This window comes from Taudactylus pleione, unplaced genomic scaffold (assembly GCF_031769625.1).
Source record: "Taudactylus pleione unplaced genomic scaffold, aTauple2 ptg000086l, whole genome shotgun sequence".
Taxonomy (NCBI): domain Eukaryota; kingdom Metazoa; phylum Chordata; class Amphibia; order Anura; family Myobatrachidae; genus Taudactylus; species Taudactylus pleione.
Window position 1 is genome coordinate 2,007,439 of NW_028284488.1, and position 243,793 is coordinate 2,251,231.

At 44.5% G+C, this 243,793-nt stretch overlaps 1 protein-coding gene across 1 annotated transcript; it reads left to right on the forward strand.

The window, feature by feature from the left end:
- The first annotated feature begins 115,674 nt into the window (after positions 1 to 115,674).
- Positions 115,675 to 242,774, forward strand: KCP (kielin cysteine rich BMP regulator). Its single transcript, XM_088468658.1, has 53 exons — positions 115,675 to 116,528; positions 133,921 to 134,477; positions 138,762 to 138,834; positions 145,992 to 146,209; positions 147,577 to 147,760; positions 149,579 to 149,655; positions 150,719 to 150,815; positions 152,540 to 152,607; positions 161,158 to 161,254; positions 161,356 to 161,438; positions 162,166 to 162,259; positions 162,569 to 162,648; positions 165,361 to 165,534; positions 168,350 to 168,443; positions 168,598 to 168,680; positions 179,911 to 180,004; positions 181,514 to 181,593; positions 185,420 to 185,505; positions 186,081 to 186,171; positions 186,525 to 186,624; positions 186,806 to 186,891; positions 187,855 to 187,948; positions 188,122 to 188,274; positions 188,628 to 188,734; positions 190,932 to 191,025; positions 191,172 to 191,345; positions 195,691 to 195,773; positions 197,080 to 197,173; positions 197,410 to 197,592; positions 197,723 to 197,893; positions 198,345 to 198,521; positions 199,466 to 199,551; positions 199,857 to 199,947; positions 200,723 to 200,805; positions 201,428 to 201,601; positions 203,274 to 203,453; positions 204,122 to 204,392; positions 208,262 to 208,344; positions 210,095 to 210,188; positions 213,353 to 213,526; positions 217,932 to 218,014; positions 225,362 to 225,482; positions 225,563 to 225,645; positions 226,872 to 226,971; positions 229,119 to 229,207; positions 232,041 to 232,143; positions 232,225 to 232,367; positions 232,673 to 232,845; positions 233,119 to 233,230; positions 236,389 to 236,490; positions 236,920 to 237,084; positions 237,555 to 237,852; positions 240,402 to 242,774. Exons 1-53 carry the CDS (start codon positions 116,417 to 116,419, stop codon positions 240,617 to 240,619), a joined length of 6,984 nt encoding a protein of 2,327 aa, XP_088324784.1. The 5' UTR covers positions 115,675 to 116,416; the 3' UTR covers positions 240,620 to 242,774.
- Positions 242,775 to 243,793: the final 1,019 nt, after the last annotated feature.

Genomic DNA, 243,793 nt, shown 5'->3' on the forward strand with positions numbered 1-243,793 from the left:
TGATATATACAAGTATAGCTCACACATAATCACTTAGGGGCCTATTCATCAACACTAAAATGAAGTTTTTAAGGACATCTTCCTTAAATACCATTATTTTAGTATTCATGTAGAGACTTAACACAGGATATATCACTGATATCTCCTGGTTATGTCCCCCTGTGTTAATTTCCACACTCCCCATACATTACTATGGGGATGTGGAAATTATGGTATTCATCAAATTCCGAAAATAATGTATTTTCAGAATTTGATGGAGTTACTATACGCCACTGTGAGGTGGTGAATAGCAGGGGAGACATACCTGCTTCCAGCTGGGCAGGTCCCCCAACGTCTTCCTTCGGCGCTTTGGTTCCTCCTCTGGCTCCGGTGTCTGCTCGGACACTGTGTTCTCTCAGCAGAACACAATAAAGTTTAGAAAAAAAAACGCTTTTTTTCTAAACTGTACTGTGGTCTGCTGGGAGAACACGTGTCAGAGCAGACACTGGAGTCGGAGGCGCTGCAGCTGGCAGGTAAGTGCGGGACAGGGGGGAGGCATGCGGAGGGGGGAGTGGGGTTGGGGACACACACACAAAATTACCACAGCTGTAGGTAGTGCTGCTCATGCACTGGTTCTACGAATGTAACAGCGCATGCGCAGCACAGATTCCAGCTGTGGTAAGGTAGTATTGATAGGGAAATCTACCTATTTCCCGAAAAGATGTCATCGCAAAAATTACAGCTTTTCAGAATAGGTACTTATGAAGAGGAGGTATGATGAATTCCTCCGGTAATTAGGTAGAACTCCATGCGAGTTCTAAACCTAATTACCTCCAGAGAATTTTAAGTTATGATGAATAGGCCCCTTTGTCACCTAGGCAATATTATACCAGACTGTGGGGAGCAGGGTACCCTTGTTCTGTACATGGCTGATTATCTGCTGTACCTGTGCTACCTGAGCTGCACTGAGGGCCTGATTCAGAGCCGGACGCTATTTGCGCTCGCTCGTTCAGAAAAAGGGGCTGGCTATTTAAATTGAGCGCTCGCTCTTTGCAGTCTGTTGACGCCTCTATGTCTGAGCGAGCGTCCGAAACATGCGCTCGCTATTTTGTAAAGACGCCCCTTGGCCGTTCGCATCATACGTCATCTCCGCTATTTATTAGATTAATCGAGTACATCGAAAGGTGTATGAACTGCTCACTATTCTTGTGGTAGCATTTTCCTACCGCAATCATGCGAGCAGTTCAGGCTAAAAGACAACCAAGTGACGTGGTCAATGACGCTGCTTTGTTAATTATGCACACCCTTAAAATGCCCGTTTTGACCGTTTGGCACGCCTGCGTTCGGATCTCCACTCCCCGTTTTTCAAGCACCTTCCCCTGTTATCACCAACAAACGCCTCATCCTGTCACTCAAATTAGCAGGCATTCACTATTTTGCGAGCACACGATTTCCGACCGCACTGACTGGTTGGCGCATGCGCATTACAACCCATACACATGCGCAGATGTGCGAACATCGCTCGGAGCGAACGAGCGGCCGCTTACGAGCGGCTCTGAATCAGGCCCTGAGTCCCTCCCAAGTCAGGTAAGTGGAGAAATGTATATGCACACTGGTATTAGGCACAATTCTAGGTAAGTCCTACAAGTTATATACTGTAGTGCAACTTTGGTTCATTTTTGGGGCGTGGGTCCCCCTGGATTGCTTTGATTTGGTTGATCTGTTTCAGGGAACCGCATTATTATAACACATTTTCCTTTATAACACATCTTAACCCTTCACTGTGTGTTTAATATATATGTACTTCACTTTTTTATTTTCATTCTTTATATTCAGCTGCAGGCTGCTCGTAACTATCTCTTTACACTGCACTTTTCTGACTATGGTGGTGCCCTGGGGCAGCTTGGCTGGGCCAGTATTGGGGGTCCTGCGCTCTGGATTTGAACCCTAGTATGTTAGGGACCTACCCTAAAGAGGTTACCTGGATATGGTGGATAGGCCCATAACCTTGGCCAAGATTATGCTAAAAACCTCTATTGATTGCAAAATTTGATTGCATTTATATATTATTAATGATTTGGAGTTGTGCACCTGAGATTTGTCTGTTTCTAAGTGGAGAATTTAGGCAGGGGAGAGGTAACTGTGGGAATGATCGGTGTGGCCTCCCTGCCAGGTGCTGCAGGATGGGGGCTGGGTGTAGAGATACATATGGCATGCAGCAGCACTGATCTTCCTTCTCCCACTGTACCACTGCCGCTGTGAGGGATCCTGGAGTGTCAGGGGCAGCCTGGCAGTGATGGACTGCTGCAGTCTGCCTCTGACCTTCCTCCCTCTGTACCACCACCGCAGTCAAGGATCTCGGGGTGACAAGGGCAGCCTGGCAGTGATAGATTACTGCAACCTGCCCCTGATCCTCCTTTTGCTCCACCGCTGTCAGCGATCCGGGGTTCCTGCTCCTGTGATGGTGGTGAGTATTATGAAAAAAGTAGGCTGACACTGCTGGCCAGTGTCCACCTACTTATCGTTCAGTTGGGGATAAAGTTGGAACTAGAGCAATTAGTTGGGAAGAATCAAACATGTTTGATTTTCCCAACTAGTTGGACCAACCGTTTTTTGGCGTTTTACAGCGTGTGGTAGCAGACCAATGATTATTGTTTGCTCTCACACACTAGACCACAGGTTCTCAAACTCGGTCCTCAGGACCCTAAACAGTGCATGTTTTTCAGGTATCTTCGCAGAATCACAAGTTAAATAATTATTCCACCTGTGGATCTTGTAAAATGTGTCAGAGAGTAATGAATACACCTGTGCACCTGCTGGGTGACCTGGAAAATGTGAACTGTGTGGGGTCCTGAGGACCAAGTTTGAGAGCCACTGCACTAGACAAATATAATTCCAACCAGCCAACTAGTTGGCTGGTTGGAACGATATTGTTCTAGTGTATGGCTTGCTTAACGCTTAACTGTAATACACTAGGGAGCATGTATCAGACAAGATACTCTTTATTGTTATTGCCTTGCACACTGCTCTCCCCATTCAAAATCTAAATGACCAAGGTAAGGAAGATATAAGGATTGTCAGGGCAATGGTTTATAGGTTCTCAATGAATCCAGGCAGCTTGAATAGAGGTGATCAGGGCAGTTGTGACATTAAGCTCATTGGGCATGATTCAGATTTGGGAATATCGTAAAACAGAGCAAGTAACAGTGGGCTCCATGGATCACTATGGATTGCTATTCTGCTTATAAGCACACAACACAGTTGCTAATATCAGCGGTGACATGTAAATGTTTGCATTCGCATTGCGATCGCAGCATGACATAAGGACGCCCACATCCCCTTGCTCACATCCGTATACTTGACCAACATAGAGAAACAATCGGTAACATCAAGTAACATCAGACAGTTAATGAAGCCCTGAGCTTACTCAGGAATTGCTTACTTCAGCGCCCGCTATGAGGCCTCAGGCGGCATCTGGTATCGCAGTGGCTAATTTATGCACACCCCTGCAACGGCATTGAAATGCACTCGCATGCCTGCGTTTGCCCGACCACCCACCAATACCACCCACAAACAGCACTTCCTGTCAATCACTCTGCCGTGGGTCTGCATATCCTCGGCGATCGCTTCCCAAATGCAGTGGCTAGTTCGCCCACTCGCACTGCGATGCATGCGCAGTACGGAACAATCGACTGTTCATTGCTGAATCAAGCCCTGTGTACCTGGACAAACCATGTTGCAATGCAAGGGGTGCAAATACAATAAATTTTTATTGTTGCATATGGCGTAAATGCTGGCTGCTTTGCATGTAGAACACAAATTATTTATTTATTACCAGTTATTTATATAGCGCACACATATTCAGCAGTGCTTTACAGAGAATAGTTGGCCATTCACATCAGTCCCTGCCCCAGTGGAGCTTACAATCTATATTCCCTATCACATGCTCACACACATACACATGAGGGTTCATTTTGTTGGGAGCCAATTAACCTACCAGTATATTCTTGGAGTGTGGGAGAAAACCAGAGTACCCGGAGGAAACCCACGCAAGCACAGGGAAAATATACAAACTCCACACAGTTAGGGCCGTGGTGGGAATTGAACCAACAATGTCAGTGCTGTGAGGCAGTAATGCTAACCATTACCCCGTCTGTGCTACCCCATGATTGACAGCTTTATTTTTACACTGCAATTTAGATTTCTGTTTGGACACACCCCTCTCAAAACTAAATCTCTCTGGAGTCTGGACATTATAAATCTGCCACACCTACAGTGTAACCTGGTTTTACCAAGATACACAGTTACTTGCTGTTTCTTAAGGGGCCCATACACCAGCCGACAGATTGCACAATCATCGGAACGGAAGCGGCGATCCGCCGGTCGTTAATGCCGACCGTTGGCCAACGATGGTCACCGATTCATCAGAGGATCTGTGAAATTCTACATGTTAAAAGTTACCGGTTTGCAAATCACAATCATATTTTGATCATTATTGGCAAATCAGTGATTTCTAAAATGTTGGATTTCACCAATCTTCTAACCCCGGCATCTTGGGATCGCAGAATTGCAACAATCAGTCGCTGGTGTATGGGGGCCTTCACTCTATTCCCAAATATGATCAATAAACAAAATCAATAAACACATAAGTGTAGTTAGGTGAATTTTTAACCAATTTGACTGCAATTCTAAACTAGCAGGCAAGGGTGTAGTACCTAAAATTTAGTAAACTGGACAGGCTGAGACTAATAATTTTCCGATTCTCATAACACAGATAATATGCCTGATAGGAGATTGAGGGGTTTATTTACTAAGCAGTGTTAGGAGACAGAGGGCCTGATTCAGACCCGCTCGCGAGCGCTGAGCGCTTGCAAGCGGGTCGATGTTGGCCAAGTGCCCATGCGTACGAGGGACCCGGCTCCGTTGTGCGCATGCGCGAGACCCGCATATGGGTCTCGCTACAAAGGGGGCGTGCTGACTCCTACCATCTGGGGCCGGCCCCACTGACATCACAAGTGATGTCAGTGGGAGTGCTATCTGCTACGATAGAGCCAAAAGCACTCCAGGGCTTGTGGCAACTAAACCCTACCACAAGGGTCTCGTCGTAAGCCCGATGGTCGTGATGATCTTGACCATCGCGACCATCTTTTTGGCCGCTCGCTATAGCTGTGGGTGGCCACCCACAGCTATGCGAGCGGCCAGGAGGCCACTCTAAAAATTCAGAGGGACGGCCCTGATTCAGAGCGAGCGCTCTGTCAGAGTGTCCGGCTCTGAATCAGGACCAGAGTGAAAAGTGATAAGAAAGTGATAAGGTGCCCGCCAATCAGCTCCCAACTGTCATCTCACAGGCTGTGTTTAAAAAATGACAGTTGCGAGCTGATTGGCTGGCACCTTATCACTTTCTTATCACTTTTCACTCTGTCTCCTAACACTGCTTAGTAACTAGATCACCTGGTACACCTGTCAAACCGTAACGCAGGTGTCCTAAGGCAGCTCAGGGAGGACAGAAACCTCCCGTGGTGCAGAAGGGCACAATAAAACCAGCCTCATTTGTTAAGGTGCATACACACACAACGATTTTTTGAGTGATTATCGTTAAACGATATCGTTTAATGATAATCGTTTGAAAAAATCGTTCACTTTCTGAGTCAAACGATGAACGATTATTGTTCATGCGCGTTCACGTTTGTAGTTTGTAGTTCAGTCAGACTTGTCAACTCAACGATTTTCATTAAGTTAATATGCAAAAATCGTTTGTAGTTCATAGAAATCGTTCATTACATTTAAATGAACATAGTAAATGAACAACTTTAGTAAATGATTTTAGTTCATTTTTTCAAGGTAGAAAATCGTGTACTAAAATCGTTCATTAACTAAATCGTTGTGTGTGTATGCAGCTTAAGACATAAGAATTTTAGGAGCTTGGACAGTTTGACTAAAGATGAAGGTGTAAACTGCGACAAGTGAGCAGTTTATCCTTGAACACGTACAGGTGACTGGGATGAGAAAGTAGGAGAGTCCCTAAAATGGTGATATAAATGTGGGACCAGCCTATTGGGAAAGAATTGTATCAACCTGATTTGCTACCCCAGTAATCCCCAATACCGATGGTTTGCTTATAACTCCAATGGTACCTGATAGGCGCATGCACATGATCTGTACTGTGCACATGCCCATTAGTGTCTGTGACGTTGGTCGCAGTGCCCACTAAGTTGCAGCATGATTGATATGATGCAGCCATTTGGGGGGCAGGGAAGGGGTGGCGACGGTAAACGTCCCAGAAAATGTGGGTGTGATGGCTCTATTTTTAGGATGTGCCGAGGCCAGTGTCTGCGCCTTCTGACACAGCTTTACTGGACCCGGCTGTGTGAATTTAACAGCCACCCTGAGTAGCCTGGGGGTAATGCTGGGTACACACTAAACAGATATATCTGCAGATGATGGATGCTCATACACACTGAACAACCATCATCTGTGTTCTGTGTGTTGGAGGGGAGCGGGTGTCGCTGACCGTGGGGGGTGTCGCACCCCCCTCCTCGTGGCTGCCACTGCAAGTGTATGGGCGGTCGGCTGACCGCCTGTACACACAGGACGATGCCCCAATGTAGCTGCAGATATATTGGGCATCGGCTGTGCAGCACAGTCGACACAATATGTCTGTGAACGATGTCATTCACTGACTTATCGCTGGTACACACTGGCCTACGGGCACCCGATTCATTGGCCGATCAAGTGATCGGCCAATATATCTGCCAGTGTGTACCCAGCATTAGTCCCATGGCAGATGTTCACGTAAGTGATCTGCGGACGTAGCAGTGGATCACAGAAGCCAGGAGGCATCTACTCGCACAAGATACATCCTGTGGCATTAGCATATTATCACACAGCCGCTGTGTAAAATGACTGTGTGATAGGGTACAACTCTGCATCAGGCCCACAGTTCTCTTTTCAAGAGTCATGAACAGTTGTCACATTGTACATTGAAAAATGTGTTTCCTGCACATCTGTGGCGTAAGGAGATAAATCTGGGATTTCTTCAATGAATACAGTTTTCAAAGCCATTAAATGTGTAGGTGATCATAGTGATTTGTTTAGATTGCAGCTCTTTGTAGGTTTGTTAATGTAAAACCAGATCAAGTCAATAACAAAGGAACACAAAGTCCCAAATGATTGTTAACTGCACTTCTTGTTGAAGGATGAATAAGGAATCAATGTCCCAATAACACTTATGTGTCTCTGCAGGAGCTCATGCAGAGTGGGTACTACACCAGTTGCAATCATACTTGCTTACTTTTTTCATCCCCTCTACGTGCAGACAGGCAGAACAGCTGTAGCTGAGAACGGTGAGGGAGGTTATGACAAGTATTATGACTGTCTCTATACAGGTGATTGGGCCAACAACTTTAGCTAATAAAAAAACAATTCAACAGTGTAATTTATCTAGCACTATGGGCTCTATTTACTACAATCCGCATTTGTAATGCAGATTGTAGTGTGATATTACCGACTGAATTCACATTGCGAATTCAGGCAATATCACAGGGATTTACTACAAATCCCTTGCAGGGACAGAGCTTGTGATAAAGCTCTGTCCCCGCGAATCCCCTCCGGAGCCTTATCACGGTTTTTTAGCAAAAAATACCGTGATTAAGTGCCCGCACATGCGCCGACCGACCGCCGCTCGACACCCCCCCCCCCCCCGCAACCCTCCCTCCCTTACTTACACTTACCTGCATGCTCCGGGCCTCCGGTGATGGTCTCCATTCCTCCGGTCAGGTGATCTCCCATACTGCACTGGAACCCGATCACCTGATGACCGGGCAGCAGGGCACTATGGGAGACCAGCTGACCAGAGGGGAATCATCACCGGAGGCCCGATCACCGGTCCCTGGAGTCAGCTAAGTAATTTTTTTTTTTTACAATTTTTTTTTTTTTTTTTACAGTGATCAGCTTGTGGTCTATTTAGACCACACAGCTGATTACTGGTACCGACTCCCGGCTCTGCTCTCCCCATTAGAGCAGGCCAGGAGTCCGGTAACCGGGGGAGACCCTGGATAACGCCACCTCCAGGTGGCGTTATTATCACAGGGCTTTCCCCGATATTTTTTTCAAATTTATTTTTAGTAACTATGGCCCTCATTCAGAGCCGCACGTTAACAACAGTACGCTCGTTGCGTTCCGATGTTGACTAACCGCGCATGCGTCGGTGTTACACTGCGCATGTGCGTACGGCAGATTGCGAGCTTTTTTTCTCTCGTTCCTAAAATAGCGTACAGGAAGTGACATGTCAAATGTGATTGACAGAACAGGGCGTTTTTGGGTGTTGACGGGGGTGGAGATGAAAAAACGCAGGCGTGGCGAGGCGTTTTTGGGGCGTACATACATTAGCAGATGCGAGCGTCAAATGTGTTCGGACCGTCTCATACGTCACTGGAACATCCGCTTTCCCTTCAAAATGCTCGCACAGCTTAGGGTCAGGATTACTCGACCACATTGGCGATGGCCTTCTCCTCCGTCCCGGGACTCAACGATGGTGCTGCGATTAATCGCGGCTGGTCAGTAAAGTAATTAGTGTTGGATTGAAAACCGGCTTGGTATGTGTTTGGAAAGCAGTTTATTGGGATAGCACAAAAGCGTACGCAGGTGGAAATCAGAGCTTCTAATGTCATGATTACACAATCAATTAGCGTACATTTTTGGTGTTTTATTTTGGCCACAATGTCATCATGTTTTAATTAGCTCCCCTTTTTTTTGGTTTACTGTGGAATTTGCATCGCTATGTGATTTTTTAAACGTTCCTTAAAGAGGCCTTTTTTTTTTTTTTAAGAGGGTCAGTTTTTGCCTTTAGGGCCAGGATTAAATGTAACCCATTTGTACAATAATGTCACAATACAATGTCAGTTTTTTGTTTTAAATTTATTGTTTAAACACAAACAAATTGGCCTAATATTTTGTTGCCTTTTTTTTGTGGCAAAGATATTTGTAAAAAAAAAAAAAAAAGCCATAACTGGTAACATAAACGTAAATACCAAAATTAAAAACATTTCACAAGAAAGGAGAGGGAAGTTTTGACCAGAAAGGAATATGAGCCAAGCACAGAAGGAGTGTGGGAAAAGTCGCCATTGCTGTCACCGTTTTCTCGCCCGTTTGGCTAGGTGAGGGTGGGCGCCAGACCGGGTCCGGGATGCCATCGGGCTGGCCTGTCCAGAGGCAGATGTTGTGACCTCTGGACTAGGCACAGGGCTAGGCACATTTGGAGGATTGGCTGATGTTGTGCCAGAGGTGGAGGATCCGGATGTTCCGGCAGGAAGGGAGGTCGGCTCTACCATGTGCTGGCGAACGAGCTGCTCCAGGGCATCAGCGATGCGGATGTTGGCCCTGGTATTTTCCGCCAGGGCCTGAGCAATGGTCACGTTGGCCGCGGCATTTTGCTCCAGGGCCTCAGCCACCCGTATCAGACTGGCGTCCATCCTCTGCAGAATCTCCGTATGGAAATCCGATTTAAAATTGAGTTCTGTGAGGAGGCCCACTGCCTGCGAGGGGGCACGCCCTGGACTGGCTTCTGCAGGGTCCTCAGCCGGATGTACTGGTTCCTCCCCTGCAGAGCCAGCAGAAATTCTGCGGCCAAGGCTCCCCTCTGGAGCAGACTCATCCGCCTCTGTCTCTGTTAGGAAAATTGCGAAAAGACTCACATTAGAATCTACATATTGGCACAATAGCATTTCAGAGTTGGTGACATCACAAGACTTACCTTGGCCAACATGAGGAGCCGCAAAGTCTGGCATGTCCGTATCCATGTTGGACACGCCAAACACCTCCACAGCCTGCACACACCCCTGTGCCAGCTCTTCTAAGTCTGTCAACTCCAATGACACAGGGGTGGGACCCCCACCTGTCCCCCTTGCATGCCTAGCCCTGTCGGCAAGTTTTTGCTTGAGACGATATTTGAAGTCTGCCCATCTGTGGAATGAAATTGGAACCATTATCCTTTTTTTTACAATGGGGTTTGTTTATAGGATGGGAAAGTGTTTACTTACCGCCGTTTGACATCCCGGGCTAGACGGACATAATCACCCACCCTATTGACAGCAACGGCGACCTCCTCCCACATTCTCCACTTCTGGCTTTGGCTCATATTCCTGGCTGCCTGGGGCAGGATGTCAACGCACTTCTGGATCAAAACCTCCATCTCCTTGCTTGTGAAATGTGGCTGCCTTTTTTTTTTGGCAGCTTTGGCGGGTTGACTGGGGCCAGCAGTCTCTTCCATGTCATCCTCCTCACCTATTTGGGTAAATATGCAGATTTAGCCACTTCACAACTTGCACAATATTATGTTTTAAAAGAATCATTGAGACAAAATGCATGAAGGCCTTACCGCCGGAATTTTGGCCATTGTTTCCCTGGTCTGAAGCCATGTCTCTGCTTCCAGAATGAAATCAACCAGAAATTAAATGTGATTTCGTGACGTATTTATACATGCGTCCTTAGTTTGCGGCCGCATCATTGATTGTGCGTCCCTATGATTCATCCTTAATTTGTGCGGGAAAATAAACACTATTTATGGCTTGGTGTGTGTGGAGTCGAGGTTGCGTTGTTGGATTGTTGGCGGTTAAGTTGGTTGGATTTGGTTGTTTACGGTTGGAGGATTTGGCGTTGTTTGTATTTTTTTTGGTTTGCTACAGTTGTTTTGGTTTTCCGTTCGCATTTTTTTGGTTTATTTTTTGCCATCGTTTCCTGATTTGGTAAGTTTTGTGCAGTCTAATTTGTGGCCAATTGGTGTCTACTTCTGGTTTTTTGTTGGATATTTTTTTTTTAACACTAATTTCATCTATTTTAGTTTGTTTTGGCTTTCGGACCCAAAGACCTTTTTGAGGGAAATCTTATATATTCGATTTTGGTAAGTCCATTATTTTTCTTGCATTTGCGAAATAATTAACGCATTTTTGACTGTTGGTGTAGTGACTTGCATTTGCGAACTAATTAACGCATTTTTGACTGTTGGTGTAGTGACTTGCATTTGCGAACTAATTAACGCATTTTTGACTGTTGGTGTAGTGACTTGCATTTGCGAACTAATTAACGCATTTATGACTGTTGGTGTAGTGACTTGCATTTGCGAACTAATTAACGCATTTTTGACTGTTGGTGTAGTGACTTGCATTTGCGAAATAATTAACGCATTTTTGACTGTTGGTGTAGTGACTTGCATTTGCGAAATAATTAACGCATTTTTGACTGTTGGTGTAGTGACTTGCATTTGCGAAATAATTAACGCATTTTTCGAGTCTTATTCATCATGTAAACCAGTTTTGCTTTTCCCTTTTCCATTTTTGGGGTCCATTTGACCCCTATTTGACGTACGGTGTGCAATGTCGTTTTCATCGATGGCCAAATGTGTGTTTCGCCTATTTTATGTGTTGGCTTGCACCAATTTGACAAACATAAAATCACCCTCTAAATTTTTGATGTCTCATTTTTGGCTTTTTTACAGTTTATACGTATCATGACAATACCCCGGCATGTAAGCAGCTATGGATGGTATCATAAAGCTAAGTTGTTTTATGTTACTTTTGGGGTGGCTCAAAAGCCTTACATTGTAAACTTTGAATTTCAGGTAGATCTGGGGCGAATTGTTCTGGCCCTGCTCCCGGAAGACGACCAACCTCAAACTCGTCCCAGGCGTAGGCATCGTAGGCATGCAAGGCCCCAGATATTTCGAACACGTGTCACCCTTTTTGGAATGCCCGATGATGAGGTTTTAAGACGCTACCGTCTACCTCCCAAAATCATCATAGACACTCTCTCATTAATAGAAAGTGATCTTGAGCGGCAAATTGACAGTCCAACAGCAATACCACCACTGATGCAATTTATGGCGGTGTTACATTTCTGTGCCTCAGGATCGTTTCAAACAATGGTGGGAATAGTGGCGGGCATCTCCCAATCCTCCTTTTCCCGGATCCTGAGGGCAGTGATGGAGGCACTTTTCAAGCACCTCCATCATTTTATTAAAATGCCTTTGGATATGGGTGCCCTTAGTGTGGCCAAGGCCAATTTTTACCAAATAGCTGGCTTCCCACACATCATAGGGGTTGTGGATGGTACTCACATACCACTTCAGCCTCCAGCACGGCTGGAGGCAATATTTAGAAACCGTAAACACTATCACTCCCTGAATGTAATGGTGGTATGTGATGCCTCCCTCCAGATCCTGTCCCTGAATGCTAAATTACCAGGAAGTGCTCATGACTCCTTCGTCATCCGGCAATCAGGGATATGGCAGAAATTAACCAACCTACAAGCTGGTGATGCGTGGCTTCTGGGTAAGTGGAGACCTTTAGTACATAACAATGTTAAGCTTGATACACAGTGTTCCTGATGTTGTCTATTTTTTTTCACAGGAGACAGTGGATACCCTTGCATGTCCTGGCTGCTCACTCCTTATTTGGCTCCCACACCAGGGCCACAAAGTGCGTATAATTCCGCACTTACAGCCACCAGGCAAGTGGTGGAGCGCTGTATCGGCCTTTTAGAAGGCCGATTCAGATGCCTCCACCGCTCTGGTGGCGAGCTCATGTATGTGCCGGATATGGTGTCTAAAATTGTGGTCCTGTGTGGGATATTTCACAACATTGCCATAAGGAGTGGTGTCCCAATGCAGCCAGAGGATGCCTTACCTGAGGATGGCCCCCCCGAGGTTGGTCGGAGGTCAGTATGTGGGGGGGCCATACGCGATGATGTGGTGGCCAGATTTTTTAGGTAAGTTGTAACAAAACTACAGTGTTTATACCTAATGTGTTTGTGTTTGTTTGCGAACATCTAATTTTGTGTTTTTTTTTTCACCATCTTCTGTTTGTTCACATAATCTTTGGCACTCCAACGCTCACTACTTCCTGCTACCCTTACCAAACCTGGATCTGGTCCTTTTGGGCATATATTCTGGAACCCATATCGCAACGCCATGTTTGTGGAATCATGTTGGCATGGTCCTTCGTCAACCAGTTCTTGATTTTTTGATTTTATTTAATTATTTCTTGGTATGTGTTGTATTTGAATTTATCACTGTGTTCTTTTTTTGGGAGTGACCACTTTGTTTTCTCTGTTATGTTGTGAATAAATGTTTGGAGAGTGAAATGGTCTTCCTTTTTTGGGACGTTAACAGCAAGTGTAACCAGGTTAACACAAGTTACATTTGACTAAGGGGTAATCCAGTACTGACGCCAGTTGAGCTAAACTGAAATATGTTTTCAGCTTCCCAACCCACACCAAAAGGAAGCCTGGCCCAACCTTGGGATTTGTAAGATTGGCCTAAGCAGCTTGCGCACCAACTAGGAACCTGTAAAATGTAGAAATATGTAATTGACACTACACCCAAAAAGGGAAATGACATTGTTACTGTTATGTGTTTCTTGTGTCTGTTTGACATACAAAGACAAAACACAATCTAACTTTTAAAAAAGGGAAATCCTTGCAGGAACAGTCTACTTATGTCATGATAAACTATCTTGGTTTTGGATTTAAAAAATGAGCCAGAACGTATATTTGTCTGAAAAAATTTATTTTGAAAAGTGAACAAAAATAAAAAAACTACTGGCGAAGGAGGCCAGACAGCCGGTCGAGGGCCACCAGAATGCCAATTACATGTTGGCGCATCTGGCCAACACAATCCGCCACCTCTTACCGACGCCTCTGTTCCTCTGTGGGTGAGAAAAGTGTGTGGGTTAATACAACAATAGGGAATCCACATTAAAAAAACAAAAACACAACGAAATCACTCCTAAACCTAAAAAAAAAAAAAAAAAGGGGGTGCTGGCAAAAATACAAGGCCTATGTACAAATTCCCACAGGTGTGATATGTGTATGTTGAAATCACCAGGAAGAGGTAAAGGCAAACTGCAAAATCACCAAAAGTCAAGCCACAAAAACACGAAGAAAGGCACGACACATGATTACATACAAACAGTTTGTGCTTTAAAAAAAAACAAAATAAAAACATACCGGGAGCCAAAACGGGAGCTCCGGAAATGCCTCCATGATCCTCCTCGGAGGATCCGTCATTCCCCAAAGAATGGGGAGGAGTTATGATGGACTCCGGGGAGGGGGTAATTGGAAGAGGGGTGGGTGGAGGAGAGGGGGAAGTGGGACGGAGGGGAAGGAGGCCCGACATTTCCGGGAGAGGGTCTGGGAAGGATGGGGAGGAGTGGGGAATAGGGGAAAGATTTGGGGTGGAGTGTTGGCTGGGGGTTGGGGATAGTGGCCGGGAACGCCGTCTGGACGGACGGTGACGGCGGAGTCTTGGCTGTCCCCCTAAAATATGTCAAAGAAATTGCGGTTAGTTTATGGACAAATCCGGGGACCAAAACTAAAAAAAAAAAACAACCCAAAAAATAAGCCAAATAGGAGTAGAATGAATAAATCAGAAATAGAGGGAAAACATGCACACGCAGATATGAGTACAAATAATAAATAGGACAGACAGGAAAACATGCACACGCAGATATGAGTACAAATAATAAATAGGACAGACAGGAAAACATGCACACGCAGATATGAGTACAAATAATAAATAGGACAGACAGGAAAACATGCACACGCAGATATGAGTACAAATAATAAATAGGACAGACAGGAAAACATGCACACGCAGATATGAGTACAAATAATAAATAGGACAGACAGGAAAACATGCACACGCAGATATGAGTACAAATAATAAATAGGACAGACAGGAAAACATGCACACGCAGATATGAGTACAAATAATAAATAGGACAGACAGGAAAACATGCACACGCAGATATGAGTACAAATAATAAATAGGACAGACAGGAAAACATGCACACGCAGTTTGCCCCACAAACACAAACATTAAAACCACAATACATAACACTTACTTTCCAGGATCTGCATGCGAAAGCATGCCAGCAAGCGGGGCGTTCGCCGTTGCAGGTCGGACCACCTGCGCTCCAGCTGCCCGATGTTGCGGCGTGAGCCGAAGGACCGCAGGCGGGACCGTGCCTCCGCATACGCGGAGCGCTTCTGCCGGTTGGTGATGGGTTGAGGTTGGCTGGTGATCCGGCGATCCATGACCTCCGTAAGCACCAGCAGCTCGCGCCTGGTGAATGCGGAGGCTCTCATGATGGCAATGGTGTTTTTCTTAAAAATCATTTTTGATAAAGTGTGTAAAAATTTTCTGATTGGCTAATGTATTTTGGAAATTAACAGGAGCAATTTTATTGGTTAGTGTATGAGTCATGTGTTCGACAGGGCCAGAAATCTCTGGAGAGTTATGATAGGCTTGATGCAGTGACATGCGTAAGCAAATTTAAATAAAGAAATGAACCCAGGGAAATATGCGGGGATCCACAGCAATAGAACAATTGTTTAATTGTGGTTCACATGTTTTTTGAACAATAAAAGCGAATGTTTCATCCGTACGTATTCTGCGGGTAAACACAAACACGGACAAGAGTAAAGTTTCTTGCATTGTGTTGAAAAAAAACAAACAATTAAGCTAATTGATACATTGATTGGCATGATACGATTGATGGAGGTAGGCAGAATAAAGGAGCAGGTAATCGACATCTGACAAGGCCACTTCCTGTTTATACTTGTGCGTGCGTTCCTTTCAAGCCATTTCGGGGATGTACGCTCACTATTTCGTACGCTCGTTAGTTAGAGGAGGGGTCGTCAGAGTTTAGGGAGGAATTTTAGATGCGAACGAAAATACGAGCGAGCCATTGAATTTAAATATTTTTGTACGTACGCCTAACGTACGTGCGCCCGCTTGCGAGTGGGTCTGAATGAGGGCCTATGGTCGGATCAAATTTCCCATTACAATTATGGGAAATGCGATCTGCTTTACTAAAAATAAGTGATACTTAGGGGTTGGAGTAGAATTTTACAAATTATACTCCAATTGCCCTGTAATAACTATAGGTGATACTAAAATAATGTGAAAAGGGTGTGAAAACACCCTTTTTCACTTTATTTTAGTAAAAATAATGTTAATAAATAGAGCCCTATGTCTTGCTATATAATCACCTGTAAGGTGTGGCTAGTGATAGTGAATAGGGAGGGGCTTCTTTGCAACTCCAAATTTTGTGGTATATAGAGCATGAAGTCGACACAAAAACAGGGTTTGACTGTTATGTTGTATCACATTTATAACCCCACCTCTTGATGACCTCATGTGGTTTATTCGCCACAGCCCCCTGCATCTCATAACAACCTACGCCATGTCACCACAGTCCCCTGCATTTCATCACAACCCCCTGCTTCTCACTCCTGCCCCCTGCATCTCATCAGTGTCACCACAACCCCACTAATGCTGCCCTGCAGCTGGCTGGGGCCCAGCCACTGGAATCAGGGCCAGATTAACAATGGGGCGGATGGAGCTACAGCTCCAGGCCTCCACATAAATATAGGCACATTGTCATGACAACATGATGTTGACTGGCCATCTGCTCTCCACACGGTCAGCCATAAATTATAAGTAGTAAAATTGTATTTCTATTTACCTCACAAAATTAAGCATTTTTTTCTTTTACATAGTTAGGGAAACATTGGGTATAGGGGTGTACACGCCCACATGGCACTGGCCACACCCATACAGCACTGGTCACACCTCTTCTGCTTCTCATAATAGGCCCTTGGTCATTTTCAGATCCAGGCCCATGTGGCCCTCAATCCGGCACTGACTGGAATGTGCTGGGAAGGGCAGGAGGATCATGAATGAGAGATTTATAATCCAACCATTGTAAGCATTATCAGCAGCATGTCCTCGGGGCTGGGGCACCAGTGCATATTTCGTCAGCCTCCATGCGCACCTCTCCCCGGCTGTTGAACATAGCGATGAGTAATGTCCACTTTGCACAATGTACCCTGTATTTCCTGGGCCTCCACTTGAGCTTCCTCACCGTGGTGCCCCTGTCTGAGAACAACACTGATTTCCAAGGCAGATGCTTCCTGTTCACCGAGGGCATGTGGCTGAGTGAGAACATCACACTGGAGAGGGAGCACTTCATGGTGGAGGAGTGGTAGCCGGAGTCCACCTTCAGGTTCAGAGTAGGGATGGACATCGGAATCCATGGTTACTAACCATCAATGTTTTTGTCCCGGTGGTAGTGTTTTTACCATTTGATGGTGGCGGTCTGATGGTTGCCACCATTGAATGGATATAATTTGATGGTGTTCTGATGTTTGTTTGTTATTTTAATTCCTGATAGCTATGCCACTCCTGACTACTGTGTCTGCATCAGGGCATCTTCATGGGTTCGTTGGACTCCCTCCTCTCTCTAGGCTGCTGCTAAGCAACAGGGCACATGGCTATCTCTGATTGGCTCTCACTGTCTCTTGCTGTTTCAGCAGCCTGGCCAGCTTCTATACAGAAACTTGGTGCAATATTTGTTTTTTGTGACTTTGCTTCACTAAAAATGTCACTGCTTGGCTCTTTTTTGTCAAAGATAAATGGGTCATACACCTAAACCTTCCTCGACCAATGTTGTATAGAAGAGTTAAAACCCCATCAAAATCTGTCCAGTGGTTCAAAAGATTAGCCCGAACGAACAGGCAGACCCCTAAACTGGGGACTTTATCACTATATTTATAAACAGTCCCCAGTTTAAGGGACTTTATTTTATAGGTGGTTTTTTTGCCACCTTATGTGGCTTATTCATCACTAAGGTGAAACATATATGCTTAAGGTGAACCATATCTGCTTGGTACAGTGCCAGGGGTGGGTATTGTGTGGCAGTGGGTGGCACCAGGCAACAATAGGCAGCCTCTGGGAGACTTACCCACTTTTCCAGGCATTTAGGAGAGACAACCAAGTTTCGTGAGCCTCCTGGGCATTCCACAAGGAAGACTTTTACTGCCAATTACATCCAAAAATATAGGGGCACCTGTTATAGTGGATTCCAGCGGGGGACAGATTAATATTGTGTGAAGGTATCGGATGATGATGGCAAGAACATCTTGCCTCTGTAGAGCCAGTTTGTCCACGGAGAGATCATTACCAGCAATGTCAACTGCCCATTGGTAGCTTGTTTTGTGGGGTACCAAACAAACCAATTGCTTCAGCCACAATTGGCAATCCCTGTCGCTGAAGAGATTAGTTTGTTAAACTGAGCATGTCCTGTTTAATATATACAACATAAGGGTGGGTGAAAGGGCCCAAGGACATTTCCATCTTGCACCAGGGGCGGATTGGCCCTTACCTTTAGAGATTGGTCTGTGGGGCCGCTTTTCAATTGTGGCCCCGCTCCCCGAATTGCGTCACCCGGCTGTAACTTTTTTCTTCTGCAGCATTACAGGCAGCCCGGCTGTCAGCTCCCTGCGGCCTGCCTCTATCGCAAGAAGAGGCTTTGCCGATGGGAGCTATGTCAGATGCCGGGTGCCAGCACGTGACCTGGTGGGAAGAGCGTTTTGACACTGGTCCGCGGCCGGCGGCGGTGACGGCATGTGGGGTAAGTAACTTGCCGGACAAGAAGCCAGCCAGGGCCCGGGCAGGGAGCCTTCACTGCAGGGAGGCGACAGGCTGGAGAGGCGCTCTCCCTGCAGCTGCTGCTGCCGGCTGCCGCTACTCCTGTCACACTATATGACAGTCAGCGGCAGTCTACAGCAGAGAAGAAGAGCGGCTCTTCACCCCTTGCTGTTCCCCCTCCTGGCTGGGTCCTCTCTCCTCTCCTTCCCGCTGCTGCACTTCGCTCCACCTGTTCCACAATGGAACAGGCTTTGAGCCTTGACGTTAGGCATTGGGCCGAGCCAGGGGCCACAGACATTGGCGGGGGTTGCTATGTGTGCCCAGTAAAATGGGAGGGTGTTGTTAAGTGTGCCCAGTAAGAGTGAGGGTAGTGCCGAGGTAGGGGGTACCAAGTGAGCCCAAGAAGGGGGTAGTTCTGTCCTGGCACTGTCCTGTGCCTGTGTCCTGGTTTTGTCTCCTCTGTCCTGGTCCTGTCACCTCTGTTCTGCCCTGTCACTTCTGTCCCGGTCCTGTCACCTCCGTCCTGGTCCTCTCACCTCTATCCTGGTCCTGTCACTTCTGTCCTGGTCCTGTCACCTCTGCACTGTCCCTGTCACCCATCTCTGCTGTCCCCTCTATTCTGTCTTGGCCTTGTCACACCTGTCCCATCTTTGCTTGCCCTGCAGGGGCGGATTGGGATTGAAAACCAGCCCGGGAAGTTTATAGAAGCAGCCCTAATGGGGGTGGGGTCTGTCATGAGGGGCGGGATTCTCCCTCCTCATAGAGCCTGATTCTGAAGGTCCCCACATGGAGTGATATAGTGGCCGATCCAATGGTTTTGAACGATATCGTCGCTATACTGTTCCGTGTGTTGGCATGCTATCGTCCGTGGTGCGCTCCCATGGGGTAGTCCGTCGCTCCTCTAGATCTTTATGCATGTTGAATTGATCTGGGGGATCGCCTAACGATCCCATGCAGCGCTATGCAGGTGGGAGAGGGGGGTGCTGGCATATCGGGCGGTCGGGCTGCCTGATATGTCTGCCATCAGATCAGCCATCGCATTGCAAGGTGCATATTTCACAGTGTTTGGGGCCCTTGAGTCGGAGGCAGTCGCGGCCTTCCTTGCTTCTTTTGATGCAGTAGCGTCTGCGACTTTATGCTAATGCAGCTACAGTGCCCTTCACTGGTGTACATTTGTGCATTCAAATGTGTAAGGACTGAGACGCTCACTGTCAGTGGGTCTCATTCAGACCCGCTCGCAAGCGCAGGCCGCTCGCAAGCGGGTCGATGGTACCCAAATGCGCATGCACACGACGGAGGCTGCTCCGTCGTGTGCATGCGCGAGACCCGGCGAGCGACGGGGAAGCCGTTGCTCGGGGTCTCGCACCAAAGGGGGCTTGCTGTCGATGGTGAGTGAAAGCACGCCCCCTTTGGTAGGCGTGCTGGGGCGTGGCTGCCCAGACGGAGGCGTTCCCATGGGAACGCCTACCGTCTGGGTCCGGCCCCACTGACATCACTAGTGATGTCAGTGGGAGTGATTTTGGCTTTTTTTTTGCAAAATCACTCCAGCGCTTGCGGCAGCGAGACCCTACCGCAGGGTCTCGTCGCAAGCCCGATGGTCGCGATGGTCTTGACCATCGCAACCATCATCATGGACGCTTGCATAAGCTGTGGGTGGTAACCCACAGCTATGCGAGCGTCCAGGAGGACGCACCAAAAAAAAAAAAAACACGCCCTGATTCAGAGCGGGCGCTCGTTCAGAGCGTCCGGTTCTGAATCAGGCCCAGTGTCTACAGAAGCTGTAGAAGCTAGGTGCAGATCATCTGTCAGTGTATGGCCTTTAATATGAGCAATTCAGTGTCTCTGTGCAACCGCTTTCAGCAACATGCTCATATCACTCCACTTTCTAAAACACTACACTACATGGTGCGTGCATCTGAATCAGTACTGCACCTGTGTACAAACACCATTAGGGCACATGCACGTGCAACTCAGTGGCATGCGCATACAAAAAAAACAAATACATTGGTCTCGATTCAGCGGGACGCTGAATAGCCCCAGGAGGGAGCTCCCGAAGCTATTCAATTCAGCGCGCTGTTTGGGCTGACTAAAGGATTTCTTCTCGCACCGTCATAAGGGGGTGAGGAGAAATACGACAAAAGTGCCGGCCGCGAGGCTGTTTTCTGGCTTAGCGTGGCGCTAACAGCCTTGCGGCTGTCACTTTAGTCTAGAAATCCAGTTTTTCCAACTAAACACTAGGGGTGTGCACCGGCCACTTTTCGTGTTTTGTGTTTTGGTTTTGGATCTGGATCTTTCTTCGTGTTTTGGATCTGGATTGGTTTTGCCAAAACCACCCTTCCGTGTTTTGGGTTCTGGGTTTTGTGTTTTGGATCTGTATTTTTTTGAAAAAAAGCATAAAAACAGCTAAACTCACAGAATTTGTAGGTTTTTCTGCTCCTATGCTATTATTAACCTCAATAACCTTAATTTCCACTCATTTCCAGTCTATTCTGAACACCTCACACCTCACAATAGTGTTTTTATGTCCAAAAGGTTGCACCGAGGTAGCTGGATGACTATGCTAAGCGACACGAGTGGGCGGCACAAACACGTGACCCATCTAGGCGTGATACTGCAGTGGCAGACAGGATGGCAGTTTGAAAAACTAGGCCCCAAACTGTACATAATGCAAAGAAAAAAAAGAGGTGCAAGATGGAATTGTCCTTGGGCCCTCCCACCCACCCTTATGTTGTATAAACAGGACATGCACACTTTAACAAACCAATCATTTCAGCGCCAGGGTCTGCCACACAACTGTGGCTGAAATGATTGGTTCGTTTGGGCCCCCACAAAACAAGCTGGCAATTAATCTGTCCCTGCACAAACTGGCTCTACGAAGGCAAGATGTCATCCTCATCCTCCTCATCCACCGATTCCTCACCCTCTTCAGTGTGTACATCCTCATCCTCACAGAGTATTAACTCGTCCCCACTGGAATCCACCACCACAGGTCCCTCTGTACGTTCTGGAGGCTGGTCTCCCTGGAAGAGCTGATAATTCATTTTGATGAACATCATCTTCTCCATATTCTGTGGAAGCAACCTCCTACGCCTTTCGCTGACAAGGTTCCCGGCTGCACTAAACACTCTTTCGGAGTACACACTGGAGGGGGGGCAACTCAGGTAAAATAGAGCCAGTTTGTACAGGGGCCTCCAAATTGCCTCTTTTTCCTGCCAGTACAGGTATGGACTGTCTGACATGCCTACTTGGATGCTGTCACCGATGTAATCCTCCACCATTCTGTCAATGGTGACAGTATCATATGCAGTGACAGTAGACATGTCAGAAATTGTTGCCAGGTCCTTCAGTCCGGACCAGATGTCCAAACTTGGTCCTGCCTGCCCTGCATCACCGCCAGCGGGTTGCTTAGGATACCTAAGTTTTTTCCTGGCAGCCCCAGTTGCGGGAGAAAATGAAGAAGGAGCTGTTGACGTGTCACGTTCCGCTTCAGCTGACAGTGTTTTCACCAGCAGGTCTTTGCACCTCTGCAGGCTTGTGTCGGCCGGAAAGAGAGACACCACATAGGCTTTAAACCTAGGATCGAGCACGGTGTCCAAAATGTAGTGGTCTGATTTCAACAGATTGACCACCCTGGAATCCTGGCAAAGCGAATGAAGGGCTTCATCCACAAGTCCCACATGCCGAGCGGAGTCGCTCCGTCTTAGCTCCTCCTTCACTTTCTCCAGCTGCTTCTGCAAAAGCCTGATGAGGGAAATGACCTGACTCAAGCTGGCAGTGTCTGAACTGACTTCACGTGTGGCAAGTTCGAAGGGCTGGAGAACCTTGCACAACACGGAAATAATTCTCCACTGCGCTTGAGTCAGGTGCATACCCCCTCCTTTGCCTATGTCATAGGTGGATGTATAGGCTTGTATGGCCTTTTGCTGCTCCTCCATCCTCTGAAGCATATAGAGGGTTGAGTTCCACCGCGTCACAACCTCTTGCTTCAGGTGATGGCGGGACAGGTTCAAGAGTGTTTGCTGGCGCTCCAGTCTTCGGCACGCAGTCGCTGAATGGCGAAAGTGGCCAGAAATTTTTCGGGCCACCCAAAGCGTCTCTTGCACGCCCCTGTCGCTTTTCAGAAAATTCTGCACCACCAAGTTTATTGTGTGAGCAAAACATGGGACGTGCTGGAATTTGCCCAGATGTAATGCCTGCACAATATTGGTGGCGTTGTCAGATATCACAAATCCCCAGGAGAGTCTAAGTGGGGTAAGCCACTGGGCGATGATTTCCCTCAGTTTCTCTAAGAGGTTGTCGGCGGTGTGCCTCTTACTGAAACCGGTGATACACAGCGTAGCCTGCCTTGGAACGAGCTGGCGTTTCTGAGATGCTGCTACTGGTGACGCTTCTGCTGTTGCTGCGTAAGGTGATACATCTACCCAGTGGGCTGTCACAGTCATATAGTCCTTAGTCTGCCCTGTTCCACTTTTCCACATGTCCGTGGTTAAGTGGACATTGGGTACAACGGCATTTTTCAGGACACGGAGGACACTTTTTCTGACGTTTCTGTACAGTCTCGGTATCGCCTGCCTAGTGAAGTGGAATCTAGACGGGATTTGGAACCGGGGACACACTACCTCCATCAATTGTCTAAATCCCACGGCACTAATGGCGGATACCGGATGCACGTCTAACACCAACATAGCAGTCAAGGCCTCAGTTATACGTTTTGCTTCAGGATGACTGCTGTCGTACTTCATCCTCCTCGCTAAGGACTGTTGGAGGGTCAATTGTTTAGTAAAAGTAGTGGTGTTCCTACTTCCTCTCTGGGATGATGAACGACTCCCAGCAGCAGCAACAGCAGCAGTGGCAGCAGGAGGCGTAGCAATGCAGGATCCTCCGGAGGAATCCCGGATAGGAGAGTCAGTCATGCCAGTGACATGGCCTGCAGGACTACTTCCGATCCTGACTAAGGAGGAAATTGACGAGGAGGGAGTTGACGGTGTGGTTTGCAGGCGCTTGGATACAACAGGACAACGGGATTTAGGTGTCCCTGGACTGCTTACGGTCTTAGCCAAAGTTTCTGAACTTGACAGTAACTTATTATGAACACGCTGCAGGTGCCGTATAAGGGAGGATGTTCCTAGGTGGTTAACGTCCCTACCCCTACTTATTCCACCTTTACATATGGTACATATGGCAAGACAGTTGTTGTCCGGATTTGGATAGAAATATTGCCAGACCAAAGAGGTGGAATGTTCGGTCTTCTGCCCAAGCATGACCGTGATGGGCTTTTTCATCCCACGGACAACAACTGTCTCCCCCGGAGCCTGATTTAAACAAACCACATCACCATCAGAATCCTCCTCGCCAACTTCCTCCTCAGCGCCAGCTACACCAGTATCCTCATCCTGTTGTACTTCAACAGTGACATCTTCAATTTGCATATCAGCAAGTGGACTGTGGGTGCTCCTTTCAGCACTTGCAGGGGGTGTGCAAATGGTGGAAAGAGCCACCTCTTCCCGTCCAGTGCTGGGAAGGCCAGGCATCGCAACCACCACCACACTTGGACTCTCCTTGGGGATTTGTGATATCTTCTTAGAAAGCACAGTTCTTAGCTGTGCTTTTGCCAGCTTAACTCTTTTGATTTTTTTAGTGGGAGGAGGGCTTCCATCGTCATGTGAAGCTGAACCACTAGTCATGAACATACTAGGGATCGACCTTAGCCGTTCCTTGCCACTCCGTGTCGTAAATGGCATATTGGCAAGTTTACGTTTCTCTTCAGATGATTTAAATGTTTTTTTCAAGGTCATTTTCCTGAACTTTGTCATTTGGGATTGTATGTGCCCTCTACTATGACATTGGGCATCGGCCTTGGCAGACGACGTTGATGGCATGTTATCGTCTATGTCATGACTAGTGGCAGCAGCTTCAGCACTAGGAGGAAGTGGTTCTTGATCTTTCTCTATTTTATTTTTATCGGAGAAAGTTTGGTCCTCCATTTATGTTATATCGATTTGATATATACGTGCGGCTAAACACAGAAAATATATTTTTTTTTTGGTTTGGACTGGAGTGTACTTTGGGGGTTACAGCACCCTTTAACGGTCAAGCCAGCCGGCCCTTTACTTATGACACAGGCGCACGCTTGGCACTACTTTGTTGATGCACGTGCGGCTACTGCGCACACAATTCACAAACACAGAAAAAATATTTTTTTTTGGTTTGGACTGGAGTGTACTTTGGGGGTTACAGCACCCTTTAACGGTCAAGCCAGCCGGCCCTTTACTTATGACACAGGCGCACGCTTGGCACTACTTTGTTGATGCACGTGCGGCTACTGCGCACACAATTCACAAACACAGAAAAAATATTTTGTTATTTGGTTTGGAGTGTACTTTGGGGGTTACAGCACCCTTTAACGGTCAAGCCAGCTGGCCCTTTACTTATGACACAGGCGCACGCTTGGCACTACTTTGTTGATGCACATGCGGCTACTGCGCACACAATTCACAAACACAGAAAAAATATTTTGTTATTTGGTTTGGAGTGTACTTTGGGGGTTACAGCACCCTTTAACGGTCAAGCCAGCCGGCCCTTTACTTATGACACAGGCGCACGCTTGGCACTACTTTGTTGATGCACGTGCGGCTACTGCGCACACAATTCACAAACACAGAAAATATTTGTTTTTTTGGTTTGGACTGGAGTGTACTTTGGGGGTTACAGCACCCTTTAACGGTCAAGCCAGCCGGCCCTTTACTTATGACACAGGCGCACGCTTGGCACTACTTTGTTGATGCACGTGCGGCTACTGCGCACACAATTCACAAACACTACAGCACCCCTTTAGGACTGGGACACTGCACAGGACTTTGGAGTGGACACAGCCCCTATGGAGAACTGACTGCACAACACAGTCCAGCCAGCCCCTATGGACTTTGAAGTAGTGGACACAGCCCCTATTAACAACAGCAGCACAGCACAACACAGCCAGCCCCTATGGACTTTGAAGTAGTGGACAACAGCAGCACAGCGCAGCACAGCACAGCACAACACTACTCTGCACTACACTACACTACACTACACAGCCCAGCCAGCCCTAACTCCCACCCTCCCTCTTCACTGTCCACAGCCGAGTGAGAAAATGGTGCCGACGCGGGTACCTTATATAGGATCCAAAACCCGCGAGACCCGGAAGGCGGGATGATGACGTTTTGCCTCGATTTCAGATCCGAGTCAGGCGGGAAAAGTCGAGCCGGACTCGGATCTGACTCGGATCGGGGGGGCTCGGGGGGGTTCGGATTTCAGAAATCCGAACCCGCTCACCCCTACTAAACACCCAAATAAAGTCGCGAGAAACTGCATTCTCCGATAACTGGCAACTGTTGGACCAAACAGCGCGGTGAATTTATTAGCTATGGGAGTTGTCTGCCGGGGCTATTTAGCAACGCACTGAATTGGATTGAGGGGGCACTCAGCCGGTCGATTTTTCCTATCTGCACATGCATATGCATCGCATTGCGCGTGCACGAGCCAGTCATAGCGATTCTGCTCTTTAGTTTGAGTGACAGAATGTGCCGTTTGTGGGTGGTGACAGGGGCTGGTCTTGGAAAACGGGGGAGTGGATGTGCGAACGCAGGTGTGTCTGTGCGTTCTAACAACGTTTCATGGGCATGCATAATGAACATGGAAGCGTCATTGTACACATCACCTGGTTGTATTTCACACTGCACTGATCGCAGTGCTTGCGGAGGGGTAGGGTCGACCTCAAGGGCTGCGAGCAGCTCCGATGGCTCTCGAAGTTACTGATAAAGCATACACTTCCTGGAGATGACGTGTGCTGCGAAGGGAAAAGGCCGTCTTTAGACATAGCTGACGTCCTCTTGCCTGGCTGTGCGATCGCTTCCTATGCATATATTTGCAGCTTAGCGGCTGCGTGCAAACGAATCTAGCGAGTGGGTCTGAATCGGGCCCTGAGCCCACGGGCCCCTACAGGAAAACAAACACACACATTGGTCTCAATAGCAAAACAAACACAATTGCCCACACAGGAAAAAATAAAACACGTTGGCCCTCGACAAGAAACAAAATTGTCCCCCACGGGAAAAAAAAAACACACACAGCCCCCACAGGGGAAATGCACACACATTGGCCTACACATGAAAAAATAAAACACATTGATTCAATTATCCCTCCCACAGGGAAAAAAGAAATAACACAAACATTGATTCCCCCACGCCCTCAGCACCTCATCACCACCCTTGTCACCTCATCACAATTTTCTGCTCCTCAGCCCCTCACCCCCATTTTTAGCCCCTTGCCAACTCAGCCTCACCATTCCTCAGCCATGTGTCTTCTGCTCCAAACCACCTCTTCCCCTCCCCCTCTCCCTTGACACTAGGCATGCAGGTAGGCAGATTTATCAAAGTTTGCAATACTTACTGACTGTCACACTACTGTGACAGTCAGAACTGGCGGGCCGGCGCTGGCTCTTGCTTCTCCGTGACTTCTGTGTGCACTGCCACTGACTGTGCAGGGCTGCAGGGTGCTGCTGTGCATGCAGTCGTGCAGTGAAGGCTGCAAAGGTAGAGGGTGATGGAGGCGGGCCGAGGACGGGCTGAAGGCGGACCCGTCAGTGGTGACTGACGGCTCCGCAAAGGCTTATGGGAGGAGCTGCTGCGGGTGGGCATGCGCAGCAGCTCCCCCGGCGGCCATTTTTCTTTAACTACACAGTCACACAGTAACGCTGCGCGATCAAAGCTGAGCTCCGATCGCGGCAGCGGCAAGCGGAGCAGAGCAGGAGTCAATGAAGGGCTGCTACACAGAGACCGGCCAAGCGGGAACCGGCCCGGTGTCCCAGTGGCCCAATCCGCCGCTGTTGCCCTGTCACCTCTATCCTGACCCTGTCACCCCTCTCTCCTGTCCCCTCTGTTCTGTCTAGGCCCTGTAATCTGTGTCTCCTCTTTCCTTGCTCTGTCACCTCTGTCCTAGCCCCTCTGTCCTGATCCTGTCCCTATCACCTCTATCCTGTCCCTGTCACCTCTTTCCTGTCCCTGTCACCCCTCTCTCCTGTCCCCTATGTTCTGTCTTGGCCCTGTCTCCTGTGTCCCCTCTTTCCTTGCCCTGTCACCTCTATCCTAGCCCCTCTGTCCTGGCCCTGGCCCTGTCACCTCTATCCTCTACCCTTTCTCTGTACCTCTGTCCTGGGGCTGAACTGGCTGGCTGCCTGGGTGACTTACATTGGCACCTCTAGGAAGTGGCTGATAGGAGAGATCTGTCTCATGGGGGAATGCCTGGTGTGGGGAATTATTCTGATCTGAGGGGGACATATTCTGTAATAAGGGAATATGATCTGTGTGTGGGGGGGATGCCTAGGGTGGGGGGGAATTAATGATAATCTATGGGGGGGTGTTATTCTGTAAAAAGGGAATATGATCTGTGTGTGGGGGAGGGGGGCTATATGTGCTAGGAGAAGCAGGATAATGGCACTAGGGAGATGCAGGATGATGGAATTGGGGACACCCAGGCGATGGTGCTGGAGGCACACAGAGAGGACGGTAGGACCACTGGTACTGTTAGAAGAAAAGACTGAGGGACAGCAATCTTCAGTAAGACAACAATTCTAATGAAACCATATTACTGATGCAAATGGAACCAAATTAGCAAATATATTTTATTAATATAAAATTGTTTGATATTGGAAACTCACATTTGTCCTGCCCCAAAACGTCTTGTACTATCTGGTTGAACCTCTGTTGCATGATGATGAAATTTTCTTTATTACCACACAAACAGGCAGCTTCCAGACAATGTGATCTCCTGCATGAATAGTAAATACTGACTCAAGACACTGCCTGTCCATGGAGGATACGTTTCTTCAAGGTTCCCTTGTTGCAGAGAAATCATGTAGGTAAGAAAATGCTCATTCACATGCTTGCTGTGCTTATTCACTGGAGAGAGGGACTGGGGAGATGGCTATCAGCTCCTGGAACTGTGGGCATGCCCCTAGAATGACAAAAATGGGGGGAGTGGCTTGCGGGCATGGCATTTCACATTAGGCAACACCCCTGCCACAATGCCACACCCACTTTTAGGTCGCACGCCTATGGCACGTGCACATAGGGCCACTTTCAGACTTTTTTCCAGGGCCACTTTAAATTCCCAATCCGCCCCTGTCTTGCACCTCTTTTTTATAGTTTATGAAACTGCCATCCTGTTTGCCACTGCAGTGAAACTCTTGTTTCCTAGATGTGCCATGTTGGAAGTCACACTGCCACAGCCAATGAAATCTTCTACATGCGTTGATGAATCCCTAAAATGTCCAGAAATTGTTATGGCCACAGATAGCATCCCCTGTATGCCCCTTTCATATTTTTAACACAATTATGAACCAACAAGTTGATTGGGTGGGCAAAACATGGTAGATTTTCAAATGTACCCAGTTTTTTTAATTGCTCCCCTCCAACCCAACCGTTTCCCTCAGGACCCTGGTGAATTGATAGGCTGTTGTAAATAATGGTTCAGCTCAATAAACGCCTGCCTCCTTTGTATGTATGTGACTCTAAGCAGAATAACTGGATAATGTAGATGGCGGGTGTCATGCAAGAGACCAGAAATATGAGCAGCAGCACAGAGCATCTTCTTGCTAGGATGTGTGCAATAAAGTGCATATATGTTGAATACAAAACTTAGTTGTGTATATTGGTCACATAAATACATATTTACATGGTACATTCTGTGCGTAAAGCAGTCTGAGGGAACCTGAGGCATGCCACGCTCCCTGAGCACATCCCTGAGCACAACGTAAATGTCTGTTTACAGTCTGTACTATTAGCAGCACCTCAACAAGCAAGGACACCACATTTCTATTAGATGTATAAAAAACCTACTTCAGAGATGTCTTTCAGGAACTGAGGAACTTGATCCTACATTGATCCTCCCTCACAAATTTCTCTAGCTAAAAGTATAAAATAAAGGGTTAATTTAAAAAGAAAATGGCGTGTGGTCACCCCCTAATTCCATATCCTACCTGGACCTTTATGCCTGGTCTGGTCATGGAAAATTGGGTGAAAAAACAGCAAGGGGTACCCCCTATTTCCATTAACCAGCACCAGCTGAATCAGATGGGGTGGAAATACCGTAGCAGAGGGACACACTGCGTGGGGTTCCTCTGCCAAAGCATTAATCAGCCCCAAACTGATCAGCCCAGGGCTGTAAATCCTCAGAAAGTGGGGAAATCAAAAATAAAATGGCGTCCTCCTCACGAGGAACTACCAGCCCTGGGCTGAAAGCCCAATGCTCTGCCCTGCACCTCTGGCCGTGGCGGGTGCAGGGGTAAAGGTATAAAATTAAAATTAATATTGTCTGTTACAGTACATGTCACAGCAAGCCTGCCCAAGTATCCTAACACTTGGAGAACAACAAGTGCTAGCATGCCCAGACAGTAAGCTCCTGCTAGCACCTATAGTTCCACTCTAAAGGAAACATTAAAAAAAAGACAAGACACCCAAACCAAACATGTTAACCCTTTATTAAACACTCATGCACACTCATACTACATACTTATCTACTCCATGGAGCTGGTCAATCCCCTTCTCCAGGTACACATCCAGCATGCTTTGGGTGTCCGTGGGATCGGGATTGCCATTTGTTTTTTTGTCAAGCCCCCTGTATGTCTACCTGGAGAAGGGGACCGACCAGCACCATGGAGTAGATAAATATGTAGTGCAAGTGTGCGTCAGTGGTTAATAAAGGGTTAACATATTCGGTGTGTGTCCTATCTTTTTTAAATATTTCCCAGTGGAACTATAGGTGCCAGCAGGCCCATACTGTCTAGGCATGCTGGCACTTGTTCTCCAAGTGCTGAGTTGCTGGGGCAGGCTTTCAGGGACCTGTAGTTCCTCTGTAATGGACAATATTAATACTAATTTTACACCGTTACCCATGCACCCACCACCACCACCAGGGGTACAGGTAAGAGTGTAGATCTTCGGAAGGGAGACCCTTTTTTATTTTTGGGGTCCTCGCTCACTGAGGATTTCCAGCCCTGGGCTGACCAGTTTGGGACTGGTTAATGCTTTGGCAAGGGGACCCTATGCTGTGTGTCCCCATATTATGGCATTACCACCCTGGCTGGCTCCGCCCGGTGCTGGTTAATGGAAAATAGGGGGTACCCCACAGCTGTATTTTTCCCCCGATTTACCATGATCAGACCAGGCTGAAAGGTCCAGGGCTGGTATGGATTAAGGGGGACACGCGTGCCATTTTTACAATTTTTGTTTTTTTTATGAACCCTTTATTTAAAACTTTTAACACCAAAGCCTGCGCAGATCTGTGCAGTGCTTTGGGAAAACACACTGCTCACCGGCAGCACTAAAAAAGGAATATGGTGCGCTTTCTGATTGAATGATGTCTGATACCGACACCTGCAGCTGACACCAAAGGGATTCCTGCAGAATACCCTCCCAAGAGAAATTTATAGAAAAAAGGTGTCTGCGCTGATGTCAGTATAAAAACACAGTACTTGTTAATAGTAATAATATTTATTATACATAGAAAATGAACTGCAGTTCAATAGATAGAACAAATAGATCTAATCATACAATAGTGTAAGCCTATAATGATTTCCTAAATCCTTAAGAAAAAAGATATTAATCTTGTAGTAGAAATATCTTAATATAAACAATAGGACTGAGGTTCCAATTTGACAAGATCTATAAAATATAAAACAAATATAGACACATAATAATGATCAACAACAATTACTATAAACGACCAGATGAAAGATATTCCAATGTGACGAAGTCTATTGATTAAACACAAATGCAGTCATGTATTGTGTGATCACAAACAGTGGCCCAGATGGTGAGCAATCGCGCAGCAGATATTTCATATGCTGGAACGCTGGTATTAAAACCAGCCGCTATTGAACAAGGTCACAGTGCGGTCACCAGTCCTGATGCTCATATAAGGGAAACCAGGCTTCACAAGGCTTACCCCACTATGCGTAATCCAGGCAAACTGAGGCAGAGGTAAGGGTAGTCACGCCGCTCCAGCGGCTCCCGCCTGATGACTGGAGTAGCAGTGAGAATATCCAGATATATGTGACTCAGCGCTGCGTGTGAACTCCAGGTAAATGTAGTCGCGCCTCTCCGGCGGCTCCCGACTGATGATTGTAGTAGCAGTGAAAATATCCAGATACAGGTGAGTCAGCGCTGCGTGTGAGCTCCAGGTATATGGCTAGCAACAATCGTGGACTTCCACGTGTGGGGCAAAACAATGAGTGTGTGACATGCAATCACATACACTCCCCTATTGCAGGGGTTTTTTCAAAAGGCAAGTACTTGTCTTTTGAAAAAACCCCTGCAATAGGGGAGAAAAGCGTCAAGGATCAAGGATTCTATGAACTGCATTTCATGTACCCATTGCGGTTTTCATCTACAAACCGGTTACCAACAGGACCACACGGCTCTTTCCATCAGTGTATGTGATTGCATGTCACACACTCATTGTTTTGCCCCACACGTGGAAGTCCACGATTGTTGCTAGCCGTATACCTGGAGCTCACACGCAGCGCTGACTCACCTGTATCTGGATATTTTCACTGCTACTCCAGTCATCAGTCGGGAGCCGCCGGAGAGGCGCAACTACATTTACCTGGAGTTCACACGCCACGCTGAGTCACATATATCTGGATATTCTCACTGCTACTCCAGTCATCAGGCGGGAGCCGCTGGAGCGGCGTGACTACCCTTACCTCTGCCTCAGTTTGTCTGGATTACGCATAGTGGGGTAAGCCTTGTGAAGCCTGGTTTCCCTTATACGAGCATCAGGACTGGTGACCGTATTGTGACCTTGTTCAATAGCGGCTGGTTTTAATACCAGCGTTCCAGCATATGACATATCTGCTGCGCGATTGCTCACCATCTGGGCCACTGTTTGTGATCACACAATACATGACTGCATTTGTGTTTAATCAATAGACTTCGGCACATTGGAATATCTTTCAACTGGTCGTTTATAGTCATTGTTGTTGATCATTATTATGTGTCTATATTTGTTTTATATTTTATAGATCTTGTCAAATTGGAACCTCAGTCCTATTGTTTATATTAAGATATTTCTACTACAAGATTAATATCTTTTTTCTTAAGGATTTAGGAAATCATTATAGGCTTACACTATTGTATGATTATATCTATTTGTTCTATCTATTGAACTGCAGTTCATTTTCTATGTATAATAAATATTATTACTATTAACAAGTACTGTGTTTTTATACTGACATCAGTGCAGACACCTTTTTTCTATAAATTGCTCACAGGCAAGTCTATTTATTTTGTGCACTGTGCTGCAATATTGTTGTGATTCCGATCGATTTGACTAACACGATTCTTAGTAAGTCCGTGATTTGTATTTGAGTCCATATTAATGATACAATGTTTTTCATCCAAATGTGTATTGTTCCGAATTGGTGTGTTAATCCGTGTTTTACCTGTAAATTGCCTCTGAATTGGCCTTTAGTAAATCCCAAATCACAGAAAAACACCAAATCGATCAAAACGAATCTTAGTAAATTTACCTCTAGGGCCGGGATGCACTAAACGGAAAATGCGGTAAAACCCGTTTACCGCATTTTCCGTATACATCAATCAGCTGACTGCCGGGCTCCGATGCGGAGGGTAACACCAGCTTTTGCTGGTGTTACCCTATAGAAGCCTATGGGCTTCTACCGCATCGCGCTGCATGGAGGGATCCGATCGATTCCCTCCCAGCATGCCCAGCGGCCGTCGCGTCACTCTGCGCATGCGCAGATGGACTCCCGGGTCATCTACCCAGAAGTCCATGGCACAGGGCAGATCGCAAAGGACAGCTCTTATCGGAAGAGCTGTCCTTTGTGCTGCTGATCACATATGTTAGTGCATATGCGATCAGCAGGAAGGCGGTGACTGGCGGTAAGTATGCCGAGATGTTAGTGCATCTCGCCCTAGGACTGAGAAGCAGCCCTGGCACACAAACCACATCAGCCCACACTTTAGTCAGTGTTTGAAATTACTTAAGTGGAAAGTGCCTTGCTAAAAATCCTTCTGTTCCAGAGGACCTCATATTAGTGACTATTATGACCCACTGTTTGTAACTGGTATGCTGAACATACCTCCTTACAGAAGGCATCCGTGAAATATATGTTTTCTTCATTTTCTTATTACCAGCTCAGCTGTCTGAAGGAAGATTTCTCCAGCTGACTGCCCACATTACCCATGACCAAAGACTGTTAAAGGTCACCCCACACATTGACTGTGGGTTACAGAAATCTAATTTCATTCCAGGCACTTAAATACCAGCATCCTTCATTCACTATTTGCTTTAGTTTTCTGTGCACATGTATTTCTCTTAAAGTATTTCCAACACATCCAGAGGCCTGAGGGTTAAAACTGTGTAAAGCTTTGCAGAGAACTTTTTAAGTACATTTTGGATAAAGATAATTTATTGTGCTGGAAATGGATGTCAATTATTGATCAAATAAATAATACGCTGATACAGCCTATTAGAATCAGGCTTATTTGTCAGTCAATGGGGCCTTCATCAGAGAATAACATTTCCCAAGCTGTCTTTTCATAATTTCACCCATCACATAATATTGCACGGCAATGTAAATTAGGATATTACCCGTTCAGGTAGGATTTGACTAAGTGGAGATTGTAAAAATATTTGTGATTATCTTTTATCCCAAACCATAGTGGTAGTATTTACTTTCTACACTACAAGTATGCTACTGAATTTGGCTCCTCCGCCATTAAATTTGCACAGGGGCGGATTGGGCCACCGGGAACTCTGGGCCGGCCCCCTTCTCCCCTCTGTGGCTTTACCTGGGGGGCGGCTGCCGCATTTAGAGCTCAGCTCCGATCGGACAGCATTTGCTATTGGTCTTGTCGCTGCCACAGCAATAAAGTATTTTTGTATATTGCAGCACATGTGACATCATGATGTCATGAGCGATGCACCACCGAGCAGCACTGAGGATCTAGGGCGAGAAGTGGAGCAGCAGAAAGATGCACTGTAAGGTAAGTAACCGTCTTGGCCCCGGAGGGATGTAGTGGGCTGGATCTGAAGAGAAAGAATGGGGCTGGGGTGACACTGTGGGACTGGACAGACACAAAGAGCTTGGAGCCAGGAAGACACTGTGAGGCTGAGGAGACACATGGAGGCTGCAGCTGGGGAGACACTGTGGGGCTGGAGATACACAAGGGAGCTGGGGAAACACTAGAAGGCTTGAGCTGTGGAGACACTGTTTGGACGGAGAGACACGATGAGGCTGCAGCTGGGGGAGACCTTGGGGGCTGGGGAGATGCTGTGGGGCTGGAGAAACAAGGAGGCTACAGCTGAGGAGACACTCTGGTGCTGGGGAAATACAAGGGAGCTGGAGAGACACAAGGACACTGCAGCTGGGGAGACATTGTGGGGCTGGAGAGACATAAGGGAGCTGGTGCTGTGGGGCTGGAGAGACAAGGAGCATGGAGTTTGGAAGACACTGTGGGGCTGGAGCTGTGGAGACACTGTGGGACTAGAGAAACACAAGGGGGGCTGCAGCTGAAGAAACACTGTTGGGCTGGGGAGACACAAGGAGGTTAGAGCTGTGGAGATACTATGTGTTATGAGCAGCCCGTGGCTCGTCTCTTCCGCAAGTCCCAGTCGTTGCTAGGCAACTAGGATGTCATGTCACTTCAGGCTGGCGGCTCCCCGCCAGTCGCTAGGCAACAAGGACACCTGGCGATCACGGGCAGTGGCGGATCCAGGGGGGGGGGGCGATTGCTCCCCGTAGCACTGTGTGGCTGCAATTAATCAGTGTCCTGGTGTGTGTAATCTCTATGCTTTGCCGGGATTACAGATCGTAGTTTGATTAAACTGTCTACCACAGTCTGAATCTATCGAGTGCTGAGCAGCTCATTAGCTCCGCACTCTGCTGTTAAGACACTCACCCTGCTGTGGCAGCCAGCAGCTCCTGTAAAAATCACTGGCTGCAGGAAGAGCTGCTGTAAGATCAGACAGTGAGTGAGTGAGTGAGTACAGTGCAGTGATAAATCACTGCAGACCGTTTAATGATAATTTGGAGCATGAAAACACAGAGGGCTGACTGGTATATAGTATACACAGTATGGTCACTTGAAAATAAATGCATGCATAGGGGAGACAGTGTGAGCAGGATGATTCACAGTGTTTGCAGCTCATAATTATAAGTCCCAAACTGTGGCTAACATGGCATGCTGGAATTTGTAGTTGCACTACAGCCTCGTGGCAAGCCACACATCACAGAAGCTTTTATACAGCTGCCAGTAGCAGTTATTTCTAAGCTCAGATTAATTACTGAGTAATAGATGCAAAAAAACGTTTAATAGGTGTTAAATTAGGTATGCAGTCGGGAAGCTGGCGGACCTAATCCCGACATCCGGCTTCTCGACTGCTTAATCCCGGCGAGGGTTAAATGACAGGCGTCTAAATCTAGACGCCTGTCATTTTACCGACGCCGGGAGACCGGTGCCCGGCATCCCTTAGATCGGGATGCCGGGCGCCATGCACGGGGGGGTGGTTAGGTTTAGGGTTCCCGGGGGAGATTTAGGGTTAGGCACCCCCCGGGAGGTCAGGGTTGGGCTAGGGAGAGGGAGGGTTAGGGTTAGGCACCCCCGGGGGGGACTTAGGGTTAGGCACCGCCCAAGGGGACTTATGTTTAGGCTAGGGGGAGGGGGGTAGGTTTAGGCACTTAGAGGGGGCATTAGGGTTAGGCACTGGAGGGGAAGGTTAGGGTTAGGCACCCCTAAGGGAGGTTAGGTTAGACGATACTTACCTTAGGATGATCGGGAATTTCCTCCTCTGCCAGGATGCTGCTGTCGGGATTCCAACCGTTCGGCAGGGGTCCAGCGGTAAATCATACCGATTCCGTTAAATTAATTATTACATTTATTTTAAACATGCTGTGATTCCTGCAACATTGGAGAAATTTCATGTTTTTAAGCTTTGGTGGTAAACTTATTGTTTATTGACATAGATAGGCGCTGGTGCGGTCTTCTGTCCTGTACAAACAACATCATATATGCAACAGTCAAGCTGAAAAAAACATAGTTATTAATATACTATCTGCAGGCCAGTGACAAGATGATGTTTTATCATCTAGGATTTATGAACTATCCTGAATTGAGCATGCTGACGTACATAGAGCACCAGTGATCTGGGGGGGGTTATGGGAGGGGCCAGGACTGAAAGTGGGAGGGGCAATATGTAGATAAGGGAGGAGTTAGGATTAATTCTTAAAACGCACCCCCCCCTTCCCCCCTAATGAAAATTCTAGATCTGCCCCTGACCACGGGGGGTTGTGGGCTGTCAGTGGTTGGATCATGGGAGACATACAGCGCACCAGCTGCATGAGATTCATCCTCATTAGGGGGCTTTTCTGGGTTGGCCTTTGGATTGGTTCCTCTCTCCTATATATTGCAGTCAGTCCTGCCAGACCCTGCTGGTAATAGCTTATTCCTGCTGCATGAGCCTCTGGTCCATGTTCTTGGTGCCTGTGTTCCTCTCCCTGCCAGTGGTCCTTTTGGTTCCAGTACCCTGCATTGCTGGTCCTGCTACAACTGCAGCCCGCATCCTGAGTAGCTGGCCTTGCTACAACCCAGTTCGTGTCCTGCATAGCTGGTTCTGCTATACTCCAGCTAGAACCCTGAGTAGCTGGCCCTGCTACAACCCTGTTCGTATCCTGCATTGATGGTTCTGCTATACCCCAGCTAGAATCCTGAGTAGCTGGCCCTGCTACAACCCTGTTCGTATCCTGCATTGCTGGTTCTGTTATACTCCAGCTAGTATCCTGTGTTGCTGGCCCTGCTACTACTCCAGCCCACTTGCTGTGTAGCTGGTTCTGCTACCACTCCAGCTAGTATCCCACACACTAACACCATTCCTACCTTATTTCCTGTTTCTGTGCTAGTACTGAGTTACCGAGCCAGGGGGCCGCAACCTGCCCTTCGAACACCGCAAATTCCAAACTTCCTTGCGGGGGTCCCTTGTGAAAACTGCCGGCGGGTTAGACTCCGCGCCCCTGGTCTGGGTCTCTGCCAACACTCAGTGCTAGTTTCGCTCCCCAATTTGTATCCTGTACAGCTAGTATTGCTGCCGTCACTCTCCTACACATTGTGGACACCCGACAAATTGACCTGGCCAAAGTGAAAGGGGTATATTTACTAAAGGTCGATTTAAAATCGATGTTGTTTTTCTGGGGCTAAATTACACATTTACTAACAGACAACTTTTGATTTTGTTTTTTAAGTATTAGTAAATGTGTGATTTAGCCCCAGAAACAAAACATGGATGTTGAACAATTTTGATCGATTCTGAACTATTTTAAATCAATTAAAATTGACCTTTAGTAAATATTACCTTAAGGGCCTCTTGAATATTCATCCGGGTGTATCATAACACTGTGGGCTTGAGAGACAAGGTGGCTAGAGATGGGGAGACACTGTGAGGCTGGAGAAACACAGGGGAGCTGGAGAGACACAAGGAGGATGGCGCTGTGTAGACACTGTGGGACTGTAGAGACACAATGGGGCTGGAGCTGAGGAGACACTGTGGGGCTGGAGAGACACAAGGGAGCTGTGAAGAAACTGGGGCTTGAAAGACACAAGGTGGCTGCAGTTAGGGAACACTGTGGGGCTAGATAGACACAAGTAGGCTGGAGCTGGAGAGCCCCAGTGAGATGAGGCTGGAGGGACACAAGAGGGCTGAGGGTGCAGAGACATGGGGAAAAAGGCTGGAGAAACGGGGATGAGTCTGAAGAGAACTGTGAGAAAGTGGCTGAAGATTATCCACAACTGGCAGGATTAGAAGCTAAAGACCCAGGAACAATAATCTTCATTAAGGGCCTGATTCAGCAGTGATCGCAATGTATGCAGATCGAGCGATTGTTGGTCATTGTGCATGTGTATGCACCGCACTGCTCGTGAGCTGCCATTGCACTGCGATTTCGCACACACATAGGAATTCATCGCAGAGTGAGTGACAGGCTGTCAGCGTTTGGGGGTGGTGACGGGGGAGTGGTCGGAGCAACGCAGGCATGCTTGTCCGTTTCATAGGCGTGCATAAATTAGCCACTGCGATGGCATACTCAGCTTGTGTACTCACTGTGTGCGACGAGACTTGCAGTTTCTGCGTATTGTCAGACCTGCTGTAAATGTGCGTTATGTGCCATGTGCTGCGATGGTACTAATGTTTACGCAGAAGTGCGAGGCTGGACGAATGTGAGAAATCAGCAGTCTTTATGCTGGCTGAGCTGTGACAGGTTTTAGCATATTTTCGCAGCTGAGTTACATGCGATTACGCAGATGCGATTGCAATTGCAATCCGTACTGAATCAGGCCCTAAGACACCAATTCTAAAGAAACCATAATACTGATACAAATAGTATGCACAATTAGCAAATAAAGCTTAATAATATAAAATTGTTTAATCAAGTTCACATTTTGCCCTGCACAAAAACTTCTGTTACTATGGGGCCTATTCATCAAGATATAATTATCACCAGGGCCGACGAGTGCCACACCGGGCCCAGGTGACAGGGGGCATGGCCAAATCTCAGGAGGCGTGGACCGCGCCCCCTTAGTAAAAATATTACTTTTTTCAGCGCCACCAAGCGGTGCTGCACGCTGGGAAGGGGGCTCTGTGTGCCCCTCAGCCCAACGCACATCCAATGGGGGGCACGGTCAGCGTGATCGCTCCCCCCATAGGCATAGGAGACTGCTCCTACGTGTGCTGGGCTGCTGTGACTTAAGAGGGAGCGGTGCCGGACCCGGGCCCCCGCCGTGCCCCTGCAGCAAGCCCGGGCAATTTGTACCCGCTCCCCCCCCTCTCAGCGCCCCTGATTATTGTGTTTTGAAATAAAAGTATCACTTCCAAAAAACTGCGGGTGTCCAATCTACCCCCCCGCTGCTGGATCCCCTCCTCCTGGCTCACCTGTCTTCTTTTGGTGAGTCCAGACCACATAACTGCAGTGCCCCAGAGCTCTCAGTTTAATAGATCCCTCTACTGTGGCTTCCTTGTACATTTTCACAGGCTGACGTGTAAACAGCAACCTGTGAAGATTATCGGGGGCTGACAGCCATCTCAGGGTGGCGTTCAGTAACACCATCAAGTTCAAAAAGCTTTTTTGGAACTTGATGAATGGCCCTGACACCTACTTTTTACAAAAGTATGTGAAAATTTAAATTTTCACCTGCTTTTGTAAAAAATAAGTGATAATGATTAGGCCCATATGTATTAGCTATTTTAACCTCTGTTGTATGATTATGACATTGGTTATATTCCTACACAAACAGGCTTCTCCCGGACCATGTGATCACCTACGTGAATAGTGAATACTGACTAAAATTACCATTTGCCCAGAGAGGATTAATTTCTTCAGAGGTTCCCTGTCACAGAGAAACCACCATAAAGGTAAGGAGGACTCCCACTTAGGATAAATTATACAAATATTAGAAAAGCTAAAAATTGGTATATCAAGGGCAAACAAGCCTGCTAGTAGAAAGTGTGTCCAGAGGGTAATGGCACATTCTAGTAACAGGCTTGTTTGCCTCGTATATACCAGTTTTGTAGCTGCATAAAGTCACAGATGCAAATGCAGCAAAAAACACAAGAAGGGGCATTTGCATAAAGTTGCAGACGGGTTGAGAACCAAAAGAAGCAGCCGCATTGGTGTCCACCTCTGAAACAGACCCAAGGCCCGTGTGCAGCAGACCCCCTCATCTGAGCAGTGGTCCCCACCCAAACAGGCATCTTACTCTGACCTGGCAAGCGGGTCCCTCCTTCTCTGCAGCGCCATCTTCCCAGTGACCTCTCGGGAAGATGGCGCATGCGCACTAGAGAGCAGGCTCTGGCACAGTACCAGAGCTGTTGCACTGCACAGCGCCATGTAAATGGGAGAGATCGCTTGCCGGAGTGAGCTCCAACCCCTGCTAACTAGGGCTAACTCGAGGGCCGTTCTAGTGGTGCGGTCAAATGGGGGCCTCCCTGCCACAGGTTGACATATTACAAACTGCATATGATGAAAGCGTATCATTGACTTGTCCGGCATTGCTGATTGGTTTGCCGGCTCCTGTTCTGCATCACTGCTCCTTTGGCTCCATGGGGCTGACAGTGTACAGCAGCAGACTGTGAAGGGGTCAAGTCATGACTATGATGTCAGTTCGACCCCAATGCTGCAGAAGTCCTGTGACAACTGGGATACTGCTGGTCGCTGTGTGCAAGCAAGGAAGGATTGGAGCCTGAGAGGTGGATGAGAGCAGAAGGGGAATCTCCAGTCATAGATGCCCTCCCTTCACCTCCTCACATCTCAGAATGTCCCAGCATTCTCCAGGATGCTTCCCAGAGCTTGGATTAGAGTGGTATGCTAAAACAGCAATGGTTTACAACCATGCTCAGTGCCTCCTCCTAGCAGCACCACACAGGCAAGCAGGGAAATCTCCAGGCCTACAGTATGAGGACTTCTGTGTGGAGTAGTACAAAGGTACGGGGCACTCCAGTTAGCAGCTCTATGTGGGTGATGCAATTCATTGCAATGTTGAATAGACCCGGGAGGGAGCTACCGAAGCAATTCAATGCGATGATTGGCGGGCTAAGGATTTCTTCTCGTACCCTCCTGGGATGTGAGAAGAAATCCGACAAACTTGCCGGCCGTGCGGCTGTTTTCCGGCTTAGCACAGCGCTAACAGTCGGCACTTTAATCGGAAAATGCTGGTTCTCGCAACTAAACACCCAAGTAGAGTCGTTAGAACCGGCATTCTCCGACTTCACAGTGCACTGAATTGAATAGCTCTGGGAGTTCCCTCCCGGGGCTATTCAACATCGCATTGAATTGAATCGCATTCAATGTGATAGGGAGAAGGGCATCAACATGAAATAGCAGCAGTCAGACAGCCAGTAAGTGTCAGTTAGTAGTAACTATAGTAAGTCAGCAGCATGTCTTATATGGACACATACTGTACACAGACATGCAGTACTAGGACAATATAACATGCCATGGATTTACCTATATAATCTATGTTAACTGTTGGCTGTGTGTGGCATAATGTAACTGGTGTAGCGTAATATGAACTGGGAACACTACTGTGTGGCATAATGGATACTGGGGCACTGTGATTATTAAATTGTACGTGATTGGTTCTAATATATTTGTATTTGTAAGACAACTTAAGGTATTTACTGAAGGTCTGATATTTTATCAATTTCTTGTTTTTGCATGCATCTAATTGAGCTTACATTCTAAAGGGGAGGGGCAGACATACTGGTGTGAAACAGATGGGGTAGACAGGGAGGAAGGAGCATGTAGCAGTAAGTTAGGATGAGAGCTGGAAGGCTTTGATGAAGTAGTGGGTCTTGAGTGCCCGTTTTAAGGATTGTAGAGATTTGGATAGTCTAATGGGGAGAGGGAGAGAGTTCCAAAGATGTTGATGAGCACGGGCAAAGAAAGGAGGTAAGACTGGGTCGGTAGTTGGAGAGAGTGTTAGGATCAAGGGTAGGTTTTTTAAGAATGGGGGAGACAAAGGCACGTTTGAATGCAGAAGGGACAGTACCAGATGAGAGAGAGAGATTGAGGAGGTGGGCAAGATGGGAACAGGCACAAGTAGAGAGGCAGCAGAGGAGACGTAAATGGATAGGGTCAAGGGGGGAGGTGAAGGGGGAGGAAGGAACACTCTGTATAAATTTAAGCTGGGTATATACCACAACAATGCGACAATCCAGCGCCGGGTTTATGTATCGAGCCCACGTGTGCACTGCACAATCCATTGTGAGATGGCACAATATATCACTACATGGCTAATGTAACCAAACTGCGTTGTACATTGCATCATCCCAACTGATGTGCCGGTGCAAGGTTTCTCTGCACCCTAGGCAAAACTTCTGCCTACTTCCCCTCCCCCCCACCCCACCACACACACACACACACATTTTAGCCCCTCAGGTGAAAGTGTGGAGGTGGCGTATTACATGTTCTAAAGCCACCACTGTCAACTAGAGAAACACCCCATGCAAAAAAATATGTACAAAAACTTTATGTGCGACATTTGCAGGTACACCCAGGCAGTCTGTAGTGTAGTCAGGTAACACAGGCAGGATGGATGGATAGATACAGATTAGAATTGCATGGCAATCCATGCAACTCCGGTAGGCGTTCCTGGGCGGTGACTGGGGGAGTGACTGTCATCGGTGGGCGTGTTGGTGTCAGGGACTGCATCGAAAGATGCAGTTTCACTGACATCAGTGGCCATATAGCATCGGACATTCTGAGCAACCTTAGAGTCGCTTTAATGTCTAATAGTGCTGCATATAATCATTCGAAAGTGCGACTTGTAAGGCACCACGGCAGTCCCCCAGTGAAGAGACAGGCCATCAGGCTGGAACATCCGTGTGCTCCCTCTGTGGCTCAGGGGTCAGCACAGGATGGGAGTAGCCAGCAGCCAGAGATTATAGACATTTCCACTACCATAGGCTGACTGTGGAGAGTGGAAACAAAGTGGCAGAGTGGGACGGACGGTGACGTCTCCAGAGCCCCTGCGGCTCTCGGGTCGATGATTAGGAGAAAAAAAAGAGTGCTATAGTGTGTATGTGATTAACCTATAGTTACCGGTGCTGACAATCAGTGTTCTACATAATAGCGGCAACAAATGAAAATAAATGAAATGAAATGTAATCAATGAAAAAATAATATAAAAAAAAACAGACATTGAAAAATAATAATAAGGAAAATTGACTACTGACTCCTGTAGTACGGACTGCATGAAATAAACTAACCCTATCTTACCCTACCGCCTTGGTTACCCTCCGTTTCCGGCTGCTGTATTCGGTGTTTGGCAGTGCAGGTGCGCTGGGTCCGGTGCTCCGTCCTGCACCGTATTTCAAGCAGCTTGAGGGAAACTTTCACTCGCCAAGTCTCAGTGGGACTTGTTCCACTGGCCGCCCGACTCTCTCACAGCAAATGCCGCGACATCCTGTGCACGCAGGCAGATTCTTATTGGCTGCTGCACCTAGGTCCAGCATCGGGCTGGAGAGGCGCCGAAGCTGCCTACTCCATTTGCTGGGTGCCCACTGACATTTTATACCACCGGGCACCCAGCAGCTCTTTCCCTGCAGCGGCAGCTCACTCCTGAGCTCCGTCTTCCGGTACCCGCAGTGGGTGAAGAGAGGGACGTCACTACTACTGGAGCACTGTATAAGAGACACTGTATAAAGGGCACTATTACTGGGGGGCACTGTATAAGGGGCACTAGTACTGGGGATCTGTATAAGGCACTGTATAAGGGGCACTACAACTGGGGGCACTGTATAAGATGCACTGCATAAGGGGCACTACTACTGGGGGCACTGTATAAGGGGCATGACTACTGGGGTACTGTATAAGGGGCACTACTACTGGGGGCACTGTATAAGGGGCACTAGTACGGGGGGCACTGTATAATGGGTACTGCATAAGGGGCACTACTACGGGGGGCATTAAGGTGCATGTGGAATGGAAAGTAATGTTCCTAGAGTGACGAGAAATGGTTGCATCATGTTGACATGTTTTTCAGTGGCCACGCCCATTTTTTTGGTGTGCACGCAGTTGGGGGATCGCCATTTTTCATCTTGCCCTGCGTGCCAAAGACCCTAGTTACATCATTGCCCCATGCTTCAGAAAATGTACATTTTACGTATATAGGGGATGGGACTATGTACCCTACTACACCATAATGACAACTGTAACTATGTGGTCACCCATATTTGAAAGCACCTTTAAATTATGTGGCCCATTAGTTGCTATTGTCTGCTAATCACCTGTGCCATATCCCAGGATAACTCCCAATGATGACACAAATAAAAGGATGAAGAGCAGAGAAGATTAGAAAGCCGAAAAATTGATTTACTAAGAGTTACAGGATGGCATGTACAAGCCAATGTTATGGGGAGCAACCTCTTTAAGGGGCCTATTAATCATCACTTCATTTTTACAAAAGCAGGTCAAAATGAACATTTTCACCTGCAATTGTAAAACCTAAATGTTCGGGTCATTCCTCAAGAAGGTAAAGCCAGAAGGAAGGAGCATTCTTCAAGGCGATGAGGTCTCATGAGACTTAGCAGTAGCGGGGGAAGGGGGAGGGGGGCCCAGGACATTATAAATTAATATATATATAGTATATAGCAAACATGTATATATTATATATAAAACACATATTTACACATTAACACATGGCCCGCTGTCCCCATACACTAGCATGGGGACACAATTAATCAAGCTATGAAAATATAATTTTTTAGGAGCTTGATTGCGGGAGCACTCGCCATCTTCAGATGCCGTTTGTTACCGCTACCCACTCCTTCCCTTAATAAACACAAACACACACACACACACATATACAGTATATATGTGTGGATATACATTATGTGTATGTATGTGTTAGTGTGTATGTGTTAGTGTGTGTATACTGTATATGTGTTATGAATACACACACTAAAACATATATACACATATCCTGCATGTGCCTCTGCCCTTGTACAATAAAAATGTTTTTTTCCCTTTGGAGTAGGTGTGCGTGACTTCATGACACGCCGCTGGAAGGAGGAGGTCAGAGGAACTGCGACGCATGAGGAGCATCGCCAGCCAGGCCTGGAGTAGAAGAAGGCAGAAGGAAGGAGCATTCCTGAAGGCGATAAGGTCTCATGAGACTTAGCGGTACCAGGGGAAGGGGGAGGGGGGCCCAGGACATTATAAATTAATATATATACAGTATATAGCAAACATGTATATATTATATATAAAACACATACACTGTATTTACACATTAACACATACATACACCTATATACACACTAACACATATACAGTATACACACACTAACACATATATATACTGACATACACACACATATACACACTAACACATACAGATACATACATACACATGCTAAAACACATACATACTTATTACTTACATTTCTGATGCAACAGCAGGTTACTAATGGGGGCGAGCACCTCACCACATTGGCTCTGCCCCCATGGCGAACGGAGACTGAAGAAAGGAATCTGTCCATGGCGGGGTAGTGCGGGCTGTGCAGCACTGGTAGGAGCGGGCGTGGGCTCCCTCCCATTTTGCCAGTGTCCAGGCCCGAGACTCTAGTCCCGGCAGTCCCCCCCTGATGACGGCCCTGCGTACAACTCTGAATCAGGCCCAACGGTATTATATTACATTTATTTTAATTCATTCATTTGCTCTATCTATGGTCTGTACCTTTGGAATAGCCTAAAATCCTTATATATTTCTCCTTCAGCACCAGTGATGGATTAGAACTTAGGACCTTATTCAGAGGAGGAAGCAGTGGTGATATGTCTGCAGTTGACCAATGTTTTGTGTACTGCGCATGCGTATGAGTCACACCACGCATGTGCGCCCAATTATCTGCGCACAGAGATGCATCACAGAATAAGAAACGGTCTGTGACTTTTAGTGTCCCTTCCTGTGATGTAACGAGGTGGCGAAGCTGACACAAGGGCGTGTTGCGTTCATGTATCTGAAAGCGGCTGGATTCAAAGAAGCACAGTCCCGCACATAGGAGGTCATAGTCAGACGGACTAACGGTTTTTCAAAAGTAGGCAAGAATGAGTAATAATGTCTGTCTGCTCAGTGTTATTGTAGTTACTATCGATGAGATGAGGATGTGAGAGCGCGGACTACTATATTTTCCCTTTATTCTCACTTTTAGGCTGATGCTGAATTGTGCACAACTCCATTTTGCTGACAGATCTTGCAATACTTACCACTTCGCATTATCCGTGGTTGGCCGAGCATATGTAACTATGAGCAACTAGGAGCAATGTGGAGTTGTATGCAGCTCAGTCGCATCTCTATTTGCAGCTGCATTGGGGTAACTTGCCGGCAATAGAAATACGGTTATAAGTTAAGTGTTCTGAGAGTGTGTCATGGGCATGTAGGTGGACTTGCCGGCTTTGCCTAGTTGAATGTATGCAGAGATCTGTGTGTGTGCTGATAGTGGTGACAGCTGGACAGCGGCATGGTGGTCACATATATGCAACTCTGCATATACAGTAGGCAAATGTTTGCACCCACCACACCTGCGGGCAATTTGTGTGAAAATCTGCATAAGCTCCTTTGCATGTATAAGTTGATATCTCCACCATACAGGACAGGATGTATCAATACATATTTTGCGATCAAACCTCCTAAAATATCTATGGGTTTCCATTTGCACTTCCGCCTGAGATCCCAGCACCCCCCGTGGCACATGCAGCACTCGACGCATGCTCAGGACTCCCAGGTCCTAAACCCGGAAATCCTTCTGTCACAAAGGTCAGCTCTTTGTCATTTTCTTCAAGCATACAGCGTTAGTAAACACTGTTACGCTTGCGATCAGTGGCAGGATAAGCGATGCATCATGCATCCCACCCACAAACATATATGGTAAGCAACTGGGCAGTATTCATAAAAAACAGCACATGTGGACCCTGTTAAATAGAGAGCTGTGAATGGCCATTCTGAAGAGCAAACTTATTTGGACCCATATAGCAATTACTTATTTTTTCACAAATGAAGTCATCTAGAATAGAGCTGTCCAACAGTCAGCCCACTGGCTGGAATATCCCACAGAAACCTTTGCATGGCTCCCTGCCTTCATATCTTCATTGTAATGTGGGTGTAACAGATCAAATCCTAATATGATACATTTGGACAGCACTGGTAAACATTCAGTGTAATCTCTGGTTGCAGTGTTCAGATTCAGAATCACTTTTGGGTGAGGCACATATCCAAATAACATCTGTTGATTTTTTGTTTTTGTAAGGGCAATAGTTCTAATACATTTTCTAGTTTAAACATTGTACATGGGTATTCCTGCTGACAATAAGTGTATCTCCAATTGGTGGATAGTTATTGTTAGAGATGTGCGCCGACCCCCGTGTTTTGGTTTTGGTTTTGGATCTGGATTTCCCCTGGTTTTTTAGTCTGAATCTGGTTTTGGATTTTTTTCCTCCGTATTTTGTTTTCGTGTTTTGGTTTGGAATCTGGATTTTTTTCATAAAATATCATAAAAACGTCTAAAACCACATAATGTGGGCCTGTTTTTGTTCCTACAGTATTATTAACCTTAATAACAATGATTTTCAGGCATTTTTAACCACCTCACAGCTCACAATATTGATTTCACTATTTTTAACCAAAGGCTGCAGCGAGCTGGCTGGCTAAAGTAAGCAACAGAGCATTGGCACAAATGCACGGCAGTTCAGACATCTATGAAACATTGCCATACAGCAGTGGCAGACAGGATGGCAGTTTAATAAACTATAATAATGTCAGTCGGCAATGCCCCAAATTGTGCCAAATGTAAAGGAAAGAGGTGCAAGATGGAATTGTCCCTCCAACCCACTCTTATGTGGGATGTTAAAAAGGACATGCACAGTTTAACAAACCAAGCACTTTAGCGACTAGGACTGACACTTTTGTGGCTGAACTCCTTGGTTTGTTTGGGCCCCACAAAACATTTTTTGGAAGGACTACCTTCAATTATTAAGGAGGAGGTTGATTATGAGGGTGTTGGTGGTGGAGATTGCATGTTATGGTCCAAACTGCTGGTAGCTGATACTGGACTGCTTGCTATTAATTTACAAATTATAATTTTGTTAAACAAATTGCATGAACTTGCTGCAAATGACGTAACAGGGAGGAGGTGCCTAGATGGTTAACGTCCCTTCCGCTGCTAACTTTGGCTTTACAAATGGAACAGATGTGTCACGGCTTGGCGTGCACCTGGACCCGGAGTGGAGTCGGATGGCGAGTGAGGGTTCGTTTGCTGTACTTGAAAGCAGCCAGCCTTAGGGGGGTATGACTCATGAAGGAATGGTTTACACGAAGGGGTGAGACAGGCTGGGAGACACTGGCGGCACTCGGAGAACTGGGGTTGGCTGGGTAAACAACGGGTAGCCGGTGTCAGGAGACAGGTAGTAACAGGAGCAGAACCGCACCAAGGCTGAGAAGTGAATCTGCAGGAACACACTGGAGCAATGGCACTTTAAAGGAGCAAGGGAGCACAGAGAACTAGCTCACAGCATACGCTGTGATAGACGTTGCACTGGCAACTAAGGAGCCTCTTGCCAGCCCTTTAGTACCCTCAGGTAGTGCAGGATTGGCAGCTAGCCTCCATAGCCCAGGCTGTTACCTGATTGGCCCAAATCAACATGTGACCCAAATCCAAGATGGCCACGCCCAGTGGTCAGTGTGCAGAAGCACTGTCAGACTCAACCTCTCTCACCTTCCTCCACATGGAAGCCCTTAGCCTGCGGAGGCTCACAGTACCCAGCGCTGCTCTCCAGGTCCCTGCACCCCCGCCAGAGACGCCATGCCAGAGCGCCCGGAGCGGTAAGGACCGCGATCTCGGCAGCCTGTCAGCCCTGATCATGACAAGAAGCCTTCGCAACTGTTGTTAGAATTTAGATTAACATAATTCCACACCCAAAACGTTGCTTTTCTAGCTTTCTTTTTATCATTAGCAAGAACTGCTGCTACTGGTGGCTGATTTACACAAACCACATCCTCATCATCAACATCCACATTAGCGTCAGATAGGACACAAATTTCCCCCTCATCCTCCTTTTGCACTTCCTCCACACTATCATCCTCATTTTTTATTATTTCACCATCTAATACTAGCACAGCTGTCATGGCATCAGTGATCCCCTGTGAAACTGGGTGACAGCTGTTATACTTACTTCCTCTATCAAAGGACTGTTTAATAGTCAATTGTTTTTATAAATTACTTCCGCTCACGAATGAGAATGTAGGTGATGATGCAGGTGTTGGTGTTGGAGATCGAAGGCGCTTGGATCCCACAGAGAGGGAGCAGGTAGGTGACAATGGACTTGTTACGTTTTGAGTTTTGGAACTTGGCGACCTACACTTTGATATTTGATGAATGCACTCCAAGTGACGTAACAAGGAGGAGGTTCCTAGGTGGTTTAGGTCCCTCCCTCTACTCACTCTTGCATGGCAACGGGCACATATGGCTTGGCAACTGTTGTCCGGATCGGGATGGAAATAATTCCACAAGTGAGAAGTAGATTCTTTGGTCTTTTGTCCCGGCATGACAACAATGGGCTGTGGCTTTTTCAAACCATGGGCAACAGCTGTTACTTACACAAAGGACATCCTCAGCATCAACATCCTCATCACCAACATCTTCATCATCAACATCCTCATCATCCTTAGCACCTTCAACTACCAAAATATCCTCCTCCTCCATGTGCAATTCCATAGAAGCATCTTTAATGACTATGTGTGCAAGAGGTTGACTGCCTTTCCCCACATTTACAGATTGTACACAAATGTTGGAACTTGGAGGATCCTCCAGTAGACTAGTATTTAGGTCGGGCTCACACATGGCAACCACGGGCACACTTGCACTCTCCTCGGGGATTTGTGATTTCGATTTCTCAGGGCACACAGTTGGTTTTCCTGGAGCTGTCTTAACAACTTTCACATTTTTAATTGGACCACCACCACTATTACTACAAGCAGAAGGGCTATCAGCAGTCTTCCTAAAGAAACGCCAAGGCCTTATCCTTTCCTTGCCACTTCGTGTAGTGAATGGCATATTGCCAATTTTTTGTTAATCTAAAGGTAAATATCCTTTCAATTTTTTTTTTAACTTCAGTAAAACTTGCTTTACCATACCTATGGTGTGACTTAAGCCCTGGGGCATGGGCCTTCATAGAGGATGAGGAAGTTGACGGCCTTGCACTGCTGACGGCAGCTACAACATGTGGTTCTTGGCCTTGCTCTCCTGTCATGTGACAGCCCTTAATATTTTCTGCACTCTTGAAGCAGTGTCACAATCACCAATAGTGTAGCCAAGGTGTGGTTACAAAATTCACACATGTGCAGTCGTGTGCACACACAAAAATATTAGAAAAAAAGACAAATAATGATTTTTATTTATTGTCAGCTCCAGAAGAACTTGGGCCAAGAGTACCGATTGATCATGACTGGAGTCGGGCAACACAAGGTTGTTGCAATGTGCGTTGCTGGCTGGCTCTTGTGCGCTACTGCGGTTAAGCCTAACACCCACGAGCACACACAGAAGAAAAAAATATAAGACACTTTTATTGTTTTTTTTTTGGAGCACGACTGTAGTCTGGTAACACAAGGTTGTTGCAACGTGCGTTGTTGGGTGGCTCTTGTGTGCTACTGCGGTTGAGCCTAACACGCAAGCACACACAGAAGAAAAAAATATAAGACACTTTTATTGTTTTTTTTTTGGAGCACGACTGTAGTTGGGCAGCACAAGGTTGTTGCAACGTGCGTTGCTGGCTGGCTCTTGTGCGCTACTGCGGTTGAGCCTAACACCCACGAGCACACACAGAAGAAAAAAATATAAGACACTTTTATTGGGGGTTTTTTTTAGCGCGACTGTAGTCGGGCAGCACAAGGTTGCAACGTGCGTTGCTGGCTGGCTCTTGTGCGCTACTGCGGTTAAGCCTAACACCCACGAGCACACACAGAAGAAAAAAATATAAGACACTTTGGGCCTGATTCAGACCCACTCGCGAGCGGCTGTCCGCTCGCAAGTGGGTCGATGTTCTGGACTGAGCATGCGCACGACGGAGCTCCCTCCGTCGTGCGCATGCGCCAGACGCGACGAGCGAAGGAAAGTCCTTCGCTCGTTGTGTCTGATCAAAGGGGGCGTGCTGTCGATGTTGATTGACAGCATGCCCCCTTTGGTAGGCGTGCCGGGAGCGTGCCTCCCTGACGGGGGCGTTCCCACGGGAACGCCTCCCGTCAGAAGCCGGCCCACTGACATCACTAGTGATGTCAGAGGGAGTGATTTTGGCTCTGATAGAGCCAAAATCACTCCGGAGCTTGCGGTTGAAAACCTCAACCGCAGGCTCCGGCTCGCAGTTTCGATGGTCGCGATGGTCAAGACCATCGCGGCCATCAAACTGCACTCTCGTATAGCCTGTGGGTGGTGACCCACAGCTATACAAGCGTCCAGGAGGATGCTCCATTTTCATGGAGGCCGGCCCTCATTCAGAGCGTGCGCTCTGCTCAGAGCGTACGGCTCTGAATGAGGGCCTTTGATTGTTTTTCTTTTGGAGCATGACTGTAGTCGGGCAGCACAAGGTTGCAACGTGCGTTGCTGGCTGGCTCTTGTGCGCTACTGCGGTTAAACCTAACACTCACGAGCACACACAGAAGAGAAAAATATAAGACACTTTGATTGTTTTTCTTTTAGAGCATGACTGTAGTCGGGCAGCACAAGGTTGCAACGTGCGTTGCTGGCTGGCTCTTGTGCGCTACTGCGGTTAAACCTAACACTCACGAGCACACACAGAAGAGAAAAATAAAAGACACTTTTATTTGTTTTTTTTGGAGCATGACTGTAGTCGGGCAGCACAAGGTTGTTGCAACGTTCGTTGCTGGCTGGTTCTTGTGCGCTACTGCGGTTAAGCCTAACACCCACGAGCACACACCGAAGAAAAAAATATAAGACACTTTGAGCCTGATTTAGACCCACTCGCGAGCGGCTGTCCGCTCGCAAGTGGGTCGATGTTCTGGACTGAGCATGCGCACGACGGAGGGAGCTCCATCGTGCGCATGCGCCAGACGCGACGAGCGAAGGAAAGTCCTTCGCTCGTTGTGTCTGATCAAAGGGGGCGTGCTGTCGATGTTGATTGACAGCACGCCCCCTTTGGTAGGCGTGCCGGGGGCGTGCCTTCCTGACGGGGGCGTTCCCACGGGAACGCCTCCCGTCAGAAGCCGGCCCACTGACATCACTAGTGATGTCAGTGGGAGTGATTTTGGCTCTGATAGAGCCAAAATCACTCCGGAGCTTGCGGTTGAAAACCTCAACCACAGGCTCCGGCTCGCAGTTTCGATGGTCGCGATGGTCAAGACCATCGCGGCCATCAAATTGCACGCTCGTATAGCCTGTGGGTGGTGACCCACAGCTATACGAGCGTCCAGGAGGACGCTCCATTTTCATGGAGGCCGGCCCTCATTCAGAGCGTGCACTCTGCTTAGAGCGTACGGCTCTGAATGAGGGCCTTTGATTGTTTTTCTTTTGGAGCATGACTGTAGTCGGGCAGCACAAGGTTGCAACGTGCGTTGCTGGCTGGCTCTTGTGCGCTACTGTGGTTAAACCTAACACTCACGAGCACACACAGAAGAGAAAAATAAAAGACACTTTTATTTGTTTTTTTTGGAGCATGACTGTAGTTGGGCAGCACAAGGTTGCAACGTGCGTTGCTGGCTGGCTCTTGTGCGCTACTGCGGTTAAGCCTAACACCCACGAGCACACACCGAAGAAAAAATATAAAATACTTTGATTGGTTTTTTTTTGGAGTATGACTGTAGTCGGGCAGCACAAGGTTGCAACGTGCGTTGCTGGCTGGCTCTTGTGCGCTACCGTGGTTAAGCCTAACATGCACGCACACACAGAAAAATATAAAAGACATTTTGATTTATTTATTTTTTTTACTTTTTTTTTTTTTTGGAGTCCAGAACTTGGGCCCAGAGATGGACACAGCACAAGCCCAGGACACAGCAGACAGCCCAGATGGATCAGCAGACAGCACAGCAGTGACAGCACTGTGACCAGAGTCCAGAATGGATCAGCAGACAGCACAGTGATAGCACCGTGACCAGAGACCAGAATGGATCAGCACCAGCCCAGGACACAGCAGATAGCACCAGCACCTCTCCCAGCCCTACACTACCCACCCTCCCTGTTCAGTCTCCATAGCCGAAGTGAAATGGTGTCCGTAGCGTGGTCAGTTATATACTACACTGATCATAGAGACAAAAGCTTGTGAACTGCGAGATTTCAGACTCTATCGCTTTGCCTCGGTTTCGAGATACGAGTAAGGCAGGAAACTCTGAGCCTGCTTTGATCCGACTCGGTTATGCTAAATTCGGGTGGGTTCGGAACTCTGGAATACGAACCCGCTCATCTCTATAAATAAAGGATAATAATAATAACAATGATAATAATACCCAATGTATTCAATCAGTTGCTGACTATTGTGTTTACAGTTAGGGCCAGCCTGAGACGATTTTTTGAGGTAAGCAAAAAAAAAATTAATGCGCCCCCAGAGGTACTAAGCGTGCGACAGAAAATGGGGCGTGTTCCCATGGGAAAAGCCATGTCTGGAGGTCACACACTCAGAGAGTGCAGGCAGTGCCACACTCTCCAGAGCCTCTCTGCTGTATCTACTGTGTGTGTGTGTGTATATACAGTATATATACACATACACACACATATACATATATATATATATATATATATACAGAGGGGCTCTGGGAGTGTGGTGCTGGCGCTGCCTGCACTCTAAGAGTGACCACCAAGCAGGCCAGGAACCAGCACCCAGGAGGGACTCCCACCTGCGTATTTTACTTACATTACTATTGGAACTAGCGATGGCTGTGGCGATGCCCACAGTCCTTAGGTCTGGGACTCCTCTTCAACACTGGCCACAGGCATCCAGGCTGGCCAGCACCAGCCTTCTTTGCACACTTTGAGTGCGACGTGACGTCATGATGTCACGTCGCCTTGCCCAACCTGCCCATAGATACCGAGGGAGCTGGAGCCGCGACACGGCTGTAGCCCTCCTCTAGTAATAGAATGGCAGGCAGCTGTGTCACGGTGACACAGTCTGCCATCCACCAGCCTGACCTGCATGTCACTGGCTGCCGCCGGGTCAGGATGCCCTCCTCGGTGGCGCCCTACTCGGCTGCGTAACTGGCGTATGGGTAGAACCGGCCCTCTATACAGTGGTAGTATGGGATTGGTTAGCTCGGCTTGATGCAGACCTTTTTAAACAATGTGGCGGCTGCTTCTTAGCGGGTCGGAGCTGAACATTTAAAGCAGCACTTACATTCAATGTAAAGCCCAGCATGCTTTACACTGAATGTGAGTGCCACTTTAAATTTTCTGCTTAAAGCCATCACTTTGTATACAGTATATAGGCCGGTGTCTCTTTAGAAGCTGTAACAAGACTACCAATTTGTCCCTTCTCTCTTGGTCTGAAAGGTATATTGAATTTAGTGCCTATTCTTTCTTTGACCTCTATTCCCATTGATGTATTGTTGGCCTGTTCATAGTTGGGAATAGAGTAAGAAAAAGCAAGTAAATGTGCACCTTGGTGAAACCATGTTGGACTGCAAGTGGGGTAGTTTTAAAATGTGCAGAAATATTTAGATTTGGGAGGGGGGTGTCCAAACTGACAAGAGCAGTATAAAAATAAAGCTTTCCAGCATTTGGGGGCTACATGCAAAAACAGCCAGGATTTTACCCTACATGCAAAAATAATGTATGTATATGCACCCCTTGCATTGCAACATGGTTTGTCCAGGTACACAGCTATTTGCTATTTCTTACTCTATTCCCAAACCTAATCAGGCCCTATGTGACAAATTTCACTTGCCGTGGACAGGCGCCTTTAAAAACCTACACATCAGGCACTGGCTACTGACTATGAACAAAGTACCCCATGTCCTCTGTGTTCCACCTTCTCATCTGTGGTCCAAGCTTATTATGAGAGCATCCAGAATCACCATCTCCTTTCGATACAGATATCTCTCACTCTTCACCGCAGTTGAAGTGGGAGTCAGATCTCCAAAAGACACTATTAATGCACAGAGAGAGGGTATCTATCAGACTGCTAATCCTATGTTGAAATGCCTGTACGTCTCAGAGATGCAGTTGAAATTGTTTCATAGGTTGTATCTTACACCTAATAAGCTGCATATGATCTGGCCCCACAGCTCCAAAGTTTGATGGCATAAGTGTGGCACTATTGGTACATTATACCACATCTTTGTGTATAAGAAGTATTTAAATTGATATCTTCAGTTCTCAGTGGAACTGTGCACCCAGTGCCAGGGTTGGTGCCCCTCCTAATTTTTACCCCTTCTGTCCCCATTGTGGGTCATATTTTGGTGGTAACCAGAGTGGCCATGACTCAACATTGGAAGTCCAATTCTTTCCCCTTGATTGCTAGGATTGTATCTAAGGTTCACTATCATTTTTAAATCAAGGTTAACCCTTGATGATGTTGTGTTCCTGGCACAAGTTCTTCTCTGACAAGGAGGGTGTGACATTTTCAAGTCCAACCACCTTATTGGGAATGTTTTGTACACCTGGATGTATACCCCCTCCAACGATATCCTCTGTATCCAACATCACTTACCTAATATTCTTTTATTTGAATACAATTCAATATTAATGATGGATTAAAAATATAGATAATAAAAATATAATTTAATATTCAGAAAAAGAGGAATTGTACTGATCCATAGGTCAGTATTTAAATATAAGGAATATCCACTTGCAAATCCTTAAAGATCTACTGTGCAATCCTCAGCTCATTTGACTCTTTGCAACCCATGTGTAAACCTCAGTTCCTGTTACTTTTTGTAAACAGTGTGCAACCCCATTTTTCTCCAGCCTGTATGGCTCCCAAACACATTATATTCCTTCATGTCCTCAGTTCAATAAATACTGTTACATTTTCAGCAAGCTGTGAATAGTAACATAATGCTTTACACATTGGAGTTGGAGAGTGGGGGAGGTGGGGGCATTCCAAAAGTTGACAGCAGACACAATCGGTGATCTGGTACATCATCATCTGTCATTTCTGTCTGTCTGCCCACTTAGTGATTACACTCTAATGGCTCATGCTGTTTGCTCCCTACTCACCCCTGTGGGATCCATTGTTATGAGCCATAGAGATTATCTCTATCTTATCCTGTATTCATACTACCCTTTCTATGTCTTTGGTTTTATCATTGTGCTTATGGACCGGGCTAGCCCCAGAAAAAACACACACATTGTCCCTGACAGGGAAAAAAAAGACACACATTGTCCCCAACAGGAAAAAAATATAAACATTGATTCAATGATTTAGTGCTTCATTGCCAACATGATTCACTGCCACAACCAAAATAATAAAACAAATATTAATTTTTATTGTTCCCTCCTCCTCCCTTTCCCCCCCTGTCCTCAGCACCGTACAGAAGACAGAAGGGCCAATGGCACAGGAAAAACTGAAGTGTCTTTGAGTAAAAGCCACCTACTTTCCAACATGTATTCTGGCCGGTCTGCTTTGCCTCTGTTGCTTCTCCAGAGCATTGTATAGAGCAGAGTCTATCCACTTAAGAAGCTTGTATCTACTATAATATACATATACTATGTAATTGTCTGATATTTTAAAGTTTTTACTATACTAATAAAAAAGACTGCCACAAGAATTACATTTAATAAAAAAATTATTGATTTATAAAAAATGTATCACTTATACTGGCATGAAGCTTACATATCCATAAAGGTAGGAAAAAGTGGTGGGGCAGAAGCTCAGTGGGGGGAAGAAGCAGTGGGCAGTGTGGGGAAGAAGCAACGAACAGTTGGGGGAAGGAGCAGAGTTCAGTGAGGGGACAGATTAAAGATCATCTGGGGCTGTCTTAACAGCATCTTAGGCCCTGGTCAAAGCAACGTACTGGGGCCCCTACAATTGGAAAATTACTGCCTCCACTGCCCAATACTTACCCCTCCTTCGGTTCCATGCCATCTCTCTACATACTACCAAACAGTGACTGGCTGTCAGCATTCTGATTGATGGATAGCTATAGCCAGGCCCGCTAAGAGCCGCGGCGGGCCCGGGTAATAGGGGGCGTGGCCTATTCACGGGAGGCGTGGCCACGCCCCCTTCCCGGGAAAAAAAGATATGCAGCGCTGCGAAGCGTCGCTGCGCACTGGGGAGGGGGGCGCTCTGTGCCCCCTCAGCCCTGCTCAAAGCCAGGGGGGGTGCGATCAGTGTGATCGCTCCCCCCCACAGGCATAGGAGACTGCTGTGGCTGCTGCTCAGCAGCCACGAGCAGTCTCCACTGCAGCTCAGCACACGCTGTGTGCTGGGCTGCTGTGAGGGAGGGGGAGCGGCGCCGGACCCGGGCCCCCGCCGGGCCCCTCAGGAAGCCCGGGCCTGGGTAATCTGTACCCGCTCCCCCCCCTCTCGGCGCCCCTGGCTATAGCTACGACATGCTGACAGCCATTCACTGTCTGGCTGCAGCCTGGGAGGCAGGTAAAGAATACTGCCTGGCCAGTCTGTGTGTAATTCACAATCAGTGCTGCCGGGGAGCATATTTCCCTGTCTACCTCTCAGCTGGCTGTCTTATGCATGGTATGCAGCCATTTGCTCCATGCATAGTGCTGCTGGCTGAGAGGCAGGCAGAGAAAGATGCTCCCCAGCCACACTGACTGTGGATTACACAAAACCAGAGCAGCCGTTCGGGCAGCATTCCCTACATGCCTTCCAAGAAGCTCTGAAGGCACCATCCCAGGGGGCAGATGCCCCACATCAGCCCACCTTTGCTCGAAGGCCTCTAGAATAATGGGGCCCAGAACAGCTGCCTAGTGTGCCTGTAACAGCCCACTTAAATCTCAGTCCCAGATGTGGTGGGTGTTTCCTTACCAGGCTGTATTATTTCTTGGTTCTCATTACTTCAGTGAGGCAAAGAGGTAAGTTCTGGTAAGAATATTTTTAAAACCACAGTATGAATTTATTCAATGATAGCAGTTCACACAACTGAACAAAAACACAATTTCCACATTACATGACACTATACAATTTACATTGTGCAGTCAGTAAATTACACTTGGATACACGGATAGATTTTATTTATCTGGGTCCCAGATCGGTAGGTTCTGCTGCAGTACTCTGTATGACTGTTAAGAAATGGGTTAATAACACATATACCAACAATAATGCAATGCAAAATATCCACCAATAATGGAGAATAAGGGCACACTATCACCAATGTGAACAAGAAGGTCAGTAATAACACATTAAGTTATATTTTTAGTTTTAAATAAACCAGCGAACATGTATCGCTCCTAACTTTCACATTAAACCTGAGCATTATCACTACATGCAAGTAATGGTTTATTGTTAAATAGTGTTTGCAAACCAGTTCCCAGGATGACGTTTGAAGATGCTTTTCCTAAACTGTTGGTTACTGCGCAGTGAATGGAGCTGTCCATCTCCGAGAAGCAAATGTTATTTCTACTGCTGGCAATAGTTTGTTAATGGGCTCAATTGAACAGCTATTAGCATTAATAAACATCTGACTCCTGCAATAACACTGAAGACTTTCCTTTCTGGTCTCTGTACTTAGTTCTACCTGTCTGTTTAATTCCCTCCCTGCGATTGTAACTGAGAAAGATTATACTGTATATAGATTTCCTGTTGTTCTCTAACCTGGATATTTACTTTTTTATAATTCCTCTGTTGTAATCCTGGTTACTTTCCTCCAGCTAATAGAAGCTTAAGCTCATTTATGTAACTTCTTATGAGGCTGTGTGTATCATTGCTGAGGGTAAATAGCCGGCCCCTATCTGACCCTGGGAGCTGTGCCTAAATGGTGAGTATGTTAGAGGAGGCTCTTTACTACTCACTGCACCACCCTGGTCTTCCTCCAGCTCAACCCCCGACTAAATGAGCCACGCCCCCTTACACTGCTATACCTGGCTGGTCACAGAAGGGAGAAGGCCGAGCTCTGATGCAGCTCCACCCCTAGATCCGCCTCCCACTCTCTGCCTCTCAGTCAGCATTATTCCCTAAGGGGATACAGCTAGACAGAACTTCACTCCGGTACTGTCCTGTCAATCAGGAGCTCTGGTCCACCCAGACTATCCACAGTCATGCCGCCAATAATTCTCCTCTGACTCTGAGGTAGGAGACACTGAAGGCAGGTCTCAGACACACCTCCTCCAATGATCTGTTGCCAGACCTTATACAACCTTCCCCCAGTCCACATATTGTGATGTTATTGCATTAGATATGCCTAATGTTTGTATAGCGTTCCCGCTAGGCTGTTTTAGCGGGGCGTGGTGCCCTGCCCTCCTTCTGGAGGGCAAAAAGTACCCTGACCTCTAGAAGGAGGGCAAAAAGTGCCCTGCCCTCACAGCCTGCGGGTGTCGTCTTCACCCGCGGGTCGCAGTGTCCCACGGGTGGAGAAATTTGCGGTGACCCGGTCACCGCCGGAGATAAGACGCCGGGCGCATGAGCCCGGCATCTATTCTCACTGTCTGCAGCGCTTGGGGGCTGCCCGGCATGTCCGTAAGTGCCGGGCACGCCCCCAAGTATGACGAAAAGGGGATGCGTCTTGTAGACACCCCCTTTTCATGGCCATGCCCCCTTTTCGGGCGCACAAAGTTGCCCTCTCTAGCTCCAGCGCCGTGCCTGCCGCCGGAGCTAGAGTGAACACTAGTTTGTAGACACTCCCTAACTTGTATGTGAAAGCCTGGATCTTCAGTGACGGTCCCTAGGACCATGGGGAATCCTGGGAAGTGGGTGTAGTCTTGTGTACAGTATGTCTATAGTTTGAAAATGGCTGAATAAAGAAGCATAGCAGTTGTAACCCATGCATCAGTGTCCATATGAATGCATATACAAGCATGCAAACAAAACACATATCAGCAGGGATTCCTTTCTTTTTCAGTGTAATGGGAGAGCCTCTGGCTCAAGCTCCTCCCAGAGCACCACATAGTCCTGGCTGTCGGAAGAGTACACTAGTTATTTATTAGAGGGGGGAAAACGTAGTACTGAGCAATATAATGGCACAGAGATGTGGTGCCATACGTTCACATAAACATGTCCACAATGTATGAATTTATACTTAAATAAATAAAATACTATTTTTTAACTATTTAACATTGTGTCCCTGATTCAGAGCTGCTCGCAAGTGGCCAGATGTTTAGGCACTGCGCATGCACCACATCCGGCGTGCGCAATTCTATTAGAGCAGGAAGTCCACTCGGCCTTGCTGCAGCCTAGACCCTACCATAGGTCGATGGTCGCGATTATTGTGATGGTCTCCTGGCCGCTCGCACAAGCTGTGGGTGGTCTCCCACAGCTTTGCGAGCGACCAGAGAAAAAAAAAAAAAACGCTCACACTCCCTTCGTGAGGGCAGCGCCAGTGAGCAGCTCTGAATCAGGGAAAGTGTAAATATATGAATTAGCATATGATTTACCATAGATTGTTCCTATATAAATAGATGACATTTCATATATATAGCAGGGGGATTATTCAGTCTTGAAATAACATTTTCCAGTCACCCATTTCAGCTATACGGGGTGCCACATGCCCATATGTTAAGATAATACTGGGGGAGAGCAAAGATCATTGGGGGGTGGGAGCATAGGTCAGTGGGGAAAGCAGAGTTCAATGAGGAGGTAGGAGCAGAGGTTACAGGGACCACAGCAAGTGAATGGGGACATAAAGCTACAGCCCCATTGTAACAGAGAGAGGCTGCATGCAGCCAACTATATATTGTAGATGTGATATTCCCACAGGAACCCCAGTCATCTCTTCTCTATTATGTCAGGGATTGGGAAAGTGTCCTCAGCAATCCATTATAACTAGGGACAAAAAAAGCTCTAATGTGCACTGTACAGTGCCCACAGCCGGCGCCCGGAGCATGAGATCTGTATTCTCTGCCCATGTTACATCACACGCAGAGAGCGCAATAACTTACTAAACTGTTTCAATGTTCCTGAAAATACTTGTTTGTAACGCTACAGATCAATGGGGCAGTAGGGACTTATCACATTGTTCTATAGAGAGAACAGTTTTGATCTGCTTATTTTACTCACATAATATTAATTGTTAGCCATAATTTCTGATTGGCCTATAATCCCAGTAGCCAATTCGGGGTGTAAAATGTGGCTTATTGCTTAACAACTTGACTGGCTAAACATTTTTTTTTCATAGTTGAGAACATATTTTTATTTATTTTTTTTTTAAACAAAGATGTAAATATTTTATTTAAAAAATATGACTTGTGAGGTGTGAGGTGTTTTTGTGTCTTTATCCACAGGTAGACCACTTATTGCCTGTTTAATGCTTTAATTTTTAGACCTATAGTAATTTAGCAGTGATATACTGTACATTCTCTTTAACATAGTAAACACTTGCATAAATTATGCAAATTTTGTTGAACATGTATGAGATCATAAATGGCAGTCATTGTGATGTCATGCATTCCATGTTATGCTGTTTGTGCTGTGCAGTTCATGCTGTGCATTTTATGTTGTACATGTGATGTGTATACAGCCATGTACAACTTATGCTCTAAATTCTCTTTTCGCAAAAGAGGTACATTTCTTAAACTTTGTTTGTACCCCTCTTATACTGCTTGCTTGTGCTGGCACCTGGGTTTCACCAGTGCTGACAATCCCAAATATCTACTTTTTATTTTTTTTTATATTTGAGTGGTAAAATCTATTTTTGCACTTTAGGATTTAACCAAGAAAATAATGAAGAGGAAGAAGGGGAAGAAAAGTCTTCAAGTGTAATGTCCAAGAGCAAGGTAAGCCTTTTCCTACTACTTCTGCTGGGTGACCTTACTAGTCACTTAGTGTAGCTTAGGCAGTTATCTGGTACAAGGACAATCTATTTACGGAACATTATGAAATAAAAACAGCAACATCCATTATCTATTAAACAAGATTCAAAGGTATATTGTGACACCAGGTAGATTGTCAGATAATGTATTGTAGAACCAGTTAGATTGTCAGAGAGTGTACAGTAGAACCAGGGCCGTAAATAGACTTTTTGGTGCCCTGTGCCAGAGAGAGCATCGGCGCCACCCCACATTTTTTATGTAGTGCACCTGAACAATGGCCATGGCCTCATGGGGAAGGGCCAGGAAAGAGATAGGGGAGGCCAGGAGATTCTGGGGATAAAAAAGGAGGAAGCTACAAGTGAGAATGATAATAAACAGCGCCCCCTGCCCTGCGGTGCCCTGTGCCATGGTACTGGTCACATTACCCTAGTTACGGCCCTATGTAGAACCAGGTAGATTGTCAGATAGTGTATTGTAGTACCAGGTAGAATGTCAGATAGTGTATTGTAGAACCAGGTAGAGTGTCAGATAGTGTATTGTAGTACCAGGTAGAGTGTCAGATAGTGTATTGTAGAACCAGGTAGAGTGTCAGATAGTGTATTGTAGTACCAGGTAGATTGTCAGATAGTGTATTGTAGAACCAGGTAGAGTGTCAGATAGTATATTGTAGTACCAGGTAGATTGTCAGATAGTGTATTGTAGAACCAGGTAGAGTGTCAGATAGTGTATTGTAGAACCAGGTAGATTGTCAGATAGTGTATTGTAGAACCAGGTAGAGTGTCAGATAGTGTATTGTAGAACCAGGTAGAGTGTCAGATAGTATATTGTAGTACCAGGTAGATTGTCAGATAGTGTATTGTAGAACCAGGTAGAGTGTCAGATAGTATATTGTAGAACCAGGTAGATTGTCAGTTAGTGTATTGTAGAACCAGGTAGAGTGTCAGATAGTGTATTGTAGAACCAGGTAGATTGTCAGATAGTGTATTGTAGAACCAGGTAGAATGTCAGATAGTATATTGTAGAACCAGGTAGATTGTCAGATAGTGTATTATAGAACCAGGTAGATTGTCAAATATTTTATTTTGTTACAAATTATAATGAACCTTTTATCTCTTTTCTCCAATGTTTGTTTTCTTGTGCCCCCTGTCTATATTATTATTTGTAGTTGGAGTGTGATTTATGCCCCAGCTCTACACAGGACATTGCTGCTGCCACCACCAGCAAACTGCCAACAAAGGCTTCTCTTAAGGTAAATTCTTAGTTACCTCACAATGCAGTGGTCTGTTACCTGCCTGATCTGTCAGTGCAATCTGTGTATCCTGCTGGTAGTATAATATCATTATAATGGGGGAGATTTATAGATAAAGTACCAGCCAACCAGCTCCTGTCATTTCTCTAGCACAGCCCCTGTACAATGGCAGAAGAGGATCAGTTGGTACTTTCTCTCTCTCCACTTTATCTCTCTCTGGGGTCTATTTACTGAGCCTTGGATGAGATAAAGTGAACGGAGATAAAGTGCCAGCCAATCAGCTTCTAACTGCCATTTCACAGGCTGTGTTTGAAACATGACAGTTAGGAGCTGGTTGGCTGATACTTTGGAGCGGATTCAATAAGCCGTGAAAATCCGAGATCAGCAAAAAGTTTTCGCCGATGCGTGGTTTTCGCCTGTTTTCAAAGTATCGTCGTATTCAATTTAAGGACGTTTTCACCCAGACGAAAACTCCATAGGCAAAAACAGGTGAAAAAGCATCTCCAGCAAAAGGCAGGAGAAAAGAAGGGCAAATCCATATTTTGGGGTACAAATGTGGGGGCTTTGTACAGAACCCTTTGGACACCCCCTAATGACTACTTAGGCAAAAAAAAATATCTTACTTCACCCCAAAAAACACATGACATTTCTGGGGCAAAAATGTTAAAAGTGTTGGAAAATGGGTAAAAAGTAATGGGCCTGGTATTTTTGGGGCGCTATAAAGGTAGACACAGGCGTTTTTAGGATTACAGGAGGCTGCAGCAGGTGTATTTTTTAGATTTTTTTAGATCTCCTCTTTAGAGACACCGAAATATACCAGTACCCATTTACATGTACCCCAAATTTAACTACAGTACTTATTTTTCTCAAAAAACATTGCAAATATGCATATAACAGCTCTTTGACTCAATATAAGATCACTAAATACTTTTATTAGGGCTATTTATACTCTTCTATATTGATTCACAGGGTCAGTTGGGCTTTTTATGGGATACAGACAGAGTTCCACAAAATATGATGTACTTTTTGCTAGTTTCGCTATTAACTACATTTGCCTATCCGCGCTATCAACTGTTTTGGAATTGAATAGGCGAAAAGTGGGGACGCGCAAGGAAAAAACATTGCATTCAAAAAGGCGAATTAGGTGAAAACATTGCAATTTTCGCTGACCCTGACTTTTCGCAGCTAATTGAATACCTTTTAGTATTTGTTTGTATTTTATATTGATTTTTTTTATAACTTTATTTAACAATGTTATAGCTTGCCCACGTGTGTATGTATTTCTGTGTGTATTTGACAGCATATTTACTAACATGTGGAACTCACGGTATGCTTCCACAATACATTTATGTGGTCACATGGTAGACTTGCTGTATGGCGTCAGTGTCCTAGATACATAACCTAAACCTACTAATATAATGTTTCTAGGAAAGTTTTCATGGTTATGCATTATTTGTGGTGGCTACTATTTAGTTCCTGTTCTCTGTTACTTTATCATACACAAGATATGACGTATCTATTTACTGATCCTAGATCAATATCTTATAATCCTTTAATAATTGATTTATAGGAGCACTTTCTTAATATCTGAGACAGAGTTAGAGACTTATTTTTAATCTCCTTTAAAATAACTTATAAATTGAAATTTTAATTATGAAAGTGAATTTCTTGCTCTGACTTCCCACTGTAGCCTTTTGTAATGATAATGTATAGGCTAAAGTCAGACGTAGGGGTAAATTTACTAAGCAATGGCTTTCTTATCATGTTTAAACAAGAAATGTAAGTTATTACTATTAAAAGAAACACAGCGCGTGTGATGACACAGGACCTGTTCTGCACAAGTACAGAATGGGTCCTGCGCATGCACATAATCCCGATAATCAGGAATCCGCATTCAGCATAGCACATACGTGTAATACAGAATCAGGCCCATTAGTTCTGTAGCATATTTTATGAGATTTCCTATAATATTATATAATATTACCTTCAGTAGTTGATCATTCTTACTGGTTTCCCAAACATTGACATTGATAAGGGCGATTACCCAAGGTCACATTACCCAAATGTTTTTTTGTTTTTACATGAAAACCCTTGTTCTTTGCACCTGTTTAATGTGCTTCTTTGTGCTATAATTTCAGGTCCAAAATACAACTGGCAAAGAAAAGAAAGTGGTGAATACAAAATTCAACAACATCCAGACTGACCCATCATTCATTGTGAAGTCTGATTGGCTGAAGGTGACGCAAAACATAACTAATAACTAGAATGATGATCCTGTAACCACTTACCTGGAATGGTCACATAGGGTGTAACCACAGGCAGGTGGTCTTTAACTGACACTGTGCCGTCCCATACAACTGCAGGCTCTCCTCCTCCATGGGCATTTCTGTCAGACTCAGAGTGGAGGAAATCATTTCCCCTTCCTGGAAAGGCTGTAACATCAACGTTCTGCGATAGCCAATGATACGTGTCCTTTGTGCGCCTTAGAATGCCTTGAGGTCGCCATTTGGAAACTATAAAAATGCTTGGAGGGGCTGCAAATAGGGAGATCCAGGACCATTGCGGAGGGCGGGGGCTTGAAATGTCACATAGAGATCTATGGTCACTGGTGGTGTGTATGTGCGTGGGGGGGGGGACAGGTAATGCTACAGGTGGTGTTCAAAGTTTACAGAAGTGATGGGAATAGCAAATGGGTGGTGGGATAATGCTGTAGGGGGCACCAACAGCAGGGGGAAAGCTGCTGGGGGTTCTACAAGGGTGATTGGAAAATGCTACAGGGATGGGGAGGATAATGTTACTGATGTCTTAGGATAATTATTCAGGGGTCTGCTAGACACCTCTCAGGATGGTGCTAGTTTTTTTTATACAAAAATTGTTTTATTACTTATTTTCTTAACCTAATTTGTTAATAAATTTGTTAGTGACAAGGAAACAATGGTTTATATTGAATTTATCAAAAGCACAATGTTATCTTGTATAAAATATATGCTGTGTCCAAAATAATGTGAGCTTCAATTGCTTAATGTGACTGTACAGCTGTTGTGTCTTGATGACCAGACAGTGTTTGGGGAAATCTGGGTAGCACTGAGTGATCCATCTCAGACTGGGGTACATGTATAGATAGAGCATGGGTTGATCTAAATGGCACTTTTCTAGCAAGCAGCATTGTGACACCCTCCCGGTATCATCTACTCACTATCCCAGAGAGAATAGCTGTTTGGTGCCATCAGTTTGAAGTGCACATATACCCAAAATTATATGAGGAATCCGCATTAAACAAACCTTCTGTTCTACTGACATAAGTTGCACAGACCATCCATCTGCATCTGTGTGTGTGCAGGTTTGGTGCAGATGGATGTAGGTTTAGTGTAGGTTGGGGAATGTTGTACGTATAGTACTGGTAGGTTCATTTGCTTCTGATAATAAATGAAGCCCTGTGCATGTTTCTATGTGGTAGGGAATATAGATTGTAAGCTCGGCTGGGGCAGGGACTGATGTGAATGACTGAAATAGTCTCTGAAAAATAACTGCAAAATATGTGTGTTAATTAATAAATACTATGACTGCAGTATAGTTACTTTTATCTAGAATTATACTATCCTGCAGAAACATTGGCTGCTTTGAGCTTAGTCTAGATGAAGTTTTATTTTTCCACACAGAGTAAAGACAATCCAATTACACCTAATTTGGGCTTGGTGACTTGGATTTGGATTTTCTTATCTTCACATTAGTTAAAGATTGTATGTTTTCATCTAGATTCGAGGAACATTCAGAGGCTGGATGAAGCTTTGGTGCATCCTAAGACCAGGAGTGCTGATTCTATACAAGTCCCCCAATTTACAGCAGTGGGTTGGCACCATCCACCTGACACCGTGTGATATTAGTGAGTGGCCATCACAGAAGAATGGATTCAGCTTCAAACTCCGTCATCCTAATAAGAGATCTATATGGGGTGTTACGGTAAGCAGAGCTTTGTACACTATTACATTTGTAAGACATTACAACTACTGATAGAAATATGGTAAGGATCATGTATTTTAGTGCATGCTGGCTTAACAAATATACATTTTACAAGATCTGTCTGAAAATCATAAATTCACAGTAATATGAATGATGTATGTGTGGTTGGCTTAATATATTGACTATCACCTACAAATAATTATATCTGATTTTTAGGGGCCTAATGGTGAAACAATTCCATCCTTCACACTACCTCTCCCAGTCCACTACCTGATCATTCAAACAGAATGGAATGGTAAGCTGTTATGTTCCTATGGGGAAGGGGGATAGGTTTACTATAAGGAAAGTGTCTTCCCCTTGGATTGCTCTGTGACGGTTTTGTTACATTTTATTGCTGCCAATTACAATCTGAGCCAAAAGGTCCCACCTAAAATTTATGGATTAAACATGCAGCTCTCCATATCCACACAATGGAGCCATGTGACATGGGCCTGATACAGACTTGTACCCTATCACACAGCCACTGTGCTAATGCTGCAGGAGGTGACTTGTGTAATAGGTGCATCCTGCCAGCTTCTGTGATCTGCTGCTGCCTCCACGCTCCCTTGTGTGAACATCGGCCATCTATGTGACCCTCAGGTTACTCAGGATGGCCGTGTACTACATGTTGCCAGGGCCAGTGAGGCTGTATCAGAAGATGCAGGCACTGACCTCAGCACGCCCAGAAAACATGGCTGACGCCACCATTTTCTGGGTCATTGGCTGTCACTACCCCTTCCCTGCCCCCAAACGATGTCAGCATATCAATCGTGCTATGGCTTAGGGGGCACTGTGAGGGATCTCACAGTATAAGATCTGCACATGCATCACAACCATCGGAGTTGTATGGAAACCATCGGGTGTGCGCACAACCCTGAATCAGGCTCACACTACACATAGGATGGTGCCCAATTCTAGAAGCTTCTCTTCTTTTTTTTTTAAAGGCTTGAAAACGTTTAATGTAATAATAACCAGCTTACAGGAGCATTAAGGTCACATTACTCTATTAGATGGGCAGTAGCTGCACAGAGCAATACACTGAGCACACACTGGGTGTGATTCTGAGTCGGACATAATGTTGATGTTGGATGTAGCGGAGTGATTTATTTTCTTCTGCGCATGTGTCCAGAGTCCGTGTGCAAAGGCTCACGACTGAGATGCACGGCCTAGGAAATGTCTTGAAAATGTATTGGGCATTTCTGTGTGGTGACTGGGAGGTGGCTGTGTGGACACAGAGATGGTCCAGAAGTAAAGTCACAGAAGTAATACCGGCAAAGATGCAGACATGGGGGCTGAAGTGTCCTACACAGAATCAGGCCCTTTGTGGCTGCCTTGTATAGGGCAGAAGTAATAAACTGAGGAGTAGCAACCAGATGTTCCTAAGTTTCATGGAAAGAGAGGACATGGACTCATACAAAATGTGAATATCAAGTGACTACATATCTGAAACTGCACAAAACATACTTTACCAGGGCTGATTGAAAAGTAATGAGGCTGATTTTTTTATTCAGAATCAGATGTCTCCACAGGATGTGAACATTCAGCAGTAGACTGTTTGGTGACATCACTGTTAGTGTTGCAGCTGTGGCATTTTTCACTTCATCATCTGTTGAGAACTTCTTTCTTCATCACAATCAATGTCAGGAAATTGGGTATTCTCTCCGACATTCGAATGGTGTTCTTGCACAATTTAACTCATCGTTACATCTACTCTTCTGTGAGATTTCTGGGTACCCACCTGGCACACACGCAATGCATTCTCAGTTCCTTTGTCACAATATGCTGAACCTGTTTGACTGTGATGTCAAGGGAAGCTGAAATTTAGCATAAGGTCTCCCAGAATGCACTTCGTCAGTCTCTGATATATTACAGTCTTTGAAGTGTTTCCACTACCGAAATGCTGCAGCACAGCTACTTGTTTCTCCACCGTATTCTTGCCGTAACAGTTCATGAGTTTCATTTCCGCTTTTTCCAAGTTTAACGCAAATGAAATGTACAAAGATCTTCCACTCGCTGTGACCAAACAAAGACTACGGCAGTCCAACCGCAGGTTCAGACACACTGATGTATGAGCTTCACAATAACCAGCCTAGCGCTGCCACGTCTATCTATGGGACAGAAAAACAGAGGCAGTCTCATTACTTTTCAATCAGCCCTCGTATAATAAGTGTGACTTAATAAATAGAAGGATTACAGGGCCCTTACTGATAAATCACATGGAGAGTGGGATGCATGACATATAGCATTTTGAATGCAATGCATCCTGACACTCATCACAAGCATTATGGCGTTTACTAATGCAGTATGCTTTGAAAAAAATCACAAAGGACAGCTCTCAAGGTAAAAGCTGTCCTTTGTGATAGAAGGACTTCCGGGTTTAGGACCCAGGAGTCCTTCTGCACATGCTTCAAGTGACGCATGTGCCACCGGGGGTTCTGGGAGGGATCTGTTTGGATCCTTCTCAGGGGAAAGTGTGAATAGAAGCCCATAGGACTCTATATGGTAACACCTTCTAAAGATGGAGTTGCCCACCTCATCCCAGTGGCTTGGTGCATATGCAGTAAGCGGCCAAACCTCCAAAAACATCATTTTTCAAACACAGCCTTTGATATGGCAGTTAGGAGCTGATTGGCTGGTACTTTATCTCCGTTCCCTTTATCTCCATCCAAGGCTTAGTAAATAGACCCCAAACTACCACCCAATCTGCTCCTAACTGTCATTTTTCAAACACAGCCTGTAAAGGGACAGTTAGAAGCTGATTGGTACTTCGGGCCTGATTCACTACGGATCGCTATTGCGATCGTAGCTGCGATTATACACGCAGATCTGCTGCAAAAATATGCTAATGTCTGCAACCGCAAAGCCAGCATAGAGACGCCCACTACCGCTTTTGCACGTCTGTAAGGCCTCGCAGACCTGCATATACATCGGTACCGTTGAGTAACATCGGCCCCTCATGCACAATTACAACAGGTCTGACCCTACTCAGAAATTTTAACTGTTGTCACACGCAGTGAGTACTCAAGCTGCGTATGCCGTCACTGCGGCTAATTTATGCACGCCCAGGAAACGGCGTTCAAATGGACAGGCATATCTGCGTTTCTCTGACCACTTACCCGTCACCACCCCCAAACGCTGACGTCCCATCCATCAATCTGCAATGGCTTTATATCTGCGTAAGTGATCGCAATGCTAACTCACACACGCGCACTGTGATGCATGTGCAGTACGCACCATCGACTGATCTGCGTACGCTGTTGCACAGCTGAGATCCGTAGTGAATCAGGCCCTTTATCTCTATCCAATTTATCTCTCTCCAAGGTTTAGTACATAGACCCCATAGTGAAATTCTATTGACAAATATAGAAATATTTATTCCTGTAACATGAATATAATGTCGGTGTATATTGGAGGTGTACTATGACTAGGTTGTTATAGTAATATAAAAATTGAGGTAAGCACAGCAATCACCAGCCTTTATGTGTACTCAGGGGGTGAGTGTACGTTTGTGGTTCCTGGGCACTTCCAGGACTTGATCACTTGTATGCATTCTTATAATGACCACATTCTCTTTATACTAGGAACCTGCTGGTTCGATGCAGTGGAGTTTGCTATCAAATGCCCCAATATTTTAAAAAGATCTATGATGCAACAACATAACCAACATGTAGAACTGGGAGAGGTGAGCTAATATTCCATAGCATCCTATTGATCCATGCTACACGGACATATTCTGTGCTCAATAAGTGATCCATGAATGAGGCATGACTTTATTCTCTAATATACATTGCTTCAAGTGACATTTTATTACTAAGTGGTAGTGACAGACACTTATGTCTAACATTTGTCTGTATGCTCCAATCTGCAGTAAATCAAAATTAAAGGATCTTCAACACATATACTTGTACCATACTTGCCTACCCTCCTGGAACGGCCGGGAGGCCCCCCAAAATTGGGTGGTGCTCCCAGTCACCTGGAGAGGTGGACAAATATCTCATAGGCTGGGGCCACCCAGCCGAGGCCACCCCCTTCCCGAATGTAGTGGGCGGCACAGGCGGCCGATGATTCAATTTGCGTTGAATCACGTCATCGTGCTTCCACCCATCACTTCACAATGCTTGTAAATGCTGCATTCCATAGCATGGGGCGATGCTACGATGATGTGTCATCACGCCCACAGACCCACCCACCACCTCCATGCCCAGCCCCCCCAGCAGTGCCAACCTGACTGATATTTTTTTAGTTTTTCACATAGAGCAAGATCCAGTCTGTCTGCTCTGTCTGAGCAGTAGGATCACTACCGGTGTCATTGTAGACCGTCAGAGGCAGAGCTACAGCCTTTGTATTGGATGCAGCAGTTAAAGGGCCTGGCAGCCTAAAGTTTAATGCATTGTGACTCTCCAGTTAAAATGAATAATTCTTTGAATACAGAGCTCATGTTCGTGTTGTAGTATTTATACATGTTATATTCTTTGTGATATGAAAAGTATCATCTTTTTAGTGTTGCAGTAGAAAACTTGCACTTTTAAATGAGGATGAATAGTGTTGGGTCAGTGTTGGGGTGTTGGGGAAAATGCATGGCAGCATTGTGCCGCCACCTAAGATGATAATTTTCTAAAGGATCCCTCCACCTAGGTGGGGCCCCTTAGATTCCTAGTGCCGCCATTTTTCCTAGGACGACCATGTTCCTCTCACAGCCTTGAATGAAAACCCACAAAACTGTCTTTTCTCCAGCATTTTAGCTGTAGAAAACAATATATTGGTCGTTTTTGTCTGTAGTAAAGAGAAAAGTGCAGTAAATTCACAGATTTATCCTCCTCATCTTTTCTTCAATACCTGTTGCGATCTCTAGATGGCGCTATGAGCACTCACACTGGTACAGAGAAAAGATAATTCTCCGCTGTCTCCCACAATGCAGCGCTCTCATGGGTCACTCCCTGATTTGCGCATGTACTGGGCTACAGGTATATGTTGCAGGCTTTTACATTTGTTTAAGAAAGCAAAAAGAGCCCACAGCCTGTGAGGTTTCTCCGAGCCAGGACAGGTCTTTTTGCTAGTCTTGTCCTTGCAGGTATTCTATCTGCAGCAGGCTCCATAGGGTATCCACAGGGATACCTTGGGTTATAGTCATGGCTTGGCCATCGGACAAAACACAGTTAACTTTGTGCTCCCAGGATGCATTGGGCCCCTCCTCCTATAACCCTACCCCCCAGGCCAAGGCACCTCAGTTTCAGTTGGTGCTTGGCCATAGTCGGGTCACTGCATGGGGGCTGCTGGCAAAACAGCCCCGAAGTTAAGAAGACTGCAAGTGCAGCTAGTGGGGACAGTCCAGCGGAAGCCCCCACTGCCGCACCTACACCCCAGCTGGCGCTGAGCACCAGTACTGATCCGGAGAACTCGGCGGCCTTTTCTGGGGGTCCCAGCTTGCGGGGCCCCAGGAGCTCTGGACTGTGGTCGGGTGCACAGGGGGCAGCAAGGTAAGTGCAGGGGGCATCTGCACAGTCCAGTGTCCTCAGGGCTGGGGGCTCCCTGAGGGCGGCAGTTAGTGGAGCCAGGTACTGATCCTGCGCTACCACTAGACCACCAGGGATATGGGGCTGGAGCATTAAGGAAGTGCTCCAGCATCCCAGGGGTTAATGGCCTGCCAGGGAGGGGGCTTTTCCTGTTTCAGACTATGGGAAGGCCCCTCCCTCACTGCACCAGCCGCCTTTCTACTGAGGCTTGGCGTGCTGGTGCTTGGGATCCTCCCCCACGGCTCCACCTCCAGAATGCTTGGTGGCCATCTTGGATGCGCAGCAATGCTGAGTAGGAGTGTGGAGCCTGGGTCTACCCCCCTACCTACCTCTCCTACAGCTAAAGGTTTGGTCAGGTAGCACTATTCCCACTTCAGACTTAGCATCTGAGTGGTTGATGACTGTAAGTGCAGGCATTTATTTCTGCATAGTATGTGACTTTATGCTAGCGCTGTCTGTATATTTTCTTCTGTCAGCCATTTTTACTGTCCCTGTTTTCTGCTCTGTTCTACCCTAATCGGTGCACAGTACTGTCAAGGTGGATAATAAACCTCACAGTGGATAGTGTTTTACTTACTGTAAGGGGTCACATACTAACATGTCTGGTAGTGAGGATTCCGCACTCAGTGCTACCGCCTGGTTTCACTGTTCCAAGTGTAACATGTGTGGGGGAAGGGGAGTTTCTGCAGGATGGGATATGCAGTAACTTGTTTGTCCCTGCCTGTCGCCCCTGTAGTGGCCAGCACATCACAGGAGCCTCCTTGGGTAGCGCTCATACTAGCTGTTAATGCCTTGGTAGGGCGATTGTCCACTCCTCCTGCGTTCCTTCAATTGGGGTTCACGCATCAGGCAGTAGTCCCATCCCCTATACTTGGGGAATCAGGGCAGTTGATGGTGGTACAGGGTTTTCCTCCTCAGAGGGCATCCCAAAAGGAACCTGCCTGGGTGAGCACTCTGTCCACCACAGTACAGAACTTAACAGACATTTTGCAGGTGCCCGCTCCGCGGCCTGCTAAGAGACCACTAGTAGCGCCACTGTTACCACATTATGATCATGATGACGTCAGATGAAGGGGAGCTCCCGGAATCTGACTCAGAGCGACCCACTAAAGAGGTTGAGTATAAGTCCAGGATTTATGTTTCCGGGCTATTTAAAGCTGTTCGCAGGGTTATGCTCATTGAGGATGACGGTCTCCCTGCAACTGCACCGTCTTACGCATACTTTCAGAACTATAAAGGTAAGGCGTCAGTTTTTCCTCTATATGGTCAGCTGGTGGACCATATGGAAGAAGCGTGGAAATTTCCAGGGAAAAAGGTTTCAACCCCATAAGAGACTGACGTATTCTTATCCCTTTGCAGAGGATTACTTCACTAAATGGGTCGGCCCTCCTGAGGTGGATTCCCAATGTGACACGCCTGGGTAAGAGTGCAACCTTACCCATGCCGTCTATGTCCTCACTTAAGGACGTTATGGATCGCAAGGTAGAGATTTGCTTAAAATCCATTTACTCTTTGGCCGGGGGATCCACCAGATGCTCATGGTGGTCTGTTAGGTGGCTTGGGCCAGGGAAAAATGGGCTGACGCTCTGGAGTCGTCATTCTCCTCTGATGCTTCTGAGCAGCAGACGGTGCTGGTAGGTAATATCCGTGATTCTGCTACTTATATTAATGAAGCAGCATTGGATGTTAGCCTGCTTACTTCCAGGATTTCCGCAGCAGCAGTTTCGGCTCACCGATCATTGTGGTTACGTTCTTGGAATGCAGACGCGGAATCCAAGAAGGGCCTGGAAGGCTTGCCGTTTAATGGTCAGGTCCTCTTCGGCCCAAACCTGGATAAAATTGTAAGAACGTTCGCAGCTGCAAAGTCTTCATGTCTGCCATCGTCTCCGGCTCTGTCTGGGACTGCTACTTCATCCTTTCGGGCCTATCGTCCTCAAGGTAAGCAAAAGGTGCAGTCCTTTCCCAGACCATCAGGAGCCACCAAGAAGACACCCAAGCCCAAGAAGCGACCTTGGAGTGCTAGACACCATGTCACCAAGCCTGAGGACAAACCCTCAGCATGATGAGACGGACCTCCCCTTGAGGGACCCCAAGGTGGGAGGCCGACTTCTTCAGTTCACCCAGCACTGGTGGATGACTACCACAGACACCTGGGTCAGAGAAGTGGTTTCTCATGGGTACGCCCTCTCCTTCAGCAGAAGGCCTCCCCATCAGTTTTTTCCTACAGGCCTTCATTCCACAAAGGCTCTGGAAATCCAGAAAGTGGTAAGTTCTATGCTCCAAGAAGTGGTCATAGTTCCTGTCCCCCCATCCCTAAGGGGGACGGGTTATTACTCCAATCTCTTTTTGGTACCAAAACCAAATGGTTCTTTCCATCCTATTCTCAACCTCAAGTCTCTCAACAAGTTTCTGAGTGTCCCTCGGTTCAGGATGGAGACTCTACTTTCCATTATATTAGCTATGGAACCTGGGAATTTCATGGTGTCCCTGGATATTCAGGAAGCCTACCTGCATATCCCCATTGCTATGGCTCATCAGAAGTTTGTCAGTTTTGCTGTATTGGATCACCATTACCAGTTTCAAGTGCTGCCGTTTGGTCTTTCAACGGCTCCGCGGGTGTTCACCAAGGTAATGGCGGCCATGGCGGCTCACCTGCGGTTACAGGGGGTTCACCTGCTACCTTTCTTGGATGACCTGCTTCTCCTAGCAGGGTATCCGGAGGTACTTCGCAAACATCTGCACCTGACAATATCGGTGTTGCAGACTTATGGCTGGCTGAACAATTGGAAAAAGTCCTCATTGATGCCGTCCCAGAGGATGATCCATCTGGGTGCTCTGTTGGACTCTCAGCAGCAGAGAATCTTCTGAACAGAGGAGAAGATCTCAGCCCTACAGACCAGGGTACGTTCCTGTCTCCAGGGTTGTCAGGTGTCCATTCACTTGGTAATGAGATTACTGGGTTCTATGGTGTCGACGTTTGACATGGTGGAATATGCCCAGTTTCGTTCAAGACCCTCTTTAGATGGGATGGATCACATGGTCGGATAAAGACACAGACAAGGGTGCTTTCTCCATAGGTGTGCTTGTCTCTGACTTGGTGGTTACAGACATCTCACCTAAACAAGGGGCGCCCATTTTGGATCCCGGATTGGGTCTTTCTCACGACGGATGCCTGTCTAGGAGTTGGCTGTGGTCCTTCGGGCTCTCCAAGGACCTCCATTTGAACCACTGGGCTCAGTGGATCTCAAATGGCTCACAGCTAAGACTGTGTTTCTTCTTGCTATTGCTTCCACCAGGAGGGTGTCAGATTTGGGGGCTCTTTCCTGCCGACCCTCCTTTCTGGGCAGTGCTTCGGTCTTGCCCTGGGTTCCTGCCTAAGGTGGTCTCTACTTTCCACATTAATGAGGAAATTGTAGTACCGGCCTTTAACTCACCAGACCTTTCAGCAGGTGAGGCCTCATTGGATGTGGTACGAGCCCTACGGATTTCCGTGGGCCGTACCGGTTCCCTTAGGAAGTCGGGCGCTTTGTTCATCCTCTGTGGTTTCCATAAGAAGGGTTGGCCACCCAACAAGCAAACGTTGGGCAGGTGGATTCGCATGGCAATTTCTGAGGCTTACATTCATGAGGGCATTCCTGTTCCACCCTCTGTTACTGCTCGTTCTATGAGGTCTGTGGGTCCTTCATATGCAGCTTGCTGTGGTGCCTCGGCTGTACAGCTTTGTAAGGCGGCCACGTGGTCCTCTGTCCATACCTTTGTAATGTATTATGTATTTGATACCTTTGCCTCTCAGGATGCTTCCTTCGGGCGGCCGGTTCTCCTTTCTGCACAGGAGCGCCCCCACCCTTGAGGATACTGCTTTGGGAACTCCCAAGGTATCCCTGTGTATACCCTATGGAGCCTACTGCAGAAAATAAGAGATATGGTAAGAACTTACCTTTGTTATCTCTATTTCTGCGAGGTCCATAGGTTTCCACAGGGTGCCCACCCTGTCGCCCTGTGCTTCAGATGGGTCTGGTTCTGGTCACTGATTTTCCATCTACCTGTTGTGAGAATGTGATTCTTGTGTGTTCCAGACTTCCTTCTCTCTATTTTCTCCTCCTATGGTCTTGGCTTATTACTGAACTGAGGTGCCTTGGCCTGGGGGCGGGGTTATAGGAGGGGGGCCCAGTGCATCCAGGGAGCACAAAGTTAACTGTGTGGTGCCCGATGGCCAAGCCATGACTATAACCCAAGGTATCCCTGTGGAACCCTATGTACCTCGCAGAAATAGAGATAACAAAGGTAAGTTGTTACCATGTCTCTTATTTTTATCAATTCTGTACATCTCTGTCAAACAAAGCCAAATATATGTTACTGATTTGTGCTTCTTACTAAATAGACTCCAAAATACTTTCAAGGTCATGAAGCCTATTGCGTTTGTGTTTACATTTATTTACTGTAAGTGCTTTAAGTTTACTGCAATTTGACATAAAGCATATTATGACTGACAGATGCGTGGCCAGCAGAACATGGGATGGAGTGAGTGCACTGACCCCGGGCTGCAGGAACCTTCTGGGAGTGGAGGTAAGATTTCATACACAAAGAAACCAGGGGCGTATCTAGAATGGGTGCAGGCTGTGCACGGCACACGGGCCCCTTGGTCCAGAGAGGCCCAACCGCACACCCTTCACCCATACCTCCAAGTACTTACCTCTCCGATGTCCCACATTGGCTGGAGAGGCGCTACATAGAACTCCTGGATTATGGTCCCCTCCTCTCTAAATATGTCCCTGAAAGAAACATAAGTACATAAATCCACTTGCTTAATGTTATTCTCCTGACTGAAACACTTTTAAATAGAGGAATGATTCTGTCACAGAATTGCACATGCCAGTAACTGTAGACAACACACTCCCTGGCCACATGGGCATAAAAATGGAGTGTGTGGCAGATATCATGGGACGCTCCACGCTTATGCTGATTCAAACAGTTCAGAGAGTCATCGTGTTGTTTTGGAAACACACTGCCGGGAGTAGGGTTGGACTGGCCCACAGGGATAGAGGGGAAATCCCTGGTGGGCCCAACTACCTGGTGGCCCACCCCTCCTTTAGGTGTTATGTTCCAGTCTATGCACTGAATTCTACATTGTTACTCTATTAGAGGGTCAGTTTTTGATTTAAAAATAGAGAAGACAATATAATGCCACACTGCAGAACACCATGCGCTCTGTGACCCATTTTCCTCCTTTCTGCATCTGATACATATTCCCAATACCTCCTGCTCAGTCACACATTACAGCTCGCTCTCCCTTTCACATTTAGTACATAGGTTCATGTCTCACTGCCTCTTTGTACAACAATTTATCATATGGCTGCAAGGGATTCGGTTAATTTACCGCTGCACGGAATACCGGCCAACGGAATCCCATCAGCGGAAGGCCGACTTGGAATTAAAGATAGGTGTTGAAATGCAGATGCCTATCTTTAGCCTCATACCGACATCTTGACTGGGGTTACTTAATGTTAGGCACCCCCCAGGCGGGTTAGCCTAGGAGACGGGGGGGGGTTAGGGTTAGGCACCACACTGGGAGTTTTAGGGTTAGGCACCACCAAGGGAGGGTTAGTATACTGACCAGCCGCTGTTGGGATGTTCTCCCTTCGGGCTTCCGGCATCGGTATGAGAACCGGGGGCTTTTCAGTCATCGTTATTTCATACCGATTCTGGCTGCAGAATATGATGGTGCATTTTATAAACGGATTACCAGACATCCACTGTGAGAGATTAGTAATGGCTGACATTGTAGCAGTGATGTGATCTGTGTATATTACACAGTCACTGTTACAAACCGGAATAAGTGTTCCATGTATGAACATTGACAATAAGCACTTATAGTTGTGTACTCAGGATTGCATACATACAGCAGAACATCATCATCATCTTGGTCTTTCTGGCCTGCACATAACGCACAATGTGTCCCAGTATAATAAGTGCATTCTTGCTGGTGTTTTAGAACAACTACCCACCCGCAGCACCAGACGTGTTCAGGAGGTGACAGCACAACTACCCACCCGCAGCACCAGACGAGGACAGAAGGTGACACCACAACTACCCACCCGCAGCACCAAACGAGGACAGAAGGTGACAGCACAATTACCCACCCGCAGCACCAGACGTGTTCAGAAGGTGAAAGATCTGGGAACCAACAAGGAAATCATGAGGTGAATTTTTGCTAATGTTACATGTAATACAGTGTACATTATGTTCATAGCCATTTCTACCTCATGGCCATTACATACATTTTGCATTTATTTACCTTAGGTTGTCCTTTTCTTTATTTAGATTAGAAATTATTAACTTTATGTCTGGGGTCTCCTAAATTACACACAGTGGGGCAGATGCAGCGCTGATTGCAAGTCGGCCATGATTGCTCCTGCATTGCGTGAACAGAACTAAATGCCTATACTCACCAATTGCAGCATTGCCCTCATCTCTGTGGCTGGACCACCCATTGCATAGCTGTCCTCATAATCTGTGCACACTTGCTCAGCCCCAGCCTTGGTGCAATTCTGCGCAGCCTGCAATGCCGTCAGTACATCCTCTTTGAACTTACCCCACATAACATCACCACAGTTATGATTACTCAGTTGCCACTGGAGATGTGGGAGATGTGTACGGCTCGGCATCACCTGTAGTTACGTACTGTACACATAGGACCCCAATTAATAACAATCCTCGCCAATGCCTGGAAGGCTTTAGCTGATACCCCATTGCCGGCAATAGGGCCCATATCGCTATCGCAATCTATAGATGGCAGAAGGGGTACGGTAACACCTTACCGCTGTTTGTTAAATACTGAAAGGAAGACATAACCTCTGTAGTCTCGTTAAATGGGGCCCTTAGTTCCAGAACATGTGCGCTGAGAAAACAAGATACACTCTGCAAATGGACTTGTGTTCAACTCTGCATCACCCCCAGTGAGTGCAACAATGGGCTTTTTAAAGGAATTCTAACATATCTTATATACAAAAATATTTATATTTTGGTAGGGTAATTATTCTATTCTTGACATTTATTATATATTATTGGTGTATTTGGTGTCTATTTCATATAGTCTGTTTATGTGTTCTGTACATTGCTATGAAATACACAGACCTATTTAACAATTCTCCTTTCTTTTCTAGAAACACCATTTCCCTCCGTCAGGCTTTAATGGAATATGCCAATTTCATCCGGCAAAGGGCCTTGTACTTCGTCATCCTTATGATTTTAATTTATACCAGCACAGCCATCCTGTGCAAATGGCAAATGGAGTCTGACTTGGACATGTACGATGTGGAGGGGCCTGGCCTGGACAGCCATGGATTAGGGCTTCTTGTTGCTATCCAGCCTATATATCCAGCCTATACATCCTGTCACCTTCAGAGGACTGCCTTTACCTCTTACCAGCATCCGATCTCCTGCTGCCCTGACTGTGATTTTGTCAGGCTCCTACGGCTGTATGACTCTGTCCGACGCTCTGTTTCATTCTGGAGCCTCTGCCAGCTGTGGACACCAGATGCAACGTTGATGGTCTTCTGCCGCCTTTCCTACTAACTGTGGAGGTCTCCCCCGGCAATTGGCTTCTCTGGGCGCTGTGCTGACTTCAGGGTTCCACTGTTGGCGGCAGTTTCCCTCCAGTTCCCTGTAACGCTGCCTCACTGTCCGGGCCTCCAGAGCGATGTGGCCATCTTATCTGCTGGTTTCTGTGTAAGAGATCCTCGCTGCTATTCCTGGGATCTACAGTTGACCAACGGCTGTTTCCCTCCAGTTCCCTGTGACGCTGCCTTGCTGTCCTTACCTCCTGTGTGCTGTGGCCATCTTGTTTGCTGGTCTCTGTGTAAGGGATCCTGGCTGCTATTCCTGGGATCTGCAGTTGACCTGCAGCTGTTTCCCTATACTTCCCTGTGATTCTGCCTCGCTGCCCGGACCCCCTGTGTCTCTGAGTAAGGGATACTGGCTGCTGGTCCGTGGGCTGCTGCTGTGTGTGCCAGCTTCTTCAGTGCAGGTCCTGCTGATTTCTCCTGGAACTGCTGAGAGTCACCAGTGGCTCCTTGATATTAATAAACATCTATTGACCTGCATTGTTAGATACCTTTGTGGGGGACTCTTTATTAATTTGAAAATGTGAATATATGAACCATAACTTTTAATGATATTAGTTTAAAATACTGTAGGTAGCAGCATTGGTCAATGTTATCACTTTCTAACAGAGAAAATATTCATATTGAACTATAATTTGTTCAACATTACATCAAAAAATGATAGGAATAATGATGCAAATAAATGTATAAATAAATAATTATTATTCATATCAATGTTTAAGTTTCTGCCATAAGTGTTCCTAAATACCAGGCAGATTGTGTCTTGGGTGAAAATATAAATAGCAGATAATTTGCCCTATGATGTGATATCGTGGAATAAATAATAATAGGATAAGATTATATTCAATAATTGTACAACATCCATAGGAGACTAAACCTATTTGTTTCATCTATCCATTTTGTAAACATTTACATTGCATGTTATGCTATCTCTTAACCTATAGGTGGTGCTATGTGCTGTTGTCGCCAAGGATGGAATCTCGGCAGAATGCTAGCCCCAAGTAGCAGCAGATTACTGCATGTTTTATCATTTGCCTGATGAATCTCGCAGAATTGAGAGTTATCTAATCTTAAAGACAAGATTTAGATAATTGATACTGGACTGGCTGTAAAAGAAATGAGCTTAATTGCTAAGTCCTATCTCTAAATTGCAGTATGTTATATTATGCAATGGTACAACGCAATCATATTGTATAATATACATGTGACACTGTAGCAAGGATACTACACACACACACAATACATAATTTGCCACAGATAGCCACTCACAGTACAGTTATCAACAAACATTAATCACAACATAATGAACATATGTGTGGCTATACTAATGACTGTACATGCTCTTTATTACTCCTACTATACAATCCTGACAGTGCTGACCTGCAATTGGTGGAAAAAAAAAACGACGTATCCAGACTAGATTAGTTCTGTGGGCATATTATGTTTTACTAACTGCAAAGTGATTTGTTTACAACAGCTTACTATCGGGATCTAACAAAAGCGCTGTAATGAGAATGTCTTGCTAAATATAGACCGTGTTGGAATGGTGTATAATAAAGCAGGTTCCAGCACGTTCACACTTAAATCCAAGGTTTATCTATATGTTGAAATTCACATTTTAACAGCAATAATAACTTACTGTACAGTGTGGATAGTCAATTAGATACATCAGTGTAGATGTTAGTTTATATTAAATTCAAACAAAGCGAAACACAAAATAAGGGCTAGAGAACATTTCTTTATTGATGTTTGCTGTGAGAACGGGGGTACAGTTGAAATTATAATGAACAAATGATATGAGCAACGAAAACTTTTACCATGCTGACCCCACAAGCCTTAATTTGCCCTTTCCATGTTTCCTTCATTTTCCAATATCAGACCGCCTTACAACAGGCATTGCCCAGGAATCCAGCAGCTCTGACATTTGCCAGAAGGGTCAGTAGATTTATTTTAGACAAATTTTCAGGCATCCTTGGACCTCCAATAATTTTTCAGACCATTTTTTATCCAGAAAGTCAGACACAAGACCTAATATAGAGGTGGATGCAGACATGGCCACGATTGCGTATTTTGCCGCAGTTGAGCGTGTGTCTATGTGCTCATACAATGGCCCATTCTGAACTTACTGAGATGCCACCTTGTAGCGGCGCGTATTAGTGCGTCTTTAGACACACCATCTCTGCACCATCGGTTGCACCAGCCCTATGGTAGGTAATATTTCCATCTCATTGTCCAACGTTTGGGGGGGCATGCTGGTTCCTGTAGTGCCATTAGGAGGAACTAAGGATGACTCCAAGGTGAGCTGGCTCTTAATTCAGATATATTTGTGTATGTGCCATTAGCATGTGGCCTTATATTGAGCAATTAGATGACCCAGAGTGGATACTGTTATTAATTTTAGGGATGAGTTTGGGACGCGGTGCCCCCTGGGTTGGTGTGGCTGGGCTGCTTTGGGGTGGCACACTATTACACTTTATTTAGCACTTTAACACTTTCAAAACATATTTTTACTAGTACTACTCTTTTTAGCATTTTACACCTTTCACCTGTGTATCACCTTTTAACACATAGCTTTTGCTTTATTCTTATTAACACTAACACCCTATCCTCTCACTGGTGTGCTGCCCTGGGGTGGCTGACCTTTGCTGGCTTTTTGGGGTTCCACGCCCCAGACTTTGACTAAGTATTAGGGACCTCCAGTATACAGAGACGCCATGAAGTGGTCTGGAGGCTTAAGGTGCCCATACATCTGCGATGGATCGCCGCGATGCAGGGATGCGATTGGAAATTTCCGATCGCCATAGGAAATTTCAAATCGGCCACCATCGATGTTCTGCATTCCCCTGCCGGATCGCAGACATTTGACATGTTAAATGTCCGCGATTTGACAATTGCGATAATTTTTTGATCGTGATCATCAAATCGCCCAAAATCCAACATGTTGGATTTCTGCGATCCTGCGATGTCGGGTTGCAGCATCGCGGGATCGTGGCAATCCGTCGCAGATGTATGGGGCCCAATACCCATATTATTGCAAATATATGCAACTGAGATCTCTGAATTATCTACCACCATGTAGTTTTTCAAATCTTATTGCTGATATTATTCCGAGTGCTGGGGGATACCTTTAGCTGGTTCTTGTATAGAATAACCCCTCCCTTTCATGCACCTGAGTGATATTACTGAAGTGACTGAGCAGCTACCAACATGTACTGCATTTCTCCATCTGAACATGACGTCCTGTGCCAGCACTACTGCGTCTTTAGAGTAGCTGTAGTGACATACCTGTGACACACCTGCATCTGCCTAACCACCCCGTTACCTCCCACTAAAATGCTGATGATTACGCAGTTGAGTGATTATCAGTGGTCTGTGTATGCGCCTGAGTTGCACTGCACATGAGGCAAGTTTCATTACCAATGTCGCTCGCTGTGAGAATTTTGTTTGCAAAGTGATTGATAGACATGGATCATTTGTGGGTGGCAAGTGGCAATGAGGAGGTCTCAACTATTTTAGGGGCATGTCTCTGTCTGAGGCTGCCATCCCATACGCAGTCAAAATGGCTCCGGCGTCTTAGTTCCTGCGGCCATTCTGTGTGACCATATGGTTACTCAGAAGTCTGTTAATTGACTGATCTGTGACTGATACTGCGTCTTTGTACTCTGCACTTGGATTTGCAAAGCCACCGGTGGGTGTCTCAGTACAATTTCTGCTGGTTGCAACATTTGCATATTTTCGCACAGCTGCTGTGTAGAGATTGGCAGCTGTGGTGGCATTAGTGCACTTCTCGGAATCAGGCCCCTAATTCGTCCCATCGGATGCATGCGCTGTGAAATTCGGACGCATGTGCAGTACTTCCAACATCGGCCAGCTACATGAATATTCCATTACTTACGGCACCACTAAATCAGGCCCACTGTGACATTATAATCTGCACTTGGCCCCAGTTTGTATTAGTAGTGAAAATAGATAGCAATGTGAACGGATGGTACACCAGGACTGTCTTAACAGGGGTCTATTTGCTAAGCCTTGGGGGGAGATAAAGTTGACGGAGATAAAGTACCAACCAGCTCCACACTGTCATGTTTCAAACACAGCCTGTGACATGACAGCTAGGAGCTGATTGGCTGGTACTTTATCTTTGTTCACTTTATCGCCATCCAAGGCTTAGTAAATAGACCCTAGTGTCCATTCCAGTCCTGAATTTCAACATTGAAGGCTCATCAGCCAAAAGCAGTTTTAAGTTATTTTACAATCCTTTTCATGTGATCCCCCTAATTACTGGAACACAACAACCCTCAATACGCACAAGCAACCCTTATAGAAACCTTCAATACCATTTTAAAATAGACACTCGATTGGACAAGCAGTCTCATAACTGCATTGTATACATTTATTTTATGCTTCTGTAATGTATTAATTTTTACTAAACTATGGGAGTGATTTAAAGGTGGATGCAGGGAAGCTATCGGGCACAAGTCGCTGATGGTTTCCCTCTATGCATGTATCTGAGCTGCACTGCACATGCGTTAGGGATAGGGGAGAAGGTACTTACACTGGAAACGCTGGAACTCCACAAAACTCCCCATCAGCTGACACTGCAGGACCAAAAGTCACTAGAAGGCATCACTGAAGCTGGAATGCAGATAGGCCAGCACTGCACCACCAGGACACACTTTTAGCTGACATTTTAATCATGTCGACATGTCATCAGTGTCAACATGATGAATGTTGACATAATATATGTCACCATGTTAAAACAGTCTACATGCTGCACCATTTCCATATGCACATGTTTATGAGTGTCGTCAATACATACCGGACCCATAATTTTCCATATACATCACTCTGCACTTTGTAAGTTCAGCTATATAGATCATACATGCATGCAGTAATTATGTCATAGAGAGTAGTGCCACAATCAGACTGTCTTAGCATTGTGAACAGTCACAACCGATAGACAGCAAAAAAATCTTTATACTGTGGGCCTGATACAGGTTGTATTGCAACTGCAACAGCATTAAACGCAGACAGACGATTGTTGCTTATGCATCGCAGTGTGCGTGCGCGAATGCCTCACTGCGATCGCTCTGGGCCTCACTACGCGATCGCGAATGCCTCACTACGCTCGCTCTGAATCAGGGCCCTCCTCCCTGAAAATGGAGCGGCCTCATGGATGCTCGCATAGCTGTGGGTTACCACGCACAGCTATAGCGAGCATCCATGATGATGGTCGCGAAGGTCAAGACCATCGCGACCATTGGGCTTGCGACGAGACCCTGCGGTAGGGTCTCGGTGACCGCAAGCCCTGGAGTGATAGCCAAAATCACTCCCACTGACATCACTTGTGATGTCAGTGGGGCCGGACTCAGATGGTGGGCGTTCCAATGGGAACGCCTCCGTCTGGCAGCCACGCCCCCAGAACGCCCACCAAAGGGGGCGTGCTGTCACTCACCATCGACAGCACGCCCCCTTTGGCGCGAGACCCATAACGACGGCTTGGCCGTCGTTATTCGGGTCTTGCGCATGCGCACGACGGAGCTCCCTCAATTCGGCACCATCGACCCGCTTGCGAGCGTCCTGCGCTAGCGAGCGGGTCTGAATCAGCCCCTCAGTGCATGCAGAAAGGTTAGCAATTTCTGAGTAAGGTCTGACCTGCTGTAATTGTGGAGAGGCTCTGATGTACTTCGATGTTACCGATGTTTTAGCTGGATTGCAAGGTATTACGGATGTGTGAGAGGGGAAGTGGGCTTTGCGATTGCAGCAGAATTGAATGTGCGATTGCAGCCACGATCGCATCAGCAATCCAACCTGAATCAGGCCCTGTTGTACTCTTTCACAAGCATATTTGGCTTGTTTTCCATGGATTTGACATGAGGGTTGTGGCAGGAAGCAACACCTGCATCCTCCTTCCAAATAAAAGTACTTCTTGTTTTCAGCTGTTCTTCTCCTGCATGAGTCTAGTTTTTTCCTCCCCACAGCACATTAACTACAGACTCTATTAACAACAAAACAAATACATTTTTATTTTAATGTGATATTTTTACACAATCTAAATAATCCCACACACTAAAGGGTATATTCAATTGGCCGCGTTAATTAGAAAATCACCGCAGCACAGGGTTTTTGCATACAACATTTCATTAAAACATTAATTGAAAAGATAAAATAGTTGCTTTTATAAAAAAAAAATATTATTTTTTTTGTTTACCTAAAATCACTTTGTCTATATTTTTTTTTTCATTGAATTTTTTGTAATATATATGTATATTTTAGTGGGAGAGGGCAGTGATCTGCTCCTGTGCATGGCAATCAGTTATGTGGGCAAAAGAGGTTGTGATACATAGGCAAACGCAGGGGGGGTTTCCGTCTGCCTCCCCAGCACACACCATGACCACAATAGAAATAGTAATATAATACAATGTTACTAGCGCTGCATGTTCTTCTCAGTATCACAAATGAAATGATTAGCACCACCTGTGTATCTTTTAATGTGTCAGCCAGTAATAAATTTACCTGTGCACTAACTAGGAGATGTGGAAAACATGCACTGTTAGGGGTGCACTGCTATAGACCATCAATACGGTTAATTATTAATACTGTATAATAATAGACTACCAGGAGATAAGGAGACCAATATGTACATATATGTCACGGCAGTGCCAGGTTCTTCTGCTGCTACCCCAGACTCTTGGACTTGCTCCAATGCTCTGGAATGATGCCCACATCTGAAAAAAAACATTCTGCGCAGACAGGATGGACCTCCTGCCGCATCTAATGGCTTACTGTGATCACTGGTCCTGTATATGCTGGAATTATGCAACACAATATACTTTGTATGATGCAAAATAAAGCTGGATAAGTGCTAATTATGCCCTCTTCATGGACTGGCCACACTCGTTTTAAAATCAAGCATTTGGAAACCCCCCTCTAGAAATCCTGCGTTTGCCACTGTGATAGGCATGGGGTTGTCAAGTGGACAGTGCAGTGTTTGGAACGGAGGGGCCAGGGGGATAGTACAAATAGCAGAGATATAGGGCCGTATTCAAGTAGAAGTGAAAAGTCCCGTACTTTTCACATGCCGGACTTATCGCAGACATCACTGGTTTTTCATTCGAAAAAGTATTGCGCGTCCCCGCTTATCCCCATATTCAATTCCAAAGGATGCGAAACTTAAACAGGCGAAAAGTGCTGGCAGATATGGGGAAATCAGCCGGACACCCCCTAAAAGATGCACTGACATGGGGGATCACTATGGATACCCCCGTATAGCCCTGCTGGAGGTATTTAGGGTGCTTAAATGCTGTCAATTGGTGCTATTTTGCGTCTTTGCACAAGTGGTGAAGAATAGCATTTTGCAGGTTTTTTTGGAAAAAGCAGTCCCAGCAAATGTGGGGTACATGAAAATGGGTGCTAGCATGGTTAAAAATCGCTATAGTGAGGTCTTAAAAAGTATTAAAAACGCACCTTCAGCATGCACCTGCAAAAAAAAACCTCCTCCATACTTGCAGAACCCCCCCAAAGTCTAAAAGTCTATTTCGCTAGTTTGTAAATTTGTACCCCAACTTTTTTGCCCCCTTTTTTAAAGTCATTTTTGGGGATGTTTTTTTTACGCAGTTTACCTTTGTAGTGCTTCCCACATTATGCCATACTGTACTGCCTCCACATTATGCCACTTGTAATGCCCACACATAAAGCTACACTGTATTGCCAACACATTATGCCACCTGTAGTGCCCACACATTATGCAACACTGTAATGTCAACAAATTATGCTACCTTTAGTGCCCACACATTATGCTACACTGTAATGCCAACACATTATGCCACCTGTAGCGCACACACATATAAGCTACCTGTAGTGCACACACATTGTGCTACACTGTAGTCCCCCCACATTATGCCATACTGTAATGCCCACACATTATGCCACTTGTAATGCCCACACATAAAGCTACACTGTAGTGCCCACACATTGTGCCACCTGTAGTGCCCACACATTATGCTTCACTGTAGTGCCCACACATTAAGCTACACTAATGCCAACACATTATGCTAAACTGTAATGCCCACACATGCCACCTGTAGTGCCCACACATTAGGCAACACTGTAATGCCCACACATTAGGCAACACTGTAATGCCCACACATTATGTTATACACTGTAGTGCCCACACATTATGCCATACTATAGTGCCACACATTATGCCACCTGTAGCACCCATACATTATGCCACTTGTAATTGCAAGATTATGCTACATTGTAGTGCCAACACATTATGCCACCTGTAGTGCCCACACAGAGTACTCACCACAAACCACAGCCATCACAGCAGCAGCAGTCATAGCTTCACAAAGAGTCACACCCATGAGGCTGCGCTGCTGCTGCAATCTCCATAGGTCAGTGGAGCATGTGATGGGTTCATCCAATCAGAGCTTAGCACATGCTCCTCTGACCCCTCTGCAGAGACTACTGGGATTTATTACTCAGTAGTGACTGGGATTTATTACCCAGTAGTGCACTGCAGTGCTATGTCTGACTCATTGCATTCAGTGCTTCCGTCCCCTGCATGTAGCTGTCGGCCGGGTCAGTCACTGATTGCCTGGCAAGCAGATGCACTTCACCTGCAATGAACGAATTGCGCCATAGGCCACGCCCTCCCACGATAGAGGGCATGGCAACAAATCTTCGGGGACCACCGGGGATTTCACCGAATCCGGTGGTTCCAGTGGAATGAGAGCTCCAGGCGCTGAAGGTGTCCGGAGGCGCCGCGCCTACTGGCTGGCCGAAGACTCTAAAGGGGCCTATCCATTAGCAGATAACTTTGAACGATGAACGATTTATCATTCAGTCGTTCAATTTATCTGCTAATAGATAGGCTCTGAACGATAAAAATGCGCACTCCTGCGGCCGACAAATTGGGTCTTTTGTGTCTCCAACATGTTGGTCAATTATCGTTTATCGCTGACAGATATTAGAAATATCTGTCGCGGTAAATGATGAATGATGAACGATTTTTACTGAAAATGAATAGAAACATAAAAAAAATCCACTCCCAGGATGATGTCATGCAATATCGTTTGTCATTCGTCGTTTGCAAAAATCTGTCATGTACATGACAGATATCTGTCACAGCAGCCCCAGGAATTTTCAAGATAAATCTTTTGTCTTTTGTCTTTCAGAAAGATCTGCTAATGAATAGGCCCCTTAACCGGAAGCTGACAGCATAGCGCTGGAGCTGTGCACTTGACAGGCAGCAGCACCAACAGCTAAGCCCGGTCGGCTGACAGTGCCATTAGGTGGCAGGGCCGGATTAAGGAGGGGCACATGGTGTGAGAACTCGCAGGCCCCCCTCTCTCAGGGGCCCCCCTAGCTGGAGCTGAGGTCTGTGAACAATTTTGCTAATCTCCAGCCTCCGGTGACCTGCGCTGCTGCCGGCGGTGGAGGCTGGAGACTAGCAGAATCGGTCCCTGGCCAGTGCAGTCGCTGGCACCTGACCTGTCACTCTTCCCTTGCTTCCTCCGGCGGTTGGGCGGGCGGGGATGAAACGAATCTGCGCTCCATCTACACTACTGACACTTGGGAATGAGATGTCATGACGTCTCATGCCCCGAGAAGACAACGAGGAGCGAGACTCTGGTACTGGCAGTCGGTAGTGTCTACATTCCCTTCCCTGGTGGACAGCTACAGTACAGTAGGAGGCTGGGACTCTGGCAGGACTGAGCTGAACGCAGCCCACCCCAGTCAGCAAAGGTAAGTGAGAAAAGGGGCATCATTAAATATATTTTATAATGGCTGGGGATTCGGGGGAATTCATTAAATATATAATGGCTTGGGGGTGAGGGGGATCATTAATTATATAATGGCTGGGGGTGAGGGGGCATCATTAAATATTAAATGGTTGGGGGTGAGGGGGAATCATTAATTCTATAATGGCTGGGGGTGAGGGGATGGGTCATTTACTATAAGGGATTGGAGTGAGAAGATAATTAAATATATAAGGGGTGAGGGGGATCCTTAAATATATAAGGGTGGGAGTGATGAGTTGTTGGGAAGTTAGAAAGAGACCAAATCATACACTATATATTAGGGGATGAAGTGGGGAAGGACATTTACTACAAAATAGAATGGTTTATGTGTGGGTATAAAAAAAATAATATATATATATATATATATATATTTTATATATATATATATATATATATATATACACACAATACAGTATATATTGGTTAACAGCCTCATGGAGTTGTGGGGGGAGGAGGCGTACACACAGTGGGCACAGACGGGAGGTGGTGCAGACAAGAGGGAGAGGGCCTCCCTGTCTTAGGGATTTAAGTGCCCTGGGCCCCCCAAAGGCTTAATCCAGCCCTGTTAGGTGGGCAGGATTTTTAGGAACCGGGGCTATGTGTACAGGGGGGTTGATCGCCCTTATCGCCCCCCCCCCAACCCCCCATGGATCCGCCGGTGGACAGCTGCCTAAGCAGACAGCCTGCCAGGAGCCAGCTTCAGGGGCACTTCCATCTTTTTGTGTTGTATGTGTAACATCATGACGTCACACGCACAGACAGAGGAGCCGGGACGTGCCCCCCAAAGAAATGAAAAGAGCGAGGTGCATTCTGGCAGTGTGGCACCTGTTTGTTGCACAGTGCTGCCCTTTATATTTACAAATATAATTTTTAGGGCCCTGCGTGAGGGAGGTGATGGAGGGGAAGTCAGTGGCTGAGGAGTTTTATAGAGCATGGTGCTGGCCTGCTATAATCAGTAGGGGGGAGGGGGAGCACTTATATATTTAATGCAGTCAGTGACTTTGGAATTTTATAGGGGATGTTTCTGGCCTGCTACAATCAGTGTGGGGGGGGGTGGGAAGTTGGCAACACTGATATATAAAGAGGTCTGATATATAAGGAGGCTGGAGTGAGAGGAGGCTTAAAGCTGGAGTGTCGGGGCTGGAGTGACAGGGTTGAAGGCTAGAATGATGGGTTGAAGGCTGGAATGACAGGGCCGTAGGCTGGAGTGATAGAGGGCTGTAGGCTGGAATGACGGGGCTGTAGGCTGGAGTGATAGAGGGCTGTAGGCTGGAATGATGGAGCTGTAGGCTGGAGTGATAGAGGGCTGTAGGCTGGAATGACGGGGCTGTAAGCTGGAGTGATAGAGGGCTGTAGGCTGGAATGACGGGGCTGTAGGCTGAAATGACGGGGCTGTAGGCTGGAGTGATAGAGGGCTGTAGGCTGGAATGATGGGGCTGTAGGCTGGAGTGATAGAGGGCTGTAGGCTGGAATGACAGGGCTGTAGGCTGGAGTGGCAGGGGCCTGACTGCTAGAGTGGCAGGGGGCTGACGGCTGGAGTGACGGGGCTGTAGGCTGTAGTGATAGAGGGCTGTAGGCTGGAGTGACGGGGCTGTAGGCTGGAGTGACGGGGCTGTAGGCTGTAGTGATAGAGGGCTGTAGGCTGGAGTGACGGGACTGTAGGCTGGAGTGACGGGGCTGTAGGCTGGAGTGACGGGCTGTAGGCTGTAGTGATAGAGGGCTGTAGGCTGGAGTGACGGGGCTGTAGGCTGGAGTGACGGGGCTGTAGGCTGGAGTGGCAGGGGGCTGACGGCTGGAGTGACTGGGAAAGAAGCAGGAGGCTGTAGGGGACACAGGACATGAATAAAGGGTCTGGTTCAACCTTTGTTGTATGATGATGACATTGGTTATATTCCTACACAAACAGGCATCTTCCGGACCATGTGATCTCCTACATGCATGAATATATTAAAGTATATTCATCTTTTTATGGTTTTTTGTATTTTTATCATTTATTATTTATTATTTTTGATTTCATATTAATTTCCATGTACCGACTATATATTGATTCATGTATGTCTTTTAACCTAGTCATTATCTAGGATATGCATTTTATTGTATAAGGTTGTTACCCACCCTTATTACATTTTATACATTTATTATAATCTGCCTATAATCCAGTGATATCATTATATACACACTGTTACCTCAGCTCTCAATCTTATGACTTGCGCTATTATCCTCCTTTTCTTGTTTCCTAATTTTTACCTAGTGACCATTGTGTATCTATAATAGCAGCAGCCACATTTCCAGTTTATTAATCTATCCTATATCGTCTGCCATATATTTGGGTGACTAAACAGCGCTGTCACTATATTTATTTTCTTTGCAAGCATGGGTTTAAATTCACTAAAGTGAAGTTTTATGTGACGTAAAAAACGCACATCAGCAAGCACCTGCAGTCAAAAAAACACCTACCTCATACTTGCAGACCCCCCAAAAGTATATTTTCCTATTTTTTATGTGTGTACCCCCACTTTGTACTGTTTTGCCCTCATTTTCAAAGTAATTTTTTGGGGTGTTCCTCTTTTTTTTTTTAAAGGGTTTTTTGATGCAGTTATCCTTTGGGGGGCTGTCCCAAGGGTGCAGAGTGGTTTCCGCACCTTTGCACCAAAAACTGCAATTCTGCACTTTTTTCCGCTATTCATAGGCAAAACTTTTTTGCCTATTACATTGTATTGACTTTCCGCGTTCGTGAAAAGTCTTTGCAATTGAATACGGCAAAAAGTTTCCGCCTGGCGCAATTACGTCATCTGCGATACTTTTTCGCAGATTACGGCTTTTTTCCACTAATTGAATACGGCCCTATATTGGTTGAGTCTTATTGTGCTTGCAGCACTTTTTCACCTTTGTCCTATATGATAAGATTGTGGGACTGATTCAGAGAAAGAGCAAGTAACTCTGCATCTTGGTCCAAATCATGCTGCACTGCAGGTGGGGCAGATATAAAATGTGCAGAGAGAGTTAGATTTGGGAGGGGTGGGTGTATCCAAACTGATATCTAAATTGCAGTGTAAAAATTAAGCTGTCCAGCATTTGTCAGCTACATGCAAAAGCAGCCAGTATTTACCCTGCATGCAAAAATAATGTATGCATTTGCACCCCTTGCATTATAACATGGTTTGCCCAGGTAAACAGTTATTTTCCATTTCTATTCTAATAGCCAGGATTTTGAACACAGGTCCAACCCTGGTCGGACCTGGCTTCACACCCTGTTTCCACCGCACTTTGACCCGGGTTATTCCCGGGTTGGCCGTGTTCACAGCGCAGTGGAACTCTTCTGCCAGCGTTTGGAGATTACATCATCTCCAAACACTGGAAATCCAGATCTCCCCATACTGTAAACAGGACCTGTTTACACTGCCCCTTAACCTGGGTCCTACCCGGGTCCAACCCTGCTTGCTTCCCGGGTTGGATTGCCGCGTCACAAGACCAGGGGTAATTTTTGGGGAGCCCTTTCCACTGAAGCCCGCCCAGGGTTGCCTCTGCAATAACGGGTTTTTCTCTCTGGAAATGCAAACCGAGGTAGACCTGGACCAGACACATATGTACCTGTCAGGAGGAGTATCTCTTGCAGATGTTCAACCCCTTGTTCAACCCCTTGTGCATAATATGCATTGTGATTGCATCTGGACCCCTACCACTTTATATAAATCATTATTGTGACTGCTATATTACATGAAGTTGTGCCATCTACTCACATTACTTAATTACATTCAGACAGCGGCAGGTAAGAATGAGGCCCATACATCAGCAATCACAAGAAAAACTATTCACAGTTTCTGCAAATTTTCCCCAATTTAACAATTCTCCACTCCACCAATATGCGTTCATACATTGCCAATAGTTTTCAGTGATTTGCAGATCATTCTCATACAAAGATCAGATCATCTCAAAGCACCAGCTCATCACGCGACGTCGATGGCGTCATCGACCCGGCATTAGTGCCGGGTCGGGCCGCCTGTCTGACAGGGTCTCAGTCGGGTTGCCCCCAGGATGGGCGCGTGAACATAATCCAGGTTGCTACCCGGCAATCTAGTGGAAAAGGAGTATTAGAAATACACCTGTGCACCAACTAGGATATATGGAAAACATGCACTGTTATAATAGGAGCAGATTCAAAGATGGGCGCTATTCACACAGTTGCTGCGTCTTTGTACGTAGGAGAGGCCTTATATAAAAATATGCCTTATGCCGGCTTCTCAGATCTGCTCCTGCGTCAGAAGACACAGCCATCAGTTCAACTATGTGACCATCGGACATCTGAGTAACCCTCAAGTCACTCACGATGTCCGGGAAAATCTCCCTGCCGAAACCAGTGGAGCTGCATCCAAGGATGCAGCCAATGGCTTCGGCACACCCGGAAAATGGTCTGACGCCCCCATTTTCTGTAACGCTGCCCATTGCAGTCCCTAAACACCAGCAGCATGTCAAACATACTGTGGCTTTTGGGGCACTGTGCATTAACATCAAATGAATGTACGTCTCTGAATCAGCTCCATAGTTGCTGTTCTTTATTATGGCACACACTCAGAATGCTACACTAAATAAACATCAATCGCTTCAATAAGTTACTCTTATTACACAACGAACACAGTGTCATTGATTTCTTAGTTACACAGGCACCAACAGATTATCATCACACAGCAACACTAGACTTGTAAAGACATGACTAGGTCATGACATGTGAGTGTGAGGCTGTGTCACTCTTCTCTGTACACACAGCTGTGTTTGTGTGGATTGTCTAGCATACAGCCCAAAGTGTACATTACAGTGTGACTCGCCTACCTCACATAAATCCCTTCTCTGCCACACAGCATCTGATATTCCACAGGAGACAGAGCAGGGCCAGATGTTACACCCCATACACATTACTTATGAAAGGATGACTGTGAACTAGTCTACAGTTCTACAGTATCAATAATTGAAATATACAATGAATGGTGCTTTTACCCTACAAATGACAATAATAATAAAGTGGAACAATAAGGTGTAAATGTAACTAATTGCATGCATTATGACACTTTTGTTAAAACTTGTCCTCGTATACTTATTCTTTTTGTACCATATAGCGCAAGATGCACACCGCTCCGCTGCAAATAGCGATTCCTGTACTTTCATACTTTTTCCTGAATTTTCCGTCTTATGCTCATCTTATGCCAGCGTGAGTAATCAGTATGCCCATGCATTAAACTTTTGTTGTATTTGTGATGCGACTAAGACGCATATTTAGCAAAAAAGTCTCTGGAGTCTGGTTTGAGTATTTGTGCTTCAGTTAGAAGCGAAAAGTCAGTTTCCACGATACTTTTTCGCCGATGACATAATATTCGCCGAATCCATTTTGCCCCGTATTCAATTTGGCCGACTTTTTGCCGGTGCAAAAGGTCAATGCAACAGACCTGGCAAAAAGTATCCCCATTGAATAGGAGGCGAGAAAAAGTGCAGAATTGGGGTTTTGGGATGCAGACCTCCAAAAACCACCCTGCACCCCTTGGACAGTCCCCTAAAGGTAATCTGTGTCAATTAAATTTTAAAATAGTGCCTTAGGAAACCCCAAAAAAGTACTTTCATTTTGGGGGCGAAAAAAAAACAAAGTTGGGGGACAAACTTCTAAACTAGCGAAATAGACTCAGGGGTGTCCCCAAGTATACCCCAGGTGCTTATTTGATTGCAGGTAGTTACAGCAAGTGGATTTTTCTAGTTTTTTAAAACTTCATATTAGCAACTTTAAAATATGCTAGTACCCATTTTTCATGTACCCCAAATTTGATGAGACACCTTATTTTTCCCCAAAAAAGTTCCTAAATGTTATTCTTCACCACTTTACCAAAGATGCTATATAGCACCTATTGAGACTGTTTAAAGACCCCCACATACCTTTAGCAGGGCTATTTGGGGGTACCCATAGAGATCTCCCATGTCAGTGCATCTTTTGGGGGTGTCAGGTTGATTTCCACAAAACTGACAGAACGTTTTGCCGATTTCAGTTTCGCCGGGTCCCGTTTTCGCCGACTTGGAATTGAATACAGGGCTAAGCGGGGATGAGTGCGATACTTTTTTGCACCAAAAACCAGCGAGGATGGCGAAAAGGCCGGCAGCGAACTTTTCGCTTCTAATTGAATATGGCCCTAAGACGTAAGGTCCGGTCTATTTGGAGCAATTTGAGTATAGGTGTCTGTGGACACATTGGTATTCACTCTGAATCCACCAATATTGCATATCCTTCTTGCAGTACATCCTATATGGGGCCCATACATCTAGCCTGTAGTGTACTGCCAACGCCGGGGTCGGTAAATCTGAGAAAACCAACATGCTGGACAATCTTGATTCCTTGATTCTGACCCAAAAATAGTCGGAATTGGCGAGTTGGGAATTTTTAACATTTGAATTTTCCTGATTCACCGAAGGATTGCCGATCATCGATATGAATCGGCCCGTAGATGTATGGCCGCATTAGTGTTGTTAAATATAATGATAACATAAATGGATTAAAACAAATGTGAAAAAGTAAATAAATAGATTACGAGCTTGTATTTACAGCCCTGTTGCTTTAAAACGAACTATACATATTTGCTATAGGTGTACACAGCTAATAATATATCAGTAAATTAAAGGACTTGGGAGAACTTTGTAAAATATATACACTAAGAAGATTATTGAAAAAGTATAATATCTCTTCATTTTGCTTATTTTGCTCTATATAATGGTCTTAAAAAATATATTTGTTTCAATATACTAATAAAAGGAGTCCAGGTGGGAAATTTACTAAGCAATTTTTTTGCATTTTTAAAAACATCATACATTGTCAAAATATTTGGTGAAAACCAACATCCCGATTTTTTGTGTGGTTTAACTCAAATTGCATACTGTTAGGGTGAGGTTTTTTTTTATCCATATGGTTTATGTTATGAACAAAAGAAGATTTCAGAAAAGTATTTATTAGGTGTAATAAAAAAATATTCAGCATTTAATAACACATAATACTACAACTGAAATCAAAGGGTCTGATTCAGAGGTGACGCTATTCAAAAAATGTATTCAAACAGCTAAAATTATGTTACTTTTACCTGTTTTTGTTCCTATAGAATTATTACCATCAAAAACTTTTGTTTCCAGTAAATTTTAACCACCTCACAGCACCTGAAATTACAAAGGAGGGACTTGAATGCAATCCAAAATACATGAGAACAGGTCTTTAGATCCGTGATCTGAACTTGGCGAGAAGACTGTAGAGTAGAGTGCTGTAAGGCAGCAAAGCTAACCATTGTGTCACCATGCTGCCCCATGTGTATTAAAGTAGCTTACAGATCCCCAGTCATCCCTTCAAAACAGATATGAAGTGATTGTCTTATACAGTACTTACATTAGATTGATTCAATTAATCCTTTAGATGACACTGAAATTAGAGATGCTTTACTCGGCTATGTTCGGATCTCAAACACGGCATCTTATTGACTATTCAGCTCTCATGTGTTTTGGATAGCCAATAAGATAAATCCAAACTTGCGGTAATTTGGCAAAAAGTACAGAGTCAAGACCAAACTGCTCATCTCTACTTTAAATTAGATCCTCCTTCCTTTTTTTCTCCGTCCTGTAGGGAACTGAGTTATTTATCTAATCCATATCGATCTCTGGCTGACCCATCTTTCTACAGTTTACTGGAAGATGTCCAAATGAAGAGACCATTTGTCAATATAGTTGTCCTCTCAGTTTTCCAATCCTAAACTGAACATGCCTGAGATCACAATGCCACCACGGTGGCGTTGTCTGAGGGAACCTTACAGATGTTCCTTACAACTGAAGTTATCTCTGAACTACTGTATTGAGTACAGACATTGATCAGAAGCTTGCCACACTAAATAAATGGAGTGCTCCACAGAATGGGGATACAGACAAGGGGCAGTTTAACAAGTATATATTTACTTAAAATACCATAGTCCCAATGGAGGCTCTGTAAATATAAACCCCAATTTTCTCTCCTCACTGAAAAAAAATTGTAATCTTTTGATTTAGTTAATATTGGAGGGATCTAAGCCAAGGTTTACAGAATACAACATCCATGATCTGGAGTGTTGAGAGGGAGGGAGGGAGTGGGTACAAAGCAGTGATGTGCGGTCAGGTGAGGCAGGGTGTTTCCTGTCATACTTAGGTATACTCCAGAGTTTTGACTATAAAAATAAGAAAAATGGAAAGAAAATATTATAAATATCTTCTTTGTATTATTCTAATCATTTTTATAGTCAAAACTCTGGAGTAAAAAGTGTATGGCAGGTGAGGCACTGCCTCCCCTGAAAACCTTTTCCGCATATCCCCGATAAAACACACCAAATTTCCAGCACTATATACTACTGCACCTTTGTATAATGTCCACATGAACCCTCGGGTTCATATATGTATCTGTAAATCCGGCTCTGATTTTAGCCAGTGCCTCCCCAGCCATTTACCTCACTGCACGTCACTGGTACAAAGGCCTAAGACTGTCCAGAGGCATGGGCTTGCTGTTGAGGTGTTACCATGTACTGGAGAGGTGTTACCATGTGCTGGGGAGATGTTACCATGCCCTGTAAAATGGTGTAGACACGCCTCCTCCAAGCTCATAATTTGTGCAAAAGCCACCCATCAGGGCTCGCCGGATATCTCAGCAACCCTGTGCATGATAGTCCCTAATTTTCATTTAGATTTCCTGGATAACCTAATTCGAAAAGCGTATTGATGGCTATAACCATAATCTAAAACCACTGCTGTTGTACTGGAAGCAGAGTTTGCCGAACCATTAAGAAAAATCATTGAATCTCTAATCAGAGCTTATCAGATTCCAGATCCTCCCACATAACCTTCATAGCTTCCATATCTAATTACATCATACTTGCCTACTTTTGAAAAAGCATTTCAGGGAGATTGTGAAAGCAGCACCTACAGTATGAGCGCGTGTTACAGTGGGCGTGTACTGATAAATCTGAGAGGCGTGTCCTAAACCTAACTTACATCCAAATGTAAACCAGCCCAAAAGCAGTTAGTAAGATCTGTTTGTTGATGAAAACACACTAATACTTTTCAGAAATTCATAGGGATCATTGTGCCTTATAATAATCAGTGCAAGGAAATGATACTAATGATCCCATTTGAATGTATATATCTCTGTTTTTTAATATAACAGCTTCATAATGGGGGTAAGGATGAAATGAGGGAGATTGCTAGACTCTTCAGGGAGACAGGGAGATTGCTACTATTTCAGGGAGTCTCCCTGACAATGAGGGAGAGTTGGCAAGTATGAATTACATCCCCTTTTACAGTCCACACACAATCTCACACATCGTCTTTCTCTCACATCCTCATGACATTCCTGTGTGACTGGATCATGCAGCCAACCAAGAAACTGTGCATTCTGGCTGGACGAAAATGCAATATATAGCACCTATCCTTGTGCATCAATGCCTTTTTCCCTATAGATTGTAAGCTTGCGAGCAGGGCCTTCCTACCTATATATCTGTCTCTTAATACCCAGTTTTGCTCTATTAATGTTTACAATTGTAAAGCACAACTGAATATGCTGTGCTATATAAGAAACTGGTAATAAAATAAAATAAATAATCATGCCCTCTTCCTCTACTGGACATAAATATACCACACCAATTGGGACTGTCTATAGGGCTTGGTCTCATAAAATAATACACTAGAAAAGGTTGGATCCACCACACAGGTAGAGAACTATATAACTCTCATGGATTAATTACATATAGATTTTATTGTGATATAATGAACTATGGCCCTCATTCAGAGCCGTACGCTCTGAGCAGAGCGCACGCTCTGAATGAGGGCCGCCCTCCATAAAAATGGAGCGTCATCCTGGACGCTCGTATAGCTGTGGGTCACCACCCACAGCCTATACGAGCGTGCAGTTTGATGGCCGCGATGGTCGTGACCATCGCGACCATCGAAACTGCGAGCTGGAGCCTGCGGTTGAGGTTTTCAACCGCAAGCCCCGGAGTGATTTTGGCTCTATCAGAGCCAAAATCACTCCCACTGACATCACTAGTGATGTCAGTGGGCCGGCTTCTGACGGGAGTCGTTCCCGTGGGAACGCCCCCGTCAGGGAGGCACGCCCCCGGCACGCCCACCAAAGGGGGCGTGCTGTCAATCAACATCGACAGCACGCCCCCTTTGATCAGACACAACGAGCAAAGGACTTTCCTTCGCTCGTCGCATCTGGCGCATGCGCACGACGGAGCTCCCTCCGTCGTGCGCATGCTCAGTGCAGACCATCGACCCACTTGCGAGTGGACAGCCGCTTGCGAGTGGGTCTGAATCAGGGCTTATGTTAGGCTGGCTGCTATCAGTAGAGGCTGCTTCTATACAGTCATCAGATTTAGCTCCACCCGGCAGGCAGATCTCACAGCAAACTCCGCCTCCCGTCTCACACTCTGTGCCACTGGATCAGCCCCCGCCCTGGCTCTGTAGCCTAGGTTTACACTACCTCCGTCACCCCGAGCCGAGGTTTGTATTTCTTCAGTCACCACTGCTCATAGCTGTTAAGGGCTTTAAAGGTGGGTTAATCCCCGTCACTGCTTTAAGTTTCTTATTTTTCCCTGAAACTCCGGAAAGCAAACTTATAGGACCCGCTGGTGGGGGATCTGTAGCTCTCAGTCAGATTGCTGCTAGTCCTCCAACTGTCCAGCTAACGGTTCTCCCCGCTGCTTCCCACGCGAGGCTCCCTCTCTCCAATGCGCCCTTCTAGAATATTCCCATTGAAATGAAGTGAATGAGGCATTTTTAATCACCCACTCTGGGGATATAATCCACCCTCTTACATAGAGTATGATACACATAAGGATATATAATCACATATATATATATATATATATATACATACAGCAGCCTGAGGACGGGAACCGGAGGGATCCTGAAACGTTGCTTATACGCTGGACATTTGTAACATGTACTAACTTGTACTTCAACAAGATATAAACATTTTTTGCTACAGTAGTGCCGTGCGTGGACTTGAATTTTTTGAGGACCTGCATTGTATACATTGTAGCACTAAAAGTTATATGATTATTGGACAAAGCTTCAATAAGGATATCTTCCAATTCTCTTGCAAATGTTGCCGTTGGATCCCCTGGCAATCGTTCGTATACATCTGATTGTCTCAACTGTCTTTCAATTTCCACTTTATTGTCCTTCATATGCTGTATAACTATACTCCCTCCTTTGTCTGCAGGGCGTATTGTAATTGATTTTTCTTTACTCAAAGTTATTAATGCTTCAACTCTTGTTTACCCAAGTTCGGATATATTTTTTTAGGTGTTTTAATATATTTGGTGACAGTCATTAAGGAGGCGTGTATACGTCTTAATTGAAGGATTAGTAGTTTGTGGGTCAAATTTAGATTTAGAATACTTTTTAATAACAGGATTAATCATTTCCTGTTTGGTCTGTGTGTTTTCCCGATATTGGAAATATTCACGCAATGTCATGCTTTTTACAAATATTTTTTCTTTTTTCTTTTTACACAGCCATTTCCCAGAGACGGAGGCAGCGTCGGGGTTGCTTAGCAACGACCTGACGAGAAGCGCTGACGTCATCGGAGGGCGTCCGGAAGGACAGGGGAGCACGGCCGGTCCTCGGGATTGGCATACACGAGGTGACACAGCAGATAAAGGTAGGAAGGTTTTAACATTCACATAGTCACTGTATTTTTATGCTTCGTATAGCAATCATCACAGCAGCCTGAGGACAGGGTCCGGAGGGATCCTGAAACGTTGCTTATACGCTGGACATTTGTAACATGTACTAACTTGTACTTCAACAAGATATATACATTTTTTGCTACAGTAGTGCCATGCGTGGACTTGAATTTTTTGAGGACCTGCATGTATACATTATAGCACGGGCACACTAAAAGTTGAATCATAGCAAACGAGTGCCAGATTATTGAAATATTATATATATATATATATATATATATATACATATCCACCTGGGTTTCACTAGTCACCATGATCGTGTTTCGATGTTGAGTCTTCCTCAGGACACTCTGAGGAGGACTCAATGTTGAAACGCATTGGTGGAAGACACACTCCATTTTTTTATGTGCTTTAGGCCCTCTGTTTCAAACTATACATCTAGTTTAAGTGAATTAGTGATACTACTTGGGTGTGAGCTTCTCCTACTTCATTGTGCATAGCAGTTAGGGTCAGTATATTGTGCCTAATTTTTATAGGCCTTTTGAATGATAAAGAAATTAATCTGGTGTAATTTTACGCCCCTAACACTCGCCAGGTCCCATTTATTCATGAGGTGTGCAAGGAAGTTATGAGGGTCAGAAATGGTCACCTTATTATCCTAGAAGATTTTAACTTGACTCAACAAATCTACCGCTTTGAGGTCTACTCCCCCTGCTCACAATTTGGACCCATATATGTCCTTTAGAAAACCTATGGCTGAACTTGATCTTTATGATGTATAGTGTTCCTATTTATCCGAGGAGAGGGATTATACCTATTTTTCCTAAATTCATAACTCGTATTCTCAGATTGACTTGATAAATCTTGTAAATGGGCCCTCCGAGTAAGTATATCAAGATTTTGGTAATCACTTGGTCGGACCATACCCCTTTAGTGTGGTTTGAGACCTTCGCTCTTATAAACCCCCGTTGAAAACTTGTATAGAGACACCCTCCTGCGGCTTTGCAAATCCAAGTATGCGTGTACAAAGGTGCAGCATTGGTCGCAGATCCTTCAATTATCGTTCTTCTGAGTAATTCTATGGTCTTATGATATACACTGCTCAAAAAAATACAGGGAACACTTAAACAACACAATGTAACTCCAAGTCATTCACACTTCTGTGAAATCAAACTGTCCACTTAGGAAGCAACATTGATTGACAATCAATTTCACATGCTGTTGTGCAAATGGAATAGACAACAGGTGGAAATTATAGGCAATTAGCAAGACACCCCCAATAAAGGAGTGGTTCTGCAGGTGGTGACCACAGACCACTTCTCAGTTTCTATGCTTTTTGGCTGATGTTTTGGTCACTTTTGAATGCTGGCAGTGCTTTCACTCTAGTGGTAGCATGAGACGGAGTCTACAACCCACACAAGTGGCTGAAGTAGTGCAACTCATCCAGGATGGCACATCAATGGGAGCTGTGGCAAGAATTTTTGCCGTGTCTGTCAGCGTAGTGTCCAGAGCATGGAGGCACTACCAAGAGACAGGCCAGTACATCAGGAGATGAGGAGGAGGCCGTAGGAGGGCAACAACCAAGCAGCAGGACCGCTACCTCCGCCTTTGTGCAAGGAGGAACAGGAGGAGCACTGCCAGAGCCTTGCAAAATGACCTCCAGCAGGCCACAAATGTGCATGTGTCTGCTCAAACAGTCAGAAACAGACTCCATGAGGGTGGTATGAGGGCCCGACGTCCACAGGTGGGGGTTGTGCTTACAGCCCAACACCGTGCAGAACGTTTGGCATTTGCCAGAGAACACCAAGATTGGCAAATTCGCCACTAGCGCCCTGTGCTCTTCACAGATGAAAGCAGGTTCACACTGAGCACATGTGACAGACGTGACAGAGTCTGGAGACGTCAAGGAGAACGTTCTGCTGCCTGCAACATCCTCCAGCATGACCGGTTTGGCAGTGGGTCAATAATGGTGTGGGGTGGCATTTCTTTGGGGGGCCGCACTGCCATTAGGTACCGAGATGAGATCCTCAGACCCCTTGTGAGACCATATGCTGGTGCGGTTGGCCCTGGGTTCCTCCTAGTGCAAGACAATGCTAGACCTCATGTGGCTCGAGTGTGTGAGCAGTTCCTGCAAGACGAAGGCATTGATGCTATGGACTGGCCCGCCCGTTCCCCAGACCTGAATCCAATTGAGCACATCTGGGACGTCATGTCTCGCTCCATCCACCAACGCCACGTTGCACCACAGACTGTCCTGGAGTTGTCAGATGCTTTAGTCCAGGTCTGGGAGGAGATCCCTCAGGAGTCCATCCGCCACCTCATCAGGAGCATGCCCAGGCATTGTAGGGAGGTCATACAGGCACGTGGAGGCCACACACACTACTGAGCCTCAGTTTGACTTGTTTTAAGGACATTACTTCAAAGTTGGAGCAGCCTGTAGTGTGTTTTTCCACTTTAATTTTGAGTGTGGCTCCAAAACCAGACCTCCATGGGTTAATAAATTTGATTTCCAATAATAATTTTTGTGTGATTTTGGTGTCAGCACATTCAACTATGTAAAGAACAAAGTATTTAATAAGAATATTTCATTCATTCAGATCTAGGATGTGTTATTTTAGTCTTCCCTTTATTTTTTTGAGCAGTGTACTATTGATTCTCTCACAGGAACTGATTGGTACTGTACAAAGTGCATAGATACAATTATAATAGTTTATATAATAATGTACAAGACAGTCCACTAAATAAATCAGAATTAGAGGTGCACCCAGCGTTAGATACTGATATGACACAAAGCAGCAAAAAAAAGAAAACTCTTGAAGGAGGGGCACACTCCAAACAGTATATGGTCTGTGCCATAAAATGTACCTTTTATGAGATCACAAGGGGAAATAACAAAACAGTTACAGGACTTGATTCCACCCTATTAATACCACTCAAATAAGAACATATAAGAACATAAGGTTTGAAACAATAGATAAGAATCTGCAGGGTCTGAGCTCTTATACAGATGTGTCCTCACACATCTAGCCTCTATACGCGACTTGCCTGGGGTAAGTGATCCATCAGGTCCTGTGCTACTCTGCTAGCACTGGGCATGTTTTTTTGCCAAAAATGCATCTAAGTCACAATATGATGTGTCTAGGAAGCACCAGAAGACTGTGCTGATTCATTTGATATGTGACACTTGTATATCTGTGTGCATCTGAGTATGTATATGAAGCACAACGGAACTTGGAATGAAAAAAGCTACGGCCTCTACTTTGTAGCACTTCATATACAGATTCAGATATACACGTGTCACATATCAAATTAATCAGCACAGTCTGCTGGTGCATCCTAGTCACATTGCATTGTGACTTATACCCCTTTCAGACATACAACCCGGGAAATTTCCTGCTCAGACCAGGGAATTTATCCTGTGCAAAATCCCGGGTATTTGGTCAAGACCCCCCTTCCACACTACAGCGTCTACCCGGGAAATTCCCAGGTAGACCCCTTTCAGACAAAAGCTGGGTTTTTTAGATTACCTGCCTCTCCTATGCCGTCTGCCCCTCCTAGCCTATCCCCTCTCCGGCTGCTGCTGCTGCTGCTGCTGCTGCTGAGGTCATCAAAATGCAGCAGGCAGCCGGCCAATCCCAATCCAGCCATTGTTTTTTTTATTTAATTTTATTAATAAATTATTTATTTTATCCCCTATTTGTCCCCCCCCCCTCCCCAATGGGGAAGAGAGATATCCGCTTCCGTTAATGTACTGCCCTGGTGGTCCAGCGGGAGTGCAGGCGGCCCACTGTGCCAGAGACCTGTCGGCGGTCTCCGGCGCTGGCGGGTGTCCCCGGCATCCGGCTGGGGTCCTCTGTGTCGCGATCTACACAGCCACTGGCGTGGGGGGTGGTGAGTGGCAGCGCTGAGCGTCCTATAGGATTAAACTTACCTGCTCCTCCGGCTCGCTCCGCCGCTCCCTGGTCCCTCCTCCGGCTTCGGCTGCTCTCCGGAAAGAACACAGTAAAGTTTAAAAAAAAAAATCTCCAGCAAGCCGGGCAGGAGGTCGGGGTCCGTGGCTGCAGCCTGTCGTGGTCCAGGCGGGCAGGTAGGTGGTGGAGAGGGGGGTCGGACGGACACAGAGTTACTGCAGCTGTAATCAGTGCTGCGCATGCGCTGCTTTTGTGAACATAACAGTGCATGTGCACAGGGCCATAACAAGGGTAGTGCAACCTGTGCCCTGGCACAGGGCACCGCAGGGCAGGGGGCGCTGTTTAGGCATGGCAATTTTCTGTTTCTTATCAGTCTCACTTGTAGTTTCTTCTTATTTTATCCCCAGCATCTCCTGGCCTCTCCTATCTCTTCCCTGGCCCTTCCCCATGAGGCCATGGCCCTTTTTCGGGTGTGTTATTGCCCTATTTAAAAAATAGGGGAGGGGGGGCGCGCTAATGTTCTTTCTGGCACAGGGCACCAAAAAGTCTAGTTACGGCTCTGCATGCGCAGCACTGATTACAGCTGCGGTAAGTTAGAGCAGAGAGGGAAAAGTATCTATTTCCTGAAAAGCTGTCATCGCAAAAATGACAGCTTTTCGGAATAGATACTGATGGAGAGGAGGAATGATGAATTCCTCTGGTAATTAGGTAGAGCTCCATGTGAGTTCTAAACCTAATTACCTCCATCAATATTTTATTGTTGATGAATAGGCCCCTGACAAAGCGATTTCGAGGAGCTTGGTGAATTTATTTTAGGCTGATTTTAGGTAACTGTTCAGTATAGCCAAAATGCCTGCTTCTTGCCATATTTGGATCAGCCACATTGCTGCAGGTGAATTAGTCCCCTTTTATTTGCACCTTAATGAAGCCTAGGCGATTTGAAGCACTTTTGACATACAAACCAGTGGTAGTTTATTTTGTCTATTGTGTTGCGATTTGTTCAGTGGTTTCTAACGGTTTTACTTAGGGGACCCATCACTCAGAAATCACAAAAAAGATTTACAGATTGTGTGATTTTTTTCCTCCCAAATTTAAAAGATTGCCCAATTCACGCACATGCATTACAGATATTTTCAGTGATTTGCAGATCATTTTCAGTAAATCATAGGTCTGGCAATCTTGAACGGTCAGGAAATCGGCTTTTGGTCTCCATACACTACCAATCTATAGCCCCGATTGATTGCTGAAATCCAACATATTGGACAACCTGATTTAGCGATTACAATCACTTTTTGATATTTTGGCACAGTCATCTGCAAAACACCAATTTGCCCCAATTAATCGCAGTTGTATGGGAGTCTTTACACGATGGTTAGTAAATCTGGGATTTGTATTCCTGTCTGTAAAAAGTATTCAATGTTTGGTCTGACGGTTTAATGCCATCTAAAGTCGGGTTTTTTAATGCAATTTCCTGTCAGATTTGCCTTTAGTAAATCTCCGATTTGCAAGAGATGGAAAAATCGCAGAAAACCCTCAAACTCGATGCATATTAAATTTACCCCTTAATATTTAACTGTCACTCATCATTAGTCAATAAAGTAAATTTACTAACCGCAAAATATGTGGGAGTGCAAAATAGATTTCTGCTTTAGCACATATTTGCCTACTTTTGAAAAATAATTTCAGGGAGATTGTGAAAGCAGCACCTATGAGCGCAGTGTTACAGTGGACGTGTACTGCTACATCTGAGAGTTGTGTCATAATACTGACTTACATCCAACTGTAAACCAGCCCCAAAGCAGTTAATAAGATCTATTTGTTAATGAAAACACACTAATACTTTTCAGAAAATGCATGTAGCCATAGGGATCACTGTGCCTTATAACCAATGCAGGGAAATTATACTAATGATCCCATTTGAATGTATATCTCTGTTTCTTTTTTTAATATAACAGCTACATAATGGGGGTAAGGTGCAATCAGGGAGATTGCTAAAATCTTTGCTACTATTGCTACTATTTCACGGAGTCTCCCTGACGGAATGGGATTGATTAGCCACCGGTTCAAATCCCGACAACAGATGCCCGACAGGATCAAGATCCCGACAGAGGCAGGTAAGTACCCTAACCTCCCCTGCCCCCTAACCCTCCCTTAGTGGTGCCTAACCTTAAACTCCCGCCCCCTAGTGCCTAACCCTAACTTACCCCCGGGGGTACCTAACCCTAACCACCTCTTACTGCTCCCTAAACCTATCCCTTCAGCGGAGTGCCTAACCCTAACCTCTCCCTGGGGGTGCCTAATCCTAACCCTCCCCCCTAGGGGTGCCTAACCCTATTCTCCCCCCCCCCAAACCTAACCCTAACACCGCTAGACTCCCTAATCCTAACCCTCCCCCCCACCTGCTGCAAACGCTAAGGGCGCCCCGGGCTTACCTTCTTTCGGGATGTCGTCCTCTGCATTCCAGCATCAGGATTATGATAGGCGTCAGTATTTCGACGCCTATCATAAATCCCTAGCCGGCATTCCGCTGACGGGATTGTGACCGGTGACCGCAAGGTCACATGACTACATCCATCCCTGACAATGAGGGAGAGTTGGCAGGTATGCTTTAGCGTCAGGGTCTAAGTATATATCCTTACGCAAGCAACAAAACTTTACTCCAAACCACACCTTCATTCTAGCATATGGAACTGCCCTGTGATCTGTGCAATCTTTTAGCAAGCTTGCAGGTCCAGCTGTGCATCTAGTATAAGGAGTAAAAGGTCACCTCCATCTCCAACCTATTAAGACATTAAAAAATAACACCTACAGTAGAATGCTTTAAACATTTATGGGTTTTCTTCAAAAAACATTACTTTGTCTACCCTTGTCTATGTAGAAAATTAATTATGAGACTTTGAGACTGTCTATTATTTGTGTCATTTTTATTGTTGGTTTGAATTTTTATTAAAATATTAACGAGAATATGTAAATAAAATATATTTTTCAATATAAAGTGCTTCTGAAAGAGGCATAAAGTGTTTTATACGGGATGTAGTCAATAGGTCGACATTTATAATGTCTATATGCATACTGGCAACAACTAGGGTTAGGCTGCAGAAGGAGGTTAGGGTTAGGCTGCGGAGAAGGGAAGGTTATGGTTAGGCTGCGAGGAAGGGGAGGTTAGGCTTAGACACTACTAGAGGGAGGTTAGGGGCAGGGAAAGGGGAGAAATACTCACTGGAACGCTGCATCATCAGAGGTTACATGACCGCCAGGACTTGGAAGCAGCGATGGGAGTCACTGCAGCCGCCAGTAGCAGGTAAATGACCACTGGGCCACCAGGAATGATATGTCAACATTATTAATAACAGTTTCTTATATAGCGCAGCATATTCTGTTGTGCTTTATAATTGGAAACAACATTAATAGAACAAAACCAGGTAATAGCAAGGGAAGCGGCACTAGGATAATAGCGACAAACTATGTTCCTCACTTCCAGGCTCCTGCACTCCTGCTGTGGCCTCCCCCTATGTGGACATATACATACGGACCCAATAGGGAGTGTCCCCCCCCTCCCATTTTTTATCACTTTTCTATCCCTCCTGCTGCAGTGACATCCAAGTCTCCCCTCATCCTCCTCCATCCAAACTACCCCTGGTATTAGTACTGCAGGTGCCACACATTGTGGGAACAACCAGGGTCTGCAGCACTTGGAGGGGTTGATGTACTGTATGGCTGTGCCTGTGTGTGTGGCACACTTGGACTGTACCTGCCGACACTGAGAACTGTTACTGTGGTAACTGAGAGGGAAGCATGGAGGACCTATATAATATATATATATATATATATATATATATATATATATATATATATATATATATATTAGGGGTGTGCACCGGCCACTTTTCGTGTTTTGGTTTTGGATCTGGATCTTTCTTCGTGTTTTGGATCTGGATTGGTTTTGCCAAAACCACCCTTCCGTGTTTTGGGTTCTGGGTTTTGTGTTTTGGATCTGTATTTTTTTTTAAAAAAGCTTAAAAACAGCTAAAATCACAGAATTTGTGGGCTTTTCTGCTCCTATGCTATTATTAACCTCAATAACCTTAATTTCCACTAATTTCCAGTCTATTCTGAACACCTCACACCTCACAATAGTGTTTTTATGTCCAAAAGATTGCACCGAGGTAGCTGGATGACTATGCTAAGCGACACGAGTGGGCGGCACAAACACGTGGCCCATCTAGGAGTGACACCTGCAGTGGCAGACAGGATGGCAGTTTGAAAAACTAGGCCGCAAACAGTACATAATGCAAAGAAAAAAAAGAGGTGCAAGATGGAATTGTCCTTGGGCCCTCCCACCCACCCTTATGTTGTATAAACAGGACATGCACACTTTAACAAACCAATCATTTCAGCGCCAGGGTCTGCTACACGACTGTGGCTGAAATGATTGGTTCGTTTGGGCCCCTACTGCGCACACAATTCACAAACACAAAAAAATATATTTTTTTCTTTTTTTTGGAGTGCACTTTGGGGGTTACAGCACCCTTTAACGGTCAAGCCAGCCGGCCCTTTACCTATGACACAGGCGCACGCTTGGTGCTACTTTGTTGATGCATGTGCGGCTACTGCGCACACAGGCCCTCATTCAGAGCCGTACGCTCTGAGCAGAGCGCACGCTCTGAATGAGGGCCGTCCTCCATAACTATGGAGCGTCCTCCTGGACGCTCGTATAGCTGTGGGTCACCACCCACAGCCTATACGAGCGTGCAGTTTGATGGCCGCGATGGTCTTGACCATCGCGACCATCGAAACTGCGTACAAAAGCCTGTGGTTGAGATTTTCAACCACAAGGCTCGGAGTGATTTTGGCTCTATCAGAGCCAAAATCACTCCCACTGACATCACTAGTGATGTCAGTGGGCCGGCTTCTGACGGGAGGCACGCCCACCGCACGCCCACCAAAGGGGGCGTGCTGTCAGTCAACATCGACAGCACGCCCCCTTTGAAGAGACACTAAGAGCGAAGGAAAATCCTTCGCTCGTCGCGTCTGGCGCATGCGCACGACTGAGCTCCCTCCATCGTGCGCATGCTCAGTGCAGAACATCGACCCACTTGCGAGCGGACAGCCGCTCGCGAGTGGGTCTGAATCAGGCTACTGTGCACACAATTCACAAACACAAAAATATATATATTTTTATTTTTTTTGGAGTGCACTTTGGGGGTTACAGCACCCTTTAACGGTCAAGCCAGCCGGCCCTTTACCTATGACACAGGCGCACGCTTGGCGCTACTTTGTTGATGCACGTGCGGCTACTGTGCACACAATTCACAAACACAAAAAAATATTTTTTTTTATTTTATTTGGAGTGCCCTTTGGGGGTTACAGCACTCTTTAATGGACAAGCCAGCCGGCCCTTTACTTATGGGACACAGGCGCACGCTTGGCGCTGCTCCTTTGTTGATGCATGTGCAGCCACAGTGCACACAATTCACAAACACAGAAAATATTTTTTTATTTTGTTTGGAGTGCACTTTGGGGGTTACAGCACCGTTTAACGGTCAAGCCAGCCAGCCAACCCTTTACTTATGACACAGGCGCACGCTTGGCAGTACTTTGTTGATGCACGTGCGGCTACTGCGCACACAATTCACAAACACAAAAAAATATATTTTTTTATTTTGTTTGGAGTGCACTTTGGGGGTTACAGCACCCTTTAACGGTCAAGCCAGCCGGCCCTTTACTTATGACACAGGCGCACGCTTGGCGCTACTTTGTTGATGCACGTGCGGCTACTGCGCACACAATTCACAAACACAAAGAATATATTTTTTTCTTTTTTTTGGAGTGCACTTTGGGGGTTACAGCAACCTTTAACGGTCAAGCCAGCCGGCCCTTTACCTATGACACAGGCGCACGCTTGGTGCTACTTTGTTGATGCACGTGCGGCTACTGCGCACACAATTCACAAACACAAAAAAATATATATTTTTATTTTGTTTGGAGTGCCCTTTGGGGGTTACAGCACCCTTTAACGGACAAGCCAGCCGGCCTTTTACTTATGGGACACAGGCGCACGCTTGGCACTACTTTGTTGATGCACGTGCGGCTACTGCGCACACAATTCACAAACACAGAATTTTTTTTTTTGGCACTTGGGGGGAGCACCCCTGATTGACAGAGCACCCCCTGGACAACACTACAGCACCCCTTTAGGACTGGGACACTGCACAGGACTTTGGAGTGGACACAGCCCCTATGGACAACTGACTGCACAACACAGTCCTGCCAGCCTCTATGGACTTTGGAGGAGTGGACACAGCCCCTATGGACAACAGCAGCACAGCACAACACAGCCAGCTCCTATGGACTTTGGAGGAGTGGACACAGCCCCTATGGACAACAGCAGCACAGCACAACACAGCCAGCCCCTATGGACTTTGGAGGAGTGGACACAGCCCCTATGGACAACAGCAGCACAGCGCAGCACAGCACAACACTACTCTGCACTACACTACACTACACTACACAGCCCAGCCAGCCCTAACTCCCACCCTCCCTCTCCACTGTCCACAGCCGAGTGAGAAAATGGCGCCGACGCGGGTACCTTATATAGAATCCAAAACCCGCGAGACCCGGAAGGCGGGATGATGACGTTTTGCCTCGATTTCAGATCCGAGTCAGGCGGGAAAAGTCGAGCCTGACTCGGATCGGCCTCGGATCGGGGGGGCTCGGATTTCAGAAATCCGAACCCGCTCACCCCTAATATATATATATATATATATATATAGTCCAGAGAGTTGGTTGGCACATGAGTAGAGATGTACAACTGCCTGGGGTGCTTCCCCAATGTTCTGTCCAGGGTAACATCAAGATATATCCAAATAGTAAATAAGGTGCACTCACCAGGGACCAAAGGCCTTTCTTGGTGATTTGGGGAGTCTGTCCTGAAGAATGTTACCCTCGTTAACCGAAACGTCGACTTGTACTATGCAGTAAGGGATACCTTTTGAAAAAGTCCCTGGTGAGTGCACCTTATTTACTATTGTGGATATATATAACATCAGTGTGTTGTGACTTAAATTTGAATTCACAGCAAAAATTACATAGTGGTGGATACTGCTGCGTTCGCTCGTGCATCTGTTGCTGGAGTTGCAGGAGAAATAATATGCAGATGCCAGTATCAGCCCTTCCCCTGGTGTAATAGCATGCGCCTGACTGTGCAATCACTATGACGCCCACTTTTAGTGTTTCTGCACACTGTAACACCACTAGTGATTCTTGATACACCGCCATCAGCGCACTACTGACACTAGTACCTGCCCTATGTAAGGCACAGTTTCTCCGTCTAAACATGACCTCTGTAGCTGCGGCTATGTGTCTGAGAACGCAGCAGCTTTCACTAATGACCCCCCAACACTCACATAACATGCTCAGGAGACACTTTTTTTGCGTTCACTTCAGGTCACCGCCCAGGAACGCATATCACTTTCCCGCTCCATTATCGATACCATCTCACCTGTTCACTCTGGACCTGATTCAGACCCGCTCGCGAGCGCTATTCACTCGCAAGTGGGTCGATGGTGGCACATGCGCGAGACCCGGATAGCGACGGGCAAACCGTCGCTCCGGGTCTCGTACCAAAGGGGGCGTGCTGTCGATGTTGAGTGACAGCACACCCCCTTTGGTGGGAGGGCCGGGGGCGTTTCTACCCAGACGGAGGCGTTCCCATGGAAACGCCTACCGTCTGGGGCCGGCCCCACTGACATCACAAGTGATGTCAGTGGGAGTGCTTTCGTCTCTGTTAGAGCCGAAAGCACTCTTGGGCTTGCAGCAACGAGACCCTACCACAAGGGTCTCGTCGCAAGCACGATGGTCGCGATGGTCTTGACCATCATCATGGCCGCTTGCTTTAGCTGTGGGTGGTCACCCACAGCTATGTGAGCGGCCAGGAGGCCGTTCTAAAAAAACAGAAGGTCGGCTGATTCAGAGCGAGCGCTCTGTCAGAGCGTCCGGCTCTGAATAAGGCCCTCTGTAAACTCATGCCACATATCCACTAAACGATTCACTCCATGAGCTATATCGTTTGGTGTGTCCCCGGCAGTGGTGTGCTCAATGGGCCTGATTCAGAGCCGGACGCAATTAGCGCTCGCTTGTCCAGAAAATAGGGGTGGCTATTCAAATCAATCGTTCGCTCTTTGCGGTCTGTTCACGCCTCTAGGTCTGAACGAGCGAACCAAACTTGCAGTCGGTTTTTGAAAAAATACGCCCCCTGGCCGCTCGCATCCTACATCATGTCCGCTATTTATTAGATTAATCGAGTACATCGACCAGGGTATGAACTGCTCGCTATTCTTGGGGTTGGTTTTTCCTACCACAATTTTGCGAGCAGTTCTGACTATAAAATAACCCAGTGATGTGGTCAATGACGCTGCTGTTTTAATTATGCACACCCTTAAAACGCCCATTTTGACCTTTAAGCACGCCTGCGTTCGGATCTCCACTCCCCGTTTTCAAGCACCTTCCCCCGTTACCACCCACATACGCCTCTTTCTGTCACTCAAATTATCAGGCATTCGCTATTTTGCGAGCACATGAATTTCGACCGCACTGACTGGTTCGCGCATGCGTATAACGATCCGTACGCATGCGCAGTTGGGCAAACATCGCTCGGAGCAAACGAGCGGCCGCTTACGAGCGGCTCTGAATCAGGCCCAATGTCCTTAGCGACATGGAGCACACACACTGAACGATATATTTAACGATATCATTCAGTGCCGGCACCCTACCTCATCCCCGAACCTGCACCACCTAACGATATTGTAAGGTTGGACAGTAGGTTCGGGCGATGAGTGACGTCGTCAACGACCAGCAGGAGCACGCATCGCTGGTCGTTGACGGCATATCCACTGGACAATATAATGAACGATTAAACGATAACGATATCGTTCAGCTATTCATTATATCGTCTAATGGATAAGCGGCATCAGAGTAACACATTTGCCTTACTGTTTTTTCTGTTCTCGGGCATGCGCAGTTTCTAAAAATGACTCCACTGTGTCCAACATAGGCAATGTGTGCGACTCAGAATCAGGCACTTATTGTTCTGATACAGCATTTTTTTTTAAACTTTTTGTTTTCTTTTTTTGTTGTTTTTTTAAATCGAAACAGTCACCCTACCAATATTTTATTGACAAATTTTGGTGGTAAGGGTTTTTTGTTTTTATTGCTGCAATACTGTAATTGGCAATAAAAAGAACTGCCCTTATTGGCAGAGAAAGCCCATGTGCTTTACATGTTAAACCATGCAACATAACTTCAACCATGAACTTTGGAGGCAGTGATAACCTGCACAGAATTCACGTCATTTTATATTAATATTAGTTCTAATATGACTCCTCTGTGTTTTGGAGGGTGTCCAGGAAAGTACTATTTTACATCCTTAAGCAAGACAAGTAGAGAAGCAAAACAGAGACAGTTCATATATCAGAGATATTTCATGCCACAGTCTGTTATGAATGTTAACCCCTCAGTTTCCAGAGCATGTGCAGCACGCGCCCTGGGCTACAAATGAATTATTGTGCAAAGACCTGATCCACCTTCCTGGAGTAAATGCAGTTACATGCGCACACCCGTCCCCAGCCCCCAACATTATTAACTAGTACTATACAGAGATGAGAAAAGGAATTTGGTGTGAATTTCAGAGGCGGGCAGGGGGGCGGTACAGAAAAATAATGAGTAGGAGGGATACTAAGATTAAGAGGATCTGAGAATGGTCAGGGTGGCATAGTCAGTAAAAGAAGAGGAGAGGTGGGATAAAAGAGGGGGAGGAACGGGGGAAGGAATAGAGGAGTGTTAGAGAGAAAGGGAGCAGGAGAAGGAGGGAAAGATAGTGAAAAAAGAGAGAGGGGAGGGATAGAATGAGGCACAGAAGGGAAAAAAAAATGTACGAAAAGTATCCTCTGTTCTGTCTTCCTGACTTTATTACAAAAGGGTCTTCAGCAGCATAACCATACAGGGATCCACTGGTGCTGCCCCTAATGAGCAGGGGGAGCCTGACACTGACACTGGTCTGATACATACTGTCTGTCGGTACCGTCCAGTGTCCCCGCACCAAAAGGAAATTAATGATTGTCTGTATATGACCTCCAAGGAGTCCGGACAAGACTCGGTTCCTCCTCATGTAAGTACTAGTAGAGCGCTGCGTGGAGCAGGACCCCCTCCCTACACACTGCACAGACTTCCAGGTGAAGCTGCTCCGTCCTGGACCAGGGAGGAATCATCATCGGTATATGTGCCCCGGGACAAGGCAACGTTCCTGCAGACTGGCTTCCTCTGCACATTAGATCATCTAAGCTCGGACCCGTACATGTCTATATTCTGGGCTCTGAACCTAAATGTCATTCTGCAGAGACTGAGACAGGATTTCTGAGAGACCCTTTATATGATGCTGATTGTGGTATCCGGTCATGTCCCCGCAGCTGTGAAATGCAACTGGATTATATATAACAGAGTGACTTTCATGCTGCCACATTAGTTTGTTGACCGTTTTAACAGTGATAGTGTTCAGGTATTATCCTATGCCACTGTACTATCACAAACCATTGTAAGTGTTATGGAAAGCTGCTCAGCATTGTGATCCTGGCATGGACTGTAGTGTTGCCACTCTGATGTTCTAGGCTGCACCATGCTGTCACCAGGATGGACCCTTTTTTTGCCAATTCTCTTCAAGGCTGTTTACTGCCAAGAATCAGCGCATCATGATTTGGATCTTCCCCTGCAATACTACGATGACAATGGTAAGTACAATACTGAGAACTTGTCTTACTTACCATGTAAGGATGTACAGTTACATGTAGGGATGTACAGTTACATGAACACTCTCAGGATATTGTTTAAATGTATGATGATTACATACATATAATAGGAAAGTGATTTACATCTCTCAAACCTTCCATAAATATTTAACCTTAATGTAAATAGTTGACATTTGTTGTGCCTTCTGCTGGTGGGATGTGTTTGGTGGTGAGGTCTGTATGGGGAGAATTATACTGACAACAATCCAACATCAAATGTTGAAATGATCAGAGAAAATTAGATTTATTTATTATATTTATTATCGGTTATTTATATAGTGCTCACATATTTTCCGCAGCACTTCACAGAGAATATTTGGACGTTCACATCTAATTACTTATAAGGAGAGATCCAGTTCCATTGTCATATCTATAATTCACAGTATATACACTTTAATACTATTCTGGAAGTGACATACAAAACAACAGATGACTAGTAATACATTATTATGGTGCAAATTTGCATATTGCACTAAAGCTAATTACACACTATACAATTATTGGGTCAATTTGCAAATAATTGGGTGATTGGCCTCATTTATTGTATAGTGTGTATGACCGATTGTTTCAGTGTTTCACTGATAAAATGATTAGAAAACACCCACAAATGTATTCCTTCGATTATCCGATCTGTCGGCCAAGACTGAAAATCTCGCCCCCTCAATTTCCCGATATCGAGCAGTGTGCATGCATTCTCACCCATAGTACCCATCAAAGTCTTGCTTCCCTGGTCTACCTTTCACTAAATAGATAAAAGATAATTGGCCATGATGTCTGTGATTGTACTGTGCAAGTTTTTAACTAACCCAAATTGAGTTGTTGATCTACCCAGACAATATATGCTGAAAGTAACAATACTGCTGTATCTCGTCCAATTTGGACACCTATGTGTGTGGACAATCCGGACACTCATCCTGTCGCTGGGTGTGCGTCGGTCTGATTTACAGCTAGTGAGTAATACAACTAGAAGGCGTCACTGTGCACCTTGGTGAAGTAATGTTGTGTTGGGGAGGATTTAAATGTACAAACAGACAGGGGCTCGCTGGCAACTTTTAGCCTGGGGGGCAAGTCCAGAGCACTGGCCCATAAGTAACGGTGCCTCCTTAAATGGAGGTTTTTGGTATAATAAATATTTATTAATAAAAAAAATTGGCCTAGTGTTAATTATCCCAAAGATACTTTATTATTATACATTTTATAATAAAAATAAATAAAGCGAAATATATATATAATTTTTTTTTACAAAAATTGACATAATGCTAAAGATTATGTATAGGTGCAAACTATTCAAATTTTTTTGTCAAATATATCACAATGGTGTAAACATCTACCATAAGAAATAGATTGTAAATAATCTTATCAGCAAAACAGGAATGCACGTGCATGTATAGTTGAAAGACTGTATATAGGCAGAAATTCATTAACTGCACAATGGGCCTGGTTCAGAGCAGTATACTAATGCAGTTGCAAGTGCGATTTTCTACGCAACACAACTGCAGATATCAGCAAGTGAAACTGCCACCCACAAATGAAAAGAGACACCCACCGGAGCTACCACGACTCATTCGCAATTGCGTTCACATACGTAGCCTATACACAAGAACAAGGAACATCGGGCTGAAGTGTAGACCTATGTCTACACAGACCCTTCAGTAGTCATGCAGCACCATGTTTTTGTACATTAGGGCTCGCAGCTGACATCAGATACACGCCCTGAGAACGACCATGAGACGCCTGCATTTTTACAACCACTCTCTGCTAACACCATGTTAACACCGCAAAACGGTCACTTCCTGTCAATCACTTTGCAAAGGAATCCACATTGCGTGTGTATTCACAGCGGCACCTTGACACATGCGCAATGCGAATGCAGCACATGAGCAGCCTGCCAATAATCGCTCAGTTCCGTGGAACATCGGCACTGCATAGTTCTCTGAATCAGGCCCTGCACAGTATACATGCCAGCAGGTAGGCCTGCTGATATATGAAAGACGACAAGCCACAAAAGTGCGCTTATTGTTTTCTGGCAACATCTGCATGATTTCCTTCGCCATGCAATTGTATGGTGACAGCGAAATCATTAGATGTTTGCAGATATCATAGAGAAAAGTGATTTTCTCTACGTTATCTACTAACATACATACAGATGTTCAATATAAGTGTAAAATAGCGCTGGTTAAAGCACATTTGACACTTAGGGCCTGATTCAGAGCCGGTCGTAAGCGGCCGCTCGTTCGTTCCGAGCGATGTTCGCACAACTGCGCATGCATACGGGTCGTAATACGCATGCGCGAACCAGTCAGTGCGGTCGAAATTCATGTGCTCGCAAAATAGCGAATGCCTGCTAATTTGAGTGACAGGATGAGGCGTTTGTGGGTGGTAACAGGGGAAGGTGCTTGAAAACGGGGGAGTGGAAATCCGAACGCAGGCGTGCCAAACGGTCAAAACGGGCGTTTAATGGGAGTGCATAATTAACAAAGCAGCGTCATTGACCACGTCACTTGGTTGTCTTTTAGCCAGAACTGCCCGCATAATTGCGGTAGGAAAATGCTACCACAAGAATAGCGAGCAGTTCGTACGCCCTTCGATGTATTAGATTAATCTAATAAATACCGGAGATGACGTATGATGCGAGCGCCCAGGGGGCGTTTTTCTCAAAATAACGGCCGCAGGTTTTGTTCGCTCGTTCAGACTTAGAGGCGTCAACAGACCGCAAAGAGCGAGCACTTCATTTAAATAGCCAGCCCATTTTTCAGAACGACCGTCCGCAAATAGCGTACGGCTCTGAATCAGGCCCTTAGCACCTTGTACATATCCCCCAAATGTCGGGAGAGAGAGAGAGATATTGATTACATACAGGAACTCCTTCCCAACATACTTTGTTTTCAACAGAAAATATAAATTCAATACTAACCATACACTTTCCTTGATGTCTTTTTTTTTACTCTTTTCCTCTGCTTTTCTCCCTTTCCACTTTCATTTCCTTTAACTGGGTTCTTATTCTTTCCTTCATTATTTTTTTATCCACTTCCTTTCTGATTCAGGGGGCAGCCAGGGGTGGACTTTCCATGGCACTGCTTATATGGGAGTTGCCTATTGACAAAGGCTCCCATGTGGGATCCTCCTACCAGGGGTGGGCATTAGGCTATAATAAGCTACCCTTTTACCCTTTAGCTGCTGGAGAACTACACATCCCAACATGCCTAACACTTTTCAGCATGCCTTGATAGAAAAACTGTGGCAGGGCATGCTGGGATGTGTAGTCCCACAGCTGTAGGGCCACTTATTTATTTTAAAATGACTAATTATGGGAGTCTACTATTTATTGTCTCTTTTTGGGGGGAGGGGGATATTGGTATTAATGGGCTGTAGGGGCACCAAAGAAATCTGTCAGGCGGGGAGGGGGGGGGGGGGTTCTGGGTGACGTGGCCGCTAGCAGAAGGGCAGCTTTGTCACTCATATACTAAGTGTAACTCACTACTGCTGCTGCCCCCGTCCTTCCTCCGCGCTTGCTGGCTCCAGGCGTCCCCAATCCCCAGTGTGATACGGTCGTCTATGCGCGGTAGGACGGCCGTATCACAGATTGCCTTTTTGGTATTAATTGTGGACCTACAGGGCTTCCATAGCCCTGTAGGGGACACATACGCGCACATTAAGAAAAGTCATGTGACCGCGGCTGCTGCCGGCGCCGACAGAACGCAGCTGCGGCATAACACTGGACCACCAGGGCAGCGGGCCCCTTTGCTGTCTGAGGAGGCGAGGCGACACACGACGCTCAGCTATAGAGTGGCCCGTGGGGCACATGGCACCCTGCCCCCCGGCCCAGCCCGCCACTGCAAACAGATATTACAGAGCCGGCCTTAGCCAATTTGGTGCCCTTGGTAAGATTTTGGCTGGTGCCCCATAGCAGATAATCCCACCACCAATCTTAAGGCCCTACTCAATAGACGATTTTGTGATTTGGCCGATTTCGACGCATCGGAACGACAAATCCTTAACATCGTCCAGTGTGTATGCACTATAATGGTGCATTGCATTCTCCCGTGGGGTCGTCAGCCGCATCGTCTGATCTTTTGTACATGTAGTCCAATCAGGCGATGCGGCTGATGATCCCATGCAGTGCTATGCGGCGGGGGCCGACATATCGGGCAGTCTGGCACAGATCGCCCAGTGTGTACAGACCACCCGATATGTCAGCCCGTTGGCAAGGGGGTCGTGTGTCACATCGCTGAGTACACACACGTCATTTAGTGTATACCCAGCTTAAGTATTTATACATCGACGCCAGCGATATTATATAAACAAGTGACAAAACTGCTCGTTCAAGGCAGTGTCATTAGACTCGATTTATTGTAGAAAGAGGATTCTTTAATCAAAGATATATATATATATATATATATATATAAAGCACTAATCCACGGCACTCACCATTCCTCGATTTGGGGTGCAACATGGTATGTGACCACATTGTTTAAATAGAAATCACAGGGGCTCTGCACTCACCATAATAACTAACAATAATAATACACATAATAAAAAGTGGGGTTTTGGTTCATGAATTGATCAATGCATTTCAGCTTGCATCCCCCGTCACGAAGCCCCACTTTGCTGCAAGTCCCTACTCTATTGCTCAGAATTATAACATGGACATAGCCATCTCAGTGTTAAACTCAGGGTATGCTATCAAGGTTTAAAGCTCACAGCAACTTTGCTTTTAAACGTGAGACAGTTACCAAGCACACTTGTTGCAAAGCACCTAGGAAAACAGCTGACACAAGTTAGATTAAACAGGTTAAAAGGGGTGCATGAGAAAATGTGATCACAAAATGATTAATTATAAAAATCAAAATACACAAAAAGCACTAATCCACGGCACTCACCATTCCTAGATTTGGGGTGCAACATGCTTTGGGGTACATGGTAACATCAGAATTATAACATTTTCTCATGCATATATATTTGTTAAATATGACTGTGTCACTTAACTATGTGACGCAGGCAGGCCTGGCGACAGAAATCTTGGTGGCCAGTATTGCAATGTTTTTGAGCCCCCCCATCCTCCCCGATATAGTACATGATAAGTGGAAGTGGGATAGGTATTGTGGGGATTACACTGGCTAGGGTTTATAAGAATTATATTGAGTTGGGGACATATAACAGTGTTCCAGGGAGTTAGAGAGATACAGGATGGGGGAGGTCAGTAATTGCTGCTGATGTAACTGGTCTTGATGTGATGAGTATACAATGATCAACCTTATTTAGTATCTAACACATAGTTTTTTTTTTTTTTAAACAAATTCTTTATATATCTTACATTGTAGAACTTTTAAAATAATACAAAAATAGCTGCAGATTTAACAGTTATAGAGAAGTTATTTTCATTATAATTTGTTGAATTTACAGGATAAATTAAGGGTATAAAACAAATGAGTCACAACAAAGTTGCTCTAAATCAGTTGGTACTCTAATAAAGTTATCACAGTGGTTTTGTGACTGTAAATAATGAGTAACCCCATTTGTTTGCATGCATTTAAATATTACAGCAAAAATGTACCAGAAGTTTACTTATTAACACACACACAGACACACATCACACACAAGTAGCATACATCACACACACATACACTCTCCACCTCCAGTTACCTGTTGCTGATTTTCTCTGTAGACTGGGAAGCAGCTACTGCCATGGCTTGTAAAGAGGAGGGGGCACTATGAAAGAGGCAGGGCCAGAGCACTGTCAAAAGGGTCTGCACAGCCCCTGCATTACACAGTGCAGTTATGTGATACACCCCTCGCCCCTCCTCCTCTCTACTGGTTTTTCAACAATTTTATATAAACAAAAAATTATTAAAAACTAAGTAAATGGCTCCCCTATCAAATATATGAGAGCCACCAGCCGATCCCTTTCAGCCCCAGTTCCGTGACCTGCAGGCGGTGTCAGGTAGAAATCCAAGCAGGGTTGGGGAGAGAGCCAGGGAGGCGAGGTCGAGGAGGGGGAGGATAGCTCAACCTGAGCTCAGCTTAGGCTGCCACTGATCTGCATCACATCTGATATGGTGGACAGTCCCAGAGGAGGGACCATAAAGCACCACTATAAGCCGATGCAGCCCCATTCACAGCCGTGTGTCAATCGCGGGATATATACTACCGATCTCCCGCTGGCACAATCCGTGCCTTCGCAGTGTCACCTGACCGCTGTGCAGCCTGATCGGAGCTGAGCTCCGATCACAGCAGCGGGGGGGGAGCTGCAGAGCTGTGCGATGCCCCCAAGGCATTCCAGATGCCTTAGGGATTTGCTTAGAATGCCTATGCCTAGGGCCGGCTCTGCGGATATAGAGTTGGGAAGGGGGCATGTCCTAGCTCAACAATTTAACTTTCTAGTACTCCTAGTAGTACATGCTAAAGTAGTTAGTGTTTTCACTGCATGACAAAATATTTATACCAATTGTATTACAAAATGGCTTATCCAAGTACAAATTTGCACTGTATTGGTGCTGATACAGAGGGCCTGATTCAGAGATGTATTGTGCGCTAATGTATTCGCAGCTGTGATGCAACTGCTGTGCGAAAATATGCTAATATTGTAGCCAGCTGAAAATGTATTGAGACGCCCACCGGCAGCTCCGCAGATCCAACCAATCCTGTTGCATATCTTTCCATAACTGGCCATCTGAGTAGCCCTATGGTCACGCAGAATAGCCGCCTGAACTGAGACGTATGAACTGAACTGATCCCGTACACTTTATCAGTGGACGGGATCGCAGAAGCAGGCTAGGACACTCCGTGAAAACATTCGGGACATGTCTGCATTTTTTGCTGCCACTCTCCGTTACCTCCCACAAACGATCCCTGACTGTCAATCACTTGGCAAAGTAATCCTCACTGCGAGCGGTATCACAAAGGTACCTTGGAGCATGCGCAGTCGACCTATAGTTGCCAAACTGCGTAAATATTGGAACAGCGTACATCTAAGGCCCAGAGTTAACCACACATTTGTTCTTTGTATGCTTCTTTTGAGTAATGTACGCTTGATTTACTTCCAACTTTGCATCCAGCCCTTTAGCAAAACTTACTTTGACATTTTTGTTGAGCCATTACTGAAAACAGACATTAAAATATTTTACTTAAAATTTTGTGTGAGCAATTCAATTGTTTTATGGGTGGCAATAATTATTGTGCACCTGACAGAGTAATTCAGTTGTTTTAGGTTCACATAAATGATTTTGCTTGTCGCGCCCAACTGCATCAGGGTTAGCCGCATAAAGCGGCTAAACCAGTCTAAAGTCCTGGTTAGGGCGTCCAACGTTTTGCATATTTCTGGCCGCCAACTCAGGAGGCAGCAAGTAGAAATGTGTGCGCCCATGGCACTTGCGCCTGATTGGAGCAACAATTGAATTGCTTTATCGGATGCCCACTGTCTAAAGCCGCGATAAAAACAATTGAATTCCCCTGTTTGTGCCTCATAGAAATTCTGTCTGATTGGTGAATTAACATATATTTCTAGATTTGCTTGACAACTATATCTCCAGTCTAATGGACATTTAAATCAGTAAATACAAGGACTAGATTGCCTATGCATACTTCTCCAAACCTGATACTAGGAGTCTTACAATGTAGTAACACATATGGTATAGTTTAATTAGGATGCATTCCACAAAGTGAGACTTGTGGGTGACCCAGCATATTGCAGCATACTTGCCTACTATCCCGCAATGGCCGGGAAGCTTCCAACCACCCGGAAAAGCGGGCAAGTCTCCTGGACCCGGCCGCCACCTGCCCCAGCCGCCTACTTACCGGGAATGCACCCACACTGCCTCCTATGCTGCGCCATGCCCCCTCGTGCCTACCCCTATTCGCACCACTCCCCTCGCTCCGCCCCCGCTGGGCCGACCTGGCTACCCTCTCCCGGAAGGGGGCAACCAGAAAGTCTGCAACTAAGTGTTACAGTCTCATACTAGCCATACACTAGACCTTCTTTCATCCAACCATCCAACTAGTTGGTTGTTTGAAGTGAAAATCTGGTAATGTATGGGAGCAAATGACAATCAACAATTTGCTTCCAAACCCCAGAAAATGTCGTTCCGATAAGTTGTTTATATCAAACTGATTTAACAAACTTGTCTGAACGTTCGTTTTCATCTGTTTTCCGGCATCTGGGAGCAAATGGCTGATTGTAATTTGCTCCCATGCATTACTAGATTTTCATTCCAACTAACCGACTACAGCAGTTGGATGAAAGTTGGTTTTATATACAGCCAGCTTAAGTTTCTGCTCAATCAACTTAAATAGTAAAAGAGCAACATCATAATTTGAAACATTTATATAATCATTGAAAACTATGGACCTTATTCAGAGTCGGTCGTTGCGGCCGCACTGTCGTACGCCACCGATGTTCGCTAAACTGCGCATGCGTAAAGTTCGCAATGCGCGTGCGCAAACTAGCTGCTACGATCAGAAATTTCTCTCTCCTTGAACACAGCCAGGTCGGTAGTTTGAGTGAGAGAATGAGGCGTTTGTGGGTGGTAACAGGGGAAGGTGCTTGAAAACGGGGGAGTGGTGATCCGAACGCAGGCGTGCCTAATTATGCGAACGGCGTTTTATGGGAGTGCATAATTAACAAAGTAGTGTCATGGCAGACGTGACATGGGTGGTTTGTACACTGACCTGATCGTAGTGCTTAAGAGAGGGTATGGTCAACCTTAAGCTCTACGACCAGTTCCGATGGTCTCGATTAATCCTTATATGGCCGGAGATGACGTGTAATGCGTACGAGAAGGGGGTGTATTTTTTGTCTTGCGGCCGCATCCTCCCCTTGGTCGGCCAGCTAACGATCCGATCTTAAGGACGCAACTTGCGAGTGCATCATTTGCATATCCGGCCCCTTTTCCCTTACGACCGTGCGGCCGCAACGACCGACTCTGAATGAGGTCCTATAACTCAGCAGTATGCTAACATACACGTACACCCATGACTTCTTATTGGAGCCAGCATCTTTTTAGCCCCCGGCTTCTCCTCATTGCCCAAATCCCTTCTTGGTACACTCCACACAGAAAAGAAACACACACAACTATGTGTTGTAGTTTAAAAAAAAGGAAGTTTGAATATTGTGCATTAGTAATGTGTAGACCTGTGGTGGCTGTGTCAGAAGAATGTAGGCACTGACCATAAATAGCTACAGTAGGTGCAGGGGGTGTGGCTGCTAGGGGCTCGGGGCCACCTCCAGGGCCCTCCCCTCCCCCTGCACGCCTGTTTTGCTGCCAGTGGCTGGGCGCTCACCTCCTGAGCCCCATGGGCAACGTTTCATTTTTTTCCAGCATTCTTACAAATAGGCAAATTATTTTTTGGGCTTATCCATTATGATTGTAAATTATCTAATGTTTGCACTGCTTAGTTTAAATACAGAATTAAATGAATGGTGATTAGCATATACCAAGCACTATAAACAAAAAAATATTTTTATTTAGTCTCCCTAATCCTACGGTGTATGATATAACGTGGCCATAAATCCAATACAGCATCTAATGTTTAATTGGTGCCATGACTACACCTCTGGCCAAGCCTCCTCTAAGCATCAGTGAGGAGAGATGGCCAAGCTCTTCACAGCAGATGTGCTACCCTGCGGCTGCACATTGGCAAGAAATGAAAAGCCACCCACCAGGCTCAGGAAGGTGTGTGCCTGCCGCACTTTGAGTAGTGGGTGGGGGGGAGTGGCGGGGCATGTGCATATGTTCCTATGGAGAACCCATAGGTCTCACTACTCCCCCCTAGTGTTGTCATTACAAACTGTACGTGTAACTATGGCACAGCAGATTGAGTGCACTTAGCATGCTCCTCTTACTCAGGCCCTATATGTGGAGATAAGGAAAGTCAATTTTAAAGGCTGGACTATATTTTTCATAAATAAAAGTACACTGTTATTCCTCCAGCCTACCCTGCCCATTGCCTTTTTCTGTCTCCTCTCCTACCTGACATTTTGATATCTAATTTGTAAACACAGTTCTGAATTAGCTTTATTGACTATTATCCTAACTATTATTGCATCCTTCACTTGCTCTTTGTCTTTGATATCTACCTACACTATCGTAAGACTGAATAGTAATGGGGTATTACTGGACCTTTCTGTTAGCGCAGAATTCCTGTTTCTACAGTGTTTTGCACTCGGCCTGCATTTATTTATGTGATTGCGGCATACAGTTAGAGCACTGTATTATTTATTAGCAATTTCTTATATAGCGCTCTTTACAATTGGAATCATTAATAGAACAAAACTGGCTAATAACAGACATATATATAGGTAGGAAGGCCCTGCTCGCAAGCTTACAATCTATAGACTGTACCACCATATGACAAATGATTTTGCTTATTTTTTTTTTTTACTCAAAAGAAAACCTTTTAACAAATGTACTTCCTGGACTTACTATATGGTATATCTTAAATATATTAGTATAAGTTTTTGATTACTACATGTCTAAATTCTTTTGGTATATTGTTTCTTGGGGTAACTAATGCTTTCTCTGACTATGAGGTTACAATCCTAGTATAGAGTAATCCTGAATAGAATAGTATCCCACTGAGGATTCACACAGTAGATCCATAGAATAATAATTTGAGGGATGGAGCAGGGACAGTACACTACCTGCCTATCGTAGAATCCTCCTAAAATTACCTCTCATATTGCTTAATACTATATGAAAGACTTCACATGTGAAGTCCTTTCTTCCTCCCTGATAACTGATTCCATACTACAACGTCAGTATTTCTCTTATTTGGGGAATCCAGCCTCAATACACAAAACAGTCACAAAGGTAGTCATTTGCAGGTCATGCGCACCACAAAACACCTTGTTTTTTCATGGGTGCATCTAGTTTTGTACACTCAGCAAACATCAATGTGCACGTCCACCCTCCACTGTCAGCCGGGCTGCCATCAGAAATTATGGTGCCCGGGACTGGCAAAATAGGCAGCCCCCCACCACCACCTTATTTTAATACTAACCTTCTTCTTGTATGGTCTTTCTGTCTTCTCCTCAGCAATTCAATCTTCACTGTATTACATGTGGCAGTTGTGTGCCTGCTTATTGTTAAGTTATTACATTGCACTGAGTAAGCCTGGAAATGCGCATCTCAGCTGGAATACAAAATGGAGGTGTAAAACAAGTTGTATTGAATGATCCATGAAGACTGCCTAAAGTGAGTTGTTACGAAACCTTGTGAGGATGAAATAACTGGGACCCCATACACACAACAAGGAGCACCCTAAAATATGCTCCCTTGAAGTTACGACAAGTATATTGCTCTCCAAACCAAGGCACATCATTCTACGTACTCCACACTGTAAAGGAACGCTGTCATTTCTCCTAATTCCTCAGATGGGCAGATGCATACTTCTCATACTTACTAACTCTCCCTGATTGTCAGGGAGACTCCCTGATATAGCAGCAATCTCCCTGACTCCCTGAAGAGTCCAGCAATCTCCCTGATTTTACCTTACCCCCATTAAGACACTGTTATATATAAAAAAAACAGAGCTATATTCAATCAAATGGGATCATTAGTATAATTTCCCTGCATTGGTTATAAGGCACAGTGACCACTATGGCTACATGTATTTTATGAAAAGTATCAGTGTGTTTTCATCACCAAGTAGATCTTACTAACTGCTTTGGGGCTCATTCACATTTGGATGTAATTACATTTTATGACACACCTCTCAGATGTAGCAGTACATGTCCACTTTACCTCCACACTCATAGGTCCTGCCTTCACAATCTCCCTGAAATGCTTTTTCAAAAGTAGGCAAGTATGAACTTAGCTCCTCAGCAAATGCTAACACCAGGGCCTCTGCTAATCCATGATATCTGAGAGATATCTAAGCACAAATGAGAAGCTCAGCATCACCAAAGTTTTTTTGTTGCATCTTGGCCATTTTGCACTTTGTAAATGAGGTTTAATTAAACTGTCTATTTGCTTGCTATGTTATTGGGCAAATTTGCACCTAAATACAACCTTAGGGGTCAATCCTATTAGGTGCGAATTGTGAGGTGCGAGCTGCTTTTTCCACTTCGAATTTGAATAGCGAATTCATTTTGCAATCCAATTAGCAGCTGGCACTGAATCAGTCAGACTGAATTTGCAACACTCGGACATCCCTAAGGGTGAGAGATGGAAAGGAAAATCTTTATTTTAAGGTTAAAATGTCGGGATACTGTGCTGAACCCCTTGGACAACCCCCCCCTAATGACTAATTTGCAACCCACCGCTGCGAGTAGTGCGAATAGGGATATTTAATTGGATTGGAGAATTCTCGGAAGCGCGCTTCGCTGCAAAGTGTGCGAGTTTCAAGAAACAAACTCGCTACTTGCAATTTGTACCTAATAGGATTGACCCCTTAGTATTTGACTTTAAGTACGCCATTCCTACTATAACTGCATAGCTTGTAATTATTATTATAATGCCCTGAATGACCTGAAAGGTTGTTGGTGCCGACTGGGCAGGAGGCGCTGTTTGGGCCTGTCAATTTTCCTGTTTATTATCATTCTCACTTGTAGCTTCCTCTTCTTTTATCCCCAGCATCTCCTGGCTTCCCCAATCTCTTACCTATCTCTTCCCTAGCCCTTCCCCATGAGGCCATGGACCTTTTTCAGGTGCACTATCTTATGTCCTTATTTAAAAAGTCTAGTTACAACTCTGGTTGGTGCTATACAATTCTATGATAATAATAATAATAATAATAATAATAATAATAATAATAATAATAATAATAATAATAAATGATAATATTTCTATAGTAGCAAAATGAAAACAAGAGACAACAGAACATGTTAGACTTGTGTTATGGTGCATCCACACGGTCAGATCAGACAACGATAACGATAATCGTTGTCTGATCATCCTGCATGTGCTGGATGATCGATATCAATCATCCAGCACACCACCAACCCCCAAACGACTATAACGACCCGCGATCAACAATCGCGGGTCCCTACAGTAACCTGGTCGATAACGATAACGACCTGGTTGGACTGCATGCACGGGTGATGATCGTTATCGGCCATCCATGCCCACGCATCATCCTTCGCTGGGGGTTGGAAGGGGCCAATAAATGGACAATATGAAAGATAATGATATGATCAATATTGTTATCGTTCATATTGTCCTGCAAAGTCATACCGTGTGTACGTACCTTTAGGCAGTAGTTGTGAATTCACAGATATACTGTACTGTTCATTCACAAAGATATTTGACTGCAGTCACATCACTCACTGAAAAGGAGTATTGAATTTTAACCATTGCTAACATAAAATACAATAAAAATAGTAGAGTATTATATGATATTTTTACAAGACAGTTACAAGACCGTGTATATCCTTAATGAAATATAACAATACCGTTCTGTTTTTTGCCTTTTTTTGTTTTTTGCCGTTTCTGTTTTTTTGTTTTTACTGGTAAATGGAGTTATGCCAGAGGAGGATGCATAGAGTAAATAAGGCAATTTCATAGTCATCCGAAGGGTGCACTGTAACAATAAGAAGTTTAGCTATAATAAATAAAGGTTCACCTAAGAGTAGGAAAAAAACCTTCTAAAGAACTGCGCAAACGTCAGTTAGATACACAAATATAAGTATTAATAATATGTGTTGGATTGATACACGTATTATTAATATTTATATTAGTGTATCTAATTGACGTTTGCGCAGTTCATTAGAAGGTTTTTTTCTTATGCAGATTGTTATGCCAGACGGGTACTGGCTATATGAACTAGCAGCAGTGTCAAAACCCGTTAGCACCAAACTAGCTTAGTCTCCACTATATTTGCACCAGGATATCAGTTTCCAGTGGTTACTGAGGAACTGATTTTTCTTTTTTGTCTTGTCACCTAAGAGTAGTACTTTAATTATAGGTTAGTATGATTCTTTATAATCACGGTTATTCTGGTTTAAGGTATTAAAGGGGAACTCAAATTATCATGTGACATTGGTACCACCAGGAGACCTAAATAACTGGGACTAAAGCCAAATCCCCTCCTATAATGAACTTTATTGCTCTGACTCATCCTTAACAGCTGTGTATGACAGAAAAGCGGAGCATACCAAGCTGTGATGTGGGGGAGACATGCATACATTTTTTCCCCTTTTAATGATGTATTCCTAGCTACCTACATAGCAACTCTTATTTTTAGAGACCAGGCAGCTGAATCCAGATCTTGGTGTAGTGTTTAATGCAAGATCTGTGGGAAAATTTCATCCTGTCTGTAACAAGCATTAGGCAATTGTTTGCATACCTCCCAACTGTCCCGCATCCAGCGGGACAGTCCCATTTTTCTGGAACTGCCCCGCTGTCCCACCCGCGGGCCGCAGTGTCCCGCGGTGGGTGGGGAAGTTGGGGAGAGTTGGGGTGTGCAGGAGGAGAACAGATGCCATGTGCATGCCTGGGGGATGCCCAGCATCTCAGAGAGTGCTGGGCACGCCCCCAAAGTGACGAAAATGGGGGAAGCCGCGAGGCTCCGGTCCTTTTTCCATAGGCTCCACCCCCTTTTGCATAAGCCACACCCCTTTTCGGACACGTGTGCCTTTCGCGCGCAACCTGTCCCTCCTTCATATGTTCAAATGTTGGGAGGCATGTGATTGTAATAAGAGATTTGCTGAAAATGTGTAATCAACCTCTTTGGGGGGAATTCAGTTATGCTGGGCATACAATTATCTGTCAGATATCTGTCCAATCTGGCTGGTTGAAATGAAAATCTGGTAATGTATGGGAGCAAATGGCAATCGACCATTGCTCACAAACACTGGAAAACAGACAAAAATAGTCATTCAGACAAATTGGTTAAAACACACAAAATTAACCAATTTAAAGAATTGTTTTTGTGTCCGTTTTCCAGTGTTTAAGACCATATGTTCAACTGTCATTTGCTCCCATACTGAACATTATCAGGTTTTCAGTCCAACCAGCCAGATTGGACAGATTTCTGGCAGATAATTGTATAGTGTATGCCCAGCATTATAGTCATGTTAACTTAGATTTTTGCTGTAAATGCAACTTAACTTGGTCAGGCGCAATTTTTTTGCTATTCAATTAGCAATGCAAGTTAACCGGTATTCAATCGGGAAACCTCCTGACGTAAGCCTGACAGCCGGCTTCCCGATTGCTTTACCCCGGCGAGGGTTAAATGCCGGGCATCTAGATGTAGACTCCTGACATTTCCCCGATGCCGGGAGACCGGCGCCCGGCATCTCGATTGAAGGAATACCGGGCGCCGCGAGCGGACAGCCGCGGCGGGGGGAGGGTTAGGTTTAGGGCACCCGGGGGGGACTTAGGGTTAGGCACCCCCCCGGAAGGGTTAGGGTTAGGCTAGGGGGTGGGAGGGTTAGGGTTAGGCACCCCAGGGGGGGACTTAGGGTTAGGCACCCCCCCGGGGGACTTAGGTTTAGGCAGCGGGGAAGGGGGGGTTAGGGTTAGAAACTTAGAGGGGGGATTAGGGTTAGGCACTTAGGGGGGAGGTTAGGGTTAGGCATCCCTAAGGAGGGTTAGGGGGTTAGGTTAGTTAGTACTTACCTATCCACGATCGGGATTTCCAGCGATGTCGGGCTTCTGCTGCCGGGAACTCTGCTGTTGTCGGCCAGGCGCTGCCGGGAATCGGCCGGCGGTATTTCATACCGATTCCTTCCAATTAAATTGTGTGTTAAGCAGGAGTGCGCATACATGTGGTAAACAAAATTACAGTGCGGTATGCATGTTAAGTCAAGCCGTGGCTTTTTGAATCTGTACCTTTGTCTTAGAAATTCTTAAATTATAGAATTGGGTGGATTTACGTATGTCATGATATTACTGTTCCATTGTTTGACACATAAAATATATTTATGTAATATATTTATTTAAGGTAGCTGAGATCCTCTGCAGTTTAACGGTTGCTGATATTGATGTGCTGCATTATCTATAATACTATATTTTTTATTATCTAACTGGATGTCTGGGAAGATAAGAATTTATTTAGTAGAGTTGTATTCATGTACAAGGTATATTAATGTTGTAATACGGTTATGGTAGATTAATGCAAATAAGGTTAATATGTGGGTTATCACATTACAAGTATGGCTCATTATATGGCTATTTTTTTTATTTAAAATACACTATTACATTTATATACATTGTAATTTCCTAAATCTATTATTATTGCTTCAAGTTTTCCTTGGAACCCCCTATAGAAACTCTTGTTTCTCCTGCATTATTGTTTTTATGTTGTTTTTTTTTTAAACCTTAATTCTACTCTAGTAATGTTTAACCTTACTATGACCATAGTTACTGAATATATTAGAGACATGGCCATTTTTAAGCTGTTTAAAAGTTACCCGGTTTTGTTAAATTATTTTAAAAACAACATTTTAATTTGTATTGGTATTTGTAACTGCACAAATGCAAATTTCATATTGTCTATAGTCCTTTGCTTTTTTTGTTAACAATTAAGAGTAAATGTTTGGAGGATGGAGAACAGGAGCTTCAGGTGGTTGGGATGGGTTTATTGAATAGATCATGTCCAGATTTGGTTAAGCCACACATAAGTAAAATATAAAGTAATCAAAGGTAATAAAGAGAGGGACATGAAATAGGAATATAGCATTTGTTTTTCTATATCTCCTTACTGGTTGTATAAAATATCACCATACATGGTTTCTAATCCTTATAATTAAACATTTAAAATTACAATTTCCACGTTAGAGATGGCATGTGAAGAAGGTGTATTATTTACCAGATTAGGTTGTTTTATCACCTTTTTTTCATTTGTCAAAATAGTTTTTTTTTTTTTAAAGAAATTATTACTATTTCACAATGTTGCTTTTCATCTACAGTAACCACCTACACGTTAAGCTCACTTTGCTCCATTGTAGGATTAACATTCAATTTCATAGATCTATTGCTGTCATAATAATACTTTTTTTACAATATTGTGAACATTATGAAAATCCATTTTATAATAGTCACACATGTTCCTGCCTGTTTAACCTTGTATTTTTGTAAATTACTTTAGCTATGCAACTGAATTTATTTTAATATTCCCTATTGTCAACCCATCCAGAAACTTCAGTATGCATGGAGAGAAATCTATCCACATCGATATTCCTTTTCTGATAAACTTCTAGAACATATACTTATAAATTTTTAACTACTGTTAGTATTATTTAGTGGTCTTTTAAGTCAATATCCACTCAGTATTTTGATCCTGTAATCCTGCGTCATTTACTAAATTTGCTTTTATATATATATATATATATATATATATATATATACATTTACATATTGTTACTAATAATTCTCTTAATCTTCCATATTTCTTGTAGTTATTGATCTGTTGGAAGCTCTGAATGTTACTCGTTCTATCAAAGGAGTTGTCAAATCCAAAGGACGTGACCCTGGTTCTCCTTCCTGGAAATTTCGAACACGTGTTCCCCACTTAACTCTCCCTTGGGATTATTCTGTCTACCTTCTATCCAGCACACAGGGTTCTATTGGCCTACATTTTGTAGCCAAACAAGCCAAGAACAACCAAGGGACATTGTTGAGCTTCTTATCTCCAGCAGCCACAAAGAGAGATGGTCATCCTCTTTTACAATTAGTCTCTGACACTAAAGCCAATAGCTTGCGTTTGGAGTACCGCACCCCGCAGACAATGGAACCAGCCTCTCTGCTTCTCCCAGGTGGATCCCCGTTTTCTGGTTCCAAATGGACTAGATTTGCACTGAACCTTGACACACACAAGGTTACACTCTTCCTGGATTGTGAGGAACCAGTGGTGTTTGGAAAGGAGGAAGAAGATGAGTTGCTCAGTCTTATTCTTCCCCTGGATCTTGAGATCAGCTTTGCAAGTACCCCGGGGAACAAAGAGAGCAAATTTCTGGTAAGGATAATCCACATTTGCACTACTTTCTAACATTCTATACACCATCTACACTTTACACTTGTCATGTTTTCTTTAACTAATCTGTCATACTATTTCCAATTGATAGTCAGCACACTGATGAGAAGGGATGCCACCTAATTAAATTAAAAGATCATTGAAATGGGAACTTTGAACATATTTTGTTATGAATTCAAAACCTTAACACCTCAAATGTTATTATCTTTAGCCTTACTTAACCTCAAATGTTATTATCTTTAATCTAAACAGCCTGGGACCGAGGGCACAGGCTGGGATAACCATTACGACCATCATCACAATGGTGTACAGTGCCGGCCAGCTGAATAAGCCTCAGCTTACCCAGGCTGGCCAGCTTGCGAGGCCAGGAAACTGCGAAAGTGGACGCAGATCTGGGCTTGCCACTCCTGAAGAACAGGACCGACAACGCCCCCGTTACCGGGCATGCCGGGCGTCCCTGCATCGCCCCCGTAAATGCCTCTGCCTGTCAATCGGGCAAAGGCATACGTGGGCCTGCACATATGCAGAACGGGACCTGCGCACCCGATTATTGGGAATCTGCGTTCAGCATTGCAATTATCTACAATGTTGAATTAGGCCCTCTATCAATAAAATTGTCAATATGATATGCTGGCGATGTTATTAAAAATCTAAATTTGTAAATACTTCCATCACCACAAATGTGTTAAACACACTGAGGGCGATTCAATTCAGTGCTATGTGAATATCGCCAGGAATGCAAGGTAAGGGGACTTGTGTCTGTGTTTACATTGAATGCCTGAGTGACGCTTTTATTCATTTGGATGCACACACACATAGGCTGATGTGTTACATTGAGGGCAACAGGGTAACGTATTTTTTGTATGCAGTTAGTGCTGGATTCTTTATATATATTCTTTATATATAAATACAAAGACCACCACAAGACCAACACAATTCATTGGCAATTACAAAGAATGTCATGGGTTACAGTCAATAGATCTATTTAAAAAAAAAAGTCCACCCGCGAGATACAGACTGCATATCCTCCTGAAGTATCTCTACTTGCTGATCTTAATATTATTATTATTTATTTTTTTCCTGCTATTTCATTCTGCCATTATTTTTGTAAGTGCTCAGTGCCCTATCTGAAACTTGCTACTTTTCGAGCATCTTTTGTACCCCCCTTTTTTCCTTCCCCCTCTCTCCCTTTGATTCACCCCTTTTCTGTTGTATGTTTTCAGTATTCTGATGGATAAGTTTAAGAAATGTAAAGTTTCTATCTTTTTCTAATATAAGATATTATATTATCTATTGTGATTGTTTTTGTATTGGTCAAAATATTTTTGCTGGAAACTTTCAAGTTGTTTTGAAATGAAAAATTTTAATAAACAATTTATAAAAAAAAAAAAAAGTCCACAATGTCTAGATAGACACCACATGGTAGACAGTCAGTAGGTCGACAGGGACAAAAGGTCGACATGGATGAAGATAGACAGGTACTCAAGCTAGACAGGGTCAAAAGGTCGACACTGAAATGGTCAACACAAAAATGGTTGACACTTTTTTTTTAGGGCTAGGCACTTAGCGGAGGGTTAGCAACTAGGAGAGATGGTTAGGGTTAGCCACTTACCCAGACGGTTAGGGTTAGGAACCAGGATGGTGGGTTGGGCACCAAGGGGATGGTTAGGGTGAAGATTAGGGTTAGAAAAAAAAACATGTTGTCCTTTTTTTGTGTCCCCCATGTGTCGTCCTTTTTTTGTGTCAACCTTTTGCACCTGTCTTATCTTCATCCATGTCGACCTTTTGTGTGTTGTCTTTGTTGAACTTTTGTCCATGTCGACCTATTGACTGTCTACCATGTGGGGTCTATCAAGACATTGTCTGTCTTTTTATTTATGTAGATCTTTTATACTAAACCCGAATGTCATGTATATGTTTAAGTATCTGGGTCTCCAGAAATGTATTTATCATGGTATTGAGGTGCTTTGTTTATGAGGAAACAATAGAATACAGCTTCTAAGAATTTTGTTAGTCACAGCACAATAATGATACTAAACACTTTAGTAAATCTACAATGGACCATCTAAGCCAGGGATGGGGAACCTCCTGCCAGGGGCCTTATAAGGCCCTAGAATGGCACACTGCTGTCAGAATCTATGCAGCAGTGCTACCTGGAGCATCCTTAGGATGCGTCAGACGGTCAAACCGCTGCTTTCACAGCTCCCCGGAACATCCTCAGGATGCTGCGGACATTGCTGTAATCACCAGCAATTGTGGCCCCGCCCACATGTGACATCACGCGGAGGGGCATGGCCTAGACCAGGCCCGCAAATAATGTTATGTATATCAAAATGGCCCTCGTAGAAAAAGGGTTCCCCACCCCTAATCTAAGCCAAAGAAATTATTATGTTCAATTATCATTAATATTATTCTTTGGTATGATGTAGAATTCAAATTCACATTTCAACCAAGTTCAGCAAACTTAACATTACAGGGATTGCAGGGGTCTATTTCGGAGGGGTAAACCATGATAACAAAACCATGTTTACGCGTAGGTTTCTTCTGATTCCTCACCAACAACCTTCCCTCCTTTCTACTGCAGTTGTGTTCTGGTTACACATGCACATGATCAAGTGATAATGGTCATAATCACTTTTCTGCAGACCTCTTTGCCAGGACAGGCTCTTATTTGACCAACTTTACTGATAGACTTGCACAAAATATAATAATTTATTGCTTCGCTATTCAGCGATAAGAATTATAGTTTACAGAGCCCCATTGGTACCAATGATAAATAGACCCCTTAGAGTACCGAGGACCAAATAGGAAGTAACACGTGTTACTTGCTTAGAGGGCCCTTCTCACCAGCTGATTGTTTACGGAAACAGCAATTGAAAATGTGTGCAACACTTGTACTTTATATCTTTGGAACAAAATTGCGATTCAGTCTTTTTTCCTCTTACATATTATAAAATCCTTTTTTGAAGCACAGGATTTATTCCACTGTATGCAACTGTGCCAATGTCTGTCATAGTTCTTAATATATCTTTTAGTGATCCATCTACCTCTTGTTGTAAGCACTATGGTGTGTATTTTGTTTAATGAATGCCAAAGGCTGGCAGGACATGTGGGACTTGTAGTTTGTACAACAACTGAAGATCCGCATGTTGCCTAACCTAGATCAAATCATTTAAAAGTACATGTAACATACACAATTAGCATACATTGTATGCAGTGGCGTAAGTTCATCCCAGACGCCCGGAGGCAAGTTATAATATGGTGCCCCCCCGTCACAGTCGCTGACACTGTAATGTAGCAATTCGCATGCAGACAGGCTATAGATAGATGAAGGCAGCAGCTGATGGCCTGACATGGAGCTCTCCACTAGTGTATGGTGGCTTCTCAGGTACCGGAAGGGGTGCCATGTATTGGGCGACCATGACGGTACACTCCGGGTACATAGTTACAGCCCTAAGTGGGGTGAATATGTTATGGACAATGGAGGAGGTGCCCCTTCAGAGCTGGAGCCCGGCGGCAGGCGCCTCCATTGTCTCCCATAGTTCCGCCCCTGATAGTATGAGTTTACAATATATTCAGCAAGCATTGATTTTGTTACTTGCAAGTTTGTGGAATATGTTTAATAAACTTTCATGTTTAACAGAAAATTCAAATATGAAATTATTTCATACTGAAATGTATTCTGTCTACATTCTGTACAAAACCCAGGGCATAATTTACATATTGGCAAACACAGCACAAGTCTATGGCAGGACTGGGCCAGTGCATATAGGCAAATAAGACACGTGCCTACGGCAGGGAACTAGCAAAGTCATTTCCTTGTTTTAAGAATTTGATTTACTTATTCTTCTAGAAATAGTGGAAAATATCATGTATTGATTAGTTGGGTAGTATTATGTGACATGCATGGTTCCCTATTTACTGTTTATCCTCTCATCATGCCGGGCAGTTTTGCTCTGTGATATTATTTGCTGTGCATGTCATCACATAATAACGTGCACTATACTAAGTTGGCTATGGACTTGCACAAACTTCTGAAATATGACATTAAAGTGTACTGCATATGCGCCACTGAATTTTGAAAAAAATATTTTTAAAATTTGCCTTTGAAACCAGCAATGAAACAGCTGCCACAGGCATTAATAAATAAAAATGGGCATAGTCTTCCTGTATTATAATATTCTATGAACAGTGTTCCTGGAAAGTAAAATACATTGCAAGTAAAAGCAGACCCTACGTAGAAGTAATGATATCGTCTTCTTCCAGGGTTACTGGCAAACAGCTGAGATTTCCCCCACTGGGTTCTCCCGCAGACCCTGGCACTGTGAGAACCGCTCGGGTGAGATGGATTTCTTCATTTGTTTTTGTTCATTCATGAGATTGTATATTTATGTAGAAAAAATGTGTGCAGGATATATGTGCTACACGATTGTAAGACACATTGCTGTACTGTAGTCTAGAAGTAATATTTTTCTCTACATCAGAATACATAATTTATTGCACACACGTGCTGCTTTGTTATAGCATACCAGGTCCAACATAATCTAGGTCACAATCTGTACTTGTCCACTTGATGTTTGGACCTAGAGCACTGAAGAATAATCAGGGTTTTGCGGTGCTATAATAAACAGAAATGAGCACTTTAAATATGTAATATTGTTTACGTGTTGGGAGCCTTGTTTAGAAGATATTTATGTCCTTTTGCAGTCCCCCGGTATGGCATGCAAATAAATAGTAGTTCTTTTTGTTAGTGGACATTTTGCATGTTAGAATTTACTACATTAATAATTTGTATACTTATTTATACTTAACTACTTTATTTACTTACTAATTAACAAACTTGGAATAGAAGTATTTACCAAAACAGGGATATATGTAAAAGTGAGTGCTTTTATCAAGTAATAGATTCCTGTACAAGGGTCATTTACAAAGCACAGCAGAAATATACCAGTGCAAAATTGCTATTTACCTAAAAAGTAGGTAATTTATAATTCTTTCACAACCGGGATTTTGAACATGGGTCCAACTCGGCTGAGACCCGGTTCAGACCCATTTCACACTGCACCTTCGACCCAGGTTATTCCCGGGTTGGCCCCGTTCACACTGACAGGCGCGCTGAGAACCGCGCCAGGCCCGGGTGAAAGAGGGCATGGCCTAATTGTGGGTGCGTGGCCACGCTCCTTAGGAGAAAATAAATTACTATGCTGCGCGCTTGGGAGGGGGACGCTGTGATCAGGGCCGACGATAGCCACAATGGGCCCAGGTGACAGGGGGCGTGGCCTAAGCGTGGGAGACGTGGCCACGCCCCCTTGGACAAATATTTTACAAATATTATTATTTCAGCGCCGCGCACAGCCAATGGGGGGTACAGCTAATGGGGGCACACAGCCAATGGGAGGCATGATCAGCGTGATTGCTCCCCCCATAGGCATAAGAGACTGCTCCGACTGCTGCTTTAGCAGCCACGAGCAGTGTCCCAGTGCAGCCCAGCACACAGCAGCATGTGCTGGGCTGCTGTGAGTTAAGAGGACGGAGGAGCGTTGCCTGACCCGGGCCCCCGCCAGGCCCCTGCAGCAATCCCTGGCCCAGGTAATTTGTACCCGCTCCCCCCCCTCTCTACACCCCTGGCTGTGATCAGTGTGATCATCCCCCTCCCACAGCATGTGCTGGGCTGCTGTGACTTAAGAGGGAGGGGGAGCAGTGCCGGACTTGGGCCCCCCCGCCGGGCCCCTGCAGCAAGCCCGGGCTCGGGTAATTTGTACCCGCTCCAGCCCCCTCTCAGCGCCCCTGGCTGTGATCAGTGTGATCATTCCCCTCCCACAGCGTGCGCTGCGCTGCTGTGAGGTAAAAGGGAGGGGGGGCAGTGCCGAACCCGGGCCCCCGTCGAGCTCCTCCAGCAAGCCGGGCCTGGGTAATTAGTAAATTAGTACCCGCCCTACCCCCCCTCTTGGTGCTCCTGCACAGTGGACCCGGGTCATCCCTGTAAAACTACTTCTATGTCATTAAAAATTTACTTTTTCAGCCTCACAAAGATAAGGTCACAAAACGAAACAAAAGGGAGGGGTGGGGACTGCTCACAACATTGCAGGGATCATGGCTGATGGATTACCACTATGTAGCCCTGAGTTCATGAGAGTTTGCGCGTTACTGCTATTTGATTCATCCAGTGAGAGCATGATGCAGCTTCTGACAGCATAGTGTACAGTTCACTTCTTCATCACTCCAATTAGCCATCACTGTAGTGACTGTAGTGGTATTAACCCCTTTCAGACTGCCAGAATACTGCCTCTGCTGTTGTCTGCAGTGTGGTGTCTGTGAGTCTGGCTGCTGACATCATCAAGTGAGACCCAGCAACATCCAATCAATGGTGCTTGCTGAGTGCCGGGTTGGATAACCTGGGTAGGACCCATTCACACTGTGCTGCAACCCGGGTCGGTTCCGTGTTCAACCCTAGTTGATACCTGGGTTGAAATGCTGTGTTCACACTGCATCTCTATCCGGGTCGACCCGGCAACAATACAGGTTATTTCAGCAGTGTGAAAGGTGTATTTGAGTGGAGTCTCTAGAGTATTATTAATCTTGGTAATATTTTGGCCTGATTCAAAGTTGTGAGTAAAGCAAAAAAGAGCTAGTATTGCTGGATATGAAGTAGACGAACTATCATGTGTAGAAGTGATATGTCGTAGAGACCATCTTCACATGTGTACACCCAATTCATCTTTCAATGACGCACGGTACAGATAAATCACATCAGCAGTGCTGCACAGCAGATGCTATATATCTGAAAAATATGTTGTTGATATTTTGCAGGGTGTACGGTCATCTAAACGACCGCGTGATAGGTCAGCAACTATATGGATTGGAAACGTCATCCTCAGTGACATTTGGCACAGTTCAACACGACAATCTGACAGTGTGTACAGAGAAACGATTGATTGGTCATGATCAGTGGAGGTTGCTCAATGCTCAGTGTGGACAGCGAAGATCAGAAATAGCAGAGGGAAGGGGGGGACCGGATAAAACATAACCCTAACTGTACCTCTAAACTTTTTTTGCCGGGTGTCTGCCAGAAAGCTAAGTTCCCCAGGAATCAGCTCCTCTCTCCTGTGTCTGTCTGCCCCTCAGACTCCTATGTAACTAGCCAATAGGAGTCTGGGGGATGGGCAGATACAGGAGGGAGTAGCTGATTGTTGTGTCCCGGCTGCAGTGACTGTAATACACGGTGCTGATTCCCATGCTATATTTGGTCTGCGCTGCTGCCCCCACTGGTTATGATCCTCTGAACAGACATACAGTTCGGATAATAATGATGGTTGTGTAGTATGTATTGTGTATATATTGTTTATGCTTGATCGTTAGGGAAATCGCCAGGTAGGGTAGTTGGCAGTTACATCACTCAAGTGTGCACCCACATAACTTTATACCTGGACAAACCATGTTGCAATGCAAAGGATGCAAATACATTTAGATTTTTGCATGCAGGATAAATACTGGCTGCTTTTGCATGTTGCCCACAAATACTGGACAGCTTTATTTTTACACTGCAATTTAGATTTGAATTTCCACACGCCCCTCTCTAATGTAAATCTCTCTGCACATGTTACATCTGTCCCACCTGCAGTGCAGCATGGTTTTGCCAAGGTGCACAGTTACTTGCTCTTTTTGCTTTACTCCCACCTCAGAATCAGACCCTTTGTATTTTTTCTGCTTCCAGTTTCAGAAGTATTTTATAATAACCTTAATTATAAACTCAAATTCACTGCTGCTGAGAATAGCAACCCTTTGTGAGTGGTCCCCATATTTCATTTAGGAGTTCATTCATATGAATGCAAAGCATGTACTCTATCTGTGTTCATAGTTCAGTTTTACGCTCCTTGGTTTTTGTAACTAAACCATAAGGTACAATATATGTCTTGCTTTTTGATAACAGTTGAAAACAAATTCAATTGTAACGCCGATATTTGCCTATTGATAATGTGGTTAATTCCTTGTGGAATTTTTTTGCCCAGTTGGGTAAAAGTTGTACAGTGTATAAAGTAATGCAAGATTATAATTGCTACAGTTATAAGCCACATAGCGTTTTGTAATTACAGTAAAACATGAAAACTTTAGGTAATGCAGATAAGTGAAAAGTGAAGAAAATTAACATTGTAAAAACACCTAAATGATAGAAGCTGGAAAAATGCACAAAAGCAAATGAACTACAGAGAATGTTCTTATACAGATTAGAAGCCGTTTTAGACTTATTGGAGTATATTTACTAAGGTGCAGGTTTTTAGAAGTGGTTTTGTTGCCCATAGCAACCAATCAGATTCTACTTAACATTTATCTAGCACCTTCTAGAAGGTAATAGCTAGAATCTGATTGGTTGCTATGGGCAACAAAACCACTTCTAAAAACCCGCACCTTAGTAAATATACCCCATTAAGTGCTATATTATTTAAACACACCATTGTACTGTAGATTTGGATCGCCTTTGGTATACTTATTTACATTATCCTTTCTCTGTACATTGGCTGAAGCTTTTCTAGGTTATGCCTCATTACTCTAATTAAACAGTTTCGGAGACCCCTTCATCTTGCTAACAAGACCAGGTCCAGTGTCCCGCCTACTTCCCACATCAATCAGAATTCCTACTCATGCCCCCATCCCCAGACCTTTCATTGCTCCCAGCTCCCTTCATTACTTCAGGAAGTTTTAGTTACAGCTAAACAGACAAAAATAATGCCGGCCCGGTTGTTACTTTGTTCTATTAAAGATAGAAACATGATAAAACAAAATACATAGCAGTAAAATAAACAAACTGAAACTAGTACCTGTACCTCACAGAATAGAGGAGATGTTAGATACTGAGTGCGCTTTTATTATTGTAACATCATGATGAAATCATCCACTGCAGTCTTTGCTGCACTCTTCAGTGTTCCTGACATTTTGGTGAGACTTGGAAAGAAAATGATTCAAACAAACAAAAATTGCAGCTTCCATCATCAGCCTTGTTGTTTCCAGATGTGAGCAGGGAGCTTATCTCTCCTGCTAGTAACTTATATAGAATCAGTTCTTTCTCTAAACACTACTATCTCATAATATAACATATCACATACAGATATGGGCCCTGGGCTTATTATATGCATAGATCAGTTTGTGCCCCAGCCTCAGCCAGTGTGCTCCTACTTTCCTGCGCAAGGCTCCACAGCTTGTGAGGTGTTTCCCCTTGTACACAGGGCTGAGCACTGTCCATCTGGAGGTATCAGCCCTATTGGTGACTCTAGTGAGGTCACAGAGGGTGAGAGGAGCCTGGCTATTCTCTATAATGGAGCCCCTTCCAGGGACAGAAACTTGTTGAAGACAAACACAAACGTTTCCCCATATGCAAACAAACACTCTGCAAGCACTCTAAAGTGGGCCACACGCATAGCGATATTTTACCCGATCTGGCCGTTTCCGACACATTGGAACAACAGATCGTGTAAAATATGGCCAAATTGAGAGTAAATCGTGGGACCCTACTCACGATCACGATGCGATGCGCGTCCCAGCTGGTCGTGCAGTAGGGCAGATCTGACAATCCGGGACACAATGCACTGGAAAAAAGTTAATGCTGGCCATACACGGCAAGATAAAATGTCTGTCAGACCGACAGACATTTTATCTGGCCGGCTGCCAGCCGCAGATGTCCACGGCATACACTGGGAGAGAAATCTTACAGTGTATAGCCCGACATCTGCACTCCGCCCCCGGGGGAGGAGACATTTCCCTGTTCCTTCCGTAGGAAGGAACACAGGAAATGTCTATCTGTCGGCTGCGCTGGGCATACACTGCCCGATGCGGCCGACAGTTACCGGGTAAATATCGCATCGGACGGGCATGCTGGACAATCCAGCATGCCCGACCGAGCAATATTTAACCCTCGGTCGCCCCCCCCCCCACACTACAATTATCGCGGCGATCCGCCGATATCGGGCGGATCGTCCCGATAATTGCAGCGTGTATGGCCAGCATAAGATGCAAGATAGATCTTAAATCAGATTGGATGCTTTTTACTCCAAATCGTGTGTAGGACTGCCGGGGAGCTGCCAGGGGAGAGTTCAGGGGAAATCGCACACATCGTGGGATCATGTGCAGATCGCTATGTGTGTGGGCACCTTAACACATCACTGCAATCATGAACACAGTCATGTATTCTATTTTGTACTTTCTATAAACAATACATTGAACATTATTGTATGAAGTATATATGTACTGTATAGATTGTAAGCTTCAGGGCCCTCTTATCACTTTGTCTGTTATTACAAAGCCTAGCTTACTGTTCTATTGCTGTTTTACTCCCATTTGAAAAAGGCTATATAAGTAAATGTTAATAAATAAATAATGTACATTATAAAATGAGTGTGCATATACACAGACATGTAACTGGAACTGTAGTGTCAATGGGCTTTATTTATTAACATTATTTTTACTAAAATAAAGTGAAAAAGGGTGTTTTCACACCCTTTTCACATTATTTTTGTTTCACCTGTAGTTATTACAGGGCAATTGGAGTAGAATTAGTAAAATTCTACTCCAACCCCTAAGTATCACTTATTTTTAGTAAAGCAGATCGCATTTCCCATAATTGTAATGGGAAATGTGATCCGACCATAGTTACTAAAAATAAATTGTAAAATTTTTTTTCCGAAAATACCGTGACTAGAGTGCGGATGGGATCCGCAGGGACAGAGCTTTATCGCAAGCTCTGTCCCTGCAAGGGATTTATAGTAAATCCCTGTGATATTGCCTGAATTCGCAATGCGAATTCACTCGGTAATATCACACTACAATCCGCATTCAATATGCGGATTGTAGTAAATAGAGCCCATTGTGAGCTTTGTACATAGCCATATTGGAAATTGAAGGATCATCCTGCACTATATGCATTAAATATGTGCTCCCCCATTATACGTTGCTATAGAACTACTGTTGCACCATAGGATTGATCTTTCTGTACTGTACCCAGTGCTATTTTTCAGCAGGAATTATGTTTCTGAACCTCTCACTAACTATGACATAATCAGGAATGGCATACTTGAACCTGTCCTGGTCCAGTTTTCTTTTAGTGCCTTCCCTTCTAAATACTATGCATTCTCTTCTAAATACTGTATATATATATATATATATATATATATATATATATATACATATATATATACAGTGTATATTTATATATATATATATATATATATATATATATATATAGATTTTATATGATCATTTTATCATAATTGGTGAATTCTTGTAGAATTTTTGTAAAACATCATATTGGTTCATTATGATATAATGGTATAGTGACTTGGGAGATAGCAGATGTTGGCTTCTAAGTTCTTCCTGAAGAGCCTCATATGGGTTTTCCATGTGTCCCAATTGTCCCAGGACAATTTATATCACTCCATGTTGTATACTTGTTTAAAAAATATAGGAGGACCACTGATGGACCATTTGAGGTGTGTCCTGTTTCCTCAGACTCTCTCCCTCTTCCTTATTCCTTGTCGGAGGAGCTGCACATGGATGATGAAGACGTACAACGGCAGCCTAGGGCTCCAGACTTGTCTGACACACATCACTACCAGCAGCAGCAGAGTGAGGTTCCCTCAATTCCCCTCTCACAAGAAGAAAGGATGCGTAGGCTGGAGGAACTTGTACACGGTCTGACCAATATGTTGGACATGGTGAAAACTCAGGTTAGTTGAGCAACATTTAAATTAGAGATGAGCGGTTTGGTTTTGTCTCGGTTCTTTTCTCCAACATAGCACAAGTTCGGATCTGAAAACTATATTATCTTATTGACTCTCCAAAACACGTGACAGCCGGATAGCCAATAAGATGGCGTTTTCTGATCCGAACTTAACCGAGTCAATACTGAACCGCACATCTGTAATTTAAATAGGTTATCCACCCTAAATACAACTTTTATTTACTGATTCGGGCGTGCCCTCCAGCTGCTTCTAATTCATGTTTTCTCTTTCTAGCTTCCTTTCTCTGATTTTCATCACCTTTATATTCATCTATAGTTGTTTATTCTAATTGCCTTTCTATACAATTGATATACAACACAATATTATATTTAATTATTTGGAAGACAGTAAACCTAAACATAAAACAAGTCAGAGTCAATCCATAAGAAAAAATGATGACTATTTCCTATATAATACAATATAATAATATCTCATCCAATTCTTGAAATAACCCTGGAACTAATACGTTATTTGCACTATACTTAAGGTCACCAGAAATCTGTGCATTCACAGCTTCTCGTAGCCAGGCAGTACTTGTCAGGTCTCAGACTATTTTCTCTCTGGGCCCTGTGAATGATACGTTCCTTGGAGAATGGAGGAATGCATTTTTACTTATATATCAATTACAGGGATTCATTTCCTATATTAGATAAAGTAGAGTGGTCCATATTGAAGCTGGATTCTGATTGGGATTAAATCGAACAGTATTCTTTGTCAAAGACAGACACATGTCCAAATAATTTTACATGAGACAATATTTTAGTTAATTTCCTCAATAGTTCAGAATGAATTATCACCAATCCAAGGCTTTTGTTAAAACATATAAAATGAATTTAAATCCCTACAGTGTTAACTATCGTTCCTATCATAAGTTTCCACGTGATGCTTTCAGACGCACTGTTCTAAGTATTTTTGGAATCAGCTTTACTTACAAATGTGTTTTACAAGTAGTCCACTGGGAATTCCAGGCAAAGCAGAATATAAGATATATTTTCTTGAACTCAGGACAAAGCATGTTATTCTTACACTGAGTCACATCATGTCAGAATAGCCAAAGCCCAGAACTGATAACAGTGTTCCCCGAGGTCTGGTTTTAATACTTTAGATAATTGTTCATTCCCAGGCTTAACATTCCCAGTGCCAGATAAATTAAATCTATTAAAGTAGAACTAATGGTTCATTGCAATGTGATACTTTAAAGCAAATACATTTGAGCCAAAAAAAAACAATTTTGCAGTCAGTTAGATTATTTCCATGTCACCTTGCCATAATGTGGGATCTGAGAGTATAACCTGAGAAATGTATGCCCGCAGAACGCTGACTTGCAGACCAGGGTAAAAGCTCTGGAGAGCTGTGAATGCCGTCGACCCTCATGTTTATGGGAAGGAAAAGAGTATCCGGACAGCGAGACCTGGAAGAAAGACACGTGTAACATCTGCGTGTGTGTGGGCGGCTCAGTAAAATGCTCACTGCGCAAGGACTGGCCACAGTGTCTCAGTAAGTTAAATGTCCTGTGCACACTACTATGTTATCTTTTCAAATGGTGCCCTGTGATGTTCAGTGTCTGCTAAATCTAGAATTTCACTGGGGGAAAAGCTTGTTTAGGGCTCATTCACGCTAAGGGGCTCATTGCGTCTGAACACATACAGTACATGCATAGAAATGTTTCGGGGAAAACACACATGTAAAAAATGTGCTTTTCTGTCCATATGTTGAGTTGGACGTATCACAAAATACAACCACCTCAAAAGCAATAGCATTTACGTCAGATGCTGCAAGTGGGTATATTTACGCCCCACAGCAAAGGGATAGAGCTGTGTTAGAGGTAAGTTAAAAGTCACATTACCCTATTTGTATATAATGCAAGAGTGCAATAAAGTGACCTTCAAATTAAATTAAATTAAACGCAAACATCTACTGATTTCCACTTTAAACAACAATGGGAATATTCTTTTCTGCTGTAGACCAAATGGAAATTACACATAAATTATGGGAATAGACAGCCATGATGTCTTATAATAAACTTGCCATGCTAATGAATGAGGTAATGTCAGCTGGAGTGGTTACACAATTATCCTATCAGAAGCGACTGTCTAGTGCATGTCAGGATGCAGCCTGGGATCGGCCTTTACTCACTGCTGAACTGGTGTCTTTAGGCTCTGAGGCGTTCAGTCGCCAGTTGTAGTGATGAGTTATGGCTGAGTATTTTCCCCAGGGTCTGCTAGGGCTTTCAATGAGTGCATTCTGGTTCCCGTGGTAGCTGGCATGGGCGCAGCCATGTTAGGTCATATCACCTGATCAGTTTCCTCCAACGGCAGTCCTGTGGTCTGTCAGCTGATCTCATGATCCAGTGACCAACTGCCTAGGGCTATTTAGGTCTGACTCCTGCAACAACTTTGCTGTTAATTCAGAACGCTGCTGTTTCCTTGTGCCATCCTTTCCATATCCCAGTGGCTGTATTACCTTCCTCAGCATTCCTGGCTTCCTGTTGTCTTCTGCGACCTCCGTGTATTCACCACCTATGTCTCAGTGCAAGTCCGTTTGCACTCCCCGTGTGTCTCAAGTCGCATCTTAGTGTACTTAGTTCCTACGTCTCAGTGCAAGTCCATTTGCACTCCCCGTGTGTCTCAAGTTGCATCTTAGTGTACTTAGGAACTCATTCAGACACGGTCGCTAAGCTGCGCTCTCTCGCTGCCAAAAAGGGGCTGGGTATGCAAATGCCATGATCGCACTGTCTGGTGTAAGAACGCCCTCTATGTCTTAGAGAGCAACGGCAAAGTGAGCGCACACCGGTATAAAGACGCCCAGTTTTCATTCTTAGCACACATCATCTCCAGGAAGTCTATGATTAATCAGAACAATCGAGAGCCATCGGAGCTGCATGCAGCGCTTGAGGTAGACCCTACCCCACCGCAAGCTCTGCGATCAGTGCTGACTGAAATACAACCAGGTGACATGTACAATGACGCTTCCATGCTAATTATGTACACCCATAAAACTCAGTTTTGACGGCCAGACACGCCTGCATTCGCACCCCACTCCCCCATTCACAAGCATTTTCCCCTGTTGCCACCCACAAACGGCATGATCTGTCACTCAAGGTAGCGCTCAGTGTTTGTGTTCAGAGCGCACGATTCCTGATCGCAATGACTGCTTCACGCACATGCACTGCGATGCATACGCACGCGCAGACGGGTGACAATCGTCCATAGCGTGCAGGTCTGAATCGGGCCCTCTGTTTGTTTTACCTGTACTCATGTAATGTTGATCTCGGTCTTGCATGTATCATATAATATATGTCATTTCCTTCCGCAGCTTGCACATATGAGGGGAGGACTTACAAAAACAAAGAAACATTCTCCGTAGGTTCCTGCAATTCATGTGCCTGCCAGGTGTGTAACATGTATCTTTACCTGTACATTCCTCTGCTGACTTCCCCACAGTTACACATGACACTTTATATACAGGGCTGGACAAATGCAGATGGCCGGGCACCCATGGCATATATCATAGCACCAGCCCTAAATCTTGCAAAAACTGTTGTTGTCGCCAGAGATACGGTTTCCTCCTATTTAGCAAGCCTCTTTCCAGCGATCACACAGAAGGCCTCAAGTCTGGCTGGCGAACCAATAAGAGGGGGTGATGCGGTATTGGATGGAATTGCAAAATTGCACGCAAGCAGCTTTGCAATTCTGTCCTTGCAAATATGTAAATGCAGCAGGAGGTGTCTGACACCCCCTGCTGCTTTTGCAATCCCAGTTTATGCAGGCTGGCCGGCTTGCGAGGCCAGGAAAGTGCGTCCCTGTCCTTGTCATTCCAGGAAACTGCGTCCCTGCTGCCCCTGTCCTTGTCACTCCAGGAAAATGGCTCTGACTCGCCCCGTTTCTGGGTATGCCTGCCGTACCCGCCCCCGCACAGCTCCTTAAATGCCTCTGCCTGTCAATCAGGCAGAGGCATAGCAGGGGCTGCATGCGATCAATCATGCAGGACCCATTCTGCACATGAGCAAAAGGGGTCCTGCACACGCGCAGATTCCCAATAATCCCGATGTTGAATCAGCCCCAGATTCCCGATAATCCCGATGCTGAATCAGTCCTCGTACTGCTGCCAGCCAGTACTATTGGAGAGCGAGTATCACTCAGTTCCCCTAGCAAAGTTTTATTGGTAAACTCCAGCAAGAGACCATGTACAATAGAAAATCTTCCTGATTGCTGGAGAATAATACAGTAGATAGACTCTATGTGATGACGGAGGTATAATCTCATGTAATTACAGTGAACATGTAATGTAATTATTGTATCTGTGCCATTAGTTGTGACACGCTGTGTGACCATATGTGTGGGCATGGCCGTGTTAGCTTTAGGGCTTGGTTACAATTCTCTTGCATTCCTGTTAAGGCCAGCACATAAGTGACCAACAGAAATACAGTATACAGTGAATAGGTTTCTCTTTCAGAATGGAGAGGTTACCTGCGTCCAAAAGATTTGTCCGCCTGTGGCTTGTAGTGACCCAGTGACACCACCCAGGGAGTGCTGCCCCCGCTGTCTAACAGGTGAGTGTTCTGAGCTCACAGTTGCAGTGCATTTCATTTGGTATTTAACTCTTCTTTTTTTTCAAATTATTGAGCTACATAATGCCAGGGAGCAGTTGTAGCTGCAGGAAAGAGTAGCTTTTTTTGTTTGTTAAAGAGACAGAAAACCATTAAAGTAGTTCACCCTGACCATACATGATGGAATACACTTCCTTCCTCACAATTAGAAAATGGTGGGGGTGCAGTGTACCACTGTGGTTTGTCAGATACTTTGCCTCTGCTATAGCAGACACTACTCCTGATGAAGGAGAAATGCATATTTGTAGTTTCAGGGCTCTAACAACTTTTATATTGATTGGATGGTCATGGCAGGGTCACTCAGTGCTATAGACACGAGAGCATTGGGGTGTCTCTTGTGTCTTTTAACAGGGGAATTGACCATTATAGAGGTGATGGGGTGAGTTTGTGTCCAGTGGTTCCAGACATTGGCCCCTTTAGTTTTAGTTTATCTGGAAGAATTGCATTTTATACTATATACCAGAGGTTCTCAAACTCGGTCCCCACACAGTTCACATTTTCCAGGTCGCCCAGCAGGTACACAGGTGTATTCATTACTCACTGACACATTTTAAAAGTTTACAGATGGAGATAATTATATTACTATTGATTCTGTGAGGAGATCTGGAAAACATGCACTGTTTGGGGTCCTGAGGTCTGAGTTTGAGAACCTGTGCTTTATACTATACTTCAGCATGGAGTTCTTCTTCATTAGAGGAAAATAATAAGTTGGGCAGAGGAACGTTGTTTGATATAGTGCTGCTATTGACATAATAATCTTGCTGCATTAGTTTGACTGGAGACTTACATTAGCATAATGCGGGACTCTGCAACGACACATTTCAGTTGCATCTACACTAATGACTAAAGAGAGGAACAAGGCTGTAACATAGTTTTCTCATGTAGGCAAAGATCAGTGCAGACAGAACTATGCATGTTTTAAGGTTTATCTTTTGCACTTCGGAAAAGGTAGGTGTGAGTGTGCACTGACAATAATAACTAGTGCAACCAGGGGTACAATTAGGGATAGGTCACACTGCTATATGGATAAAACTCTGCTTATGGGGTGAATATACACATTTTGTTCCGTGCATGCAATTCGGGAGATACATACGCCCGATTTCCATCAAACTCTGCATCGGGCCCTTAATGTTTTACTTTGAAGATGTACCACCACTTACTACATACATTTTACTAACCTTCTTTCCAGGGGCGTATTAAGAGAGGAGGGGCCCGTGTCCAGCAGGCACTGAGCTCGACAGTAGACTCTGGGCACTAGTAGACTCTAGTGTTGTGCCAGAGTCTACTGCACAAGTGCAGGTCATCAGGGAAATGGTGTGGCAGCCATTTTCCAGGTGATTTCCCTACTGTGCATGCGCAAAACGCTGGGAAATAGCTGCCATGCCATTTTGATTTGTACAGTGCTGCTATTGCTGATGTGGGACTCCGAGGAGGTAAGTAATGAATAAATACATAGATAATTATAGATACGCCCATGCTTCTTTCTGTAACTAAGACCTCAGGGCTGCTCCATGCAACAAGTTTTCTCTTGGTTCCTTCAGTTCTGTCTTTCAGAACTGGCAAATAAATGTAATTAGACATTATAAATGTAATGACAGATTTGGGGTGGTGTGTTTGGGAGGACTAATCTGCCCTCACCCAGATTTACTTTGCTATCTTTATTAAAGGCTGTTCTGATGGCCACCAGGAGGGCGACACCTGGAAGAAAGACCCGTGTATAAGCTGTACCTGTCAGGTAAAGTAATGAGAAAGCTATTTATTTTATTAACATTTATATAGCACCAGCATATTCCATTGCACTTTACAGTGGAGAATAAAACAGTAAAAAAACAAGACTGGGTAGTAACAGACATAGAGGTAAGAGGGCCCTGCTCACACACTTACAAACTATAGAGAAACAGGAGTTTGATGCATCGTCCCATCTGTGTGCAGAAGTATTTATTAAAAAAAATATATAATTAATTAATATTTTCAAACCACAGGGAGGTACTGGGCCTAATTCAGAGATGGACGCTAATGTCACCGCTGCTGCAAATGTGTACAGCTTCGGTAATCCAAGCGCTTGTGTATAAAGAGGTAGCATCGGACACAGATCAGTCTATTATCAAAGTTCTGTATAACCCTATGGTTACTCAGAATAGCTGTCAGTTCTAAGATGCAGGAGCATTGTCAGCAGCGTACAGGATTGCCGCCTCAGCCAGAGACACTTGCCGAAAATTGTAATTATATGTCTGCGTTTCAGTTGCCGTCTCCCAGTTACCTCCCCCAAAGGCTCCCTGACTGTCAATCACTCTGCGAAGAGATCCTCGCTGCGAGCGATGGTGCACAATTGCGGCGTATGCGCAGTGCGAAACAGATGCATGTGCAGAGCACAAAACATTGGCTGACTGCAGAAACATTGGCATTGAGTCTAACTCTGAATCAGGCCCTCTGTGATGTGTATATCTGAGGGACGTGCCGCAAGGTCTTGTCCTGCCATGCCCTGTGCGACCATCTGTCCAGAATGTGCTGATTGTCAGTACCTCAGGCAGATCATGAGGAATGGAGAAAGCTTTCATTTATACCCCTTTTACACCAGAGCAAAAAGCTGGGTTTTTGCTGGGTCTACCTGGGTCGCAGCTCAGTGTAAAAGGGTCCCTGAAAAATAGGTAGCTACCAGGGTTGGACCCAGGAAGGACCCGGGTAATGGTGCATATTGAACAGGGCTGACCTGGGAGTAACCTAGATCAAAGGTGCAGTGTTATACCCCTTTTCCACCAAAATTCCAGGTCTGACCCAGAGTTGGAACAGTGGGCCTCATTCAGAGGCGGTCGGAGGATGCAAGCGGTCGCTCAGAAACTGGGCGGCCGCTTGCATCCTGATCGCCCGCCTCTGTTGCGGTCGTTAGGCTGTGGGTTAACACCCACAGCTCTAACGACCGCTCCGGTGATGGTCGCGATGGTCAGAGACCATTGCGACCATCGGGGCTTATGACGAGACCCTAGGGTAGGGTCTCACTTGTCGTAAGCCCTGGAGAGCTTCTGGCTCTGTCTGAGCCGGAAACTCTCCACTGACATCACTAGTGATGTCAGTGGGGCCTCCCCCAAACGGCAGACGTTCCCATAGGAACGCCTCCGTTTGGGCTGCAACCCCCCCGGCCCGCCTTTCCTTTGGAAAGAGACCCGCTACGACCTGCGCTGTCTGTCGTAGCGGGTCTCACACATGCGCACGAGGGAGCCGGCGCACTTGCAAAACATCGAGGCGGCCGTGCGGTCGTAGACCGTACGGCCGCCTCTGAATAAGCTCCAGAGTTCCTATCCGGATCAGACCCGGAATTTAGCCAGCGCCAACTCGGGATATTCCCAGGCGGCGCCGCTCACACCGGAGTCGTGTCTGCATAGACCTGGCTTTCCCGGCGTGAAAGTGGACACTTGGAGATAACGTCATCTCCAAGCGCCACTGAAGCCGGACCAATCGTCCGGCTAGCAGCGCACTCCAGGTCATCGTGACCCGGAGTGCGCTGTTCTCACAGCAGGGTTTCATGGGCTACGCCCGTATTAAACCCTGCTATTTACCTGGGTTGGATTGCTGGGTCACTCGACCCGGCGATCCAACCCTCTCCCCTTTTACACCAGAGAGCTGCCCAGGTTAACCCTGCAATAACCCGGGTTTTAGCTCCGGTGTAAAAGGGGTATTAATGGGGTCTGACCTGGGCTGGAACCATGGCTCTGATTCAGAGCCGGATGCTATGACAGATCGCTCGCTCTGAATCAGGGCCGTGCTATTTTTTTTTTAGAACGGCCTCCTGGCCGCTCACATAGCTGTGGGTGACCCTTGTGACGGCCGGGCTTGCGACGAGACCCTTGTGGTAGAGCCGAAATCTCTCCCACTGACATCACTCGTGATATCAGTGGGGCCGCCCCAAACGGAGGTGTTCATATGGGAACGCCTCCATTTGGGCAGCCACTCCCCCGGCCCGCCCACCAAAGGGCGTGCTGTCACTCAACATTGACAGCACGCCCGCTTTGGTATGAGACCCGGAGCGACGGAGCCATCTCCGTCGTGCGCATGCGCTCAGGGGCCACCATCGACCCGGTTGCGAGCACTCAGCGCTTGCGACCGGGTCTGAATCAGGCCCCATGTCCAAAAACCCAGGTCGGACCCGGATTTTTGGTGGAAAAGAGGTATTAGACTGTGGGGGTCATTCAGACCCGCTCGTGAGCGGCAGTACGCTCGCAAGCGGGTCGATGTTCCCCCACTGCGCATGCGCACGACGGAGGGAGCTCCGTCGTGCGCATGCGCGAGACCCGGCGAGCGACGGGCTCTCCGTCTCTCCGGGTCTCGCACCAAAGGGGGCGTGCTGTCGATGTTGATTGACAGCACGCCCCGTTTGGTGTGCGTGCCGGGGGCGTGCCTGCCAGACGGAGGCGTTCCCATGGGAACGCCTACCGTCTGAAGCCGGCCCCACTGACATCACTAGTGATGTCAGTGGGAGTGATTTTGGCTCTGATAGAGCCAAAATCACTCCAGGGTTTGCGGCAGCGAGACCCTACCGCAGGGTCTCCGTCGCAAGTCCGATGGTCACGATGGTCTTGACCATCGCGATCAACATCATGGACGCTCGCATAAACTGTGGGTGGTAACCCACAGCTATGCGAGCGTCCATGAGGACGCTCCTAAAACAGGTAGGAGGGCCCTGATTCAGAGCGAGCGCTCTGGTCAGAGCGTTCAGCTCTGAATCAGGCCCTGTGTACAACTTGCAGAGGCAGGGTGAGTAGATAGGATGGTGGCTGGGTGAATGTGATGAGAGCAATGCTGGGTGAATGTGATGAGAGCAATGCTGGGTGAATGTGATGAGAGCAATGCTGGGTGAATGTGATGAGAGCAATGCTGGGTGAATGTGATGAGAGCAATGCTGGGTGAATGTGAGGAGAGCAATGCTGGGTGAATGTGATGAGAGCAATGCTGGGTGAATGTGATGAGAGCAATGCTGGGTGAATGTGATGAGAGCAATGCTGGGTGAATGTGAGGAGAGCAATGCTGGGTGAATGTGATGAGAGCAATGCTGGGTGAATGTGATGAGAGCAATGCTGGGTGAATGTGATGAGAGCAATGCTGGGTGAATGTGATGAGAGCAATGCTGGGTGAATGTGATGAGAGCAATGCTGGGTGAATGTGATGAGAGCAATGCTGGGTGAATGTGATGAGAGCAATGCTGGGTGAATGTGATGAGAGCAATGCTGGGTGAATGTGATGAGAGCAGTGCTGGGTGAATGTGATGAGAGCAATGCTGGGTGAATGTGATGAGAGCAATGCTGGGTGAATGTGATGAGAGCAATGCTTTGTTCATGTTTGTGATTTGATGATTTTGGGCTGTTTCATGGGTCTTGGAATAATTTGGGGTTTAGGGGACAGTTTGGGCACCAGTGTTAGTTGCCAGGCAGGCAGTGATTACATTATTGTCAGACACCAGACACATTTATAGTTACTTCCACATTGACATATCATTGTTATTCACCCATTTGCTTCAGTGATTGATAACATTACCAAAACGAGGCAGCGTGGGTTGAGCAGAAGGTCACAATTGGTTTGTGGGAAAGTTGAAAATGTGGCAAGTTGGAATTACAACTAACATGGTGTCAAGTCAATTATTGCTAAGTTGTATACTCTCATTTAACAGATAGATAGATAGATAGATAGATAGATAGATAGATAGATAGATAGATAGATAGATACATGTAGATACACCCTTCAAGGTGTGTGTACCGCCCCCCTGCTTCTGTGCATCAGAACCAGAGCAATACAGTACATAGAGTCTGTAGTGTTTCGTATGCTTGAAGTTTTTATAATTTTTTTTTGTTTTGTTTTATGCCTAGTTGTTACTTCGGAGTATGTGTATGGTTAAAATAAAAATTGTCCCAAATTGCACCATCTCTTTAGAATGAGCTGGGTAGAAGTGATGTTAGAAAAAGAAGTCAAGATAGAAAGATGTTTTGGTATGTGGGAGAGTTATGTGGATACTCTCCCAGGAGCTCTCCGTCTACAGCTTCATAGATCAATGCAGAATTCCTCTTGGTATTTATTACAATGTGCAGCGGGAGACCCTCCAATTAGACTAGATACATGATCTGTTTCCTTACTGGGGAATTTCTTTTGGGTGTTTGGCGAGGGGGGGGGGGGGAGGTATGGGTAGCCCATCTTTTTTCTTTTCATCAAAATATTTGAACCATGTGACACAAAGTTCGGAACAAAAGAATGACATTTATTTTTATTGTATTTGTTTATATTATGCAAATGTGTTGTCTGTTTTACAATAGGTTGGTTACTGATTGGTTAATTCCATTTGACTAACATGATCTCATTATATTAAATTCCATGTGATCTTCTGCGATTATATTATACTAAATGATAATACTTATTCGTATACTGTTTTGAGAGATCCAGATAATAGTTTTGTTTTTTCATATATGTGCAACTTCTTTTTCTCAACCAACTCTGTAAATCCATGTTCAGTCACAAGTGTACTTTTAATGTACAATGCTTTGAATGACAATAAAAAAAAAAAAATAAAAATTGTCTCTCACAACAGATTTGTGTAAAAAGTTAAGGCACACATCCACTAGACGATTAAGAGCCGTATTCAATTTGAGCCGAGCCGCGTTAAGTTAACGCGGCCCGGACTTAACGCCGACTTCGCCTGTTTTGTAGGCGTTAAAGTATCGCGCGCGTGCACGCTAAACCCCGTATTCAGTTTGAAAGTATGTGTAAACGGGACACGGCGATACTTTAACAAGTGGAAAGTACTGTCAGTTTTGGAGAAATCAGCCTGACACCCCCCAAATGATGCTCTGACATGGGGGTTCACTATGGTACCCCCCGATTTGACTTGCTGAAGGTATTTGGTGTTTTTAAATGGCCTCAATAGCTGCTAAATAGCGTTTTTCTATACCTGATGCAGAATAGTATTTAGGAGTATTTTTTCCAGAAAATAAGTTATCCCAGCAAATTTGGGGTACTTGAAAATGGGAGTCAGCATATTTAAAGTTGAAAAAGTGAAGTTGAAAAAATCGTGAAAAATCCACCTGCCGCAAACACCTGCAATGAAAAACACACCTGGGGCATACTTGGGGACCCCCCAGAGTCAAGTTCGCTAGTTTTTAAGTTTGTACCCCAACATTTTTTTTTGCGCCCCCTTTTTCAAAGTAAATTTTTGGGGTGTCCTTAAGGTTTTTTTTTTTCTTTTTACACAGATTACTTTTGGGGGACTGTCTGAAGGCTGCACTGGGTTTCTCGAAATGTTGCACCCCAAAACCCCAATTCTGCACTTTTTTCCACCTGCCATTCATAGGCGATACTTTACCGCCCATTACATTGCATTGACTTTCCGCCTAGGTGGAAAGTCTTTCAAATTGAATACAGGGTAAAACCAAAACAGGCGATAATGACATCGGCGGTAACCTAACGCGGATCCGGACTTAACGCTTCAAATTGAATACGGGCCTAAGTTGAGTGATTGTACGATATAACTATATCGTTATCGTTCAATCGTTTGCAAATCGTTTGCAAAAATGTCTAAAACAACCAGCGATGCGCGCTCCCGCTGGTCGTTTATACATCTATCATCGGGCAAACATGCTGGTAAACCTGACGATAACGTCAGATTCAGCATGTTAGCAGATGATTGATGTGCCTGCACCGAATGACTGCATGTTCAGTGCAAGCTCATCACAGACTGACAAACGGCTGCACGATTACAATGTCATAATCGTGCAGTCGTTTTGAGGTCTGCTAGTGGATGGGCAGCATTAGACATGGAGACAGATCAGATACACAAACACCATTGAAATAGTCAGAGTCTGAGACCGGGAAATAGGACAGATATACTGTAAAAACAAAGATAGGCAGGGAATGAGAGAACTAATGTATGCCTTGCAGTAATATGGATGGTAGGCAGATAAAAGGGAAATATAAGCTATAGAAACGCACAGATAGTAAGGGCAGTATGACAGAATTGCTGTAATGCACAAGCATACAGATAGACAAGATACAAGCAGCACCTCTCAGGCATAATAAAAAATTATTTAGAATTAGTGTAAAATAAAAATGCCAATATAAGACAAATACATTAAAACGGACCTCTCTTGCTCTGGTAAACCTTACTGCTTTACTTAAATCAAGCATTGCAGTGAAGGGGTTAATGCTATGCTGGAGGTGCAAGTAGAAGAGTTAGGAGGTTGCTATGGAGACTGTGCATGAGCTGGGAACTTTAACCACTTGCCCTCTGATGTGACCATGCCAGGCTGGGCGTTCCCTGACACGGCCGCCTCTGATGCGATCTGATGCGTTTGAGGAGTCTGCTGGTAGCTGCGTGAAGCTAATCTTCCAGCAGCTGCTGGGCACAGCCCACCCGGCCAGCCCCTCGGTTGCTTCGGCAACCTCTCCTTGTGTTGGAGGTGCTCGGGAGATGCAGGATTTGAAAATGTACTGGGCATTCCTGGGGTGGTGACAGGGAGGTGGTTTAACGGATGCAGGAGATGTTCTGTCTTATGGGAGCGTTGCGGATAGTGGATGCATACAGAGACGTAGATAATTTCACATAGGAGTCCATATACAGACAGGGAAATGTTTTAATATGGTCAATGAGTTATTTCTTGTATTTCCCAATACTGTTATTATTGTCACTATTATTACCAGTTATTTATATAGCTAAACATATTCCGCAACGCTTACAGAGAATATCACATCAGTCTCTTCCCCAGTGGAGCTTACAATCTTTATTCCCTACCACATTTTCACACACATACACACTATGGTTCGTTTTTGTTGGGAGCTGATAACCTACCAGTATATTTTTGGAGTGTGGGAGGAAACCCATGCAAGCACAGGGAGAATATAAAAATTCCACACAGTTAGGGCTGTAGTGGGAATTAAACCCACAATATCAGTGCCAATATGTACAGCCATGGCCAAAAGTTTTGAGAATGACACAAGTATTGGTTTTCACAAAGTCTGCCGCTTCAGTTTTTATGATGGCAATTTGCATCTACTCCAGAATGTCATGAAGAGTGACCAGATGAAATTGCATATCAGCGATTCTCGTTAACACAGGTGAAAGTGTTGATGAGGACAAGGCTGGAGATCACTCTGTCATGCTGATTGAGTTAGAATAACAGACTGGTAGCTTTGAAAGGAGGGTGGTGCTTGAAATCATTGTTCTTCCTCTGTTAACCATGGTTATCTGCAAGAAAATACACGCAGTCCTCATTGTTTTGCACAGAAAGGGCTTCACAGGCAAGGATATTGCTGCTAGTAAGATTGCATCTAAATCAACCATTTATCGGATAATCAAGAACTTCAAGGAGAGAAGTTCAATAGTTGTGAAGAAGGCTTCAGGGCGCCCAAGAATGTCCAGCAAGCGACAGGACTGTCTCCTAAAGTTGATTCAGCTGCGGGATTGGGTCACCACCAGTGCAGAGCTTGCTCAGGAATGTCAGCTGGCAGGTGTGAGTGCATCTTCACGCACAGTGAGGCGAAGGATGGAGGATGGCCTGGTGTCAAGAAGGGCAGCAAAGAAGCCACTTCTCTCCAGGAAAAACATCAGGGACAGACTGATATTCTGCAAAAGGTACAGGGATTGGACTGCTGAGGACTGGGGTAAAGTTATTTTCTCTGATAAATCCCCTTTCAGATTGTTTGTGGCATCTGGAAAAACGCTTGTCCGGAGAAGGGAAGGTGAACGCTACCATTAGTCCTGTGTCATGCCAACAGTAAAGCATCCTGAGACCATTCATGTGTGGGGTTGCCATGAATAAAGAATGGTACCAAAACATCCTCCAAGAGCAACTTCTCCCAACCATCCAAGAATAGTTTGGTGACGAACAATGCCTTTTTCAGCATGATGGAGCACCTTGCCATAAGGCAAAAGTGATAACTAAGTGGCTCGGGGGAACAAAACATGGCCAGGAAACTCCCCAGACCTTAATCCTATTGAGAACTTGTGGTCATTCCTCAAGAGGCAGGTGGACAAACAAAAACCCAGAAATTCTGATAAAGCTCAAGCATTGATTAGGCAAGAATGGGCGGCCATCACTCAGTATGTGGCCCAGAAGTTGATTGACAGCATGCCAGGGTGAATTGCAGAGGTCTTAAAAAAGAAAGGTCAACACACTGAAGCAGCAAACTTTGTGAAAACCAATACTTGTGTCATTCTCAAAACTTTTAGCCATGGCTGTACTTCCATGATTGTACTGCCTAACCCCCTCTTCTCATGTCTCTTATTCTGCACTGTTTTTGCATCTGCTTGTAGAATGGGGCAATCCAGTGTGTGAGAGAGCACTGCCCGGAACTGACCTGCTTAAAGAGATCCATCCCATCTGGTCAGTGCTGTGCAGTCTGCCAGCAAGGTGAGATTACTCCCTTATACCACTGGTGATAACTGGTGCTTTGAGCCATTCTGTTACCTGAATCACATGTCAGGGATGATTTGTTCCTCTCTTGCTTACAGGTTGTGAATATGAGGGCCTGGCATACAGAAACGGGGACTATTTTCTTTCACAGAGTAATCTTTGTTCGAACTGTTCTTGTTTGGTGAGTGAAACACTTCATCTCAAACTGTGCAATGTGATCCTAGGACCAGCTTTGTGATACATTGTTATACCCACACTCTGAGATAGACTCTGGTGACTCAGGACCTTATTCAGAGTCGGTCGCAAGCGCCCATGCGCTCGTTACCGACTCAAAAGGTTAGTCCTGCGTACGCGCAGCGGCCGTACTGCGCGTGCGCAAGCCTCGGAGCGACAGAGAAACTCTGGAACTCGTTACCAAAGGGGCGGCTGTCGATGTTGATTGACAGCTCGCCCCGTTTGGTAGGCGGGCCGGGGGGGTGGTTTCCAAAACGGAGGCGTTCCTTAAGGAACGTTTGCCGTTTTGTGGGCGGCCGCACTGACATCATCAGTGATGTCAGTGGGGAGCTTCCTGCTCCATCAGAGCAGAAATCTCCTTGGGGCTTATGAGTGCCCAGACCCAACCTTAGGGTCTGGTCGTAAGCCCCGATGGTCGCGATGGTGATCACCATCAACCTGGTCGGTCGTTAAGCCGTGGGTGGTAACCCACAGCTTAGCGATCGACAAGGAGGCGGCCATTCAGGATGCAAGCAGCCGCCCTGATTCAGTGCGACCGCTTGCATTTTATGACCACCTCTGAATGAGGTCCTCATTCACTTGTTGTAACACACTGCAAGCAACTGTAACTTACTTCTTTCAGATACCTACTTGGATTGTTGTGTTCTCTTCTGACACATTTTGTTACATTGCAGAATAATCTGGTGAGATGTTTACCTGTTCAGTGTCCAGTAGCTGCTTGCACCAATCCAGTACCGATCCCCGGCCAGTGCTGCCCTACCTGTTCAGGTAAAGTCTCATCCACAATTGTAAGGCAAAATCTGCACAGTGCAAAAAATGATGATCAATATGGTTAAGTTAGGTAGCATTTGGTCCTTTATTTTGGGATTGTGGAAATTAGCAGCCACTGAAGAGCCAAAATTCCATCACCCCTGATTTAGAGGGATGCAAAAAAGAAGGGATCAATAGACCATGGTGTCTGTCCCTCTCGCCGCAGGTTGGCACAGTGACAGACATGGAAGAGGTTTATGGCCCATGAAGACATTCCTCGAGATGGCAGTGACATCACCTACATGTTATTCCCTTTATTCCTCCTAGTGTGTGACTTCAGTGGGCGTCCCTTGTTACCTGGCCAGAACATTACCACCGCTGATGGATGCCATCATTGCATATGTCAGGTGAGTACTGGGAATAAAAAAAGAATTATAATGATCAATACTTTCCACTAGCAAAATCCTCATAAAGAGTCACAGATCATGATTGAATAGAACTATAAAAATATTGTTATCAGCTATTTAGTTGTAAGAAAAATGTTAAAAAGATAGACATTGCTACATTGGCCTATGTCCTTTATATTTTTCTGTTTTGCTCTCTTAATGGGTATTGCAGTTAAAAAAAATTATGGCTTGTATGTTGAACGTCTATACAGGTGTTATGCCATTACTGTCCTGTTTTGTCAACCCGTTTTGGCTGTGTTTGTTAAAATTCATAGTGCAACGTACAACATTCATGGATTTGCATATACATACTGTATATGGTTTATAAACATTAAAAGTTATTTGCTAGAATATGCAGATGCTCTAAATAAGCCATACGTGTAAGAAGATAGTGGGCCTTTCTCTATTACATGTCTCTCACTTGCAAGGGTGTATCTACCCACTGGCCAGGATGGCACTCACCAGGGGTGCCAGCCAAAGGGGGGCGCCGTCCGGCAGTGCCACCAGCAGCCAAGGGGTGGACTACCCCAGGGGCGGAACTAGCGGTGGTGCGCTGTGGTGCAGGGGCCCATAGCCGCCGCTGCACCCACTGCTAGTCCCCCGGGCCCCACAAGTGTAGGGCAGACCTCAGTGAGGGCGGTCTGCCCTACACAGTAACAAACACACAGCCACCAGCGGCGGTCGCATCAGGAGCGTGGATTCAGGTACGTTGTTTTTTTTTTTTTTTCTGTGTGTGTAAGCCTGGCACGGGGAAGGGGGGGCTACTAGGGGGCACTGTATAGCTGGTGGCCGCTACTGGCGGCACTGTATGGGGGGTGGTGGCCGCTACTGGGGACACTGTATAGGGGGGACTACTACTGGGAACAATGCAGCATAGGGGGTATTACTACTGGGGGCACTGTATAGGGGGTCTACTACTGGGGGCAATGCAGCATAGGGAGGACTACTACTGGGAACACTGTATAAGGAGGACTACTATTGGGGGCACTGTATAGGGGGGACTGCTACTGGGTTCACTGTATAGGGGGGACTACTACTGGGGGCAATGCAGCATAGGGAGGACTACTACTGGGAACACTGTATATGGAGGACTACTATTGGGGGCACTGTATAGGGGGGACTGCTACTGGGTTCACTGTATAGGGGGGACTACTACTGGGGGCAATGCAGCATAAGGGGGACTACTACTAGGGGCACTGTATAGGAGGACTACTACTGGGGGCAAAGCAGTATAAGGGGGATTACTACTGGCGTACTGTATAGGGGGGACTACTACTGGGGGCAATGCAGCATAGGGGGGATTACTACTGGGGGCACTGATTAGGTGGGACTACTACTGGGGGCAATGAAGCATAAGGGGGATTACTACTGGGGACACTGCATAAGGGGGACTACTACTGGGGTACTGTATAGGGCGACTACTACTGGGGCAATGCAGCATAGGGGGGATTACTACTGGGGGCACTGCATAGGGGGGACTACTACTGGGGGCAATGCAGCATAGGGGGGACTACTACTGGGGGCACTGTGTAGGTGGGACTACTACTGCGGGCAATGCAGCATAGGAGGGACTACTACTGGGGTACTGTATTGGGGGGACTACTACTGGGGGCAATGCAGCAAAGGGAGGATTACTACTGGGGGCACTGTGTAGAGGGGACTACTACTGAGTACAATACAGCATAGGGGGGATTACTACTAGGGGCACTGTATAGGGAGAGCTACTACTGGCTGCAAAGCAGCATAGGGGGTATTACTACTGGGGGCAATGCATAGGGACTACTAATACTGGGGGCAATGCATAGGGGGGATTACTACTGGGGCACTGCATAGAGGGGACTACTACTTGGCGCACTGTATGGGGGGGGTGGCCGCTACTGGCGACACTGTATAGGGGGGACTACTACTGGGGGCACTGCATAAGGGGGACTACTACTGGGGCACTGCATAGGGGGGACTACTACTGGGAGCACTGTATGGGAGGGTGGCCGCTACTGGGGACACTGCATAGGGAGAACTACTACTGGGGACACTGCATAGGAGTTAGCTGGGAATCATTTTAAGTACTTATTTAATGTATAGTGTAATTATACAGAAATTATGGAGGAGGGGGGCGCCAGTCCATTAGTTTGCCAGGGGCACTCGGATCCCTAGATACACCCCTGCTCACTTGTACATTGGTTCTTATTACACAGGCGTTTGCACACATAAAAATTAAATGAAGTATAGGCTGACAACTGATCTCTGCTAAAGAGTAAATTTACTAAGCAAGTGTTGTGTTTTGCTTTGAATAGTATAGTATAGCCGTATGAAATTCCCTGCTTAAACACGCTTAGTAAAGTTACTCCTAAGGGAGGTGTTTACCCATACAAATGAGAGAAAACGCACAATACTTAAATAGGTCATGCTAGATATGACAACAGTAATCCTGCTGCAAAATACTTTTAAAGAAACAGCCTTGACTAATACCAGAGCTAGCGGTCTCTTTATTTATAGCCATGCTTGCTGTAAGAGAAGGACCATGTGAGGAAAAACATGCATGATTACCTGCCACTAAAGGAATATTCATTATGAAGCTGGAGCTGTTTGGGTCTTATGTGATTAACTCTTATTTCCAACTTTGTACCGTTCCTTGCTTTAAACAATCACTTTCTTTTATTCCCTGACCGGCAGGATGGTGAAGTGAGATGTATGGATGCTGTACGTTGTCCGCAGATCTGCACTCATGGTGTAAAACGTGGTTCATGCTGCCCAGATTGTTCAGCCTGTGACCTGCAAGGTGATATTATACCCAATGGAGTCACATTTCAGGGTAATGGTGATCCATGTGATAGCTGTATGTGCCAGGTAATTTGCAATTCAAGTACTATATATACTGTATATGCTGGTTTAAAGTCTGCATGTTTTCTTGTTTGAAGCAATACACTTTTAATGTAAGTTTTTAAACTTTCCTCCCTTGCGGCTTGTAGCCGAGTTCTGCATTTAGTGGAGATTCATGTTTGTACGCAACTCAGTATAATGAGTAAATGTCCGGTAACGCAGCACTCACACTTAGGGGAAGTTTACTGAGAACGCGTAGAAGGAATTGCAGGCTATGCTAAGTTGTATCTGATTTCAGACAAATCTCTTGCACAACGTATAGTGCTGGTACAAGTGAACACTGACAATGATGGCAGCTGGTTGAAAGAGAATATACATAGGAGTGGTGCGGTAACATACTGTAGTACGACTTGGCATATGGGCGAATATTTGCACTTCGTTCCATGCACGCTCTGCGAGTGCAATTGGGGCCATTTTACAGATAACCCTGAATCAGCCTTGAACATGATGAGAGCAAACTGTTCTGCATACTGTACAGACACTGGAATCATTGCTCCCCATGATTTCATGACTGTGCTATTTAGAGACAAGCAGTGGTAGAGGCAGCAACTCAAGACCAAGGACTTGATCTCCTGCCATTTTCGCCGAAACCAGTGATCCATACCGCTGTTCGTTCGTTTATATTCCTTGATGTGATTATTAGTTAGAGCAGTTTGCTCATATTGTGCTACATTTAGAAAACAACGCAAAAGACATTTTATTAAATGCTCATCAGAATATGTTCTAAATGTTCTGAGGCAGACTAGAGTCATTAACAGGCTGTGACCTTGTGTTACACATGGTGGTAATTACAGAGAGGAGATGACAACCCTTGTCATTACCTACTACCCAGTACTAATGAATCCATGCTCTGCAGTTTTCTGTCTACCATTAAGGTCTGCACTAGTGCAAATAAAAACATATAAAAGTAAAAATAAGTGAGAAACGATATCTCCTATGTTGTCTCTAACACCATAGGCCTGGTGCAGAGTGAGTACTATGCCCGTTGGTGTAGCGCATCTGGCATGAAATCACCAGAATAGTGTCCACACGTATATGTACCCATACATATATGCACCTGATTAGCCAGGGTGGGGACTTTCCAATGTAAGGGCATGTTCATGCTATGGCGGACATATGCAGACTGGGCCAAAGACACATTTGTGCTTGAGAAACCTGTGTTATTTCTAGGTGATCAGGGGCAGATGAAAATAGCATATGATGAAGATGATCCCCAGTACTAGCAAACCGCGTGTTATTATCTGTGCTCCACTGAAGCTGATTTCATAGTCACTTAAGCTTAAGCATACAGTGTATTTTGTTTTTGTGTACATGTTTAAGCCCAAAAAGTTTTTTATTAGTACATGTTTCTGCTGCATTCAAAAAGTTTTACAGTTTTATTGATGCCTGATAGATAATGCGTTTGTAGGATATAAGTGAATGTGACACTGGCCTGGTGAATAGAATGCGCATACTGTTACTGTCACCGAATGGCAAGCACCCTAAGATAGTTGCCGCTTTTCATATGGTCACAAATATGGCTTCTTTTAACCACTTAACTCACTAATAGTTTTACATTTTTTTGTTTTAAATTGTCAATGTTTTATACATGAATTAAGTTAAGAGTATCTAATTAAAACTTTGTCTTCACTCACCATACCTCCACCCTTACTTCTTTCTACTCTTTAAACCTTAGCCCTTTATACTGTCCCTTAATAAGAACCTAGCTCTACTCCTCTCCACCAATCAGACCTTCCTCTCTCCACTTGGCTCGCATGTAATTGTGCTTCTTCCTCTCTACTCGTCAGACACTCATCCTTCCCCTACCTACTAACCGGATCTAAATTCTCTCCTGTCCCCTCACCATACCCTTCCTACTCTCTCCTCAACCTCTCAGCTCTAACAATGCACTCACCTTTCTTCAAGGCACGTAGCTTCACTGATCTTCTGACCTCTTACAGGGCTTCACTGGTGGTTGTTTCTAACGCAGATCCTGGCTGCCAGACAAGGGGTTCATTAACAGAAATTGCTTCTGCGATTTGGGGTGCATTTACAGCACACTCAGCATCAGCCCCTATAACTGCACCACATGCAGCCTCTAAAATAAGTGATCTGTAAATTAAAGGGTTAAATATTAATCTAATGGGAACAGCTATGTAGAGAAGGAATGAGAACTTGCTTGTCAGTACATCCATGTTCATTTTTAACACTAGCATTTCCAGATTAATCACCTCAGGCTACTGTACCTTATTGATGTGCAGAAGCAAATAGGAAAGGAAACATGTGCCTGCTAACTTAACAAAAAAAAATACTTAGCAAACTAAATGAATAGGGTTGCAATGCATTATATACATAAAGTAACTGTAAGTAGATTATTTGTCTATTTCATATTAATATTGTACAAAATATACAATTATCTTGCATAGAGATACAAATATGTTTTATTCCACGAACACAAAACCCTGAAAATAGATGCAGAACAAGTTCATTCATTCATTTAGGTGTAGAAAGGATTCTTACTCCTAATAATGATAAAGCATATTCCTGTCTCATGCCAATCAGTATTGTAAGGTACCATGTATGAGTTCTTTACAACATTCTCCATACTGGGTTCCTATCCTCAGTACTCTACTGTACTTTTCTAGTCTGGTAGCTTTTGACTTTTTTTCTGATAATATATTATGTATAAATTTATATTATTATTATTATTATTATTATTATTAATAATAATAATGTGTTATTATCATCATTAATAATAATAATAATAATAATAATAATAATAATAATGTGTTTCTTTCTGCAGAATGGTAATGTAAATTGTATACGAGTGTCTTGTCCGAAGTTGACTTGTGCTCTACAAGAAGAGGTTCCTGGGGAATGTTGTAAGAGGTGTCAAGGTAACTATCTGGCTACTGCACTTTGTAATATTACCACTAGAGTCACATCATTCTATCCTGTGCAATAGTTAAAACATTGTACAATACCTTTAGCAATGAGCCAGATTACATGCAATCCTCTCTGAATCATCTCTCCATTACTTCCACATCCCAGGCTGTATTGATGGAACAGTCACACGCAGACATGAGGAGGAATGGAGACCGCATGGGGAGCCGTGCCATAGTTGCCGTTGTATGGTACAGCACATAAATACTGTATTCTCCTGAACTAGCTGTATACTGCTGCATCTGCTCTCTGACACCTTATTTCTCCTTTGCTTTCTCTTTGTACTCTTTACAACATGATATTCCTCTGTATAATGAATAAATAATAATTGCATTGGCCACTAAAAGCCTGTGTCGAAGCTGGATAATTGGCTGAGACAAGATCAGTTTAAAATTGGATCGCAGCGACGCCATCTTGCGACTGGCCGCAAGACGCCATCTTGGAAATGAGATCGCAAGACGCCATTTTGCGAATGGCCGCCTAAGCGCCATTTTAGATAAACTCACACTTTAGTACATGTGGCGATATTACTATTAGCATCATGCGATTGCATCTTACACCATTTCTCATACACACATTAATATGCACAATAGCGCTGTTAACTAGTCACATATTAGCGAATGCATAAGATTCTGTATGAAAACGCCAAATATTAGCTTCATGCACACGCATCTGCCCCAAGTTAACTAGCGTCTTTACATCAAACCCCACATACTCACACATTACATATTCACATACAAGGTTCCTTAAGCTTTAAGGTATAAGATTCAAGTATGCACATTTATTATAATTGTTAGGAAATAAAGATTATTTCGTAACTAAGGTTTTATATGTGATAAGTAAGCCATGTTTGGTATTGTACTGATGCGTACTCTCTCAACAGTATTCTGGTAATATCGATGGAGAGATCGCAACATGCACTCTCAACTTATGGACCGAAGAGACTTCAAGCAACAAAATGTACATTATATGAACAACTGTTAGGATTTGCATGAGGCGGGAAACCAGAGACCACCAGTTGTTAGAGGCTGGACTGTGTCTATTTGAACCAACCTGATAAATGCCTTGTAACATATGCCCTCTCCTTTAGGACCAATGGTATTAGCAACAAACTTCTCTATTGTGTTGTTTATTTCGGGGGGGTATAAATATGTGTGCTCTGACCCTGGGTACCTAGTCTTCGTGCTGAATGCTGATTGACGAGGGGTTTCTTGCTGATGCCTACATCTGGACCAGAGAGCGCTGCGTATGTATAACTGTACTTGGGTCTGTATAATTTCTTTGCGCTAAGATTATATGAGGATCATAGCGTGTAACTGCTGTACTTTTACTTGAATAATACTTTGTGCTTTGGAACCACAGGTTCTAGGTCTGGAGTCTTTATTTACTGTATGACTGCATACACAAAATAGCGTCATCCTTAGAGGTTTATAGGAAGGATATTAGAAGGTATAGGCAGGGGTATTCATAAGGTTCAAAGGCAGTATTTTTAGTTGGGGGCTCGTAGTGAAGTCACTTACCCACTCACACGGCACTTATGGTTATCGATTTCTCACCAAAGGGTGGAGTGGCCACATGCAGGGTTTACCTGCAACCGCTCGGTGCTGAGAGATCGCTACCCGTTTTCGTGTGAGCCAGGGACGCTGACTAGAATCCAGGGACAAGAGAGGAAAAAGTTTGTTTTCCTTTGTTGATAGAACCTAACATTTAAAGGGGTGCCGCAGTATTGAACACGCGGCTGAGTCGCAGTTTTGCGCACAGTAAAGACGCACTTTTGTGTACGCAGCTAAAGGTTGTCATACAGTTGTGTGGTAGTCGCATTATTGTGTATGCGACTGGTCGCACAATAACGTATACGTACTTCCGGTTGTGCTGCCACGTGTTTAAACAAAGCCGTTGAGGTTTACATTCTTTTCAATTGTTGTCAATATCTGGGTTAACGTGTATTTTTCTGCGCAGGAAAAAAGTGTGTAACAGTGAGTATTTGTTGGTAGGGGTAACTTGTTCCCTAAAGTTAGAGGTACTGTATGACCTGTAAGGGCTAAGTGCTAGCCGCTCGGTAAGCAGCTTACCGTTCTATACACAGTAGCAGGTGTACATGTTGTCTTTGTTGTAGAGAGGTGCGTGGAAGTAGCCGACAAACTTCCATAGGTGTGGAAGTTGCCTTCTTAAATCTTGTCCGGGTGTGTGGAGTAGCCTTCTTCAAATCTTCACAGGTGTGTGGGTGCTGCTGTTTAAATCGTCCACAGGTAAGTGAAAGTATCTTGACTGTCTTTCACCAGTTTAAATCTTTATTGAAAAACTTAGGAGTTGTCTCAAAATGGGAGCCATGCAAACAATAGAGATGTTAGACAATGATGTGCTGCTAATGGAAGCGCCGTTTGGATCGGCCCGTCGTATTATGCATACTAAGTACGGTACTTATGCAGTAAGGTATTGTGATGTATGGTTTAAAATGATGCCCCAGCCAGGTAACAAGGTCAAAGGTAGCAGCGCTACCGGTCTGCATCCCATTCGGACAATAACTGTTGCGAATGGAAATGCAGATGCGAACGGTGTAGTGCCCACGAGGGAAGTGGTAATGCATTGTCCTTGGACAAGAGCAGAACTAAATTCCATCATAAATGATTTCCCCAATCCCAAAAAGGAACTAGCCAAATGTCAGAGATTTTTGAGGAATTTGGGTAGTTCTCATGAGCCAACTAATAAAGATTGGCGTGTGGTGTTAAAGGCCTGTCTACCACGCAATACCGACATGACAAAATTTATCACGGATTGTGTATTAGATGGTGACGTTCCCTTAACGGACCAAGTAAACCAAGGTAACATTTCCCGCATTGTAACTCAATTGGGTATATATTTTCCGGTAGTAGTTAACTGGAACAAAATTTTCACCATAAAGCAAAAGGAGAGTGAATCTGCAGAAGAGTATTGCGACCGGGCTCTGCAGGCTATCACCCAGTACACTGGGATAGAAGATATAAAGATAGCACTCACCACAGGGGAATGATAGTCACGGTACTCATGGACGGTCTTAAGGAAAACTTAAAGACTCGGGTTCAGACCTCACAACCTGGCTGGAGGGGAGTCACAATAGATACACTCATAGAATCTGCCATAGAACATAATAAGAACATCTCAAAGAAGAGAGAGACCCAGAGCAAAAAACTAATGGCTGTCAGTATTCAAGCTCTGGAAGGAATGACGGTAACATCACAGCCAACAGACACACTTGCATCTACACACACACCTACACCTGAACAGTTATATCCCCTCACTAATCCCACGCAACAGCAAACACAGCTCTATTCTACTAACCCTACACAACCACAGGTCCCACACTACTCACAAACTTCATATCCCCCACAATATCCTTATCCTCCATATCCCTACCCATATCCACCACCTTTTCCCCCTGCTCAAACCTCACAACAACCCGTGTCTTCATCCGATCCATGAATATGTTTTAATTGTAACCAGCCAGGACATTTAAGTAGAACCTGCAGAGTAAAAAGAGTAGGACCCCCCAAACTAGAGAGTACCTGGATATTCGCATAAGGGATATGCACAGAGACCAGCAAATATCCAGCAAGCACCAGCTCCAATTGTGGCCGTTAATGCTTTATTGGAGAATGGTAGCCAATGCTAGGGGTCAGGTCATACCTGTAGTCTACAGATAGTCAGGTTAACGGGAAGTACTAGGGAAGAACCGGTCATGATGGTTGATGTAGCTGGTACTGAATATCCTTTTCTAGTAGGCACAGGGGCGACCAGGTCAGTGATAAAATCTCCCGTTAATTTACAGGTGACCAACGAGACAGTACCAACAATGGGTGTAACAGGTAAAGTGGAACATTATCCTTTAACAAAGTCCACAGAGGTTACTATTGGGCCGTTGCATACCAGGCATTCTTTCCTTCTGGCTGCTGCGGCTCCTACTAACCTGCTGAGTAGAGATTTGTTATGTAAGATGGGATGTGTCATATATTGCACCCCTGATGGTGTATTTCTAGATATCCCAGAGAGAGTTGCGCACGAGGTGCGGGATATGTTGGACACTCCCCAAAGGATAATATATCACTCTACCAGTTTAAATGAAAATCCATCTCAGGTAGATCAAATGTTGTCCCAAATTCCAGATTCCCTTTGTACTAAGGATGGACAGGACACTGGATTAATGGCAAACGTAAGCCCCGTAATGGTAAATTTAAAAGGCGGTAGGCAGGCTCCAAAAATTCCCCAGTACCCACTAAAACAGGAGGTAGAATTAGGGGTTTTTCCAATAATTGAGCGATTATTGCAACAGGGAATTTTAGTTCGTACAGCTAGTGTAGCCAACAGTCCCATCTTTCCAGTGAAAAAGAGTGGTGGGAGGGGTTATAGGCTGGTACAGGACCTTAGAGGTGTTAATAAGGTAGTAGAGAGCCAATTCCCCGTAGTGCCAAATCCAGCTGTCATTCTTATGCAGATCCCTCCAAACGCAGCCCATTTCACTGTCATTGACCTCTGTTCTGCTTTCTTCTCTGTGCCTCTCCACCCTGACTGTCAGTATCTATTTGCATTTACATACAGAGGTGTGCAATATACATGGACACGGTTGCCCCAAGGTTTCATAGACAGCCCCAGTATCTTTTCCCAGGCATTGCACGACTGTTTACAATCTTTTCAACCTGCAAATGGATCTGTTCTAATTCAATATGTGGACGATTTATTGCTGTGTTCTGATTCGTTTATGTCATGTTTGAATGATACTAAACTTTTGTTGCTTCATCTCTCACAAACAGGACACAAGGTGGCTAAGGACAAACTACAGCCGTGCCAATCTAGAGTAAAATATTTGGGACACTGCCTAACCCAGGGGTTAAGACATCTCACAAATGATAGAATCCAGGCCATACAGAACATGACACTGACGCAGAATCAACAGCAAATTCGTACCTTCTTGGGAATGTGTGGATACTGTAGAATGTGGATCCCAGGTTTTTCTATTTTGGCCTTGCCTTTACAGGACTTAGGGCCTCATTCAGAGGCGGATGTAGGATGCAAGCGGTCGCTCAGAAACAGGGCGGCCGCTTGCATCCTGAACGGCCGCCTCCATGTCGGTCGTTAGGCTGTGGGTTAACACCCACAGCTCTAACGACCACTAAGGGAGATGTTCGCGATGGTTAAGAGCATCGTGACCATCGGGGCTTACGACGAGACCCTAGGGCAGGGTCTCGTCAACCTTAAGCCCCAGGGAGCTTCCTGCTCTGTTTGAGCAGGAAGCTCCTCACTGACATCACTGATGATGTCAGTGGGGACGCCCACAAAACGGCAAGCGTTCCGAAAGGAACGCCTCCGTTTGGCCGGGCACACCCCCTGCCTGCCCAGCAAACGGAGCGAGCTGTCAATCAACATCGACAGCTCGCTCCAACTGCTTCGAGCCCGCTAAGGACGGGGGATCTGACGTTAGCGGGGGCTCGCGCATGCGCAGTCTCCGTCGTGCGCATGCCCTGGGGACCAACATCGAGTCGGTTGCGAGCGCCCAGCGCTCGCGACCGATTCTGAATAAGGTCCTTAATCTCTTCCTCAAAGCCCGATCGTGTCATACACACAGAGGAATCAGAGCAGGCTTTCCTTAATCTTAAGGATAGTCTGACCAAAGCACCTGCTTTGGGAATACCTGATTATGAGAAACCTTTTGTTTTGTATTGTACGGAAGCCGATGGTTGTGCTGCAGGTGTCCTTACACAAAAACATGGTGATGCCAGTAGGCCCGTAGCATACTACAGTGCCCAATTGGACACTGTGGCAAGATCACTCCCCACCTGTTTGAGAAGTGTAGCAGCTACCGCTTTATTGGTGAGTAAAAGTGAGGACGTAGTATTGGGTCATGATATGATTGTATACACTCCCCATGCTGTATCTGCTCTGCTGAACTCTGCTGAAACCAGACACGTCTCTTCGGCTAGGTTTACCAAATGGGAACTAGCTCTAATCGCACCTGCAAACATCACTGTTAAATGTTGCAGCGCGCTGAACCCAGCAACGTATTTACCATATGCGTTCGGGGTGGTGCATGATTTCGGGGCTCTATGGCGTCTGAGAAATTTTATGACAGCAGCAGGCACACCAGTTGCACATTCCCGACACATAAAACATATTTTAGAAGCAAGCTAACTGCCCAAAGCGGTGGCAGTAATCAAGTGTAAAGCCCATACATGTGAGGATGACCCGGTGTCACTGGGCAACAACAGAGCCGATGAAGCTGCAAAATGGGCAGCAGGGTTAAAAATGTTTTCTCCCACTGAAAAAATTATGTCTTTCCAAACAATTGCTATGCTGAAATTAATTGAGATGCAAAATTTGTGTTCAATTCAGGAAAAATCCATTTGGAAGTCCAAGGGATGTGGGCAAGAGTCTTCCGGGCTCTGGAGGGACGGACAAGGTAAGTCAGTAGCCCCCAAGGCGTATTACCCCAGCCTGGCTGAGGCAGCACACGGTCTGACTCATCTGGGAAAGTAAGGTATGTGCAAGTTGGGGAGAGCATACTGGTGCACACCAGGTTTTTCGTCACAAGCAGAAAAGATAGCAATGTCCTGTCTGACCTGCTTGAGGAAGAACATAGGGAAAGCGATCCCTACCGAACCGTCCCACATTCCACCGACTGATGGACCTTTCCAGGTGATACAAATTGATTTCATCCAATTACCACCTTGCAAGAATCTTAAGTATGTATTAGTGTGCACTGATGTATTTTCTAATTGGGTTGAGGCCAACCCAGCGGCCACTAATACTGCTGCGTTCACTGCCAAGAAAATAGTTCAGGAATTTGTATGCAGATACGGTATCCCTAAAATCATCGAGAATGACAGGGGTACTCATTTCACAGGTGATGTTTTTCAAAATATGTGTAAGCTGATGGGTATTAATAGTCGACTTCACACCACCTACCGACCGCAAGCCAGTGCCAAGGTAGAGAGGATGAACGGGACTATTAAAAATAAGTTAAGTAAAATCATGGCAGAGACTGGACTAGGTTGGCCAGAGGCATTACCGTTGGTCCTACATAGTATAAGGATCACTCCCAGACCCCCTCTAAATCTGTCTCCCTTTGAAATACTGTTCGGTAGACAACCTCATTTGATAAGTCCACAGGAAGACCTGAAGGGTAACAACGAGGTAACTGTAAAGTTTCTTATATCAATGAGTAAGCAGTTAAAACAACAGCAGCAGAAACTGAAATTGTTGTCCAATGATATGCCTGAAACTAACTGTCATGATATTGAACCAGGAGAATATGTTATGATCAGAAATTTCTTGCGTTCAGGTTGTTTGACTGATCGGTGGGAAGGTCCGTACCAGGTGCTGCTGACAAATACTACATCTTTGAAGGTGGTTGAGAGAGATACCTGGGTCCATTCCACTCACTGCAAAAAGGTCAACCAAACGGTGGAGAAACGAGTCGGAGACAAGGCTGATAGCGTGAACCTGTCGCTCGTCAGCTTGTTCCGGGAGGATTGAAAAGGTCGTAGTGAGATACCTGAACTAAAAGAAATCTGCAGGTCTTGTTGTGGCAATGGACGGGCCTGCTGTGTTCATTTTCATACTCTCTATTAGATTGTTCACCATCCTGGTCGGTTCGGGAATGTCCGGTTTCTGTGAAGGGGGACCGATTGTGGAGAGGGGAGTTGATGGCAGTGCTGATGGCGTGGAGTCAGAAGGAGTGCAATGCCAATCAGGGGAGTGTCTGACCAATCTTAGTACTGTTATTGTTAAAAGAGCTGTTATTCCGGATACTCGGGGACGGTGTGGAGGTTTATCGTCTGAAGATTCCTGTATTTGTGAGCTTTGTGGGTCCCTAGTTGATGAGAATTGTATCCAACGGTGCCAGCCTATATATAACCCGTACTGGGTTGGGTATCTTTTAGAGGATTATCATAGCATGGTAGGCAAAGTGTTAAATCAACTGATTGCTGGGTGTGTTCACATGTGCCACAGGGACAGCATAATGTAGGGTTGGTGCCATTTCCGCTGAATATCACTGAAATTTTAGTATTACAGAAAGGGAAAACATTGGATGGAAAATTCCTCTCATCCAAACCACCTCATTTCAAACTCTATCAATTCCAAGTAGATAGATCACTTTTGTGTTTAAACATTACCAACCCCAATAAACCCGGGAGTTGGGAAGTGACAGGGAATAATCAGACGATGACCTTCTCACAAAGAGCTGATAATGAGTCCATAAACCATGATCTGTTACGCTCAATTAAATCTAGTGGGAGACATTTTAGATACCGGTATGCATTGAGTTCCACCAAAGAAATTATTGGTAAGGTGCCAGATGGTTATTCTGCTAAAATAATACAGCCAGAAACTGGCATGTACCAGATGGAAGACCCAGAAATAGGATTGTTTGCAAGGGAAATGTGCTTAATGATAATTGATGCATACCATTCCTTATGTTCTCCCTGATAATGTATATTTTATATGTGGAAGGAAAGCATATAAGTGGCTCTCCCTGAGTTCCGAAGGTTTGTGTTACCTGGGAAGAGTAGTCCTAGAAGTTATGACCCTCACACATGTTGAAATCCTTGGTATACATAAAAACACACCGTCACCATATCTTCACACACAATATGAACACAGAGGCAAACGAAATATGATACCTGGTGACGTGCACAAAGCCACTCAGTTAATTAGTGAGACAACTGGCTTTCAAGTTTTAGTCGCATTGGATCCCACCAGGATCACTCGGGGTACATTAAACTTTAGATATATTCAGGAACTTGCTAAATATCACCGAGATGTACGATGACACATTCAGGTATACAGGGAGAGAATTGCAAGCATACAAGAAAGAAATGGTGCAACACAGGCTAGTGTTAAATTATTTAACTGCTGTTACTGGAGGGTATTGCGTAACGTTGGCCACCCAATTTGGAGTAAAATGTTGCACCTATGTCACAAATGATACCAGCGACCCCAAGGAGGTGATAGACCGAAAGATGGATGAAATTCTGTAGCTGAAATGGGAATTTCGTAAGAACCATAATGCTTCAGTGGCTGAAGTAGGGGAGAAGATAGAAGGATGGGTTTCATGGCTGAACCCAGTGAAATGGTTCTCAGGTCTAGGGGAATGGGTCCAGGAAGTGATCACCAGCATAGGCAAATTCTTAATCCTTATACTGATGGTCATCATAATAATTGGTATATGTGTCCGGTGTGTTCCTATTGTCTTGAAGTGTGGAAAATGTAAAAATAGAGTAAAACGAAAGAACGAAATTATGATGGAGGTCAGTATGAATACCGAGGTAAATACAGAACTGCATTACAACCCTGAACTAGGATATACCATCATTTAATGTATTCTATTTAGACCTGCATAGAATGTATTATTGAAATGTTTTTTTAAAACTCCTCAGATAATGTAAAGTCTCAAATTTCCCCTTCAAGACTGCCTTTATAGGACTGGTGTATCCCGACACCTTTCACATGATCTTCCAAGATCTGCGGTGTGCGTATAATAGTAGTTTTATGTCCCCACTCAGAGACACATTATTGATGGATTAAGAATCACCTTGTACCATCCCATTATAACACTAAATAGTATATAAATGTAAGCCTAAATTATATTTTAAAAATCAGATTGTGATAGCATGTTGTTCGCTATCAAAGGGTGGACTGTCGAAGCTGGATAATTGGCTGAGACAAGAGCAGTTTAAAATTGGATCGCAGCGATGCTATCTTGCGACTGGCCGCAAGATGCCATCTTGTAAATTAGATCGCAAGACGCCATTTTGCGAATGGCCACCTAAGCGCTATTTTAGATAAACTCACACTTTAGTACATGTGGCGATATTACTATTAGCATCATGCGATTGCATCTTACACCATTTCTCATACACACATTAATATGATGCACAATAGCGCTGTTAACTAGTCGCATATTAGCGAATGCATAAGATTCTGTATGAAAACGCCAAATATTAGCTTCATGCACACACATCTGCCCCAAGTTAACTAGCGTCTTTACATAAAACCCCACATACTCACACATTACATATTCACATACAAGGTTCCATAAGCTTTAAGGTATAAGATTCAAGTATGCACATTTATTATAATTGTTAGGAAATAAAGATTATTTCGTAACTAAGGTTTTATACGTGATAAGTAAGCCATGTTTGGTATTGTACTGATGCGTACTCTCTCAACAGTATTCTGGTAATATCGATGGAGAGATCGCAACATGCATTCTCAACTTATGGACCGCAGAGACTTCAAGCAACAAAATGTACATTATATGAACAACTGTTAGGATTTGCATGACGCTGGAAACCAGAGACCACCAGTTGTTAGAGGCTGGACTGTGTCTATTTGAACCAACCTGTTAAATGCCTTGTAACATATGCCCTCTCCTTTAGGACCAATGGTATTAGCAACAAACTTCTCTATTGTGTTGTTTATTTCGGGGGGGTATAAATATGTGTGCTCTGACCCTGGGTTCCTAGTCTTCGTGCTGAATGCTGATTGACGAGGGGTTTCTTGCTGATGCCTACATCTGGACCAGAGAGCGCTGCGTATGTATAACTGTACTTGGGTCTGTATAATTTCTTTGCGCTAAGATTATATGAGGATCATAGCGTGTAACTGCTGTACTTTTACTTGAATAATACTTTGTGCTTTGGAACCACAGGTTCTAGGTCTGGAGTCTTTAATTACTGTATGACTGCGTATGCAAAATAGCGTCATCCTTAGAGGTTTATAGGAAGGATATTAGAAGGTATAGGCAGGGGTATTCATAAGGTTCAAAGACAGTATCGTTACCTGATTTAGAGTTGGACACAAAAGTATCCGTGAATCCTAGCTTTGCATATCATGCAATGTGTATTGTGCCATGCATTCTCACAACTTGCCCAGTTTTTTTAGCTGCATGTATCTAACACTTACGACCCCTTGCGGTTTGAGCGGTAAATCAGAGACACTCCCTTGGAAGCACAGTTCAGTAAGACGTAACTCAACCATGCTCCCTGAGTCACACTCATATTTAGGGATCATTACATCTGAAATATGTGTATTGTAGGAATTTGTTATTTTGCAGTATTACAAAGTAGTACAGTTCTTTTTTTTCTTATGCAAATACTAACTCCGTAGTGCTCTATATACCTTTCAAATGGAGGTGTAGCAGTAATCTTTAACAGCAATATTAATTTAGAACTTTTTGTCACTCTTTGGGGCAAATTTACTAAAGTGAGAGTTTTTAGAAGTGGAGAAGTTGCCCATAGCAAGCATTCAGATTCTACTTAACATTTAACTAGCACCTTCTAGAAGATAATAGCTAGAATCTGATTGGTTGCTATGGGCAACATCTCCACTTCTTAAAACTCTCATGTTAGTAAATTTACCCCTATGAATGTATGTCTCTTCTGTACACAGGAGGGCAAAGTTCAGTGCAGAAAACGTCACTGTGCCTCTCTGTGCAGAAACCCTGCACCTCCCAGACCAGGAACCTGCTGCCCTGTGTGTGATGGTAAGTCACTTATAATATCTTTATTTCTCCTTCTCGGACACCTACACCCATGGTAAAAAGAAGTGTGATTTAGCTAAAAAATAAAAACTTTTATTATTCTTACAGTAAAGACAAGTATTGATCATATGAAGTCACGGGAATGTAACTAGCCATTTTATTACTTGAAAGAGCTAAACTTTCTAAAGTCAAAGTTAAGACACCAAGGGCCAAATGTAATAGCTTGCAGTTTTTGTACAGTTTGTAGTCAGCAGAAATCGGTGCGAGATTCCAGGGACTTTGGTCTCAAAGTCACCAGATGCAACAAACAGCGATTTTGTGGTTAGTATGAAAATCAGCTGCGAGTTTCAGCAGTTTTCAGCAGGTAAAAAGGATGATATCCCCAGAAAACTCGCCTAAAGCTCGCCAGAAAATGGCTCTGGCCAGAGAGATTGCTCAAACAACCTGCATTGTGAGCTAGCTGATCAGGCCGAACATAATAAAGAGTCACATTTAACATATGCACGACTTTGTCACTAATTAATACTCAATTAAGATTCCCAAAAACAATTAAAATATTGATGAGCCATAATTATTTAAAGATTTTATTATTGGGCAATAATGTTTGCAACATTTATATTTATGTATACAAAAAAAATAATTGGGGCCATATTACTTAATTAATTAATGGTTAAGGCACCAATTATATTAGAAACTTGTGACACTACAAGTGCCAACATGGATGTACTTTAATGAATTAAGATGGCCTTAGCATAAAAATATTTATGTCTTCATAATTTAGAATGTTCTTTTTTTTAACATTATTGTCCCAATAATAAATTCATTAAATAATAATAAATAAAATGCTGAGCAATATTGCCAGCCAGAGGCACCCCTGTTATTCTGCAAGTTTTTACGACAATTTTTGTCTGTGACCTTTATAGTCGCAGGTTATTGCACCTGACAACTTGTTTGTTACACATTACAAAAATAGGAATGGCGACTTGTATCCAGTATATAGTGATTGTGGTGAAGTTCAAGAGATTTTGGGGGAGATGTATCAAAGCTCGGAGAGTGATAAAGTGGAGAAAGATAAAGTAATAACCAATCAGCTTGTAACTGTATGTTGACAGGCTGTGTTTAGAAAATGACAGTAAGAAGCTGATTAATTGATATTCTTTGTCTCTCCAAGGTTTGATACTTCTCCCCCTTTATGTCTACTCACAGACTATTACTTCAAAATCTACACTTTTCATAAATTGGAGACTATTACATTCCCTCCATGTCTATTATATCTTCACTGATTACCTGTCAAATTATACCATCAAGTATTGCTCCTTTTTTATGTTAAATTTGGCCTGATGTGAGTTATCATTATATACAGTGTGCTTGGAAACCGGTGGGAAAATATGATTGGTTGCTATGGTTTACAGTCGAATAAAACACATTGCACTATTCTTCAATGACCCCCAACCTCCCCTAAAGCAACACCTAATGCTGCACACTGTAACACTGATATCTTTTTCCCCTCAGGCTGCTCATATAATGGTCGAACTTATCACAATGGGCAAGTAGTAAGAAGCTCTGATTCCTGTGCCCGCTGCTTGTGTGAGGTGCCTTTTCCTAATATTAGCTTTTCTTCTCAGAATATAATTTTTTGTTATATTTCACTATATATATCACTTTTAGTGATATATCACTTTTAGGTATATATCACTTTTAGTATGTCAGAAATGGTATTGTTACACATAGCCACTCACAGAGGAAACAATAACGTTAAATATTGGTCTGTTAGTAAAAGTCACATTGACAGTTCTATGTGTAAAGAATGGGGAAACACAGGATGGGATTTGGACTAAAAAGCAGTCTTGGGGTACAGAGCACACTTGTACACAGGGCCTGATTTACAGTTTGGAATAGAGTAAAATAAAGCAAGTAATTGAGCACTTGAACAAACCATGTTGCAATGCAAGGGGTGCGTAGACATACATTGTCTTCTTCAGGGTCCATAGGGCTCCACAGGAAGACAATGGGGTGTAGGTGGTACTTGGAGGACCGGACACCGATAGCAAAGCTTTTTTCTATCCCAGGATGCTACGGTCCTTCCCCTATACCCTGCCCACAGCAACTCAGTTTCGTTGGTGTCCGGCAGGAGCTGGATTACCGTTATAGAAAAGTGGGGCTGCTGTTAAACTGACCAAGCTTTATTTTTATGATTTATTTTAATTTAAATTTTCAATACAGAACAAACAGCGCTGGACAGTCCTCTGGACGTCTGCACTGCTGCTCCATCACCCTTCCGCGGCGCCGCAACTTCAGCCCTTGGCTAGGTACTCTTGTCAGGGCTCCGGGGGGACCTAGCTAGCAGGGCTCCTTGGACCCCAGACTGCAGCCGGGGCTCAAGGGGACAGGTAAGGCGGGTCCCCGCTTGCGCATCTATGCGCAGTCTTATCTTATCCGGTTTCAGATCCTGTTTGGCCCAGAATTGGACAAGCTTGTGACTACCTTGGCAGCTTCCAAGATGGCATACTTGCCCTCTGCATCTACTATGAAGCCTCGGATGTCATCCTTTTGGTCCTTTCATCCCCAAGCAAAAGCTAAAGGTCAGTCCTTTCCACGGCAGTTGGCATCCACTAAGGCCTCCAAGCCTAGGACCAAACAGACCTGGGCTATTAGATGTCCACCTACCTAATCTGAGGATAAGCCTTCAGCCTGATGGGGCGGGTCTCTCCCTGTGGGCTCCCGGGGTGGGAGGTCGATTTCTTCAGTTCGCCCAGTTCTAGCGTCAGACCACCTCAGACGCCTTGGTAAAATAAGTGGTCTCCCACGAATACGCCCTCTCATTCCTGAGGCAGCCCCGTAGCAGTTCTTTTGCACAGGACCTCCATCGGACCCAAGCAAAGCCCTATTCCTCCAGAAGGCCATTCAGTGCTTGCTGTTCTCGGGGGTAATAATTCCGATCCCCTCATCACAGCGAGGGAAGGGCAATTATTCTACCCTTTTCTTGGTTCAGAAGCTGAAAGGGTCTCATCGGCAAACCTCCATGGGTGGGGCACAGTGACCAGCCAGCATTCCTTCCAAAGATGCTGGACTCCAGCTGAGGCGATCTTACCGATCAACATCCTGGAACTCCGAGCCATTTACAAAGCCCTGGCTCAGGATATTCTTTAGGGCAGGCTAGTACAAGTACATTCTGACAACTCCACGGCAGTAGCCTACCTCAATCACCAAGGAGGCACTCGAAGTTGGTCAGCAATGGCAGAAGTGTCCTGCATTCTCACATGGGCTGAACGCCATCTCCCAGCCATCTCTGCAGTGTTCATCTTGGGAGTTTTAAGTGGGAGGTGGATTTCCTCAGCCGTCACGACGTGCATACAAGGGAATGGTCTCTCAATCCAGAAGTCTTTCAGATCCTGGTGGACAAATGGGGTCTACCGGACGTGGACCTCATGGCCTCACGACACAACCACAAGCTTCCAGTGTACGGGGCCAGGATGAGGGACCCCGACGCATTATTTATGAGGTGGACCTTCCATTTTGCATACCTCTTTTCTCCAGTCTCCCTTCTGCTTTGGGTTCTTCAGAAGTTCAAGCAAGAGGGGGGCATGGCCCTGTTGGTAGTTCCGGCTTGGCCCAGATGCCATTGGTACTCCGATCTTCATAGTCTCTCCATGGACGTTCCTCTCCAACTTCCTCTACAACCAGACCTGTTGTCAGGGTCCCTGTCTCCATCCGGACCTGGCCTGTCTGTCTTTAATGGCTTGGCTCTTGAGACATCTCTTTAAGGTTTAAAGGGTTTTCTAGCTCTGTGGTCCAGACCATGCTCAGAGCGCTAAACTGGCCTCTGTCAGGATTTATCACCAGGTGTGGCATACATATTTCCCTATAGTGTGCTACTAGGAACTATGACTCTCAGGTTTTTAGGGTCTGTTGAATCCTTGCCTTCCTTCAAGCTGGATTGGATCTCGGACTCCGCCTAGCCTCCTGAAAGTACACGTCTCTGCTCTGGTTCCAGCGCAGATTTGCTCCTCTACCGGATGTTCACAACGTTCTTCAAGGTGTTCTACGTATACAACCTCCCTTTATCCCTCCTGTGGCTCAGTGGGATTTGTCAGTGGTTTTCCACGCACTTCAGGACACTCCATTCAAACCCCTAGAGTTAGTAGATATCAAATGGCTCTCTGCGAAGACTCTCTTTATTCTGGCTACAGCATCTGCCCGTATGGGCGCTTTCCTGTCGCTCCCCATTTCTAATCTTTCATCTGGACAGGGCTGTTCTGTGAACGCGCCCTAGCTTCCTTCCCAAGGTGGTTTCTCATTTCCACCATATTAGGAAATTGTGGTTGCGGCCTTTCAATCACCAGACCTCTCAGCAGGTGAGGCCTCTTTGTATGTGGTCCGTGCTCTGAAGATATACGTGGACCGTACTAGTTCCATCAGGAAATCGGACTCACTCTTTTTCCTATATGGATTCCACAAAAAGGGATGACCAGCTAACAAACAAACTCTGGCCAGATGGCTTTGCATGACTATCTCACAGGCTTACATGCAGACTGGCCTTCCTGTGCCGACTACAATCTCTGCTCATTCTACTCATTCTGTGGGTCCCTCGTGGGCAGCCTGCTGTGGCACGTCTACCAAACGACTATGCAAGGCAGCTACGTGGTCTTCTGTCCACACCTTTCTTAGGTTCTGTGCCTTTGATACATTTGCCTCTCAGGATGCTTCCTTCGGGTGCCGGGTTCTCTTCTCAGCTCAGGAGCGTCCCCGCCCTTGAACAACTGCTTTGGGACATCCCTATTGTCTTGCTGTGGGCGGGGTATAGGGCGAAGGACCGGAGCATCCTGGGATAGAAAAAAGTTTTCATGTTGGCGTCCGGTCCTCCAAGTACCACCTACACCCCATTGTCTCCCTGTGGACCCTATGGACTTTGAAGAAAGAGAGTTAACAAGGGTACGTTTTACCATAACTCTCCTGTTTTTGCAGGTGCGGTAAATGCTGGCTGTTTTTGCATGTAGCCCACAAATGCTGGACAGCTTTATTTTTACACCGCAATTTAGATTTAAATTTGGACACATACCTCTTATTTGTAAATCTCTCTGCAAATGTAATATATGTCCCACCTGCAGTGCAGCACGGTATTACCAAGACAGTTACCTGCTCTTTCTTACTCTATTCCCAACTCTGAATCAGGCCCACAGTCAGATATTTTCAGCAGGCTAATGTTGGAACAAGGGGCCCCTCCATTGACTTTGTATCTCAGTGTAGTATCTCTCAGTGCCACCAGTAATACAGCCTTTGTTGTTTTATTACTGGGAGGCAGGGAGGCTTAGTGAGAGGAAAAGTAAGCTCTAAGAAGCAGATTGGGGATGTGCAGTCACTTTACAACACGTTTGAAAACTTATGTTCTTTTATGCTTGTCATATTTTTGTTTCATAGAATGGAAATGTCGAATGCAATCCTGTACCCTGTAGCCCAACACAGTGTAGAAACCCTGTTCGGAAGCCAGGGGAGTGCTGTCCAAGGTAACATGTACATTCTTTCTTATTGACAGCATAACTACAATATATATAAATCCTGGCATAAGAGAGTCTCTGAGCTTCATTGCACAATACATTTACAGGCATTGAATGAATAAGCTTTGAATAGGTACAAGGTCTTCATGAGGATAAAGCAGTTTGTTTCATCGTTTCCAATCCTATGGCTAAATTTACTAAACACCGCTTCTCAAAGCCACATTTGTGGCGGCTTTAAAAAGCACTGCATAGCAAATTTAGCTCTTAGAATGGAAGATGTACCGATCCTTTAAGAAGTTGTCCATAGCAACCAACCAGCTTCTAACTGTAATTTTAGATACTGTGCTAGATAAATGACATCTAGAAACTGATTGGATGCTATGTGTAACTTCTACTCTTTATCTCTCTGGAAGGTTAGATACATCTCCCCTAGAGTCTTTTGGATTGTATATTTGGTTTGGGGTACTCCCAAATCACAGCATTCTTCCATACTCCTTATAGAAATAATCCATATGCACTGGTGCTTATCTCTGGTATTCCTTTCTGTAAGTACACAAACCCACACAATAGTTTCTTGTTCTTAGGTGTGAAGGATGTGAGTTTGATTCTCGGTCATATGGTGAAGGTGACGTTTTTACAGCTGCCCATGACCCTTGTCTCAGCTGCACGTGTATGGTGAGTGTAGACTGACCTCTAGTTATGTTATATCTGTATAAGAATTATTTACATTATTACAGCACACAGTACCTGATTTTTGTAAATTGATTTATTATTAGGGATTAAGGGGTCTATTTACTAAGCAGTGTTAGGAGACAGAGTGAAAAGTTATAAGAAAGTGATAAGGTGCCAGCCAATCGGCTCCCAACTGTCATTTTTCAAACACAGCCTGTGAGATGACAGTTGGGAGCTGATTGGCTGGCACCTTATCACTTTCTTATCACTCTTCACTCTGTCTCCTAACACTGCTTAGTAAATAGACCCCTAAATGAACAAATCTTGGTTTATCTCCTTTACTGTTTTCTGCTTAGGCCGGAGAGGTGTCATGTGATCACCTGGACAGGCGGTGTCCTCCTACCAAGTGCAGTCACCCAGGCAAAGCCAAGGGACAATGTTGCCCAAGTTGTGAAGGTAACTAAGATGGTGGCCACAGAAGAAGAATACAATGATAAGATAGAGAAGAGGGAGATGCAAGAAAAGGAAAATAATATAACTTGGCTGTGATGGCTACAGTGATATAAAATGAATGAGTATAATACACTAAGAATGTGCTTTAATAAACCACTTGTTTACAATGTTTTTCTTTCCACAGTTTGTGACTTTGAGCGCACAATATACTTTGATGGACAGACATTCCAGCCCCCAGGACATGGGCCCTGTCTTCAATGCAGCTGCACAGTGAGACTAGCTATACTTTCTATTTCCACTACCCTTGTCTCATGAATTTTGTCCCCCAGTAACATATTCTCTGCCTGCAGTTGTGACTCCCATACAACTGACGGACTGCAAAGGCTACGCTATACAGCATGGTGGCCTGTCATTCTCCCTGAACCCTAAGGGTCAGGAACAACCTAAGACAAAATGTAAACTAACAGACTGCATTTCTTTCTGGCTGCATACACTCACATACTGAGAGGTCTTGGAGGAACTGGAAAGTAGGCCTGTGCATTATGATCATTTTATTATATACTGCATAGCTCACTGTGCCTGTAAAAGGAACAGTATTATTTACACCATGTGATATAATATCACATATTGCAGCAGATGTAGCAAATCATGGGAGAGCTGGGTCATGGGAGAGAAGGAATGTGCTCCATCTTTGATGGTTTCATATAAATATAAACATTACAATTCACTGCTTCCTAGTGCCAAGATCAAACAGCACATGCAATCATGTACCTTGGCTTAGCTTCCTAGTACTAGGACCCGAGCAATAAGATGCTATGATATAAAATAAAATAGAGTTTGTACATGAAGGAGATGCCAAAGGCTATATGTGTTCAATTTGCAGACCCAATGGTCAGTACGTGAGATGCTTTATATCCATTGAGGGATTATGCATCAAAGGCTGCTTTAAATCTCTGCCCGTTTGATGATTAAGCCCTAGAAAAGAATGTGGGAAAGAAGAATGGATAACTGATAGTGATCCACATTTTAGTAGTCATATTGCTCCTCTTAAGTATTCAATAAAAACATCTCCTAAAATGTGTTTAGAACTCAGTGTATATTGTTTATGAATATGGTGGTAAAGCATGTCAGCAGTGAGAGGGTTACACATTGTTCATCTTTATAGTGACCGATATTGGCAGAGATAACAATCTAGGGCTAGGCTCTGTAACTGACACTCTCTTTATAACGCAGAAAGGAAATGTGCGCTGTGCAGAGCAGACCTGCCCACCAATATCCTGCCCAAACCCAGTGAGAGACCCAGATAAATGCTGCCCAGTCTGCAAAGGTGATTTTGTGCTTTGTGTTTTCTACACTCACTTGATATAATATGTCAGACTGTTAAATCCAGTTATCTTTTCTGTCATGTTGACTTGCATACATGTTATGCTTTTTCTTATGTCTGTTTTACTTAGTTTCTCTGCTTTTAGCATTCATCCACAAATGACTCTTTATCTCTAGTGTGTGTGCAGGACGGGGTTGAATTCTTGGAGGGAGTAGAGTGGGAGCCCGATGGTGACCCGTGCAGCAGCTGTGCTTGTCTGAATGGTGACACAGTATGTGGGGTGAGTCAGTGCCCCCCGCTGTCCTGTCTTCACCCGACCCACAATGAAGGTGAGATACAGTATTACACCACAATCTACTACTGTACAACACATGGAATTTAAATAATTCCAGTGATAATCTTCCATTTATCATGCACACATCATTTGACAATGTGTCTCTGTGAGCACTAAAATCTGCTCCATCTAAACCTTACAGGTACAGTAATTCTGCACCATGGGAGCACACAGGACGCTTGTGTTATTTGTTTTCTTCTGTATTGCACCACTGATGTACTTAGAAGCTCCAAAGCGATTCAAAAATGTAGTACTTAAAAGAGTGTTCCCAGTCCACACATGTTTACAATGCAATATGCAAAATGATGCATGTATCTAGAGTAATAAATGCACTTTCTCAACCATTAGCTGAGTGCTGTCCAGTGTGTGACACATGCACCTACAACCAGCAAGTGTACAGGAATGGGCTGGACTTCACAGACTCCGATAACCCATGCCAGAACTGCCATTGCCAGGTGAGTGCAAAAGTAACTTACAGAGTCTGCAACAAAGAGTCCAAAAATGATTCTCTTCTGTGACCTTCAGCCAATGATAACATATGGCACGTTCCTAGCCAAGGCTCCGTAGCAAAAGTTTTTATGGGCCCCTATGTACCACCAAATGGGGAAAAATTTATGTAACACATGTAACTTTGACAAGGAAGATGGGCCCCCTCAGCTCTGGGTCTCATAGCAGCTTTACCCCTTGCACCTGTGTAAGTCACGCCCATGATCTTAGCAGAATGCAAGCAGTAACCTTTACAGTTCCTGCTTATTACTTAATATACAGTATATAAAATTATTGGGCACTAAATGTCATTTCAAGTCATGATTGCTACAAATACTGCTGTATCCTTATATATTTCTTACAATTCAATGGATTAAAGTAATTAAAAATAAAATTATGCAATCTATAAGTATGGGCAGATAAAATAGTCTAATCTTTTTGCTTGGTGGTGGATGCCTCCACCCCCTGCCATTCAGGTGGAGGCTGCAAGTCCGGTTTTCTATCAGGCATTGATCAATGTACTGTTCTGATATGACCGTCTCCATTGGGGTGCTTCTCTGGGGCTGGTGTATTGCCTTCAAAACAACAGGATGCACCTTTGTTAGTTGGTTACTTACCATATACTCCGCTCTGGTTTAATATACGATTGCTAGAATCTTGGGCGTTCAAAGGGATTAATAGTTTATTTGACATAATAACTCTCAGTTAATTTTCTAGATTTGGTGAGATTGATGATAAATATGGTATACCCCTAAAAGTTCTGTCATTTCAGTTAAGACATGGATTATGGTCATAAACCGGCAAATATGTTGTAAAAAATTCGGGTCATCCCTAATTTTTACCAAGACAAGAATAAAGATGCAAAGTTGCAAACATCGCCCGTACTTCACGTGATATTGCGTGATATAACATTACGAATTGAATTGTCCACTATGGGTTTAGTTAAGTTATATAAATGGGCTGATTCAAGTCTATATAATGCTACATTACACAACATCAAGTGAAGTACGGGAGCTGTGCGTAAGGTAAAATGGATGATGCTGGAACAATGTTATGCTGCAGTAATCACATGTCATTCTGACAGCACATCATGGGCATCACTCTAACATCATGGAGAATTGAATCAACCAGATAAACGAATTCAGATTTAAGTTCTCTCATTGACTGTATTATATGTTGGAAAGGCAGTTTGCTGTAGGGCTCTTAGACAGTGACCAGGACATGGCCGCAGTATTCTGTGATGCATGGTTCATATATTTGAACATGTTCTAGTCCTACGCAGTGATAAATCTGTTTTGGGAAGAGGTACTTCTACTCATGGAGGGACACCTGATCCTTCCTAAAAGCCTGTATCCTAATGTGTGTCTGCAGTGTCTGTGTGTGCCCTGACAGTCTTCCTAATGCTGTATATTAAAAAAGAACAAAATTGCACTTATTTCTTGTCATCTTTATTCCTCTCTAATGCTAAATTGAAAATTAAAATTAAAAAAAAAAAAATAAAAATTATTTAACTGGAAATTTGCTAAAAATATATTACTAAGAAAGACACTGTTACCCTGGATTATAAACCTTCCAGCTCTGAACGTCAGCATACTGTGTATGAGATGGCTACCTGCAAATATATTTTCTAAGATATGGGAACTGTGGGTGGGCAACCCTTACACTAGAACACCAAGAGGATGGTGAGGTAACAAAATACAAATTACATTTTTGTGTGTAATCTATTTAAGTGAAGTTTGATGAATTTGGAAGTCTTGTGGGAATGGTTAAGATGTCTGACATCAGGGGCGTAACTAGGTATTAATAGACCACTTAGCAAAAGTTTGTAAGGGCCCCTATGTAACACCCAATGGTGAGAAATGTATATAACACATGTAACTTTTACAAGGAAGATGGGCCCCCCTCAGCTCTGGGCCCCATAGCAGCTGCACCCCTGGCACCTATGATAGTTACGCTCATGTCTGACATTGCTTATAATGTCCTGTTTGTGAGACTTGTTTTCCTTTCCCTCTTTCTCCACCTCTTACTCTCCCCCTCTCATAGGTTTATATCTCTTGTAAGTTGTTTCAGTTGTAATTGGACACACAAGTAGATCTTTAGGGAGTAACACAGTCAAAATTCTGTCTATATGGTTTGGAAATTACTGACCTATTAATGTATATACAGGATGGTACAGTCCATTGTACCCCTATTGTGTGTCCTCCTGTAGCCTGCTCCAGACCAGAAAAGAAGCCAGGCCATTGCTGTGCCACATGCCCAGGTGAGAGGCTAATTATGCTAACGAGTAGTGACTGATGAGTAGATAGTTTTATGATATTTTTTTTTTTTTTAATTGTAGGTGTTTTTTTTTCATGAGCATATCTCTCAGTAACCATCTATTTATTTATGTTGGGTAATGCTACTCAGAATGCAGATACTATGACAGTAGCTTCCTAGATGGAGAACAATTTTCCAACCCAGTTAATCAGTGCCAGGAATGTGGATGCCAGAATGGACAAGTGACCTGTAAAGACAGAGGGTGCCCAGGACCACAGTGTTCATACCCACTGCCAGGAACCTGCTGTAACAACAACTGCAATGGTGAGCAAGATTAACGCATCTGCTGTAGATTATATCTGTCCACGTGAGAACCCGAAATAATTTTTATACTGGGTAAAGAGTATATGGTGAAAGTGTCATGGCGTGGCTATAAATTGTCCCCCTAATTTGATTCTACATAATTATACTGTATGTCAAGCAACTCAGTTGCTTCTACACCAGATCAAGGCTGATAATACCCATTGAAATTCCTACTCATTCTTTCTCAGAACTTGGTTTCTTGTTTTAAAAATATAAGAAATGATTTCCTAAACACAAGTGCCTTCCCTTTACTTACCTGTCGCCAGTGTTGAAGGCAAGGTAGAAGCAGATGAACTTGGTGTGATAAAATAAGACTTTGATTATGTCTCACTCACAAGCCTAAACATCTGCAGTACGATGACATTAGGGCAGTGAGTCAGAGTCAGCAGATGCAATCTGATTTGCTGCCAGACTGTGCACCCTCACAGACGAATGGACGAGTCTCAATAGGGCTATGGAGATGGAGACTGGGAGAGTTCCCACTTGTGTAGCCATAGTGAGGCCCACTACATGTTATGGATATCAAAATTACAGAGACAGCAAGCACCCTGTGGAAGCCCTCTCTGTGTGTCTTTCTTCATTCATCGGAGCCAAACAAGAATATATTGTTATGAGCCATCTAAAAGTGAAGGTGCATTTCTCAAAGTAGATTCATATTTTCTCCCATAACTCAATTATTACACAAGTTGTCAAAACCCAATGGATTGCCAGATGATGGCTCAATTAATTTTATACATTGTTTAAAATTGACGACGTGAATAGAAGTAAAGTTTCTGGTGAGAAGCGACACAGGGATGAATATGAAAACATAATTGTTTCATTTTCTATATAAAACAAGTGCAGCTTATTCATCCTCAGCAATGTTCCTTGTGAATCAGGAGGATATGTAAAATCCAATGTCAATATTGTACTGATAAGGAGGTACAGGAACAGACAGCAACAGAGACTAGTAATGGCTCACTCTTGTCTCTTGTATTCAGCTGCCTGAGCATTCATGTTTTTCTGTCCCTCACCAGAATATGGCTGCAGTAAGAATACGAGTTTGTAGATGAATAGAGTCTAGCAGGAGAATGTAATGGGTATGAGAAGATAGGAGGAATGAAAGTGAGTAATAAAGCCACAGCCAGAAAAATGGTAGATGGTATAACAATACTGGGACTGATTCAGAGATGGACACAGTATTCATCGCCGCAGCAGCAATGTGACAAATTATGCTAATGCAGGAGGAGGAGTCTGAGGACAAAAGACGACTCCTGACAGCATTGCAGCATCAGAGTGCTGCGTCTGAAGACACAGCATTGGATCAGGTCGCGATGAATGCAGCATCAGCCATCTAAGAAAGCCAAAGGCTACTCAGAATGGTCGTCTTACCTCTGTAGCCGAGGCCAGGAAGTCTGCCTATTCCAATGCAGACCCTGGACTTGGCACTCCCAGAAAACGGGGGTGACATGCCCCCGTTTCTGGGAACGCAGACCGGCTCCACCCACTCCATGAACCCAAAAGACTACAGCCTGTTAATCAGGCTGTGGCTTGGAGACACTGCAAGCAGGGGCTGGCTGGCAACTTTCAGGCTGGGGGGCAAACCCAAGTGAGTGGCCCCAGGTTTTCTAAAAAAACCCCCATATTGTAGTGCCCCAAAACGCAATATGCCACATCGTAGTGCCCCCAATACACAATGGCAAATTGTAGTGCCTCTCTGATACACATTCCACATTATAGTGCCCACTGATACACATTATACCACATTGCCGTGCCCCAATACACATTATTGTAGTGCCTTCAATACACATTATGCCACATTTTATTGACCCCGATACATACTATGCCACATTGAAAAGCACAAGCCATTTAACAGGAGATTTTGTCCAGCTTAGGCCTCCCACATACACACACATAAAGCAGTTCTGTAGGGCATCAACTAGAATACCAGGATGCAGCATAAATTTCAGCCACTGTCAGCGCTGTGTGGAGAGGAGGTGGTGGAGGATAAAAGTTTAAAGCTTGCCCAAGTATGTGCCCCTGAGCGTAACACATTCCTCAGTCCGAGATAGGATCGAGCTGTCCTCCTGGTCTTTGAAGTACCGTTATACTGTGGTGAGCCAGCTGATGTTAATTCTTTGCACAGGCAAAGTGAAACAAGCAGAGTGTCCAAGAAAGCTCACCACTGGGGAGGGAGTGAGAAGCAGATTGAAAAGGGACAAAACAGCCTTGTCTTGGCTGCTTCACAGAGTCCGGGGCAAAAGACGGGGAATACAGGAGTCTGGCATCCCCACTGAATATGACAGCTGTAGACAGGGCCGTAACTAGAGTAGTGCGTACCATGGCACAGGGCAGGGGGCGCTGTTTGTGCCTGTCAATTTTCCTATTAATTATCATCACTTGTAGCTTCCTCTCCTTTATCCCCAGCATCTCCTGGCTGCCCCAGGAATACCCCTGGCTCTTCCCCATGAGGCCATGGCCCTTTTTCAGGTGCACTATCTCCTGTTCCTATTTAAAAAATGGGGGGGGGTGGCAATGCTCTCTCTGGCACAGGGCACCAAAAAGTCTAGTTAAGGCTCTGGCGGTAGACAACTATTGGTCCAATAGGCTCTGTGTCAGTGTGGCCTATCGGTTGTCACCCTGCCATCACAGCATCATCTGCTCTGCTAAGGGAGCCGCCGGTGATTGTGCCTTACAATAACTGATAAGGGCAGAGGCAACTGGGGGATGTCAAAGCAGGGCTGAAGCTCTTCTGTGATTTTTAATGGGGACTGACAGACACAGCCAGATTTTATTGGCTGCAGCGCATCATTTAAATATGCACACAAACACATACAGTATATGAATATCTATAAAAATATACATATATTTATACATACATACACATCAGTGTGCAACCCCCAATGGCTCCCATTGCGAGGGAGACAGGACAGTCTAAGCGGAGCGATGGGGGGAAGGTGGGTGTTGGGACGGAACCGTGTTGGGGTGGGGGTCGGGACATGGCCATGACGGGGAAGGAGGCGAGGGTGGAGGAGGAGGAGGACAGCAGAGAGGGAGTGGGACCATCCAGACAAAAGGTGGAGCAGAGCAAGGGAGGGATTTGGGGTTTCAGATACTGAGGTGACCAGGTGGTTAAACTATATAGGCAGATAAAGATATATATTATTATTTCAATACACACACACATATATATATATATATATATATATATACACACATATAAACACCACAGTCCACAAATATATGATTTTATATATATATATATATATAGTGTGTGTGTATATACATATATATATATATATTTATAATTTTATATATATATATATATATATATACATAAATGCACAGTCCAAAAATATATGTATCTGCTTCAAAAATATAATTTCTATAAGTAATTGCATACCAAGTTGTAGCAGCAGCCACCAGGAATCGACACCCCAATCAGCAGCACTGCAGGACTGACACTGGAGTCAGGCAGAATCAGTCATCCAGATAGTCGAGCAGCCTCGACGGAGCTGATGGTGAGCTCCTGCTTGTACTTGGTTGTAAGTTACGTTACACGGAGACGCCAAGACTCTATGCCGCACAGTGAGGGCTGGGCTAGTGAAGCCTTCCATCTACTCCACTGCACCGGTCCATGATGTCTTAACTGCGTGTGGACAGGAGGTTGGGAGAGGGGGGTGCCGCAGGTGTTTTAGTGGGCGGGGCCTTGGATGGAAATAGATGGCACCCTGCCCCCCGGCCCATCCCGCCACTGATTGCAAGCAACCTCGCAGATGGATGCCTGCACATGTGCAGTTCACATCCTGCACATGCGTAGTCCTCCCGCCATCGAAGATGTACGCAAACCATCAAATGTACGCAAACCATCAGATGTACGCAAGCCATCAGGTTTGTGTTAAGCTGGGTACACACCTATGCAATCGTAGGGCCAATCACCCTATATTGGCTGATCGCCCCATAATTACATAGGTGTGTATGCAGGTACATTAGCCGATAAACGTCTTCAAACACTTCTGCAATGGTTGGATTGGGATGTTGCATTTTATGAGCTGCTTACAAATTGAGTTGCCTGACCTTGTGATCCCCTTGAAGAAAGTACAGACTGAGCTTAAAAATAGTTCAGAGTGCATGGGGTGCACAATAATCAGACAATCGCTCAGAGGATCGGACTGTTTATCTGATCTGTAGAGTGATCTGCACAGTTTGTACCCAGCTTTAGACAGAAATGTAGGACAGGAGGGAAATACATCTAGATATTTATACTAAAGATACCACTATTAATCCTTTATGTTTGTGGTTGTAACTTTTTGTTACTCTTTCATAGGTTGTAACTATGCTGGTAAAGAATATCCCAACGGTGCAGAGTTCCCTCACCCTACAGACAAGTGCAGACAGTGTCACTGTATTGTGAGTACTAACGTACAAGCCTCCTTTTAGTGTGCACAAGCCATGGTATTCTTCATAGGGGTTGGGTATGGGATTCCCGGCGGTCAGGATGCCGCCAGTCAAAATACTGACAGCAGCATCCCGACACTACAAGTTAAGGGCCCTAACGCTAACCACCCTTACCCTTAACCCTTCCTCATTGGTGCCTAACCCTAACCTCCCTCCCTAGTGCCTGAACCTAACCTCCCCCTCCCTGCACCCTAAACCTAACCCTCCCCCTTAGTGCGTAACCCTCCCTATAAACCCTAAACCTAACCCCCGTTACTTACTTTTGGGATGCCAGCGGTCAGGATACTGGAGCCAGGATTTTGACCGTCGGCATCCTGCACGCTGGGATGCTGACTACATCCCCTTCATAGAGATCAATGATTCATTTATGTGCATTTGTCAGCCATCTGTCTGGCTTACTTTTTTGTAATGAGCACCTCAACCGAGTGAGTGAAAAGTGGCCACATGATCCAGTTAGATTACATATTAGAGGTTTATGAGCTGTGTGTGTTATTCCCATAGAGCACTCATGTGCAATCATTGTAGAACTCAAAGGAGCATACTGCTTATAGCAGAAGAGAAAACATAATTGGTCAGAACTGACAGAAGAATTCAGAGGATGGGCTGGGTACAAACAAGTTCCGGGGCTCTGGAATGCAAAAGAGGAGGAGCTGTACACCCAGCATGGAGGGGTCCTCCTGTATCTGTAAAGAGGGTTTAAAAAAAACAACATTGGTCCTGTTTTTAAAACACAACCAGCACAACCATTTAAGGCTTGGTGTTAGCTAAATGTAATATGTCTGTTTATTATTTAACAATCTGTATTATGTAGATATATTAGATTTTTATTTCACATTTTTGAATAAGTAACACATTAGTTCTTATTTTGGGTTGGGTACGGGATGATGGCACTTGGGATCCCGACGGTCAAAATCTTGACGCCGTCATTCCGAAAGGGTTAGGATACTGACACCTTTTGGTAGGTGTCCTAACCCTTCACCCACCACTAACCTTAACCCTCCCTCCCGGGGCCAAAACCTAACCTCCCCCCTAGTGCCTAAACCAAACCTCCCCCTCCCCGCACCCTAAACTAACTTCGCCCCTAGTGCCTAATCCTCCCCCTAGTGCTGAACCCTAACCCTCCCCTTAACCCCGCTACTTACCTTCGGGATGCCTAATAATTTATATCATGTATATCCATCTCCATCCAGTTTCATCTTTTATATTTTGTGTAATATACTGGTTGGGATAGTGAGAAATATACATTGTCTTTCTGCAGAATGGTAATGTGCAGTGTCTGACAAAACGATGTCCTCCTCTTCTCTGTGCTGAGCCATATCCAGTTCCGGGAGAGTGCTGCCCGCAGTGCCCAGGTAAGACAGTCCTTGAAAATAATATAAAGGATAGTTTCTGTTTATCCCCCATTTTTTCCCCAAATTAATGAACTTGATTTAAATAATCTATTTGATAAAATTTGTTATTGTTATCATTAACCTTTTGTTCTTGGTGGAAACTGCAGTTTTGTTATATATGTCTTAGATGCTTCTCAATAGGTGTTTTAATGGCATGCTGTCTTCAATGTTGCTGATAACCCGTCCGGTTTCCGCAGTGCCACCAGCTGACTGCCCCTACTCTGGAATCAGTTACAGACACATGCAACGTTTCTATGATCCAGCAGACAAATGTCGTGACTGTATCTGTAATAATGGTACTGTGACCTGCCAACGCAAGCCCTGTGCCCCTACACCCTGCACACATCCTCTTCAGGGAGACTGCTGCCGATCCTGCGATGGTAACATTGCACCTGCTGCACCCAGCATTATATATTTGTTTATATATAATATACTGGGGATACCATCATTATTTCTGAATAGCATCTTTATACAGTAGATTCATATTTGCCTCTGTGGTTTTGTTTCCAGGTTGTCTTTTGTCAGGAAAAGAGCTCGCTAATGGTGAGCAGTTCCCAGAACCATCAGATCCCTGCAAAGTGTGTGTTTGCTGGGAGGGAAGTGTGAATTGCCAGCCCAAAATATGCCCTGTCATCAACTGCCCCTATCCAGCTCCTGGGCAGTGCTGCAAAGAGTGTCAAGGTGAAGAATACTGCATTATGTACAATACAATGTATAATGTTAAACAAACATTCCATTAACTCTCCCTTGTCAGCTACTCCCATACTATTTTCTTTTTTTAACCTACTATTGGTTGATCCGTGTCAGCTTAATCTGACAGTCTCCCATCACCTCCTGTTTGTTCATTGATTCATTGTCATTGTGTAATAACATAATACATAATATGCACCTTCATTTTGAGTTTTTATAAATGTATCATTATAAATATGCTATTGTAAATTGAGAGTAGGCAATCAAAGTGACTTGCAGATCAATGTGTTTTCCTAATGTCTTTGTAACATTATTCAACATATCTTCTACAAGACTGGTGACGCATTAGAAAATAAAGGGACATGTATGGTGTACTGTATATGTGGCATACAATTGTATTACAGGACTTTGCCAGAATTGTATGTGTGTTCTTATCCTGCAGATTGTCAGTTTCTGGGCGAGGTGTATCTGAATGGCCAGGAGTTTTCATCTCCACAGGATTCGTGTAGTCGTTGTGTCTGTGCTGATGGCTTTGTCACCTGTAACAAAAAACCTTGTTATAAACCCGGCTGTACCCATCCTAGTACCCCACCGGGGAAATGCTGCCCTGTCTGTGATGGTGCGTAATAAGGAAAGGGTTCTCATACTGGTATTTATCTATCACTATTTATACACTTACAGTAGCTCTTTGTTCTGTCTTCTATCCTATTATTTATCTAGACCTAGAATATCACAGACTATGGAAGTCTATATTATATTACTGCAAATCAAAATTTCCCACTGAACAATAAATACATTATGTAGAGGAGTTACTAGTAGTATCAGTTATAATTGTGTAAAAATTCTAATGGAAATAGATTTATAAAGTAAAATACAAATATCCTCTCTGTACAGGGCTGCATAATATGGTGGTGATATATAAGTAAACAATATTAATACTAATAACGATAATAATAGCTTTTCTGTTGCTATTCTAGCTATTCTTCATAATCAGATTTCAATGAATGTAAATGGGAATCATTACTGTATAAAACAGTATCGCTGCATATTGTTTGTAGAATAAACCAGGTGATTTACCATGGTACATCATTTCCTTCATTTGTCAGATCCAGGTTAATCTTCAATTGCCCATTCTTGCTGCACCATTTATAAGGAGTGTTAAATACCTATCGCCAATATCGTTTGGACCTGATTTTTAAATGTATTTTGACATAACTAACTAACTAACTAACTAACAGAAATTGATTCTTTTATATACAGTTAACATAATTATATTTATACATATAACCTGTTATATTTGAAATAAAATATATATTTCTTTACGGTATAGTTATCCTTTACATGCATGAAAAAGAGATTCCCAGAACATCTGTAATGTTCTCATACAGTGTCTTTGTAGGGATTATCCCTGAAACATAAGATGTGAACATCATAAATACTTATGTTTTATTTTCTTTTGCTGTCCCTATTTTATTTCCTTATTATCTCACATATCTGTGTCTTGTTAGTCACTTTTGTGTCTTTTTTCTTTTATACCATATCCTTTCATGTTCCCAATAACAGGATGTACATATAATGGAGTGGAACTGATTAATGGCCATGCTATCCCTGACCCTTCTAGCCCAGCTTGTTCTGAGTGTACCTGCAGAGTGAGTGTTCTTTGTCGTAGACATAAGTGTATGTAAGCCATGCTGAGCAAGAATGTTCTCATCACATCATAGGAAGCAGCTGCCAAACTAGCTTACACTGGTCACTCCTTTCTGAAACCATGTCATTGTCTGTTTTATCCAATGAGCAAATAAGAAACAAGATATTTACATTCTCCTACACCAGCTTGAACATTTCTATTACATTATCACATAATAACATCTTATTGATAAAATAATTGAGACATATTGTTGAATTAAATAAAAGTGATAACTTCTCATTGTGTAGTTTCTTCCCATTTCTTCAGGTTGGATCTGTGCAATGTACCCGCAAGATGTGTCCTCCAACTACCTGCCCGCACCCTGTGATTGGATCTTGTGACTGTCCCCTGTGCCAGGGTAAGGCTTCAATGTGGGATGAATAAACTGTATTTAGTCTTTCCTCTTCTCTATAATGGACTAAATACAGTTCAGTCATTCTTTATAAACAACATACTTTGCATTATAATTTGTTATAATTATAATCTGTTTTCTAAATATAGTGTTTGCTTTTTTGGATACATTTGTTTCCTCTATATAAGCAGCATATGCACTGTACATTTAGGGGGTGATTCGATTGTGGTGCGTGCCCCCTGTTGGGCGTCTATGCAAATAGGTGCCCGATGGAGCAATTCAATTGTTTCTACGTTTGGGCGCCCATTAGCATTTACCGTGCCCACAAGCACTGGTTTTAGCCGCGCAGAGAAAAGAGGTTAGGGTGCCCAAACAACCATTTGGGCGCCCAAACCACCGTCGGGGCGCCCTAAAAACGTGACTTTAGACACATTTCTTCTTGCACCTCAGCAGGCTGCGAGAAGGAATGTGTCCCCCTTCAGCTTTAGGCATCCAAATGGAGCCACATTTGAATTGCTCTGCACGACACAATTGAATCACCCCCTTAATGTTATTACAGCTTTTGACTATTCTGTTAGTCAGATGGGATATTAATCTGTATAGTTTGATTTCACCTTCATTCTTCAATTCTAGCTCTTCCCATTGGTACTTTAGTCTTCAGTCTCCAAATTATGTATCTTACTTTTATGTTATCGATTTGACATATTATGTTGTTACACATTGCATAGTTTATTTGTTTCCTAACTATAAAAAGATAAGCCTAATGTCTTGCTGTTATCAGGATGTCATTTTCAGGGCCATAATTTTGTGGATGGTGAGACTTTCACATCTCCGCAGGGTGAATGTGAGCAATGCCGCTGTATGGTAAGTGAAAGAGCACATATGGCTTATCACACCTTGTTGCTATAGTCAGCAAACACCAGCTGTATTATATATAACATATTGAAGTCTTGGGGCCTGATTCAGAGCTGGACGCAATGGCAATTACGGACGCAGATCGAACGATTGTTTGCCATTGCGCATACGTATAAGCGATCGCATTACAACTACAAGCGCACAGAGGAATCCACCACAAACTGAGTGACAGGATGTCAACGTTTGGGGTTTGTGATGGGGGGTGGGCTGAAAAATGCAGACGTGTCTGTCCGTTTAAAAGCCATTTAATAGGCGTGCATAAAGTAGCCCATGCAATCTTCTACGCAGCTCTGCATGTCAGGAGAGCTCCCAAGGCTGCGACAGGTGAGACCTGACACCTAGGCAAGATGGCTGCTCGATGTGCATCGATGTTACTGATATTTACACACGTAAGAGACATCGTACGCATATGAGAAGGCAGCAGTAGGCGCCCTAATGCTTCTATAAGCTTGCAACCATTAGCATGTTTTTGCAGCTACGAAATCGCATCTGTCTCTGAGTCAGGCCCATTGTCCTTAATTTCTAATGAATTATATTTTTCCCTGATTGTCATTGTGACTATACTTCTCAGAGAGGACATATTACATGTGGTCCTCGGCCCTGTGATAAGGTGAATTGCCCTCACCCAGGAGAGGATCCTTGCATGTGCCCTGTATGTGATGGATGCAACTATAATGGTCATGACTGTGTCAATGGAGAGAACTTCCCAGACCCTGAGGATGAGTGCAGTCGCTGCTCATGCAGGGTGAGATTACTAGGGCTTATCCAGGGGCAACACAGAATTTCCAGGGGTGGGTTTCCAAATTCTTAATTTCAGAAGAGAGAAAACTTGCAGCAAAAAACCTGCAGCAGACACATCTTTCTATATGAATGAAGAGCCGTAAAGTGCTGCTTGTTCATATACAAGATTGAGAGTATCAGAATATTTTTTACTTTTCCGAATTTTGTTTCCGAATTTCAATTTCTATTGATTAATAATGTATTCATTATTTTAAATGTCAGTTCCAGTCTATGTTTATGCAGTGCAGTAAGCTCTGCTAATAAGTTATTCATTGCAGGAGAGGTTTTGTCATATAATATCAAGTGAGGCCAACTGTTCAAATGACTCTGCCGGATAATGCTTCACTGATGAGTATAAAAAGCTGTAGAAAAAAGAAGCTGTGGCTAGCCTCTTAGCTAGTGCCTGGAAGCATGTACAGATCTATCCTCCTACATCTATCCTCAATATGCCACGCAGTGCGACATGCCTGGCATGGTAGAGCCGCCAGGTCCCGTGCAGCTCTACTAGCGTCATTCTTCTTCTTTTTGCCGAAATGTGATGCGACTAGGACGCACTAGGAGACTGTGCTGATTAATTTGATACATGACACTTTTATATCTGTGTGCAACTGAGTCTGTAAACGGAACTTGGCGTGGAAAAATCGTAGCACTACACATCAGTGAACCCGGTGCTGGGAAGGCTCTAGTGTGCATGTCAAAGCCGCTTGCCGGCAAAAAGGGGGCCCGAACCCCGTTGTAATCCCTCGGGGGGCAGGGGGGTCCAGGAAGTGCGGACTGACCCTGGGGAACACTCTCTGTGCAACGCCGGCTCCCTCACTGTGTCAGGAGCTGCACATAATGCTACTTTGTAGCACCTGGCTCCTGTCCCTGAGGAGGAGACGGAACTTTGGTGTCACCCCCCTGTGGCCTTCACCCCCTTGTGACGCCACTACTTCGCATGCTGATTGAGAGTTTCAGTCGCACACAGATATACAAGAGTCACTTATCAAATGAATCAGCACAGTCTCCTGGTGTGTCCTAGTCACATCGTATTGCAACTTAGACGCATTGTGGGCAAAAAAAGACTTTCTGATGCTTGTGTGAGTTATTTACAACTTGTTCTAGAAGCATTATAAACTGCTGCTGATAGATATACAGATGTATCCACATACAACAATCCTTTGTGTGCTACAAGTCGCATTACACATAACACGTGAGCGCCCTGTGACTCGGTAGTGCAGAGTGTCTTATTATGCGACTTTTAACCTTCCAGTACTACTTATTCGCACAGCGATGTGCACAGGATGCTCTGTGTACGACTGCGGATGTATCTGCATGCAAAATGCTACGTTACTGTGTCACAGCTGCTTACACTGTAACGTAACATTTCACATGCAGGTAAAGGTAAAAAGTGGCACGAAAAGACGCTCGGCGCTACCAAGTCACTCAACGGCATGGCGCCAATAGAAGGGCTGTTTATCGCGCAAGGAGGCTAGATGTATGTGGACACATCTGTAGCTGGAAAATGTTAGCATTGATCATGGAACCACTGACACTAATAGGAAGGTATTGCTTAAGGAACAGATGGACAAATTAATTAGATGCAGAGATTCCACAATTACTCAGCAATATGCCATTGTACTCTTTGTGTCTAACAGAAAGGAGAGGTGACTTGCGTGTCTGTGTCTTGCCCACGTGTGTCATGTTTACACCCAGTGACACCACCAGGAGAGTGTTGCCCACGCTGCATGGGTATATGTAAGCACAATGGACGGACCTTCCAGAATGGAGAAAAGTTCCAGCAACCTGAAGACATTTGTAGCCAATGTACTTGTAGGGTGAGTGAATGCAGAGACTGTGTAGCACGTTGTCTGTGCAAATTTTCACATGGAAAACTATCCCACTCATCAAGTTGTTTCAGAGTAACAGCAACCTATGTAACACTGCTAATATTCTAATTATGTGAGCAGGACCAGCGGTATCACTGTCTGGCTTTACTTCCCTTTGGATTTGGCAGCCCCCTGCGAGGTGGAACTCCCAATCCCCATTGCTTACCATAGCATGCTGGGACTGGAACTCTGTATCACCTGTTCCTGGGAGTGTGTTCTGGGCACCATAGCCCAGTGCCATCCTTCCAGCCCATGCACAACATGCGGCTGGCAGCTCACAGGTGGCAACCCTGTATGTAGGCTCTGAGATTCTTATTTGAACAAAGCGAATTGCAGCAATTGACAAGTACTGCAATAAAGTTAGGACAAAAGACAATTAATACAAATACAAAGAATCTGTATAGCATATGCTCTGCATGTAATGAGGCTCCTAACAAACTGGATTTTAAAGCACCTAAAATAAAAAGATGCAAACGGCACATTAATATTATTGTAAATGTTACTGCTTGTTACCTATGTTACAGTGATATTTGGAGTCCTCTGACCACAGATTTGATTTTCACAAATATGTAAATTGCATTTGTTAAAATTAATATTTTGTCCCCCCCCCCCTACAGAATGAGATGGTGACATGCCAGCGTATTCCGTGTACCCAAGACTGCAGTCATCCAGTGCCGTCTGTGCCATCCTCTTGTTGTCCTGTGTGTGATCGTTGTTTCTATGAAGGAAAAGAGTACTCTAACAGGCAGACATTCTCCTCTTTATCTGACCCATGCCTCCGCTGTGTGTGCCTGGAAGGCAGTGTCACATGTACCCATGTAGTGTGTCCTCAAGTCTACTGTGCCAGCCCCATTAACAAGCCTGGTCAATGCTGCAAAGAGTGCCCAGGTACTGCAGTGTTGCATAGGTGCTCATATATATGCATAATGGGACTCATTCTTAGTTGGACATACAGTATGCCAATTATTGTGAGAATATCCATATTCACACACATATTTATATATCTATGTATCATATAATTGCGTCCCCTCATGCCATACATGTTCATGTTAAGTATAGCATGTCTCCTGGACATGTAATATAATTAGACATGGAAACAACTACATTTATACATTTTAACAGGCATATCTCATATGGCTTGTACAAAGATACATGGTGATGATGGCTATCGGCAACACTGTTTAGCAACTTCTGATTGACTGTACACTGGGCCTGAGTCAGAGATAGAAGTGATGCCGATGTTTACACAGTTTGAGTGATTATCAGTGATCTGTGCATGCGTCTGAGTCACACTGTGCATGCATCTGAGTCACACTGTGCATGCATCTGAGTCACACTGTGCATGCATCTGAGTCACACTGTGCATGCATCTGAGTCACACTGTGCATGCATCTGAGTCTCACTGCTCATGCGTCAAGTTTCATTCTCGTTATCGCTCGCAGTGAGATTTATTCACAAAGTGACACAGGGACCATTTGTGGGCAGCAATGGGGAAGTGATGACTCAAACGCAGGCGTGTCGCGGCCATTTTTTGTGCATCTCTTTATGCGACTGTGATCCCATATGCAGTCAACATGGCTTCGGCGTCTCAGTTCCCGTGGCCATTCTGCGCGACCATAGGGTTACTCATAAATGTTATAATTGACTGATCTGGGGCCGAGCTGTGTCTTTGTATGCAGTCACTTGGATTTACAAAGCCGCTGGTGGATGTCTCAATGCAAATACCGGCGGCTGCGACATTTGCACATATTCACACAGCTGCTGTGGACAAATTTGCAGCTGCGGTAGCATTAGCGTACATCACTGAATCAGGCCCATTGTCCTCTCCAGCATATAGTACTTCATCATCATCAAGCTATCTATGTGCATTATTTGTCATTTCCATTTGTGCTACTGCTGGAAAGAAGATTCACATTTAATTTTTAAAGATGTAACCAATGGATCTGTGAGTGTTTGTTTGTCATTACATTTCAGCAACTTTAGCATTTATTACGAACACATTCAAGCTGCATCAACATTATCATATGCGTAAGGATCACTGGCGTGTCTATAATGGGTGCAAGATGTGTAGTGCACATGGGTCCAGGGGGGCCCCAACACTAGACACCCTGCACGCATATAAATATACTTTCCCCTCTGTCGGAGCCCTGCCCAGAGCCCTGGGCATGTGCAGTAGACTCTGGCACAATGCCAGAGTTTACTACACTGCTGGAGAGGAAGGGGTACAATCAGCGCCTGCAAACTGTCCCCCTCCTCTCTTAAACCACCTCTGGGGCGGGATGCACTAATAATTACCGCCAGTCACCGCAATTGTACAGATCTCATATGCACTAACATATGCAATCTGTACAGCAAAGGACAGCTCTTCCGATAAGAGCTGTCCTTTGCGATCCCTGCCGCCGCGTGGACTTCCGGGTTTATGACACGGGAGTCCATCTGCGCATGCGCAGAGAGACGCGGCAGCCGCGGGGCATGCTGGGAGGGATCCGATCGGATCCCTCATAGCAGCACGATGTGGTAGAAGCCCATAGGCTTCTATGGGGTAACGCCAGCAAAAGTTGGCGTTTCCCTCCACATCGCAGCCCGGTGGCCAGCTGTTTGATGCATACGGAAAATGCGGTAAACAGGAGTTTTACCGCATTTTCCGTTTAGTGCTTCCCGGCCCTGGTAAGTACATACATACACACCCGACATACACCAGCACAAATACTACTGGTTTTGAGCTAGATGCATACACACAAGTTTTTTGCAACAACATTTTATGTCTATTCTCAAAGCCCAAATATGTAAATCTCTAAATGAGACCAATAGGCCTGATTCCGAGACTTACGGTAATGCATTCACTACTGCGACCTCTTACACATTGCGACTGTGCAAATATGCTGATGTCAGCTATAGCTTACCCGAGCATAAGGAGGCCCACTGCTGCCTTCTCACATACGTCTGACGCCGTGCATCAGCATTAACATCGGTAACATTGACGCACATCGGGCAGTCAGGCAGCATGTAAGTCAAGTCTGACCTGTCTCAAACACTGTAGCTCTCCTGACACGCAGAGGGTTCTCATGCTGCAAAGGAGATCGCTATGGCTCATCTTATGCATGCTCATGAAATGGCATTTGAATTATCAAACACGCCTGCGTTTCCTCAGCAACCCCCCGTTACCTCCCCCAAACGCTGTCTACCTGTCACTCACTTTGCCAGTGAATCCTCTTTGTGACTGTAATCGCAAACCAATCACTGTATGTGCGCAGTACGGCTTTCACACATGCGCAATGGCTAAAAAATCGCTCAATCAGCGTACATTTCGGCATTGCGGAAATCTCGGAATCAGGCCCAATGTTATGTTTTAATATATATACTTGATGGGAAATAATCATGGTAGTCTGCTATACGCTGCTTCTAGTGCGGCTTTACTGTTATTACAGCTGGAAATGAAAATATTTTGAAACAAAATAAGTGGTCAAATTATTATTATCGTTAACATAGGGCCTGATTCAGAGATTTACGCCATGCTGATATTTACACAGATCGAGCGATAGTTTGCCATTGTGCATGCGTATAAGCCACACTGCACGTGCGCAGCGATCACATTGCAATTATGGACGCATGGAATAATCCAGCGCAATGTGAGTGACAGGTTGTCAGCGTTTGGAGGTGGTGACAGTGGGGCGGTCAGAAAAACGCAGGCGTGTCTGTCCGTTTGAACGCCATTTCATGGCCGTGCATAAATTAGCCACTGCAATTGCATACGCAGCATGAGAGTCCTCTGCGTGTCTGAGTCTGCGGCTGGTCAGACCTGCCGGAAGAGCAAGATGGCCGCTCGATGTTCATCGATGTTACCAATATTTACGCAGGTAAGAGACTTTGGGCCTCATTCAGACCCACTCGCAAGCGGCTGTCCGCTCGCAAGTGGGTCGATGGTGTGCACTGCGCATGCGCACGACGGAGGGAGCTCCGTCGTGCGCATGCGCCATACGCGATGAGCGAAGGACTTTCCTTCGCTCGTGTCTGATCAAAGGGGGCGTATTGTCGATGTTGATTGACAGCACGCCCCCTTTGGTGTGCGTGCCGGGGGCGTGCCTGCCAGACGGAGGCGTTCCCAAGGGAACGCCTACCGTCTGAAGCCGGCCCCACTGACATCACTAGTGATGTCAGTGGGAGTGATTTTGGCTCTGATAGAGCCAAAATCACTCCAGGGCTTGTGGTCGAAAAACCCGACCACAGGCTTCTGGTCGCACTGACGATGGTCGCGATGGTCAAGACCATCGCGACCATCATCCTGCACGCTCGTATGTACTGTGGGTGGTGACCCACAGCTATACGAGCGTCCAGGAGGACGCTCCATTTTTATGGAGGACGGCCCTCATTCAGAGCGAACGCTCTGCTCAGAGCGTCCGGCTCTGAATGAGGACCTTTGTATGCAGATAAGAAGGCAGCAATGGGCAACCCTATGCTCGGGTGATCTTTGGGACCATTAGCATATTTTCGCTGCTGCTTTCCGTATGAAATCACAGCGGTGATCACATTACCGTCCATCTCTGAATCAGACCCATACTCTGCAGCAATTGCTTTATTATAATACAATTAATAAAGATAACATAAGAAGGACATAAGGCAACTCATAGCAGTTACAAGTAATTTTAATAATAAAGATTATTTTAATAGCGTTTGATTAAGTTGTATATGTTTTGCAATGCATGTATTCTTGGCACATTTCAGTAATGTATACACTCTTATGTGTGCCTTTTAATTAGTATGTCGATATCAAGGGAAAGAATATAGTGATGGTGCACGCTGGGTGCCCCCTTCAGACCCTTGTCTGCAGTGCGCATGTTCAGTAAGTATCAAATGACAGATGACAAATTACATTTATTGCTTTAACCTTAAAGACAAGAACAAAAGGAGACAGTCAAATCAGCTTTTGTTACAGTACACTGTGTGACCCTGTAACAGTACAGTGTGTGGCCCTGCTACTGTACAGTGTGTGACCCTGCTACTGTACAGTGTGTGACCCTGCTACTGTACAGTGTGTGACCCTGTTACAGTACAGTTTGTGACACTGTTACAGTACAGTGTGTGGCCCCGTTACAGTACAGTGTGTGGCCCCGTTACAGTACAGTGTGTGACCCCGTTACAGTACAGTGTGTGACCCTGCTACTGTACAGTGTGTGACTCTGTTACAGTACAGTTTATGACTCTGTTACAGTACACTGTGTGACCGTGTTATAGTACAGTGTGTGGCCCTGTTACAGTACAGTGTGTGACCCTGTTACAGTACAGTGTGTAACCATGTTATAGTACAGTGTGTGATTCTGCTACTGTACAGTGTGTGACCCCGTTACAGTATAGTGTGTGACCCCGTTACTGTACAGTGTGTGACCCTGCTACTGTACAGTGTATAACCCTGCTACTGTACAATGTGTGACCCTGTTACAGTACAGTTTGTGACCCTGTTACAGTACAGTGTGTGACCATGTTATAGTAGTGTGTGGCCCTGTTACAGTACAGTGTGTGACACTGTTACAGTACAGTGTGTGACCCTGTTATAGCACAGTGTGTGATCCTGCTACTGTACAGTGTGTTACCCCGTTACAGTACAGTGTGTGACCCTGTTACAGTACAGTGTGTGACCATGTTATAGTACAGTGTGTGACCCTGTTACAGTACAGTGTGTAACCCCGTTACAGTACAGTATGTGACCCTGTTACAGTACAGTGTATGGGGTTGGGGTTGGTTATAGGATCCCGGCTGTCAGGTTGGCGGCTGTCAGAATACCCCTAACTTTCCCTCCCCTGGTGCCTAACCATAACCTCCCCCCTAGTGCCCAAACCTAACCTCTCCCTGCCCGCACCCTAAACCTAACCCTCCTCCGTTAGTGCCTAACCCCCGATATTTACAGGATGCCGGCAGTCGTATACTGAAGCCAGGATCCTGACTGCAGTCTGTAATCTGGCGCCGGTAATTAGACCATCTGCATCCTGTATAGCGGGATGCTGACTACATCCCCAGTGTGTGACCCTGTTACAGTACAGTGTGTGACCCTGTTACAGTACAGTGTGTGACCCTGTTACAGTACAGTGTGTGACCCTGTTACAGTACAGAGTGTGATCCTGTTGCAGAGATACTTTGCATCAGTGGTCCCCAAACTGGAGTGTCAGAATTATTTTCACGGCAACCCTAGGCCAAAAGTCTCAGAAAAAAAAATTAATTAAGTAAGTTGTGCTCACCTGTCATCCTTAGGGTCAGTTATGTGATGCTGGACAGGGTTGTGCTTCTGTTTGTCCACATATTTTATGATTGGCAGTCACCAGCACTGGTTTTGTTTATCACATTAAATAATTTGATTTGTCCGGGACCACCACCCCGTGGCTCCCCTGCAAGTGCTCCGTGGCACCCAGTTTGGGAACCACTGCTTTACATGAATGATATAATCATTCAGAGAAACATTATACAAATGCATATTTGGCTTTCATTCTGTGTATTGCTGACATGCTGATTTTCAGATATGACTTACTTGACAGGTATAATTGCATTGCATGTTCATAAAAACCTGTTCCTACTATCGGATGATATTACTTTTCTTCCAGGCAGGAAGTGTACAGTGTGAGCCTCCCACGTGTCCCCCTCTGCCTTGTACCCAGCAGATAACAGACCCTGGAGCTTGCTGTCCTCGCTGCAGAGGTAATTCTCAAGCTGAAACTTGTACAATTACTCTAAAGCTAAATGTATGATAAAACAAGCAAAGACCCATCTTGTATTCAATTTCAGCAAGATGTTAATTTACTCTTAATTAAGTGTTTCGAAAATTTGGAGGAGAAAATAACGGGAAAGTGGCTGAATGCAATCGATACCTTCTCTATTTCCCCTCTGTGACAGTTCATGGAGGGGAAATGCAGGTGATCACTGTGGGGGTGGGGTACCCTTCATCACGTCATGCACCCACCTAATGGGTGGTGATCTACTCTTCCCACAGACCATGGGAACTCCCCAGAATTCAGGAGTCCCCCAGACATTCCCGGAGAGAAAGCAAGCATGAAACAATCCCTGATAATGACCTTTATGTGATAATGAATGCTTACACCATCAGTCCCAACTTCAATGCTACAGAATCCATACCATTAAATCTTCTCTGCTAAGAGTTTTCTCTCACCCCTGTGAGCCTATTTTGGTACTTTGTGGGCTGGTCACATCGCATCGTCAATATCAGTCATTTGTTAATGTTACCTTGTTATTTTCAGAAGACTTTGCATCTTCAAATAAAACTAATATACAAGTTGGTACTGCGCTAGCTATAAAACCAATACATTTGCAGTGGCAGACAAATATAGTAATCAAGACACCGTTTAGCATAAACTAATTTTTAATCTGTAAATCTTTTTCAATGCAATTCATAAAATATGTGCACATTTCATATATAAATAATGTTTCAAAGTAAAAATCACCAAATATCAGTTAACTGCTGTCATAATGTATTATAGCATGATATATATCATATATAATGATGTTGTAAATTATGTGCCGTGCTCCTGAGACAAATAATCTTAAAAGTTAGAGTCCACAATTCCGGAGCAATAATATTGTCAGATAAATAGTTCCACAGCTTTAAAAGCATCCAATGCTGAATGCTGATCTTTGCACCAGACCACTCACCAGTATCTGTGTGTCTAGCAGAGGGACCCAGCGTGCGTCCTCCGCGTTCAGACATGGAGTTAAAAGTGAGCTGAGCAATGTAATGCTTAGTTTCCTTTCCAGTCCACAGAGTGACAGCAATAACAGGGATAGCAGCAGGTTCTGAGTTGAACAAAAGATGTGAGGTGAGAGTGCCCTATCTTCTTCATTTAGTAATTGAGGATATTGGGTACTCTCAGACCACATCTCCTGCATTTCATTTTTGTTTTCTGTAATGTAATGTGAATGCTGTTGCACACTTCCTAACTGCCGCCTCCTCCCCTGCTCCCATCGGTAGTAATTACCGATTTGGGGGTCTATTTACTAAGTAGTGTTCGGAGACAGAGTGAAAAGTGATAAGAAAGTGATAAGGTCCCAGCCAATCAGCTCCCAACTGTCATTTTTCAAACACAGCCTGTGAGATGACAGTTGGGAGCTGATTGGCTGGCACCTTATCACTTTCTTATCACTTTTCACTCTGTCTCCTAACACTGCTTAGTAAATAGACCCCTTGGTCTGGTAAGTATATTTTTTACTTATCCACCTTGCTGTAGTGTTGAAGATGAGTGGGACTTGTCCTTAGCATTTTTGAAGTACATACTAATGACAACTCCCACTCGTCCTTAGCAATGAAGCAGTTACATTGATGAAACTTATTCCATGCAGTGTGTTGTGAGAGGTACAGTACAATATATTAAAATTTGCTTTTCACAGTCAATTCTTTGTAACTTTACATGTTATTTGGTTGTCTTTCCTAATGTTTAAAAAATGTCAGAAATTTAATAAGAATGTATCTGTTCATGTGCTGTTGGAAATTAACTTTACATTCCCCTCAGTTAAGAAGTGTGAGATAAAGGGGATTTGTATTTTATGTATAGCAGCAGCCGATAGTCGGGAACCTGTGCGTGGGCAGGTCCCATTCGCATGTGCAGAACACCATTGGGGGGGCAGACGGAGATTTCCTAGCCCCTTTTGGACCTTTACGATGGCCAGCCTGCGTGGCTCCATGATCACTCAGCCGGCCAAGGATCCCGCAGATGATCAGATGCTGCATCCGTGAATGCAGCTTGGATCATTAATGCATGCAGGAGGCATGACACCTCCTGCTGCATTAACAAAATATCAAGGACAGAATTGCAAAGCTGCTTGCAATTCCGTCCACTCCTGAATCACCCCCAGAGTTGCTTGTCTTAAGTTTATGCAATTTTGGAGGGTTCAGTCTCTAAAATTAAATAAACATATATACTGTATTTGACTAGTTTGGCCCAATAGGTCATATTTGACATGTTGAACTAGGTTACCATATTTTGCTTGCATTTCTAGCCCTGATTATCTGCTTTAGGGCCCATTTATAAACATTCACAAAATCATTGTTATCTGGATGCGATATTAGCTCCGGAATGTATTAAATTGCACGTTCTGGACAGGGCCTCCGACAGGAGCCTGTCCCTGCTTTGTGCTCAAAGTGAAGTGACCGCATTAGCCATCTCTTCAGTCCTCTAGCGGGACTTCGGCGCACATGCGGTCTACTAGCGATGCATGTGATTCGCCCATTGACGGGGAGGGTTTAAGAGGAACCATCTCCCGGTAATATTTTGCCCATAGGCTACAGCAGCACAGTGCCATCTTTAGATGGTATAAACTGCGGGGACCAAACTCCGGATTACTTGGCATTCCAGAGCGTGGTAAATCTACCAGCATAGCATCCCACGTGGAAACCTATGGGGGTTGTGACTGCTATTGGAAATGGAGGGACCACAGAAGATATCCGAGATATCTACTGAGATCCCTTCATAGTACATCTGGGGTATACTTAATATTTGCGGATCTTGTGTTTTCGGGGGATTAGGCACAAATATTTAATGATAAATAGGCCCCTTAGAGTTTAACCATATATATTTAGAATAACAGACTCAGTGCATATAACAGGCCTTATTTACTGTATGAACCGCACTGGATTTGTACCTTAAAATGCCTTGATTTTGCACTGTTATGGCTATATGATCTACCTAGTAGACCTGCCTACACTCTGCTCTTGGAATTGCATCACACATGCTAGAAATCTTGGTACTGTCATAGAAGTTGAGGACTGTTACCTAGTATCAGTAAATCATATTGCACAGATGCTATACATTATATACAACTGACAAGCTGTTAATCTATTGTTTATTTCACAGGCTGTGTATATAATGGCCGTGAATACAAAGACAACAGTAACTGGGTTTCCAATGCGGACCGCTGCATGACCTGCATGTGTGTAGATGGAGTTACTACCTGTTCCAAGTTACAATGCATCACATCCTGCATTAACCAAATATCTCTACCTGGAGAGTGCTGCCCACTATGTGCAGGTGAGCAGTAGGTTCCACTATTTGGCCAGCACCTATTAAGGGTCCCAGGCCTAGGCTAATAAACTGCTCCCTCCTCCAATCACCAGTTTCCGTGTGCATTCGGCAGTACATGCCTCCCAGCTGTTCTCAGTGTCCAGTCAAAAATCCTGAGTGAGCCAGTCGGTCAATCAAAATTGTGACTTCCCTACCAGAAGCAGGACATTTGACTGATTGTTAAGCTCTCCTACCTGTTTTTACAGAATTCTCTAGCTGTTGCTGCTGGTGTATTAAGCTTTAGTTACTGCCTTTCTAGCTCCTGGGATGTTGGGCCTTTGTTTGGAAAATGGATAAGTACATGAACTATGGATGAGAAATAAGTGAGCATTAATTAAATGCTGCTGCTTCCCGACGAGTTGCAGGTGAAAAATATAAAACGGCACCTTAAGTCAGCGTAAAGCACGACAGGCTTGACATTAACCATGGGTGACGTTTTATATTTTCACCTGCAGCCCGCCTGTATACTTCATAAATAAGCTCCTGGTCCTCCTCCCCCAGCCAGCTCCATAGTTAAATCAACAGAAACCACATTTAGTAATTAGATACTCCCTCTGCAACACACCTCTTCATAAAATGAATAATGTTCACATTTAATAGTCATGTTTTCTCCTAATGAGGCAAGGCATTAAATTAATAGTATTCTTTTTTAAAATAAATAAACATGTTTTAAATAAATGAATAGATTTACTTTATTAAAAGCGAATACTATTATTATTAATTTTGGAAGGGATACGTTTAGTATCCCGGCACAGGGGATGTCAGCACTTAGAATACTGGTGCCGGAATCCCAAAGGTAAGTATGAAGGTAGGGGGGAGAGTTAGGGTTAGGTGTTATAGTTAAGCACTAGTTGGTGAGGGTTAGGGTTAGGCACCGGGGGGGGGGGGGGGGTTAAGCACTAGGGGTTGAGGGTTAGGTTTAGGGTGCGGGTAGGGGAAGTTAGGTTTAGGCATTGGGGGGGGGGATTAGAGTTAAGGAACCGCAGAGGGAGCTTTAGGGTACCTACCGACAGGTGTTGGTACCTTAACCCTGTAGGGATGCTGGCGTCAGGATTTTGACCGCCAGCATCCTGTACCCATCCCGTTCAGGTGAAACTTGGTTTAGTTATTACTGTGATCACTTTCCCCCATCCTTTCCCTGAAAAATAATTTAATAGTATTCACATTTAAATCCACGCATGTCAGGTGGCTCATGAGAGGTGGGCACACATGAATGAACAGGAGGCGAGGAATGGAACTGTAGATCCTGCTGCATGCACTAAAGTGGACTCCCCAGGGGGCCATCTGTCATTCTGCCCTTGGCCCTGATGGACATTTCCAGGCAAATGGAAACCCTCCCTAACTGCATGTATGGTCCTGATTCAGAGATGTGCGCTAATGCCATGGCAGCTGTGATCCCGTACGCAGCTGCTGCGCCAAAATATGCAAATGTCGCAGATGCCAAGAATTGTATTGTGACGGCCACTTGCGGCTTTGCAGGTTCAAGCATCTGTGTACAGATTCAGCATCAGTCACAGATCAATAAATTATTGCAGTTATGAGCAACCCTATGACTACTCAGATTGGCCACGGGTACTGAGACTTTTTATTGTGTACGGAATCATAGATGCAGGCTGTGACACACCCCGATAATGTGTGACACGCCCTCTGTAGAAGCTGCGTCAAGTCACAGATTAAATATCAGTATTCCGTACATCTCGGAATCATGTCCTATGAATGTGTATACTCGTAATTATAACATAAAATCTTTCCGGCGACTGCCCCTCCCTCCCTCTCTCTTACTTGAGCCGCTGAACTGCGGTAGCGGACGGTGAGACTCAGGCCGGCTCTGCTTTATAGCAATAGGCTGCACAGCCCCTGCACCGCAGGGAGGAGGAAGTGTAATGTGCAGTGTTTTAACGTAAAGACCCCACATTACACCTCCATTCCGTGCAGGAGCCGTGCAGCCTAATACTATACAGCACAGCCTCTGACCGTCCCCACGGCCGCCACTTCTTTCTCATGTTTGGGGAGGGGGGGCCTTACCCCCCCCCCATGCCATGGTTATGGTATAACTAATAACTATTTGCTTTGACAACCCTCCAAATCCTGTATCTTGTAAAACCTTAAATAAGGACATTTTAAATACTATCACCTTGTATCAGCAAATCAAGGACCCGAAAAAGGGAGCAAAAATAAGTAATTGACAATAAGTTTATACTGATGGACCTAACTAGCATTAGGTTTGAACATCTTCAGGCCAGTGCTCTTAAATAAATATATTTCAAATCAAGTCACAAACTTCTATACAGTTGATGGTCAAGTGTAATCAGAAGATGTCATTGGGAGTGTGTTTGAAGATAAATTTCTTAAAAAAGTGCACAATAAAAATTGAAGTGCAGCTGGAGAAATACAAAATCAGTATACACCCAAAGAGATACTCAAAATGTGAAAAGCAATAAGTAAAAAAGATTGTATAACCTCATAAGCGCTCTCCAATTACCATATTTACACATGTAACACTACAGTGTAAACCACAGCAATCAAATGACTGAATTGATTCACCCTTAATTCAATAAGTAGTGGTATAGTCCATTCATATGTATAGATGTTTATCCACAATATTCCCTTGAAAAGAAGATTCCAAACTTCTCATGTAGGGTATAGCTGTTTGTTGATCTGCAATGAAATAATGCCTTTCCAGCCTTTTGTTCTCATAGGTATACACCAGGCATGGCAAGACACATAGAACAGAGGAAAATATAGTGTAGATTCCTTTTTAAAATACAATTCTTTACTTACAAGTAGCACTTACAATAATGAAGTGGGTTATAGACATATAACACAAGTCCCATCGGCAAGCAGCATATAACAGGTATCAGCTGACAAAACGACCCTTGTCCCAGATGGCATCAGGGAAGGGTGAGCCTGAGGTCCGGATAATCAGGTCCACCAATCGGGAAGTGATACACCTGCTGCTTAACACCAAGGGTCCAGAAGAGGTGAGCCACGCTCAACGCGTTTCGGACACAATAGTCCTTCATCAGAAGCGTGTTTAAGCTCACACAAGTCCCTCTTTATATACCTTTCATCCTTTTGGCTGGCAGCTGATCTCACTTGCCGCGTTGATTCCATCTCTACCAGATGCCGGAAGCTACATGCGTTCCATGGCACCCGGAAGTTCCATTATGCGCTCCACGCAGTCCTTCACGTGATCGAAATTAGATCCTGAATTCTTACATTCTTAAATGACCCTCTGAGCAAACGATCCATAGTTCATTCTTAATAGTAAAGTGCTGTTAGTGATTGCACTCATCCGCCTGTCTGTTGCTGCTTCGCTCAGGGTCTCAGCTGCTCCTTAGTACTACTGAGAGGAGAGGAACATGGCGTTTGTGAGCAATGGGACAGAAAATTAGGCGGATGAGTGCAATCACTAAAAGCTCATACCCTACATGAGAAGAACAAAAGGCTGGAAAGGCATTATTTCATTGCAGATCAACAAACAGCTATACCCTACATGAGAAGTTTGGAATCTTCTTTTCAAGGAAATATTGTGGATAAACATCTATACATATGAATGGACTATACCACTACTAATTGAATTAAGGGTGAATCAATTCATTCATTTGTTTGCTGTGGTTTACACTGTGGTGTTTTATAGGTAAATATGGTAATTGGAGAGCGCTTATGAGGTTATACATTCTTTTTTAGTTATTGGGAGTGTGTTGGCAATAAACCTCAATTGAGAAGGAGGCATCACAATGTGCAGGAGACATGTCCACCTAACAAAGAGGTGCCACAATAGCAGAGGAAGAGGATGGGCAACAGGAGAGAATGGGCGGCCCTGAGTGAGGAATGCAGCTGATTGGTTGCTTATTCCAGAGAGCAACCAACCAATGTGACTCACAGAAATGGAGGAGCCACCTCACTACCACTGGCCTACCCAGACCAAATCCTTGAGTGCCTTAGGCAGAAGCCTTTGGTAGATCTGGTGCTGTACTTGACTGTAAGTTGCTTATCCCTTTGTAGAGAGAGAAATTATGGTGTACATTGGCGTGGTTTTCCTTGTACTAGGGGGTGTGGCAACATATGGGGGCATGGCTAAGCCCTCTGTTGAAGCTGAGCAAGCTAAACGTGATATTTTTTTCTGTCATTTGTGTGTCCTTTCCTCATCTACTGTATCACTGTCAGCCTATACTCCTTGTCATCATGTATTGTGTTTAAGGAGTGTGTTTAGTGCTCCTCATATATAATATAATTTCACTTTATATGTATTTGTGTTTTTGTCACTTGTTATGTGCTACAGTATCTTCCCAATTCCCTCTCTATCGCTATTTGTGCTTCATTCATCATTTATTTTGTGTAGTGACTTTAGTTACATTTTCATCTCCAGACTGTAAATCTAATAGAAAAGTGTATGTTCCTGGAGACAGCTTTCATCCATCAGACGACCCCTGTGAAATCTGCACATGTGAGGTGAGAGGTAGAGATATTAGATATTCTCCTTTTTTTTTTTAAATAAAATTTTATCTAACAAATAGTGTTCAGATGTGTCCTCATACACTATTGCCGCAGTCGCGCCAAACAGTCCATCTTTTCTCGTCTTTTTTGCTCAAACGTGCATCTTAGTAGCAATACCATGCAACAAAAAGGAGACTGATTGATTCATTTGTTATGTGACACTTGTATATCTGTGTGAGAATGAGTCTGAATCTGTATATGAAGTGCCACCATGCAGCGACTGCTGATTTTTCTCATGCCAAGTTCCATTTAGCTTCATCTGCCCATATATAAAAGTAATTGTTATGTAGTTAATGTTGCAGCCCAGCGTCTCTGGTACAGATTGTGTATACGGTGTGAATAAGATGCAAATTCAAAGTAAAAGTTGCTGCGCTACAACGCTCGGCGCGGCTCACTCATGCCAGGCTTCTCGCACCACATGACATATTGAGGCTATGGGGTATATTTGAGAGTTTTTAGAAGTAGAGATGTTGCCAATAGCAACCAATCAGATTCTATTTAACAAGCACATTCTAGAAGATAATAGCTAGAATCTTATTGGTTGCTATGGGCAACATCTCCAATTCTAAAAACTCGCACTTTAGTAAATTTACCCCTAAGTGTGTGTGGACACATCTGTATACAATAGAAGTAAAGTAATAAATATATTTAATAACAGATCATGTCATATCGTCAAATATATATATTGATTGTAGCTTTTTTTGGAGGGTGGGGCCAGGGGAAGAAAGAGGAAGAACAATTTTATGATTTTAGGCTGCCGAGAATCCATTCAGAGCAGGAGATTTAGCAGCCTCCGGATACTTTATCACTTGAGCAATTTCCTTAAGAGATATTTCCTCATTTAGCTGTTCAGCCTTATCGAGAAAAAATTGCAACTCTTGTAGTATGTTATCGCATGCATTACATGTATCAGTATACCCATTGTCTAACTTCAGGGTGCGGTTGTTGTGAAAAAAGTATTGCTTGTAAAAAGACAATGGACCTCATTCAGAGCCGGTCGCACAGAGCGTGCGGTCAGTCTGAACGAGGGGAGGACGTCTTGAATTTTCAAGACGTCCTCCTTTGCGGTGGTAAGGCTGTGGGTTAACACCCACAGCCTTACGACCGCCTAAGGTGATGGTCGCGATGGTCGCGACCATCGGGGCTTACGACGAGACCCTAGGGTAGGGTCTCCCTTGTCGTAAGCCCCGGAGAGCTTTCGGCTCTGTCTGAGCCGGAAGCTCTCCACTGACATCACTAGTGATGTCAGTGGGGCCGCCCCCAAACGTTAGGCGTTCCCATGGGAACGCCCCCGTTTGGGCTGCCACCCCCCCGGCCCGCCTTCGAAACGGGGCGAGCTGTCAATCAACATCGACAGCTCGCCCCCTTTGGATCGAGACCCGCTACGACCGGCACTGTCGGTCGTAGCGGGTCTCACGCATGCACACAACGGCGCTGGCGCCGTCGTACGCATGCTCTGTGGGGGGCCATCGACCCGGTCCGAGCACATCGGCGCTAACGACCGGGTCTGAATGACCCCCAAAATCCCCTATTGAGTGTACTATATATAGCTTATATCTCTGCTGGGGACTATTGAGCCCATTTACATTATGTGATATAATGCATTATAGTCGCATTGCATTGCAACTTAGACGCATTTTTCAGAGTACTATATAGCTCATTTTTCTGCTGGGGACTATTCAGTCCATTTACATCATGAAATAATTCTAAAAGTCATATTTGACGAATGATGGAGTTGCTGTTGTTCCCCATGCTGAGCCCACCAACATCTTAGAAAAAGACAAAAAAATATAGTTAAAATTAGTGGCATATTATACAGATATGTCCTCTTATATCTAACCTTAAATACGCCACGCAGCGCTACTTGCCTGACGTGAGTGAGCCGCCAGGTCCAGTGCTACTCTGCTAACGTCAAAAAATGCGTCTAAGGGCCATATTCAATTTGCGGCGTCATTTTCGCCTGTTTTCAGTTTACCCCGTATTCAATTAGAAAGACTTTCCGCCTAGGCGGAAAGTTAACGCAATGTAATAAGCGGGAAAGTATTGCCTATGAATAGCAGGCGTTAAAAAGTGCAGAATTGGGGTTTTGGGGTGCAACATTGCGGGACCCCCCATGCAGCCTTCAGATAGTCCCCCAAAGGTAAACTGTGTCAAAAAAAACACTTTTGGACACCCCCAAAAAAGCACTTTAAGTTTGGGGGTGAAAAAAAAAAATTAGGGGAGAAAGTTAAAAACTAGCGAACTTTACTCGGGGGGGGGGTTCCCAAGTATGCCCCAAGTGTTTTTTTCATTGCAGCTGCTTGCGGCAGGTGGGTTTTTCATGTGTTTTCAACTCACTTTAGCAACTTTAAAATATGCTGACCCCCATTTTCAAGTACCCCAAACCTTATGAGCATAGTTATTTTTCCCAAAAATATCTTCTAAATGCTCTTCTGCAGCACTTTCTTCCAAGCCGCTTTTATGCACCTGCCGCGGCTATTACAAACCCCGACTTCCTTCAAGAGATAATAATGGGGGTACCCATAGTGATCCCCCATGTCTAAACATCTTTAGGGTGTCCCCTGGAATATTTACCGAAAATTCCCGTTATGTTCCTACCTGTAAAAAAAAGGGATAAAAGTTAAAAAAAAAATTACATAAGGTCCCCCCCCCCCAAAAGCCAAACCAGCCCCAGACTTGGCAGCCAGTGGTGGTTTCTAAAAATACGGGGAACAAAGTGTGTAAGGTTCCACCGTATTTTAGAAACCAACAACATGCTGCAGGGACTAGTGCTGGTTTTAAATATAGGGGTTAAAAAAACGTGGGGATCCCCCTATATTTAAGACCAGCACCAGACCCAACCGACCGGGGTGTAATGCCACAGCCTGGAGACCCAATCACCGGGGCTCCAGGTTCAAAGTAGTAGCACCCCAAGTTGGTCAGCGCAAGTCGGTGATTTCGGGAGAGTCAGGGAGCCCCCAAAAAAGGGCTTGCGCTGAAGCCCGGGGCTCTTCCCCATACCCCTGTAGCGGTGGGTATGGGGGTAATGGGGGGGCCAAATAATGTAAGACTATTGTACTTTACAGTGGAACTACAAGTGCCAGCATGCCTGCCATTTTGCACTTGTGAAACTACAAGTGTCAGCAGACATGCGGCACTTGTAACTTCACTGTAAAATAAATAGTTAAAAAAAACAAAAAACACACACCGTGTCCAGTATAACTTTATTACACACACCTACCCATTCACACATACCTATACCAGATGGAATATCCATAATGAATGGCCCTGCAAATAAGAATTCATACTCACCTATATCCTTGCGCTGGTCTCCGTAGCATCCCCAGGACTTGGCAAAACAAAAAACCTACTCTATTGACCACACGGACACAGGATGTGTATGTGTGTTGCCACACATACACATCCCTCCCGAATGCCAGCTGACGGAACATGCACGGAGCTGGCAGTCCCGAGAGCCAATCAGCGGCCGCGCTGACTGTAGAGAGGCCACTGATTGCCTTCGGCTACTGACAGTTCCCACGTGGTGTGACTCGCCCACGTGGGAACTGGCAGTAGCCAGAGCCAATCAGCGGCCGCTCTACAGTCAGCGCGCCCGCTGATTGGCTGATGGGACTGCAAAGCCCCGTTCAGTCCCGGCAGCTGGCATTCGGGAGCTATCAGTATGTGTGGCAACACACATACTGATAGCTGTTGCGTGGATCGGGTAAACTCATTTTTTTGTTTTGCCAAGTCCCGGGGATGCTGCGGAGACCAACGCCAGGATATAGGCGAGTATGAATTCTTCTTTGCAGTGCTATGTTTTCAGGATATTCTACTGGAGAAGGGGACAGATTCATCTGGTATAGATAAGTATGTGTGAATGAGTAGGTGTGGGTAATAAAGTTATACTGTCACGGTGTGTGTGTTTTGTCTTTTTTTTTACTTTATTTTACAGTGAAGTTACATGTGCCGCATGTCTGCTGGCATTTGTTATTCCACAAGTGCAAAATGGCAGGCATGCTGGCACTTGTAGTTCCACTGTAAACACAATAGTTTTGCATTATTTGGCCCCCCCATTACCTGCATACCCACCAAGCCAGGGGTATGGGGAAGAGCCCCGGGCTTCAGCGTAAGCCTGTGGTGCTCGGGAGGGGAGGACCTTTCTTTGGGGGGTCCCCGACTCCCCCGAGATCACCGGCTTGCGCTAACCGATTTGCGGTGCTAATGCTTTGGACCTGGAGCCCCGGTGATTGGGTCTCTGGGCTGTGGCATTACACCCCAGTCGGTTGAGTCTGGTGCTGGTCTTAAATATAGGCGGATCCCCACGTTTTTTTTACCCATATATTTAAAACCAGAACTGGTCCCTGCAGCCTTGGGTTGGTTTCTAAAATACGGTGGAACCTTACACTTTTTGAAACCACCACTGGCTGGCAAGCCTGGGGCTGGTTTGGCTTTTGGGGGGGGACCTTATGTCATTTTTTTTGTACATTTTTACTTCTTTTTTTTACAGGTACAACACAATGGGAATTTACGGGAAATATTCTAGGGACCCCCCTAAAGATGTGTAGACATGGGGGATCACTATGGGTACCCCCATTTTTAACTACTGAAGGAAGTTGGGGTTTCAAATAGCCATGGCAGGTGTATTTTTGCAGAATATTTAAAAAATGCGTTTTGGGACTTAAAAATTTGCTAGTACCCATTTTCATGTACCCCAAATTTGATGGGACCATTTTTAAAAACGAAAAAGTACGCTAAATGCTCCTCTGCATCACTTCTTCAAAATTCGGGAAAAAAAAACACCTGCCGCGGCTATTTAAAAACCCGACTTTCTTTTGCATCCAAAAACGGGGGTACCCATAGTGATCCCCCATGTCTGGACATCTTTAGGTGGGTCCTAGGATTATTTCCCGAAAATTCCCGATTTTCACCGCCGATCCAAGTATCACCGGGTCCTGTTTCGCCTACTTTGAAATTGAATACGAGGATATGCGGGCACGCGTGCGATACTTCATAGCCTGGAAAACAGGCGAAGTTGGCGTTAAGTCCGGGCCGCATTAAGTTAACGCGGCTCGGCTCAAATTGAATACGGGCCAAAGTCGCAAGGCGATTAGAACACACCATCATACTGTGCTGAGTTATTTGATAAGTGACACTGGTGTATTTTAGTCGCACTGCATTGCAACTTAGACGCAGTTTCTGTGGAAAAAAACGCAAAAAAGACACCCGACGCTAGTAGGGTCTCACAGGATCTGGCGCGCCGAGATTTTTAGCATGACTGCAGCAAAGATGTATAAGGACTCATCTGTATCCACTTAGGAATTCTTATAATCACTTTTACTTTAGAATAAATGGGGATGGGAATTGGAATAGGGCATGAGGGGAGTTTGGAAGAGGCAAAGGGGGAAGGTTGGTTCTGGTCTAAAGTGCTGACGAAGGAAGGGAGAGTGCATAGGGCACATTACCTTCAGCAAAAGGCTCATAGGGGTGCAAGGTAAAAGAGGTACTACAAACAGGGCCGTCAAAAGCAATGATGTGCCGGGATACTGGTAGATCTGGTCAATCTATGGGAGTCGTGGACAAGCCCCCTCCCAAAACATTTTCTTAGAAAGTACTATTGTTTGTGCTGCTAGGTGCCCTGGGAAGGGGGGTGGTCAGGAGCAGATCCCCCATAACATTTGCAGAGAAAGAGTAGACCAAGTCGTTCAGAAGCAGCCTCCCTGGATCCTTCCCAGCCCATCACAGCCCAGTATTTTTACATTTAAAATAATTAAAAAATACAGTATCACAAGTTAAAAAAATCAGGCCTAAAAAATAAAGCAGTAAAGAAAAAAAATTCTCACAAAAAATTGCAATGTATTACACCTGGCCACTTTCTCAGGCACTGTTGAATCCACACTGCCTGAAGAAGCTAGTATTTTTGAATAATTTTTAAAATATTAGTATTTTTAATTATTCCTCAAACCATTGTTGTCTGCAATAGTAAAAACAATTTTGTTATTTTTAAATTTTGTGTATCCATGACAATAGTGAGTTGTATTATGATGCCATTAATCTAACTAATAAGTCATTTGATTATTGATGATGATTATCAATGTTTTGTTGGGTCATCCCTTATTTGCCAATTGGAGCCCATATTTCATGTTTGGGTAAGAGAGTGTTTGACCACTTATATCTTAAGTGCTGACACTACCTGCAACAGTCCTATATTGTTCAGCTCCCATTTATGGAAAGTAGGGGACTAGTTTTGCATAGCTGAAGTGTCACAATGAAGTTATTGATCTATAAGTTACCCTTCTCGGTGCCAGAGATACTCTCCTGTTTCTATTCCCTTTGGGCTAAGTTTGGTAAACCCACTAGCTCTCTTTAGGTCACAGAGATTGGGTACCCATTGGTGCTGCCCCTACATTCATTTTTACATATTATATACTAGTAATTTTGATCCCTCATTCGCCAGGTCACCAGTCATTTTTTATCTGCCTTCCCCCACTTTCCTATCTCAGTTCCCCCTCACCCTTCTCTGTCTTTCTTTCTCTCTGTCTCTTTCGCATCTCTGACCCTCTTGCCCCCACCCGTCTCTATCTTTCTCTCATCTCTGTCCCCCTCTCTCCACATTTCTCTCTCTCGCTCTCTGTCCCCCCTCCCTCCATCTGTCTTTCTCTTATCTCTTTCCCACCCTCATGATTCTCTAATCTGTACCCCCATCTGTCTCTTTTTCATCCCTGTCCCACCTGCCTTCTCTCTGCCTTTCCTCCATCTGTCTCTCTCTTATCTCTGTTCCTCTTCCCACCTTTTGTATCTCATCTTTGCCTCCTCACACACACACACACACACACACACACACACACACACACACACACACACACACACACACACACACACACACACACACATCCCTGACTCCCTTCTGTCTCATCTCTGACCCCCCCCCTCCTCCCCACTTGGAGAGAGATAAAGTGGATAGAGATAAAGTACCAACCTATCAGCTTCTAACTGTCATTATTTAAACAGCCTGTAAATGACAGTTAGAAGCTGATTGGTTGTATCTATCTCCACTTTATCTCTCTCCAAGGTTTAATACATCTCCGTTTGTGTCTGGATGTCAGGCAACTAGTGAGAGCTGCAATGGGTGAGAAGGGACTCCCTCCAGCTCTCACTGCACCTGCACCTGTGCTAGACAGACACAGTAGCTGATAGATTGATTATACAAGGTATAGGTGTGTGCATCCTACCAGCAGATGTCACTGTTACAAATTACTCAGCATGAATGATATTTACAGGTTGTATTTCAAGATTAACATATGTTTTCCATTCCCTGATCAGCGCTTACCAGATGGTCGGCAGTATAGACGCTGCAGCAGGAAGCAGTGTCCCAGCCTCTTGGACTGTCCTCGGAGCCATATTTTGCCACCTGCAGTGGGCCAATGCTGTGCCAGCTGTGCCCGTAAGTTTGGATTCAAGCCATGACAATATGTGTCAATAAAATGCAGATCATGGTCTGATTTTTATTTATTCTATTTTCAGAGGCTCTGAGCAATTGTACAGACTTACTGGTGGGAAGTGAGATACAGGCCATCAATGATCCTTGTTACACCTGCCAGTGCAAGGTACCAAACCAGCATCTCAGTGGAACCTGAATGTATTTGCAACGACTACATGACTTATTTGTTTAGTAACGCAACTTGGGTTTAGTTGTATAATAACTAATAATATGCTAAGGTGCTGTTGAATAGTTATCAGTGGATTTGACACCATGTATGGTTGTTGTAGTGAAGTCACTATGCTTCAGACTTAGGGCATGTCTTGTCACCCCTTTCTTTTCAATTATTTATTTTGTCTGCCTCCCTATTTCCCTCACCGCCTGGTACTGTGAAGTAATGTGGCTCCTGGCAACTCAACAACAACAATGATAATAATAATAGTAATAATAAAAAAAAAATTAATTTCGCTAGAGGTCAGTTAACATTGTAGTTAATGCTGGTAGTAGTAGAAACAATTTACCAAAGTAACATATATGTGACCTATATCAGAAAGTGGTTGATCAAAAAATGTTGCACAGAGGGTGCAAAATATGTATAAAATGCCACAGATTACTAATGATAAGGCATTACAGTAAGTGTAACAATATTTATACTCCACAAATATATACTGCATAAAAGTGCAGTTAAGAAAACAAGCTGACACTATGTTCTCGGTGGAACAAGATAAGATTTTTGGATACAAGGATGTTAATCAAGCCATTGGTTCATCTATTTAAGACATAAATGGTTAACACTGGATCCAGTGGAGCTTCGATCCCCATACGTGGGGCTGGATACAAAGATGACACAGCATCAGGCAAAGGCAAAGGCTGATGAATCTCCTTTGTCCTGAACTTTTTGTACCAGCCTGCTATCAGGCACCAGACACCACTTACAAATAAGTCTGTTTCCAACTATTCTATTGGTTAAATACTGATAAAAAAGGTATAACAAACTATGCATGTGTATAGACCTAAAGACTACGCCTTGGGGATTTATGATGTGTCTAGTTCACATTCCCTTGTACCATCTAATGTCTGACCACTGTCTAATGCCTGATACATTCATAAACTCACTGCACACAACATGGCTTACAGCAGCCATTTTCTGCACTCCTATTACACTCGATCACATGATAATTACCACCTTGTCCAATCTGACTCCTTTTTGCTACTGTATATTGGATAAATGGATATTTTACAGTATTGTAACATTTTCTGAACAATGTTGCTGTTCATCTGTGCTTTATGGTGCATTTTAATACCTGCATTACTACTTATATTTTATCCCTGTATATTGTGTTCATGCCTCAGGATCTAACATGGGTATGTGAGCATAAAGCCTGCCCTATTCTCAGCTGCCCTCGGTCAGAGCAGATTACCCATTCTGGATCATGTTGTCCTGCCTGCAAAGGTGAGCAGAATACTCCTTTCTAGTGAATACTTTCTAGTGAAAAAATAAATACATTTATAACTCCCACAGAATATTTGTCTCATTCTGTATTTGGTCACAACATTTCCATCACACCCCATAGCAGACATACTTGACTCATGTTAAAGTTAACTGTAAACACTTTCCTTCCCTGCAAAATGCATATAGTTGCACAGTGCATGCACTCCGGATCCCCATACATATCTTTAGCTATGCTGACCGAAACATATTTACCACTTGTTGTGACTCCATGCGTGGGTAGGAAGGTGCCTGACAACTTGGTTGAAGTACAGTAAGGACGTGTTCAAACAAAAAGCGTCTTATGGTGCGTACCAGATAGCAGAACCTGTGGTACCCTACATCAAGTTCAAACTGATGATGATAGTCGGTGGAATTTGATTGGCTAAATGCCTCTAAATCCCATCCAATTATGCTAATATTCTAGTAATTTTGCTTCTACGATCTATTTGCACAATTACAGTGGAATAAGCAATGAGCAAGCAGTTATCACAAATATTTCCTAGTGAGCTTAAAAGAGGATGGTGGCTGATATGTTTATTATTAAGAACTTAAAAAAATTATCTTTGTGTTTTGTTAGATTTTCATTTTACTTGCTCCCTGTGACTTTATTACCTATGGATTGCACTGTATGCCATGTACTGTAATGCATATACATGCCTACTGAGTTTAAGCGTCTTTAAAATAACTATTAAGCCACACCTCCTGTGATGCCACACCTCCTGTGATCCCACACCTCCTGTGATGCCACACCTCCTGCCATATTCTGGTTGCATTTACTCCTCTTGGCTACTGGAGCATACTGCTTGGCATGCTGATCTGGACCCATTTTGAGGGCAGCTCTGCATGGGGAGCAAAAATGCTGTATTTTGTTTACTAGCGCATTTTACATTTGCAAATAGAAATTGCATCCAATTGGTATGAGTGCCACAGTGCAGAATGGCGAAGCAAAACTAAACTTGTATATTGTATCGGCAGAATTTAGGAGCTCTGAAATACAACCTGTTGTATTTGTACACATAAACTTTACTTTTAAACTTTTATCTGACTTCTGCACAGACATGTTTTCCTTTGTTTAACAATATCTTGTTGTTGCAGAAAATTGGCTATTTGCATTTATTGCATTGTTTACAACTTTTTGGCCCCTTTGTAGCCTTTTACCCTTATGTTGCGTACACACTGGCCAACATATCGGCCATTCAATTGAACGGCTGATATATCGTAGGTGCATTGGCGAGTGTGTACCAGCAATGTCTGTGAACGATGTAATTCACAGACATATCACATCGGTTGTGCAGCACAGCTGATGGCTGATATATCTGCAGATAGGACGTCCTAGTGTGTACCCAGCTTTACTTTCCTAGTTGTTCTGTAGGTGCAAGTCCTGCAGTGTATATCCCAGGTGACTTTACAATCAAAACAGCTGTCTCTGGATTGGATAAATAGCTCTACATTTTTGGCTCCTCCTACTTATTAACCACTCTTCTGGGTTCATAGATAGTCAAATGAACATCTAAGGATTAATTTGTGTGATTTATAGGGGATGGAATCACCTGAAGGTAAAGATCGTTTTTTCAAAGCCGCTGATTCTAGATGACTTTGGGGGTTGGATTTAAAAAGGCAATAGCAATATATGCAAATCAAGCCTGATTTTGTGTGCATTGTATTGCCCTTTGAAATACAACCTGAGAAACGCCAGCTATGAAAACTCAATCTTTAGTAAGTATATCCCCTGGCTGCACAATAGTATTTATCATGATTGAGGGGAATCAGCAGCAACATGATAGGGTACTTGACCAAAGAGGGTTCCAGGATAAGTTGTGAACTTAACTCATGAAGCTCACCTCTCTTCGACTAAGTAACACTCATTGCTTAGGAGTCACCCTGCTATTTCAGCCAACCTGACCCTAACTTTAATGGTCACTCATTATATATAAATCATTTGTTTTTGTGGTAACTATTTTTAAGTAACTGATATTCATTTCATTGTCTTTTTCACCCGGTTTTTGTCCTCAATTCCATAGACTTTTATGCACATCCATTTAACAATCCAACTTGTCTCTTCAATAATGTGAGGGAACATGACAAAATAACACAATTTTTCCTGACAGAATGTGTGGTTGAGATTGAAGGGAGACGGGTTCCAAATGGAGAGACCTGGACAGACAGACAAGATCCCTGTATCACATGCACATGTACTGTGAGTATTGCAGGGACATTGGTAAAATGTGCTGATAACTGACATGCTATGTAGGTGTGCATTTTCAATCACAGTACTGCCATGATTATTAACGCTCCAACTCGGCAGGAATATTTTAATTTTTAATCAAAATATCCCTGCTATGTATTGTAGCCGGGAGCTTGCAGGGACAGCGGTTGCAGTAACCACTGTCTCCGCAAGTTATATCTCCGGCATTTCGGAGAAGTCTTTCACTTCATGCGCACAGTGTCAGCTTCCGGGGCCGGACAGGGGCTGCAGGGGAGAGATCGAAAGATGTCAATGTGTTGAGATCAATTATTTCAATGTGTTGGTTAGTCAGTTTGATAACACTGTAACCACCAGCTTGGTATAGTGATATTAAGGGCTTACCTGTCCTGCAGTCCTAAGTTACCCCTGAATGTCAGTATTGGAACACTTCGGGGGCCACTGCACTCTCACTTTATCTGTCGGTTGAAAAACACAGCTGGGGCAGTGGCGTATCTTAAATGGGTGCAGTGTGTGCGGGGCCCCGCACTGCACACCTTGCACCCATATTATTTTAAACTCACCTGTCCGTTGTCCCGCGTCGGCTGTCAGCACTGCTCAGAACACCGGAAAATGGCCGCCACCGTCAGTAATATTTCCAGTCTTCTGCACATGCGCAGTAGACTCTGGGCACACTCTGGTGACCAGAGTCTACTGCGCGTGCACAAAACGCCAGACAATGGCCGCCACGGCCATTTTCCCGGCGTTCTGCGCATGCGCAGTAGACTCTGGGCACACTCTTGTGCCCGGAGTCTACTAATGCTCCGGTGGCTGGCCAGCCGCGTCAGTCGGCTATTGGCCACCGGGGAGAGGAGGGGGCCCCACAAGGGGAGTGCACACGGGCCCCCTCCTCTCTTAAGACACCCTTGAGCTGGGGCCGCTCACACTGTCATTAATATGACACAGTCTATATCAGTAGTTATTGCTTCAATTTGTTCCTAGTTATTTTGGTTAATATTTAGGCTCTGTACATGATCTGAACTGTTCTAGAGCTATATATGAGTGTTGTGACCTTACTAAACACAAATAACTAAGTAGAAAAAGGAGGGGGATTTAACCCCCTATTGTACCTCAGCACACTGAATAATACCTGCAACAATATATGAAGACTATATGGTCATAGAAATTCAGAGATATTAGTTGCATGCATTTGCAAATACATGGGAGGCTGCTGGGCCACGTCACGGCTTCTCTGTTACCAGCAGGGACTGCTGGTAACAGAGAAGCAGTGACGTGGCCCAGCAGCCTCCCATGTATTTGCAAATGCATGCAACTAATATCTCTGAATTTCTATGACCATATAGTCTTCATATATTGTTGCAGGTATTATTCAGTGTGCTGAGGTACAATAGGGGGTTAAATCCCCCTCCTTTTTCTACTTAGTGTGACCCCTCCCTTTCATGCACCTGATTAGTACTGCTGGATTGATTGAGCAGCTGCCATTTTTTTTGTTTAAACACAAATAACTATCAGTGTTTGGTCATATGTATCAATAATAAATCATAACCCCAAGTTTTTGTACAAGTCATATTATTTATTCTATTATTATTTATACTATTTATTCCATGTGTGTGCGTATATATAATATCAAAGTCACACACCTACCTTCATAATCTTTGAATTGAAGTAAAGAAATCTAGCAAAATGCTAGCAACAGGTGATTAATTATTAACTCAGAAAGATAGAAAGAGATACATTTTCTCTCCAAGTGCTCACCCAGAGGAGTTACATGAAACACTACAAGAGATAAGTACCGGTGAAGTAGCCAGGCTAGACATCTGTTGATCTCTGTACTCTTCTGACGCTACTAATACAGTCATTTTATCGCATGGTTAGCTCTAACGTTAATCTGTGTAAATAATATTTCTCTGTTTCAAAGAACATTGGGGGAGATTTATCAAAGTTTGGAGAGACATAAAGTACCAAGCAATCAGCTTCTAACTGCCATTTTACAGGCTGTGTTTAAATCATGACAGTTGGTAGCTGATTGCTTGGTAATTATCTTTCTCCACTTTATCTCTCTCCAAGCTTTGATAAATCTCCCCATATATTTTAATTTGAAAACTTTTATTTGATGGTTTATAAAGATCTTTGGTTGGGTAATTACTGGAATTTTGGATGATTTTCTTATTTACTAAACTGAAAATAGGTGGCCCAGACTGCCAATACAGCAGTGCATAAAGTATATGTATTCAATAACATATAAATGTGTCGGTGTACTAGAATACGTACACAAAAATATACTTAGATAATAATATAGGTATGTGAAGCAATAAGATCTGATAAACTGTAGCAGAAATCATTCAAAGTTGTCCTAAATTTAAATTACTATTTTTTGATAAATTATAAATCTAAATAACATGTAAAAAAAGATAGATTTATTGGATATCTGGATTAAGTGCATGATTGCTGACCGGAAGTAAATTGTACCTTTAAATGAGAATTATCAGTGAGCAGGATCCCAGGGTACTTGGCCACTCCCCCCACTCTCCCCTCCCCTCCCCCACACTCACTAAGCACAGGGGCCTGTAACCTCTCATGGCAACACCCATGCACAATATAATAACAATGCATGAGCTGTCATTGGCTGTATCTGAATCAGAGGGTTTTGGTAGTGCAGGTTTGTAATAACAGTTTTTTGTATGCTTTTATATTTTGCTTTGGCTTCGACAATCCTTGTTAAGGATAAGGATGCTTATGAAATACTATGTATAAAATAGGACAAGTCTCCCTACAGTTCTATATAGCATTAGGTGTGAATAATTCTATCATTATTTGCCCTTCATAGCTGGGACATGTTGACTGTGAAATACAGGAATGCCCCCCAACGCAGTGCCAACAAGGAGAGCTGAGAGTCAGGACACCTGGGACATGCTGCCATGTCTGTCAGGGTGAGTAGCGCTGTTTGGTATGGCAACTTTTTCTGTAGCATGAAGTTCAAAGTGTATTACTAATGTAACGATGTCTCACAGCTCCTGCTGTAGCCTGCTGGTATCAAGGCCAGAGGTACTTGTCTAATGAGCATTGGCAGGTGGATGAATGTACAGCCTGTACCTGTGTTTCCGGGGAGGTGCACTGCCACAGTGAGAGATGTCCCCAAGTATCCTGTACTGCCGTGAGTAATAACACAGAGGATTATATCTGGGTTAGGTGCTATAGAATCACAGGAAATAGGGTCAACCCTTATTTTCCCTCAGCTTTAGACTAACAGCGATTCACTAGGCTTGTAATTTCTATACATCATATAACTAAAACATTTATCCTGGCTAACTATTGTATCTGCAGAGTGGCAATAAAACATTCTGCTTTGTAATGTTTCATGATAGATGATAATCATAGTCCGGCCCAAAAGTTCCACTTAGCACCAGGTATCACAGCTGGAAGGCATCTGCTCAGAATATGCCACTCTTTCTCTGCCAGGATGAGACTCCAGCCCTGATCCCTGGCATGTGCTGCCCCCATTGCATCCCTCGCCCAGCCACCTGTATTGCTTTTGGAGACCCACACTACAGGACCTTCGATGGTAAGATGTACCACTTCCAAGGTAGCTGCACCTATGTCTTAAGCGAAGACTGTGAAGGAGGAGACTTCAGGTGAGCAGTAGTCACTACTTTAAACCGAGGAAAACATGTTGAATACTTACTTATGTGCAAAATCTGTGCCACTTTCTACAAGCCTCATATAGCTGCATTATCAAATCAGGTGCTATAATAAATAACTTTTGCTATTTTTCCTGTGAGGTTTAATAGTGTACATTGATCTTATGCTCATCTTATATTGTGTGATATCAGGTTTATTACAGACTGAGTATAGCGAGGCTACAGTGCAATGGATTATCCTGACTGATTGTCCTGACTTCCCTGTAGTGTTCATGTGACAAATGATGACCGTGGACAGCGTGGCGTGTCCTGGACTAAGGAAGTGACCGTATTGATTGGGGATGCTGTGGTCCAGCTTCTACAAGACTGGGTGGTGGTGGTAAGCAAAGAGCTTAGGATTCATTCTTTCTCTGTCATCATAAGCAACAGTCAAACAAGATACAAAGAATATCCGCACAAGAACTGTTATTTCTATAAATCCATTCACCTAGTAAATTCCACACTCTTAAATTGAATTTTTACATTTTTGGAGAGATGCACCTAAGAATAAACATAGGTCAAAGGCAGAAAAAGTATTCTCATAGTGGGCACACACAGATTATATTAAACTTACATATACATAGTATAAATGAGGACCTGGTTCATAGAATTAAAATATAACTTTTATTAGGCGAAATATAAAATAATTGTGTACAAGAAAATAAAGTGATTAAAATATTGACAAAAACCTGTGTTGTGTATGTGTTTCTATTTATCCTATTATTGTCCGCATGATCTATTGAATAAAGAAGATATGCTTGGCCTATTATTGGCTTATTAAAGATAGGTAATTATCAATAACGACAGTATCTTTTCAACTATTAGATTAATTAAATCTCGTTCCCCCAGTGGTCTAACATATGGGACGCTATGGACTCTACATGTCACAGTTTATGATATAGGAAAAGCCCAATACTGTAGTTTCAAATACATGAGGATCACCTATTGATGTGATACATATACCATATGAATTGCTTATTATGGAATGAGTCCCTAATCGGGGAATATATATTTCTTCATAATATGGGTTATTAGTAAACTACAACTGTAGCTCTGGACCTCATTCAGAGTCGGTCGAAGCGGCCGCACGGTCGTACGGGAAAAGGGGCCGGATATTCAAATGATTCCCTCGCAAGTTGCGTCCCTAAGTTCGGATCGGTAGTTGGCCGACCAAGGGGAGGAAGCGGTCGAAAGACAAAAAAATACGCCCCCTTCTCGTATGCATTACACGTCATCTCCGGGCATATAGGGATTAATCGAGACCATAGGAACTGGTCGTAGAGCTTAAGGTTGACCATACCCTCTCTTAAGCTCTACGATCATGTCAGTGTAAAAACCTCCCAGGTCACATGTGCCATGACGCTACTTTGTTAATTATGCACTCCCATAAACCGTATGCACTCCCATAAAACGCCGTTCACTTAATGAGGCACGCCTGCGTTCGGATCTCCACTCCCCCGTTTTCAAGCACCTTCCCCTGTTACCACCCACACACGCCTCTATCTGTCACTCAAACTACCGACCTGGCTGTGTTCAAGGAGAGAGAAATTTCTGATCGCAGCGGCTAGTTTGCGCACGCGCATTGTGAACTTTACGCATGCGCAGTATAGCGAACATCGGTGGCGTACGACCGTGCGGCCGCAACGACCGACTCTGAATGAGGCCCTCTGTCCTCTGACTAAGTGAGCGGCGCACAATACGGTGATCTAGACTGGATGTTTTATCACAAATGCTAACAGCTATAAAATAACATGCATATTTGAATTGGAGTTCTGCTCTGTGTGTAGAGAGGATACAATGTTTCCATCTGTGCTACAAGCTACTATTGAAACATCCTGAGATATGATGCAGTTAAATGACTAACTGAAACTAAAATATGATGATCATATAACGGTATATTACTTTGTTAAAATACTGCACCAATAAGATGTGTGTCTATTAACATTATCAATTAAATTACTTATGACAGTATGTTATAAATGTATATGGTTATGTATCTGAGACATAATCGAAACTTGAGAGAGTTTTAGATAAATCTCTCTGATAGATGGGGTACAGCGGCAATTTCATGAATTATATAGATGAAGAATGTTTAACATAACTGACATGTGAAAGTAGTCTCAATATCGAGAGATGATTAATGAATCCCACAAATAGGACACTTGTCAGAGGTGACGTTATATCGTAAATATTGTCAGAGGTATTGTGGAACGAGATATAATTAATCTAATAGTTGAAAAGATACTGTCGTTATTGACAATTACCTATCTTTAATAAGCCAATAATAGGCCAAGCATATCTTCTTTATTCAATAGATCATGCGGACAATAATAGGATTAATAGAAACACATACAAAACACAGGTTTTTGTCAGTATTTTAATCACTTTATTTTCTTGTACACAATTATTTTATATTTCGCCTAATAAAAGTTATATTTTAATTCTATGAACCAGGTCCTCATTTGTACTATGTATATGTAAGTTTAATATAATCTGTGTGTGCCCACTATAAGAATACTTTTTCTGCCTTCGACCTAGATCATAAGCAACAGTGCAAGGCTAATAAAATAAATGCAAAAAGATAAAACATACAAAGATAACCAAAAGAAAAATTGAGTGCTAGTTTATTCCATGTATTATTATTAAATGTACTGCATCAATTCAATTAACATTGAAACAATTTTAACAATGTCTGGTGATTTTGAGACTAAACTGACTGCTATGTGCAAGTAAATGCATCTATCACACGTCATATGAAGTTCCTATGTGCATTTCAAAATGAGAATCGAAGTCCCCCATGTGATCTGACATATGCTCAGGCCACGTAATCTACCCCCTACTTCTCATTGCTGGCTTTTTATTTACAAAACTGAAGTAAGTTACTGTCCTTACTTATGTTCATTTGAGGGCATCGGGGATCTATAGAAAAATAAGCACTGCGGCCTGATTCACAGTTAGATGCCCAATCACTACATAAACATGACTTGCATAAAATGTGTTGCACTGCGCATATGCACAGCTTATACCTATATTTCTTATTTAAGAATTTATTATACCTGCGCCCACTTGTGCTATGAGATGCGAGTCAGGGGTGTTTATGATCAATATAGTAGTGGGAAAAGGTGTGTCTGGTATTGACCAAGGAGTATTTTTAACTTGTGCCTTTTACAGCCACATAAACTACAGTAAGTGTATGGGCAATGGACACATTTTTGCAGGTGTATTGATGTTTAACTGTAAATGAAGCCCCGTAAATATAACAAAATTATAATAGAAAAAGTGATCTGTCCTGAGACAATTGAGACAACCTCTTACCTGCTGCTTATGTCATTATTTCCATTGACTTTGAATCTTAATTACTGGTGTAGTTGTTTGTGTATCTTATTTATACCGTTGTTAATGTTCTTTGTGCACTTTTCTTGCTGTTGAACTTTTACACAAATAAACATTACGTATTGGTTGTTTGATTGTCTTTATTTACAGTAATTCTATCCGCAGGTTGATTACCAGACTGTAGAGCTGCCTTTCCTAAAAGAGCCTTATATATACATTGAGAGAAAGACAAACACCATTCTGCTGAACAGTAATATTGGAGTGAAGGTACTGATTGAGTATATATCATCAGTGGGAACATACAGTACGGGGAATAACATTGTGCGTATTGCTGCCGCGTGGTAGAGAATATTGGCAGTATATATGTAATAACTCTAGAACGTTACATAAGTAGGCATGCACTGCAGTAGCAGGTAGGTTTATGAGATAGAATATAAAAATACAGAATAACTGGTGGCACCACTTGAGACGCACTAATATGTGTGATGGAAGCTAGAATGTATCATGGAAAAAAATATAAATACAAAATTGCCAATTGTAATTGTGAGTTTTCCAAAGATAAAATAGATGAATATTTAAATCGTATTTTCTGTATGATAATAAGACAACAAAAAGTTCTGTGATGCATAGATTATATATTTCTGATGTCCGACTCTGACCAAAATGATGTGTTTCTTATGGTTTCTTACTTACCAGGTACAATGGAATGGGCGTTCTCACCTCGAGGTCAGTGTCCCTGGGACATATCGTGATCACCTATGCGGCCTCTGTGGAAATTTTAACAATTACCCCCAGGACGATCTGCGTGACCGCAGAGGGCAGATTCTTCTTTCTGAGGCTGCTTTTGGAAATAGCTGGAGGGTGAGTTTGCCATTAGCAGTTGGCCAGAAACGGTCATAAATTCTGGGCTACGCAGTTATGCATTCAGTGTTAGACTGGGGTATAAAGGGCCCACTGGGGGAAGGCAGTGGTAGGGCCCATGCCTAAGGGATGTGGCCAGCCAACATGGAGGTTTGGCCAGTCATTATAGAGGACATAGCATGCAGACAACATGGATACGACAGTGCATGGTCTGTTCATCCGTGGTCCTGCACTACCAGGTAACTGACCCTGTAATAGTGTAACAATGTATAATTCGAGTACACTGTCTGTAACCTGAAACTAGAAGAGGAGGTGGGGCTCTCAGGCAGTGAGGCCCCCCGGGGATTTCCCCTGTACCCCTGTGGGCCAGTCCTACCCTGTATGCGTTAGTGGAGGAATAAATATTTCAGTAAAAAATATTCCTTATACCTTATCCCTTTAGTATTTTTAGCGATTTGCTTTGCACACAGGTTCAAAGTGGTAATGACTCTACCAGTGGATGCTGGGATGGACAAGATGTGGATCCCTGTAAACTGGCTGGATATCGTGCCAGAAAGGAAGCCAATGAGCGCTGCAAATTACTGAAGAAAAGTGTGTTTGAGCCATGTCACAGAGTGGTCCCACCTGAGATGTTCTTTGCATCATGTGTGTATGATCTGTGTGCCTGTGGGGCAGGAGATGAGTGTCTCTGTGATGCTTTAGAAGCCTATGCATCAGAGTGCAGAGAGGCTGGTGTCATCTTACAGTGGAGATCTCCAGCTCTATGCGGTAATTACATGGTTTATTTGGTATTTTAAAAAAATTCTTATCTAAGAAAATACAAATAACTTACTGTATATACTGTATTTGTTCAATATGTCTTTGCTTGGGCTTGAAATCATATACAGATGAAGCAGCCTTTATTGTAGCAATTATCTCATTCGGCTTGCCAGTTAGCAGCAAAAATTAGTATCACACTTTTCAAAAGAAGTGAATGTGGATTAGCTTTGTCACTGCGGTGCATTGCAGAAAGCGCAGTGAAGTAACTTGGCAAGCCAAAAACTCACAATGTTCTTTTTAATAGTTAGGGCAACATACATAATAGTACATGGGTGTAGTAGGTATTACCGCCAGCCGCATGGTCGATGGTTCAATTCCCGACAGCAGCAGCCCGGCAAGGGCGAAGATCCCGATCGTTAAAAAGCTAACCCTATTTTCCCCCCTAACCCTCCCTTAGGGGTGCCTAACCTTAACCTCCCCCCCAAGTGCCTAACCCTAACCCTAACCCTCTAAGTGCCTAAACCTAGCCCCCCCTTCCCCGCAGCCTAACCATAAGTCTCTCGGGGGGGGGGGGGTGCCTAACCCTAAGTCCCCCCGGGAGTCCTAAAACCTAACCCTCCCCTCCGGTGGCTGTCTGCGCCCGGCTTACCTTCGTTTGGTATGCTGGGCGTCAGTCTCCCGGCGTAGGTCTAATGACAGGCGTTTTCGACGCCTGTCATTAGTACCTTGCCGGGATTAAAATGTCGGGAAGCTGGCGGTCGGCATTTAGACCATCGGCTTCCTGACTACATTCCTAGTACATACTGTGTATATTATGCATGGTTATGTAGCTCTGTGAATGAAACAGTACTATAAATGACCCTTCCTCTAGACTTTGTAGATGATGTAGAGTTGAACACATGTCACTTTTTAATTGCTCCCTCAATCTGTGCACATAACTATATGCCGATATTCGACCACATGCAGGAGCATAATTACACGTACTCACAACTCGTCATTAAGTCACAGAGCCTTTTAAATTCTACTTTAAAACATCGGGCAGTCTCACACGGAACTCGCCGATGCCTGTAGTCCACAGGCTATTACATATACGCCTATATCACATGTTGGTGTATGGTAACGTGTTTCAATTCAATTCATTTATTTACTAGTTAGTAGGGATGTGCAGGCTCAAACTCAAACCTATCCGAGCCTGCACATCCCTACTAGTTAGCAATCCGTCAAAATGACGGGACTTTGTTGTGCCCGCGAAAAGTCCTGTTTGCGAGCTCAAACAGGTCACTTTTTGGCCATTTCTGCTGACCAGCTCATGTGGCTGCAAGCAAAAATGTCAGCGTTGGTGGCTGTGCGCGCCCAAATGGAGCAACAATTGAATTGTGACATCGGGTACCATCTAGTGGCCGCCGTGTGCGCAACACACCTGAATTCCCCTTGTAGAGGTGAGGAGCAGCGTTCGCCTATTATATATATATATATATAGATAGATATGTATTATGTTAATTATTGTAATATTTATCAGCTAATAGAATAAATACCATTTATTATTAGACACTATAATCATATACTGTCTTTGCTCACTATCTCAAACACTCATTGCCAAATACATTACCTCTACACTAAACTTTTTGGTGCCCTGTGCCAGAAGAGCAATGGTGCCCTCCCATTTTTCAAATAGGGACAAAAAGGGACATGGCCTCATGGGAAAGGGCCAGGGAAGAGATGGGGGAGACCAGGAGATGCTGGGGATGAATTAAGAGGAAGCTACAAGTGAGAATGATAATAAACAGAAAACTGACAGGCCCAAACAGAGCCCCCTGACCTGTGGTGCCCTGTGCCACGGCACTAGTCGCACCACCTTAGTTACGGCCCTGGCTCCCAGGTTTTGGTTTAAATTGACAGTTTCAGTTTTGTTCATCATACTACAGTCACTTAGTGAAGAACTTTCTGTTTTACAGTTTGAGTGCAGTATAAATCTATCATTGTAGGGCATCACAGCCGGAGCCAGATTAAGACTTGTGCGGGCCCCGGGCCAACTAACTTCCCTCCTTTATGCTCCACAATATACCCCACAGTGCCCAGTTTTGCTAAACAGCAATACCACCACCCCCACCCCTTTCTCACCTCACGCGGCATGTCAGGCTCCACTTGATACCTTCCAGCTCTTCCGTGTTCTGCCTGCACAGTCACAGTGTACACAGCACAGAGCGGCTCCAGCGTGAGTCCCCTCATAAGCATCTTGGGAGTCGCTCTGTGCTCTATGCACTCACTGTGCATACAGAACACAGAGTCATGGCAGCCCTCATCCAGGAGCAGGTAACTCTGTGTGTGGGGGCCCCTGGGTGACCGCACCTGTCTCCTCCCCCCTTAATCTGTCCTTGATCACACAGTTTATTAATCCACCTGTTTTTGCCAAATACATACAGCTGTCACCATTTTGTGGTCAGCGATTGTGCTTTTCCTAAAAGTGCACAGTGTTGACAAATAAAGCAGTCTGTCCTGTTTGTACTGCAGCTTATCAGCTATGATATTTTCTAATTATTAATCATTTTCTCTTAAAGCTGTCGGCTGCCCCCATGACAGAGGTTACGTGTTTGATGAATGCGGCCCTCCCTGCGCCAAGACCTGTTTTAATAAAGATGTTCCCCTGGGAGTTCTGGAGTCTCACTGCTTTAAGCCATGTGTTCCTGGGTGTCAATGTCCAGCAGGGCTGGTAGAACATGAGTCTCACTGCATTCCTCCTGAGTCATGTCCGAAGATCATACATGGAAATCTATGAGAACAGGGGGACCAGCACACATATGAATATGAATGTGTGAGCCGAGTGTGTAAACCAGAGCTCTTCTATAGCTCTGTGGAGAAGAATCGCTTATAGACTGTTGTGGCCACACAGTAGACAGGTCATGTCGACTGTACTCATCACATTTCTGTTGTCACATAATATTCCTATGTCTTTCCTTTATCCCTCTGTGCTAAATTATTTTAGCCCTCTTCTCTACAATCAACTTTTTGCAACTTTCTGCATTTTTAGAATATTGCCAAAATGTTCATTCTGGAGAAGGTGGAAGAAACACATTAAGACATGAACACATTTGTATAGTATTGTTTTATTTAGCCAAACAAGTGAAAGATTGTGATTGGGTTAGTAGCTAAAACAGCTTCTTACACTGGATTACGTTCATCCGAAATTGTTTCACTACTATTTTGTACACTGTTTAAGCCAAGAGGAGTATAAACTATTTTTAAAAGAGTCAAATGTACCCAGTGCTGTATGCAGGTGATTAGGTGTTTCATTTCCCATCCTTGAAAATTCTGATGATTTCAGGAAATGTAATCAGTATTGCATTTCAGCCCAGTACGATTGGAGTCAATAGAGGACTAGTGAAAATGGTATTAAAGGGAAATAGGCTACATCTACATTGTCTTCCTATGTTAGTTTATTGCGCAGGGGAATTTATGTTTTCTAAGTTGAATGAACTTCAGTTTATTTATTCATTCTTATACAACAGTGAGTATTCATTACTCATTGGGGAATATCCAATTATCCCCGATATATTTTCAGGGATGAAAAACAGGGATTTTTCGGTGATAATCCCTGTTTGTTTATCCCGGTATCCTATTTGTTCGGCTGAAAAAATAGGATTTTTTGTGAGAAAACACATAGGATCCATGATAAGTTCAAGGACCTATGTGCACGGCACGTTTCGGGGATAATTTTTCAGGACAAATCAGGTCCAGAAAAAAAAGCCCCTATTAGTGCCGGCGTCAGGCGGACTTCGGGGCTGATCGGATAGCCCCGGGGGTTCCATTAGCGCACGAACTAATGTTCGGGGTGAATTGGATGCCACCAATTGTTTTAAAGAATCACAGATTGTGGTCATATGGAACATCTAATTGCATATAAAGCCACATTGTAGAGAGAATCCTGTGAAGTGTTTGAGTGGCACTAAAAAAAAAGAGTTTCATTATTACTTTTCTAGTTAACCTTGTCTGATAAAACTTCCCTAGTTGTGCACAACACCGAATAATAGCAATAATAAGACTATCTTAGAGATAAACAAGTGTTCTTGCTTTCAATACATTCCCTGCTAACAGGACTGCCAGTACTTTCTTTGAATAGAACTGTACATAAAAATGTATCTTTTAGTGAAAATTTGAAACAGCACCAAGCGGCAATGCACAGTGCAAATTCCTCTATGATAGTGCTTTGTGCCAAGCTCACCTAGATTTCTGGTACCCATGAGCCCACGGGAAGAGAGGTTAAAATCGGTGGAGCAAAATCATTGAAACAAGGGGTGGAGAGGGTGTGTATTTATTGGTGGTCCTTGCTGCGCAGACTGGTGCACAGACATTTTTAGTCTCCAGAAAGACTTGCACCAGCTCTTAGCTGACTAAGACTGGGGGTGTATAATTTATAATAGGGTACAAGTTTGTAAATGTCCAGATTTTGTCTTGGATTTTGAAGCAAGATTTAGAATGTGAATTTTTTAAAGGCAAACCTGGCAACCTGCTTTTAAAAAATCTTGTCTCTCTATATCCAGCTACAAAATAGCCGAAAAAAATGTAACTTTTACAAACTAATTTCCTATTATTTTGCACTGTTTCTCATCCTATACTTTTAAGATAATGCATCTTGTGCCTTCTTCTTGAAGTGTATTTATTGTCACACTTTGCAGGGTCATCTAGTATAGGACTTCCACAATTCTGCTACTTAAGCAAGTTGTTAAAATAAATTCTAGATGGGATTATCCATTACAGCCATTGACATAGGAAGTAGCTTTACCCGATGAACACGGAATCAAACCTGCTGCTCACTATTTCCCCTAAGTTTGTGAAAACCACTGTTTTTATACGTATAGATTTCTATATTTATATATCCACTTTGTATGACTTTGTATTCACAAGATTATGCCATGTCCTGATTTATATTTATTGTTCTGTATTCGATAATTAATAAAGATGGTTTTACTTCTGTTTGAGATGTGCTGTTTTTGTTTTGTTATCACTTACATATCACCCACACATGCACGCTCACACATCACCCACCCATGCACGCTCACACATCACCCACCCATGCACGCTCACAGACACTTCCAGGCAGAAAACTTGTCTTTATTCCTGTGTATCAGTTCTAATACTGAACCTTTCACTAAAATTATTATCCTTTATTTATATGGCGCCACAAAAGGTTCCGCAGCGCCTTACACAGTACATAAATGAGCACACAAGAAAAACAGTTAATAGTAATACAGAACAAGGACATGGTTTATAAACATAGCTGCCTAACACAAGCAGCAGGACATGAGCAACCAGGTGTTAGGTGTCATTGTGGGGAGTTAGGAGTAAATTATACTATAAGTAGGGGGAGAAGAAGCACGTGAGGGATGAGGGCCCTGCTCGTGAGAGCTTACATTCTAAAGGGGAAGGGCAGACAGACAGGGGCGACACAGATGGGGTAGATAGTGAGGAAAGAGCATGGAGCAGTGGGTTAGGATATGTGCTGCGGTATGTGTGTGTTTAAGATAACCTGATGTTGTCACAATTGGTGTCTGCGAGTTACCTGTCTCAGGTGGTGATCGGGTTTCAACGGAGACCAGCATGACTGGAACCACAGATGATGTAGATGAATAGCTCTTTTATTATAAGAAGTGGGTAGCAGTGAGAACTGCCTTTGGTGATGAGTGACTGGAACTGGAAACTTGAGACGTTGGAATGTGACCAGAAGGAACTTGGAGGGACCGGACTGGGACCGGCAGGTAGGCTGACTGAGCTGGTCGGGTTACTAGTAGATGGGCTTGCAGACGGATGGTAGCGTGGAAGCTACTTGTTGTGGCTTGGGAAGCCGTGGGTAGACGTTGGTAGCTGGGTGGCTACATGGAGCGGCTGGATAGCCGTGGGTAAACGCTGGTATCTGGGTAGCTACGTGGAGCGGCAGGATAGCCCTGGGTAGACG

What these genes read in the sequence shown, in the direction of transcription:
- KCP (XM_088468658.1), top strand. Translation starts at nt 116,417, where the DNA reads ATGCTGTCACCAGGATGGACCCTTTTTTTGCCAATTCTCTTCAAGGCT. An exon ending in GTGAGCAATGCCGCTGTATG is followed by an intron (nt 200,806 to 201,427) that starts GTAAGTGAAAGA and finishes TATACTTCTCAG; the next exon opens with AGAGGACATATTACATGTGG. An exon ending in GCAGTCGCTGCTCATGCAGG is followed by an intron (nt 201,602 to 203,273) that starts GTGAGATTACTA and finishes TGTGTCTAACAG; the next exon opens with AAAGGAGAGGTGACTTGCGT.